Source organism: Apus apus, chromosome 13 (assembly GCF_020740795.1).
Source record: "Apus apus isolate bApuApu2 chromosome 13, bApuApu2.pri.cur, whole genome shotgun sequence".
Lineage (NCBI taxonomy): Eukaryota > Metazoa > Chordata > Aves > Apodiformes > Apodidae > Apus > Apus apus.
The window spans coordinates 18,816,015-19,101,186 of record NC_067294.1 but is presented as its reverse complement, the minus strand read 5'-3'; the positions used below and the strand labels follow the sequence as shown (position 1 = coordinate 19,101,186).

The following is a 285,172-nucleotide window of genomic DNA, read 5'->3' as shown; positions in this document are numbered from 1 at the left end:
TCCCCAAGCTGAGGTGTGGCAGGTGTGGCTGCAGGACATGACAGAGAGAGAAACAGAGTGAAGATGCTTGGTCTCTTTGGATTAATTGACACAAGGGAAGACTCAGTCCTGGCCAACATGGAATGACACGTCTGAAACCAGCTGCTTTTGGCTTCAGGAGGAGAAAATATGGAGGGTCTACAGCTGGCTAGACAAGTTTGGACTAAAAATACCATCTAGCTGCTGAGGACTGATGGAGGGTGATGGTGGAGTCTGATATGCCTCGTTATGAAGATCAGGACAGGGTGAGATAGGGTCTGTAGACTTCAGGATCCTGAGGGGAGGTAGGAGGGTGAAAAGCAAGCCTACAACCTTGGACTTCAGGAAAGCAGACCTTGGCCTCTTAGATCTGCTTGGAAGAGTCCCATGGGATAAGGGCCTACAATGGCCTATAAGGGCACAGGAAAGCTGATTGATATTCAAGGGTCGCCTCCAAGCTCAAGAGCAGTCCATGCAGACAAGCAGGAAATCTGGCAAGAATGTCAGGAGTCCTGTGTGGATAAACAAGGATAAACTGGCCAAAACCCAGACACCAAAAGGAAACATACAGAGAGGAAGCAAGGATGGGAAACCAGGGAGGAATACAGAGACACTGTCCAAGCATGCAGAGGTGAGGTCAGGCAAGCTAAAGGCCAGCTGGAATCAAATATAGTAAGGGATGTCAAAGGCAGCAAGAAGGGCTTCTGCAAGTCCATCAGTGACAAAAAGACTACAGACAATGTGGCCACTGCTCAATGAGACTAGGGACTTGGTTACACAGGACTTTACTAGCATGGTCTTTATTAGCATGACTGGCCTTCAGGAGTCCCAGGGACCAGGGGAAATGTCTGGAGCAAGGTAGAGGAACCCTTGGTGGAAGAGCATAAGGTCATAGAATACTTCAGCAAAATGGACTTACAAAAGTCCTTGGTGTAATGCACCCACGAGTGCTGAGGGAGCTGGCAAATGTTGCAAGGCCACTCTCAATAGTTGTTGATTTCTCATGGCAACTGGGAGAAGTACTAAAAATGTCATTCCTATATTTAATGAGGGCAAGAAGGAAGACCCATGGAACTACAGGCTGGTCAGCCTCACCTCCATCCCTGGAATGGGAGCAGCTAATCCTGAAAACCATTTCCAGGCACATGAAGAATATGAAATTAATCAGGAGTAGTCAGCATAGCTTCACCATGTTTAGGGGCACATCTGGAGTGCTGTGTCCAATGCTAGGCTTCCCAGCACAAGAGAGACATGGATATACTGGAGAGAGTTCAGTGGAGAGCCATGAAGATCAAGGCAATGGAGCATCTCTCATGAGGAATGGCTGAGAGAGCTGGGACTGTTCAGCCTGGAGAAGAGAAGGCTCAGAAGGACCTTGTCGATGTATATAAATACCTGAAGGGAGTGTACAAAGAGGGGGGAGTCAGGCTCTTTCCAGTGGTGCCCAGTAATAGGACAAGGGGCAGTGGACACAAACTGAAGCATAGGATGTTCCCTCTGAACACCAGGAAACATTTTTTCACTGTGAGGGTGATTGAGCACTGGCACTGGTTGCCCAGGGAGGTTGTGGAGTCTCCATCTTTGGTGGTATTCAAAAGACACCTGGGACAAAGTCATGGGCAATGGAATCTGTGTGGCCTTGGTTGAGCAGGGGGTTGGACCAGATGACCTACAGAGGTCCCTGCCAATCTCAACCAGTCTGTAGTTGTGTGATTCCATGACTTGGCACAGAACCGCCAGAACTTTGGGGCAGGTAAGACAGAGTAGTCTGGCAGAGCAGGCACTGCCCAGTGTCCATCCAGTGATCCTGGTCAGACAAACTGCAGACGGTCCCTGCTAACTTATTCTGACTGTACTGGAGGTGGGACAGCTGCAGAGATGCTCACTTTGCTGTTTTTGGTGGTGAACCAGGACATCCATGTGCATTTCTTATGTCAGACTATGAGCATTGCCCAAATGGGCACCAATGGTGTGAAGTGTCTCCACCGCCCAGCTGATTTTTGAATGATGAACATCCAGGCTGAGCTTATCCAGGGAAGACCAAGTGAAGTGCGTGACAGTTTGGAGGATAAGCTGATTTATTGTACAGGTCAGGAGAAATGATAAGTACTTAAATATCTGCTTTAGTCTATATTTAAACAGCTACCCAGCTCTGTTGAATTTTCAAAAGTGCTGTGTGCTGAGCTGCTCCTGTGAGGTACAGACTGTTTGTTGAGCTGGCTGGAATACAAACGGAAGAGGTCAGCTTTGGGCAACTTCATTTCACCGGCCTGGGGCTCGTATTTAACACACACACATTTAATGTGAGCATCTCATCTGGGCACCAGGAGCAGCGTACACAGACCTGAAGCATAGTCAGCCTTTCCCCTAATTTATGAGGCTTTCAGCCAGCCAGGTTCTTCCTGCAGAAAGCTCGTGGCAAAGTGGAATTATAAGCAGACATGAAGGGTCGCTCCTCCTTTTGCTGCCAAACCAACCCATGGTAATGTGCAATGGGCAGGTGACAGCCCTGCACCTTCCTGAGCAGTGGCTCAGGTGGCCCCTGCTGCCAAGGGGCTGTGCTAGGGGTGGTGAAACCATTTTTCTGCAGGGACTGATGTGAGAGAAGAGGGACAAGCACAGAGGGCTGGATCAGGTGGTTTGAACAGGCAAGTGCAGCCCAGGCATGGTGGCAAGCAGAGAGGCTGGTGGGTTGCAGTGGTGGCTGCAGGCCCCCATGCCCTCTGCCCAAGGGCAGGAGGCAACTCCTGGGATGCTGCATCCCGACACCTGCCCGGGGGCTGTGGCATCCCGAGTGGGGGGATATCGAGACTCACTTCCACCTTGAGTACTGTGTTCTGTTTTGAGCCCCTCACTACAGAAAGGACATTGAGCTACTGGAGCATGTCTGAAGAAGGGCAACAAAGCTGCTGAAGAGTTTGGAGCATGTCCTCTGAGGAATGACTGAGGGAGCTGGGGTTGTTTAGCCTGGACAAGAGGAGGCTGAGGGGAGACCTCATCGCTCTTTGCAACTGCCTGAGAGGAGGTTGTTACGAGGTGGGGATCAGTCTGCTCAATGAAGCTACAAGTGATAAGACAAGAGGTAATGGCCTTAAGTTGCCCAGAGGAGGTTTAGATTGGATGTTAGGAAGAATTTCTTCACCAAAAGGGTTGTCAGGCTCTGGCACAGGCTGCCCAGGGCAGTGGTGGACTCACCATCCCTGGAGAGATTTTAGAGTCATATAGACAAAGCAGTGTTATAAAACCTGGTTTCCTGTGGGGTCTCTGAGGGCTTGTACTGTGGCTGAGCTTTCACTGCAGTCTCTTCATACTTGGAGGAGCAAGTTTAGGTTTTGTTCTCCTGCCTGGCCACACTGCTCATACAGCATGGGGGACATGAATTACCCTGGTAACTCACACACACAAATTTTTACTAAAATTGGCTGAAATACAAGTGTTATCGGGGAGCAAAGGCTGCTGTGGGAGTACCATATGTGTGCATCCCCAGCTGAGGCAGCTCTGCAGCTGGACAGTGCGTGGAGGCAGGATGAGCTGACACGTGGGCAGCAAACTAGGCCAAGTGCTCAGCACTGGGTGTCCTGGACCGCAGGAGGAATGGGATCAGGCACACCCTGGTGATTTTGCTGCAGAACCTGGCAAAGAAGCAGGATGGGAAGTGCCTGTGGGTGCATGGTGGGTAGCAGAACAGGAACATCTGTCCCACCGAACATCCACGGAGGATGTGGAGTGGAGAGGAGGGGGGCAATCCCAGCAATGCCATAGGGAATTGCCACCAGAGGGCACTTCAACGTTGCTCTTGCCGAACAAACGGTGTTTCCGAGCAAGAGGCCAGCTCTGGATTGCCTGACAATGCACATCCAAGCCTGACTCATGGCTGGCACAGAGAGCAAAGGAAAGCACCCAAAAGGCATTTGAGAAATCACACATGAATGGGAATCTACTAGCTAAATGCAGAGGATTGAACTTTTCTTCCAGGCTTTTCTTTTTCCAGGCACTGGGTTTCCACCCTGCCCAGTTCAGCCAGGTGAGCAGTGCAGCATTAGACTGTGACCCATGTGGTATCCACAGGACTTAGCACAGAGGAAAGGAGGTTTTTTTTTTACACCTTCATCTTGCTTGCTATGAATGTGTCCTGTCTGCTATTCATCATGAGAGCTGAAGAGACAAGTCACAGCACTGGCAGAAATCTTGACTCAGCACCTGCTGTGAGGCTCACCTGGGTGCATCTGTGCCCTGCTTTATATTCTAAAGCTGAGCAGGGATAGAATATTATCTATCTTCTATAAGAAACTGCAGAGAATAGGTAAGGAAGGAACTGGGTAGGGTTTCAAACCCATTTCAGAAAGCTCGTGAACACCCATGGGGATCTGGGTGCCAAATACAGTCTGAAGTTGTGAGGGCAGCCACATAGTGCAGATGGAGAATCATGTTACAAGGATGAAAGAGAAAACTTTCATATTCATTTTAGGAGCAAACCTGAACATCTCATTCATGACACTCATTTGTTCCCAAACCTGTGGGGCTCAGCAGAGGGATGTGATATGATGATATGGCCAGGGTCACGCTGCAGCTGCAGGTCTTGCTGCCATACTCAGAGATCTGCTCTGAGCAAAAGGAGCAAAAGGAGCATCCTGGAGTCAAAGCAGCAAAAGCTGGAAGTGCTGGAGGTGTAGGTGCTGGAGAGCCAAGTGTGTTCTCTAGAGAGAGAAAGAAGACCGCAGACAACAGAAAGCAGATGTTGCATTGGAAATTATATTATTTGACTTCTTAAAATATCTGGAGGAAATTGATTTAACCCCACTGGGAGAAGAGGGGCCCCAAAGCCTTGCAGCAGCACCCATGTGCACAGAGAATCTCTCCTAAGTGGTGCTAGGAGGAGAGGAGCAAGGCTTGACTTGGGAAATGGCACCTCCTAGCATCTCACCTGGTGATTCTCCAGCCTTTGAAGTAGCCAGAAGCCTGATGAGGACCAGCAGCCCTCCCTAGGCTCTGCAGCAGGATTTCCCAAGATGCATAATGTGAACCCTTCTGGCTACTGCTTTCCAGGGACATGGGGCAGCAGCTTGTGAGCAGCCTCACACGTGCTGCAGCACAGAGGCACTTCTGTCTGGATGGGCTATGGGATGAGTGGGTGACAGTGTGGGGAGGCTCTCTGGGGTCCCCATTTGTGGGGTTCTCCCACCACAATCTGCCAAGCAAATGTCCTCCTCACTCCAGCTGGAGCTATCAGGTTTGGCAGGACTAGAGTCCTTCCTGGTTTGGCTGATTACTTGCAACTAGCACTAATTAGTGCCTCTTCTGACAGTGTCTTGTCTCTGCTTCCCTGTGTCTTGTCCTTGACACATCCTGCTGGGTGCTGCACCCCATTTTGTCCCGAGGCTCCTCCACCAATCTCAGCAGCAAAGCCAGAGGGTTATTTTGGGGCTGCAACCTGTTGTCCTGGAGGGCCTGTCCATAGTGGTTTGGATCTCAGGGGGGCTGTTCAGCTTTCCTGGAGGCTCCCTGATTCCTTTTGCTCTGTAAGGTCCCGGTGCTGGGTGTGTGGTCTCACTGCCTGGGCAGTACTGGCTTTTCTCAGAGCCAGGGTACCAAGAGCAATGCTACAGGATCTGCTTGACTGCTGCTGGCAGAATGGGACTCTGGGGACACTGCTGGGCCGCCCAGCCCTTTCCCAGCCCCTGGGACCCTCTCGTGGGGCTGGAGTCATAAGGGTTTGCTGGTGGGAGCAGGATGACTGCCACTGCCCACCCCTGCTGCTGGCACCACAAGAAAGCCCCGTGCAGGTCCTCAGGAAGATAAATCCTGCTGGGAATTGGTGCAAGGGAGTCTCAGCAGGAGGTCACATTTACTGGAGCAGTCTTACCCTCTGGAATAGTGTGAGAGTTACAGGATCGTCTTAGGGGCTACCCCCTGCTCCCTTGTGAGCAAGCTCAGAAGGAATGGAGAGGAATCTCTAACAGGGAAGGATGTGGAAAACCAACATGCAAATAATATATATTGGAGTATTGGCTCTGCAGAAGTTTTTGGAGAAGAGGAATATAACAAACCCTCAAATGATGCCCCAGATGACTGGAGCAACTCAACAGACAAAGCTGATTTACAAAGGTGGAAACCTTCCCCCCCCCCCATCACACTCATTCCTTGTCTTGATGTGTAATGTTCACAGCCTGCCCCAGCTCTGGTCACTGGCACTGAGCAGAGGTCAGGGCAGGTCGATCCAGCCCCACTGTGATATTGCACTGTCCGCAAGAATTAACCTTCAAGAGGGAAGGAAGATGGTGCCTCTCCTGTGGTGGGAAGTCACAGCTTTCGGACATGAACAGCTACCCACCCTGGTCCCTGCCTGCACATGAGGGAGTGTGCAAAGCTGGGCCAAACACAGGGTGGCTGTGGTGCCATGCGATGGCAGGGGCTGGAGGGGACAGCCACATCAGGGGTTAAACCTTACTGTGAAGTCTAACAAGGACTTGGTTCTGGAGTCTTCCAGACCAGATCCTGGTAAAATCACAGTTTTCCTGCATTTTCTCAAAAGTTCCTTTATCAGACTGCCAGGAAAAAGAGGGGATGAACCCAAGATTTTTGTGAGTATCAGTGCAACCACTAAAGAATTGTCTGCTAAACTCACAGTATTTGATAGCTGATTAATCCAAAAGACTGCACAGAAAAGTTTTATCACCAACCCCCACAGGCCTGGAACCTGATTGCATGAATCTTCTAAATGGATTTATACTTTTCTCTGAGAATTATTTAAACAGATGAGCATTTTTTTTTAATCTCGTGACTAGGTGGAAGATCGGGGCAGAAATAAAATGCATGAGATTTAGCATGGGGCCATTTCAGTGGGGGAGTGAGACTGAAGCTATTGCACCATTTGTGGTCTTCAAGCACTGGTGAAGAACCTGTGTGCCAGCCAAAAGGTGTTGGGAGGCAAAAGGGAGGCTCTGTTCCTGCTGGGAAGTGTTGGCGAGCCAGGCACAGGGACATTGTGGGAATGAAGTTTCATTCAGATGTTTGCTTTGGACACAACTTTGGTGGATCTTCTGCAGACGTGTTGGCTTTGTATGTCTAGTTGGAAGAACAGCTCCAGACTGCCCAGGAACTGCTGAAATCTCCAATCCTTTGCTCACCAGCTGGATTAGAACCCTGAAAAGCTTTGGAATATGTTTTTTCAATATGTAAAACAGTGTGTTTTGACTCCTAGTAAATAGCTGTTTACCAGCAGAACACACAGCACTCAACTTCACTCATCCTTTAGAGATGCTGAAATTGGAGAAAAATATTTAAAAGGCAGGAAAAAAAGAAAAGGATGTAAAAAAAGATGGAAGGAGGCAGAGGCAGAACAGACACAAGCACTTCAGGAAAGTCAAATCCAGGTGCTCAGGGTCAGGAGTGCAACTGGGAGTGGAGGTGAAGCCTGCAGCTTGACAGGGCTTGAAAAGGAGGACATGACAAGCCTCATGGGGGCCTCTCTTGGCCACCTCTGATGTTTCAGAGCACCAGTGCCCCAGGTCTCTTCCATTGCCTCCTACATCCCAACCCAAACTGAGCACCTTCCAGGTCTTGTCTCTTTTCCTCCCCAAAATCACTTTGGGCACCCAATGGCTGAGGTCAGAAATGCTGGTTTGCACATGGCTTGCTCATGATCAGCTACTGAAGTGAGTGGAAAAAACAGATTTTTACCTCATTTCAGCTACTGAAGTGAGTGGAAAAAACAGATTTTTACCTCATTTCAAAGCTATTTAAGCCAAAAATTCCTGTGTGGACATAAGGTGAAAATTACCACATTGTTTTGAGCAGAAAATCAGCTTTCCTAGAGTAGAAAGAGAAGAATTGTGTAGCCAAGCTTCTTGGTTAGATGCTGGGACATGGCAGGAGATCTGCACTCCAGCCTGGTGGAGGAACAGTCCCTCAGACCTGGGACAGCCTTGTAGACCTTGTAGGCCATGGGAAAGTACAGGTGCTGACCAAAGGCTTGGCAGAGCCAAATGCAGGTGTGTGGAGGTAGCAGGGCGGCACCAGGCCACCCTGTCCTGTCCCAGTGCTCTTTCAGAGCAACCCCAGTGTGGGATTTGGATGGAGGGGTGGCAGGAGACCTGCACTTCTCTCCTGAAAATAATTTCTATTAATATTCTACTTGACATTAAAGCCCAGGTGCTGGGCAGGCACAGGAAACAGGAAGTTATTCCCTTAAAAACAACAGTGTCATTAAAAAAAAACCCAAAACAGTAGCTAATTCCACTTTGCCCAAATAAGCAGGTCTTTTGAGAGCTCACACATGGGAATGATCCAAGAGGTCTCTGCTTTGCTGCTGCTCAACAGATGGTTTCCATTTTTCTGAATCACTGATTCCCATTCTGTGTGAAGCATCTGTCTGGGCAGAATTACCTTAGGGTGCACAACTGAAACACAGAATCAGCCAAAAAGCCAGTTCTGCTCTCACCAAACCAGGGCCCCTGACCCAGCCCTGCACCACTGAGGGGTCCAGCAGGAGCGTGGCTGTGACTGCACTGCCTTCCTCATTCTCCTCAGGCACCACTCTCCTGAGAGATAGAGAGCTGCCCTGATGCATCCATCCTGACTGATCACAGCTATTTAGGTGCCTTCATCGAGGTCCTGGCTCCTCAGGCAGTGTCCTGGCTCTCTGTCTGCCCATTGCCAGGTCTCGGGCTGCAACTTTTCCAAACACCTGCAAGGGAGGGGCTGGGTCAGAGCTACCGGGCCAGCCATTCTGCTCACCCTCAGCTGTGGCACAGACTGAAATTTGCAGTTTGATGCAGTCCTGTTCATTTGACAAGCAACCTGAATTGCACATGGTCCTGGCAGGACTGGCTGCTGCCAAACTCAGGAGTAGAGGTGAGCTGGGACACTGGCCATTGCACGAGGGAGTCCTCAGGATTTCTTGCTGGGCATGTTTGTGATGTGGAGTGAAAAAAAGAACTAGAAATTTATCCTTCAGCTGTCTTCCTGACCAATCTCTGGAAGCCAGAGTTCTGTATTTCAGTAGGGGCTTGCTGGACAACGGGGAGACACATAAGCCACTGGTTCTCCAGCCCAAGGTTCATCTCCTCCTCCCCAGAGGTACTTAGTTAGCACGTGGGATCTCCTGAGAAACTCAGAGGTGTTGGCTATTCAAGCCATTTAACCAGCATCCCACTACTCATTATGGGCAAAATTAGGGCAGAACATGTTGCTTATAGAATAAGTCTGCATTAAGGACAGAAAAGCTCAAGAGACCCTGCCCGCCTTGGTCCTAGTTCAGTGGCACTGGGAGATGAGTGGTCTGGCAGGAGGCCATGGGTTGGAGCTTAGAAGGTCTCTTTCCTATTTGTTCCTCTTGGCATTTCCTGCTATTGACAAAAGAGGTGTCAAGTTTGTGCCAACACATTGGTGATAAGATATGATGGCCTTAAGCCTGGCAAATGTCCTGGGATGGGCAGTGATGGCTGACAGAAGTTCCCACCAGCAGTCCTACATCTAACCACTGTGTGCCCACAGCTGTTTCAGGAGGTTGGACTGGGTAATCCCACCTACTCCCTAAAAAGCCATGGCTGGACTCCTCTGCCAACTAGGGGCTGCGAAGGCCATGCTAGGAATCCGTGTCTCCTACCACTGTCTGCATTTGGGTAGGGACATCATGGCCCAGGATGGCATGTGGGTGGTCCCCTGGCTGTGACACCAGCAGAACTCAAGGGTACATGTCCTGGCTCCAAACAGGGTCCTTCACTCAGTGAGAGACCTCCCAGTGCTGCTCCCGTCTGTAGCTCACCTTTCCCAGGTGCACTTTGCCCAGGTGATAGTGCTTCAGAAGCTTCTTGTTTAGCCCTTGGTAGAGCAGTGGATTTTTAAAACCAAAGGGTCTTTTCTAGGGGTGCTTCATCCCATCTCCAGCTTCAGAAAGAGTGAAGAAACACCTCCAAACACACCTCCCATGTGAAAATGCTGAGTTGCAGGGCTCTGCTCTCAGTCTCAAAATCTCAGGTTACTTGTAGGTCCAGTATCACCAGCTCAGCCTTATCTTGGGTGTGTCCTTGGTGCTTCCATCCTCAGGCCACTCTCTCTTTCTACACTATTTTCTGCAGGATTCATCTGCTACCAGAAACCTCTTCTATGAACACACCTGTAGAGATACTCAGGTCAGCTCTTCTCTGGTGTCACTAATGACATCACACTTAAGTCTCCCAGTATGTCACCTGTGCCATAACTTGAGTGGCATTTATGGGAGGGCTGCAAGCATTGATGAAATAACAGAAAACCCATTAATTTTTTTTTTCTGCCAGTGTGTGTGCAAAGGGGTAACAAAGTGTAATATTTTTCTACATAAAGCAAATTAAGCTGGTATTTAGTTTACTAATTATTGAATAACAATTTGCTATCACTGTATCCACTGTTACTAATTCCTACACAGAGAAGCAGAGGCTTGCTGAGAAATCATCAAGCTAAAAACAAAACAAAGGAAGTCTGCCACAGAAAATACAAGGACTAGGGGCACTCAGTGCCATGGGGCATCAGGGGGGTTGGGAGAAGAAGCAGGGCCAGAGGACACCAAAGCTGGGTGCAGGGATTTAATAGAATCATAGAATCATAGAACCATCCAGGAAAAGACCTTTGGGGTCACCGAGTCCAACCATCATCCCTGCTCTACAAAGTTCTCCCCTAAACCACATCCACCAACACCACATCCAAACGACCCTTAAACACATCCAGGGATGGTGACTCCACCACCGCCCTGGGCAGCCTGTTCCAGTGTCTGACCACTCTTTCTGTGAAAAATTTCTTGGCTATCTGGGCACACTGCTGCATTTCCTATGCCCCTGCTGCTCTCCATGATGGGACTCACAACTCATCCCACACATGATGTTGCTTTTAGCTTGGACATAGCATTTCACTAAAGGTGTGTCTGCAGCTCCTTGGAATCATGCTTCCACCAAAGGTTGTACCTACTGTGAGGATCCGTGGTGGGGAGCCTTGCACAGGAAGGCAGCTGGGTGCCAAGTCTTTCAATCCTCAGACAGGGATGTTCCTGGGTGCACTGTGCAGCCCTGGGCTCAGCCACCCCTGCTGGCCATAACCATGACTCAGCCCAAGCAGAGGTTCTCCCAAAAGAGCAGTGGGGACTCATTGGTCCTCAGCACCCCCCAGCTTCACCCTCCATTAAACCCTCAAACTCACTTCTTATGGCCCCTGGTCAAAGCAACATGACAATCAGAAAGCCCGTGGGAACATCAGCATCCTGTATGAGCCAGAGTGAGCCCTCACAGGGTGGGGGGACACCAACCAGAGGGACAGTTTTTGCTGTTGCTGCTAGAGGTGATTTCTGTTGACATAATCTTCCAGCTGAATGGCATTATCTTGGGATAGTTACTGACTGACAGAGTGTGAGGGTGCATGAGCACCACTAGCTGGTGGAGATAAACCCGATCTTCCCCATGCAGAAAAGCTTCAAAGATTCTCTAACACAAAGGATGTCTTGCTCTCGGGGAAAAGCATCTCCTCCTGTGCCTACGGGAAGCCCAGCAACCACATCAGGCCACTGACTGTCCTTGTCACTGTCAGGAGGCTGTTCTGCCCCCACCCTGTGCCAGCCATGGGAGGTGTCAGAAGGGACTTTTCCATGGCCACTGCTGGAAGAGACGCTTGAGGCAGGCTTATTTTCACAACTCAGGTGAACGGGAGATGCTTTGTGGGATGCAGACTGCAGTGAAGGTTGCAGCTGTGGTGACTGCTCATCTCATCCTGCAGGGCAGGGTGATGGCACTCCAGGGGAGCTCCTGTTTTCAGTTTTAGTGCAGTTCAGTTCTTTCAGCTGATCCTCAAAGTGTTTGCTCCTCCCTCATGGCAGCCTGCTGTGATGGTGGCTGAAGGAGACATTTCTGGGAGGGAGAGGGAAGGCAGGCAGAGGGAATCCCAGTGCCTGCTCTTTGGGTGGTAGGGCCAGGCTGGGCTGTGCTGGTCAAAACCAGCCTCTTCCTCTGTGCCCCTGTGGTTACTGATGTCTCAGGACATCTAAGGTTCAAGCTCTTTCTGGCATCCATGGGCATTGAACACTCTGTGTAAGCACTGACAGGCTTTGGCTGCTCTGCATCATGCAGACAGCTTCCCACCACAGCCTGCCCCACAGGTGCTCAGGAGCAGGCAGATGCCTCCAAATGCCACAGTCAGATTCCAGAGCAGCTGGAGACATTTGTGCACCAGCTTGTCCAGGAGGTGCCGAGCAATGACTTGCCAGGAGTGATGCTGTCTCCTCCTTGCCCTACAGGAGGTATCACCATCTGTCTTTGCCATGGCTTTGGATTCCAAGGCAAACTTAAACACTGGGTGACATAAAATATAATACAATACAGTTGGAGATAAGCCTCTTCCACCCTTCCTATGGGTGATTTCAGCATTCCCATCTAAACAACTATTTGATGTCATCAGTATTGCTGCTCCCTTTTGAGCTCTTCTATTTCCTTACATCTAGCACCTCCATCTTCTAAACTTGGAGAAACAAATCTAGGGTGAAGTACTTCAAATTACGTCCTTACAGTTACCATGTTCTGCTGGATTGAAAGGGAAGCTGTTTGGAGTTAAATCAAGTTCATACCTATGCCTCCTCATTGCAGTTATGTATGTCTTGAAATCAAATGCAGTCTCTACTCCAAACAGCTACATGACAGTACTGGGGAGATATCAGCTGGCTCTTGAGACACCTTTCCCTGCAAGCAGTGGTGGTAGCGACAACAAAAGTACTTGCTATGGTTTCCTGTGTCAGAAAATGCCACTCTGTGGCACTTCTTTTTTCTTGAGTAACTGACTTTAGCCAATTTCCAGAAAAGATGGCAGGTTGTCTGCTCTGCCAGACAAGTCTGAGTGGAAGGAACTGCTTTGGTTGGGAACCATCATGTGAGGCAAAGCCAGGCCAAGATGCTCCATATCTGAGTTACGGGAGTGTCACCCCATCGGTTGCCAACAAGTTTGTGATCATTGTTTTTATCTGATCATTAAATTTGGTTTTTGTTTTAAGCATTAAAATGAAAGGAGACACCACAGGAGTCGGCAGGATTGGAGCTGTGGGAATATCTCTGGCACAGGCTGGGCCATTCACCTTGTTGTCTTCCAGGCCCTGTATTAAAGCATTGTTAGAGCTGTGATGCTCAGCAGTGAGTTGAATCATTACCTGAGCTAGGTTTGTAATTCCTCATGCTAAAAAGAGGGTGTGGGGAATGGGGGGTGGGAAATAAAGCTAATGAAGAAATATTTTCTTCCAAAATAAGGGCTTTGCATGGCTTGGCAAGGTGAAGAGCAGCTTTTTCCAACTTCTTCTGAAGTACCAACCATTGGCCAGGGCCTGTAGGTATCATAGAAACATCTGTCCCAAGTAAGTTTCCTTATGTTACTCAGATAAATGTAGCCATTTTATCAATGTGCCAATTTTTCCCCAAACAAGTAAGCAAATTACTAGGAATATACCACTCATAACCACGTGCTAGTTCTCATATGAGAAGGCGATAACAGAATCACAGAATGATTAAGATTGGAAGGGACCTTAAACATCATCAGATTCCAACCTCCCTGCTATGAGCAGGGACACCTCCTACTAAACCAGACTGCACAAGCCTCATCCAGCCTGGCCTTGAACACCTCCGGGGATGGGGCTTCCATAATCTGTTCCAGCACCTCACTACGCTTCCTCATGGTGAAGAATTTCTTCCTGATGTCTAACTGAAATCTCCCCTCTTTCAGTTTAAAACCATTACCCCTTATCCTATCACTACACACCCTGCAAAAAGTCCCTCCCCAGCTTTCCTGGAGCCCCTTCAGTTACTGGAAGGTGCTCTAAGGTCTCCCCAGAGCCTTCTCCTCTCCAGGCTCAACACCCCCGACTCTCAGCCTGTCACCCTGGCAGAGCTGCTTTTTTTTTTTCTTTTTTTTGGGCCCTTTGATCATCTTTGTGGCCCTCCTCAAAGATGATGGGTATAAACACATAGAAGACGGGTAAAAATCTATAAAGAAATCAGAAGAATAAGCAGAGAGCAGGATTATTCCCAATGGAAGCAGCATGGGGTGCCCTGTGCTGTGACTGGCAAGCACTGCAGTGAAGGGCTTGGGGTGAGCATTGCCAGCCCAGGGGATGGACACCTTGGACCTTCCCAGACCAGCACAGGCCAGAGGAGAGGGAAGGGGCAGTGGGTGATCGGGGGCACCGGCAGGGTGCTGGAGTGGGGTGCAGGTTCAGCTCTTCCTGGCTGAGTCATGGCTCCCACAAGCACGCGGGGAGGGCAGGAATCCTGCCTGGAATGTGGAGTGTGAAATCCCTGTCCAAAATACATTTCAAATGGTGCATAATGTAAGTGTTTAGTTGGCTTTCTAACCAAAGATGCTTTAGTTGCTGAGAGCATTAAATTAAACATGAGGTGACTTAGCATGCTGTACGAGAAAGGCTGGGAAATGAGAAACATGGGATGAATTGCATTATTTATAGTTTCATTTTTTTCCCCAGTTTTCAACGCCTGAAGAACAAGCCTCTGCAGTGCTTGGAGGGGGACACAGTGTGGCCAGACGCTGCACTTGCAAGGACTGCCTGCTGCTCCTGCCTGGTTCTTCTGCATGGATTTCTCCATCCAGCCTCTCACTAGCTGCACTACTGCTGCTTCCCACCCTCTCCAGACTCTCCCCAGCAGTCCCGGAAAGCTCTGGCAGCCTGTGGGCCAGCTTCCCAAAGCAGGTGGCCGCCCCTGAATTCCCTTCCAGCCTTGGAGATAATTTGAAGCATTTGTCCATGCCAACTTCTTGTGCTGGACCATGGACCTGAGGGCCTTGAACAGTGTGATGGGGCCAGGAGCACAGGGCTTTTCCCAGGCTTGTACTAGCTGAAAGCAGGACTAAGGCATGCTGGAACTGAGCCTGACAACTTGAAGGACGATGGTTTACTCTTACCCAATGCTTTCTGCTAAAATAATTAAATTTTATATATATATACATGCACCGGGACTCAGATGGGTGAAAACTGCAGCTAAGCAGCACCATTTGCCCTAGGGCTTTCAGTGCAGAGCATCCTGCTCTGTCTTGGCAATGAAATCAGTTGTTTGGGATATGAAGGGGCAGTTCCATGATGTGGAGGGGGTTGGAAAACATTAGTAGCACTCCTGTCAGACCTCACAGGGAGAGGCATGCTTTGCATCTTCCTCAGAACCTAATTTAAAACACAAGGATGCACTGAAAAAAACTGCTTTGGAAGATTTTAAAGAACAGCACAAACTAAAAAAGCAGCTGCCAAAATTAATTTCCATCATTAAAAATCAGCACTGATGAGAGCCATCTTAGATCAAATAATTTATTTAGTAATTCCATGTAAACACTTCAGATTTACTAGCAAATACAATGCTTGCTGTTCTTTTAAATAGATCATTCAAAAAATAAGAATCTATTATTAATGGCAGGTTGACTAGAGATCTTCATACTATCGTACAAGAAGTAATTTGTTTTCTAATGGATTGAACATGATTTTTCTTGTTCTGCTCTTGCTTTACACAAAGCCCAAAGGACACACGTTTGAACTGCTCCCTGATGATGCCACTGCGGACCGGGGTGTTTTGGGGAGGGTACGCAGGCAAGTCCTCCCATCCTGGCATTGGTGTGAGCTGATGTGAGGGAGGGATGGCAGAGCTCGCCTGAACTCTGTTCACAAACACACGCCTTTTCGGTCAGAAAACAGAAAATGAAGGGTGGAGAACTTCTCTTTGGGATGTATAAAAGCAACGAACTCCATCGTTGACATTTACTTATCAACACAGCAGTACACATACACGTATCCACAGTCTTGGAAAAGCATCCTATGAGCTGGAGAAAGCAGTGGTTCTGAGGCTTGGTACACCAGTGCACTAAAATCAAAAGAATGATACCTTCTTACATAATCAAATGAAAAATAAATATCTTTATTTTCTGCCTACTTTATTTCAGTTTTCAAATAAATTTTAAATAAATCTGTACAAAGTATACTGTTACAGTATATATTCGTAAGGTAACTGAAATGCCTAAGTTTAACAACACTACAACAAAGCAGTATAGATTGGCACATCTCTAATAAAGATTAACTTTTACACTCAAAAATTACCAACTCCTGTGAAAACCCTTGATATAATTTTTTGGTATTTTTATGCAGGTTATGTTGCAAACATCTTACAGCCCAATTATCCCCTGCCTTAAAAAGAAAACAGCATATAGTGATTTTGCAGAGAATGTGAACATCATTATGCTGTTAAGGGGACATCATCAGGCTAGAAGAGAGAGAGAGAGATTTAAACAAAAGAAAAAAAACAACTTGGGTCAAAAAACGGGCAAGTTTTAGGCCTTGTGCCCTTCCACCCATCTCACCGAGCTCTGGCTGCAGCAGGTGCCAGGGCAGTGGCGGCACCGTTGGGATCTCTCGCCAGGCCTAGGAGCTCCTCGGAGCAGCCAGGATTCCCACCCTGCTCCGGCCGCAGGGATGCAAAGGGCAGCAGGAATGCTTCCAGCCAAACACACAGACCAACCAGGAAAGCATTTCCCCCCCCATTGCGTTTGAAAAGGAATTAACACACATGCACCAGGGTTGAGTTCCCCCCTGAACAAGACTCCAGTCGATCTGACATGTCCCTGTGCTCCAAAGACAGGCTTCGTACTGCATAGATTAGACAGCAAAGCAAACGTGTTACAGGGTGAAAGAGCCAAGTGCATCTCTAAATTCCAGTTTTCAAACCCAACCAGAGTTGTTAAATTCAGGAGATCTTGAAACCTCCTAATATTTAGTTAAATAACTTAAAACTGGGAATTGGGGGATAAGTAGTACAGACTAGGAGAGTTTTCTCTCTTCATCTTTCCAATCATATTTTAAAACAATGTTTACATGCTGCAAGTTAATCTTACATTAGAATGTAATGCAATATTGGCTGCAACATAAACCTCTAAATAAATCAACTACCATAGATTAAACTCTGTTAAATATTTCTAAGTTAATAAAATATTGACAGTATTATAAAATTACAGTATTTACAATAAGAAAAAAACTAGACTAATATATACCTTTAACACATCTCTTCTCCAATTTGGGATTGCAATGGAATTATGAATATATGAACAATTTATTAGAAAGTTGCATTGCAATTATCATTTTTCCATTAGAGCTAGAGAGGGTAATCTGTTACTGCCTTTGAAAAAAATAAGTGGCTTCTGATGATGGGGTGTAGCTTTTGAGAACCAAACTGGTAACAGGAGTCCTCCGCAAGACGTCTGAAGATAATGTAGGACCAGCCTCAATTGCTCAGATTAAAGTTGTACTACAGAACTGCCAGCAATCAGAACCACACAGGCTGCAAAAGGGGAGGAAAGGTAGTTTTCAGCTCAGAGTGCACAGCTGGAAGGGCTCCCCTCAGTCTGGACTCCAACTAAGGCTGCAGGAGCTTCGATCTCCACTCAAAAACTGCAAAAAATTTCGCTTTTGGGTTCATTAGAAGGAAATTAGCCACTGGTGCTCCTTAATTTTCTACTCCTCACCAGCTTCTCTGTTTCTTGTGCATTAGCATAACACTGTTGGTTTTGGGTCACAAACACTTGTGAAAAAAAAACAACTCCCAAGTCTGTTTGTCTTGGTATAAACCGAAACTCTGAAAAAATTACCTAAAATGGTTCCCATCATTAAAAAGCTCCAGCTGCTTTTGGGGTCCCAGACATCTAGCAATGTCCTTTTAATGATCAGACCTTTTACTTGCCCTTTCTCTCAGCATTGGAGGAAGAATTTACAATGAGTTCAGGAAGGGCAACAATCAAAGTCTCTCCCTCCTCCCCAGGTCATGCTTGCTTTTGAGCAGTAAATGAGAAAAAAATTAAGGGAAAAAAAAACCTTTTCAAATTCCTTTCCTGCCCTTCCCTCCCCCAGTCCTGCACACTGTAAAACAGAAATGGCATTATTTTTAGTGTATATTTTTGGCTAAATTATTTTCTCAGCCCCAGGCCTGAAGATGCTTACGGGAGACCTACCCGCAGGCTTTGGAGAGGTGAAGCAATTTATGTATTTGCAGGGGTTTCTACCAGGCCCCATGGTGGGCAGCTGGGAACACCTCTGTCCTTACAAGCAGGCTTTAAAATGGTAAAAGAGTAATTTGTAAACTTGGGTCTACATTACCAACAGAAGGCTCTAGGTCCTGTGGGCTCCAGTTCCCAGAGATGCAGAGCAGGAAAACTAGAAAGAAAACTCGGTACCTTTCAATCACCTACTGGGGTTGTACTGGGGGGGGAGCAGGGAATGAGAGAGACAAAATGAAAACTGACCTTATAAACAAAGGTATGTTTAGGGCTTCTGGTTTCAGGAATAAACCGATATTTACTGGTAAAAGTCTGCCAAAAAAAAAACAAACAAAAAAGAGATATAGGATTACTGGTAAATATTGGTTTATATGGATAAGTTAAAAAAGAAAAAAGAAAGTCAGCGTGCTCCCGATCTCCATGTGCTCCTGGGAAGAAGCTGAGAACTGCCCCACAGCCTCCCTACACTCAGCAGCATCTTGGGCACCCGGACACCTCAAAACAGAAGCCTTGTGTTGAGAGAACAGTTGTTTCCTTCCTTAACTACGTGTTTCTTTCTGGATTTCCCCCCCCTCCTCCACCAGGCTGGTCCTACAGGAGTTTGGCTCAGGAGATGAAAAGTTTTCTTCTGAAACCACATGGAAATGAATTTGTACATAACATGGTATCTCATTGCCAAGGCTGCTGGTGCCTGAGCCTTGTCCACTCCCTGAGATACCACAAAATATACAAGACTGAGTGTATATTTTAAATAAAGCATTTTCTTTTAAGTGGCATAAACCCATTCATTTTATTTACATGCTTATTTATTTCCAAAAATAGACTTGGTCCACATTGGACAAGAGAAATCAAAAAGCCATACAGTTGAAGAGTTAGAAGTCCAACATTTAACCAAAGTACAAAGAAATTCCAGAAGTCTGTGGCTGACTTGAACCACAGAAACATACACATGAGCCACACAGACATTTGTACATAGAGCATTATATTACCAATAATATTTGCAAACATGAGGTCAAGATGGCTAAAAACCCAGCAGAACCAAACCAGGAGTGACAGCAGAATGGAAGAGGGTGGTGGAGGGCCTTCACTACTGCAGGGAAACACCATTCTCCAGAGGTTTTGCTTCGCTTTGTTTTTCCTTTAACTGAGAAAGTCCTAATTTTTCTGCCCTGGAGATCAAAATTGAGGACACAGTGAAAGCCAACAACATGTAGCTCTCTAAACGCACAGGAGGGGCTGGGCGACGCGCCGGCAGCAGCACCCGTGGAGGTGCAAGGATCTGGTACCCGTGAGGATGCAAGGGACGTGGAACAGCGGGTGCCAAACAGCACTGGCGCCTCCCGGGCTGGCTGTGCTGGGGCTGAGCTGGCTCAGAGGATAAAAGCCCAGCCTAAAAACCACCGGGTGTGATGCCAAAGCAGGGCAAATCTGCAGGGCAGGACCCCTGTCCCATCCACACAGGCAGACTTACCCTGCCCACTGCTACCTGGCCCTAAAGATCACCTGGAAAAGAAAAAGTAGGTATTTATACCCTTGTGGTGTGCTGTGGGGCTCTGAAAAGGGTCCAGATGGCTTTCGTCTTGAAAACAAGAATTTCCCTCCCTTGCCATGGGCAGCTTTTGGGCATTATTAATTCTAGTCCCATCTACATTTTCTGGAAGACCCCAAATAATCCAGCCTGAACAGACCTATGGTATTAGAGGATACCCCACCAAACTAATGAGGGAAGGGATTTTTACTCAAACATTTTAACTTTTTTATATTTTGGGAAAAAAAAAAAAAAAAGCAAAAAGTGTGTGGAGGCCTGATTGACAGCAGAAGGAAAAATAAATGAAAAAGATGCTTGACCTCTGCATCATGCTCTGGTTTATCTAGGTATTTCCAGGGACCTCACTGCAATAGTATCTCAGTGTCTCCAGTGGATGGAAAAGAGACTTAAATCTCTATGTTCTCCTGCAGAGAATCACACAGCAAGTAAAAGAGGGAAGACAGATGTAGCATTCCTGGTACTTCTACAAATAACCCCCTATACAGGGCAGAACTGCATTGAAAGGGTATAAATTAATTTTCCTTTTTCAAGTCATCTTTGATGCTCACAATATTAAGTCTAGTTCAATGTGAATGTTAGTATAGAGCTAATTTACAGAATACCAACAACAATTATCTGTACCTAAGAGGATTTAAAGGCAAGTATACTCAGTACATCTAGAAAAAAATACTATTACCAAAATGCCAGACTTTTGACAGTAGTTAAAACAGAAGCAACCGTGCAGTTTTCTATGTGGATGAACAGCCTTTAGCACATCGCTACCATCATCTGAGCCTGTAACAGACAACTTCATCTTCTGATTTGTTTTATAGAATGTTTCTAATCTCAGATGTAAGATACATGTTTAAAAAGAGATGGGCCTGATCCCATGCAGTTGGGTATGTACAACACTCCCCAATGAAACTCAAAGCCCAAATTCCTAGAGAGCTCTGGAGATTTTTTTTCTTACATCAAATAAATATCATGCAAGCATACCACAATGTTTTTATATTAAGTACTTCAAAGTCAGCTGGTATAATTTAACTAGAACTGAGCAATCTGATGAAATTAGTACATCTAGGGGGAGGGGCAATGGTTGTGTCAGTGATGACCACCAAGATGCCAAGGGAAAAGAGCAGAGGGGGAGCTCAGGCACAGCTGCCTCTTGGACCGCAGCACCTGGGTCTGTAACACATGGGTATTTCCATGCAGCCTACACCCCTTCATTTGCTACCTTCATTTCCTCCAGAGTGAGCACATCACTCCAAGCCTATCAATACTTTCGGAGCATTAAAACAGCTTTTCCCCCCCCCGCCTATTATCTTGCATTTCCCACAGTCAGCCCCATCACTGCATGCTCACAGTACCAGACCTTAACATGCTTTTTCAAATTTTCCAGTTATTGCCAAACTGAAGTCACTTCTCTGGTATAAAACAACCACTCTGCTCTTTCAGTTGCCAATTCTTACATTGAAACACTAACAAAAAGCCTTGAGGTACGTGCATTAACCTGTCCCTACTGCAAAATCCAACCATTTATCAAAGCACTTACTCTTTGGCACCATGAGCTGCTGAAGACAGGAAAGGTGGGAGAAGCAAGGGTATTTGCCACAACTTCTAGACTTTTAAGAAGACTAAAACTAAGCTGGAGCAGCAAAGGGCTCACTGCAGTTAGCTACAGGTCCTCTGAGGTCTCTTGGGAAGAGTGGTAACACAGGTCTGTACATGCCCACACACACACGCACACACACACACAGACACAGACACACACACACACAGAGAAAACCCTCCCTCAAGAACAGAGCTAGATGAGACCTGGAAAATATTGACCGGACCTCTCTCGCCACTCCTTCCCTTTCTATCCATTGTCACAAGCAAAAGCTTTTAGGTTTTTCTTAGTAAAACCAAAATAAACCAGAACATATCCACCATACTGGTTGCAGATGCACGCTCTGGGATCCAGCAGACCTGCAAGTCAAGCTCAGGTGGAATTTGAACTGGGGGTGTCACATCACAGGAGAAATCTACATGTCATGTTACCCAGTATTCTGGGCTTGTTTCTCTTTAGTCAACGAGACTTTTCAGCCTCAACTTCAATGTGCTCACCAGAAAAGTTCAATGACCATCAACCCTTCTCCACCTGGTGACTTTGGTTTGAAGGAATCAGTATTTTCCAGAGGAAAATCATCTGCTCAAAGGCTGAAGATCTATTCAAGATGCAGACCTAGAAGCCTTCAATCACCAACTACAACTAGACTTTTGTCTACTTTGTGCTGCCCAGGTGATCAACATTGGCTGCAACCAAAGAAGGACTCCATTATATTTATCTCACTACAAGCACAGTTTTTTAATACCTTCTTGGAAGGACTCAATTAAAAATTTTAAAAACATCCAAATCAAGACCAATTGATTCTCCACCTCCTTCTGTTTGTCAGCATGGTCAAGGATTCTGGTAGATCACCCTGGAAATAAGACTGATCATAGAATCACAGAACAGTGTGGGTTGGAAAAGACCTTCAAAAACCACCTAGTCCAACCCTCTTTCTCTGAGGAAAGTATGGTGCTTTCAACCTATTATTGAAGAGTTACAGCATTTCAGTTTCTCCTTCTCAAACTGGAGATCAGGGTTGCTGATCTGCAACTCCCAGTAGCCTGTTTAATATTTAATTAAAAAACTAATAATCTGACATTAGGATGTTACCTGGTCATGGAGAATACTACGCTATTTTTTAACAGCCCTATTTTTCCTAGTAACTTCAGCATTTCATTCTCAAGCTCTTTTAAAACTCATAGGTACACTTGTTGCTCTTCCACCTGAATTTACTACTTTGCTCAAGCATCTTGGCTTGAGTTTCAGAGAGTGCCTCCTTTATCTTTATCATCCAAAAGGTGGTATTGTTATCCTTACCATCCAAAAGGTAGGCTCTCAAACATGTCCTGTGCTCCAGAATGACAGAGAAAGCGCTTAAGTAGTATGAAATAGTGCAGAAAACTGTGCCTTCAATCCTGCACTCTCAGGTTTTCTCCCCAGCTTTCCCTCTGATACACTTCAGATAGCATTTGCTCCTTAGGTCCCGGCTCTTCAAAGCTCCTTCTAAACTGCTTTATTTCCAGATCATGGGTTACCTGCCACACAGCGTGGCTCTTTCAGTCCTCTTTACAAGACTGGACTTCTGTCTTTCAATGGAGTCTAGATGGACTCCAGAAGACTCTTTCTTTATGACTATTTTACTTTGTAATTTATTTCTACTTCAGCTCTGAAGCTCCTTCATGACAGACCTCTGCCTAACTCGGACATCTGTAACCTTTCCAGGTATCTATGGGGCCGCCTTGACAAGTGTAAGGACTTTATTTTTCTTCTCCCCTGCAATATTTTATAACACCAGACTCATTTTTAGTCCAGTGCCTTCCACCCCTGAAGATGCTGAACCTGTTATTGTACTGTGGTCACTGATATTTAATGACTCAACAGTAATTATACCTTGAAACAATTATTATGTTTTAGTCCTAAATCAAGGGTATCTCTATACCATGCTGTTACAAGAAATGATCCTTTATGTAAATAAAAATGTTCACCAAAATGTTAGCCAGTTCCTTCCCAAACAATCCAGCCAGATAGCATGGACATACTTCAATTTATTTTTCCTACAGGTTTATGAAGATGTAAAAGCCTGGCTTTCTCCCAAGCCTTCTGAAATCCATAACCTTCTTCTCCTCTGAAACAGAAAATTTCCTAATACCTCTGTATCATTAAAATATGGGATTTATATCTAATAGAAATTTGGCTGTGTGGTCATCACTACTCCAATGCCCTCTCAGATTTTACAGTAACTTTTTATACCTTGTGTTTCTTCACACCTTTATGACCTAGCATGCCTGTCTGGTGTAGTCTGATGGCAGGTAATGCCGTATCTTACTGATTTTTGTCACCCTCCACAACATTTCAATCAGATTAGCTCTGCCAAGGTCTTTTTACACTGTTGAGCAGGCTACAACATTTCATGTTTCCACACTGGTATACAGATATTTCTCTTGCTTGGACCACATGTCCCTACCTCATCCCAACCCACTCCCCAACAGCTGGTTGCTCCTCCTGCGTACATGACTCTGCTCTCAAGACCCTCATACCCCCCACTGAAAAGTCACCCCTTGCCCTCCAGGAGACATAGGCACCTGTTTTTGTTCCTGGATGTCTTGTTCAGTGCCTTCACCCAAACCCTGACAGTCTCAGTCTTCCACTGCGCTGTGTTTGGTCCATCCTCCTGAAACCCTGCCCACTTTCTGTGCCACCAGTGTGCAGATACTTCACTGAAGTGGAAACCAGCCTGCACTGCGAAGTCATGACTCCTAACTTCACCTGTTCATCATACCCTTCCTACCACTTTCCCCAGCATGCATGAAGACTTCAGGACAAGATAATGCTGTGTCCTAAATTCTGTCTTCTCAGGCACCAAAATTTAGGTTCCAGAGTATCTCTACTTCAAGGACAACAGCCCCAGCCTTTCTCCAGGTACTCTGATATCTTCCAGGATCTATTTGCCCACTCAACAGCCAACTTGTCAGATGGATCTCCTAGTCATCAAGAGCAGAGACTGTATTTCCCACAATCACATCCTCTGCCATCCAAACCTCCCAGAGCTACTTACTGAGCTTCTGGAGGCATCTCCAGAAGACAGAACAGCTCCTTAACCAAAGCTTTAGTATTAAATTATAAATCACACCTTTAATCCTGTCCAGTTGCAAGTCAAGTTTGCAAAAATAAAAGACAAGGCAACCAGTGCTGAGTTGAGGATGGACCATCTATGGATGATTTAATGCCATCTCTACCAGCTCAGCAACTTTGGCTGCAAGAGGCTTTATGGAGCTTGGTTGCACTGTATAGTATTTTATCAGAAGATAACAAGTCCTAAAGTGTGTCCTCTGCACTCGTGTGTAGTTCCTAGTGCAGTTAAGCCAATGTTCTTCAATTCCCATAATTCAGCTAAGATTTTTACTTTATGACCATATAAAGTCCATCTTTAAACCAAAACCAGCCTGATTGTTAATGGATCATTTTTTAAAATTACTTTAAACCACCAATTAGAGACTTTCATTGGACAAGATAAGTTACACATGACCTTGCAAGAGCCTGCATGGAGTCATTTACCAGGATTTTTACTAACAGCTGCAGCTCTGAAGCCAAATTTTTTTTTGAGATTGAATGAGCCTCTGAACACAGCACTGTCAAAAGACCTATCCACAAACCACACTGCTGGCATGCATGAAAGCAGAGATGACAACTACATGAATTCATATAATCACAGAATCATAGAATCATAGGCGTTGGAAAGGACCTCTGAAGATCATCAGGTCCAACCGCCCTGCTGCAGCAGGAACACCTAGGGAAAATCACACAGGAACGTGTCCAGACCTGTCTTGAAAGTCTACAGAGAAGGAGACTCCACAACCTCTCTGGGCAGCCTGTCCCAGGGCTCCCTCACCCTCACAGGAAAGAAGTTTCTCCTCATGTTGAGGTGGAACTTCCTGTGTTGTCACTTGGTGCCATTTCCCCTTGTCCTATCACAGGCACTACTGAACATAGACTGGTCCATTCTTGACATCCACCTTTCAGATATTTATAGGCATTAATAAGGTCCTCTCTTAGTCTTCTCAAGACTAAACAATTCACAGTGCTTAGCTCAGTATTATTAATGCTAGAATATAAATCAAATTCTCTAGTCCCTGTTTTGCTCAGAGACCTGCCTAGTTGCCCTTCAGCACCCCCAGCAACGGTCATCTTATTGTCATTTCTTATTTAAATAAAACAATCTTTTAAATAAAAAGAAATTTTAACCCCATTTATAACTCTGTACTTGACAAGACACTGGCTTCTCTTCTTCACCTCTGGTGCTGCTCACAGAAAGTATTCTTAAGTTGACCTGCCCACACAGTTCCTGATAAGCCAATGCTACATTGCCAGCTCTCCTCAGCATCACTTGAGTGGGAGGTTTAAATACCAGCTTTCACAAAATCCTTTATCCATGCTTCCTGGCCCCAGCATTTCTTGAAGTGACAGATCAGCAAGCCTTCACAGTTTGCCTAGAAGTGAGACAGCTGGACTTGCTGCACTTGGAAGAGGCCGGCCTTTGAAAACCCAGAGCCCACCTCTTCACCCCAGGTGAGTCTTGAGGAGTCTGGATCAGCTGACACCACAGTGCTGATGCACACTTCCAGGAAGCTGCTGGTTTGAGCTCCTCTGCTCATACTAAATGCCTGAGCAAAAGGCAAGCCCAGGAATAGCAAGTTCCAAGCCTCAGGAGACTACATACAATAAAGCCAGCAGCTGACATCGCACTCACAAACTATCGCGCAACCAGGACAGAGCAGGGAGAAATGCAACATATTCCCTAGAGAAACTCTACAGCAAGGCCAACCTGGGGGGAGAGAAAGTCCCTCAAACCAAGGCAGCTAACCTTCAAATGGCAGTGCTACTCTGAGATGTCCTGTTCAGAGATGTCCTGCCCAAATGCTGCCCTGCACTCTGGGACACAACAGTGAACCTTTCTACTCCAAGTCAGAAGAACAAAACCCATCCCCATCTTTGCCTGGGTCTAACATACCAGATGGAGAGTGCTGCAGGTATTATGAGCACCCCGTGATTTGAGCTTGAGTTGCACAAAAAGACATTCATCAGAAATGAAAAAAATTGCTACAGCTCATTTTCTCCACCCTCAACTTCCAGCAATATAAATGATCCAGGCGAGTATCTTACACAGACTTAACCTCCTCCAGCCACCCCATGAAGTTGCAGCTTCCTCTCAGCACCAGCCACATCAGAATAGCTGATGATACGGAGGAGCTGAAAACACCACAGGAGGTGTCTGCCCCACAGCAGAGACCCACAGTTCATGTGTCCTCGCAGTCCCAAAGCCCACTCTCCAGCAACTGCGCATCAGTCCACTTCAGATAATATCTCCAAGAGCCCAGGCTTAGCTCCCAGACCTTCCCACAAGCACAACAGTGCCATCTCACACTGCCACACGATCTCTTGCAACAAGATGGTCACCCATGGGGACTGCCACACGGCCCCTGCACCACAACCAGTACAAAATTCAAACCCATTTGGGCCAATATGGTCATGGGGATCCAGGTGCTGTTTGGAAGCCACCTTTAAGAGCAGACCTCCATTGAAATCAACATGCTGACCGGGATGGTATTTCACTGTGTAGAGGTTTTTCCCTGAAAAGCTGTCTAAACATCTCCAAGGCCTTCAGTGCAATTCCCACAACAGCCACCTCCCTCCAAGGTCTCACTACCCAAGGGAGTACATCCTTCAATGCTGCAGGTGTAACTCCACACCTCTCACCTCTCCCGATTTGCAACAGAAAGAATGAAGCTTTTCTTTGCTTCCTGCATATTTCAAGAAAAAAACCAACCTTTCTGTGCCACCGCCAAGAAGGCTAAGCACAAACTCCCACTGCCAGCATTGCTGTCAGTCCTCTTAACTTCAGTCTCCCACGTGGCCTAAGCCTAGGGAAAGGCTAAGGTGCGTATTTTGTCAGGATGGACAGCAAACCAACTGATGACAGCAAATCCAACGAATTATCCAAATTAAGACCAAGTTACCTGCTGGGGAGATCTAGAAGTTCCCTATCCAAGGCAAGCAGTCTCAGAGCTGCCAGCTGATCCAGAAAGAAGAAGTATGATACATGTCACAAACCTAAGCCTCATGACAATAACATGCAAAAATGGCCAGCCATCTACACAGATGATCTTCTCTTTTATCTGGGGCTACATCTACATGACCAATCAGTACAGCCAGAGCCAAGTTCAACAGCAAAGGACAGCTCAGGACCCAACAGTCGCGTTATCAGTTTTGGAGATTTTACTTGCCCACAAGCTCTAGCTCTGTTTAACAGACCTAAGGCCCACCAGTTGGTAGAGCTTGTCTCTTGGCTTAGTTAAACAGAAAACACAGGTACATTCTGTAGGGACAGCAGAGGACTTCACTGCAGGATGTGCCTGACCCAAGCTGTGAAGCTACGTCAGACACTGCCATGACTCCTAGGACATCTGGTGCAGGGTCCTGGTCATCCAAAATGAGACAATATCCACAAACAGGCAAAGCCTACAGCCAGCCTGAGCAGGGCTCCATCTCAGCTGGACCTGGTGTCCTCCAGAGCAAAAGCCCCAGGTCCAGATCCCCTCTCCAGGCAAAGGAGCGCCAGTGGTATCGATCCGCAGGAGGACAGTAAAGCATTGTTCAGCAATATCCAGCCATTCACTCTGCCTTGTTTTAATCAGTCAACACTCGAAATACAGATAGTGAGGCCAGAAGTCTTCTATCTTTTTTCACTTAACCTTCAGCTGACATTTTTCTATGCAAACATGTCTCATTCCTCACTGTATGAATTCAACTCTCCCTCTCATGCAATATTTTGCCTCAAACAGGCTACACATCTGTTTATTACTTTTACAGAGGCAGGTGTGACATGCTCTGACTCTTCCCAAAATCACAACTGTTTGTCTATCTTCAGCCACATGCAGACACTAAATTGCAAATATGGGACCAGCAGAGCTGGCGCAACCAGGGAGCCCAGCCCCACACTCCCCATGCTCCCTTGGGACCAGCTGCCCAATACCTCTTGGCTCCCCCTGACAAAGGGTCTGCCAGAGCTGCTGTCCCCTGGCTCCTCCATGAGTAGCAGCACTTCCCTCCATCCCTCATACCTGAAGCACTCCAGTGGTGGCCTAGGCCTACCTTGGTCATCCACCACTACCAGCCTATCCCAGACCCCTCTTGCTCTGGAAGCCTGTTCCCACCCTCTGGATGGACAACACCTCCTCTGGGGTGACTGCTGGGAGCTTCTTCCCTTGGACAAACTCTCACCCAGCTCAGGATACATCTTTGTCAGTGACAACAGCACTATGCCTGACTGAGGGAGGGCACCCCAAATGCAACCTTCTCATTCCTTCCCTTCTGATGTACTTCAGCAGCAAATTTATACCATGCAAATTAAAATAAAATATTCAGTATGCCAGGGGAGAAGTAACTCTGTGAACCCCTAAAAACAGGTGATTTGGTGTTTAGTTCTCTCTGCTATCTACAGCTGTTTGGACCTGTATTAACAACAAGAAACACACGGCCCAGTAACACCTCAGAGTCCACCGGGGCTCTGCAAGAAGTGTGATGCACTGCGGACCTCTGCATGGACTGACTTCCCCCCAGACTGCAGCGCTGCTAAAACACAGTCCCATCTGGAACTAACATGCTTTGAAAAGACAAAAAGTAAAAAAAGGATAGACATACTAAAAGAAACTCCCAGAGAGGACCAAGACCACCTGGCATGAGTTGTACGGAAGCAAGGAGGCAGCATCGCTGATGGGAGCAGAGCAGAGCCCGTCTCCAGCAGAACTTCAGCTGCCACACAAGAGGAGCATCCTGCCTGTGCCATCAGGCCATCAGCCTCAGTCGTTTTAACACCAGAGATCCCATTTAAGAGAAAAAAAACAAATGTGGAGTTCAGGTCCAAAGATTAGGCTCTGGTCAAAACAGGCTTTTTAAAAAGGTTGTAATTTTGGAAGTCCGTTTATATTAACCCTAACTAGCTTTAAACTATATATACATATCTCCTTGCCATGACTGCAACCCACACACGACGTTTTGCGGTGCCAGCGAGCTAAATCATGTTGCAAGTGAGCAGAGTAAAAGGAACCACAGGCTTGAAAAAAAGCTTTGGGCTGAAATTATCTTTCATTGTTGCAAGAAGCTCAGGAGATGGCAACAGCAGAAGGAATCAAGAAGAAAAATGGAACTCACTTGTTTACCTTGTCGGTTTTGTCAAAACATTTTGACAACACTTTGCATGCAGCTCATTTATCTATTCTGCTACCAAATATTCAGATCCTTTCACCTATCTTCACGTATTATAGAAGAAAAGTAAAACTTCTAGGGAGAGAAGTGCAAGTGCAAAAACCAAAAAAGCCCAGCACGAGAACTACACTGGACTCCAGAGAGTCCAAACACCAACACGAACAGTGACCATTCAGTTACACAAGCTGAGCTAACAAGGAGCAAGCAGCCAGCAGAGGAGTGCAGTAAGAAAATAAAAGGAACATTTCTGGAAGCCTGACAAAAAGCAAAGCAAAGCAAAGCAAAGCAAAGTAAAGGAAAAAATAAAATAAAATAAAATAAATCCTGCAAACCAGTATTTGAAATTTGCGATTAAATAGAAAAAATTCTCAACAGTGTCGTCTTAACTGAGTAACTTAAGCGCTTTAGGCAGAGCCCTGCCTCTCACAAAGCAACCCAAGCCAGGACGAAGCAGCAGGTTTTTGAATGACCAAATTGCATAGTTGGGAAGAACTTGCTTTTGCTGCCTTCTTTCCAACTCATCTAAGGGAGACTTGTTTTCTAACCCATTGGACTAGCAAAACCCAGGAAATCGGTTGGTTCTAGTTACATTTTATGTGCTTGACAAGAGCCCCCCAAAGTGTAAACCTGTTTTAGCATTCTTGTACATTAATGTCAGAATTTCTCCACTTCTAGCTCCCACAACTTCTGCCACAGACAAGTCAATCAGATTTGGTATATGACTGGAATGGGAAATGGAAGGTCTGTGTTTAAAGTGAACAAGCAAACGAAAAAAAAATTATATCAGTGCTCTGCAGTGTTGGATCCAAACTCAGTGGATCTGCTGAAGCCTTCAATCCAAAACTTGGCAATTTTGCTATTAAAAAAAACCAACAAGCCAAAAGTTTAACCTGTTGAACTTGGAGAAAAGATGAAAGTGGCAGACCTTTGAGGAAGGGATACAAAGTGTGAGGGTGCAAAAATGTAACGTGCTTTAATTCAACCACCTTAGAAGAAATCAGTTTTTCTTTGTTTGGCTTTGTTTTTCTCACATACCAGGGAACTTCCCAAAGGGTGGTTTTAGAGTTTAGGGGCACCAAGGTGGAAGCATGAAGTGAAGACATGCCAAAAACATCAGGTTTTTAGAAACCCTTCTTGAAAAAGTGCACCATGTTTTTAGTAAAAATGCATATCTACCAAATCTCCACTGACCACGGGCCACTTGCATACAGGAAGTGTCATCATTTTGCAGCAGCAATGCTGACATTTTTGCATTCTCCTTCCACCCACCTCCCCAATTTTTTTCCTTGGGAGACATACAGCACCACTGCATTAGAACGTACAAGAAATGAAAACAGTGAGTACGACTGATATAGAACCATTGACTTTTTATTACAAATGTACTTGATCACTTGGCTTCAAAAAAGTTTAAATCAACCCCTATTTTCTGTACGCCAGTACAAAGTAAAATCTATTTTACAAATTAAATACCTAAAAATTTGACAAAAATATTAAAGTTTGATGGAAAAAACAGTTATAAAAATCTTTAATCCCCTTTTAAGAAGGTAAGAGATAACATTCCCTCCCAACCCCCACAGTCCTGTTATACAATATTAATAGTAATTTTTTTCAAATAGGTAGGTATTTTATATCTTGCTGTTAGCATACAAGTCACTCTAATAGCTTTATCTGTATATACTCCAGTTAGTGCACGAATGCCATCTGATCGAATATAATCAACTATTTTTAACTGATCCCTAATTTACATTTCATAGCTTGCATAGTTTGAAGGGACAAAGGTTACACTACAGCTAATCATAAAAAAAGGTGGTTACAGTGCTATTTTTAAAGGCAACAAAGTAATTGCTCCCAAAAAAAAGAAGTTATCTGCTCGGCTCTGAGCAGGGGTTAAAACCAGCAGCAGCTTTCTGTCTGGCCCGAAGGGAGGGTCTGTGCCGGCCCCGGCAGCCCCTCCACGGACTGTCCCTCAGCCAGCGCCCGACAGGCGCACTTCAACCCCTGCACGGGATACGCAAGAAAGTGACACTGTCAAGTTTCTTTTTTTTTTTTGCCTTTTTTTTTTTTTTTTTTTCTCTCTTTTCCCGTCGTTGTGTTTTGTTTTGTTTTGTTTTTAATTGAATTCTCAAAAAATAATAAGAAAGCTCTCCAAGCCCGCGGGTACGCCTGGCTGGAGGCTCAGCGTCCCGCCCGCAGCGCAGCGCCGAGTTGCCCATCGCCGGCCCCGCGGCTGCCGCCCGCCCGGACCACCGGACCGCCCGGACCACCGGCCCGCCCGGCACCGCGGCCGGAGCGCCCTCCGGAACGGGGCCTGCGGCTGCGGGATGGATGCCTCCCGGCGGGGATGGATGCCTCCCGCAGCAGCAGCCCAAGCGGGACCACAAAGAAGAGGCAGGAATCAACAGCAGCTCATTCTGCTTCCTTTTTTCTTTTTCTTTTCTTTTTTTTTTTTTTTTAATTGAATGTCTCAGAGACACAGCAATGTTACTTTTTTTTTTCAACAACAACAAAAAAATAAGGACTTTGAACTCGGAGGACATTTCTCTGTTAGCATAAAACCACTTATTTCAATGGAAAATTACTTGACAGTGTCCCTTTAAGTTAAAAATAAAATAATGTCAGTATTGCGATGAATTTCAAGTTTTCTTGCACGTAATCATTATAAAGTAGTTTTTACCATGCTCTTGGACCTGTTCTACAAGACATTTAAAAGCATATCATCAAGGAAATATAAGGCATACTTCTCAGGAATTAGGTATCTTGGCACATTTGAGCATACTGTCTTTTTTTTAAAACAACACATATGATCAAATATACCTTTCTTCTAACATCAAACAGGATTTTCTGTACTTTGTTTTAAATACTGAGATACTAGAGCCTTGGTAAAGTACCGAGCACCTCTGGGAAAAAAAAAAAAAAAATTAAAAAAGCAAAAAAATAAATCAAAACAAAACCAAAATCTGAACCTTTACAGACATTTTAGTCTTTCATTATGATCATTCATCAAGTCCTAGAACATACATAACATGTGTTATGAGAGGAAAAATAAAACAACCAAACCCAATGAAACACGCAGAAGAAACCCCCAAAACAAGACAAGAACTGACCACGAGCTCTCGGGCACCGTTCACCAAACTGCCCCCGCGCTGCTGGAGGCTGTGCTGGTTTGCCTGCAAGTGCGCGGCCCCTGCGCCCCCGGCTCAGCCGCACCCCGCGCAGGAGCGGGAGCAGCGCCCGCGCAGCGATGCTCCCGGGAGCCGCGCAGGGCCGCGGCCGCGCTGCCCTCGCCTCCCGCTCATTGCCGGGGAAGCAACGCGGGAGCGGGAGCGCCGGGCCGCGTCCGCCGGCCGCGCCGCAACTTTGGGGAGGGCAGTGAACAGCAGGACCGAGACAATCAATCAAGTAGCAAAACCAAAGCAATTAATTTCCTAACTACGTCTAGCAGCATGAAGAATGCAGTCCCACAGACATCACAGTTGAAGTACAATAATCGATGGAACTGCCCATCCAGAGCCTCCGATCCAAAAGCAGGTTACCAGACACATGTTTACATGCAATTGAGAACCATTTCAAATGTCACATTACGCACTCTGAAAGCTTATTTTACTACTGGGAAATAGGAAAGTGCACATTAAAGCAATTTTAAACATTTCCAGTGATTGTTTAAAAGAAACAGAAACACCTCACTACCAGCATTGCGTATTTAACTTTCTGTGAACACTAACAGCAAACTTCTTTAAAGGGAAATAATGCATGGTACAATGGAAACAGCTCGTTTGACACTTACAGTACATCTCAAAAAAAAAAAAAAAAAAAAGGAATTACAACTTCAAATGGGAATAAAAAGACAGCAGAAAATAAAATTCTTTAAAACAAACTTCCTTCCCCCCCCTTTCTAAAACTCCATCCTTGACCACCAGTAAAGAAGTGCAGGCAGCTCCTGCTCATACAGGTGAGCAGCCAGGTCTAACCCACGGCTAACTTTGCCAAGTGCTTCAAGAAAAATGATTGCACCCCAACAAAACTGAGTGGAACAAGATCCTAGTTTCTCTGAAATGCTGTCTACTGAATTCCAGCCAAGAAAAGAAAAGGGGAAAAAAAAAAAAAAAGTTTTGTTTTCACTGTTTAAGGCATCTTTTTTTTGTATAACATTTTCTCTTCACTCGTAATGATGATAGTCATGCAGCAGTTTAATGATAAAAATATATTAATATTTTACTATACAGCAGCAAGAAGTTAGTCAATTAAAAGCACATCAACTTTTTTTTTAAAGAAAAAAAACAAACAAAAACCAAAACAACAAAACAACCTGTAAAAGTCTATTATTATTCTTAGTATTATTACAGACAATTTCAATTTGGAGAACACACCTGGACAGACTAGTGTTCTGACAAATCTGCGTCTCCCTACCCTAGGCTTCGACCAGAGCCGCGAGCACGCACACCGGCAAGGGGGCGGGGACGGGAGGAAGGGCACGGCAGGCTCGCCAGGTATGTAGCCAGTAAGAACTAGCACCAGAGCTACACCGAAATCCGTTACCGACACACACCGGCTTGGCTTTCACCTCACACCGCACCTCCCAACCCCATGGCTCAGTAGGGTCACTCTACTACTGCGTCGCACTCATTTCTAACAGGCCTCCAGAATTACCGGCAGGGGTCACAGCACAGGTTCGGACCTCGCACGAGTTAGAAGATACAGTGCTAGTGGCAACATGGAAAGACTCGCTACCTGCTGTCCAAAAACAGGGTGACTGGAAACCGCTGCACGTCAGGTTAAGTACTTTCAGTACACAGAATAAAAAAAATATATTATGAACAATACAAGTACATCTCATATACACAATAATGACAATATGCCTACTCAATTGTAAACCAAACAGGTGCAGAAAAAAATATTATGGGAGGAAATTCTTTATTTTTTTTTCTCTCTCTCTCTTTTTTTTTCCTCTTTTCTTTTTTTCCTGTTTTTTTTGTTTTGTTTTGTTTTTGGTTTTTTTGGTTTTTTTGTTTGTTTTTACTATTTGAATAACTTTGGTTCAAACGTAAAAATCACAAGTTAGCAAATTTCATTTAAATGCCTTTTTTAATAATTTTTCTTCATGTTCACAGAAGTTTCACTGACCATTTTTATATGTTTAAGGTCCAGATGCAATGCATATTGTATAAAAGAGAGCACTTATTGTTTACCTTGCATGAATTAAACCTACGTACCTTTTAACTCTACAAACTTCTGCATAACATTTAGACAAAGCTCAGACACACAGCATGCCTAGCCCTCATATATATATACACATCTCTAATCACAGGTATATAGGGTGTCAAATATACTATAGTAACCTCCATGTAAGGTTCGAAATTTGGTAACAAAATGAGAAGAAAAAACTAAAAATATTATTTTACGTGTTCTAAAATATCTCTTTTTTTTTTTTGTGCTAAAGTCAAATGTTAGCTCAACATGAAAAGGACTTTTTATATAATTCAGCAATATTATAATCTTGACCATTTTTGCAAACACTTTTAATAATAATAGCTTAAACGTGTACAAAAGTTCTTGGTTAATTAGGGAAATAAACACTCAGTTCTTTATATTTTTAATCAAGTAGGAAACACAGTTCATATATAATGTTATTACTTTTTCTGACTTTTTTTTGTGTGTTTTGTTTTGTTTTGTTTTTTTTTTGTTTGTTTTGTTTTAGCAGCTGCTTACTGTTTGATACGGTGGGTAAAGTGGAGGAACATCCAGCGATGGGTGGCGGGTCGGAGGCGCTGCTGCCGGGCGGCGGGGGCGCCGGGCGGGCGGCGCGGCCGGGAGGGGCCGCGGGGGGGGGCTCCCGGCCGCCGCCCCCCCGCCCCGCCGCCCGCCCGCCCCCCTCCCGCCGGCGGCGGGGCCAGTCCGCGTCCCGGGGGGCGGGCGGTCAGTCCTCCTCGGGCTCCTCGGCCTGCAGCAGGGCGCCGGGCGGGCCGGCGGCGGCGGCGGCGGCCTCGGCCTCGGGGGGAGGCTCGGCCCCGGCGCCCACGGGGGGGGCGGCGGCGGCGCGCTTGTCCCGCTGCTTCTCCTGGATCTTCTTCATCTCGTCCGAGTACTTGCAGAAGGTGTGGCCGAACTTGGCCCAGACCTTGTAGGGGACGGTGATGGAGTTGCGGTAGGTGGGCTTCACCTCGCTCACCCGCATGAAGACGCCGTACTTGTTGGAGCCCACGTCGAAGAAGAAGCGCTTGTTGTCCACAGTCAAGGAGGTGCCCTCGGGCAGCTCGGCCGGCTCCTCCTCCACCCCGTAGTCGTCGATGAGCTTGGCCAGGGCGTCGCGGAACTCGATGAGACCCTGGGCCGGCAGGGCGATGGTCTGGCCCTGCGTGGAGCCCAGCCCCGGGCCGCGGTTGACGGTCTGGCGGACGCGGAGGAAGCGCCCGCGCTGATTCTCCTTCAGATCCATGTAGTACTTGCGATTCTCCCGCACCAGGAACTCGCTCTTGAGCGCTCGCCGGGGCTCGTCGGCCGCCTGCGCCAGCTCGGGGGGCTGGCTGGGTCCCAGCTGCGCGTAGTGCTCGATGAAGTCGCCCAGGTAGTCGCGGAACTCGACGGCCACCGACATGGAGAGCGTCAGGCGGCTCTTGTTGCCGCCCGCCCCCACCTCGGCGATCTTGAGGAAGCGGCCCTTGGCGTTCTGCTTCACGTCCAGGTAGAAGCGCTTGTTCTGGATGTCCACCCGCTTGGAGGCCAGCTCCTGCGTCTCGTGCTGCAGGCCGCCGCCCGGGCCGCCGCCGCCACCGCCGCCGCCGCCCGAGCCCGGCCCCCCGGCGCCCGCCGCGCCCCCGCCGCCGCCGCCGCCCTGCTCGCTGCCGCTGTCTCTGTCCGCCATGATGCCGCCGCCCGCCGCCGCCGCCGCCGCTCGGCCTCGGCCGCCGCCTCCGCTTCTCGCCCGGCGCCCCCCCCGCGCCGCCGCCCGCAGCCGCCGCCTCCTCCTCGGCCGCCGCCGCCTCCTCCTCGGCCGCCCCCGGCCGCCGCCCGCCGCCGCTCCGCCCGCCGCCGCCGCCGCCGCCGCCGCTGCTGCAACAGCCCCCGCGGCCACCAGCCGGCCGCTCTCGCGAGATCTGCGGGAGCGAGGAGAGGGCGCGGAAGGCGGCAGAGAGCGGCCCCGCCGGCCGCCCCGCCGAGCCGGGCAGCAGCGCCGCGCACCGCCGGCGGCGGAGACCCCGCACCCGGCCCCGGGGGGTCACCCGCTCCCCGGGGAGGGAGCAGACCTCACACCTCGGCAGGGGGGAAGAGACCCCGCACCTGGCAGCGGGGGGGCTGGCGGCCCCGCGTCGCGGCTCTCGGGGGAAAACCTCGCACCGCTGCCCTGCTGCCACCCCTGCCCCGGCATCGAAGGGGGACGATCCCGCACTCCGGGCGGAATCCCGCACCCTTGCCCTGTTGTCACCGCCCCCCGGCATCGGGGCGGGGGGGCGGCGGCCCCACACCTCTGCCTTGTGTCAACCCCCTCGGCATCGGGGGTTGCCGGCGACCACACGTCTCGCCGTCATCCCCCGCCGCGGCACCGGTGGATCCCGACCGCACTTCCCGGGACCTTCCCTCACGGGGGTCTTCCCCCCCAGCCCCTGGGGCTGCCGGCGGGCCGGGAAGCGCCGTCGGGCTTCTGGTGGCAAAGGGCTCGGGGCTCCGTGTGCTCTTGGTGGGAGCAGGGTCCGCCAGCCGCAACCCCCATCCCAGTGCCGGGATAACACGGGGTACTGGGTGCAGGGGCTTTTCGGGTGGAAGCACAGAGGGCGGATATGTATTTATTCGGGGATGTATTTATTCGGGGCTACTAATGAAATTAATACATACATTAATACCGGGAGTGGGGAAGAGCAGGTATCCCCATTGCAGGTGACCAGTTTGCTTTTTATTAAACTACTGCTTTTTTGTAGGTTTTTGAGGAGATCCCTTTAGCTCCCAGTTCTCATTACAAAACACGGAATCTCAAATCCTGAATCCCAAGCCAGCTCCAGCCCAAGCAAGGATGCTTTCTGCTGGTGCTGCAGGCCAGGAAGCAAACTGACAGGCTGCGTTTGGCTCAAAGCCCCTTCCCTGCCTGCTGCTCCTCGCGCAGCGAGTGCTGACATGTACGGAGGGCATCAGTGGTACCCCGAGCATCCCAAAAAACCTGCACGTGTGGACATGGAGCTGTCGTGCCACAAGGCAGATTTCATGGCGGGCCACAGGATGTGCTCTGCGCTGCAGCAAGTAATGTGTTCATGGAGGAGAAAGAGCTTACATTGCTAAGGTGTCTGTCTGAGGTGCTGCTGAGGTATTCTGGGAGGAACCCGCAGTCTGCCCCATTGCTGTGCTTAAAGCCTTTGATATTAGTAACAAGGAAAAAACCAGAGAGGAAAGCAGTTTCTATTCGATACAGAAACGATGTGTGGGGCTGCAGTGAGCTGCACCTTGTGAGCTGTCAGCAGCTGCATGGCAGCCTGCAGAGCTGCCCCGAGCGGTGGGACGCGCGGTGCTGCGTGGATGCTACGTTTTCAGCCTGCCCAACGCGAGATCTCCCCCCGGGAGTCCCTGGCATGGGAACTGTGTGGCCAGGCCAGCATTGCTGTGCTGCACCCCTGTGGCAGGCTGAGGGCTGATGCTCTCTCTCAGTTTGCTCTTTTACCCTGAAGACAAATGGCATTAAATAATTTTAACTGGAGCCTAATGATGATGCCTCCTACTAATGTCAGCAGGTATCTGTATGGAGTCTAAACCACTGCTTTATTCATGTGGGAGAGCTGGTAAAGAAATAACTGCTGAGGAAATGCATTTGGTGAAAGCCCAGGAAGCACATTGTCAGTCTGTTTCTGACCATGGTGGGGTGACAATTGTTGCTGGTGATGTAGCTGATGAAGTGCAGTCAGTAACAGGTTATTTTTCCTTGCCAGTGCAGGCCAGCATTATGGTTTTCAGTGATGATGATTCAGTTACTGGGGATACTAGGAACAGACCTGCCAATGTTGCTCCTCTGATGGGATGGCATTGGTGAGACCCTGCTTGCCCAGCTTCATTCTGTGCTGCTGATCAGAGCATTCCTCAGCACCCTGGTTTTGAGTCTGAATATGGCTTGAATGTAGCATTTGCTTATTTAAGTAAACATGAAAAAGTAAGAAGGTGTATTTTCTTCCCAATAGCTAATCTTTTTTCCATAGAAGCTCTACTGTAACAGTCCCTCCCAGGCTGCAGGGACCTGCATCTGTCTGCCCAGCGCTGAAATAAGATACTATGGATGAAAGTGATGGACAAATGCAGGAGCCAGGAGAATCTCTTCATACCTCCTCCAGGTACTGATGTCTTATTCTGGACAGGGATCTTGCAGGCATCCCCTGAGTCACACACTGCCCTCCTTTGCTGTTGTGGTTGTATCAGTATTTCCCATATGTTTATCAGGCTTCATGTTGGCCTCTCCTGTGGGTTCTGCCGACGTGTGTCCGAGACCTCTTTGCTCTGAAAATCAGAAATCTTTTCATCCCCAGCCTGAATATATAATTGGCATATTTACAGCTCCACAAGTTTTGGCTTGGAGCCTTCATACAGTTTTATCATGTTTTCTCACCTTCCACGTGTCTCTCTCAGTAGCAATTATATCCCCTTTAGTCCCTGTTCTGATAGTCTAAATAAGGGTTTGGTAGATTCATAGATAAATCCTTACTTTGACTGTTGTCGTCCTTTATTGCACCAGTTTCAGTTCCTCTGAAAGACAGGAGAGAAGATTTTCATAGTCAGAACTGGGATTTCAGACTTAACATTAATGGGACTTGTGTTTCAAAATCCAGTTCAGAGCTTTTAAGAGCACAGCTGAGCATTACAGTGAGCATATCAAAGTTTGGAGCCCAAACCTGTTATTCAGCTACAAAACAACAACTTTGCTGACTCCAAGAACTTGTGCGAACATTTATAATCACAGGAGGGAATCTAAGAGCCATTCAAACAACAGATAAGATTTGTAACAAAAGTGGCTGAGATGCAATTGTTATTGTGCAAGTCAAAGAAAAGGCTGTCACACATGGAGGATGTTGCCAAGAAAGATGCATTTGAGTTGTCAAGCCATTCTTCTTCCATCCACTGTCCGGATTCTCCTGCAGTCTTTCTGGATTCATTCAGGCTTAGTTGGGTGATCCACTGGATTAGAAGGTGATTGAGTTTAGACTTGCCCATTGGACACAGCTTTTTACTAGGCTGTGTCAGATCTTTGCCTTGGCCCAGTCCTGGTTCACCCCTCCCACCGTGGACAAGGGAGAGTATTCTGGTTCAGAGTATTTTCTGAGCTGTGCTGGGACTTGGAGCAATAAGGATTCGAATCGATGTTGCCATTGCCATTTCTTGGAGCTGGAGCAACCAGAAAGCAGTTATAGCTGCGTGAGGATGTCTGAAGTTGTGTGAAGGCTTACACCAGCCCCAAGATCGGAGCATGGATGGTGAAAGCTTCCTTTTCCATCTGGGTCTGCTTCAGAGTGTGCCTTTGGAGAGGGGAGTTCAGCATGGCTTGTGCACTGTCTGCGAGACATTGGTTGCCCATGAACAAGCCCCATCATGTGCAGCGAACAAGAAACTAGCACACCACATCTGTAAGTCATTTATGAAGATGGCAAAAATGAACTGTGCACACAATGGAGTTGCTATTAGGTCTGTCAATCCTAATTAAAAAAAAATATTCTCAATGAAAATTATTTATAAAAATAAATTGCAGTGGCCCTAAATCAAATTATTTGTGAATGGTTCTTAGTCCTCTAGATCAGTTAGAACTCCTGTGTTAGTCACTGGACATCATCCAAACTACATGCTGAATGAATAACATGTCTGCCAAATTTCATTTTTTTTTAATCCTCTCCCAGTTTGGCACAGGACAGTTAAAGTCATTTTTCTAAATATCTTTCAGAACATCAAGCAACTGTATAACAACAATGGAAAAGCTTGACTGTGGTTAACACAGCCCACCAGTTGTAACCGCTTCTCAAACAAAGTCACTCCGGTTCCTTTGATGATCTGTTTTGGGTGAGCACCAAGACAGGAGTTTCCCCATGGGAATACTGGGGGTCACTACCTGCAATGCCACCCCACCAGGGAACTGAGCTCCCAGGTGTTCAGGAGTGGGGCGCAGATGGATCCCCCCTGTCCTTGGGAACAGGGTTTCTGTCTTGCCCATCACCTGCTATAGACAGACATTCTGGAGACACAGCATCCATCCTTGTCCACATCTGCAGTTTCCATGGCCAGGTGTGGAGATGCCTGTCTTGCTGGCTCTTCAAAAATAAAAGGGAAAATGAACAGAATTGGTGACTGCACAATGGCAGGATGAGTTATTGGTTCTTTTCTTTGCAAAGATAAAGTGCTAATTCTTCTAAGCACTATGTGAAGTCCCATCCAAGTTATTTAAGTTTGGAATTGTTTTCATTATGGCTTATTCCAATTATGCACTGTGCATTCTCTTCTCCCTTGACTGGCCTGCAAGTCTCCCCACTACCCTTTCCTCAGCAAGTTGGCTTCCCCCTCACTGGTCTTTCTCTTTCTGACCTCAGAGGATCCTACAATGTCATCACCTACAAAGAGGAAGGATCCTTGCCAACTCATGGTTCCCAGTGAAGTTAGAGGGAAGCCTAGTTCTACAGCTCCCCACACAATCCAGTAAGAGCTGGCTGCTGTTCTCTTGAAAGCAATGACCAATGGCCACCAAATTCTAACCTTGTTGGTTTTCAGTGACTGCAATTTATAAAACCCTGACCTCCCCAAGTCCCTCAGTGCACCCAGGCCTATTCACAGGGAGCAAGGTCACGCATGGAATTGGAGCAAAAGGAGACTGGTGGAGTTGTTCTAACTGTCCTAACACTTCCATCTTAGGCCAAAGAAACGCCAAACATTTTCAAGAATAAGGAAGAAGATTTAGAACAAATTGCAATTTTGAAATGAGATTTAGAATAAATCACAGTTTTGCAGTTGTCAGCAAAGGATGCTTTGACTCCTGTTTGTTTTGTTTTGTTTTTGTGTGTGTATTTTTTGTTTGTTGGTTTGGTTTTGGTTGTTTGTTGTTTTTTTTTTCCCCAAAAGAGTTCTTCTCCCAGGTTCAGCCAGAAGTGATGTTTCGCAACTGTACAGGAGCATTAGGGTCCACAGCATCATACCACACCCTGCAAAGGCTGTGCAAAGGATGTTGTGAGACACTACACCAGCCCCAAAGGTTTTCTTTTTCCTTTTAAAACTCTGTCCTTTAATACATCTTTTTCTTCCTGGAGTAGCTAATGGCTTTGGGGTCTCCACTGGCGTTCACTTGGCTTTCAGAGTACAGGATCTGATGTCAAACTCAGACCTCAGAAATGGATCCCTTTCCTCCCTCCACACCCAAAAACTTTTTGGGGAGCTTCAGATACTGTAGTTCCTCCCAAGCAAGCACCAGCAAGCATCTGAAGTATCAAATGAGCCTGTAGTGCTCATCTTTGTGATGTGCTCAGTTGGGAGCTGTTAGGATGTGGAGCTGGGACCCCAATTCTTTATGCCAGAGAACACAGAGGGACAAGTTCCCCATCACCTTGGAGGAGGCATCACAGCTTTGAGGATGCAGGGTAGGACACTGTGAAACAAAAGACAACACAGCACAAGGACTTAAAGGCCTCACCACCCTCAAGTGAAAAAACAAACAAACAAACAAAAAAACCCCCAACAAACCAACAAAAAGCCCCAGAATAAAAAGCAAGGAAGCATCAGCATAAGCCCATAGAACATGTTTTCAGCCAGATACCATCAATCAACTAAGTGTGACTGCAATCAGTTAGTCTCTTATGGAGAGGATGAAATTCTTGCTTAGCATAAAACATGTGGACTGACAGGATATATTGACATGACAGCTAATGCCTAGTTCTTGAGATAGGATGCTAATCTGACTGTTCCCACTCTGAGGGGGCATGCAAACTCACATATGGGCTGGCTGCTGCCAGTGTGGCACAGGGCTGACTCCTCACCCCCTGTAGGGTTATGTTTACCTGGATCTGAAATGAAAACTTCTCCAATACTCACACAACAAAGAGAAAAACTTGAACTGTGGCAATCATAGAATCATAGAATTGTCAAGGTTGGAAAAGACCTTCAAGATCATCAAGTCCAACCATCCACCCTACAACCCCTAACCACTAACCCCTAACCATCTTATGAAACATGGTGTTTACCCCTTTTCTGAACATCTCCAGGGGTGGTTTCTCCACCCACCTCCCTGGGCAGCCTGTCCCAAGGCCTCACTTCTTCTTTCTGTGAATAAATTTTTTCTAATATCCAGCCTTAACCTCCCGTGTCGCAGCTTGACCCCATTTCCTCATGTTCTATTGCTGGTCACCAGGGAGAAGAGGCAAACACCCACCTCACTACAAGTACTTAATTTGTCACTGGATCGCAAGGAACTGATGCTGTTGAGTTTAAATTCCCTATGGTGGAACATTTTGCTGCAGTTAGAAAATTGTCTCCTGCACCCTGACTGAGTGATGTTACTGATGGTGGCTTGGAATCCTTGGTCCTTGTGGTGGGACCGTCCCGTGGGCACTGGCTGATGGATGTGCTCAAGGCTTATTCTAGCAGTGTAAGGTCATTGTAGAATCTTGGGGCTTGCCTTTTGGGTCCTGAGAGCACAGCTATGTGTGTGGGTGAATGCAGCCCTGTAGACATATAGCTGATGTCCAGAGCAGTGTTTTAAAAGGGTGCTACATAAATCCAGGCATAGAGTAACATCTTCCTGGAGGACAGCAGAGGCAGTGGAACTCTGCACACATCATTCAACACTTCCAGTGCCCCTCCCTCCCAGTTCCAAGATAAGTGGAAAAAAACCCCATGCTCTAGAGTCTCTCATTGATGCCAGCTGGAGGTGAACAGGAAGGACCCAAAGGCATTTCCACAGCTCCTCTCACAGTGCTGGGGTCTTTGGGGAGGTGTTTGTAAAAGGCTGTTCTGTTCACAGGGATCTTGGCCATACTCTGGCTTACAGGTGGTCCAGCCTCAGCCATGGCTGTTGTCCAAGGTAATTTTGAAATGCTTCATCCCCAGCTTCTTGCAGGGCTGCCCTGGTGCTGAGGCCTAGTGAGGAATTGCCCTGGAAACAGATCCATGCTCTCCAGGGAGGATAGAGGCTGCTGTGTGGATCCAGGAATCACAGAATCACAGAATCTTCCTGGTTGGAAAAGACCTTGAAGATCATCAAGTCCAACCATAACCTAAATTCACCAACCATAACCTCACCTACCCATTCAGTGCTTAAATCATGTCCCTAAGCACCACATCTATATTTCTTTTAAAAACTCCCAGGGATGGTGACTCCACCACCTCCCTGGGCAGCCTGTTCCACTCTCCAGCCACTCCTGGGGTAATTGCCTTTTTCAAAGCTTCTCTTGAAGGTTAGTTACTGTTTTTCTGGCACCAAAACTGCAAAGGAAATGAGTGTCTTGTCCTGGAAGGAGGTCAGTCATGAGGTTTCCCTGCTATTGGGAGCCCAGGGTATGCCAGGAAAGGGCTTTCCCAGGGGAGATGCTTGTGTATTTGGGAGGGGATGGCCAGGTTGAACTGGCAGCCCCTGAAAGACTGATGCTGTCCCTGCCCCTTCTGTCCTTCAGGCCTCAGTTGTGTCCATACAACATCTTGGAGAGAGGGTCAGGGCTAGACTAGGGCTGGTGGGAACCACCTGCCTTCATAGAATGATAGAATGATAGAAAGATAGAATGATTTGTGTTGGAAGGGACCTTAAAGACCATCTAGATCAAACACCCCTGCATGGGCAGGGACACCAACCACCAGCCCAGGTTGCTCCGAGCCCCATCCAACCTGCCCTTCAACACTGCCAGGGATGGGGCAGCCACAGATTCCCTGGGCAACCTGGGCCAGGGTCTCATCACCCTCACACTAAAGAGATTTTCCCCAATGTCTAACCTAAATCTCCCCTCTTCCAGTTTTAATGCATTATCCCATCACTCCCTGCCCTTGTCAAAAGTCCCTCCCCATTTTTCTGGAGCCCCTTCAGGCACTGGAAGGTGCTCTAAGGTCTTCATGGAGCCTTCTCTTCTCCAGGCTGAACAGCCCCAACTCTCTCAGCCTGTCTCCAGAGCAGAGCTGCTCCAGCCCTCGGATCATCTTCCTCTGGATATCCTCTGGCCTCTCTCCAGGAGCTCCATGTCCTTCTTATGTTGGGGACCCCAGAATTGGGCACACAACTCCAGGTGGGGTCTCATGAGAGCCAAGTAAAAGGGGAGAATCACCTCTTTTGACCTGCTGGCCATGATTCTTTTGATGCAACCCAGGACACAGTCATCAGCAAATTTGCTGCAAAGTTCCACAGTACATGTTACCAACAAAGATGTTGAACAGAACCAGTCCCAGCACCAACCCCTGAGGAGCAACACTCCTTACTGACCTCCCTCTGGACATCGAGCTGTTGATCTCAACTCTTTGAGTGCCACCACCCAGCACCACCACCCAACGAGTGGACCATCCATCAAATCCATTTGTTCCAGTTTGGATACCAGGATGCAATGCAGGACAGTGTCCAAGGCTTTGCACAGGCCCAGCTAGATGGTGTCAGAGGCTCTTCCTTTGTCCACCAATGCCATGACCCCACTGTAGAAGGCCACCAAATTAGCCAGGCAGGATTTGCCCTTGGTGAAGCCATGTTGGCTGTCATCAATCACCTCCACATTATCTCTGTTCCTCAGCAGAGCCTTCAGGAGGATCTGCTCCATGATCTTGTTGGGTGCAGAGGTGAGACTGTCTGGCCCTGGCTCTTCCTTTTCTCTCTTTTTGAAAGGGTTGTTTCCTCTTCTTCGGGTCCCACCAAAGGCAGGAAAGCCAAGGCTCAGGTGAGCTGCCAAGGGGGAAGAGCTGGCTGAGCCACAAATGGGCTGTGAGAAAAGGGTGAAACTGGAGTTCTTTGTTTACCCAGAGCTTCAGGAGACAGTGGCTGTTGGTCCTGGGCAGCCAGTGCAGCAACTGAGGCACTGGCAGGGGAGAGCAGGGGAGGAGAGCACGGGGCACTGCTGGGTGGATGAGTGCAGCCCTGGGGACCTGGGTGCACAATGGAGCCAAGAAGCTCAGGGGTGGTGCTGGCAGGAGGAGGATCTGTCTCCCTTGCCTTGGAGTAGGGTCTCCTCCCATCTCCCAGGCTTGTGGCCTCAAAATACCAGGAGAACTTGCCATCTCCCTTGCTTTCCTGGTGTTCCCATTCCAGAGAGAAGTTCCTGCTTTCTGCCTCCTCAGTGTGGGCAGACAGTCCTAGTCTGGGGTCCGGAGCCCCACAGGAAGGATCTCATTTCTGCCCCTGGGGCAATGCCAGGCTGGTGCCACAGACAGCTGGCTTCTTCTTAGTTGTGACAGCAGAGAAGAGAGAAATCACTGGGCAAGAGGCGAAGCAGTCACATGTCTCTTGGCAGCTCTCAGCTCCGTGCCCCGGTGCCCAATGGTTTCTGTGTTTCTTGCATTAAGCTGCTTTCCAAGAGGACTTGCAGAGCTTGTGGAGCTGGGTCTGAGTTTTCACAGTAGCCTGGTCTTTCTGAGTAGTTTGGTCTTTCTGAGATAGGTGATATGGCCCGTGAACTTGACCTTTCTCCAGAAGCCTGGACCCTTAGGTGGCCATGGATCTCGGGGCACTGCAGCCCTCTGAGTTGAGCACAGATTTGAGCAGGACACCTGCTGCTCCAGCGGGTGTTAGTGGAGCTGGTGCTGATGCTGCTTGGCAGGCACCAGGAGAGGAATTTGGTTATGTCCTCAGAGATGCAAACACTTGGTTGACTGTAAACAAGCCTGTTTCCACGGATGCCCCTCTGCCTGGCAGGCAGCTGGGAGAATGTGGGAGCTTTGGTCCAGAAGAGTTTATGGCTTGTAACTTTTAAACTACTCATTATGCAATCATCTACATGAGAACAACAAAGGCATCTCCTCACTGGCTGTTCTCAGCAACTGGCCATGGGGGCAAACAAAGCCCTTTGGGAGGACTTAAAGAAATGGCCCCTAAGTACGATTTGGTGGAGTGAGGTTTTGAAGCCATCCTTCAGGTATTGCAACGCGGGTCTGTTGCCTGTGTTTCAGTGGCCTGCCCCACAGATGGAAGGCTGGTGTCCATCCAACCTATGTCTGTCTTTGCCAGGGGAATAAAGCTGCTATTTGAATCTTGCTCCAGTGTCTTCCCTGGGCAGAAGCCACTGCTGTCCTTCAAGGAGAAGGAAAACCTGAAGTGTGCATTGACTGTGCTTATAGATGGAGGTATGGGCCAGCCCTGCACTCGTCCTGCTAGAGATGAGAGGGGGAGCCACTACTGAGGCAAAATAGATGTGATACCACCCTTTAAAGGTCCACTGGTTTCTGGATCTGGAGGAAGAGAAGAGCCAACTTGGCTTTTCACGTGAAGCTTTGCCAAGAAGAAAAGGGTCTGTGGCATAGGATTGTCTAAGGGCAGCAGAGTTGCTTGTCCTTCACAAAGTGATGGTCTTAATCACCTCAGCAGCCCTGAGGCGATGAAGAAGCCCAGCTCATGACTGCAGAAGTCCCGTGTGCCTGGCATAGCTGCTGTGACAAGAAAGAGTCAGACACAAGGTGATCTGCAGGTTACTTCCCATGGGCAGCATTAAGACATGTATTGTGGCATGGAAAATTCTCTGAAGTATCTGATGTTGTTCATTAAAATGTTTGCCTTCCTCTCTTTTGGAGCTGCTTTAGGGATGCTTTCTGAAGCATTGTTGTGGCCCAGGGATCTGGTAGGATTCCCTCCTGTCCAGCTGAGACCTGGCTGGGGCTTGAAAACCTGAGATCTCTGCTCTCCATGGTGTAGCTGAGACTAACAGCTCTGGGATGTTGTCCCATAACTTGTCTCATCATCTCAGCATTTTGCTGAAGAGGTGTTTAATTTAAAAGATCTCAGGTCAGAAGCCAGACCTTTACCACAGAGACAACATCTCTTTTCCTTTCCCTTCAAGGTGCCATGGGAAGAACTTTATAAGGTGCTGGGTCTGTTTATACTCTGGTTTCCCACAGTGCAAAAGAGGGTCCACTCTGGCAAGGTGTCAGCAAGGAACAAGCTTCCCTTTGATGAGGCAATTCCTTGACATGAGTAAGAGCGGGTGGCATTTGCTGGACTGACTCTTGGTGTAAGAGAAAGGGACATTTTGGTGTCCCAGTCCTAGAGGGGTGAGGGCAGCTGTCTGCCATGGCTGCTCTTCCAGCACCTCAGATGTGTTTGGGCCAGGCATGGGCTCCAAGGACATCTGCTGGTTGTATGCTTTTACATCAACAGCTCCCAGCCAGGGCTGTACATGCTCTGCAGTGGATGGGACAAGGAGAACAGTTGACTGGACCACGCCAGGAGGAGGAGAAAACTGCAGCAAATCCATGGCTCCCCAAATCCAGCTGCTGAGGAGCCAATGAGAGATGTACCTGGCACAGCAAGAAGTTGCGGTTTCGCACCATAAGGGTGGTTTCAATCTCTCACAGTGTGTTTAGGTAGAGAGGCAGGTTTATTTTTATGGTTTACAACTGAGTATATTGCTTATGGGAATATTTTGGGAACTCATAAAAAGGAGAATTATAGACCAGTCCTGGCATGATCAGGATAAAGTGGTGTGTTAGTGTGCAGGAAACACGAACATCCTCTCAATAATTACACTCAACTAATTGTTTTACAGCTGCCCTGCAAATCTTGTGTTGTAGAAGTGGGAAGATGCAGTGCTCTGATCACACAAAGTTTGGATGGAGCAGGTAAGAGTGTGGGATGTGGAGCACTCTGTGTTGGAGGGGAAAAGAGTTTACAAAACAGGAGTGTTTGCAAACTGGCTTTAGCAGAGAGCTGTGGGCTGGTCTGCAGGCAGCACAGCAGTCACAGCCCTTCTGCCCAAACCAGTGCTGGAGGCTGGAAAGGGAAGGGACTCCAGCATTTGTGAGGGAGGTGTTGTTCTGCACTAGGGGCAAGATGAAGGGGGAGAGAGGGCTATTTCTGCATCTCAGTAAGAAAGGTCCAACAATAAAAAGCTTAATAAAATAGCTGTTTTAATGAGATTGAAAAGAAGGATATACAATAGTTTGAAGGACCAAAAAGGAGGAAATCCTCTCCAGGGATAGGATATACTCAGCGCCATGGGAAAATCCACCCAGAGTCCATCTGATGCTGCACAAGCACAGGATGTCCCACATCTGAAGGGGCATCAAATTTACTCACTCTTGATATTTCTCTTTTTATTCTGCCTTATGAAAACAGCTGCTTTATCAAGACATTTGGCTGTTGGGCCTTTATCACTGAGACCTGAGAGAGTCTGGACCACCTTCCCCTGGCCCAGCCCAGACATGCTGTGGGAGGAATAAGGGAATGTCCCTGAGGAAGGGGGTGTGTGCTGGGTGGGGGGACTCACTGCACCCGCCACTCGCCCCTCCCAGCTCCCTGGGGGCTCCTGCCTGCTCTCTGGCCATGTGCGAGCCCTTCTCTGGAGGGGCTCTGGGAGCCTCAGTTCCTCACTGCATCACTGCATGGAGAAGCTCTGTTCCTGCAAAGGGATTAAGTGCTGCATGTTGTGTCACAGGCAGCCAGCATCTCACCCCTCAGTTTGGGGTTGAGACACAGCCTTGTCAAACTGGTTAGAGCTCATGTATCCCAGAGTGACAGTCCTAGATGAGGCAGTGCGATGGGAACCCTGGGATGCTCCGGGTCCATTCCTGCAAACAGCGTGACTGTCCCCAGCACTAGGTCAGGATGACCATGGCCTCACTGGGCCTCATTAACCCCAACAATGGAGGACCCCAGCCCCCATGCTGCGCTCTCTCCTAGGAACATACCACCTCCTGGAAAAGAGAAACCACCTGGATGATCAATGCATCCAAAACTGCACTATGGGGTAATTGCCTCTTGTGACATACCCCACCAAGAAGTGTTTGGCTCTTGCTTTTGCACCTGCCTGCCAGGTAGTTTTTGGCCACCATTAATTCAGCCCTTATGCTCCTCTGGCCCAGACTAAATGAGACTACCTCCCTTCACCCCTGCTCTTAGTCCCTGTGTCCCTGACCCAACTATCCCTCATTACCACAGTTTCACCAGAGGGCAGCGCAGGCAGTAGCAGCATCCCCTGGGTCAGGTAAGTGGTGGTGATATCCATACCCCATCAATCCTGTAGCGAGCAGAGACTCCCACAGAAGCCTCTATCCTGGCGGAGCTGGCCTGGCAGCTTGCCCAGGTCATGAATTTTGGATGAGGAAATACAACTGGTTGTCCCTGACTTGGCAGGGTTAATCCCGCTGCAGCTGCATGCGGGGCTGCAGTCTGTGTCCTCAGCTGGAGCCGGGACGTGCACGGCAAAGGGCTGAGGAGGGAGCTACAGACCGGGAAAGCCCGTGGCCATCACTCCACCAATACGGTGGGGATAGTCAAGATTTGCCTGTGGAGGGAGGATCCGGCGGATCCCACAGGCAGATGCAGCAGAGGAGCTGCCTCGCTCTGCAGCCTTCCATTGCTGCTGAACAGGCTTTGCGGGGAGAAGGAGCTGAAAACGGAGCTGAAGTGGAAACTGAGGCTTAGGTGCTTGGAGGGGCTTAGGAGCCTAATTCAACCCCTCACTCTCCAGGGAAGCAGGAGCTCATGGGCCCTGCATTCTGCTCTCAAGCTCAGCAGATAGTAAGACTTCCACCTTGGATAAAAATAATTTGCATTAGCTTGTGGAGAAAAGGAGGCATAAGGACAAAATTAAACTGCAAAGCATGGGATTACAGTGTGACATGAAGCAAGGAAAGAGAGAGGGAGAAGGATAAAGAACTTGGGTTTTATGTTTTATTTTGCATCTCTTTACCTGGCTGAAGGACAGGTGGGTGAGGACAGGGACAGTGTCAGGATGTGCCCCTGTGGGTAGGATCCAGCCTCCTGACCTGGTCATCACAGCAGGGGTTTGCATGCAGGACCTCACTACACAAAAGCCTGGTGCCCTCGGTGGGCTGAACCCAGATGGTTCCAGCCTGGCCCCCCAGCATATGCAGGACAAGAGGCTGGTGTGCAGGGCATCACTGAGAACTGTCCTGCAAAGAGATGTGTCTGGGGAGCTAACAGAGGGGCCGACCAACAATCCATGGGGCAGAGCCCAAGGACCTGTCTGTGCCAAAGGGTGTGGGATCACTTAGGTTAATCCACAGGCATGAGTAACAATGCCAGGGTGATGCTTGGTGAAAAAGCAGAGGCAGCCAGTCCCTAAGCCAGGGTGGACATGCTTGCAGCAGCTGTCTTGGGACAAACTGCACGCCAGGATGCAAGAGCAAAGCTTGACCACGGCACACTGGGGAGGACCTGAGGCAACCCTCCTCCTGCAGTGCCTCTGCACCTTCCTGCACAGCAGCCTGTGCCCAGGCCCAAGCTACAGGTGTTGTCCTGCCCTGTGTGTTGTCCTTAGGGGGTGTAGGGTCTTCCTGGGAAAGTGTGTGCTGATGGGGAGTCATGAACGGAACATCCAGGTCCCATCTCCAGGTTTTTCCTGCCCCTTACATGCAGCAGCCTGTGCACAGCTCACCCCTCTCCTGATCCCAGCCCTCCTTGCAAAGGGCAAGATGGCAAGGTGAGGGATGAGGCTCCAGCACCCCTTCAATCCTCCTGGCTTCCTGCCCAAACTGCTAATTAAACTGCCAGTTTTATCAAGTGATTTTTCTGATGTGAAAACTTTTCCGTAAGGAACTGGTTCCAAATCCACCAACTCATTTAACATTTATTTTAAATCTAAGCTTTATATCATATAATTTCCTCCAGGGCTTGATTATCTCCTAGTAAAAGCACTGTTGTTCTGGTTTGTGAGACCTATATTTAATCTTGCTGTAAGGTCTCTGCACCTCTCAGTACAGGGCTTAGATGCTGCCACCTCAGCTCCTGGGGTCTCCTATTTGTTTGAATCCCTTAAACAAGTCCCTGCTTCTGTAATACCAAGGGTGTTCTCCAGCCATGGGGAATCAATTCTATTGCTACAGAATTGATCTCCTGCATCTCAGCAGTCATTTGGAAAATGTCTCTTGTCTAAATGGTGGAAGATACTATTTAAAAAGGCAATCAAGGGCAAAGCTAGACAAGGAGCCTTGTCGGTCTCTGTTATTGTGGTGGCACCTCAGGTCCTCCTTCTCTGTGTTTACTTCACCTATTTTTACATCAAAATGGATGAAACAGGCAAAAGTGGGAGGGGAAAGTATTTTCCAGAGCCTGCAGACAGCCCTCAGTAGTCCTTAAGAGGATCTGGGCAGCCCAGTTCATCTTTGCAATGCAAAAAGTTGTTGCTTCGTGGATCAGCTCTTCAGTGCTTGCACCTACCACCCCTCCCCCAGTTTACAAGTTGCTGGCATCGCCCCATGGCCATCATCTTCATCTGTCACACCCCTTTACCAGCACCCCAGTGCACTGCTCCTCACAGAGCCCTGAGGTGTCCTGAAGCAGAGGGGAGAAGTGCTGAATATGGACATTTATAACAAAAGCTCTTTGCACTAACTGGATTAACCTTGAATTCCATAGAAGCCTCCTTCATGCTTGGCTGATTCTAAGATAGCACAGAGTTTTTCCTCTGTTGTGAGATGCAGTCACCACAAAGAATTTGGGGTGTCCTTATGTGCTTAAAGTGCACTATTAAAGGCAGTTGTGATCCATGCTGGGCCTGACTGCCCCGTGCCAGCATCTCAGGTGGACTTTTCTCAGGTGGCATGTGTTTGCATCTCTGGCAGAAGCTTGGTGTGAAAAATTTTTCACCAGTATTGTGAACGTTGGTCAAAAATGTGTTGTTTCAGGTTGAGCAAAACCCATGTGTCTTCCCCTCAAGTTGGTCTTGTTATTTTTGGGGTGTTATTATAATTGAGGTAGAGGTAGAAGTGCTTGGAGCAGAACTGGTAGGGCCCTCCATGAAGAGTTTCTCTTGTGGATACATGGTGCTGCTTCAGAGAGAGGGTTCTCTGCAGTTCCACAGCCCCCCAGGCTGCTTCTACTGCTTTCACAGCAAAAATTTGAACAAGTGCTGTTTGAAATGCCACCTCCAAAAGCAGGGACTGAACTAATTTTGAATCCACAAGAAGCAATCTTGCAGCGGATGACCTGGAGCCCTCTTGTCACCCAAAATGCTACAGCTCAGGACAGGCTTTCTCACTGTGATGGCATCCATATCTCCATACCCTCTAGAGATCAACCATTCACTCTCTAGACAAGCAGCATCATTAGAGAAGGCAAAACTGTGTCGATGCTTTTATCACCAGCACCGTTTTTGATCTTTGCAACGGTATGTCATGGCATGGGTCTGCCTGGCAATAGCTGAGTGCTTCAACTCTTTCATTTGTCATAGAATCACAGAATGGTTTGGGTTGGAAGGGACCTTAGGGAACATCTAGCCCCTGGCATGGGCACCTCCAACTGGACCAGGTTGCTCCAAGCCCTATTCAACCTGGCCTTGGACACTTCCAGGGATGGGGCAGCCACAGCTTCCCTGGGCATCCTGGGCCAGTGTCTCACCAGTCTCACAGGGAAGAATTTCTTCCTAATATCCAAGCTAAATATTCCCTCTCCCAGCTTAAAACCATTCTCCTTCCTCCCATCCTCTCTTCCTGCCCTTGTCCAAAGTCCCTTCCCAGATTTCCTTGAGCCCCTTCAGGCACTGGAAGCTGCTCTAAGGTCTCCCCAGAGTCTTCTCTTCTCCAGGCTGAACAGCCTCAACTGTCTCAGCCTGTCTCCAGAGCAGAGCTGCTCCAGCTTTCAGATCATCTCCATGGACTCTTCTGGACTGTCTCCAGGAGCTCCATGTCCTTCTTGTATTGGGGACCCCAGAACTGGACCCAGCCTTGCACGGGAGGTCTCACAAGAGCAGGGCAGAGGGGAAACATCCTTGATGCTTCTTTTTGATGCAACCTGGGATATGTTTGGCTTTCTGGACTGAATCACTATTTTTCATAGTGATTTGGTGATGTTGTTCTTCATTTTTCTTCTCAACTAAAGGCTCTCCTGGCTCAGAATTGCCATGTAGCAACATCCAATTGGTACGGACTTTAAGAAGGGAACTTGGAGGTGCAGGGAGATACGTGATTCACTGGCAGGACTGTAACAGTTATTTAATACCCAGAGGGTGTGAGGGGGTTAAGCAGAGAGAAGGGAGAAAAATCAGAGTGGCTGGCAGAGCGATTCCATGCCAGGGAAGGGTCTCTAGGATGGAGGGGTCTGTCACTGGGGAGTGGGGACTGCAGTGCCCAGGAGCTGTAGATACACCCTCCTGCTAGAAGCATTGCCCCTACCAGTGCCATTTTGCACCCATGTGCCACCTCTCTGGTGCCAGTGCCTGGCCAAGATCATCCTTCTGGGGTTCAAGAAGTGTTGCCTCACTGGTCACAGCTTTCAGCTGTTGTCCTCATCTGCTGGTCTCATGAGAGGAATGACCCTGGGCAGGGTGGGCAGGGATGACAGAACAATTGCTCCTCAGTGGCAGGCTGCCCTCTGCCTCCTCCCTCCTGGGTGCTGTGACACCAACCCCAGGCTGGAGCTGCAGATAAATGGAATGGGTGCAGATGTATGTATCTACGAAACAGAGTGTGGGAGAGGCAGGGTTGAGCCAAGCCTGTCAAGGCACAGCACCACAGTGATCAACCTGCAAAATGTGGGTGCTAAGGCATGGACTGGAACATCTGATTGGAAGGTTGGGAGGAAAAAGAGAAGGCTGAACTGTTTGTGTTTTGTTTCCATTCATCATTCTTGCTCATGTGGGTGGACAAGGAGTGAATGAATTCTTGAGGAGGGCAGCAAATAAGAGGCACACATTTCCTTGAGAGATGAGTGACTTTTTTTTCTTCCTTTCATCTAGGTTTATGTGCCCAAGAGGGGCTGGAGGGAACCGTAATAGCTTTTCTGCCATGTGAAAGAAACCACTTAGCTCTTGATTTTTCTTTTGATTGCCAAGAGAGAAAAGGTTTTTCAGGACAGGTTTCATCATCTAGTGAAGGACTGGTTTGTCTCCCAACAGCAGATGTGTCCAACTTCTTTCCTTTGTACTGTTGAGCATCTCACAGAAAGGCAGTAGGACAATGCTCTCCCAGCTCAGGGCAGGAGGGTTAGCTGGGTCAGGCCTCCATAACATGATGGTCTATTTGGCAGAGGCAGCACTGCCTCTGTTCTGCCTCAGTTCTGCTTTCACCTGCTGGCACTAGTCTGGAAGGTGACATTAATAAGCAGGAGATGCAGGAACACAGAGGAGCAGGGGTAAGCCAAGGAACAGCTGAGACCATGACAGCAGTGCTGGTGGGGGACTCCTGAGGTGAGTCTTGGTTTCCTTTGCTGCAGTCACGCTGCTTGCTGGAGCCTCTGACTGGCCAGTGGAATAGGAGACTTGGGCGGCCTCTCTCCATCCCAGTCCTTACCTACCCGAAGGACTGCCAGATAGGGTTTATTTTGACCATGGTCTTGCATAGAATATCTCCAGATTGGAGTCTCAGATTGGGTGCTGGGCTTTGGAATTTCCATATAATTTTTGAGCTCAAAATTTATCACCTGCCTTTCTCACTTCACCCCAGACTGTGGCAGTGTCTCCCTGATGCCAGGAGTCAGGTGTGTCCTGGCAAAGGGTTGGCTCCTGCCACATGGCAGGTACCAATGCTCTCCATGGACTATGTACCCTCTGCTGCCAAGGGTCAAGTCTTTTCACCTTGGGGCAGAAAGGCAGATGTTCTGTTCTTCACCATACCAAAAGAGCTCTTCCTTTGACAGGATTTTCCCAATTCAGATCTGCAGGAACATGTCTTCAGCTAAGGTGGAGGAAGCTGAGGATCTGCAGTCTGTGGAAGGTACTGAAGATGTGCAACTTGCCTGCCTGTGCTGTCGAGGGTCAATGTCTCTTCTCAACAGAAGAGCTGCAGGGTTTCCTTAGGAGGAAAGGGACACTGGGACACTGCCTTTTGTGTCATCTGACACCAGGCAGGGCTCTTTATGCCAGCAGCTCCCTTGACAGAAGGAAAGGAAGACCTGAGAAGCACTTTGTTTTGTAGTAATTCCTGGGAAACTGTAGGAGCTGAACAAAAGAACAGCCCCCATGGAATTGTCTGAGGTGTCAAGGCCCGTGACAGTGCTGCTGAGCTCCTGGAGACCTGAGGCAGGGTGGAGTCTCCCTGCCAGGATGGCAAATATGATGGGTTTTTGCAGCAGCAAGGTAGGCTTTGGAGAAATAAAGCAGCCAGGGGAGGAAACAGTTGTTTTTTTGAAATAATGGCCCTTCATGAGGAGTTCTGGCTGGTGCCTGAATGCAGAATGAACTGGCTTTGCTGCTTGGCAAAGGGAAAATATGGAAGATGAGGAAACAAAACCCCAGAAGGCAATAGGTATGGATGGGTCAGGGACATAAACATTCAAGGGTAGTTGCATTGAGGTGGTTTGGTGGAGAAAGGTTGATGACAAACACAAAGCCTCTCTGCTGAAAAGCTCAGTGGATTTTGCAGAAGAGAAAAGAAGCTGGCAAGTGTTGAAATTTGCCACAGTTTTGATCATTCTTAAACAAGGCGAAAACTGGAAAATATCTGCCAACCCTGAGACCAAGCGAGGGTGATGTCAGCTAACAACCACAAACAGAACTGGAGAAAACCTTTGTGAGACAAAATGAGAGGCAGAAGAGGCCCCAAAGATGTGGTAGCTGGTGATGGAGACACAGTGAACAGGGAGACACCCTGAGGAACAGACATGGGAACTGCAGAAAATGCATCTGGAAGCAAAGGGCGAGATTTAAAAAATACTATTTGGCAAACTGGCTTTGGAACCCAAATGTTTTTGTCCGTCTCTCCATGCAGATAAAGCCAATGCATGTCCCTGACCTACAATAAGGCCTTGAGCACACTAAGCTCTTTCTAGAAAGCTTTGAAAAGAGCAGTGTGGTCAGGAGGCCACATGGTGATGCATGGTACAGCTCAGAAGCAGAGAAAGACCCTGGGCAGATCACTGCCTAAGCCACCTGGCAATGAGAAACCTGGGGAGAGGTGTTAGGAAAGAATGTGACTGAGGCTCAGCAGTCCATGGGCATCTTAGGAGGAAGCCATCACTCTTAACTGTGTGCTTTCCTATAAGCCAAACCACACCACTTCCTGGATACTGGTCAGCCTTTTCCCTGGTGTGCTTTGGGCCATCTCCTTGCACATCCACAGCATTCCCTTGGGAGAAATGCCCTCCAGGCCTGGGGGATGAACTAGGACCTTCTCCTTCCACTTGTTCTTTTGGGACCTGTAGTGAACTCAAGCATGTCTTCCAGGTGAGGATCAGCCCTCTGACACCAGCACATTGCAGGAGTCTTTTGGCTCCTTGTTGGTCATCACCCTAATAACAGAACCTCTCCTAGAGCCCACAAAACCTCCCATAAGGCCAGGGTGCAGCAAGCAGGGGAAGGGAAGGCATCCCTCCCTTCTCTGTGACATTTGGAAATCTCAGGTGGAGGCTGGGTTGAGATTGGGACTTTCCAGCACTAGAAAGACATTGACAGCCTGGAATGAGAGCAGCAGAAGTTGCGGGCCGGACATCAGGAAGTTTGAGAAGAATCTCAGTGAGCTGGCTTTGTTCACAGCCTGGAGAAGTGAAGACCTTGCTGTTTCTGGCCACCACCTGCAAGTGGAAGTAGAGGGGCAGAGCCTCTCTGATGGCATGGGGTTGAGAGAGAGGCAACAGGCACAAGGTGGAACACACGGAATTTCTGTTAGACATAAGGAAAACTTGTTTTACCATGAAAGTGATCAAAACTGGAGCAGGTTCACCAGGGAGGTTAAAGCGCAAGGTAGGCATCACCTGGAGCAATCTACCCTAGCTGGCCCTGCAATGAGACCTCCTGAGGTCCCTGCCAGCTTCAGTTATCCTGTTATTTCATGATCAAGGGTCAAGTCTCTGTGGAGCAATTGAAAAGAGATATTTTTAAAATATGTTATTTTGGCTCCATTTACTCAAAGCCAGTGTTCAGATTGGGCTGGTGACTGCACCCAGAGCCTTGCCTTATTAATTTCATATGTCAAAATGCCCAACAACCTACAGAAAAGAATTATATTCTATTTATGTAGGGGAAGAAATTTAATCCTAAACCATTTCCCAAATGATAAGAGAAATGCAAGCATCTCTGGTGATAAAGACTAGTTGTCTTCACAACAGCTGGGCTGGACAGCAAGAAAATACTGCTAAAAGGACATGTGGCCAGTGCCCTTTTATGAGGCCAAGTGTCCTGGTTTCCAAAATGCCCCAGAGACAGGGAAAAAGCACCCTTTTCAAAATTGTCCCAGAGGCCTCACAGGTATCTTGTGTTGGTTTTCTCCCAGCTGTTGGACCCCTGTGTTCCTGCTGGGATTTCAACCTGCAAACAGGCAGAAAACAAGGATTAGCAATTCAAATTAGCAACTCAAGTCCATTGGAGGTAAAAGGAAGACCAGAGGAAGTGTGGGCCCACTGCTGAGTGAAGCAGGTGCCCTGGTGATGGAGGACATGGAGAAGGTGGAGTTACTTCATGCCTTCTTTGCTTCGGTCTTTACTGCTAAGGTTGACCCTCAGGATTCCCAAACCTTCCAGACCACAGAAGAAGTCATGAGTGAGGAAGACTTCACCCTGATTGAAGAAGATTGGGTTAGAGATCAATTAAGGAAACCAGACATCTACAAATCCATGGGCCCTGATGGGATGCACCCACGTGTGCTGAGGGAGCTGGTAGAAATCATCGCTAGACCACTCTCCATCATCTTTGAAAAGTCCTGGAAAATGGGAGAGGTGCCTGAGGACTGGAGGAAAGCCAATGTCACTCCAGTCTTCAAGAAGGGCAAGAAACAGGAGTCAAGTAACTACAGACCAGTCAGCATTACCTCCATCCCTGGGAAGATGATGGAGCAGCTCATTCTGGGGGTAATCTCTAAGCACATGGAAGAAAAGAAGGTTATCAGAAGTAGCCAGCACGGGTTCACCAAAGGGAAATCATGTCTGACTAATCTGATAGCTTTCTGTGATGGTGTGACAGAACGGATAGATGCAGGGAGAACAGTGGATGTATCTTCCTCAACTTCAGCAAGGCTTTTGACACTGTCTCGCAGAACATTCTTGTGTTTAAGCTCAGGAAGTGCGAGTTAGAAGAGCAGACAGTGAGATGGATCAATAGAACAATAGAGCCCAGAGGGTTGTGATCAACACTGCAGAGTCCAGCTGGAGACCTGTGACTAGTGATGTTCCCCAGGGGTCAGTACTGGACCCAGTCTTATTCAACATCTTCATCAATGACCTGGATGAGGGGATGGAGTGTATCCTCAGCAAGCTGGTTGATGATATGAAGCTGGGAGGATTGGCTGAAACACCTGAAGGCTGGGCAGCCATTCAGTGAGATCCTGACAGACTGGAGACCAGGGCAAAGAGGAACCTCATGAGGTTCAACAAGAGTGAGTATAGAGTTCTGCACTTGGGGAGAAAAAACACCATGAATCAGTACAGATTAGGGGTTGACCTGCTAGAAAGCAGCCCCATGGATAAAGACCTTGTGGTCCTGGTGGACAATGAGTTATCCATGGGACAGCAATGTGCCCTTGTGGCCAAGAGAGCCAATGGTGTCTAAGAACAGTGTGGCCAGCAGGTCAAGGGAGGTTCTCCTCCCCCTCTACTCTGCCCTCATAAGACCACATCTGGACTACTGTGTACAGTTCTGGGCTCTCCAGTTTAAGAGGGACAGGGATCTACTGGAGAGAGTCCAATTAAGGCTACGAGGATATTAAGAGAATGGAATGTGATTCTATGATTCTATGATTCTGTGAAATGCTTGGGCATTTAAACTGTCTTTTCTGGAGAACTTGATCTAGAGCAGGAGAGCTCCAGATCAAGTCCTGCTATGGGGTATCTCCCTCCTTCTCAGGCAGAGTTTGTGTTGCTGTCTGAACAAAGTATTAGGGAAAGGGGAATTTCCACACAGATTTTTGTTAAAAGCAGAGAAAAGTCAGGTTGTTTCCCTACTCCTTCAAGCAGATTCCCGAATCCAAAGTACTGTTCTTCCCTCTGCCGTGGGAAATGCTCCCGGTCCCTTCTGCCTCTGCCTGTGTTCCTCCACAGTTTTGCATGGTCACCGTACAGGGAAAGCTTTCAGAAACATCTGAAAACAGAAGAAGGACATGGAGCTGTTGGAGTGTGTCCAGAGGAGGGCCACAAAGGCGATCCGAGCGCTGGAGCACCTCCTATGGAGACAGGCTGAGAGAGCTGCGGTTTGTTCAGCCTGGAGAAGAGAAGGCTCCAGGGAGACCTTAGAGCACCTTCCAGTGCCTGAAGGGGCTCCAGGAAAGCTGGGGAGGAGCTTTTACAAGGGCATGGAGTGATAGGAGGGAGGGGAATGGCTTTAATGGCATCTACCCATGGGAGTGGGTAGATTTAGCTTGGATATTAGGAAGAAATTCTTCTCTGTGAGGGTGATGAGACACTGGGCCAGGTTGCCCAGAGAAACTGTGGCTGCCCCATCCCTGGAAGTGTCCAAGGCCAGCCCGGTTGGGGCTTGGAGCAACCTGCTCTGGTTGGAACTAGACGATTCCATTGCAGCTCGGAGGAGGATCCCCGCGGCTCCGCGACGCGTCGCTCGGCTCCGCGCCGCTCCGCCCCGCCGCAGCCCCGCACCGCGGCCGCCGCAGGGCCGGCGGGGAGGGCGGCCAGCGGGGCTCAGCCGGCGGCATGAGGCGCGACCCGGCCCCCGGCTTCTCCATGCTGCTCTTCGGCGTTTCCCTCGCCTGCTACTCGCCCAGCCTGAAGTCGGTGCAGGACCAGGCGTACACGGCGGCGGTGGTGCTGGAGGGCAAGGTGCAGTCCGTGGGCCCCCCCGCCGGCGGCGGCAATGACAGCCGAGGAGCCGCCGGGGGGGTCTTGGTCAAAGTGCTCGACCTGTGGCCCCTCAACAGCGGCGGGCTGCAGCGGGAGCAGCTCATCAGCGTGGGCTCCAAGGCGCCCTGCTTTAAAGTGAAGCGCAACCACCGCTACATCTTCTTCCTGGAGCCCACCGAGGAGCCGCTCGTCTTCCGCACCGCCTTCGCCCCGCTCGATACCAGCGGCAAGAACCTCAAGCGGGACGTGGCGCGGATCCTCTGCGCCGACTGCGGTACGGGCCGCGCCGCGGAGGCGGGGGGCGGTGGCCGGGGGGCGCGGGCAGCGGCTGCTGCGGGGGGCGGTGATGGGGCGGCGGGGAGCGCCGGGGGCCGCGGGGCCGTACCCACGGGGCTGTGAGGTGCTGGCGATCCCCCCCGAGCCGGCAGCGGGGGCAGTGCCTGGCAGCGGGGGCGATGCGCTCCGCCGGGCTCGGCCGCCGCGCCCGCGGTTCCAGCCCCGGCCGCGGGGTCCCCGCTCGCCCGGCTCAAGGTCCCGGCCGGCCCCGGCCCCCGGCGCCGTGTCACTGGCGCAGCCGCCAGCCCCGGTGCGGGGCGCGGGGGAAGGGCCCGGCTGCCGGTGAGCCCGCAGCCGCCGGCTTTTCCTTCGGTGTCGGGGGTTCCCCGGTGCCCCCCGCTTGGTGCCGCCCCGCTGGGTCCGCCCGGGTGGTGCAGCCCCGGCTGGCAGGGCCGCTCCGCTTTGCGGCGGTGTCTCTGGCAGCTCTGGCCGCGCTGGGGCCGCCTGGCGCGTGTTGACTGGTGCGGAGATGGGCTCCTGGCCGGGGGATGCGTGGCCTGGGAATTACACTGGCTCTCCAGGTGGGCCCTAAGTACCGGGAAGTTTTGTCTCCTTCAAAATGATGGCCTCGCGTTGTGAAGTTGGTTTTCTTTTGTTCGTTCAGTGCGTTTCGATGTCCCTCATCCGCACACCCACGCCGCTCTCGGGCGTGCTGGGTGCTGGTCCTGCACACCTTAATGAACGTGGTTATGAAATGACTTCAGTGGGGAAGCGCCTGCTGGAGCCACGGACCTTTAGTGCCTGGATTTTCCTTGCTGTCTTCTGGCTGGGCAAATACCTGCGATGGGCTGGGCGGTGGGGCACCGGGAGAAGACAATGACTGCATTTTCCAAGGGTTCAGAGCTGAGTTTGCAAAAATGCCAGGCCAGCCCTTCATCCAGCTTGAATGCTCAGATACTGTGTCACAAAATCTGGAGAAGGCCAGGGTTAACCCAGGGAGCTCCGAGTACCACGGCGTGCCACCAGAAATGGATGGGAATCTCTCATGTTTGGTGGGTTACAAGGATATACAGGGATATACAGGGCATATCTCCAGGGAATCCAGGTTCCCCGTGTGATGAGAGCATGCTGTACTTCCTCATCAGCTTAATTGGCCTTTTACCTCATTAAAAGTAAGGTGTCTTATCAGGTTATACTCAGCTCTGTAATGAACATACATGTGCTGCTTTGTTGTTGGTGTTGTGTTATTAACAAGGTGTTTCTGGGGCAAATTCTGTGCCATTCAGGACTGCTAATGCCAAAATTTGAAAGCCAGACCTGTCTCTTTTTTTAGTTATCCAAAAGATAAATGTAGGAGATTGTGTTTCCTGGGAGAAAGGTGGAGCCTTGCGTATCACAATGTGTTGTTAAGGAAAATGGGCTAGGACTGCATACGAGAAAACTAATTTGGGAGACACTAATTTCATGTATATCTGTATGTGGGGCATTGTAGAGGATTTAGTGAAATAGCTGTTGCAGAGTTAAGTGGAAGGTAAGTGAGGGAATTTCTTGGGACTGTGGTCTCATCATCAGGTTAAAGCACAATAAAAGCTTTTCTTTTAAAGCAAGAAGATTGCAAACTTGCACATTTCTGAGCAGCAGGGTAGGACTTTAAATGGAACGGAGGCTGCTCCATGGCTTCCTGGGTCAGGCCCAAAGTGATACCATGTAGGCTGGTGTAACAACAAGTTAAGGGATGTCATTCTGCCCGTGACACCTTCTTGGAGCTGGTGCTTTAGTATTTTTGGAGGTCTGAATAGGCTGCTGGCTAAGGGACTCTGCAGGTTGTTGGGAGTGTTGTCTCAGCAGAGCTCTACGCTAGATTGCAAAGGGAAGAGAAAAGCTGGTGGTTGGGTATTGTCATAGCTGCAGTTTGGTTCAGTGATGAAGATTAAACAGGAGCCTCAGCCTGCTGAACTTGTGGTTCCCCAATCACTTAATGCTCTTGGTTCAGCGGGGAGGTTACTTCTGAAGGTGACATTCCTGGCAGGATCTTCTGTTTTGTAGCACCCAAGGTGCTGGAAAGGTGTGTAGGCTGGGAGACAGGCCCTGGTCTAACTTCTTGCTCCTCGGTTTCTGCGGGGAGGGCAGATTCAGAGGGGTGCAGGGGTATTTTCTGTTCTTGCTGCAGATGGGGTTGTGATAACTCCTGAGTTGGCAGGATTGAAGTGTCCAGGGACTACATGCACTCTGAGGGACAGCCAGGCTGCAGCCTTGTAAGGGATATTACAGATTCAGGGGGACAGATACTGGGGTCTCTCTTGAGTGGGGGGAGGGGACCTCATGGCTCTGATCACTCTAATCCCTGCACTCCCAAACATGGAGTCCTTGCAGGACCATCTTCCCCCTGCTCTGGCTCCGTGCCTGGATCAGTTTTTTAGTGATTCATTCCCTTCTCCCAGGCTAAGATGCTGTGTCCTCTGCTCTTGCTGCTTGCCCAGGTCCAGGATGTGTTGCAGGATTGGGCCTGGGGTTGTAGCCTCAGTGTTTCTCTCCAAGGAGCAGAGGAACAGTCTCTGCTGTTTGCATAGTTTGCTCAGAGGAGAGAAAGTGGGTGTTGAGGCTCTGTACAGGACCCAGACGCTCCCTGGCAGAGCCAGAGGGCTGGAGAAGTGGGAAGGGTCGCATGGGGAGTGGGAGGCAGAGCAGGAAAACCAGCCTGTGCAGCTAGCATGTGTGCAGGGCCTGGTTGGGCTGCCCTGTGTCTGCATCCCTGTGCTGAGGTCCAGGGAGGGGGATTCTCACTTTGTCCATCCTGATGCTGGGCAGCCTCCAGAGACTGGAACTTCCCTACCTGCCAGCCTTCAAGGTTTGCAGCCTCTGCATCTCTGCCCAGCTGTGGATTTGCATCCTGGCACACAGGGGGCAGCTGGTCCCTGGGCCCTGCCTCCTGTGGGTCTCACCACCTGTTTGCCCATCTTAAAATGTCTTCTGCACTGGGAGTATTACTGTTTTGGTGTTGTTTTTTTTACTGTTGTATAATGATTCCTGTTACTGCTTCTGCTCCTGTCTCTTTTCTTTACATCTTTTAGCTCCTTAATTTTGGATGATCTCTTATCTCCTTTGTGCCTACATGTACAGAACAAGGAGGAAGAAATAGGTCCAGGACATGGTGCTGACTGTCACTGGTGAGGTGGCTGTGTGGCATGGTATCCCTGCTGAGACTGCTCCTGATTTGGGTCCAGAAAGGGATTGTGGTCCTGACCCTCCTGGTCTTTGAGGGTTGCTCATGTCATCATTTTGCTTTCCCCTCTACATGAGTCCTATGCAAAGATACATTTGCAGATACTTTTGGTACAGGAGGGGCTCTCACTGGTAGGGGTTTTAATCTCCTGGGCTCTGATTTCTGCTTTCATAGAGGAACAAATGTCTTTGTGCCTCCATATACAGGAAGTTGCAAAGTAACTTTAATAAGAGCTCGTACATCTCCTGGAGCACCTCACTGAAAATGCTGCAGAGTTCCAGGGTGAAGTACACGACTTACCTGTAGGATTAGCTAGCTTAGTCTGGGCAAGTAATCTGGTGGTGGCAGATCCCTGGGAGGATTTGCAGGCAGAGGACCTGTTGTCACAGCAGGTACTTCTTGTGAGATCAGCTTGGTTGTTGTTTCGTTTTTGTTTTTTTTTTCCAGCCAGGAGGTGCATTGATCTTGTTGGAAATCAGGAGCATGTTGAGCATGTTGGGGCTGTGGCACTAGACTTGGTGGCCACATGATGCTGGGACCTGCTTACCTATTGATTCTAGGAGCCAGGTTGGTTACAGCTGGCCTGCAAAGGAGGATTGAGGCCTGATTTCAAAGTGTCCGCTGGAAAAGACAGCCCTCTGGATTACAGAGTAGGTGTTGCTGCCTGAAATAGCACTGGCAGCTTTGGACCAGCAGCTCATGCAAAAATATATCCTCTATCTTGCAAATCACCAAGCTTGCTCCAAGCCAGGGAGCCCCAGGGGAAGCGTGCAGGTGGGCTCTGGTGCTTGCTGTTCATCCCAGGACAGCTGTGGAGCAGGGAGCAGCAAAGCTGGGTTTTCTCACACACCACCCTGCTAATTAGAGCTGTCTGAAACTATTTCTCACCACCTTCAGAAAATCACACTTCCTTGGGTTTGCAGAAGAGTGAAAACTTGCTTCCTTCTTGCCTTGTGTTTCTGTGGATGGGGAACAGTCACTTGGCTGCAGCAAGATTTTGTGCCCCGCAAGGACGGCATGTTTCTGGCTCCTCTCTGCTCCTGGCTGGCTGGATTTGGCCTGGGAGTGGACCTGGGGTAGCTGTGTCCCCATGGCCAGGACAGCTCCTCATCTCCCAGCTGAACCAGCTGTGATGGCAACTTGCAGCTGAAACTTTGCTCAGCTGGTGCTGCAGGTCCAAGTGACTTTAGCCATACCTGAAACAACAGAGGTTGTCCACTCCCAGGCATGTGCCATGTGTGGAGCAAAGCCTGGCTGATTTCTCAGTCCCTCTTTCAGAAATGTTTGACTAAATAAAGCATCTCCCCAAGACTCTCTCTGGGTAAGAGGAGACTTAAAAGCCTTCTGTGTGATCCCAGCAGTGCTGGTTTCTATATCTAGGACCTCTCCATGCACAGCCCCTGCACACCAGCTGCTGCTCAGTGACTGTCTTTATGGTCTGCTGGCTGATAGCCCTTAGACACAGGCCCTGAAGCATAACGCCCTTTCTAAATCACAGGCAACACCTTGACTTGGGTTTGGATCTGGATCAGGAACTGGTGCATGCTTGGGAGCACAGAGGCAATAAACTCCATCATCAGGCAAAAAGGGAGCCATGTTCTGCTCCAGTTGAGCTCCCCATTTGATTTGGGCAAAATGTGCCATGGTCACCAGAGCCTTGACCCTCAAAGCATTTGGCACACTCCAACATCTACTGCAAAGCCTGGCAGGGGATCAGGTTTGGTCCTGTCCTGCTGGGGTGAGGGTGCCTTTCCCAGCAGGATTAGATGGGCTTGGCAGTTCCTGTGAGCAGTGTTGCATGGCTCCCATGAGGAATGGCTGCTGCTTTGCCAGGTTTAGGGCAGTGGAGGCTGGTGCTGGAGTGGCCTCATCTCTGTTTCCCCTCTTGAGTGTCCCTGCTGAGTGCAGAGGAGAGCTGTGCTGCCCTGGAGCCCTGCGTGGGCTTCCCCAGCCGGATGTGCAGCCTGAGTAGCCGGGCTGTGCGTGCAGGAGAAGCTGGGGATGAACAGTGTGTGTGGCCTGGAAGAGTTACAGGGGATCCATCTGTGGTGGGCAGCAGGGTTGTGGGGCTGCAAGCCCATGACATGACTGCAACAGCCCATGACTGCAAGCCCAGCCAACCCATGACTGGTTGTCTGAGGAATTCCCACTGCAGAGGAGATAAAGTTCTGGGAAGTGATGAAGTGTCCCTGCTGAGCAGGGATGTGCTGGGGCCATCTGACAGCTGCTGTTGGTCCTTCAGTACTGGTCACAATGGTGAGAGCTGGGCTGGCTGTAGTAAAGGTATGGGTAGATCCGGCTTCTCTCTGCTCTCCATGCTGATCAGAGGAGGCTGCCGGGATGTGAGCACGCACCCTCCCAAACTTCTGGACCACTCTTCCATGTCCAAATGGTGCCATCTGAAGGATAAGGCTCTGTTCTGCTCCCTGAGGAGGTGGCCTCTGTCTGGTGCAGATGGTGGAGGATGCCTGTCCTCGGCAGGAGCTCGGCCAACATGCACAGTGAGGGGAGGCTCCAGGGGAAGCTCATCATCTCCCTGGCAACTTTGGCAGACAGGCATCTGCTCACCCGCCGAATTGGGTGTGCAGCAGTTGAACCCCTGAAGGGTGCCAGCACCTCTCAGCACTTGCCTTCTTGGGTCTGAGGTTTGCCAGCTGCCAGAAATTTTGGGGGGAGAGCGTTGAGTCTGCAAGGGTAGGCTAAAGATCAAAAGGAAGATGAATCACTGTGCTGCTCTTTCTCTGCTGAATGACTGTGCTCCCCGTGCTTGGCTGCTGCAGCTTGATGCTGGGCTGTGTGCTGCAATGCCCGGCTAGAAAGGTCAGTGAAAACTGCTTTCATCTAATCTCCATGGTCCAGCTTCATCCTGGAGAAGAGGGTGACAAGGCTGGAGGAGGAAAACATGAGGTTCACCAGAACATGGGGTACTGGAGTGGAGCAGATGGTTTGCAGCTTGAATGCAAGTAATTTGTGTAAGTCCAGGCATGGAAACCTTAGGGCATGGTTGGGCAGTGGAAGGACCATCTCTGTGCTCAGGAGGTTGGGGGAGGAGTTTTGCATGGAAGTTGCAACAGGCAGCACTGAGGCTGTTCAGGAGAGAGGATGAGTTTGGATTAGGGAAGAAAAAGGAAATGAGGCAATAAGAGATTCAGTGGGTTGGTGTGGGACAGGAGATGCTGCCTCAGAGGCCAAGGGCACTGGTGTTTGGCTGGATGGGATTTTCTTGTCTGGTGCATGTTGGGGTCAGCCAGCTCTTGCTGAGTTTGTAGCCGTAGCATTGCTGGGAATCCTCTCAGGTATTGTTTTTCTTGTCTTGACGTCTTGCCCCAAGCAGTCAGTCCCTTAAGGTATCTGCAGTCCAAACCATGACCAAAGGGTCATCTCCTAGAATTACTCCCCAGTATGAATCAAGGGTTGCAATTGGGCTGGGCCTCATGGTGGTGGCATGGGCTGGGTGTGGCCCCAGCTGGTGGTGCACCTTGATGATGGAGCTGTGTTGGGATGGGAAGAAATTGTGTGCAGGAAAGAGGCCAGAAGGTGGCAACAGACCTGACAAGGCTGTGGGAACTGCACACCAGAGGTGTCTGCCCCTCTGCAAGGAGTTGTAACCATCTCCCTGGAAGCCTGGTCTGGGCCTGGATGAGAGCTATCAGCAGAGGACTGTGACAGTAGGGTGGGCAGACACCCATCAGGAATGATGGTATGGGTGATGTCCCTGCAGGCAGGGAGGACAGCCTGCTAAGAGGATCTTAAGACTAGGGACTAGATAGAGGCTCAGGTTCATTCCCACTCTGGTGTCTGATGGTGTAGCCCAGGGACAAAGTGCTTCTGCTCACAGCATCTCTCCCTGGCCAGGGCAATCCTTTAAGGTCTCTTGGCTGGGGTTGGTGGCCACAATGGTTTTTGCGGTTCCCCCCACCTGCCCCGTGTCCCTTTGACTGCAGCAGGACAGTGCCATCAGTTCCTGTATTCCTGTCACTTATTGTTTGCTGGCCTGTGGAGGGCAGCTGAGTTTATCCTTGCAGGCTGGAGCACGTCCTGGTGTTGCAGGAATGCCTCTTAGTTTGTGGCCTCCTGGAGGAGAGCTGGCTGCTGTTGTGTCTGGACACAGCATCTCTCCAGGATGGGACACAATGACTCAATGAGTGGGGATGTGTGATGTCATGACAGAGAGCAAATTTCCACCCTGCTGACCCCAACTCTCTCCCTGTCCTGGTGTAAGGGGATGGTTCTTTGCCCTTTTGATGATGATGAGGAGTCTGGAAAAGCCTTCCCACTGGATTCAGGTACTGGAAATGAACCTGTGGCATCTGCAGGTGGGAGCAGGGCCCCAGGGTTGATGGAGAGCAGATCTTAGACGTGATGGTTTTCTAGGGCAGGGCTGGATAGGCAGTACTGGATGGGCAGGGCTAGATGGGCAGTGCTGTGCCTGATGGCTTGTGGAAACACTGAGGAAGATGAATAGGCTTTGCAGACCCTGTGGAAGGGCATGCTGTACTACTCAGTGGAAGAGCTAGTCAGGTCCTGCCAATTTGGGGTCAGAAGGCAGGTAGGTATTTTATATTCATTATAATCAATTGCTGCTCATCCACTTTCTCTAATGGCTCAGTAATGATGAAATGCTGCTCAGGATCCTTTTGGTGGTCTCAGGGCAGGCAGATGGCTTGGCAGGAGGTGGGGACTGAAATTAGCTCTGCTTGCTGGGCTGTCTCAAAGTTGGCAGCAATGCACCAGCCCTGAGTGCTGCACTGGCCGTAGCCAGTCCCCATCAGCCCCTGGCTCCCTGTGGCCACACCAGCCGCTTCAGCTGTTGGAGGTGGGTGTCCTTGGGTCAAGGCAGAGTGAGGTCAGGATCAGGCATGGCCTCTTCTGGCAGCCTCTGCCCATGTAATGTGACCTTTCTCAGCATACAGGGGTGTGTGTGGGTGCGGAGGACAATTAGCAAAACAGTAATTAGCTCCAGGAGTATGATGGGGACTATCAGTGGGCGGTCAGAATGTCTTGCTGGGGGCCTGGATCTTCCCCACGTGTCTCGATCGGTAGTAACAGCAATGGTGGGAGCGAGTGCCTCTGGCCCTTGTCTGGACCTGCTACTCTGGGTGTTTCCTCCTTCCCACCTCCACCATCTGGTCTTCCTCAGCTGCCCTTATGCATGGCTTGCTGTAGAGGAGAGGAGGGGTGTGGACTTGAGCAGCTGAGTCTCCCCTGGGCTGCTTTCAGTCTGGAGCCAGGCTGGCAGCTGCTGCTGGGGTTCCAGCATCTCTGGGATGACCCCTGCCATAGGGGGTCTCAGCCACCTTCTCCTTGAATCCCTGATGGGTGAAGGAGCTGTCTTCCCATCCTGGCTGCCAGGTTGTCTCTTGTGCTGCTGGGGACCTGCCTGGTGAGGCTGATGTGACACAGGGAACATCAGGGCCTCTTCTCATGGGGCAGTGGGACACTTGCTGCCTGCCTGGGCAGCTGCACATTTTTGTCCTGTGCTGGAATGAATTGGAGATTCCTGGCCTAGTGAGACCTGGCATGGTGGAGTGCTACCTGATGGATTTGAGGAGGCCTGGAGACCCTTTCTTTCAGTTCTGGAAAGCCTAAGTCCAACAGTCCCAGATCCGCAGAGCTGAGGCAGCAAAAAGGAGCTGGAGGAGTTTCCCTGCCAGATCCTTTCTGCAGCTCCTGGCTTGGCTCAGCAGGAGGAGGCAGTGCCCATTCCAGCATCACACACCCAGCCTGGCTTCTCCAGCCTCTGGCAGTGCTGCTGGGAACCAAGTAGATGTGGCAGGCATCAAATGAGTGTCCCACCACCTCAGTGCTGCCCTTGTCTTGCATACTCCCAGAAAGATGTCTTGAAATGTCAGGAGAGGGGGATGCAGCTGGAGTAGAGGTCTGTGGTGCGGAGGGATCATGCTTCTCTGGCACACTTTCTTCCAAGGCTGGTGATTTTAGCTGGTCCTCTTGGCGTGGGGAACACAAGAAGCTGGGTCTGTAGGATGGTGGTTGTTGTTTCTTGGGTGTTCAGGCAGAACAGTGACTGCAGGCCATGGCAAATGCGGTAGGAGCCCCATATGAGATCATGCTGTATGAACCCCAGATGTGACAATGCCCTAGATCCCAAATGGGCTCACAGGCAAGGAGGGGAAAACCCAGAAGGAGGTCACGCGTTTGAGGGGGCTTGAAAGGATCAGATGCAGGTGACATGCTGGGAAAGGCCCTGGGGTTTTTGGGCACTGGGTAGGCAGTAGATGTAGGATGGTTTGGATGGAAATGAGGAATTCTTCTTTACCTACTGAGAGTGGTGGGAAGCAGCAGGCACGCGTTCACTCAGAGAAAGGCCTTTTCCACACAGTGCCTTGCTGTAGGATGCTGCTGGGGCCATGGGGAAGACGGATCACAGGGGCTCCCGGGGCCATGCCCGTGTGTGCCGCACGGCTGGGCTGCAGCCGCTGAGTCTGCATTTCCCCAAGTGCCTGCTTGCCAGAGGGGTTGGCTGGAGTGAGGAGAGGCACGGGATGGGGCTGAGGCCGCGCTGTGGGTTTGCTCCCAGAAGGGATGGGCTCTTCAGGGACACCTTTTTCCATTTATTAGTTGGTAATTCCTCCGTAGAGCCTGATCATGGCTGGAGCAGGCTCCAGAGAAGGAGCTTTAGGGAGCACCAAGCCCGTTCTAGCACACGGTCACTCTGCAGGGGCAGCACAGGGGAAGGGGCTGCGCTCGGTCCTGCCGGTGCTGGGACGCGCTGCGGGGGCGCCTTGGTGCTCTGGAGGGGACGAGTGCGGGAGAGGGGGGCTGTGCTTGGAGATTTGGTTCAGTTCCCATCTGTGCCGCGGATCACAGGAAAGCTGCTTAGCGTCCCCATACCGTGACTCCCCGCCGAGCAAGCAGGGAGGGTGCTCGGGAGCAGGCGAAAACTGGTGGTGTGCTGGGTTCGTGTCCGTGTGTCCGCTGGGAACCAGCAGAAATGGCCATGAAACCCTGCCCTCCCTCCGGGGGTCTTCACTGATGGACCTCAGAGCAGCCCACCCCGTGAGTGCAGGGCTTTCTCTGCTCCATGGAGATGGCAGCCCCTGCTGGAAAGGAGGCAGATCCTGCCGTGGTACTCGGGCAGCTGGGAGGATCTGAGCGGGTGTTTGGGGGTGGAGGAGCCCTGGCTTGTTTCTGGAACGGGTCTGCAAGGGACCTCCCTGCAGTGTGTGGACTCCCCCTGCGTGTCCATCTAGCTCTGAACGTTTCCCAACCAAGCCCAGCTCCCAGCAAGGGTGTTAGATCCACAAAGGCAGTCCCCAGACCTGCCTCGGATCCGCAGCAGCACACTCCATCTGTGTGGGGGAGCTGTGACGTGGGAAAAGACCATTTCTGTCAGTCCATTGCCTGGTGACATGCAGGTTTCTGGCATCCAGGCTTATTTTCTGGTGCTCAGAACTAGCTGGAAGTGTCAGTGGCAAGCACGGATCCCCCAGGGCACTTGATGCTACATGATGGTCTGGAGAGAGGATTTTCCAAGCTGTTAGAGGGCTGAGCAGCTTTGTGGTGCATACTGCGATGGAGAGTGAGGCAGGCTGAGTGGCTGGTCTGCTGATTCTTGCAAACTTCTGCAAATCTGGAGCTGCTGGATGGAGCTGGGAGATTAGGTCTGTGTTTTGTGGCTTGAAATGACCCTGAAAGCTGCCATCAGGGCCCATTCCCCGGCTCTCTGAGATGCTACATGTCAGTAACTGTTACTGGGAGGTGATCCAAACCCAAACAGGCACGGCTTGTGTGAATGTTTACTTCTGCAGACTCTCCCTGGTGAGGGGAAAGACAACTGCACTCTCTGCCTGTGCTGAGGCAGCTAATCTCAGAGCCCTCCTGCCTCAGATTGCAGACGGTTTCAGGCTTCTCCTTCCTTCCCAAGCACCATGGGCTCAATTGCCTTCTGCTCTGTGTCATCAGAACAAAAGCACAGAGACCAGAGCTGTCACACCAGGACAGCGCTGGTGCAAGGAAGCAGAGGAAATCCTGCCCATGGGATTGATACACCTGTAGACAAAACAGCTGACTGTGCCAAGAAAAGTGCATGCTGTCACTGTGATCAGCCTGGTAACAGTGAATGAAACTATGGCCATTGCAGGAAGGAGGCTCTGGATGTTCCTTGAGCAAGGAGAGAAAAATAGCTTTCTGTGATGACCTTTGAATCTGGCTGAGACCAACAAACCTCATATTTAGATGTTAAAGCATCCAGGAGCTGGTAACTCCCAAATCTTAAATCTGTGCAGAAGGTTCTGGCTTCAGAAGGGCAGATGGGTGCACTGGAAGGTGCTGTTAAGAAACTGTGACCTTTCCTGAAGCCTTCCTGCCTGGAGAGAGGCTATGGTTTTCCTGCAGCAGCTGGTGCCAGGGCAGCCTGTGGGGCTGCAGGACCATGGTTGCCTATTGTCTGGCTGCAGGGGCTGCCATCATGCTGGTGCTCAGCTCTGGGCCACCTTTGCCAGCAAGAGGTGGCTCCTCAAGTCATGGTGCAGGGCAACTCTGCAGCTGGTGAGAGAGAGGGTTCTTGTTCTGTCCTATGCTCTTGATGCATGGGAAACATGTGGCTCTGCACACCCTGGTGTGGGCCAGGCCCTGAGAGAGGTGACTTACTCCCTGCCCCTGCACAGATCCCCCCAGGGCTTGGGTCTGGGGTGAGAGGTGCTGAGGCTTTGTGGATAGGGCTGATCTCCATCTGGGATGTTTCCCTGTGTCGCACAAGATTTACTGAAAACATTGTGTGAACCTGCTGGGATGGGAATGCAGTTTCCTTTCCCATCATCACTTTTGTAATTACGTGCCCTTTCCTATCACTCTGTCTCCAGGGAATTTGCCACCCCTAGCATTTGCCCAGTGAAGAGGCTGTCCTGTGTTCTGGTGTCCTAGAGCCAGGAGAGCAGCACCAGCCCTTTCCTCCTCTGGGCAGGCAGTAAGGTCCTTGGCTCTTCACCTTATGGGCCAGAGGGGTGCCAGGTTAGATCTGACCTGGAGCAGAGGATGGACAAGCCCTGCCAGGCCTCTGATTCTGGCCCAAAGAGGCTGCAGAGTCCAAGTTGTCTCACTCAAGTATTTATAAAGAGACTGGTCCAGTGCCCCTCCAGACATCTCAGCAGTTCAGTGACGGCTGGTAGCAGAGCTGCTGTCTCGTCTTCTTTGGCCTGAGGGTGTGAGGAGCAGGGTCAGCCATGTCCCATCAGGCAGCAACTCCTGCCAGCTCTGCTGCCTGCTGCTGCCAGGGATAAACTGTTGGGCCATGGCATGGCTTCCTGGGCACTGCACTCTGGGGCCAGGACTGAGAAAGGGAAAGTGGTCATGATGGTGGGCAGTGCTGGTGGGGGAGCACCATGCACCAGGCTCCTCCTGTTAAAACTAAGGTGAGCACCTGCCAGGCAAGTGGTATTCCCAGGAGAGTTGTCAGAGCAGTAGGAAGGATTGAGTGTGGAGCCTGTGGAAAACATGTCCATGTCCTTGGGACAGAAACTTTCCCAACAGTGGGGCTTGGAGATCCTCGCTGGGATAGACACCCAACTTCCAGCCAGTGAGGCTAAGAACAGGATTTTGCATGGAGCAGTTTCATGGTGGGTTATAGTCATCTTTTGATGGAGAGCACAGGAATGGCAGACATGGGGGTAATATCCTGGCTGCAGCATCTGAGGGAGACCCCTCTCCTTGAAGTCTTACTTTCATGGCCAGTGTTCTTCAAAATATTGAGTTTTTTCTCCTCTGGATACTGAATTACATGGGAAATCTTTCTGCAAAGAAACAAATTCTGCCTGTCACAGTGGCTTTCACTTGGCAGTGCTTTCCTTCCATGTTGTCTTTCTCTTTTCCCCCTTTCTCCTCTCCCCCCTCCCACACACACTCGTCTCTATCACATATCCTCAGCTTTCGGAGCAATAATTGCAGTAGAGCTAAGAAAACCCAGCATGTTTTTAAGACTGGCTTTTGTTCCTTTTTCTGCAGTGTTCTCTGGGGCTGTGTCCTGTTCAAAACCTTGGAGGTGTTTCAATGAACTTTTTTTTCCATTTACTTTTATTTTTAGAGGAAATTTCCTGGAAATTCAGAATTTGGATAAGAAGTGGAAGTGTGAAGTTGTCTGGTGTCACTAAATATACAGGACACACAGACTGGAACTGCCTGCTGGGGAAAACTCAGCATCCCTTCCAGGTCTTGCCCTTGCTGGGGTTTGCTGGTGAGACACAAGCATTTTTGAATTTTGGGTTATTTTTGAGGTATAAGGTCACAAAAACTGCCTGGAGGAAGACCATTGTGTCCAACCTGGTCACCTTCTTGTGATGAAATGGCTGACCTGGAAAACAGAGAGCAGTGGACATTGTCTACTTGATTGTCAGGAAGGCCTTTGACACTATCTCCCATAAGATCCTCATAGACAAGCTGTTGATGTGTGGGCTGGAGGACCAGAGTGGGAGGTGGACTGGCTGAATGGCTGGGTCCAGAGAGTGGAGATCAGTGAAACAAAGTCCAGCTGGAGGCTGGTAACTAGTGGTGTATCCCAGGGGTCAGTACTGGGTCCAGTCCTGTTGAACATCTTGATTAACTGTCTGGATGATGGAACAGAGTGTATCCTCAGCAAGTTTGTGGTTGACACCAACCTAGGAGGAGTAACTAATATTCCAGAGGGTTGTGCTGCCATCCAGAGGGATGGAGAAATGGGCTGGCAGGAGCCTCATGAAGTTCAACAAGGAGAAGTGCAAAGTCCTGTACTGGGGGAGGAACAACCCCCAGCACCAGTATTTTCCAGGAGCTATGCAGCAGGAAAGCAGCTTAGCAGAAAAGGTCTTGGGAGTCCTTATAGACACCAAGTTGACCATGTGCCCTTGAAGCAGAGAAGGCCAATGGTATCCAGGTCTGCATTACACAATTATTGCCAGCAGGCTGAGGGAGGAGATCCTTCCCCTCTGCTCAGTACTGGTGAGGCCACACCTGGAGATCTGTGTCCAGTGCTGAGCTCCCCAGCACAAGAGAGACCCCTGGAGAGAACCTCATGGATTCTCGTGGGCAAAGCAGCCTTTTTCCAGCCCTGTGTGGCCAGCATGGCCAAAGCTCCCTTTCCAGAGAGCTCCCAGAACAGCAAACCCATGGTGGCTGCTCTGTCCTACACTCAGCAGCTGAGCCTGGCCTGGCAAAGGGTCCCAGAGGGGAGTAGGACAGGGAAAAGTGGAAGGGAAGAGACCATGGTGAGTGGGCAGCTATGGTTGTCTTGGTATGTAAGGGCTGCCCTCCACCTGACACTGACCCTTCTGTGTCTTCATGGGCTTCCAGGGGCTGCTGGCAGTGCTGGGGCTGCTGCTGTGGCTTTGCATCCCTGGCCGTGGAGGTTGGTCTGAGTCCTTGGAGACGCCTTCAGAGTCACACCAGTGTTATCCTGGTAGCTGAGCCAGCTGGGTCCTGGGAGGAGGGGTGTACTCAATGGAAAAAATACCCTGAGGACAACCTGGGAAACAGGGAAGCCACTATCACCCACGATGTTGGGTGACCTTTCTTCTCCCTGGGTGGAGCGTGGAGGACCCTGGGTGCTGCAGGATGGCCCTGGGATGCTCTGACATGCATGCTGTGTCAGAAGCTGCGAGCATGGGTGCAGGGCAAAGGCAGCTCTGCCACAACCTATTCTGGAACCCTTTCTAATTCCACCTGGCTGTTCAGGCTGTCAGCAGAGAGGAGGGAACCATGCCTCCTGCCTGTGGATGGGACATTTCCCTCCCCTCCCCCTACATTCAGATGCTTGCAGAGCAAGGCTTGCAGCAAGCCAAGCATCACTTGCACTCCATCAGACGTGGGTGTCTATAAAAAACCTCTCTGGGGTTGCGATTGGGTGGGTTGGCTGTGCCACGTGGTCTCTCGTAAGGCCTGTGTTGCTGAGCAAGTGGCATTCCATTTATTTTTGGCACTAATAGTCTTTAGTTAATACATAAATTCAGCTTAAATTCTGGATGGAAAATAAATCCCAAGTGGAGGCTCTGGTAATAAGATGACAGACGCTTCAGGGAGCCTGGGACGCCTGTCAGCAGAGCGGTCATGGCTGCTGAGATCTGAGAGCAGCAACATGCACAGGCACAAGGTCCTTAAAAGTTACCATGAGTTGTCTGACTAAATTACAGAAGCATTAGACAGGGCCAAGGTGAGCTCTAGCTTGAACTGCCGGAGATGAACTCGTTACAGCAAATGCCCCAGTGAGACTGGGCCAGGTTGGATGGGGCTCTGAGCATCCTGGTCTAGTGGGAGGCGTCCCTGACCATGCCAGGAGTTTGGAACTAGATGATCTTTAAAGTGCCTTCCAACTCAAACCATTCTATGATTCTAAGATTCTCTGAGATCCCCAGTCCCATGCTGGGGTCTCCCATGGTGACAAAAGGGAATTGAAGCATCTGTTTAGGTCTGACTGCTGCAGAACCCCCTCCTTGCTGACAGTCTGCTGAAAGGCAAGGCTGGTCCAAGCTCCTCTGTTCTGCTTTTTTTGCTGACCAACTGCCGGTCACCCCAGGATGCTTCCCCACATCCTGGTCCATCTGAGGTAACCTTCACTGCAGAGCTGGGTGTGTTGAGGGCTGCATCAGAGTGGTCTTGTTCTTCCAGCAGCATATGTGCCTGTGGGAGCCTGGCTGGGGAAACCGTGGTGGCCAGCTGGTGGCGAGTGTGAGGCCTTGAAGCTCTGATCTTTGCTCCATGGGTGCTTGTCACCCCAAGGAGGGTCTATCTGGGAGAGCAGATCCCAGCAGGCTGTTAGAGGGTTTTGTGGCAGTGGGGCTCTGAGTGCAGCAGGATGGAAGGTCCCAAGCCTGTATTCACTCATGAATTCACCCTGCTTTGAGGGTCGAGGCTGGAGTGGCCTCATTTGCCTGCCCCAGCAGGCAGGCCACTCAGCAGCAGCATGGTTACCTGGTGGCTTGCTCAGTCATGCTTTCAGGTGATGCCCACCACACATGACAGGCCTGTGGCTCTGGAGCCCAGCAGTGGGACAAACCCTAATGCAAAGTCATGTGAAGAAGATACATGTTCTTCACATGACTATGCTGGAGCCATTTTGTGCCTGTGTGCCAGATTGACAGGCCAAGAGGGGTGTACTCACTCCCACGTGTAACTGCTTTCTGAGCTCCTCCCCACTTTTATCCAGCTGCTGTGAGATAAAATCCAAAAGATCTTAAATGCTTTTTGAGAAACGCCCTGAACTCATGAAGCAGCAGCTTTCTAGGGACCTTACTAGGGGGCTGCTGTGCTGGGAATGAAAGCCACTGGTAGTCTACCAGCATGTCCCACTCCTGCCCTTCTCTGCCCTGTCACTTCACTTGGAGCTGGGGGTGCAGGGTGCATGCCACTGAAAAGGGAAGGTGTTCTAGTGACCAGGCTACAAGCCCCGTGGCAAAGGTCAGGGCCTGCTTGCCATCTACTGATGGGGTCCGTATTTGGGTTTTAATGAGTTTCAACTCTTTCCAGAGCTGAAAAGGGATTGGAGGTTAGCTGGGGTTTAGAAGAACAACAGTCCATGCTGTCTCTCCTGCTGGCCTGCCTCACCTTGCACACAAGGTCAGCCCCTGTCTGCTCAACATATTAACCCCTTGTCAGGCAGCAGGCAGAATTTTAAAGTCATTTAGGCCTCAGATTGATCTTTCTGGGGAGGTTCAGGTCTCAGTGACAGTCAGGACCAATGGTACAGCACTGGCCCCATGAGGTCCCACCTCAGAGTATGAGGTAATTTCTTTCCCCAGGTTCCTTGCTGTGCATCTCCACTGGACTCTCCTTCTTTCCTCTGCAGTTTCCATCTGTAAGAGTGACAAGGAGAGGCTCATTTGGGAGCAGTGGTTTGCAGTCACATTGTTTTCCCATGTTTGTGGTGCAGGGGAGGGGGGTGCTCATTCTGGAGCCTACTGGGGCTGTAGTTGCTGCAGGAGGGGAAGCCCTGGCTGGTGTTACTGGTGGGTATCCCTCATTCCAGTGGGAGGTGACAAAGTCCCAGCTACAGACTGTGGGCAAGATGTAACAACCTTGAGGCTGTGTGGGGGAGCTGAAGGTGGATGCAGCTATTCCTCTCCTCTCTGATCCCCCACATCTGTTCTCTCATCTGGGACCTGCCTTGGGGACACATCATGCTGCAGTGGAAGCTGCAGCGTGAGAAGATGTGGGGGTGGCGCTGGATGCTCCTCTCCTGGAGCAGAGGCCTTGGGGAGGTAAGTATGTGTCGTGTATTTATGTCAGAGGCTTCCTTTGGAGACAGAACTGATCAGTGATGGAGCCTGGGGGGGAAGGAAGAAATCCCAGCATCTCCCTACCCAGTAGCCAGCAAATAACCTCTTGGGATTGGCTGTTGCTAAGCGCAGGGCTGGCCAATGAGTATGGAGTGGTCCAGGCATGGGTCAGGACACCCTGGCTGGGACGTGCAGTTGGGTTTGTGCCGTGTCTGGAGCTGACACACCATAGTCAGAGAGAGCAGTGCCCAGGAACGGGCACTGTGTGTGTCCTGGGGAGTTTTGACTGGCAGAGGTTTGGCTCAGGGACAGCAGCTCTTCACTTCGTGTTCCCCCAAGCACTCCCTGGCCTGCAGTCCTCCTGGTCCCTTTGTACTTCACGTGCCTCCATCTGCTGGCCCCGTGTGCCCTGTGCCCTGTTCCCGGGGCTGTGTGTCCCCTGCCCCTGCACCAGGTGGGGTTAGCGAGGCCGTCCTCAACAGGACAAGCCCAGCAATAACTGCCTCCATCAAACAGCAGTTCTAATGGGACAGGATACGGACTATAGATAGTCTGACATCCTTTCAGTTGCTGAGCACCCCATGTTTGTGCAGCATCTGTGCAGAACCTGGAGAGATTTTCCCCATGGCTCCTGGCAGATCCTGTGGAGAGAAGCTCTCCTTTTTCGTCATTCCAGCCATTATGTAAATTTCTTACAATAAAACAATTCTGTTCCTAAATGATGTTCTCTCCACGGCTCCTTGCTGCCCAGCCAGAGGAAGGCACAGCCTGGATGGGGTTTGTGGAATGGAGCAAGAGCTGTCTATGTGCACCTCCCCTGCCCTGAGCCGGCCAGGGCTGTCCCATGTCCAAGGCTGTGGTACAGCAGAGCCCAGCCTGAGGAGCACTAGGTGCCCAGCCCAGCTCCAGCATGGGTGTCCTCAGGTTATGAGGGCATCACTAACTCCTCCATGCACAGTCGTCTCCTGATCAGAATGAATACACTTCTGACCCCAGCTATCCCTTGTCACCCCTTGGTGCAGCTGGGTTCTCCACACTTCAGCTCAGTGTGATACTGCCCTTGCCCATCACTGAACCTGAGGATCCCCACATGTCTTGGGCTCATCCTGGCCTCAGCCTCAGCATCCCCTCTGCATCTGCCTGAGGCCCCAAACCTTCCCTGTGAATCCCCAGCTCCTGGAGCCACAGGACTGCAAGGGATGACTGCAAGTACCCCACAGGCTGTTCTTTGCTGCTGTTCCCCTGTCAGTGGAGAAGGTTTGATCCCATGGTCCTGCCAGAGATAGTGAGGGAGGAATCTGCAGAAGCAGTCTGGAGGAGGAAGCAATTTTGGAGACAGGCAAAGGGGTTGGGAATTACTGTGCAAGGAAATGGTAACTTATGAATGGTTGGAGCATCTCTCATTGCCTCCCATGTGAGCAATATCAGGTCTCTTTGGAGGAACAGCCTCTCCTGCTGCTTGCTCCTTTCCCCAGTGGAAGGGCCAAGACCCCAGGTCTGCCTGCAGATGCTGCGTTGCAGGCTGGAGCCATAGCATGAAAGCCCCAAGGCTTGGTGACAGGCAGGGGGGGACTGGGAGCAGGTAGGTGCTGGCACATGGGTCTGGAAGAGGTCAAGAGGAGTAGTTTTGGCTCCCAAAGCAGGGCAACACAGTTGCTGGGATGGAGTGGGAAGAGGAAAAGACCTCATAGTGTTGAGAGAGAGCTGAGGAGACCTCTGTGATGGCCCCAGTCCCAACTTGTGATGGTTTTGGATTACCCATGAAGTCAGGGCAGGGGCACAGGGCTGCAGGGGGAGGGCTGTCCACAAGCAGGGCCAGTCCTGCTCTGCCTTCAATCTGCCTGTGGTCACTGCTCTGTGGGGCTGCGCTGATCCTTGCTGGGCAAAGCAGGGAGGGAGGTATGATGGAGATGGGGAACGATTTAGAGGGAATTAGAAGGGATTTATGATGGTGGAGGAAATCACAGTAAATGTGGCTGGCCCTTCTTAGTTCAGAGGCACTGGGCTGTGCAGGGGGGCTTGCCACCTGGGCACACACCTGAGAAGTTGCTATGATGGTGCTGGGGCTGCTTACAAGGGTTTCTCCTAAAGTCCCAGTGTCCAGAGTGGTGGGACCGCATGTGAATGTTTCCTTTTAGAAGTTTTATGGTGACTGAGACAAGCTTGAGAATATGAGTGGACAAAGATCATCCACCAGGAGATGACTGAGAACATCCCAGCATTTATTTAGAATCTTTGCTGTGTGCTTAAAATCTATCCCCAGCTTGATGGTGTATGGCATTCAGTTCTTCACTATTTTGGGTTAGCAACAAGGAGAACCCAAACATTTTCCCTGTTTGTAGGTCTGACCCAATGTTAAATTTGCTTCCAGTTGTTAGACTGTAGGATGGTTAGTTTGGGGACCAGTGTCCACCATCAGAGTCTGTTGTCCCAAGGCTTCATGGTGCAGCATCATCCCTCCTGGCTGGGTGGCTGAGTGGGATGAGGCAGCATGAGAGATGAACAGGCTGCACTCCACCACGCTGGAAACCTCTCTGGTCTCACAGACATCATCTGTTCCTCTTTATTGCCTGGACAGGAGGCCAAAGTTGATGGACAGAGATGGTGCAGATCCCAACCACTCTGGATGCTAATGGCAGTGGAAAACATCCCCCTGGCCTGGGTCAGTCCTTGGTTGTTGTCACCAGCTGTGTCTCTGCACCAGCAGGTGGGGTGAATTGTTGAAGCAGTTTCACTTCACAGCTCTGAGGATGCCAGGATGTGGCAGTGTCTGGCAAAACACAGGCAGGCTTCTCCGAAGGAGCCAAGGACCTGGCTGACAGCTTCTCTAGCTGCCCTCAACCTGCCTTCACCTGCCAAAGGGAACCAACTCCCAGCCTGTGGAGATGTTTCTGAGCCCCCTGTGGAGTCTGGCAGGACTCATCCACTTAGAAATCACAGGGCTTTTTGGTCTTGGCAGGCAGGGATTTGGGATGCAGCTGGCCTGTACCAGGGGACTTTCACCCCAGTTGAGTACCAGAGCTGTGGGCTGGGTGTCCCATGTCCCAGCTGTGAGCAGTGGAGCACTGACATGACTTCCCCCATGCACAACCAGGGCAGGGTGGGGAGGGCGTAGAAACCTGCTGGCAAAGTGGGAAACCTCTCATTGCTGCTGTCCCCAGGGGGTCTGCAGGGAAAGCTCTGGCAAGGTGCTTGCTGGACCTCTGCCTGGAGGTAGTTCTGTGCCCTGCTCTTAGCACTGGGAATGGCTCTGCTCTGCTTCCTGCTGCTTTTCAGGAAGCATCTTTGGGAGGAGAGCATAAGACAGGAGGGAAGAGGACAGGGGCAGCAGCTGTGAGGAAGCAGCAGAAAGGGGAGTGTAGGAGAGCTGGTGGAGACATGGTGGGGAAAACCCCTTTCATTATTTCATTTATGATAAAGATTTCCCCTATCCCAGAGAAGGGTCAGTGAGGCAGTTGAAGTCTCAGAGCAGCTCACTTCAAGGTCATGAAGCAAAGGCTCCCTTGGAGGGAGGGCTGAAGCCAGGGCAGCCCTCATGTGCTGCTGTGCATCTTTTGCTGAGCCCAGTGCAAAAGGGCCTGTGCTTCACCATGTGGGCTCTGCCGAAGCCCCCTGTCCGGCACAGACAGCCTCTGACAAAGCTCCAAGGTGACAGAGGCATTTGTCAGTGGCCTTGTCAGATGCTGAGGCCTCGTTCCACTGAGTAAGGGTTGTAGGCTGTGACATGCATTCACATACCCACTTAACAACCAGCTCCTGCCAGCTGTTGTTCCCCTGCTATTGGCTGAGGGATGGGCTGACCTGCATTTCATTGCATCTGTTTAAAGCTTCATTTGCTGGAGAGAAAACAGATGGAGGCAGAAGTTGGGCTGCTCAGAAGGCAGTTCTTGTTTCTTTTGCACACCAGCTCTGATGTGGGTCTGTAGCACATCTGACTTGCTGTACTGTGCAAAAGTGGGGACAGCCCAGTGCTCCTGTCCCTCCAGGTGCTGGATGTCTCCTGCCATGGCTCATCTCAAAATCCCTGGGCTGCATTGATACAGGATTGTTCTCTGGCACAAGATGCCAAAGTGCACCCTGTGTCCATGCCATTGAAAAGAACCACTGAAACAGCATGGTGAAGGGTTCTCAGTCATGCCAGTTCAAACCAGGAGTTGTTTCATCCCAGCTAAACCAGTGTCAAGGAGTCTACAACAGCATGAGAGTGTAGATGCTCATGCTGTCCTCATGCAGGTTAGCATATTGGTGTTGTTGTATCTTGGTGTCTGGTTGCTAATAGTAGCAGCAATACTCCTGTGGTGCTCAGTGAAGTTAATACTGAGCCTTAGGACTTGGATGAACATTTCTTTAGTGGTCACTCTTTGCTGTCCTGTGGGGCTTGCAACCCAATAAAGCCCCCCAAACCCAAAGGTACTCTTTTGGGAAGGCAGGGGCAACTCATCATGGGATGGCTGTCTCAGAGGGAGCATTTATCAAATTGTGCCCTTCTAATCCCATCACAGGAGATGATGGGTGCTGGGAAAGAGCAATGGCCTCTCCCAGCACAAATCTTTTGGGCTTCCTGAAAGAGGTGTAGGAATGCCATGAAAACCTCAGAATAGGTCTGCTCATTGTGGCACAAGGCTGCAGGAGGTCAGGAAGCCATGGAAGGTTTGCAAGGAAGGGTTTTCATGAGATGGCTTCTCCATGGTGAGGACCTTCAGTGTCCTTCCCTTCTGGAGGATCTGAAGGAGGGAGAGCATCCCTGGGAGGACCAAGCTCTACCAGTAAGCTCTGCAGAAAGAAGTGGTTTGCTGTGGCCAAGATAGAGCAGGGGCCAAAAGCTGACTTTGGTTGTGCTACAACCTGCCCCTGGGCAGCAGCTGGTTCTCCATTGTGTTCAAAATGCGCTTTGGAGCTTACAACTGGAACATGGTGTCCTAGAAAACTTGCGTGTGTTAGTCCCAGAGTCTCTAAGGCTCTCGCTCCTGTGTAGTGACATCCAGTTGCAGCAAAGTGGGACAGGAGAGACCTGGTGACAGCTCTGACGTGGTGCCAGCTCGGCTGGGGAGGAAATGATGAGGTCTGCTAGCTCCTGTGCAGTTGCTGGTCTGAGCCTGACGTGGCTTTTCCTCATGGGTTTGGAAAAACACGGAGGGAAAACCAAGGTAGAGGGGATGAAGGCTGGTATCTCAAACTGGGCTAAATGGCTTTTTTTCTATGACTAAAATTTTTCAGATCCTAATTAAGTACTGATTAAGTGATTAGTGTCACCTGTGTCTTAATTAAGGTTAATAGGCAGCATCTGTTACTAATGGTGGGCCATGGTGGTCTTCTGAAATAATCCATATCAGCTCTAACCTGCTTAGGGTGAAGCTTGTTCTTACCACAGTGTTGTGGAGAAATCAGCCTGAGCTGGGCTACTCAGCTGTAGCACAGCTACCACTTGGTGTTGAAAGGGACTCCCAGATCAAAATCGTACTTGGAAATAAGAAAGTGTTCCCTTGCAATTGTTTCTAATAGCACAGCTGCTGAGGTGGAGTCAGGGGAATTTAGAAATCAAGTGCACTTGTCTTTGCTTTTATTCCACGTTGTGGAGGAGGTGAGAGAAGCTGTCAGCTTTGGTGCTGCCCTGTTGGTTTCCTGCTGGCTCCTGGGTTGCTGGCTCTGCCTGTCAAAGCTGTTTCACCCCTGCAGAGCCTGGCTGGGCATGCTGGTGCAGGGTCTTCCAGGGCCCCAGGTGCATATAGGAAACTGGTCTGGGGTGCAGGAGCAGTGTGGGAACAAGTCTGGGGCCTCCTACATGTCCTGTTCTTATTCTGCAAGATGAGACAACCAGGATACATTTAATTGATCATCTCTAGAGGTCCCTTTCAACTCTGACAATTCTGTGATTCAGTGTGGTAAAATTATACATCCCTACCTCCTTTGATTATTAAAAGGTTATGTTTTACAAATACATGGGAAATAGAAGCAGAGCTTCTGCAATCTGGATGGGGTATTTGTGCACAGTGCTGTTCATTCCATCACTTTTAGCCCAATTCTGCTTTGGCAGAGCCAACACCAAGACACCAAAGCTTTTGAGGCAGCTGGACTCGCAGCTCTCTGCATTGTAGTCATGCCTGTGTAGACACTCAGATCCAGACCCCACAAATATATTTTTTAATACTTATAAGCAATGACTTCAGGGAAAGCTGCCCTAGCCCTTCTAAAATTTCATTTTCCATTCCTTGTGTGATTCCAAAGAATTTTCCATGGTGTTGTTTTCCAGGGGTGGGGAAGCCAATGGTGAGCAGCACTGTCAGGAGCTTGCTGCAACTTCGCATTGAGTTCTAGAGCACCTGCCATACAAAGTGGTCTTTGCTTCTCGTGATCTGCAGGCTGCAGAGATATGCCAAGCAGGGATGCTAATGAGTGGCTTGATAAAAGGCACTGTTCAGTGAGTTGTAAAAGAAGTGGGTCTGGACACCAGCCCAGAGGCTTGCAAGAGCTCTGCCATAGCAAACCAGTTTGAGAGCCCTGCTGATCCCCACTTTCACCCAGTTGCAGAGCTTTAAGCTGCCACAAGCTGTAGCTGATAAAAGCTAGCTATATCCTCTGCCATGAGCACCAGTGCTGAGAATTGCAGGAGATCATGGAGGATTCAGAATGATCAACTGAGAGAGGTGATGAACTGTGCCCTGTGACAGGGACATACAGGGACAAAGGGCTGGAGAGACCTGAGAAGACAGCACCTCCTCCCACAGAGAGCCCTATACCTCCCTGAAAGCAGTCCTGAATACAATTTTGGGTGGCATTCAAGATTTCCCAGCAGGTGAGAGACTTCTCCTTAAATTCATGTTCAGGGGGGTAAATAATCTTCAAAATAGGTGTGGAAGGGGATCTGGAGGCCTCCAGTCCAACCTCCCACTCATAGTTGCCTGGTGCAAGGTGCAGCATCAAATGTGACTCAGGAGATCCTGGAGTAGGTTGTGGACTGGAAGGGCTGATAAAAACATTGACATTGGTGGCTGTAGAGGTAGTATTTGTGCAAAGTCACTTGTACAATCTGAGGATTTGGTCTGTTAAATCAGGGGAGACTTTGTGCATGGAGTAATCGCAGATTCTGGTCTGGGTGAAGTGTTTTCCAGACACAAGCTGAGCTCTGGGGTAGGGACCCGAAGGCAGAAGGCACCAGGCAGGATGGAAGTGTCTTGAGGTGTGGGGTAGTGATGGTGCTAATGAGGCTGTTGCCTGGGACACCCTACCTCTCCTGCTAGGATGGAAGAGGGTTTGGAGATATGTGTGGCTGGGGGTCCTGTATGCTTAATTTCTGCATGTCAATAGCAGCTCTAGCACCCAAGCTGGAATAAGGCTGCTGAACCCCTGCTAGGTCCATGTGAGAAGGAACACTGCTTAGCTCCAGCACTCTAACAGGTGGTAAATCCAGGGCCCCAGCAGACTTGCACACGTTGGAGGCACAATCCCTCACCAGTGCCTCTGGTGGGGCATCTGCTGAGTCTTTCACGGAGGCCTTGAAGGAAGGGGATCAAAAGGTCTCAGCTATCTGGAACTGTTTGGTCTGATCCTGGTGCCCTGTTCTAGACCTGTCCTGTCCTTGTCCTCCCCCCGCAGTGCCTCCTGGCCAGAGTTCCCCTGCTCTGGCTGCTCAGCGCTCAGGAGTGGCCTGGGTGCAGGCAGCTGGACGTGGCAGCCCTCCCTGCCCTTTGCCTGCCTGGAGTTGCCAGACACTGAGCAGATGGTTCCATCCACACCCAGACCAGGCTCTGTCTACAGGGTGACATGGGAGGCAGAAGAGTTGTCTGAACAGCTACACATTCCCTCTGTCATTGCCTGCTTTCCCACCACTCTGCTGTGGCTTGGTAAGATTTCCAAGGAATAAAGAGAGGGGTCAACATGTGGAATGGCTGAGCAAACAGAGGCCCTTGGGCTTAGTCCAGGGCTGTAGAGGCCAAGCATGGGCAGAGGAATCACAGAGTCTTAGGGGTTGGAAGGGACCTTGAAAGATCATCCAGTCCAACCCCCCTGCCAGAGCAGAATCACCCAGAGCACATCACACAGGAACACATCCAGGTGGGTTTGGAATGTCTCCAGTGAAGGAGACTCCACAGCCTCTCTGGGCAGCCTGTTCCAGGGCTCTGTCACCCTCACAGTGAAGAAGTTTCTCCTCACATTTTTGTGGAACCTCCTGTGCTCCAGTTTGCACCCATTGCCCCTTGTCCTGTCATTGGACATCACTGAACAAAACTTGGCTCCACCCTCCTGACACTCGCCCTTAACATATTTGTAAACATTGATGAGGTCGCCCCTCAGTCTCCTCTTCTCCAAGCTAAAGAGACCCAGCTCCATCAGCCTTTCCCCATAAGGGAGATGTTCTACTCCCTTCATCTTTGTGGCTCCGTGCTGGACTCTCTCCAGCAGTTCCCTGTCCTTCCTGAACTGAGGGGCCCAGAAGTGGACACAATATTCCAGATGCAGCCTCAGGGCAGAATAGAGGGGGAGGAGGAAAACCTCGACCTTCTAACCACACCCCTTCTAATACACCCATTGGCCTTCTTGGCCACAAGGGCACATTGCTGGCTCATGGTCCTCCTCCTGTCCACCAGGGCCCCCAGGTTCCTTCCCCCTATGCTGCTCTCCAGCAGACCAGGAAGAAGAGGTCTTGGCTGTTGTGTATAATGGGTACTCTTTTAGCAGGGGTTGCCAGTTACACACTGACTCTGGTGCTTGCCAGCTCCCGAGGGAGGAGGCAATCTGTGTCATCTCACAGCAGGCTCCTGAAATCTCGGCCTGATTAAGTGGTGGCAATATGGGCTGCCCAATGGGAAAGAGCCTTCCCCAAAAAGGGCTGATTGTTAGTGCAGAAACAGCCTGTTTAATTGTGTTGCCTGCAGTCAGAGACCAGCAGCTCAGAAAACCACCAGATTCTGACTACAGTCAAGTAGGAATCTGGAGATGAATAATGTCCATCACCTACTGGCATTGGTTTGGGTACAGGCTGAGTCTGCTGGCCAAACACCTGGGAAAGCTGTATTAGAACGATCTCAGGGTTTTTTTCAGCCTTAAGTTGTCTGAGGGATTTTTGGGAATATCCACTCAGATTTTGACCTCTTGTCTGTCCTTGAGAAAGCAAGTGCTCAAAGTGTTCATGCTCTCCATGGTGAGGCTGTGGGCTGAAGTCTCCGTGGAGCACAAAGAGAGATACTGGGGCTTGCAAGGTGGCATTGCTGCAGAAAGAGGTGGTGTGGTAGGTGCTTGGAACCTTTTCTCCTGGATTAATGTGCTAGATTTTGTGGCGAGTGGTTTTCCATCAGCACATTTGCCAAAAGCTGTATCAGAGTAGGTCTGAAAAGGGAGTTGATACTCAGACATCTGATGAAAAATTGCTGTGTGTAGTTACGTCAGTTATTTATTCATTGCAGAGATGAAAGCTTTTTTGAGAGGGCACGGTGATCTTAGCTTGTGGTTGTTGTTTTTCTTAGTTTTGTGTGTATTTTAGGGATCTAATTATTCTAGGGAATGTCTGATGCTGATAAAAAATATAGTTCAAGCTGAGCTGCAGTTTTCTTCATTTTTCTTTGCCTTCATACCCAGAAAGCAGTGAGCTGGGCCCTGCCTTGGTAGCTGGTCTTCAGTATTCAATGGGCAAGAATAAAATGTTGTCAGCCACAAGTTGCCTGAGGTAGTGTTTGTGCTGATATTCAGGCAAATAGTCCTGCTTCTCTGATTGGCAGAACAGAGAGGTATTGAGGTAAAGACCAGCATTTCTCCTTTTTGGTGGTCCATGCTGGTGGTCAGTATGTAGAAGACATAAACAGAGAGTTCTCTGCTAGGATCCCCTGGAGATCTGACAAGTTTGCAGCATGTTGGTTTGGAGGATGTTAGTCTCAGGTTTTGCTGTCCTGCTGCCCATCTGGAGGGGGTCTGCTCTGTGTCTGCAGGTTCCCAGTACTGCAGAGAGAAAGGTGGGACAACTCGGTACATGGCTTGTTTCAGCATGTCTGTCAGAAGTAACATTAAACTTAGAGATAATTGCATACAACTTCTCTTTGAAAAGCTTTTGAGGAGGTCTTGCCATCCTTTTCAGATATGTTTGCTCACTTACTGTTGAAAAGCAGGAGTCACAATGTGTCATGACCTCTTGAGCAGTGCCATTAGACATCACAGGGCACTACAATCTCTAGCTCAGGAGGTGGGCTGAGGAGCAGTTTGCAGGCAGCTGGGAAGGCACTGCCAGGGGTGGGATCACTCTATACTCACCTTATTTCTTGTGGCCTTTACCAAGTTGCCTGCCACTGCTGGAGAAGATTGCTAGTCTTGGCAGACTGTTGCTCTGACCTGGTACAACTGGCCAGGTTCAGAAGCCTGTGAAAGTCCAGAGGAGGCCACGAAGATGATCCAAGGGCTGGAGCAGCTCACCTTTGAAGACAGGCTGGGAGAGTTGGGGTGTTCAGCCTGGAGAAGAGAAGGTTCCAGGGAGACCTAAGAGCACTTTCCAGTGCCTGAAGGCTCCAGGAAAGGTGGAGAGGGACTTTTTGCAGGGTGTGTAGTGATAGGACAAGGGGTAATGGTTTTAAACTGGAAGAGGGGAGATTTAGGCTGGACATTAGGAAGAAATTCTTCCCTGTGAGAGTGGTGAGACGGTGACCCAGGCTGCTCAGAGAAGCTGTGGCTGCCCCATCCCTGGAAGTGTTGAAGGGCAGGTTGGATGGGGCTTGGAGCAACCTGGTCTAGTCGGAGGTGTCCCTGACCATGTGGGGGGTTGGAACTAGATGATCTTCTAGGTCCCTTCCAAACCAAACCATTCTATGACATGACTCTATGATACCAAGGGAATTTGATCTGTGAGCAGCATCTGACTCCCATGCCACGTGATGAAGAGTGGCCGAAGTCCCCAGTGCTTGGGAATGCCCACTTCCACACTATGTAATCTTTGACCCCTTGTGTAATTTCTTCTGGGCCCCTTCATAATGATCACTGGCTCTGAGATACGATCAATAATTGCTGAGGTTTCAGAAGTCCCAGATTCCTGTGATCTCAAGGAGTTATTACAACCTAAGCATGACCCATCACATGCAGTGATCCATCACCGGGGAGGATCTGATCCTTCTCCATGTGCAAAAAGCTGTATGTGCAGTGTAGATGGACAGTAAGAGACTGAGACCTGGGTGCAAGACAGGGAGCAAAGCTGTTGGCCAGTGCAGGAAACCCAAGGGAACTTAGCAATGCCTTGGTACCCTCCGAAGACATTTGTTTGAGCCCTCCTTCCTGTCCATCCTATCCTCCCCAGTGAACAATGCCCTGGATTGCTTGGGCAAGGATATCTGAGGAGACCTCAGCTTCCATGGAGGTGTCTAGTTTGACACCTGAAACTGACTTTAATGGAGAGTCTAGGATCTAGAGCCACTCTCTGATAGGATGAAAGCTCCTTCTTCTCTTCTTGAGTCATGTTGAGGTTATGAGTTTCATTTCCCAAAAACCTTAAAGCTTCTCTAGAGCTAGCTGGTGGACATTAATACCTTTCTTGGGATTTAGATGATGATGAGTCATGCTGAGGGACCCTTTCCTATGCAGATCCCAGCTGTCACATTCAAGCATGGTGGGACCCAGCCCTCTGAGTTTTTTGCTGAGGGAAGCAGGGCTTGCCTGAGTGTGCAGTACTGAAGGACAACTGGTCTACCTGTCCTGGAGGTTGTGGAAAGCTACTCTGGCCTCATGTTGTATCTCTCCCTTCATTCTCTCTGCCTTAGGGACAAGCCATGCACCAGCAAGAGCTTGACTGCCGTAATCACTTGGGGTGTTCAGAATCTGATGGGTCTGACTACCCCTGGGCTCTTCTAGGGTCCAATAATCCCACCCTCAAATACACCTTTCTCCAGTCTTTCCTCTGTCCTAGGAACAGTGTTAGCCCTGGCATGTTCATAGAATCACAGAATCATCCTGGTTGGAAAAGGCCTTGAAGATCATAAAGTCCAACCATAACCTAAATCCACCAACCATAACCTCACCTACCCGTTCAGTGCTTAAATCATGTCCCCAAGCACCACATCTACATTTCTTGTAAACACTTCCAGGGATGGTGACTCCATGACCTCCCTGGGCAGCCTGTTCCACTGTCCAACCACTCTTTTGGTAAAGAAATTCTTTCTGATATCCAGTCTAAACCTCCCCTGGCTCAACTTCAGGCCATTTCCTCTGGTCCTGTCTTTATTCACTTGAGAGAAGAGCCCAACTCCCACCTCCCTACAACCTCCTTTCAGGCACTTGTAGAGAGCAACGAGGTCTCCCCTCAGCATCCTCTTCTTCAAACTAAGCAATCACAGTTCCATCAGCCTCTCTTCATAGGACTTGTTCTCCAGACCTTTCATCAGCTTCGTAGCTCTTCTCTGCACACAACTCCAGCAATTTCATGTCTCTCCCTGTCTCCTTGCTTCCCCACAACGTGCTGGCCATCCTCACCTGCTCCAAGCCCAGCTCCCTTCACTGACTGCCCAAGTCTCTCTGCAGCTCATCACCACCAGTGTATCCTGGCAATCTGGCAAGATTTGCAAAATGAAAATGTCTTCTACCACATTTTTCAGTTCCTCCTCCCTCCCCCTAAATTTTGACAGAGCCAAAAGCCTGGAGCTGCTTCTGCTGCCCTGCGTGTGCTCAGTGACCTGGAGGGGACCTAGCCAAGTCTTTACTTAGCAGTTTCCAAGCTATTCTGTCTCTCATGTAAGTGCTCTTAAAATAATGATCTGGTCCCAAGCAGCTGGAGAAGTTGAGCTTTGGGACTGATATTTGCCCCATCTCTTTCCTTTCTTTCAGACCATGCTGCTCTGGGAGGACAGGGCAGCTCTTGGAGGACACTAGTTGTGAGGAAGCCTGTTGGACCATCACAGCTCACTTGACTACGGCAACCCCAAATTCTGCTGTTTTTAAAATAGGCAGTAGGCTGGCAGCTGGGCCGTGGGAGAGCAGAGGAGGTGAGTTCATGGGAAGTGCTGGGGGACCAGCTGGTGTTTCATTGGGATCCTGCAGGGTTTTGCTGTAGGTGAGAAGGGGCCATCCTAGGGAGCAGGGGCTCAGCAGAGTGTGACCCTGTGGGGATGTCATTTGCCTTTCTGGACACACCTGAGCTGCCTGTTTAGCTTTGCACTGAGTTCCTGTTTAGAGAAATGAGCCCAGCCTCTTAGCTTGCCTAGGGCCTGGACTGTGCTGATAACGTTCTTAATGACAGGACTTGGTGTGAGCTCCTTCCCTCCTGTTGCCTTGAGCTCTGTGGCCATCTCTTGTATGTATTCCCTCTTTCTTTTAACATATTCCCTCTTTCTTTTAACATATTCCCTCTTTCCCCATTTCTAGATTTGTGTCATGTGTTACTGTAGAAGTGTTTGGGATCCAGCTGAGCTGGGATCATCACCAGGCTGGGGCTGATTTTCTAGCCTCACCCTTTGCTTTGGTTTCAGGGTGAGCCATAAGGATAATAGAGCATCTTGCAGCTGTTTTAATTATTGCAGGGATTTGAGTTCCCTGGAAAAACTGTCTGCAGAGACGCTCAGCTTAATCATGATTAAGGTCAACAAAAATCTGGTAGCTGATCCTCTCAGCAAAGAGGGGCTGTGTTTGATCAGTAGGTGAACCTGGGGCATCTATTGGAAACAGATAGGTTTTTGGGGGCCGGCCTTAGTCTGTTTTCACTGTCTGGGCTGTACTGCACTGGGCAGAGCACTGGTATTCACGAGGGTGCCTTTAGCTGGAGAAGGTTCCATTTGTTCCACAAGGTGTCATGGTTTTCTCTTTAACATCCTAGGGATTGTTTTCAGGATGAGGATGTGTGAGAAGGGAAGAGACTGAGGATGCAGATGGAATGGAAGAAAATGCCAGGTGATTAAATGGCTGTAGATGAGTGGAGATACAGCTTAAGAGATTGCCAGTGGTCGCCTGCTGGGTGGAGAGATGGAAGGAAAGATTGTATTCATGTGCACCAGGATTGCAAACCCACTCCCCTCTTCCCCCCACTTTAAATTGCATTTGTTAGCAGTTCTTAGCCTTCCCACGTGTAAACTTCCACACAGCTCTGTACTGCACTTCTATGGCCCCATGTGCTGTTTCCATCTCCCAGAACCTCTGGTTGGTTTTTGGGGGAGAAAGCCTCTAAAATAAAACCTGTGCAGTCTCACAAGCTGTTTGCTGTGCTGGTGTTTTCTTTGACTGTTTATCTGCCATGCATTCTGTGTGTATGCATGGCTGTGTGTGTCAGAGTTAATGTGCACACACAAGGGATAATTTGCAGGTAGCTGTGCAGATAAAAAAATGCATTGAGCATCAGTGTGTGCCTCAGAAATTGTGCTACTTTTTGGGGGCTTTCTTGAGACATCCTCATATGAGAGTGGCTCTAATGCTTTCTGGACACCACAGCTCCTGGCCACATCTCTCTGTGCATACCCTGGGCAGCATGGAAACCCAGTGACTGGACAGGGTTGTCCAGGTTGACAGTACTTGATGTGGGTAACAAACTGCACCTGGAGGAAATTCTGCTGTCACTCCTGTGGTGGTGTTTGATGTAATTCCAGGGCCCAGGAAGAGCAGGTGTGGGAGGGAAGCTGGCAGGACACGTTGGCCTGCTGCAGGGCAGCAAGTGGGACTGGAGTGGCTGCTGGGATGGGGCAGAGAGGCTGGTCTGGCTGGGGATGGTCTGCTGAGCCCAGCAGCACCCAGGTCTGGGGTTTGGGTGACCCCTGAGTGCTTGCTGTCCCCCACTAGGTGGCACTGGGAGCCCTGCGATGGTGTCCCTGTCCCCCCAGCCACACAGCCTGCCCTGGCCCTGCACCCCTGCTCTGCCAGGACAGTCCCTGGGCAGGGAGCAGGGCACAGAGGGGCCAGCTCAGTGCACACCAGCACTTCTCCACTGGGAGCTGGGGTGTCTTTAGGGAGCTGGTGTCCCGCACACACTGCCTGTCCTCCTAGGAACTAGTGATTCACACTCATGCCAGCAGACCCACACGGACCTTCAGTCACTGCAACTGCATGTGTCTCACTGGGTACCTGTAGGGGTCCTGCTGGGACTCAGTGCATTGCATCCCACTGGGAACTGGTGTGTCAGGTGTATCTCGCTGGGAGTCACTGCACTGCACATCTCCTGCTGGGAGTCACTGCACCACAGGTGTCCTGCTGGGAGCTGGTGCACGATGTGTGTCCTGATGGGAGTGCAGAACACAGAACCCATGTGTCACACATTGGCTCTGCCTTGCTGGGCCTCGGGGTGTTTTGCACGTGTTCTGTTGGTAGCTGGTGCCTTGCACACTGGCTCTGCCTAGGAGTTGTTGTGCTGCCTGTGTCATACTGGGAGCTGGTGTGGCAGGTGTGTCCCATTGAGGGTCTTGGCACTGCACATATCCTACTGGGAATCAGTCAGTCCCTTGTGTCCTACTGGGAACTGGTGCATCATAAGTGTCCTGCTGGGGGTCAGTTCTTCCCATGCCTGCTACTAGCAGTCAGGTCATCTGCTGGAAGCTGGTGCATCACACATTAGGCCCAACTTGCTGGGAGTTACTATGTCCTACTGTGTCCTACTGGGAGCTAAGAGGTCCCACACGTTCCTCTAGAAGTGTGTGCTGCCCTCCAGGCCTGCACTGCTGGAGCCAGTGCAATCTCTGCTGACCTTTCCTCAGCAGGAGTCAGTGGGTCTCACATGTTCTGCTGGGATTGGGTGCATCATGAGTGTGCCAGGACTCTGTTTTGTGCTCTCCTGCCTTGTCTTGCTAGGAATCAGCATGACACACGGGGGCCCTGTCACTACAGCAGCCAGCACACTGCACACAGTGTCCCCTCCTCTGTGCCAGTCTGTCACCCAGCAGCCCATTCCCCTGGGTTGGTCTCTGCTCACCCAGCCCAGCAGATGTGATCTCCTGCTCCCATGAAGAGGACTGAGGACACCAGGACACAGCTTGCTCTGCTGGAGACTTCCTGTCTGCAGTGGACACAGGGATGCCATGGCACTGTGGTTATTTTAATTAATTTATTTTAAGGATGTGTAGTGCTGAAAATTAAATGGCATTAAAGCAGCGCACCCAGCGTCCCTGCCATCCTCTGCTGCTCTTCCCAGGAGGAGCAGCAGGTCATAGATGTCTCTCAGTGCCAGTGTTTTTGTCTGCCTCTCTGTCTCCCACCCGCTGTCCCCTGCCCCTGGAACCTGCCCTGACAGCCTTGCTGTCTTGGCACTACCTGCCACATCCTGCTGTGGCTGGAGCTTCTTCAGCCCCTGAGAGTCCCCCTGCCCCACTGCAGGCCCAGCTCCCTGCCCTGTGGGAGCTGTGATGGCCATGGGGGGACATCTGTGGGTGGCACAGCTGGGCTCAGAGCTGCTGGTGTCTACCTTGTTGCTCCAGAGGGGCTGTGCAGCAGGGCAGGGGTTCCGGCTGTGCGGTGAGGATGGGTGGCCTTGGGGGGACAGACCCTCTGCACTCAGGGCCACTTGCAGGACTAAGTGGGGTTTTGTGGTAGCTACTACACTCCTGTGTGAGCACCATTCTAACACAAGACATGCAGATATCTCATCCTTCTCCTGCAGCTCCCCAGGCTCCATGGCCTTCTCTGAGGGCTGCAGAGCCTTCCCTCAAGCTCTATAGCTTCCCTCGGGATCCATGCCCTTCCATCAAGTTCCATGACCTTCCCTAAGGCTCCATGCCTTTTCTCAGGCTCTGTGTCATTCCTTTGGCTCAACGCCTTTCCCTCAGGGCTGTGGGGCCTTCCCATTGCCACCTCCCCAGTGCTGTGGCCTGTGTCCCCAGGAAGCTCCACACCCCCACACCTGCTCACTCTGCACCTCTAAATCCTCCTTCTTCTCCCCGCCCCTGCTACTCTTGGTGTCATTCGGATTATTCTGCCTGTCCCTCAGCATCCTGGCTGGTGGCTGTTTTTATGGGGCATGTCGGGGTAAGGCAGTCGTCATGTGGGTGGCATTGCAGAGAGAGATGCCTGGGGGAAGCACGATGCCATGGGGACTGAGGGAGAGTTCAACCATTCTGTGGTTCTGGAATTCTTTGGTATAAGGCAGATAACATGAATTGAGGCAGCCAGACAAGTTAGTGAGAGCTGGTGGCAGTTCTGTGTTGCTTCCCTCCTGTCCCCTCGCCCTGACTAGCCATGCTGTGGGTAAGACAGGGGCTCAAGCCCTGTTAGTGTGGCTCTCGCCCTTCAGAACAGCTTTCTCAGGCTCCCTGCAAACTCAGGAAGAAGTGTCTGTGCTTTGGGGCCATTCCTAGTCTTTCTGGAACTGGAGGGAGAGTTAAAAAAAAAAAGAGAAAAATCTCATTTTTATCCTGCTTATCATTTGCCTGCAGCTGGGTGGGGCTGTATGATGGGGCTGGTGGGACAGAGGGGACAGTGGTCCCTCACAGGGGTCCTGGCAAGCCTCTCTGGTAAAGTCCAAGTGTGTGTCTTTGCCATATAGGCACAAGCAGGGACTGAGAAGCTGGTCCTGGAGCACAGAGTCATCCTGGGTTCGGCCCTTGTGTTCAGCTGATCCTGAGTCATGGAAAGCCAGCACACTGCTGCATTGTGCCCTGCCAGCGGGTCACTGCATGACTGTCCCCCCCTGCCTCCATCTCCCCCTCTATGAACTGGGGCTGGCCTGGGCTCTGGTGTGAGTGGAAACAGGGGGCAAGGGAGTTCCTGATTCCCGTGCAGGGGAAGGTTAGGTGCATGCTTCAGGGAGGTGTTTGCAAGAACATGACCTTGAGCTGGTGAAAGGGACTGGCAAGATGTGCAGGTAGGTACATGCGTAAGCACCAGTTAGCCCTGGAAGGGGCTGACAGACTTTGCTTCTCCACACATGGCTGAGTTCCTGGGCCCAGGGAGCTTGGGACTTTGGCAGGGTGTTTGTTTGCAGTGGGAGAGACAAGTAAACCAGGAAACTGGGGGTTGCGGTTTCACCCCAGTGGGCAGCACCACCAGCCATTCAGTCACTCCCCCACAGTAGGATGGGGGAGAGAACTGGAAGGGTAAAAGTGCAATAACTTGTGGGTTGAGAGAAAGGCAGTTTAATATGTAAAGTAAAAACTGCATGCACAAGGGAAGAAAAATAAAGGATTTGTTCACTCCTTCCCATGGGCAGGCATGTTCAGCCATTGCCAGGACAGCAGGGCTCCAGCTCGAGTAACAGTGTCTTGGGAAAACAACCAGCCTCCCCCTGTGCTTTTTTTCCCTCAGGTTTTTATTGCTGAGCATGACATCACAGAGTATCACTTTGGTCAATTGGGGTCAGCTACATCTCCTCTGAACTCCTTGTGCATTCCTGGCCTGGTCACTGAACAGTGTGAGACACAGAAAGTGCCCTGGTACTCTGTAAGCACTGCTCAGCAGTAGCTGCAACAGCCTGATGTTATCAAAACTGTTTTCATCACAAATTCAGAACATAGCACCATACAAGCTACTGTGAAGAAAATTCACTCTATCCCAGAAAAAAACAATACATTGGGGATTTTCAAGAAATAAATGACCCCTTCCTCTTCAGCTATTTCTTTATGTTTTTTCTTGATTAGAAAAGAAGTAGGAAGGACTTGTGCAGAGCTGTTCTGCCCTTTGTGCCAGGGTGTGCAGCAGTGAGGTGGCTGCAGTCTTTTGGTGTCCCTGCTGCTCCTGTTCCACTGGAGCCCTGGGTTTTCATCTGTGCTATTTGTTGGCAAGGTTATGTTCACTTATGTTAACTTCAGCCTCCCTTTACTTGTGTTATTTGCCCAGCAGAGTTTTCTTTTATCCACGAAGCTGTAACATCCATTTTTGTTTCTAGTTTATGGTGACTAGACCTGGATTAAACAACCTTCTGCTGTCTCTGGAAGGAATGTGGAGCTGGAATGCTGGCTGGAGCTGGGGCTGTTCCATGTTGCTGTAGCTGCTTTTAATTCCTGAACTTGCTTTTATTTGATCAATGAGTGCCAATGGCAGAGTGCACATGTGATGACCCTGCACAGGTGACCGTGGCTGCCCAGTGCTTTTGCATTGAGGTCACTCCCAGCTCAGACTAGATTTTAACTGAGGTCTGCTGAAGCTCTGCAGTTTGTTAGCAGCCTCCTGAGCTTGGTGGGACCTGTGCTTGCAGAGCAGCAGCATCAGAGAGCGAGCAACTGAGGTAGGTTTGGATATGCCAAAGGTATGAGAGAAAGACTGTAGGTACCTAAGAATGGGTCCTGAATAAAAATGTTGTCTGTTGTGCCTAAAAACAACTATAGCAGTGGTGCTGTGAGTTGCAGCCAGGCTGCTCAAATGTGCTCAGGTTGTCACTAGAGGGAGCAGCACGTCATTTTTCCTTAATCTTGAAAAAACATGACATGCTGTAGAGACTCATCTGGTGGAGCCGTTTGGCAGGAGGGATGTAGGAGAGCTGCTGCAGTCTCTCTGGCTTCCTAAACACAGGTGTTTCTCTAGCTGCAAGGGAATCTCTTATCTTCAGTCAGCAAGATTGGAAGGAGAGCGAGGAGTTAATCACCTTAAAAAGGACAGCTTGCTAAGTGGGAATCACTTTCTTTACTTTCCTTTTGGCTCTTGGAAGTGTAAGGTTTGGAAGGCGAGGCCCTGCCAAGTGTGTGCTGTGCAGGAAGGTGGCTGGAATGGGAGAGATGTTGGATTTACTTGGCGCTGCTGCTGCCGTTTGACTGAGCTTGCTCTATCTGGAAGGGACCTGGTTTGACACACGCAGAGATCCCCTAGAGATCTGCTTCAGGAGCTCTCTGTCACCCAGGTTCTGGTGCCATTGCTGCATGCATAGCTGTACTCAGAAGTGCTAAGTTGCATCTCTGTGCTGTGTCATGCTGTAGTGGACCCATTCTGAGGTACCCCTCCAGGCCTAGAATCCAAACTCAAGATGAGAAGCAAGGGAATAGAGACAATGCAAGGAAACAAAGAGACCATAATGGTATCCTGCCTTGCCTTGAATTGGATAATTCCCCTATGACTAGTTGGTGGGCAGTGGATTGCTCAGTGGGAGGAAAAGGGTCTGGAGTCAGTCCTGTGAACTTTGTTCCCTCATTTGTAAAATGATGTTGTGAACATCTGGCTCACACATGGAGCATGACACTTGGCTCACAGAGGCATATAAATGTTTTCAGATCCTTGAATGGCTGTTGCTGAAATGTGAAGGATCATCATTAATGAAGTCTGCAATAACACTGATGGAGCATTTGTGTTTGCTGCAATTTGTAACCATGTTCTAACACTTGTTAACGAATGCTATTGTGGGTTGCAGTGCAACTTGAGGATAAACATGACCAAGTGGTTGTTCCTGGTTTGCGCTACTATTTATCACTGCAGGTGTTGAAACATATCATGTTGTGCAGCAAGGCTTTAAATGGGTGACTAGGGTAAGAGGGGAGACTGAGCTACCGCTGCTTCCTTTGTGGTTTTTCCATCTGCTCCACTTAGAGAGCAAAGACAGTTGGCTGACATAAGAAGATCTCTTGTGGTGGGGAGCTGGATATCCATCCATACAGCATCAGAAAAATCTAGCTGGTAGGCTGGAAGTTGATCTTAGACAATGGGGCTTAGAGAAACAAAGATATACTCCATCAAAAGACCTAGGTGAGGACTTGAAGAAGCTGCAACTGTTTATACATAACCAAAATTGAAGGAAAAGAACTTAGATGAATCAAGCAAAAGCCTGCAGGGGGCTTATGACCAAACTCAGACTTATAAAGGAGGCACACAAGAGGTGGAAACAGGGCAGCTAACTTAGAAGGACTCTGGAGTTGCTGTCTGATATTGCAGGAATAGCGTTAGGAAAGCCATGGATGACCTGGAGTTGAATCTGGTGAGGAATGTGAAGGGTGATGAGAAAGGATTCTGCAAGTATGTGAACAGTAAACGGATGACAAGGGAAAATGTGGGTCTGTGGCTGAATGGTGCCTGGGACCTGTTAACGAGATGTGGAAAAGGCTGAGGTACCCAGTGCCTTCTTTGCTTTAGTCTTTACTGGTAAGATGAGCTATCAACAAACCCCTGAGACCAGGCAAAAATTCTGAAGCAAGGAAGAGGTACCCTCAGCTTAGGGAGCATTTGAGCAAAGCAGGCCCATGAGTATTTTAGGGACTGGAGCACGAGGAGAGGCTGAGAAGCCAGAACTGTTCAACCTGGAGAAGAGAAGGCTCAGGGGGACCTTATCCACGTGTCTAAGTACCTGATGGAAAGGAATGAAGAAGAGTGAGCTGGACTGTTCTCAGCAGTATCCAGCAACAGGACCACAGGCAACGGACACATAGGAGGTTTCATCTGAACAAAACCCCCCACCTTTTCTACTACAAAAGTCATAAAATATTAGCACAGGTTGTCCAGAGAGGATGTGGAGTCTTCATCTGTGGAGATATTAAGAACCCATGGGACTCACACACCCTGACCCACATGACCTTCTAGGTCTTTCTCTGCCCCTTTTCTGCCTGTGGGGCTGACTGTCCTGCTGGCGTCTGGCATGGTGTATTCTCACTGACTCAGTTATTTCTTCTTTTCTGAATTAATCTTCCAAGTTCCTGAGGTTGGTTTGAATCCAAAGCCTGCCCTGGGATATACTGGCAGCCTCTTCTGTGCTGGCATCATCTGTGTGATGAATAAACCTGCTTCCTTTTCTCTTAGCTGGCTGTAAGTAAAAAGGGTAATTATGATTGACCCAACCCCCATCTCTGTGGATCCTCACTTGATGCATCTTCCATCAGACCATAAACCTTTTATGACTACTCTTTGAACATGTTTTTTCTAGATCTTCTCCCATCATATTGCCATTTGAAGCTCCCTTAACATGCTTAGGAGACTATTGCCAAACAAACATAAAGTCTGTTAAGATCAAGAAGTAGTAACTTTTGTTTTTCCTTATCTACAAAGTTCTTTTGCCTTGTTGTCCAGGGAAGCTGGGTTGATCTGAAGAGATTGTTACTACCCTCTTCCTTGCTTGCCTCTAGTGCTTATGGTAGTGAAAACTAAGCTAGTGGATCTGTAATTGCCCATAACTTATTTTCTTCCCATTTGTAAAGCATCACTTCATTTGTCCTCCCTGCAGCCTGCTAAGGCTACTTGGTTGTCTCTGAAGCCCCAAATCCAGCAACCTGCACCAGTGCCTTGAGGTAAGACCCAGTAGGTACATGGCTTTGAAAACCCTCACACAGAAGAACACTCCTGTCGTGGGCTGGTATCGGGGCTCCCGGCTGTCAGGTGGTTCCGTGACTTCCCCCCCAGTGTGGAGAGGTTTGTGAATGAGTCCGAGGGTCACACATGGTGCTGCCTCTTGCAGAGGAGCAGCCACTGTGGGACCGTATCTTAGAGGGCAGATTAGAATACCCCCTCACCATGCTCACAAATTGTTAGTGAGACCAATGTTTAGTTTACGAATCAATCGGTGGCGTCTTCTGGCTGTGGAGTTACCTGGTAGAGCAAGGGGCCTGTTCCAGTCTGTCCTTGGCTAAATCAGCAAAAAGACACCACTCTTGCTTTGCTGGCTTGAAAGGCATTTTGTTTAGTTTTATGTGGGGGGACAGAAGATGGACCATTCCCCACATCTCCTCACTCTGCTCTTGCTTTATCTGAGGGTTAAATCTCGTCCTCTGGTAGATCGTAATAGCTATGCTGCATTGGCTCCTGCTTTTTTCTCACACTGATCTTTGTGACCTTCAGAAGTATCCAAGACAGCTGAAAGTATCCAAGAAAGCTGATAGCTTTCCAACTCTAAGCAATGGACATGCCATGTGTCTCTCTCACAGCTGCTGGGCTCAGAAGAGTTTCTCACCCTCACTGTATCTCCAGAGCTGAGTGTCTTGGCTTTTCAGCTTTGTCCTTTTTTGTTTGTGAGGTTGCTTTTAACCGTTGCCTGTTGTAATCTAACTTAGTGTCAATTCCTCCTCCTTCTGAACTCCACAAGGATCTGATTATTCAGCTCTGATGGTGGTTTGTCATTCTGAAATCAGCATTTCAACTTTCCTGGTACCCCTCTGAAGGCTCCCCAGCCCTTCGGGTCAGTCATCCTCACCCATGTTGCCTTCCGTGTGTGTGCTCTCCCCAGTCCTTCACACTCAGGCACTCCTGAGAGTAAGCCTAACAGTCACTTGCACTGTTCCTCTCCCAGCAGATTGTCCTCAGTATGTTCCAGTTTGCCCTTTTGTCCCCAGAGCTGCTTTTCTGCACTGCTGGGACTTTCTGTAGGTCTGTTTTCCGTTCTCCCTAGACCCTATATCCAGTGCCTATGTCCTTGAAGCACACAGTGTTGCTTGCTCTCTTCTGGAACAGACTGATACTTTCCCGGGTTCAATTTGAGTTCTCCCAGATGATCTGTTTCACCTAGTAAATCATAATTCTGGTAATTTATACAGCCTTCCTGTTTACCTTGAGTTAGCATCTCCAGGGCATTTGGCAAACTGACGCAAGGTTCCTTGTTCTCCTCCTATGGCAACTGTGACTCCTCTGTATCCTCTTCCTGGATAATGTTCTCTGGACCTGTTGTGCTCCTGCTATAGCCACCCTTGCAAATTACCAGGCTGTTTTTTAGGAAGAAGGTTCTTAAGCTTTTTTTTTTGTGTGTGTGTGTGTCTTATTATTACTTGAATGTGGGATGCATGAAAGTTTTCTCCTTCCTGGTTTGTGGCATGGTATGAAGTGGCTAGCTGATCCACATCATAGAGCAAAGATGACCTTGGATGTGTTCACTATTGGAGTGATGCTAGATCTTCCAGAATTGTGAGCAAACTCAGCCAAACTATGGTCCTTCCACTGTGTTGACCAGATGACCTTCAGGGTATTTGGGCCCTTCATATATATCTTCTTATTGCCCAAGAGGATGCTGACACCCAGCTTGTTGCAATGAAGGCTCCTCAAAGTTCCTCTTACTGAGCTGGGGGATGGCAGAACACTTGATGTGGAGATGTCTACTTCACGTAGCACAAGTAACTGTTACTGCTGGATGGCACAGGAGGGCTGTGGTGAAACCCTTTAACCAGGAAATCCTTCTAAAGCAAACTAGAAGCCATTTTTTCTTCATTGGTGGTCTTGGTTTTTATTCAGTTTAATGGTTATAAGGCTGGAATGAAATGGTGTGCAGCTCTGTGGGATTAGCACAGAGCTCTGCTGGGGTTAGTGGGTCAGAAGGGCTGATTGTATTCATTGTATGTGGAATTGATTGTATGTTAATTGATTCATTGCATGTGGAATGAGTAGAAATAATCTCTTATTGAAGGACTGGATAAAACCCTTTTCTTTTTCCTGTCTGTATAGTTTTCTTGGGGAACCTGCTGATGTTCAGCTGGGCCAGGCCAGGACACACTGTGAGAGGATATCCAGACCAGTATCCCAGATGCAGTGGTGATTATAGAGCACATAGCAATTTACATCTTGGATACAGTGGAGACTGAAAGAGTGATGGGGACCACTGTGCTACCAGGGTGCTACTATGTGCAGTTCTTGTGTGACAGCAACTTGTTTTGGAAGTCCTATCTCCATTACCATAGCAAGAGACACAGCAGGAGCTGGAACTGACTGCCCCACGGATGTCCATCTTCCTGCTACCACCTTGCTTTTCCCAGAGGCTTTAAGGTCCTTTAAGGTCTTTTGCAGACTTTGTCTGCTTGCTGCATGTTCACTCGACAGCCTTCTCCTTTCTAGTGTGCCAAGCGAGTTTTAAAGTGTGCCCATTTTGCTGGCCATGATGACTCAATCCAATAGAATTTTCTCATATTCCATTAGAGGAATTTCCCCTTTTCCCTTTTCCTTCATTGAAAGCTTCTGAATTCTTCATGTAGTTTTCAGTTCTCCGCTTGCTTCATGTCTGTGTGGCATCCTGTCCTCTGGGAAGGTGCCAAACACTAGGAAATGTGGTCCTCTAGATCCAGAGACCATGGGCTGGTGAATCTGACCTTACTCAACCTCTAGCATAAACAGAATTTCTACCTATTATTGCTTGCTCTTCCTCTAAGGGAGCCAGTTACTCTCAGTGTCACTTTGGCTGCAAACAGTCACAGACTTCCTGGATATGAGAACATTTGACCATGAATGTGAAAAACAGGGCTGGTATTTTAGTGTTGGTGGAAGAAATGAACATTTGTTTGGCTCTAAAGACTGTTAGGTTGGAGATGTAAAACAGTGCCCTACCACAAGCCATAGAAATCTAGATAAATAACTGCCCAGAGCCAAAGAGAAGGGTGTAGCTGCAGAGAAGATTGCTTCTGATAAAGAGACCATTGGCCTGTAAGGCCCAGGCTAGGAGAGCAGCAGAGCAGGCACCGCCCAGTGCTTCACAGCTCTCCTCGCTGGTGCAGCGTGTCCTGAGCTTGAGGGGTTAATAGGATGGTGTGAGCTACCCTAAAGCAGTGTGCATAACATAGTTTGTTCTTCTCCTGACATCCGTAATCACAGACCTGAGATCAGGGCACCTTCCCTGCAGTCAGACACAGCGATGGCTGGTACCAGTCACAGGTTATAAACTAATTTTGGCAGTTGGCCATAAAACTGCTCCTTTCAGTGAGACACGGAGGCGTCTGGTGTCAGCCTGACACAAACCATTTGAGCAGGGAAAGGCCTCTCTCCTGGTGGGACTGCAGAAGGGCCGATGCTGTTAGTGAAAGTAGTAGTGAGAGGGGCTCATAACCCTGCACTAATAAATATTAAATGCCTGTTATCAGGCCTGGTGTTTGCTTTGTGGTCCCAGCTTTTAGCCTGCTTTGGTGGATATCCGCTGAAGGCAACAAGTTTATCAGCAAGTTCAAGCATGTTTGGACTGCGAGGTCTCTCCTGGTGTCTGGCATGTGAAATTATCCTAATCTGCCTTTAATATCCCACCCTGTACTCTGGGTGCCATGACACACAATCTCTGCCCTGCACCTCTGGTTTGGATTCCTCACTGCTCACAAAAGGCTTTAATCCTCTCTCCATCTCTGTGAACACTGCAGCATATTTATTTTTTCTTCATCAATGCAGAAGAGGCTGCAGCTGCTGTTCTGGTGAGCAGGGTGGGCAATCCAGAAGTGAGCAGGGTGGGTGTTTGTCCCTCTGCTGCCCAGATGGATATTCAGTGCTGGTGGCAGAGACAGGTGAAGCTGTGCAGGGTCACTGGGAAGGTGAGGGATCTTCATCACTGGAGATTCCTGGGTAATGGGTGCAGGAGGTGCAACAAAACCACTGCAGTGGTGAGGAATCTGAAATTATATGAGTGGTTGTTGGAAAAAGCTTCTCTCAAATGGACTCTTTTGGTCCCAGAATCACCATGTGTTTGTTCATAAAGATGGCAGTTTGGCCAGCAGAGAAAGTGGAGAATCAACCCCCTCTGATCTCTTGGCTTTCGAAAGATGAGTGTGCACTCTGCTCAGGCAGCTCACTTACCTGTGTGCTCCTGGGGAGTTCAGTTTCACTTCCCATATCCAAACCAGGGATTAAGAACAGGGTGGTAATTGATGTTGCTCCACCTCATTTCAGCAGCTTTAAAAAAGGAAACAGATGGAAAAGATATATTTTTTAAAGGTTTAGTTGTTTTTGTTTGTTTGTTTGTTTTTGGTTTTAGTTGGTTTTTGGTTTGGGAATTTTTTTCCTGGCTCATTGGCACAGGAAGCCAAAATAAACCAGTCTGGAAAGAGGCAATGTGTCTTAAAAAAAAAACCAGAACAAATCACAGAACCCCACCAAAGCTAACAGGTTGCTAAGGAAGCTCCCTGTCTGAACACGACTGTGCTTGTCTGTAGTAGGGCACCTGGAAAGTATTTTCATTTTTTTTCCCCTCCTTCCCTCTCTTAGAGTAGATGGTAATTTTGTTTCTTTCCATCTCAGGGTGAGAAGCTGCAGGAATGCTTGGGAGAGCTTTGCCTCTGCTGCTACTGCAACAGTGGTCTCTCCATCTCAGCCCAGAGCTGCTGGACTTGCCCTGTTGAGAGGATCATGGGCTCCTAGGACACTTCACCAGAAGAAAATACTTCCAGACAGGGTCAGTAGCCCACTGGGAACAGGCCGAGCCACTTAATGTAGGATGCTGTGTTCTGCCAGAAGAGTTCAGTTTGGATAATTACAGCAGGTCATTAGGGAACAATAGGAGTGGAATGTACAGATTAAGCCACTGCTATTTCTACTCTACATACATTGTGCAAGGAAGCAAATATAACAGTGTGATAGGGACTCAGGTAGAAGCAACATTTCAGACTGGCTGTGGGCAGCAGAAGATTTGGGCAGAACTGCTCAGAGATTCAGAATGGTCTGAGCCCAGCAAAAGGGTATTTTAGAGTTGGTGAGGTGGGAAGGGACTTCATTTTCTCCCAAGACTGACAAACTTTACTATTACTGTGTATTCCAGGAGGGACACTTGATTGTATGAAGCATTACACATGCGGTTTCTTGGTTGTTTAGCTCAATGTCCATTCCCAGTCTGGAAGAACAGTGTGAGATGTTTACAAGCTGGTTGTGACTCCTCTGAGTAATTGATTTAGTCCCCTTCTCTGAGCTTCTCTACCTCAACATGTTCTGGGATCTTCACTCTGTGTGTGTGAGGATGTGAAGAGGGATTTTGGGTCTTGGGACTCTCTCAGGTGAAGAACCGTAGTTGTGTGGACTGACAAAGGACGTGGTTGCCTTGAATGGAAAATGACAGGACAATCATGAAGCACTTTATAGCCCTCCAGCCCTCCAGCAAGCCCTTTTGCAAGTAAGATTAGATGTACCCCAAGCTAAAGCTTAGCTCAGCCATTACATTATATACCAGAAACACAGTCAAGGGCCTGAGGAACAAGTTCGTATACGCTTTGATTTCAGGGACATGGTATTGGCGCTTAGGTAGAAAGCTTAGGTATGTAGGCTGCTGTCTGTGTTTCAATCCTGCCAGCTCATCCTTACACAAGACACATGCACCTGCAATGGTGTAAAACACTTGGATTGTCCTTTGCCCCTGATTTCAGGGCTTTTTTCTCTGGCTTCTTCCTGTATCCTGAATCCAGCAGCTTGGAGGAGAGCACATATCTGTTTGCCTGGTGCACTGCTTCCTGCCTATTTGTTAGGCCTCCTGCCTGTGATGTTGACATGCAGTCATCATCTTCTTGTAATGCCTGTTTAGCCTTGTGTGCTGCCTAGGACTTCCTGAGCTCATGGTGGCATCTCCCAGGCCCAGATTTGGCAGACCAGAATGTTCAAGTCGCCTCTTTTCATCAGACTTTCCAGACAATCTGCACAGCTCTTGGGGTATTGGCAGAAATGTAGGTAGAAAGAAAACCATGTGCATGTTCTGCCAAGCTGGGAGATGTCTCAGGGACTGTCTGTTGTCTCAGACGTGGCTGCTCAGTGAGATGTGTCAAGTAGCACGTGAGTACGCAGTTTGAAGCAGGACAGTGAGAAGCAATACTGCAGGATCCAGCCCAAGGGCACAATTAGTTCCAGAAACTCCCAAGGCGTTACTGTGAGGGAAACCTGTTCTCCTGAGAGCTGGATAAATTATTTTTACATTCTCTCCATTTGGGTGCCTTTTGCTCAGACCAAAGGAAGGTATTGCTTCCCATACAATCAAAGACCTTGGTCCATCTCTTATTCCAAACCAAAGGTCAGCTGTCAAGAGGCAACATCCATTGATTTGGAGTCTGGTACAGCAGGGTGAACCAAGGCTTGGTTTGCCTGGAAGAGGAAGCCCAGGGGAAACCAGCACCAGCTTTCTAGGGCCAAACTCGATGCCAGTGAGTGTGACAGGTGAAGGGTCACAGACTCATCCGTGTTGAATTCTCGGTCCACTTGCTCCTGAGATTTTTAGCTGCTTTCAGTTGGCCTATGAGCACAGAGGTGATATCATGGTAAAGGAATTGCTAAGCCAGAACTGCTGCCTCGTGAACTTACTTAAGCCCATCTCATTATATGTTTTTATGCATCAGTAATTATCATCCATACCCAGACTGCCCTACTTATGCTTTCCTCTTCTGTTATTACTTGTTCATGGAGTGTTTTTTTCTAGGATGTGTCATCAAATACATTATAAAAGTAGAAGACTCTGAAGTGTGTCATATATAACCTTTGGCTTGTATGCAGTTCACATCAGAAGTTTCCTAGCAGAAGAAATCAATGGATTTGAACAGGCTCTGAAAAGGAGATTGTAAGAAAAGCACTAAACTGAATTCAGCTCCAGCGTGGGTTGGACAGGTTGTAGCACATTGGTCAGGAGGTGGCAAGAGGCTGCTTTCTCAGCAGTGCTGTCTTTCTGCTGTCTCAGAAATTGTTAGGTCCAAATGGTCCCTTCTGCACAAAGCTGGCTGTCCAGCAAGCGCGTGCCTACAGCTGCCTGGCTCTGAAAAGTGTTACCCCAGCTGGGTCGGAAGTGCAGGTGTCAGAAGAGATGGTCTCATTGAGCTCAGACCCAGAAAGAAGCAAGAGATACCATGGAGGAGGAGAATCTCTGCTCTGGGGCCTGCAGGTATTCCTAGGTCTTTTCAGATGGAAGAGCTGCTGTTACCTGTCCTGCAGGCTCCATGAAGGCTCTTGGGAAACAGCCATGGTTTGTGGACAGATGCTGTAATTCTGCAGGTTTCTGCTCTGTCAGGATGCAGATTTGGCCATCAGTTCCCCAGGCCATCAGCTTGTCTGGGAAAGGTAATGGAGCACACGTGGCCTTTGCAAAGGCCAGATAGACACTGGGTCAGTCCTGAGGCAAGCAACGCAGCTGTGAGCTGCCCCAGGGAGTGGCAGAGTGGACCATCTCATTTGCTTCAGTTCTGGGCTGACAGGTTTGCACTGACCACACTGATATCTCTGTCATCCCTGCTGTGAGCCCAAGCCAACATCTAAATGGAATTGTCCCTTCCTTGTCCCATCATCCCTTTCGCTGTGCCTGCAGGTCTGTCTCATTGGGATGTCCTCCAGCTGGCTGCATGGGGTGGCAGTAGTTATATTAGCAGCTGAGATACTGAAAAATTGCTCCACTGGGTTGGGCACAAGTGCCTCCTGCTGTAGCTGTATTGACTTTGGTGTGTTGTGTGGGTGGTGGGTGTGGGAAGAAAGTTACCTAGAAATTTGTCCTAGAAGATACTGTTCATGAGTGTTGGGCCCAATGTGGCTTTCTTCAGGAAGGTCTGATTTGTGACAAGTGTTGCAATTGGTCTTCAAAAAAGTTTCCCCATCAGGTAGAGTTGTTTAGGGCACAGCAGTGTCACAGTTAACCGCTGCAGCAGCAGCTTTCACCTGTCTGTTCTCTCTTGTTCCTCTCCAGGATGCTCCCAGGCTTCTCTGCAGTCTCCCTCCATCTGCTCTTTCCTGACCTTAGCTTGTTCTCTGTCTAACATACCTTTTCTCTGGCATTAGATGGCCAGGAAGAGAATCATCACCTGCAAACCTGGGGGCATTTCTGCACAAGCTTTGCATCCATTGGAGCTTTGTGGAGGCATAATTTCTTTCTCTTATGGAACATCCTGGTGGCATCCTCCAGGAAACCACTCTTACTCCAGTGAGTGGTAGGGTTAGAGGCACCCTGGGCACATGAGAACCTTTGGACCTGGCTCTCTACCTACCTCCCTCCACAGCTGCTCACAGTAGAGACCTTTTGGACTGCCACAATCTCTGCATTCCTGTCTGTGTGCTTAAGTGGAGTTGGAACCAGACAAGAGAGTCAGAAGTTTCTGGAAGGAGAAATACAGACTTATGCACAGATCAAACAGTTTAATTAGACCAGTTTCTTAGGTAAAAATTGCTTTTTTTTCTGGTTTCTAGAAATGAAAAGTTCTTCCTTATTTGAATGTATGTCCAACCACCAATGTAGAGTAGTTCTGCCAGAGAGGGAGAGGCTTGAACAGAACTAAAGGAGGGATTTGAAAGGACCTACAAGAGTCCTCTGATGAAGGCACTAGTCTGCTGTTGGTCTGCATGGTCTAACAGAGGCAACCTTGCTGCTGCAGGGAGTGCTTCATGGATCCTGGCCTACGGGGGATTACTCATGTTGGTTTTATTTCCACACTTGTAGCCTCCAAGACCTGGCGTCTAGATTAATCAAATGTTGAATTTGGGGGCTTCCTGCTTCACACCCAATTGTCTGTGGCAACAAACCTGAGTAAGGATTTAAGTTCCTGGCCCGTTCCCTTTGATGATGTGCTTTAGGTAGTATTCGGCCCCAGTAATTGTTGGTGGGTCCTTGCTCACCTCTTGGTCTCCAGAGTCACATCAATCCTTGCTTTCCTGCTGCAGGGATCTGTTGTAGAGCCACATGAGTTAATCTGAATCAACTTCGCAGCTTCTCCAGACACAGACCACAGGCTCTGCCACCACACAGTTTTCCCTGCCCATGGAGGAGAACCACTTTTCTGGCTCCAGATCACTGGGGCTGGCCTCAATATCCCTGCTTACGTCCTGTGAGTAGCAGAGCATGATATTCCCATGATCATTTGGGAGGAGCAGGTCTGGGCTTCCAGAGCAGTTTCATGACACCTACTTGGCGCTGGGTTTGGCTGCTATGTTTCCTAGCTGAGATGGCACTCTGGCCTGGGCCCTGACACCAGCTCACTGAGAAAACAAGATGGGGTGGGTATGGTGAGGGATCTGCCAGGTCCCTGCCAGAGCGTGTGCTTCAAGTGTTACCACTCCCTGCCACTCTGCTGAACCTTTTGCACAAACTCGGTGTTGGTCAGTTAGTGTTTGCTGGGGCCAGGCTGTCCCTCCTGTAAGGAATCTGGCCTCGCTGAAATTTGGAGGTGTTGTGTGATCTGGAAGGGTCAGGTGGTCCTGATGCAGGCTGGAGGAAGGCAGGGGGGAAACATGTATGCACATGTGTGTAGGGAAGTTTGGCCCTTTGTTTCCTTTTGGATTTCTCTGGTAAAATGAGACATCTTGCCCTGTGGATTCTGCACATGAGGGACCATCTCTAGAAACTACTTCTGCAGTTGTGAATACCATGGATTGGGTGCAGGGTGATCGCTGGGTTTGGGGTCAGGAGCCTGGAGATGAGAATGGAGGAGAGGCACATCCTCTCCAGGGAAAGCTCATAATCAGACCCTACTGATTTGGCACAACACAATATTTGCCTTCAGACAGACCCTCCGGTAAATTCCACACCATTGTATGACAGAAAACCTACTCTGATTATTTTTTCTTAGTCCTCTTAAAGTATCAATTAACACAATAATGAACTTATGCAAACTCCCAGAAATGGGAGTTGCCAGTATGATCACCACTGGCTCTCCTGTAATGGCATTCTACTCACAAAGGGTATTGGATCCATGTTAGGAGTTGTCACCTGTAGGACGTAAAGAGAAAAGAAACCACCGCTCCTTGCCTTCATACACTAGCTTGGAAGGTAAACGATGGCAGGGAGGCATGGGTTGCTGACTGCCTCCTAGAAGGTGAGCCTGTGTGGCTTGCTTTTGTGAAGTGTCCTGAGTGGCCAGGTGGGAGCACTTCAATGCTCCTAGCCCAAGTGGGCTAGTGACACTCCAGCTCACCTCTGAAGTTTCCCACCTCACAGCGCACAGACTCTGTGGAGAGCACGTGGTGGATTTGGAATGGGTTGTGGGACCACAGAGTAGTTCTCTGAATTTGACTGGTGAAGCCACATCAGAAACCCCTGTGGGTGACCTCTGAGGCCCTGAGGAGATGAAGGCAGGAGTGGGAAAAAATAGGGGAGATGCCAGAAGAGATTCTGAAGTAAATTGGCCTGAGGGGAAAAAGACCTGAACTGAGTGGTGGGAAGCTCATGCTGTGTAGAAAGTGATGTGACTGCACGTTCCTCTGGTTTCTGGACAGTAAATTGAGTCAACTGAAGGGGGAGAGCTTAGAGCTTGACTTCATGGTATGAAATGAAAGCAAAGTCCTAGGTGAAGAAGGGACCTGGAAAAGAGCTTTCTAGGTGGAAGGGAAGAAACTTGCCATGGTGAGTGGAAGAGAGCCAAGGTTTTGAGGATATCTCACCTCCCATTTGATAATCCAAAATTTTATATTTTTTCCACATTTAAATGTTTAATTGTCCATATTTAAGTATCCAGGCCTTGGATAATCTCTTTCCTTAATTTTGGTAGTCACTAATGTCTATGCTGCTTTCATCAAATCTTCCTTTTATACCACTGTCTAGAAACTTCACTTCCCAAATTTCTTCCTGGAGCTTCCCAATAGAGTCTAGAACATCTGCGTGCTCTGTTCCTTGTGACCTGAAATCTGACCAGGGCACTGCATAGAAGACCATTGTTCATACCTGGAGGGTGCTAGTGACTGGCTGATAAAAGGCAAGTTGGATTTTACTGCCAGGTTGTGCAGGTTTGGTCGTGGAAGGGGCCCCATGGGCGGCTCTGGCAAGAAGCTGAGAAGCTCCCCCTGCTCCAAAACCAGCCAAGGAGCCATTAGAGGGACAATAGATGCACCTCTGCCATTAACATAGGAAAGATAAGAGAGATAAGAGCTGAGTAGGGCAAGCAGTTGAAGAAGCGCTGAGCTGGAGAGGTGAAAGGCAGTGCTGGGGTGAAGATCCTGGTGGTTTAAAAGTAAGAAGGTGCCCAAGCAGAAGTTTCCCTGCAACCCATGGTGAGATGGCAGCTGTGCCCCTGCACTCATGGAGGAACGTGGTGGAACATTCCCTGGGGGCACGAGGAGGGGTGAACTTGGCCAGTGGACTCGGATTTGCTGCCAGTGGGCTGGGATGGTGCAGCTGTGGAAGCCCCCGGGCAGGGGAGGTGCCTGTTCCCGAAGCCCCCGTGACTCTGCGGGCAGCGCTGGAGCAGCTCCGGGGCTGGTGGGAAGGGCTGATGGAGCAGAGGTTGGTGGAGGACTCTGCCATGGAGGGACCCGTGGGGAAGCAGGGCAGGACTGTGAGGAATCCTTCTCCCTGAGGAGGAAGGAGCAGCAGGAACCACCAGCCTGTGAACTGACTCTAAACCCCATCCCCCTGTGCCTGGGGGGAAGGAGGGAGAGAAATGGGGAACGAAGGGATTTGGGCCCAGGAAGAAGTCTGTGTCCTGTGGGCACTTGATTACAGTTAAATTATTATTTTTCCCCATGTTGAGTCTGTTTTGCCTGTGACCTTAACCCTCCTTGCCCTTTGTCTGGACCCATGAGCTTCTAGTTGGCCTTAGTTCTCCCCATCTCAGTGTGTCTATGGGGGGGAGTTGAGTGAGCAGCCACGGGGCTGGTTCTTTGTTGTCATGTTAGGCCCAAACCATGACACATTTAATAATTTCAATGGTTGTCATGAAGAGAGGTGCCATGAATTATGATCCCACAAGGATCTGTGTTGCTGCATTAGCTGTGTGGGCACCCTGCCTGGGCTGCAGGGGTCCTGGCTGTCACAGTCCTGACACTGCCACCCCAGTGACACGAAGTTCAGTGGTGCTTTGCTCCATCCGAGCAAGTGGTTGAAGCACTCTGAGAAGTCACTGTGTAGGCATGGTTCTCCCCAGACCGGACCCACAGCTTGAAGTTCTGGGACCTGAACAGAGATACTAAGGGCAGATTTTGGAGCCTACACCACAGGATGCTGGTGTACCAAGCAGAATTGAGATGTAATGCAGAACTGACTCAGCATGTGTCTAGGGCACCACATGAACCTTAATGTTACAGTGCCACAAGATCTAAGGGGCTGGTCCTGCCATTCTCACTGTGGGAGCAGGATCTTGTCACTGCAGCTGTTAACCTGAAGGGAAAAAGTTTTGCTGGTACCTCCACCTGCCCTCAAGTTAACTTCTCATTGACAAGCTTCTCAAGGCACCTGTTAAAGAGGGTCTCAAATTCCGTAGGGATTCATTTTGTTCATCATCCTCTCCCAAAAGACCCCATTATAACAGGAAAAAGCTACAAGCAGGTAATTAATGCTGATGAGCAGAGTTGTAAAAAAAGGATACGTCAACGCTACAGGGCATGTTCTCCCCTTGATATGGCACAATTTTTTGCCATCAACCTCTAAAAGTCTAGTGCCAGATTGTTGAACCTCTGCAAGAGTAGCTTAATGGGTAAGTGAAGCTGCTCATTCTCTGCACACAAATGCATGGATCTAAAGCAAGCAAGAGACTTTTTATTGGATGCTTGGGAAATTTGATCCCTAAGCCCTCTAAGGACTATAAAGTGATCTTGTTTCTGTGCTCTGTGTGCAGGTAACGGAGATAAAAGGAGTGGAGCAAAATCCAGCAAGATCTTGGCAAAGGAAAGAGATGTCTCAGTGTGTGAATGACCAGTAAATGCCTCATAGTGCTAAGGATGAATAGTTGTGTCTCATGTCTCTGCACACCTGGATCATGTTCAGCTACATAGTTGAGAGCAGTAACTGTATCTTGGCAACTTGCTTTATTTAGCTGCAGCATGCAAATGTGAGGCTGCTCCTGCCTTTCACTCCTCATGTGTCAGTGTGACTTTGAAGTGATAGATTTCCCCCAGATAGGAAAACATCAGCATGTCATGAGCAACATCTTGGAGCTTAGATGAAGCGGGAGGTGGTGATTTTTCTTTGCACATATTTATGTGACTGCAGAGAAGCATTTTTTACCCTAACACATGCTTTTGAAACAGAGGATAGGCATGATGCTTTGGAAAATCCCCTCCTTATATAGACCTCTCCGATGCAGGTAATAGTCTCTGCTTGTTTATTTTTAAATGTCCTGTGCCAAATGTGGGTTTTTTTGTCTTCCAGTGTCTCCTAACGGTGCTTGCAGTTACAAGCTTTGCTATTATAAGGGTACAAATGCAGTGATAGGGGGTCCTGACAAATGGAGACAAAGAGATTTTTAGCTTTGTTGCTCTGGCTAGAGGGGGAAGGAGCTAGACCTCCCCCAGGTTTAGTCTCTGGGTGGCTTTGCTCCCCAGACGGGAGCTGCAGTTCACCAGCAGCACTGCCTGCTGGGGTTGCTGAGGTGGGTGTGTGGGAGCACCAAGGCACCAGCGCTGTGCTGCGTTAGAGGCAGGCTGGACAGGACACGTGCTTCTAGGCAACAAGCTCCTGCTTGCTTCAAGGCATGGGAATGTTTCTCTGTGTGGATATGGCCCTTCTTTGGTTTCCCAGCCCTCCCCTGCTGCCTGTCACGAGGGCTGCCAGTTTCTCCCGCCTGCATGGCTCGGAGGAGCTGCTGGAGGAGCCAGCCCGGGTGTCTTGGCAGCGAGGCAGCCGGGTTTGCATTCGTCCTGCCGAGCACTTTGCTTTGGTCTCCATGGCTTGGGGAGGTGCTGTGATTTGTGCTCTCGGTCACTGGCAGGTCTCAGCTGACAGCTCCCTCCTCCTTTTGTAAAAATGACTTGCAGAGCAGCTAGTTGAGACATGACAAAGTTTTGAAAGAGGGAATTTAATTTCCCATACGGTTTCATGAGAAAGGTCACTGTTCCACCCCTGGTGCCACACTGGGTGAACTGAAAACCCAGAGCTGGACTTGCCAGGCAGGGCCAGCTGGGCTGGTGCCGGGACCCGCATGCCAGCGACAGGGTGGAGCTGGCATGGGGGCTGGGGAGAGCAGCTGGGGTGGGTGCTGCTGCTCTGCCGGGGGGGCCTGGCACATCAGCTCTGGGCAGGGCTGTGGCAGCACATCAGCTCTGTATGGCATCACCTCTGCAAGGCTGCAGACTACATTGCACCAGGTCCGTATGGTGCCCTGGGCGCAGGCAGTGAAGACTTCACCTGTCCAGTATCACCTGTCACCAAACAAAGTATCCTGGTGCTTCCCTTACCTGGCTAGTTTGGAACCAGCATCACCCCTTGTTTTCATAGAATCACACAGAGTCATCAAGGTTGGAAAAGACCTTTATGATCAAGTCCAGACAAAAGCATACCTATTTTGAATGGTTGCAGCAACAGAGAAGAAATGGGCTCTTGTGGAATTTTACCCCAATACCTGCCTTGTTTTCTTATTCTTTACTGAGCAGATGTCTGTCAGTGTAAATCAGGAAGTGCCTTCAGATGACTTTCAAACAGTCCCACATGTGGGGCTACCTGTAGGTCGGATGGAACTGCTCAGCCTCGCTGTGACTCACCGTGAGCAGATCCTTGCCTCGTGCATAGCTGAACTGGTTCCCAGAGATCGATTAGACATCAATAGTTGTTACTCAGGATGACTCAGTCCGGCATGGAGTGAGTGACGGCTGCAGCACTGGGCTCAGCAGCCATGTGGGAGGGTTTCCATTTGCTAGCAGAAGTGGTTCCAGCAGCATATGTGCATGACATCTCCCTGAATGCAACAAGGGCATCCATCCAAGGCAGCAGGGAGGCTTGGAGTCGAGGTGCTCTCTGGCCAGGAGGCCGTTGCTACAAAGATCTCAGGGTTATGGCAGTGAAGTCTGACAGCCTTCAGCCTGGAAAAGACCTGTTTCCTTTTCCATCCTGCTTGGGGGAGAAGACGATTTTTCGTAGCAAGCTGCTACCTCCTTTGCAAACCTTCAACGGCTGCAAGTGTTCTGTGCTGGTTTTGGACTCATGCATGCTGCTTTTGCCGGTGGTGGCACCAAGAACAACCACATTAACTCCAAAATAACTGCAATGTGCCTGCCTGCCAAGCCCCATCCTCTAATAGTTTGCTACAAGCCTGTGTTCTCTGTGATGGTGTGGTTTTGGGCCCGTGGTGCTTTTGTGTTAATTGTACTCAGAAGCATTTAGATTCTATTTGGCTGGAGCATGAGGAATAACATCACAGTCTCTTCTTGTGAATTTTATTTAAATGGTGGTTTTCAGATGCTTGTCTGCTCACTGCTGCTGACTTCTTGCTTCCAGTTGCCTAGCTGCCTCAACAGGCAGCAGAAAATCCTCTGTGTTTTCCCAATGGCACATTTACCAGGTAAGGGGGGCCCAGGGGGCTATTAATTCTGAAAGCAAAAGGGCCTGCTCCAGTAAGAAGCAGATGTTCTCTGGGAAGTCCCATGGATTCAAGTCCCATTGATCTGAGAGCCAGTCACTGGTGTGCATGTTTAAGTGTGTGTGTGTGCCCTTTGCGTGGTTTGCACTGTTGCTGAGGAGCAGGAGCTGAGACTGGCACTGAGGCTTTGACACCTGAGCATGGGGCGTGTTCCACATGGATGCTTTGGTGCTGTGATTAGAAGTCTGTTTGTCTTGTGTGCTTTGATGATCTGCAGTCAACTGGATGCATTGTGTCTTGGTGGCTGATCCCAATCCAGATTACTCAAGGTGATTTCTGCCTTTTGGTGTATTCCCTTCTGGGGAAATTCTTGTGAGGAAAGGAAGGGGGTGAAATGTGAACAAAGCCTGTCTCCTTTAGCTAGACTAGAGCTAAGGCATCACAGTGCTTAGAGCTTCAGTGACTGCAGAGGGATGTGTGTGAATCAGAGAGCTCTGCCCAGGATGTCAGGATTAGAAGTGATTTTTGTGCAAAGAAGATGACTCAGGTGAATTTGAATGATCAGTTAAAAATTGTTCTTTCTTCCTTATTGAGTACTGGTGTTAATGTTGTCACCCATTTGTGAGATGTACAAGCATGCAACATATATGACAGTTTTGTCCTTCTCACTGTAAAAGCATCTCAGTTTACATGTTCTTAGGACCCCAGGGTTGTTAGGACTCGAATGCAGGTCTGAGACCAACACTGACATCCTTCAGGAAGAAGACTTTGTTGAGACTTCTGAGCTGGAGAGGTGCAACTGTTGTGTCTCTGGGTTGGATGGGCAGACACCTCCCAGTGTGAAGAGGCTGCTGAGCCGCCCTGCAGCCTCTGCTGGGAGTTCTGGTCTTGGGAAGCTGCTCCCGTGGTTCATAGGCCTTGGCAAATGAGATAAAAACCTGGGTACTTGACTCTTCGTGTTCCCTGTCTCACTGGAACTTAAGTCTGTTGAGTAAAGCCCCAGGAGGGGTGTCTGCTTTGTGTGGTGGGAGAGAGATCTCATTCTAGACCAGGCTGTGCCAAGGTGCCAGCTGAGCTCTGCCACATGGGGCTGTGCCAGGGGGGCTGAAGGAGCAATGCCCAACAGCAAGGAACAAGGCTTGGCCCTGTGAGCTGTGTGCCCTTGTCAGACACAGTGGGTGGGCTCACATGCCCACACACACCCATGAGCAGAGGCAAAGGCCTGCTGAGCACTGCCAGCTGAGCAGAAGCAGGATGGGAGGTGGCTGGGCAGAGCTGGGAACTGTCACTCAGGTGGAACGTTCCAAGGATTGTGTGGGCATCCTCAGCTCCCACTGGGCATGTCTGGGCAGATGGAAAATTCAACCAAAGACAAATGAAATTCCACAAGAGTATATAAAATTGCAGCGCATTCCTCATAAAAGGAGCTCAGCAGCAGAACTGCCCCAGACCTGCTGCTGCATGGCTGCTTGTGGCCAGGGTTTGCACTGGGAGCCTTGAGGAAGGTCCTGGCTTGGAGCAGTCCGTGATCTTGAACGTGCCATGTATGCTCCATTGCGCCTCATACGTAGGGCTTGGGAGGCCTGTATGTTATTAACATAATCTGTAACTTATCATTCCTGTGGAAAGGATAACGGTATGTGGATCAAGGGGTGAATGCAGTGATCCTCAGCAGAGCCACTGTGCATGAAGAAGCCAGTGATCCATGTCAGAATGACCCTGAGGACGCTCAGGCCCGTCCTGTGCTGGGTGTCCAGCATGGCCCTCAGGCTGGGCTGTGCCTACAGACCCTGTGGCTGCAGGACAGACTCACCCAGCTCCTGGTGATGGAGAAGCCTGTGGGCAGCTCCTGCTGGGTACTGGCAGCTGCACTGCCTACGTGGCCTTGCCCTTGCGAGGAGTTCTCACATGAACATCCTTTCTGCTGGACAGTAAGCATGGTGAAGAGAGTTGTGTTCTTGTAAGAAAATAATAGCTCAGATGACCAAAAAGAGATTCTCTTCAGGGCCAGGATCCTTGCAGCCTGGTAGGAAAAGTCATCTGGGGTCTGCCCAGTGCTGCACAAAGGCAGGGCTCCCAGCATCTGAAAGTATGTGATTTACTCACTATCAATATTTCTCTTTAATTCTGTTTAATTAAGGGATTTGCTGTTGGGCTTCCTTACTGAGATGACAAAAGAGCCCTGGACCAGCTCTCTCTCTCTGCCTGGTGCAGAACAGGTTTTATAAAATCCCAACCAAGAAACCTGTCTTTATATTTTTCTGTGTGATCTGAAAGCTGTTTGCTAACAAGCCTAGAGGGTTAGCTTGCACAGAGGGGCTGGGGGTGGCTCCACTCTGGCTCTGCAAAGTATAGGTACGGAGTCCTGGCTTTTCAGAGGATTTGATCATGCAAATGGTGGAAAGGGAAACGAGGAGAGTTTGGGTGAATTTGGGCCTGGCATTCCCTGTGCATGGGGAGAGTGTCATCTAGCCAGAGGAGACATCAGAGATCAGGGAGTGTTCAGCAGCCCAGGCCTCAGCTCAAAGCAGTACCCAGAGGAGGAGAGGAAAGCCAAGTTGTGATCCCCTCCAGAAGGGAGAGGGGATGCTCTCCTGGTTGCCTGCTAAACTGATTGGGAGCTTCCAAACTTGATGGGAGGGCAGATCGGACCTTTGCTTGCTCTAGGAAGTTCTCATTGGAACAAGGAAAAGCCTCAATTTAATTTCATTAAAGGGGATGGCCTCAGGGTCTGCTCATCGGTTGCAACCCATGTTTCTTCCTGGGCCACCCAGCCTGCCCAGCCCCCTGTCTGTACAAATCACTTGGGACTCTTGCCCTGGTATCCAGCAGTTCCACTGTCACTTGCAGAGAGGAGCTGTGCTTTGCTTTGGCTGCCCAGCAGGGGGTTTGGTCTCAGTCTCTTCAACTGCAGAGAGGTCATAAGCTGCAGAGAGCTGGGGTGAGGATTCTGGGAGACGTCTGTTCACCAAACTGGCTCCAGCTGCTCCTTGCTCTGTGTTACCAACTTCTCTCTGTGTGTCTGGGGAAATAAAGCCACAAATTACACAGGTCCAGAGAAGCAGTTTATAGCAACCCCCCAGACACATACGATGGCCATACCTCCAGCTCATTGCATGGATAAGAGTGTTTCAAACAGGCACCTAAGTCTTCTCAAGGTCTAGATAAATCATCCTTCAGGACCACTTGAGTGAGCATTTCCTGCTCTGCCCTGTACTTAAGTGGAGAGAGCATGAACTTACCCATCTAGAGAAAGGCTTTGGTCATGCCACAGCTGCCTTGGTAGTATGCTTTTGTCAGTGTAGTGCTGGGGCTGAAAAACTCCTGGGGCTGCTGGTGTGAGTGTCTGGTGCTGCTGTTGGTAGTTGATTAGGGGCTGGCCTGCTGGCTGCTCTCAGAGTGGCTCTCCTGTTCATTAGTGATTCCGTCTCTGTGGTAGTCAGACTTATTTTTTGTATTTGTCGGCTGCCCTACAGGGAGAAGGTGCTGGCAGCACTTTTAAGTCAAGCTTGATTTGATTTACAGAAAGTTCAGAATGGCTCTGTAGCTTATGGGGACTGAAAATGAATTGCACTTCCCTCGTGTACTAGAGGGTCTCTCTCAGACAAACTTTCTAACTCCTCCTTTGTCTGCCCTTGCACACCCTCTGCCTTCATCACTCAGTGCACTCACCTGCTCTCAGAGTGGGATGTGGGTGCTTGAGTCCCAGCAGGTCTATGAACTACTTGCATTGTCATGCCAGAAGACTTGGTGGGACTCAAGCATCCACATCCTACACTGAAGTATCATGGATGACCTGGGACCGGGCATACCCTGCTTTCACTTCTCCCATCCAAAGCACAGGCTGAGTCCTTTTTTCTGCCTTATTCTGTTTGTGCAGTAAGCATGTTGGATCTACACAGCCCTGCCTGAAATCAGGACTCCTTTGGAGCTGTTAGATGTTCCTGCCATAAACCAGTACTCCCATAACAATACAGCTGTCTCCAGAACTTATTGCTATGTCCCCAAGCTCTTTCCAGTTCCAATCCCAGTAACTGAATTTAAATCTTTTTCTTAAGTCTAGGATCCTGAGTCATCTTGTGCTGTGGTAAAATGGAAGTCCAGGAAAGGTACTTTCTCTTCTGATGGTCAGGCATGTATGCTGCTCTGGGATCTAAGCAGGAACTTAACCACTATGTGAATATAGAGCAAAGGAAAATAAAAGGGTGTTTTCAACTGTCTTACTCTCAGTGGATGCAGCCCTCAAAAATCTGACCCCATGTGGCAATATTTCAATTTACACCGATTGCTGATACTGCTTTTTGTCCCAGAGAAATGTGGTAGAAAAGACATCAGGCTTCTTTCTGTAACTTCTTCGTAGTTTCCTCTCTATAATGCTGTTGCCTCTTCCAGAATATATTGATAAAATTACCGCTGACAATTGGTTTACCCAGTGTCGAAACAGAGGGCTTGATGAAGGGCAGCTTTGTAATTGCTTGTTGCAACTGGAATTCATTAGAATGTCTTATCTTTTTGGATAATGAAACTACTTTGGTAACAAGGTGCTTCAGAAGAGACAAGCTCCTTAAAGCTTATCAGGAACAATAGCGTCCTTGATTCCCAGTGTTTTCAGTGAGCTGCAAACCCTGCAAGACTTGAGAAGGGACTGGCAGATTCCCAGTGCCAGTCGAAAATCATCCATTCCAATATTCTGCCAGTGCTAAGTGCACTGCGGGCTCTGCAGCCCTTGACTTGGTGTGGGGTGGTCAGAGGGTGTCAGAAAGGCTCTCCCTTTTTAGTAGAGACTTACGGAATATATTCTACTTCTTCTCATGTGTTTCCCACCCTTTGCCTGAGTAACTTCATGCTCAGAGAACAAGTGCAGAAGTGCATAACCTCCAGGAAGATGATTTGGAAGAGATCGCTGTCTTTTCTGGTTGATCTGCACTGGGGATCAATTAGATGTGCTCTTCATTGGTCTTTATTTCATAACCTTCCCTGGGATGACTGGTTCTTCAGTCTTGCTCTTTTTGCATTCTGCAGCTGGTGTTGCAGCATTGTGGTGTGACTTGCAAGTATTGTTTTTTTCATGGTTTTTCCCAGGGGTTGGTGAGTTTGTGGAAAGATGGATCTTAGATCCTCATCCCCAGTGAATCTCAGCAGTTCCCAAAGTGCTGGTTAAAAGTTAAAATGAACTTGCATGAAATTTCCTAGCAGAAACCTAGGTAGGATTTTTTCTTAACCTTGACCAGAGCTGATCTTTGGCTTTGCAGGCTTGAAGGAGGAACTCAGCTTTCCAAAAGTGTTTATAAAGTCCTAGATTAGCCCCACTGGGGTTTGCCTTGCACTAGCCTTCCAGAATTACCCATACTTCCTCATGGGGATTAATGGAGATGATTCAATGATGCTGTCAGTAATGGTTCCAGCAGGACAGTCTGGCTTAGCACCATCTGTGAAGAGACAAAGATGTAAGTTTCTGAATTCTTTTGCTAAAAGAGAAATAAATCAGTCTCTGGAATCCAGTATATGCACTTGCTGCTCCTTATTTTGTAATGCGCTGTGCTTCTTTCTGCCCTCTGCTCACTGCCACCAAGAGCCTAACTCAGCCTTTCAATTAGGAATATTGTCTGGTTCTCTTTCTAGGTTGTTGTCAGCATTTTAAAATATTTAAGTACCTAAATTGTAATTGCCTGGCTGTCAAATGCTGAAAATGCTGGTTACAGCTACTCCAGTTCAGCACCTCTACGAGCTGGATTGTATTGAAATATGTTATGGTGAAATTGGCTTTAGGTGCTTGGTCTGATGGAGTCCAAACCCCAAGATGCTTGCAAAGTTGTTTGGGAAGGTGTGGCAGAACTGGGAAGTGAATAGAGGCACTGTGGTCCTTCTTCTCTGTGACACTGCTCTGCAGGGATAGGAGGCAATGTTTACTTCTGTTTATATCTGCACAACCTGAACAGTTTTATGTAAGAATAAAATAAATATCATTTGTTTGAACAAGGCAGAATGTCTGTTATTCTAAGAATTCTAGGCAGGGGAGAGTGAAAAGTGCTGTGGTCAGTTTAAGTGGCGGGAGCTGTGTCAGGTCTATTTGTCAGTGGACTGCATCACCGTGCACATATCTGGACATGTTTAGGTTTATTTGTTTACTTGAGTTAATTCCTGTAATTTGATTGTACTTTCTGATAGGGGCAGATTTGTAGCTCTTCATCCTGTTGAATCTCTTCAAGTGTGTTAGTGCTGAACTGCTCAGCCTTATCTCAGACCCTGCCCAAATGAAAGCCTCGAGAAAGCAGCTGATCAAGAACTCCTTGGAGACCCATTTGTCATTGCTTCACTGTGTGCGGGAGTTTTGTGCAAGGGGGAATTTCCAATACATTTTCCCAATAAAAGCAGATGAGGGAGATATTAAGCTGCAATAATCAAAACCTTCCCTATAAAGTGGAGTAACAAGGAAAGCCAAATTGGCTGGGAGAAAATATGTAGTAGCTGGACTGTGCAAGACTCACGTGACAATGAACAATTTTAACCCTACTGCTTCATCCATCATTTTCCCTAGATTTCCTGGGTGGGACTCTGTTGAGATCCACACAGTTTATTGAGAACTGATCTGGATTGGTTTGCATTGCTTATTTTGCAAGGGTTGCTAAGGTGATGCACAATAACAAAGGAATTAAAAAACAACTAGTGATTTTTGGGTCATTTTTGCCCAGCTTTAAGGGGAATCTGATTTCCATAAGTTGGTGAGGCTGGAGCAGATCTCATTCCAAAGCAGCATGGTAGGATGGTGCATCTCTTTAGAAACCCTAGCTCTAAACCACAATGTAGCCAAGGATGTCATCTGGATGAACACCTCCACTTCACTTCATGGAACTGGCAGAAGGGCTTGGGGACGATGATAAAACATCTCTCACCCGTCTGGTAAATGATCTCTGCCAATGAATCATCTGCAGTTGATCTCAGACCATAGCAAGAACAGCTGCTTAGCAAGAGGTCAAAGGATGAGCTGTTCTGGAAAGGACAGATGAGATGACACCTTCTTACAGTCAGTGCAGCAGTGGTCTGGGCACAACTGGATACAGAGGCAGTGGGTGAAGTGTGAGCAGAAAGGCAGGGAAAGATGATTCCTCAGGTCTTGTTGTGACCTCACTGCAGGGGAAGGAAACCAGCAGTGCTTTGATAGGCAAGTGTGTCTGTTCTGCCTGGAACTACCTGGGGGGGCCAACAGTGCTGGGAGGCCAGAGACAAGTGGTTTACATGGCACACAGATCTGTTGAGACCCTATTGTGTGGGTAGCTCAGAAGAGCAATGAGAAGACAGTATTTGGTCATTAACATTGGTGTTTGGTCTCTGTGGATTCCTCTGCTGATCACAGTTTACTGCCCCACGGGGAGGATGTGACATCTGTGGGCAAGTGTGTAATTTCATCCTGTTAAAAGCTTTTATGCATCCCCAAATCGCTCCCCAGTCCAAACTCTTCTTGCTATTCTGCTTGCTGCAGCTCCATGGAAATGAGGCTATTTTCAGGCTTACAGAGATGAAGCCAGTGCCCAGTGCTGCACGTGGAGTACCTGTGGATTCTAGCATTCCTCAGGTCCCAAGGCTGTGCTATCGGAGCTTATTTCCTGACACAGCTGCAAATGAGGGCAGAGAAGGGCCAGCTGCATCATTGGGGGAGTTAAGCAAGAATTAGGACTGCTTTGGGGGAGAGACAAGATTAGGAGGTGGGAACTTTTATTAGCAGCCCTACCAAAAGAGATATGGATCCAGGCTTTCAAGTTGGGCATGACTGGATTGGGAAGTCTGGTATATATAAGAGCAAAAGAGCTGCAAACCCAAGAGATTAGAGACATTGCAGAGATGCCAACAAAGATCCAGGCCTTGTCTTGGTGTAAACTTGAGTGAATGCTAGTTGGGCTAGGGAGTAAAGTTGATTTTGAGGGTGGGAGAGTGGTATGGAAATGGGCCCACTTGTTTCAGGAAAGACAACTTTTATGAAGACACCAGCTTCTTATTTAATTGCTGTCCCACATGTTTAAGGACTTGGGTGTCCTGCAGAGCTTGGTGCAGCAACAGGGTGGGAGGAGGCTAGCCAGAAGAGCACTTGGGCATAGGAAGTGCCCATTTTGCCTTAGGGACAGGGCTGTTTACAAGCTGCTGGTGTTGGTGGATTGTTTCTTTAGGTCATGGCGTGCCAAGTATTGTTTAGTTTAATAACCCTGTTAATAGGATTATATTTGCCTGGACTATTACGTGAAGGAAAATGATTCCTGCTTTGAAAGGAAAAGACACTTCAGTAGCGATGTTGCAAGACACACATCTGTCGTCAAATGCTGCTACTAAGCTCAGATGTCTCTGGGCCAGTGCCAAGGTTTCTTCTCATGCTTCACCACTTGGACCAGGGAGGAACACACACAGACGTGCCCAGAAAGCCCCTCGGTACCTTTGCCTGCAGAGCTGGTGCTGGAAGGGTGGAAGGTCAGTGCTTGCCATGGAGATGTTCTTGAACAGGGGGTATCAAGGTGGCACAACAAGGCAATGGTCAGCAGGTACCACAACTGGGGTCCATCCAAATGGCACTGGTTGCCTGGGTAAAGCTAAGCTACCCCATACTGGTGAGCTTTATGGATCAAGGGTTAGATGATGGTCTCTGTCAGAGCTCCTCCAGGGTGTGAATTTACTAGTCCTTCTGGGAAGGTCCAGGGAACATGGCTGGGACCTGGTGCAGCGCACAGCTCTCTAGCTTGAAGGCTGCCAGGCTGGCATTCTTTCCCCATCTCTGCCAAGAACATATCTGGTCCTTTAAACACTTGGCTCCATTTTTTCTGCTTTATTTCTGCCACCACCCAAGCAGGGTCAGGCAGCTGCTGGCAAGTGTGAATTGTGACAACTTGACATATGGGGTAGAAAATGCTGTTAGCAGAGTAAGAGCCTGAGAGAAGTGATTTTCAATTGTGGAGCTCTAAACATTTTTTCCCAGTAGGACTGTAGACTGCAGAGCAGCTTGGCTGCTCAGGCATGAAGTCTGGCCTTCTGAGTTTTCTGCAACAGTTCAGAAATCAAACATGGGTAATTCCCCAAAAAGCAGCTAGAGGTGTAATGCATCCTGGGACTTAGTCACTGATTTATGCCTAACCTTTGGAGCCAGGGCATGTGCGGAAGTTATTACCAGGTCTTCAGCAGAGGTGAGCCATTGAGAAACCTGGCTTCTCAGCATGAGGTTGACCTGTTACTGTATCTGTTCAGGAAGCCAGGAAAGCCAGCTAGGAAGTGAAGAAAAAAAAAGAAAAATCCAAAAAACAGTCCCCCTGTAGGTTGCACTATCCAGCCTTACTCTGTAGAAAGGGGCTAATATGCAGCATCCCAAGGGCTGGCAAGCAGCTGGTGCTTCTAGATGGATGAGAGCCTGTCAGTTCCCAGAGGAGCACAGGGCATACAAATAAAGAATGGAAAAAAAAAAAAAAAAAAAAAGCATTCCCCTTTTTTCTAAGGGCTTTTCCTTCTGGGAGCTGGGGAAGAGTAGCTGTCAGAGAGTCTTTTAAACTGAAGTCCCATCATCCTTCATAATTACCCTGAACAGCCTTAGATGGGATCATCATTGGGGTGAGTGTTCAAACACAGCAGTAGTGGAAGGAGACCAGGTGCCTACGTGTGGACACCCAGAACTGGCTTGCACTTTTAGAAATACTGTAACTGCACTGTAGGCATAATCAGCAGTATCAAGTGCCATGCATAAGTCCTCCACCTAGGCTAAAATCTGTATGGTTTTGATCTCTTCCTCACTGTCTTCCACTCAACACCCGGGGTTTCCCCAGCCCAGAAATCCCTGCTGCTCCTTCTTCCACTTTCAGTCACTCTGCTTGAGCCAGTGAACATGAGTGCTGGGTGACTCGTGTTCCTCATGCCTGCCAAGGAGGGCTCCTGGCCCCACTGGCCCTTCACCTGCTGAACTTTGTGTGGGAGAATGTCACATTTGTGGTTTTGTCCTAGTGTCAACTCCATTCCCTGGACTGTGAACTGGAGTGCTGTCATACAGGTGTGGGCAAGAGTTGCCTACAGAATGTCAGGAGCAGAGAACCCTGTCTCTAACTCTGTCTCTAACCCTGTCTCTAACCCTGCTTCTGTCACAGGGACCATAGTTAGGCACTATATTTCACCACATCATCTAGGAAGGTTGTGTCCTTTGCTCTTCCTACAGACAAGAGAGACAATCACACCCAGAGGGTGACATATCTCTGAAGTGGGTTTGACTTGCCCTTTGGAGTGGCCAGTGTGGACTCTGCACCACGCTGGCCACCTGGGGTGACTCTTAGCTCATGTGTCCTCAGGACACTAATAAGCCTTTGACTTCCCTACAGGTTTCCAGCTGCAATGGCTTTATGTGACAAAGGCTGTTGTGATTCAAGGTGTCGGGGTGACAGTGCAGAGCACTCCTGCTCAAGACCTGCTCTGACAATAATTCAATTGGGAAGCATAAGTCCTGGATTTAGCAGATGTTGTGAGGGGGCTCTGAGGTCTGGGCTCAGTGACCCAGCGTCCCTGTCCCAGGAGTAGCAGATGCAGATGCCGGGACACAGAACATGACAGAAAGGAAGGGCTGGTGATGTCACCAAGACCAGGGCCAGTGTGGGATGGTTTGCTTGTCAAACATTTCTGAATGCACAAATGCTGGGGGGAAAAGCCAAAGGGCTGAGTGGCACAGGGGCTTGTCCATCTGGCTCCATCTTTCTACCCTGCTGCAAGTGACTGAAAGAGCCAAGTGAGACAGAGACTGCTCTGAGCTGTCTCCTGTCACCCTGTGCCTCTGAGCTGTGGGAACCTCTCTCATGGTTTGGGACATTGAGGGAGCATATGGGACTTCGCTGTTCTCTGTGTAACCTGTGATGTCTCAGAGCAGGGTGAGGCCTTGGGTTATTTATGGGCATTACTAATTTAGCCATCTGCACTGAATTTGCCTTTAAAATTATCATCTTACCTTTGGGGAACCCAAAGAACAGGACTGAGTGGTGGAGTCTCTCTTAAGTTTTATGCCTTAGCTGGGAAGACAAGCAGAACATGTTGGCCCTGCTCTAAACAGAGGCAGATGGGACAAGCATTTCCATCGCTTATGGATCAAATTATTCAGGGTCGAATGATTGCCAGAGAAGGTCATTATCATTTCATTATGGCACAGAAGGCAGAAAAAACACTTCATTATGTTAGACCAAAGAATTGCACACATAGTCCTAAAGGAAAGACTCTGGGAATGGTGGAAAGGGAAAAAATTTCTCCCCACAAATGGAGGGGAATGTATGGGTTCAAAACCTGTCATTTTGCCAGAAATTCTGCCATGTCTGCTTGTGTGCTTTATAGAGGAAGATATTAATTTCTATGTATACTTACCTGATTTAACATAAGTCTCTGGAACAGAAAAGACTCTTTCATAGAAAAGGATGCACCACAGAAAGTTACAACCATTGCCTTGTGCCCTCCTAATCTCCAGTGTGCCAATCTAGGGTCCTCACTAGTCCTTATTCTTCACTCTTCCACTGCTTAGGCCCTTAAATCATGCCCATGGTGCACAGGAGTCTTTCACTTGAGACTCTGGCCCTCTCCCTAGGGTTCCTTCCTGCTTGCTTCAATTGTAGCTGTGCTCAGGGAGGTATATTGCAAAGGGACTCCACCATGGAGCTTCCTTTGGGGCTGAGTGAGGCCACTGAAGATTGGGCAGACTTGTCAACCAGCTTATTTCTCTGCAGTGCTACCAAAGGCTTGGTCTAAGGTTGTTGGCAAAGGCTGAACAAGGTTGGCTGAATTCTTGGGTGTCTCCTCCAACTTCTTGAGCACTGCATTTGCCAGAGTTGTAGGTCATCTTGTGTTAGGGTAACTGCTGAGACTCATGGCTTTGCTTTGCCTACCACACGGGCACCTTACACAGGACAGATGCCAAAGTGCTATGATTTAGAGTATAAGTTTGTATATATAAAAATGATAGATGCAGGAGTGTTGGTGTGAGTCTCCTGTTCAGAGCACAACGGCAGATACATTTTTGTCTACTTGGGTGTCTGGCTTGCCCTGAGCTTCCTCTTCACTGATGCCCTTACCTGTGTGAGTCAGATAATGGCCCACAAGCTTATGTGCGTGATTGCAACAACTGCATCTTCGATTGCTGTGTGGACATGATGCAAATCCTAACACATGACCTGCGTCAGAGCCTGACATTTCTTCCTGTAAACTATTCAGCAGATGTTTATAAATATCTTTGTAATCTTTAGCTGGTAGGATCAGCAAAGAAACATTTTACAAACAGGAAGGGATATCTAGTTGTTTGCTGAATTTATTTGCAATGTAGAATTCATCCAGGTGTATCTGTGAATGGTCTCCCAGCCAAAGATGCAGCAGCCTTCAGAATAGTTCTAAGAAGTTAATCCTCTTAATTGACACAACATTCCAGAAAAAAAACTCTCTTCTTTCTGTGGTTTGCTATGAGAAGGATTTTTCTCAGCTTTAATATCTGCAGGGGGTTGTTACAAAAGCAGTTGGTCTGTCATTAAAGGAGGATGGAGGACTCCTGTCTGACTGAGCAGCATGTTCATTCTCCTCCATTAACTCTCTGCTGAGATCAACAACTGAGCTGATCAAATGGTGTCAAAGTGTTTGTTGTTTTTTTTTGTGTATTCTCCTCTTCTCTTTTTGTGAAGTCTTACCAGCTCTTGGCTTACAATGAGGAAGCCAGAACAGTAGAGATTGCTTTATGAAATGTCTAGACTTAATGAAAGCAGAGAGCACCAGGCCTCTCATGGGAGACCCCCTTTCAGAAGTATCTAGGAGAAAGATGGTAAGAATTAAATTTTATAGGGACATTTAAATTCTCATGTGGATACTATGCCAGAGATAACCCTGTGTGAGGCTAAGTAACGCACTTGGTCTATTAGAATGATCAACAGTTGTAACAGTTCTTATTGCGCTGTGTCTGTGGCACAAGTCACATAAGCCAAAAGCTCTACTGGAAATTAAGCCTGACATAAGTTTCCTCTGGATATCACCAACAGTCAGACTGCCCAGGGCACCCAGCTCTGCAGTAAACTCCAATTTATTCATGTAGAAAGGTCCTTTAGGTCTCTTCTGAGCCCCTTCCCTGGATTGCTGCTGGTAAGGACAGATGATCCATGCTACCTGCATGGTCTGCCACATAGCTCTGGAGGGAGGGAGAAGTCCAGGTTACACAGGAACAGTGGCTGGCAGAGACAGAGCTCAAGGATGCATCCTGTGCCAGCTGACCACCTGGGCTCACTAGATCCTGCCCCCTTGCATCCGTGGTTTGCTGTGCTCTGCTCACTCACTGGGGAGGTGTGGTGCACAAGGTACAAAGTGTGCCTCTCAGGCTGCTCCCAAGGTCCTCCAAGAAGGGAGGTTATGTGTGGTGCAGAAGGAATAGAGGCAGCTGGGGCATGATGGGTGGGGGACATGAAATGAAGGAGTGGAGCAGCTGCAGGGCTAATGCTGCAGGTTCACCCTTTGCATGTAAGAAAGGTTTCATCTTTATGTATTAAGGTGTCACTTGGCTTCTTCTGGATGTGGCTTGCCAAGGAACTATGGTGGGACCTCCAGTGTCTAGCAATGACTTAGGCATTGCTGAAGCAACTTCTGCACTGTGAGACCTTCTGGGAGACAGGCTGCACAGGGTGGATGTGCTCCTGGCAGGCAGGTGTTGTCCCTACCTTGCCCAGCCCACCTCAGCTCTGCCAAAAGGGTGCATCAGTTCCTAGCTGTGTGCATGAGTCAGTTCATGTAAGATGTTCTGTGCCTTCAGCCTCGGTACATACTCAGTAGATGGTTTTCACACGACCAAGCTGGCTGCTTGGAGATGGGAAGGAAAACATGAGAGAGAAGCACCAGCAAGTTGAAGATAAATTGAGGATCTGATGCTGGTAGAGGGCACAGAGGATAGTCAGGGGCTGGGATAGACAGGGAGGGAAACTGGACAAATGGACCAAAACTGATCAACCTAAGCACCTATTACCACCAAGCCTAAGCATCTCCTGCCCATCCTGAATGCTGTCTCAATTCCCAGTGGACCCTGAGGACTGGCATTTGCTACAGTGAGAGAGAGATAAGTCCTTCTGGCAACATTCACTGTTGGGAAGGTACTTATTTGGTGTACCTGCCCAGAAGAATGCTGAGTGCTGCTGTGTCAGTGTGGTTTCCCACTGTCCTTCCCTCTTGGGTGATCTCATATGACTTCACTTGAGGTTTCATTTGAGGGATGAGGGCCTAGTGGTCTCTTGTCATGTTGAGTATTTGGGCAACCTTTGTGCCGCAGCTCCCTCCAGCCCCATTGCTGACTCACTCCAGCCTGGGCTGGCCTCCTGCAGCCATCCCCTACCTTCAGAGTAGCCCTGGAGGAGCCACAGCCTCAGGGAACTTGGTGTTTGGTCCAGACACTCCCTGGCCTGCCTCTAATGCCCTGTCCCCAGAAAGCAGTAGCTCACATCTACTGTGCCACCTTGAAGCCTATCAAGATCTCCAGCCAGGTTTCTGGCCATCAGCCTTCCTCTAGCTCAGAAGGTCCAGAATGTGGAGGTCTAGTGCTGACCTTGTCCAGGCATCCTACTAGCCAAATCAGACAGATGAAAGAAGGGCATGGTTGTTGCCTCCTAATATGCATAGGTTCCTTCTCTGGAGGGAGGAGGTTCTGAGCTCAGACCTACTGCATGCTTGCGTAGGAAGCTGAGTCTGCAGAGCAGGCCTTTGATGATGTTTAGCTGCACAGAGAGATGAGTCTGGCAGCAGGCAGAAATCCTGACTCCTTGTGGGATGGACTGAGTAGCAAAGAGCCAGGGTAGAGAGGGAGCTGTGAATCCCTGCAGGCAGTCAGAAAGGACAGCACACCTCACTTGGCCCTGCACTGTGAGGTCCTGCACAGCCTGGCCTCAGGAGTTGGGCAGATGAGTAAATTGCATGGAAAAGGCTCCAGAACAAAGGCACCTTTGCTGAACCAAGATAGCAGGAGAGTCTGAGCCAGCCTGGAGACAGCACTAGGTCTGCTCCTGACCAGAAAGGAGGGAGCAGTTGAGAAAATGAATACAATGTTTGCAAGGACTTCAGGAATTGTTCCCTTGTTAATAGAACTGCAATTTGTGGAAATATGATGGAGGGTGAAGGCCTGCAAATACTTAGAGGAATAATGAGCATTGTAAGCAACAAGCACCACAGGGGAGTATGAGAAATAGATTGTACCAGACAGGCCATTTCTGCATAATTACACAATTAGTGGACTGGGGAAGACAGCGGATAACCCTTCGCAGTGTGCTGTGGTGCAGCATAGACCTTCATGGAGCCTGGAGTGCCAATTAGCTGGAGTAGTTTGCAGTATGTGGGAAGGACTGATGGAGGGAGGAGCAGCCATGCCAGGCACCCATCTGGCAAGGCTGAAAGGGGAGATGCTGCCCAGGCAGATAGCCAGTCCCCCACACGGTAATGTGCTGGTGGTAGCACAGGGGTGGAAAATCCCCATGGTGGGCTCTCGAAAGGTGTAATGCAAATGAGAGAGCAGAGGAAAAAAAGTGAGATGGAGGGTTTTGACAGTGAGCAGAAAAGGATAATTTTTGTTACAATCTGTGAGAAACTCAGCTATTACATTTGGGCAAGAACAATTACAGGCAAAATTATGTAATGAGGAGGAGCTGTTTGGGAAGCAGCAATTCTGAGAGAGCCCTGGCTGAGTGAGCAGATAAGGAGTTTGTCAGCAGGCTGTAAAACCCAGCAGTGCTGGACAGTGCGGAGCATTCTGCTCCCAGGGGGAGAGGCAGCAGAGGAAGTACCTCCTAGGGCCAGCCGGGGCCTCGCTGTGCATTAGTCAAGGCAGAGGTGAATCAGCAGTGATGGGCTGGCTGGTAAAGGGCAGGAGACTTTCCTTTGGCCTGGAGGAACCAATTATAAAGAGGGGCTGTGAGAAGAGGAAGTGAATCAAAGCCTGGAGACTGCTCCTCTTGTGCTTTTGCACCTGCACAAGAGGCAGCCTGTTGAGGAGGACAAAAATAACAACATGGATTTACCTCTGCTGATTCCCTGCTGTGAAGTCACAAGCCACTCCCCCAGGCTCTGGATTAGAGGAGTTATGCAAAGAAAATGCTCTCTGCAGAGCCCTGGTCCTGAGGCAGCCAGGAGCAAGGCACAGATTTAGCTCCTCCATGTCCTTCTGGAACAGAGGGCTGCCGAAAATCCATGCAGGCTGATCTTACCTGGCTGAGAAGCCAGTGCTGTCAATTCAGGCCTTTTCATGCTGAGTTATTTCTGGGAATCACCGAGGACCCCTCTCTCCACCCTCTTTCCCACCCATCCTGGAGGAATCCTCTCTGCAGCATGCTCTCTGCATGGAGAGGATGTCACTGTCCTCGTGGTTGCCTGAGCTCTCTGGGCAGAGACAGCAGCAGATGCCTCCAGTGCCCGTCTCCCTGCCGCAGGAGGAGCAGGGCTGGCAGCTGTGTCCCTGCTCTGTCACAGTCCCTGGCCACGCGAAGCATGCCATGGTGCAGATGGCCTTGGTGTCAGTGCCAGCAGACCCTGGGGAATGGCTACAGAGTTGCGCAGGTGTGGGGAAGTGATGTGAACTTCAGAAGCCTCTCTGAATTTATTATTTGATGCTCTCCTGTGCTGGGCCTGGCTAAGATAGAGTTAATTTTCTTCAGAGCAGCTCCTGTGCTGCTGTGTTGTAGAATTTCGACCAATGCAATGCAGATAACAGACCAATGTTCGAACTTTTGCTAAATGGTGTTTGCACAGCATTGAAGCTGCCTCTGTTTCTCACTCTGCTCCTCCAGTGAAGAGGTTGGGGGTGCGTCCAGTGGTTGTGAGGGGAGCAGATAATCTGAGAAGGAGATATTTCACACCATGTAATGTCATACTCAGCAAGAAACAGGGTAGCCATCCTTTGCTTGGGAACTGGCTGGGCATCCACCCACCCATGGAAAATGGTGAGTGATTGCCTTAGCATCACTTTTTGGTTTTGTTTTCTTCTCTTTACTCATTCTTCACTTGTAAAACAATTATTTTATTTTTTTAAGTTTTTGTCTTGACCCTCATGTTTTCTTGCATTTATTCTTCTTTTTCTCTTCCCCCATTCCACTGAGGGTGGCAGGAGTGAGCAAGAGGCTCTACAGTGCTTTGCTGCCCACCAGAGCATCCCACAGGGCTGCCCACAGCATCTCCTTCACTGAATCCAACGCAGCAGATCCAATTACTCTGTTGCTTCACGTACATTTTAAGCAGACAAATACAACACAGAACAGCAGCTGCCCAGTGTAATGTCCTTGTCTATCTGATCACTCTCCTCACCTACAACATTGCAGGCAGTGATGCTGCATCCGCTTTTTTTGGTGTTGTATTTGGGTTTTTTTAAGGTTCCAGAAGAGTTTTCTGGGGAAGAATGCTTTCATTTAGGTAGAGATGTAATCTCCAACTGTTTTTTTAAACAGTTCTGTAAGACAGAGCTTAGGTGTTTCAGTGTTTCCTTGCAGAGCCTTTCCAAGAAATGAGATTTGGTGGGTAGGCCACTGGTAGGACCTTTCACCTGCACTCTCTGGTGCTTGCTCAGAACCAGAGGAGAGCTGAACCCATGGTGAGATGAGCCTGGGAAACTTCATGGACCCTTGTGAGCTCTTGCACATCTGAGATGTCCTACATTCTGCCTCTAAAGACCAGATATCTAGAAATAATGAGAGCAGCTTCTGATTATTCTTGCTCCAAATGGTCTGTTTCTCTTGTCCAACTTGTCTTCTGTCCAAGTTCTCTTTTGAATGGAGGAACTAACACATCAAATGTACCTTTTCTGTCCTTGGCCACTTGACTGTGGCTTTGGATGCATTTTATCTTTGCAGAACATCCCCTGGGGCTGAGCAACAGCTTTTAGGCAATAGGTCTGAGGAACTAATGGATGTATGGGTGTTGCAAGAGGAGGGGATTATGATTGATCAGGGGATGTGCGAGTTCAAGAGGTTGCACGTGAGCAGTATTGCCTGTGGCCTTCCCCAGGCTGTGCAAGGGCCTGGCACAGACCTCAGCAAAGGGTCACCATTAGATCCACTCACATGACAACTGAGGTGTTAGAGTGCCTCTTGTTACAGGTTCCACTCATGCATGGGCTCTGCCTCAGCTTCCAGACTTCAAGCAGAGTCTCCAGAGCAGGACTGACCCTGGTGCTGGGCTGAGCAGGAGCAGCTTCATACTATCACTTCAACATAAATATTCCTTAAAATAACTTTGTAGTAGGCTGTAACCTGCTGGGGCCTTCAGCAGTTCAGCAGAGTTGCATCTCGAGAAAAAGAGACCATAAGAATTCACTGAATTTTCTGCAAAACTTCCTGGTGTTTTCTGGCCAGGTGTTCTCAAAAGGCTTAAGACTGAGACATGGATGGAGCACACCCTGTCCGTTGGTTTCACCTGAAAGCTGCTGTTGATTGCAGGGGCAGGAAAAGGAAAGGGAAATAAAGAGGAAGTTTTGAAGGAAATGGCAGATGTCTCTAGCTGGGATGAAAAGTGTCCTGGAGGATTTCAGAGACTCTGAGGGCTGGGGTGGCTAGCTCAGCAAGAAGCTGACTTCTGCTTTTAAAGTACTGGGGCTTGCTCCTGGGCACAGACATGAGAACTTAACCAGAGCTGTCCCAGACCTGTTAGTGAGTTTGGGCTGGTTCACAGCAGGGCTGCTCTAGGCAGCCTCTGAGGCTGTTTGCAAAAGCCCATCACTGAAGCCCATGGGCTGAGGCTGGTCAAACACATGCTCTCAGTGCTGCTGCTTCCAAAGCAGAGAAGCCTGTGTCCAAGCCCAGCACTGACTGACTGTCGTGGCTGTGGTGGGCCAGGAGCACCCACAGTCATGAGGGGTGAGTGCACAGTAGAGCACAGGGACTGACCTGTCTCTGTGTGCGGGCACCCAAACATCAAAGGGCACCCCACAGAGACACCCCACAGTACCCCTCTTCTCCAGCAGGGGAGCCTTGTCTAGCCTTGCTTTGGACCCTTGTGGAGCAGATGCAAGCAAGGGCTGGAACTTAGCAAAGCTGTCAGTGTCCAAGACATAGGCTTGCTGAATATGTCCAGAGACGGGAGAGGCCATCTTCAGGATGGCTTCCCTGTCCTCTGCTTTCAGAAGGAAATTCATCTGGATTTCAGTAAGAGTCGATAACTTATGCTCGTTTCTGTGACCAAAAAAGTATATGGTTATAAGATGTCACTGCTACATGATGAATCATGTCAAGATGAGGATTTCATTCCTTAAGGATGAAAAGGGAAAGAAGATGCAATGGGAACTGTCCCACCCAGGCTGGCTGGGTCAGGGCTCCAGCAGTCATTTCCAAGACCTGTCCTGAAGCATTGAAATGTGCAGCAGGGGGCAAAGCTGGACTTGGGAGCATGCAGATGTGAAACATGAGCATGGAAAAATGCCATTTGTGCAGCAGAGGGATATCAGGTGATGGTCAGATGGAAATTATCTGGGCCCTTATTGGGCAAATAAATAGCTGTATTTGTGTGGTTTTTCTTTTTTCCTTAATGGCAACAAAAGTTGTGGTAGCAGGTGCTGCAAAAAGAAGAACGGTATTTTCAGTTTGAAAATACCTTAAAAATACCTTTCCCAGCTTGTTGGTTCCAGCCTTTGTTGAGCTGATGATCCAGCAAGTACCAGCATCTTTTCTTCTGGCACAAGCAACTGGTGAGGAGACAACCTCTAGGGTCAGTTTTTTACCCTGATCCTGGAGGTGCTGTCTGGACAGCAATGACAGGAGGACTGCGCTGTTTTTCTTTAGGTTTGCTTCAGAGAACCTGCTGGTAGGATCCTGCATATCTCCAGTGCAGAACCCTGAGCTTTGCTGCTTTCACAGTGCTTGTGGTCTTTCTGTCAAGCATGTAGTGTTTTGTAGGTGTAGGGTTATGCAGAAATGGTGTCCAGTGGACTGCCTTTATAAGCCAAAGGAATGCTGACAGGTACAGTCCTAGTATGTCTTCTTTTATTCTACTTCTCTAGAAATAATGTATTTCTGTCTACCACCAATTTGGAGTCGACTCTACTGTTAAACAGGGCCTGACAGTTCTAGGACTGACTATGTAATGAGGCACAGAGGTTCCCCAGAGGTTGATGAGAGGCCATCTCTTGATGATGCCAGGGAGAGCAGAGTTAAGCCAATACCGAGAGGTTTTGAAAACGCCACAGTTTAAAACGGGTCATTGTGCTCCCAAGGTTGCTGCCATAAATACAGCCTCAGAAGTTTGTGAAGTGTGCGTCTGAGATTGGAGGCTTGAGGACCTGGAGTGGGCTTGGCATCTGGGTTTCAGCACATACCAAGTAGCACTGATGGGTCAGCGCTTCATTTTTAATCTCCATCAGGCTGGGGGGGTGTTGTATTAATAATTTCTTTCCAGATGCAGACCTTTCTGTTCCAAGCTATGCTCTTTTCCCCTGGAGAGCACAGAGCTGTTCTGCATGGGAGTGGTGCCTTATATCCTCCCAGAAAAGAAGCCTGAATGCTGCCGACTTCCTTCTCCATCAAGCTAAGCTGGGATTTTGGTTTGAAGAAGTAATTTTACAGCTGCTGACTGGAATGGGGGAAGAGGTAGGGTTGTTCTTTTTCACCTGATCTTGGTTCTGACCTCCTGGGTGCTATTAAGGAGCCCAGCTTGTTAGGTGGGTATATAGGCAAATTCTAATAAGGGTAAGGACACTCTGCCTGGTAAACTCACCCTGCTGCTCACAGTGTGGCAGTGTGTTTTAAAATCAGTCTGCTGGATATCATGCAAGAATTCACTGTGCTTAAGATATGGCTCAGTGTCTTATATAATTACATGCCTCCTCTTTTTTAAGCTTAAAACTGTACAGACATTGTAAGGACTGGGAAGAACACAGGTTGATGGGGTTTTAGGTTCTAACTCTCCATGAGTTAAAGCAATAAGCATGAAAAGCTATTTTAGAATGAAGTATTAAGTGACTTGTGACAGCTCAGCCATTAAAATACATGCCGACCACCAGATGAGGCAACTGGGATGCCAAACTGAAATACCCTTCCCATTAGTAGGTTTTATTATATCAGTGTAGCCACACGAGGACTGAGATTACCTGCTGGAATTACCTCTTGTGTTTGCACAAAGGGATTGTTTAGAACAAGGTGTATTCCCTCGGTCTGTGATGCTGAAGTTGGATCTAGTGGGGTGGATCCCTGCCCTGGGACAGGGTCCAGCCAGTTGGGTAGCATATCAAGATGCACAAGATGTACACCTGCCAAGACAAAAATTAATCTGCATATAATATTCCTTTTCTGTCACAGGTGAGACTGTGATTGCTGCCAAGTTACAAAAATACCTATATCAGGTGTTGCTGGTGCTGTTTCTACCCATCACATGTCCCAGCTGTTTAGGACAGTGGGGCCAAGCCCGTTGCCACTTTTGCTTCTTAGACTTGGTAATCTTAATTTTCTGATGCTGAAGCTGCACTACACGTTGTTGTGCACAGCAGCAGGGAATCTTTGATTATTCATTAATTTTTAAAAAGGGAAAAATGTTAGGGCATCATCTTAGCTGCATGTGTGAACTTTAACAAACCTCCACTAAACACAAGCAATTTTGTAAAAAAAATCCCAAGAAAACACAGACTTTGTGTCCTTAACAGGAACGAAGGCACAGATTTGCTGTAGTGGAGGAAGAGCTGTAGTTTATCTTCAGAAATTACAGGAGGGAGCAAAAAACTATTGCTGTCATGGGAAGGAACCTGTGGTAAAAGATACTTCAAAATGAAAATAAAATGGGGGGTGGGGGGAAGAGGGAGGGAAATGTGTTTTTCATGAGATACATCCATTCGGAAGACACATGCTGACAAGGGAGCTATCACAGACAGTAAAACATCAAAAGCTAGGTAGATCTAACACTAAGTTATCACACTGAAGCAAGGGAACTCTGTTCTGGCCTCATTATTTCTGGTAAATGCTGTTTTATTAAATTGTATGGCTGAATTGATCACTAGTGGTTGACGTGGGGCCAGTGACCATGATGGATTTTCATTTGGGCTAGCAGATGAGAATCCTAATCATAAATATATATAAGTCACTCCTGAGAATTCAAAGAAACTGATTTCCCAAGGCTGAGGAAAACTGAGTGAAGTTGATTGAGTGTTAAAACATTCACAGGAAAATGTGAGTAAGAACCAGAAGCTTTTTGAGCAGAGGCCAAGAAAGTTGAGATTTCAGAGTCAAGAAAGAGAAGAAGGTTTAGCTAATAGCCACCCGAGCTTGGTTGCAATGAAAGCAACGGGAAGCAATAGTAAGAGTAACAAATTTAGAATTGAGAAAAATAGGTAGCTGTCCATGTGCATCTGGAGTTATGGTGTGTAGACAGCAAGCTAAAGACATCTGGAGGGAAATTGCCTGATCAAGTACAACTCAAGTACAGAATTAAGGGACTCTAGAAACATATTAGCAAAGAGGAATATGGTTATGAGTCAGTGAAATAAGCATATGGAAGTAGGGATCCATAATGACTTAGGAGGCACTAACTGGTCAGTAACCACTATTAGCCTGCATTTAGAAAAGCAACAGTATGATGGGCTGCTACTGTCCTTCGAGCAAGGAAGAATGGAATATGCTAAAAAAAAAGAAAAAAGAAAAAAAAAAGTATATTAGTCTCAAACTCCAAATCTACAGGCTTGGTAGCTTTTATCTGGAAGTTCAAAGTGAGTTTGCTTAAGTCCTCTCCAGTGAGGAGCTCTCAGCTTTTTATAAGGCTGTATAGAAGGTAGTGATGTCCTCTGCTCAAACAGGAAAATGAGGGTTGTAAGCTCTCTGGTGCACCTCACATACAGGTGAAGAAGTGATTGAGTAGCGTGTTCTGAAAAGCCATTGCTGGCAGCTAGTCTTTGTTCCATGAAATGTTTCAAGGGAAGGCATTGTCACCAGCAGTCTGGAGGTGAACATGCTCGTAAAATTAGCAAGGTGACACAGAGACAGATGGAGTTTCAAGCATGCACTGAAGAAAGAAGCTCAAGAGGGTGTTCCAAAGCGAAGCTTCACCACAGAGAGTGGTGCTGTGGAGGAGCAAGAACTTCCTCCTAGTTAGAGAACAGGAGGCCGTGTCTGACAGGGAAGAATGGAATATGTTAAAATTAGTTAGAAAACAGGGGACTAGTTAGAGAACAGGAGACTTTGTCTGACAGGGCAGGGACTCAGTAGGAGCTGCTGGAGAATCGCGATGGAGCAGATTTTCCTTGTGAAGCCAGTGTCCAAATGGGACTCTTGGGGGTTAAAAGGCTGGGAAAGGATGGCAGTAGGGATTTGCCTCTTTATTTGCCTCTGTACACGAGACAATGGAATAGTGCCTGGTTTTTGTGTTCTTAGCTTAAGTAGGATATTGCAAAATGGGATAGCCACAGATATGATCCCTGAGCTGGAGAAAATGCCATAGAGGAAGCAATGGAAAAAAGCTTGATCTATTTAGCTTATCAAAAAAAAAAATTGAGGGATAACTTGATTACAGTGTGTAAGTACTTCCATGGAAGAAAATAGTAGTTGCTGAAGGGCTTTTTAATCTAGGGGAGAAAACAAGAGTAAGAAACAATGGCTGGACAGTGAAGCCAGATATTCCCCTTCAGAGCAGGCAGACATTTTTAACAATGAGGGTGAGTAACCACTGGGACAAGATCCCAAGGGGGCCAATAGCTCGTTCATTTCTTGATGTCCATACACCAGGAGGAAGTGCTTCTCTGGAGGACATGCTTTACTCACAGCCATGGAATGGGATTGATTCATGGATAACTGGATTGAATGTGCTACCCAGTGCCTTATGGCTTCTTCGGGCCTTTGAAGCCTATCATCTGGGAATGATCTGGGAGGATTCTGGGGCTTTCCAGCTGGGCATCCTGATGGACTTTTGAGGTGGTCAGCATGGCCAGCTCTACAGAAGAGGTTTGCGCTGAGTCACTTGTGACATGCTGGACCTGTGGAAAAGGGCCTTGTTAACCCCCAAGCAGAGGAGACATGGTCTTAATCAACACCTAGAGCTCCCAGAGATGGAGGACAGGTATGAGAAGAGCAGGTAAGGGCACTCCAGCTGTTCCTAGCTTTTGGAAAGACCTCCTGGAACAGCAAAGACCTGGATGCAAGGGCAGGTGAAATCACTCTGATTTATGGTGGGAACAGCAATCCAAGGAGATTGGCCAACTTAATCCCTCTGCAGGGTCAAAACAGAACAAGAGTGGTTTGCAAGGCTCTACCCTTTTCTTTAGACTCCCCTGCCTCACACATATCACTGAGGTCTGAACTTCAGTTCCCGAAACACTTATTTCTGTGATGCTCCAGAAGCTGTTCACAGCTTATTTGCTGCTAGAGACAGAATCAACAGATGGAAAACCAACTCTAGACTTTATGTGTCAAAGACACTCTTGGGACAGGTACTCCCATCCTGTAGCCCTGCTCCCCTTGTCCTCCCACTGTAACCCAGGGCATCTTTCCAGACTACCGGGAGCAGTGAGCAAACGGTTAAAGTTTTGCTTCTCCACCCAGTGGTGGGTGTTGTCTGTGTCAGAAACAATATAAGAACAGTCGGAAGTTGCAGCTGGCAAGTAATATTTGGAGTAGCAGTCGTGGGGCATATAGATCTGGTGTGGACTGTCTTTTCCTGAGACTGTAAACACTTGTGCAGAATGTCCGAGAGCAAGAAAAAGGGGAAAGGAAAGAGCAAAAAGAACAAAGAAGGGAAAAAAGGGGAAAGAGAACCTGACCCAGGAAAAGGTACTTCCCATTTTTAACAAATTTTACTTAAAGAAAGAAGAGAGAAGCCAGAAAGCTAGCAGGAAAGTACTTGTGGGTTGCATGAGGGTGCAAATGGTAGGGAGTGTTTGCCAGGCAAGTGTGCAAATCTGTGCATCTCATTCATATTTCATGCTGTTATAGGTCTGCTTTCTTCTTGAGCTCTTTTTCTTTTTTATTTTTATTTTTCTATTTTCTTTTTCTTTCTTTTTATTCTTTTTCTTGTTCTATTTCTTTTTCTTCTTTTCATTTTTTAAATACCCAAAGCCCCAGGAATTCAGGGCAATGTACTATCTCAAAAACCAGCAGCACTCGGTTCCTGTCACAGTAATGTGGTAATTGAGGGGTCTTGTGCTAATTCTCTGGGAGTTCTGGTGTGTGGTGTTTTGCTGTTTGGTTGGTCATTTTCTTGCTTCTTCCTGAAGTAAATATCAAAACCCACTATTTTGGAGGATCACAGGGACTGTTCCTTGGGACAGACCAACTCTCAGAGATCAGATTTAAGTGATTCCTCACTTTTTGAGGTAACTGCATTGAGTTGTAGCTAAAGACATGTGGACTGTAAACCTTCCCTCTTTGCTGATATGCTTATTAGCAAAACTGGGCTGTTCCTTAGAGGAATCGTGACTGCTCATTACTGAATGAGCAGGGCAGTATTTCAGATGTTGCCAGGATACAGTGCTTAGATTGCCTTTAACTGGTAAAGTTGGATGCCTGAGGAATTGTGGAGTACGAGCCGGGGCAATGTAAGAACTGTCTGGGACAGATACAGGTTTGGTGGTAGTGCAGCACAGTGGTGTTTCTTTTGGTGTCACGGTATCAGGGAGGGATTATCCCTGGCTGTTTCTTATCTGTGGTTTATCTGGCAATGCATTTGGACAGAGCGGCACTCTGTCAGACTTGGTGTTTTATCAGTGTTAAGAGAGGCTAGAAGCTGGACAGGGTCCCAGAGGAGTCTGTCAGTTTAGCTCTTCACTTGCCTAGATGCAGTTCTGCTCTGGGTCCTGCTGGCATGATGCTAGTGAGCGCTCTTGACCTGAGCAGATTTGTCTTGGCTTGGTGCTGGCATTGCTGGTGGCAGGATTTGCCCTTACCCTTTTTCATCCCTTTACTCTGAGCAGAGACCAACCACCCTGCTGCGGCCAGGGCACGGGCTCCTCCACCAGCTCTGCCTCAGAGCTGCCGGGGTGGCAGCAGGTGCTGATGATGTGGAGATTGACCTCACTCCTGGTCTCCTGCTTATGACATCAGAACTTTAGTTTTTGCTGTGGGATCTGGGAGGAGACTTTTGGGATAGCTTTAAGATGGAGAGCTTGAAACCACCCAAAAGAGGCAGCAGCTGCTTGGAGATGACCAGATCTGCCCAAGGGTCTGTGAAGTATGCAGGGACTGGAGGTTGTCTCACAGCCATCAGCACAGATGGGACAGTGCAGTGCCTGCATCGTGGACATTTTCTCTGCTGGAAGCAGGATGGAGGGGTTGATGTGTCTGAGGGACACTGGCTTGGGCACAGTGGGGGGATGAGGCACACTGGGACTGCCAAGGGACCACCCACCCACCTTGAGACACATGGGCCATGGCAAGGCCATGGGGGCTGTGTGTGGAGACGTAAGTGGAGGGGTCAGACCACACTCTGCTTTCTAGTGCCACATCACAGCCTTGCAGTATCTCATTGCTCTAGGGGGAACATGTAAAGACTTGTAGTTACTCACACTGACAACTTAGTCCTCTGCTGAGATGCAACCTAGACATGCTTTATGCCATATAAATCCCACAACTGGACTTTGGCTAGGCTGCAAACCACCTTTCTCTCATGGACCCAGGCCAATCCTTTGCTGCTTATTGCTGCAGAGGTTGCCCGTTGATTGCCTTGTAGATCCATCAGAGGAAGACACTTGGCTTTCTGTGATGTCTGTGAACCAAATCCTACTTTGGGTTGAGGTGGTTGGAATTGGTGGAACCTGTGACCCTTTTGCCATGTTGTCTAAGAGGCATGAGAGCAGTGCTTCCCAAAAAGGACTTTTAGAAGAGTTCCTCCCCCAATCACTTCTGAGCAGATGCCCCAGTCCTGGTACATAGACCCTCATTCCAGGCTGCAGATTATCCTGTGGACTCTGTTTCTGCAGCTTGTGGCTGGACCTCAGGCTGCCTCTCTGGCACGCTCAGGTTGATGTAAAAACACAGCCCTGGCACAAATCAGGCAGCTGGCATGGGACTGCAAGGGCAATTCATATTCTCTGTTTCTTCCCAGGTTGTAATATTTCCATGCATATAAGGTGTGCTGATCCCTCTGGAACCAGGAGGCAGAAGAGAAAGCTACAAAAATCTTTAAAAGACTCTAAGAACATCCAGACAGGAACATCTGTTTGACTGTCAGCTCAGGGGAGACTCAGGGAATGATACAGGGTAGAAAGCCTTCCCTCTTCACACTGGAGCCCTGACCAGTTTCTGGCTGCTGAGGGCCAAAGTTTGAGACCTGTGACTCTCTGATAGTACTGATCCCTTGTGCTCATGGGTACCTGCATGGGTAATCACCCCTAGACTTCTTCATGGGGTACTCTGTAGAGAGCCCCAGGACAGCCCTGGCATGGAGAAGTGCTCACTCCTACTTCCAGTGGTGATCTCCCAGCCCTGCCAGCTGGTCTGGGGGAATTGTACCCTGCAGTAAAGCTGTTCACTGCCACTTAATTTAGAGCAGCAGAAAAATCTCTTAGAGGAAGAGACAGCTGAAACAGTAGTTTCAGGAAAGGGCCATGGGAGATGCTAGATTTCCCCTGAGGTCTCTCAGACACAGGGGAGAAGAGAATTCTTCCACTGCAGCTTTTAAACACAATTGTTTTGGCTTCTGTGAATGTGTAAAAGAGGCTTGTTGATCTCATGTGAAGTGCTAGCTTTGTTCTGAGGACAAGGGCTATCTTTAACTTAAACTCATATTATTATGCCTCTAGTGATGCAGCTGTCCTAAAATGAGTGCCTCAGCTACAGATCTACCCAGTGGAACAGCATGTGAAGGCCTCCAGAGGGAGATGGTGTCCACCTATGAAGAAGCACCATCAGGATTCTTCTTTTAGAAGTTTCTAACATGCATTGAAAGATAGACTGTGTCCCACCCAACATGCATGGAAGGCACAGCCTTCTGCTGAGCTGCAGGATGTAGCAACAGACCAGCAGATAAATTAATAGTGCTCCTGCAGTGCTGGCCAAGTTCAGGTCGGGAGGAGAGCTTCCTCACTGCAGGAGAAGATGGTATGTTGTCAGACACTGCATGGCTCAGGGCAATCAAAGACTTGAGGCAAGACCTTGGGTGTAAAAGAAGCTGCATTTTGCACTCTGAAAGGTTTGGGGTAGACTTTGGAGAAATGGAACAAACAGACTGGTGCCGGAACAAATTTCAGAGCGGAACAAGGTGAGCAAATGCCAGAGCTGTGGCAGTGGATTAGGAGGCCAGTGCACCAGCTGCCCAGGGAGACAGGCAGGAGGAGAAGCAAAAGGGCTGGAGGAAGCTTTGATGGTGGGGTAGGTGAGAAAGGGAAGGGCTATGAGACTGGAAACCGTCTGTGTTTCATCTGTACATCAGTGAGGTTGCTTGGGGAGAAATGACCAGAGAAATGTAAAGCATTTGGTTGGTTAAGTTTCTCAGCCATTCCAGGCATTCTCTCTTATTTTTACTTGGTGCGGAGCAAAACATTGCGTGTGCTTAAGGTTGTTGTTTGTCAGTGCTAATAATGCAGGCAACACAGGAATTGTACCTTTCTCTTGAACTGCCTGTGGCAAATGCAAATGCTGGAAAACTATTTGGAGAGCAGGTGAAGTCTCTGCAGAGTGTTTCAAGTTTCAGTAGGAACCAGCTTAACCTCAGTTCCCAGATGAGTCAGGATTTGGTAGAAAGATTGTGCAGAAGGTTATTGCTCTTGAACCTCCCTGGGTTTTAAGGAGGAAGGTGCCCCTGGGCACAAGCCAGCGGTGGAATTGCAGCAGAAGCAGGTGTATGTGAGCCAGGTCTACCAGCCTGGGGTGCTTTGGAGTGCTACCACATGAACACAGAGCTTGGTGAGGGATGAAGGAGTGTCTTGCAGCTGCTAGGTGCAGGCTTTGTGGTGGAAGCTCATGCTACTGGAAATACTCAACAGTAGTGCAACCAAAACATCTACTTCACCGCTGGCGCAGCTCCATCTGAGTTATCTCTGTCCACACTGCAGGGTGAACATGCTCTTGATTTGTTCTTGATTTGCTCTTAGTCTTCTGTTTATAGGAAAAACTCCAGTTCTAAGGAGCTCATAGCAACATTAGCCAAAAGGCTTGTTTACAAGGATAACCCACAGTGGAAATCCTACAGTAGCAGTTTCTATTTCTATGAACACCCAGACACACACAAGGTACCAGATGTCAACTGTGCTCCAGGATCTGTCCACATGCCTGTTTTCACTAGAGCCTTTCCAGTGGCTCCTGGGCTGCTGCTGCCATTGCCGTGGCAAAGAGCCCATGTGTGGCCACTTACCATGGCTCAGCAAACCTGCAGTGACTTGCTCAGATTTGGGAACAGAGGGGGTCTGACTCACAAGCTCCAGTGATTCATGCTGGGGTAAAGGAAGAGTTTGTATGTCCCAGCTACTTTCTGGTCTGTTTGCTGGAGCTCTCTAGCTTTACAGAAGGAGAGATTGGTAAATGAGCATGCAGCTCTGTTCCTCCACTGTCCACAGCTCATAGTCTCAGTTGTTAATACAAACAGAAGGGTTATGGGAGAGACACCCATCAGGGTTGAGGAATAACCTGTCCCTCCATTCAGGCTGACTAGGGGGCTAGGAACTCCTGGCAGGGAGGCAGGATGGAGCAGAATGGCACATTAGTAAGTAATACCACTGTGGATCCAAAAGCTCAGGGCACTCCATTTTCAATCCTTTTTGGGAGGTGGGTGTAAGTAACCTGGAAAAGGCAGTCTCTGGTGAGAGGAGGAACATCTGGAGAGGGGCTGAGCACAGCCTGGCTGCTGACCTTTGAGGTCATGCCCTCCTCCTCCTGCGTTTGTCTATGTGACAGGCTCCAGCTGCAGAGCAGCTAAAGGAAAGCTGTGTTTCCATGAACAGCCTGGCCCTGTCATCCTCCTTCCTGCCTCTGGGCTTCCAGCCTCCTGCTCTGAGGGCTGCCCAGATCTCCAGCCTTGGCTCAGGACTGAGCTGTAGTAGCACTGCAGCAGGGCTTGAACTCAAAACTGACTGGAGAAGGTGGGATGAGACTAGGGCAAGGCAAGGGTGTGAACCTACATCCCGCTTCAGTTGTTTAACTCCAGAGGCAGAGAGAGGAGCAAAGGAGCCTCTTGTTCTACTGACTCCTCCTCATTTTCCCTTTGACTCCAGTGAACACTTTCAGGGTAGTTCAGCATGGGGGTCATGCAGCCCTGTGCCTTTTCCAGTGCCTGGGAGCTTTGCATTTTTGGGGCCATGCTCTTGCAGTAAGCAGTAAGTGGAGCTGTGGGTCACACATGGCTCTTGCTTGGATGTGCTTGTTTTCTTCTGGTAGCAAAGCTCTGTAGAAACCAAACTGTCTCTTGAGAACTTGAAGAACTGAAGTTCAAGAGCAGCTGAGCTTGCAGTTCATTACTGGGACTGTAAATCCAAGTCATTTCCTTTGGCTGAGAAGTCACAGGACTCTGAAGTCCCAGCAAAGGCTGGCTGTCCACTCTGTGCTGGAGACCATGCTCAGGGCAGAGGCCATCAGGCAATGAGATAACTTGGAGCTGTGCTTTAGGAAGGTGCATCTCGTATCAGAGAGGATGAGGCTGGAGGGAGTGGAAAGCAGGGTAGGAGTGACTCACCACTCCTGGTTCACCCAGAAGTTTGCACGGTGCTGTGTCAAGCTGCTCACCCTACTTCCTAGTGTCAGTGTGTACTGTCCTGGTGGCTGGTGACCCTCCACTGACCTGCCAGCACCAGTGAGGTGGAGGGGCGAGCTGGCAGCTGAGGAGGTTTGGGAGGGCGAAGGCCTCTCCAGTCAGGCTGCAGCTTGGACATGCATCACCCGTTTTGCTGACCTCCTCTCTGGGGCAGGATAACAAGACTCACATGGTTGGGAAACGTGACTCTGACCAAGAGGGAATCTCTCACTGGGCCCACAAAGGCCTGGTCAGAGCAAAACTGCAGATTCCCTCAACATCCCGTGAGAGTGTCCAGAGATGTGCAGGACGTGCGTGGCCTCCTGGCCAGAACATGGTCCCAGCTCCTGTGCTGTGCTCCAGATACAAAGCTGTGTTTTGAACTGATGTGACCTGGGATTGTCTCCTCTTTGACAAGGGCAGGATAACATGCTGCATTTTTGAGATGTTCTGAATTGTAACAACAAATGCAAGTAACAATAGTAAAAATTAAACATTTAGGTAATTAATAACTCTGGTAATGAGGCTTGGCAGACTCAGTTATCAGTCCATATAAAGGATTTTAGATCAGGCATGTCTGGAAGGTAAGAGCTCCTCAATATGAAGAAGAGCTTCTTTGCAGAGAAGAGCAATATGCCTCACAAGGCTGTATCCACCCAGCAATGGTGATGTTCAGAGTTGTCCTGAGCTCTCTACAGCCTGAGTCATCCTTACTATTCCCTTCAATTTTTGACTACACATGGAAGTCAGAATCCAGTTTTTCTGGAATTTTCACGCATGTGGAGGGTGGGGAGGAGAAGGGAACCTCATTTGCTCTCCAAGTCTCTGTCTTTTTGAGCTGACATCTACAGATGCATGAGACGGGCAGAAAGAATGTTGTGTAGGGAAGCAATGGCATTTCAATTTACCTTAAATCTATACTAAAGTCATGTGTTTTAGTGTTTTGTTTTAAAAATAACACCCCAAAAATCTGAAGCAGATTTCCTACATGATTGACTAATGTCACTAATTCACTAATTAACTAATGGAAGCCATTCATAGAAACCTCCTTTTGGTGTCAGAATTTGCACATTTGCTTAATTTGAGGGTAAAAACAGGTTAAAATCTGTCAGCCAGGTTCTCAGTGGGTTTTTCTCTGACCTGTCTCCTGTCTGTTGGGGTGTGTATGATATGTACCCAGCTGAGAATCTGACCCTCTGGTTAGAATTTTTTATTTGAAGGCTGGGACTTTAGCCCAGCTCTGAATCTCTGTATGTGTGCCCATGTACATATGCTTGTGCTCACATGGCTTTTTTATTCCACTTTGAAGTAACTTTGAAGCGGTCCCCTGGTTCCTGATGCTCTCCAGCCCTCTGGGGGGTGTAGGGATGCAATTTTGGCTGCCACACTACTCTGACAAAGCCTGTGTTGATCCTCTTGCTCCTTGTATGCCTCCTGTACATCTCTTCCTCCAGACAAACCATTGACAAAACTCCCATGCTTAGCAGCTCTGCCTCTGCTTCAAAGCACAGCAAAAGAGCTCTGTGTGTTCCAGCTGTTTCCCATCTCTGCCAGAGAGAAGCCTCTTTGCTCTGGGGGCAAACTGGTCTTGCTCCAGGATTGGTGTGTATGCAGGCATGGCTTTGGGGAGTCTATTCCAGAGCACATGGTATTGGCCAGATTATTGATAGTGCTCCCATATTTGTGATGGGAGAAGTTGGATCAGCAAATCATAGAATCATTTGGGTTGGAAGGGACCTCTGAAGATCATCAAGTCCAACACCCCTGCTGCAGCAGGAACACCCAGAGCAGATCACACAGGAACATGTCCAGACCTGTCTTGAAAGTCTCCAGAGAAGGAGACTCCACAACCTTCTGAGCAGCCTGTCCCAGGGCTCCCTCACCCTCATAGGAAAGAAGTTTCTCCTCATGTTGAGGTGGAACTTCCTGTGTTGTCACTTGGTGCCATTTCCCCTTGTCCTATCACAGGCACCACTGAACAGAGACTGGCCCATTCTTGACACCCACCCTTCAGATACAAATATCCTCTTAGTCTTCTCTCGCGTCTCAGCCGGGAACTGTCTATTGATCCTCTTGGGAGAAAACTGGCCAGGGAGCTGAGGGCAAGGTGCTGCCTGCCCCCTTGCACCTTGCCATGTCCCCTTGCCTGTACTGTGGGGGTGTTCAGTTGCCTTGCTCCTGTGCCCGTTTCCAAGCTCTTGTGAGTGGGGCAGGGCTGGCAGAGGGGAATGTTGAGTTTGGGCCAGGCAGAGGGAGGATCTTCCAGCTGCTAGCACAGTTGTGCACAGCAAGGTACCCAGCATCATCTGTGCCCATGCTAGTTGCTGCTCCCTGCAGGAGAGAATCCTCAGCTGCACTGCAAAGCAGAAAAACTAATCTCCTGCCTGAGTTCCACTGCAGGGTTTGCAAACAAGGGGAATACTGATGGGAAAGAGGCTTGGAAGGCACTCCAGTGGCTGCTGGTACATTGCTCCCTTTTGGGTAGACAACTGGCAATGCAAGGCAGAGCTTCCTCAGCCGGCAGGTTTTCAGAGCCAGCCTGTGCTGCTGATGTGCCTGCCCCATGGTGAGATCCCTGATGGACACCACAGCTCATGCAGCAGCATCAGTTCCCCAGCAGACAATATCCCACTGCAAAACTGTGTGGCTTCTGCGATGAGCAGGGCAAATTGCAGACCTTGTGCTGTAAATCTTGGCTGCCTGAAAATGACTGAGGTGTTAAAGTGATCCAGAAAGTCTTGCTAACAGGTCCTGAATCCATAGGTCGAGTTACTGGAGCTGGGAAGGCCATCTTTCAAAGGCCAGGAGTCTGCCTGGTTGCTGCTACCCAAGAAACTGTTTCCCTTGCAGAGATCGTGTGTGTTTCATCTGCTCATTCAGGCTTTTGCCTGAAGGGCAAGGACAAGGAATGTGATGAACTCTTTGGCATAGAAGTGTATTTTGCTTCACATTTGTCAATAAAGGAGATTAGGTTTCTGTATTTGTGCTGAGAGTCTGCGTGAGAGGCACGTTTAATGAATGCTAAAATAAACTCTCTGGGTAGCTGTTGGGTAACAAACACAGCTAAAATTTGCATTGCAGAAGAGGTCCTAACATTGCAGAGATGCCAGTTATATGATCAAGGAAAAGGGATTCAGCCCAAAACAGAAATTATCCTGGATTTTACATGAAATGATGACTCAGTACCAAAAGCAATGTGTGTATAATAATGTCAATGCTTCCTCTCTTCTTGAAAGAATATTTTGCACCCAGTCCTGGGTATGAACAGTCTTTGTCCAGAATCTGAACCTTTTCGCCTAAAAGAGTCATTTCAGTAAGATGGGAGGCAGCACCTATTTTTGCGTGTCCTTCCTCCTGCCCACCCTGATGAGCCCCGGGCACCCCCTTTCTGTCCAGCAGGGCTAGAGAGGAATAAGGAAACCTTTCTGCTGTCTGAAGTCTACACATTTAGATCAAGGGAGAGACCTGGTAAACTCCAGGGTATCTTGGCTTTGGACTCCCCTAAAAGGGTGAGTGGGTGGATTTCTGAAGGGATATCTTGGCAAATAATGCTGGTAGTGGGGGAAGAAGATGGTAAAAATCTGGAGGAATGGTGGTGGATGATGGTTAAATGAACACTTGAGATTCCTGCAGGAGGCAGAGGCTGAAGGACAGAACCATCCTGTGCTGTGGTGGTGGCTTGTAGGCACTCATGCTGCACTGCAGCAGCCCATTCCTTAAGGACAAGGATGAGGATCTGACTGATCTGGCTTTCCTGATTCACAGTTGTGCACTTTCAGGCATGAGGATGCAGAGATTTGTTTTTATTCAAAGAGCTGCCAAGTGAAAAATGTTGCAGTGGGCAAATGGTCCTCGTGCAGCCAGGCAGTCAGGAAAGAGCCTTGCTACAGAAGATGTCCTGAGCAAGCTTTTCTGCTGCTTGCTTGGATGCCAGTGCTGGTGAATCAGCAGTCAGGGCACACTACAACTTTGGGCTGGGTATCCCCAGCATCTAGTCCTTATCTCCTGGTTACAATGCAGCTTCTGCCTCTTCTCCTCTCCCTCAGCTCATTTGTCAAGGCAGGCTGATGGATGCTGATGTGTCCTGCTGCCCATGGGGTAGGCACTGCAGACCCTTCTCAGGGCAAGTGATCTCAGCTTCCACAGACCTCCCAAGCTTTAATTTATTAATTTTTTTTTCAATACTAGTTCTGACTCTCCTACTGGCAAACCTTGCACTATAAGACTGCCCTCCTGAATCTGCAGACAAGCAGCTGCAATGCTGGTGCTCTTGCTGAGGACTTTCCTAAACCACATTTCAGGGAATTGCTCCTTTCTGTGGTCAAGTGTCTCCATTCTACCTGTTGCTGATGGGCAGAAGAGAAAGCAGAAGTGGCAAAGAAATATTGTACAATTGAAAGATGTAGATAACAGCTTTCGGAAACACCTCTGTCTACATAGCACGTGTTTGGTTGGTTAGTTGAGTTATTAGTGCTCCTGGAGAGGTTCCTTTGTCTATCCTGTATTTGGCAAATGTGGGCAGGCCATGCCATTTTAAGAACAAACCTTGTGTTAGCAGGGCCATTGTGTATTTCATGTGTTGTAACATTTTCTGCTGGCAATGCTTTGAGTCAGTGTTTGAGAGTGATGGCATGAGTCACAGCTCTGGTGTTCTTACAGGGTTAGGTAGGTAGGAGTCCTGTTCATTTTGGGGGGTTAGAATGGAAAACAAAAAAAGGAGTAGTATTCTGAAGCACTGCCAACAGTTTTGGTTTCATTGCCAGAATTGTGATAATCTGGTATTTCCCGTAAAGCCCCAGGTGTTGTACTTGTTTTATTTTTCTGAGAATCTCTAATTTCACTTATCCTTTGTCATTGCAGGGCAAAGCCAGTCAGTGTGTCCTCTCTGGGGCCTAACAATTCAAAGGTAGTTACAAGCCTCAAAAAGATCTCCAGGAGGGTAGCTCGTTATATCTAATCCAATATCACCATTTTGAGAAGGAGAAGGGGCTCAATGCATGATTTCCTAGTAAGTTCAGCTGAGTGGTTGGCATCTGCTTGTCTTCTCCTTCTTTCTCCTTCCTCTCTTCATCATCTTTTTTGCAGGTCAGAAGGGACACTGAGTGTCTCTTGCACATATTTGCTGTCTTCTGAAGCTAATGGTGAACCACATGGCTCTGACCCTGCCACGTGCAGGTGTAGCAGCCACCCCCTTGTGATACTGGGGCCCTGACCTGGGAAGAGCTCAGGTGATTCCTCTGTCAGGGGCCTTTTTCTGCACTGAAGCCTTAGGGCTTGTCTGCACAGGGAGGCTCTTGCAAAACATGCTTGGCCTAGGGTGTGAATCTAAAGGGGAAAAGGTGTTCTACTCCAGATTCCTGCCTTAAACTCTGCAGAAAAAAACAGATATTTTTACCGTGCTGCCAGCTGGACTGGGTTGAACATCTGCACTTGACTTGAGCAGCCAGAGTATCTGTGGCAGCTCTTTTCGGAGCTGGCCATGGTTTCCTGATGCACTGTGGAGGAGGCCAGGGGGTGGTAGGGAGGAGGTGCTCCTCTCTGAGGAGAAGGACATCTGCAGAGCAGGGCTTACCTTAGGGGTTCTTGGTACCCTCTGGAGTAGCTACCCTGAAAGGAGAGGCTGCACAAGTCAATCCAAGTTGACAGTCCCCCTTCCTCAGGTTTGAGCTTGGATTAGCTGCTCGAGTCCAAGCCTGTCAGAGCAGCCTGATACTCATCTTGACAAATTCCCCTGAGTCAGCAGCCATTGTGCTGCGCTTGCAGTCCACGTGAGCTGCCTGAGTTGCTGGGGCAGTGTGCTGCAGGGTTGTGTGTAGCTATGGCATTTTGCCCTGCAGACCACAAATATGGTCCTCACTGAGAGCTACCGGACTGGCCACCCTAGCTGTCATCTGTGACCCTCACATGCCAGAGCATGAAGCTTGCTGAAGCCTTGTCCTCAAAACCCTCCCCTTCATCACTGTCTCAGCTCCAACAGGAGATGCTGGGGAAATGGTCCTATGGGGATCTGGCTGTGGTCTGTGGGTGGCCTGTGTCTGCTGAGCTGGTGGTCCCCAGCTCAACTCCTGGTGGTGGATGGAGGTCCCATGCCCCCAGTCACACTGTTGCAAAGCTGCTAGTGCTTTCCATGTGAAGCATTACTCTGGCTCTTGCAGGGATGGTGTGTGAGCAGGGAAGAACCTTTGCATTTGGGTGTGGGGGGAGACCCTGGAAACAGCTTCCATGCCACCAGATTGAAACTTGAGGTCTCTAAAAGGAAGAGGGACACGGTGGCAGTACAGAAAGTCATGTAAATGAACCATTCTTTTTTTATCTCCTCTGAGGCCAAAGGTGGAAGCCCAGGCATCCCCAGCTGCTTTTGGTCAGTTCCCACTTGTTACATTGGTATCCCCCTGAAGCTGTTGCTGCAGGCACTGAAGGCTCTTGTTTTAGCATAGCAGGAGTGACAGAGAGGAGAGACCTTTCAGTGAAGCATGGACATGCTGTCATCTGGATTAAGCAGGGTGAAAATGCATGCTGGGGTTATGAGCCTCTGGGCATTAGGGCAGAAAAACAGCTCTGCCCTTGAGAGAATGCAGGAGACTTCCCTACTGCGAAGTTATTCAAAAGGAGTAAGTAATACTCACTGCCATGATGTGGAGGTCCCTGTCTGGCAAGGAACATGGTCTAGCCCAATGTGGCAGCCTCTCTGCAGCATGGTGGTCTTTCCTGGCTGCTTTCTGTGCCTGTCACGGGTCCCCATGCGTCACCAAAGCCTTCCCCTGTTCTTCACTGCTGGAGTTGCCCTGCTAACAGAGTTGGCTGCCAAGGACTCATCAGGGCTGAAATGATTTATTCCTCAGTCATTTATTGCAAATGAACCATTGGAAGTCTTTTAAAAGCCATCTTTTCTTGACCTAAGTTCAGCTAAATGTTTTAGCAGTGTCAGCTTTAAATAACAAGTTAAAGGTAGAGGGGAATTCTGGGAGAATAAGGTTTATGTTGATAAACAATCCTGGCTGATCAGCATCTCCATCTCAAAGTGACCTGGTTATTCAGAGGATCACTGAGGGAGTCTGGAATTACAAGACGACTGCATCCCAAAAATACGATGGCTTGGTTGTTTACTCTGGGTGTCTGATAAAAGACCAAAAGCAGGTAATATTTTGCCAGCATTTGGATTTTAGTAAAGTGTCTTGATAGAGCCCTAGCACCCCAAATTAATTCCAGTTGGTAAGGACAGGAGAGCATCACATGGACTGAAAACTGGGTGGGGAGGACCATGAACAATGGATTAGGATAAACAGCAGTGTGTCAAATTGTCAGGGGAGTGAAGGAGAGTGCAGTGTGGGGAGCTGAGGGCTTGCCAGCTGCTGCCCTTCATGGTGCACCATGCATGGTTAACCTCTGCTGCCTTTCCTTAATTCCACAGCAATTAAGGGCAGTCTGGGAGAGTGCCTGAGAAGCTGGATCTGTTCATCTTTAGTTACCTGGGAAGGTTTTTCAGAATATGGTTCACATGGCAGGGCTGATGATCTTGTCTGAGGTGTCCCTTTAGCCTTTGTTCATGTTCACAAAGACGCTCCAACTTAATTATCTGAGATTTTGACTAGACATTTATTTACCACCAAACTATAAAGAGAGGGGTGCAAGTTGAAAAATGGGATGAAAAGCATAATAGGATAGGCTGTGCTTGACTGTGATGTTCAGTCTCCATGATCCACCAGGTAACTGCTGGTGTGGGTCCTTGGTCAGAAGCACCATGACAAAAGCAGCTCTGGGATGGATCCTTCCTCTGTATGTGTCCAGGGGTCCTGTAACTTGGAACAACAACATCTTGGTGAGCAGGAAGGCTTTCTTCTCTTGGTGTTTCAGGCTTGAACACAGAGGAACTGTCACTACAGGGACATACAGGCCATGAGGGTGAAGAGCAGTCACCTTCCCCAGAGTGTGAGGGTCAGCTCAGGTTCTACGTCCTGCAGCCAGGGAGAGAGTGTGTGACCAGAGAGTCCAATGCTACTCGCAGTTGTTTCTGAGCTGTGTGTGAGTGGAGTTCCTGATGCACCATCCCAAACTGGTAGTGAAACAGAAAAGCAGCACCAATATTCAGGTGCCTGTCTGAAAGGATGATTCAGGCCCTCCCAGTTTCCTGAAGACAAGGCTGCCTGGAGCTCTTCAGTGAAATGTGGGAGGTAGTCAGCATTTCCAGAAATGAAAGGAACATGAAGCTGGGGCTTAAGAGTGATGTTCAAGGTTTTTAAGATCATTGATCTTGAAAGACAAAAACCCGTTGTCCTCACAGCTAAGGTGAGTTGAGAAAGGAAGAACAAAGATGAGTGATTTTGGTTACTGGTGATTGGTGGTGGCTGGCATGGGCAAGGAGAAGACCAAAAGAGCCTCACAGGTCTCAATAGTTGATATTGTGGCTGGGTTTCCTGTCACCTGCTAACTAGTGTGCCCTTGTACTGACAGTCTTTCTTGCAGGTACCCTGGACTTGTTCCCAGAGGGGATCTAGTGCTGCCTGTTGAGAGGTTATGAGGTTGGGATCAGGTATATCCTTGAAGCCAGCCATCTCCTGGGGCAGTCTCTCGGATGCAGCGTAGGTAATATGTTGTTAGGTGTCTCTGTCCTGGGAGTACAGATGGATGTTGCAGGGCAGGTACGGGCTCTGCTCAACTTCTGAAGCTTATTCTTGTAATCTTATGATTTGTTGTCTCCCTGAACCCTGTCTTTGGGCCTTTCCATGTTGATTCTGTGGACCTTGAAGATGATAAAGGTCTAACTAGGTCTTTCCAGGGCAGATCCTTAGCACCACTGCATCTTCTACATGTTTATCAGAAAGAAAGTCCACATGCACAGGGTATTAAGATTTTTTTCCTACAAAAATGTTCCCCATCAGAGGAAACTCCACTCTTTCCATCAGGTTTTTCATGCCATGTCTCAGACTCCTGAACATCCCTTTTTTGGGTGGTTGCATTCCTCTGCATGGAGTTACTCAGGGATGGCTTGGGGAGACAATGACGGAGAGGGACAGTGAGAATGAAGAAGTGAAGGAGCAGCTCTGGAGGAATTTTGCTTAAGCTGGAGCTTCTGGACAAAGAGCCTTCTTCTTTCTTGTCTAGCTCAACTGCTTCCTTGCTTTTCCCTGTCACGCTTCTACGGAGATGGGAGCCATCCATGCTTATAATACAAGATGAATCCCACATTTTGCCCTGTCTTTCCTCATGTCTTCCTTGGATCCCAAACTCCTTCCGCGTGTTGTCACTGCTGCTTAAACTTGGCATTTGTGGTGGCATCCAGAGGTCCTGACTGCAGCATTGTTCCCCTTGTGCTATTCAGAGCTCAGAGTCATAACAAGAGACAGTCCCTGCCCCAAAAATATTAAGTGGGATATTTCAGAGAGGAAATGGAAGCACAGAGAAGGGATGTGAATTGTCCCACTTTACGCAACATTTCTGGGACAAAACCCAGCACTATTAATAGCATTTTGCTCAACAACCATCTTTTGTTCAGAACTCTGCTCTTCACCTTAAGTTGTTTGTGTTGCACAGGATCTGTTGGCCAGTCTGGGGGAAGTTCCCGCCTTGGGTTCTACAGAGAGACATCAAGCAGATAAATCAACCCCCATCCATTTTGGGCCACCACCATGTTGCCTGCTGTCTTTTCTTCACTCACATGTCACTGCTGCATCACTGCTCTTTGGCTTTTGTAGCTTGCATTCTGCAGTAGCTCCTAGAAACTTGCTTGTGTCACACCTTCCTTTGCTGCTCTTCTCTAAATCCTTCAGTGGAGCAGCTGGACAGCCAGCAAGGGTTTGCTAACATAAAAAACTCAAATTTGCAGTACCTTCCTTCTTACTTGTTGCCCACAAATATTCTATAAAGTGAACTTTCTGCCAGAAATATTTGTGGAAGCAGAAACTGTTGATTAAATTTAAACTAAGAGTCACAGGAAGCAAATTTTAAAATTGCAACTGTATGTTTGTGATAATAAGAGCTCTGTCACTGCTGTCAGGGACTAGAATTGATGAAGGCCACAAAATCTCTTTATCCAACCAAAATGAGCCAGGGTTGCTTGATTTTTTTTAATTTTTTTTTTTTTTTTTTAAACACAAGCCACAAACTGCTCATGAGCAATTTACAACCCAAAAATTAGCCAGTATGTCTTTCCAGAGAATAGTTCTGAAGAATATTGCAATAAGCAATATTCAAATATAAAACAAGGGAAAATAAGGATAAAAAAATTAATCAGGAAGAGCTGACATCCTTGAGACTCCTGGCAGCCATAAATCAGCCTGGTTGGGGGACATTTCAGTGCGAGCCACCCATCACTGTGCTTCAGTGGGGGTCCAGAGCTATTCAGAACAATGCTGGGAAGCCACACTCTGGACAAGGCAGGAGACACGCTGTGTTAGTGTCTCCACTGGGCAGTGCCCAGAGTCCCAAATGGAATTTACAGCTAGCTGCTTCCCTGCAGCCCATGGAGGAGGTGGCCCCTCTCCACTGGGCTTGGGTGCTCCCTTGGTTGGCCAGCTCGGAGAGCAGCCAACCCTTCCATGTGGATTGTGCCCTCCTGGGCAGGAGGAGGTCACAGCGTGGGAGGAGAGCAGAACTCAGCTTGATGCCAGCAGCATCCTGGGCACTGGGAGAGTATTATAGTATAGGGTGGTAATTCCATCCACACTCGGTGGGATTTGGGAATGGATGTATCTAGCTGCCCTGAAAAAGCTGTCTTAGGGATGATCTGTATTTTCTTTCCTTTTCCTGTGTTTGGATGAAAAGCAGACCTGCGGTCACTGTCTGAGGTTCTTCTGGTACTAGTGTTTTAAAGCATTTCTTGAACTAACAGAAAAACTTTAAATCTTTCTAATATAATATTACAGAGAACAAATACGGCTTTAATGCAAGCCCCAGGGTCTCTTCTGGGGAGATCCTGATAAAAACATGACTTTCTGTTTTGGAAATACCCTCTGGTGGATTTGTCAAAACCCTACCAGAGACAATGGTGAACTTTCAAAGTAAGCAGAGATGTGGAAAAAAAACAAATGTAATTAAGACTGCAAGTAGTTGGCTTTTGTCATAGAATGCTAGCAAATATTGTTTTATAAGTTAACAGTTAAAAATCCCCCCACCTCAATGTTAGAGATTGCTAATCAAATTTATTTGTCCAGTTATTAAAATGCTTTTCTTCTTTAAACGCTTGTTTAGAGCTGTGTTTCCACCTGGATGGGTGTGACACACGGGACATCCTCTGTCCCAGGGCTTCCTGGGAGGTCAAGATAGCAAAAAAAATACTGCAAGCTGGGCTGCTACCTGTGACCTTCACTTGACCTCTGCCTACCCTGAGTTAACTTTGTAACTGATCCCAAGTTTTGCTGATTTTCCCCTACTTGCGATGTTAAGCATGTTTAAAAACACTTCTTGGAGCTGTCTCTCACCGCTGTGTCTGCTGGGGAGGGAAGGAGGAGGATCCTGCTCTGGGATTTGGCTGGGCTGGGCTCCCTTTGAGCCGTTCCTCCCCAGTGAGGTGCTGCAGATTGTGCTCTGTGCTCTTGGCTTCCCTGACCTCATGTCACACCCCTGTCCTCATTCTATTTCAATACAATGCATTAAGAGAAGAAGGAAGAGATGTCCAGAAGCGCTGTGCTGTCTAAAGCTAAGGGTGCATCCCTGGTCCTTTGCTTTTACACGGGGCAGAAGACGGGGCTGGGAGAGGGAGAAAGGTTTGCTTGGTAAACCCTGCCCCTCACTCAGAGGCTCGATGGATGTGTTTGCTTGTGGCCCTTCTTGCTGATTCATCTGAAGAACTTGGTGGCTGATGTTCAGGGCTGTTCTGTACCTGTGGCATTGCTGCAACTCTTGTTTTACCTGCAGTGCTCCCACCAGTCGCCAATGGGGTCTTCTGTCCCCTTGTCGCTGGGAGAGTCCAGGCAGTGCAACCAGTCTCTGCTAAAAGAATTTCAGTTCCCCTTTAATAGATCTTTTTTCCCCTATATTTTGAAGAAACATATATGTGGTCAATAGAACTGTAAAACACCAAATAGGGTGGGTTTTTTTATCTCACTTGGAGTATTGTGTCCCAGTTCAAGAGAGACAGGGATCTACTGGAGATAGTCCAAGGGAGGCTATGAGGAAGATGAAGGGTCTGTAACACCTGCCTGATGAGGAAAAGCTGAGAGACCTGGGCCTCTTCAGTCTAGAGAGGAGAAGACTGAGGGGGGATCTAATTTATGTCTGTAAATACATGAGGGCATCAAGAAGGCAGGACAAGCTCTTGTCACTTGTGCCCTGGGACAGGACGAGGGGCAATGGGTTCAAACTGGAGCCCAGGAAGTTCCACCTCAACATGAGGAAGAACTTCTTTGCTGTGAGGGTGACAGAGCCCTGGGACAGGCTGCCCAGAGACGTTGTGGAGTCTCTTTCTCTGGAGGCTTTCAAGACCTGTCTGGATGCCTTTCTGAGTGATCTGTAATTTTGGTCCTGCTCTGGTGGGGGGGGGGGGGTTGGACTCAATGATCTTCAGAGGTCCCTTCCAGCCCCTGACATTTTGTGCTCCTGTGATTCTTTCTAGAACTGTTGATTTTCCACTAATGGCCATTTTACATGAGCAAATCCTTCCCTGTAACCTATAATATGGCCTTCAGCTTCGCCATGACCATAACGGGTCTATATATGTTGTTCTGTACAGATTTAATAACAAACATTTAATGAAGCAAGTTTTTTGCTAGCTTAGATTGTTTTGTCTCCTGCAGTGTGGGTTACACTTTCCTTTGGTGACTGAAAGATGATGGATGCCACCCTGGTCTTTACCAGAGTACTAGTGCAAGTAATTTGTGCTTAGTGTTCAGAGGCTGAAACAAAGAATTAATGTATTTTAAAGTTTGGGATGCTCTGGGTAATTCGTTGCTGGCTGGGTCTTGACTGGCAGTCCACAGAGTTTGGGTGGGCCAGTTTCCTAGCTGATTGTGAAAATAGAGATAAAGCTATATTTTATGAATTGTTGTTTCCAAGGTCATCTGGAAATTGAGCAGTTCATAAAATATATCTTTGTTCAAAGATATATTTGATTATATAAAATATGATCCCAGAATCAATTTGGTACAAACAAGATGTTGCCTTTAGGGTTGAAAACACATTGTTAGAGGCATGAAGGGCAGAAATTGTCGCTGCTGTCTTTGTGTGGCTATTGTTTTTGGTTTTAATAGGAACAGAATGAATGACATTTTTCCACCAGACCACTTATGCTCAACTATACCTCCAGGACAACTTCCTGGCCAAATATATTCAAAACAAACAAACACAATAGCAATTCTACTCCAATTACATTGTTTGCAAACCAGCTAGTGTTCATAGAGTACTAGGTTTGGCAAATTCAAGTATTTCAGCCCTGCATTTTAATATTGAGTATTTGGATGTGAATTCCTTGTAGCTGTTGCATTGCTGTGTAGGTGAGGATTGCAGTGGCCATGTCATGGGCACCTGCAGCATTTCTGCCCAATTTGTGATAAAAGCATACCTAGCTGGCTTAACAATTTCGGTGAAAAGCCTGGCTCTTGGGAGCACATCCTTACCCAGTGGCCAGATGTTCATTTATTTCATAATCCACATACCTGCTTGTGAGTTCCCAGCCAATTTTCTTTGACTGATGGGAATTGTCATGAAAATACTGATTGTTGTATCTCACAGTTTTAAATAAATATGGTGCTGTGGACTGTGACTGTAGTAATTTCTCCTTTCTGAGGTAGAAGGCTACAGGAACCTAGTTAAGGGGAAAGAACTTGTATGGTAGGGATGCTATGGGCACATAGGGAGGAATGATGCAGTCATTCTGGCTCCAGCAAGGTTTCCAAACTTCATTACAATGCCAGGACTGCTGATCTCAGTCTTTTCAGCATCTTCACACTTCCAGTCATCTGGGTCCTTTCCACATCACTTTCTGTTCTCTGTGAGTCAGCTGGGTGGATGTCCTCAGCAGACCCTCTAGGACCTGCAGGAATAGATCCTGCATTGTCATACTTGGTGTCTCCAGCTGTCAAAGTGGGTTCTCTCCCAGAAGCATAAAGATTCCTCTGACTCCTGCTGGTGTAGCTCTGCAGGAAAGGCACAGCAGCGTGGGGCATGCTAGGCACAGAGTACATCCCCCGTGTCCTTGGACAGCTTTGTGTTACTAACCCTTGCTGAAGCCTTTGTCTTTGCAGTTACTGCATAGAGAGACCCTTGGAAGTGAAGTGTAAATGCCCAAAGGGACTCATGTCATCTAGTACTGGATCCCACAGTGGAGTCTCTGCCATCACAGATCCAGTAAGAGAGACATGGCTGTGTGTTAGTTAAAAGGCCTAAATAGCAGCCACAGCAGAATGGTGCCTCTTGAATATTTAGATTTGACATGGTGGTTTACCTGCCATGAACCCCTGCCCAGGACACAGAGGTCTGAGTGAGTGTGCAAAGACTGTCCCGTCAACAGCTGTGAGAGAGTCTGGTCATCCTTTCTGAATATATTGGAAATAAAAGTTGCCTAAAACATAAAGCGTATTGCAGACACTATTGTATATTTGATATTCTCAATTTGGAGCCTGTAGTTACCCACTGGTGGGTTGTGACAGAGGCTGAGATACAGTAGTGTGTCAGTTTGACATTAAGGTTCTCTCTGCAGGCTCTGGACTGTGTGGGTGGTGGAGGTTCTGTCCATCCATTGAATATCCATCTCTCCCTCCTGAGTTTCAGATACAGCTTTAGTTAAATACAGCCCTGTTATCTTCAGGGGCATTGGAGGGTCACAAAGAGTTGAGCTCTGTTCAGAGTCCCCACTGCAGACACTGCAACCTGCCAACGTCCGCAGCCGGGAATGCGGTGTCACCCTCTGTGTATAAAAACCTAGAGAAAAGGAGGCCAAACAAACAGAACATGTAAAGTGTTAAGAAAATCTTATTTTCCAGTGAACTCCATGTTTCTATTCCTTATGGCTAGAGGGAGTTTCCTTCAGTGCAGCTCCCTCCGTGACAAGTTGGCATTTGCAGTCAGTATTGAAATGGTCAGAGTCAAGGTAGGCAAGAGCTGGTGCTGCTGCCATTCAGTTTTGTCTCCATGTCAAATAAAGGCCAAAGCAGATACAGGCCAAAGGAGCATCACCTCTGATAACAGCAGTAAAGGCAGCAAACATAACAAAAGCAGCAGAAATGCATTAGCCAAGAAGTAAGATGTGTTAACCCATTGCAGAGCTTGGGCAGTCTGAGAAACACAGCTCATTTCCAAGAGATCACCTGTGCAGGTTCCCTCCACTTCTGGCAGAGGAGGAATGTCCTGACCTGAGGGTTGCAGTTGGGAGTGAGGAGTGTACTGAAAGCCCTCGCTCTGATGTAGGCATGTCAAGGCATCACCTGTGACCTGAGTAGGTCATAACTCTCCTAGCATCTGCTGCCATTCGTGTGAGAAAGCATTTTTCAGTCTCCCTTTTATGTGGCCATGAGAATTCAAGCTAAGTTGCCTTCTTCCTCAGCTGCTCAGAGAGACACAGAAGGGCCCTGTCCTCCAAGTTTGCCATATCCATCTACCTAAACATTTCCCTCCCCCCCCATGTGCCAGGCAGTGTGTGTGGGAACCCCCAGTGGTTGGCACTGTGTCCTCTGAGGAAGGCCAGGAAGATAAGTCATGTCTACTCATGACATCTGTTGCCCAGAGTTCCCAGACGTGTCTGTAGATTGTCCTCTCTCAGAGCAAGCAAGACCAGTTCTTGGAGCAGTATTTGTGGCTGGTCTCGTGGGTTGTTCACTGAGCACCTTTCCCAGGATGGCTTGTTTCCGCTCTCTGCTGCTGAGGGCTTGTTTGTGTGGGATGCTTTGTGGGTGGGATGTGGTTTTGTTACTGCTCTATTGTTGGACTCTGCTTGGGCACTCTGCCTGTTCATGATTCATGATGTTTTGAGTGGAGGCTCTGAGGTGCTTTCAGGCATACTCCAGGTACTAGAAGTAAAAGAGGTGGTGTTATCATCAAGCTACTTCAGTGTCGTATCAAATGTAATTGGAAGTTAATTAATTAAAGCAGTGTATACATATAAGTCCTTTTATGGTGGATGTTCAAACAACTCAAATGGTGCAATTTAGACCTCAGTTTTTTAGACTTTTGTAACCCTCTGCTGCCCATGAGAAAGTGATAAATTGGCAGTAGATGCCAGGACTGTTGTCAGAAGTCAAAACTCCTGCAAAAGCCTCTTAGTGGAACATTACTCTTGAAATGGGTTAGGAAATGGTGGACGTTTGTTGATTCCAGCCCTGGCCTGTTTTAGGCTTAGTTCTTCCAACCAGTGTAGGCTGGGATCTAATGGTTGATTTGGTTTTGTCTGACTTTGGAGTGAGCAAAAACCCGTAGAAAATCTGTACTGATTGTTAGTCTCAGCTCTAGCAGAATTAAACCTTCCTTACTGCAGCACCACATACCCTTGACCTGGTTGTCTGTTAGAAAAATCACCTGGAGTGCAGCTGCCTTTTCTGTCCAACACCTCAGGCTGGTAGTTCTTCATTCCCTCAGGGAGGAGACTCAAATTCACATAGAGGAGGGGTAGACAGGATTGCAAGGTGACAAGAGATATGGCTCCTAAATGATTGCTTGAGGCTGCCTGTAGCCTCAGTCGGACAAGCACAGCCAAAAACCTCCTCCCCATGTTTGGGAACCCAGTGGCAGTGGTGGCTGAGGGATGTGTGTTGCTAAACTGGCTGTGGAGGAGACCAGGAGCTGGCAGACCAGGGCTAGGAGAATCAGATCATGAGAAGCTGAAACTGCAGCTTCAGCTCAGTCTGCGCCAGACTGGTGGGGTGACTTGGGTAGCCCTTGTTCGGTGTTTTGGCTCTGACAAAAGCTGCTCTGGCAACATCTGAGCAGCAGAAACCTGTGTGGAGGAGGCTGGGAAGCCAGGAGCTGGTGGAACTGTGAGGAGATAGGACCTGGACCCTGCTTGGTAGACATCTGGGACCATTTGCCAGACACAGTGGGTTACCTTGATATGTTCGAAGCTGTGACTTTGTCTTCCAAACCTGTTTGAAAAAGTACCAAACAGGGACAGATTAAAATGACCCCAAACATTCAGAGCATCCTCATGTCTATTTGAACCAAGCTTGCAACTTTCTGAGCTGCAGCTCTCTGATTTGGACACGGCAGAGATGGGAAATGGGTCAATATTCAAGCTGAAAATGAACCAAAATGTAAAACTTCATTTTTTACATACTCCAGTACTAGCACTATGTGTGCTGCTTTGGTCTCTCAAGCTACTTTAGTTTACTAATGGAGAAGGTTGAAAGGTGATTCATTCATAGTTAACAAGTACTTAAAAAGGGAAGAGGTTTCTGGTTGGTAGATGGGATTCAAATTTACCAGAGAAAGGCAGAGATCTCTTGGCTGGAAGCCAAAATTAGAGAAATTCAGACTAGGAATAAGGGCTGCAGTTTAAACAATCTGAATGAAAAACAGTGGAAGGTCTTTGGCTGGTATTAAGCAGGCTCATCAGCAGTTAATGGCTCTAAATGAGGATTTGTTTTTCTAAAAGATGCAGAAATTATGAAGAGAGGCTCTCCAGCCCTTCCAGCAGACCAAGGCTGGGCTTCCCTTTGGACTGGGCTGAGCTCAGCTCTGGCTACTGCGTGGGGCTCTGCCCACACTGCTGCCCAAGCACGAGTGTCACAGGGAGGTGCTGTGTGTCTGGGAGCACAGCTCTGCTCCTTTGTGCACAGCACTTTTCCCAGGCACAGTCCACAATGCTTCTCTATTGGATTCCCCTTTTCACTGGCCTGTCTGATTCAACTGGGAAATGACAGTCTAAGAAGCATGGCTTGTGAGCTGGATGCACCATCCCTCCCTCCTGTAGTAAGAACACTTGAAGACACACAAGCTGGGGATAAAACATTTTCTCCTCCCTTTTCCTGGGCAGGACCCTCTGCTGGAGGAATGGGAAGCAGGCAGAGCCCCTGCTCTGTGTAAGCATCAGCTCCATCTCTGCCACACTTGGCATGTGTCTCTTTGGACCTGCCTAGTTAGGAATGTCATGTCATGTCATTTTTAACTGGTGGCCAAGAGCACCAGGTGTGAGAGATTTGGGTGAGATGTGACTCATGTTGGTGAAGAGGAACCTGGGAATAGAGATCCTGGAAGGTTTCTTGCTTCTCCTTGGCCCTCTCCTGCAATGATTTCCATGTTTCTAGGCTTTGCTCTGTTTTTGCCAGCCTTTTCTGGGGAGAGGGGCAGGGATGACACATCTTTCTCCCAGGCCATGCTGTCTGCTTCATCATTCTGCACACTGCAAGGCTGGAAAGAATATGGAGCAGATGCAGCAATGCCAAGGTCAGGACCTTTCCAGTATTTAAGGCACCTGCATACTGTTGGCATAGTACAGAGTGACCTCAGTGTACAATAGAAGCCAACCAACACTCACATTCAGACAGAACAAATATTTGACAGAGTCTATTTCTCTATTTCCAAAAATGACCTCTATAAAAGCAAGGTCCTGTTTGCCTTTCTGGTTCTCTGTGTACAGTATTCTGAGAAAAGACAAGCTCCCTTCTCCATTCATGCTTTCCTGCTCTTCTGGGTGACCCATTTCCAGGCAAGGATCAGGGATACTGTTTCCACAAAACCCAGAATGCCTCGGATTTCCACAGAACTCTTGACATTTGGGAAAAGCTGAGATAGTTTTTCTTCAGAAGTGTCTATCTGTGCCAAAGCATGGTGACCTGGGAAGTGGTGCAAGGTGTCAGTGTGGAGCCTGAAGGAGTTGCCTGCAGACACCCAACCTGCTTTTGTGATGTCCCTACCCCATTAGCACCCATGCAGCCCTCCTCGCCCATCCCTCCCCCTTCCCTGTTCTTATGCCCCTCCCCATTCCCAACCCCATCCCCATCCAGCAGCAGGTTTGGGTGTGCAAAAGTAACAGTGGAGGAGAATATTTGGTGGGGTTAGTCCTTTTTTCCTTGGTGTGCTAAACATGCTTCCTTTGCTCTCCTGGGTATTATGTTTGGTTTTGTGCCTTAGTTCCAGTGTAGCTGTGCAGCTTGGAGTCAGCAATTGGTCTGGCATGCTGGGGAGCAGAGAGACTGTGTCATCCACCCCTCCTGTCACAGTTGCAGACACCTCTGGATTTGCTTTTCACTGTGAGCTTTGCCCAGCCAATTCATGGAATCATGCAATGGTTTGGGTCGGAAGGGACCTTAAACATCATCTAGTTCCAACCCCCCTGCATGGGCAGGGACACCTCCCACCAGCCCAGGCTGCTCCAAGCCCCATCCAACCTGCCCTTCAACACTGCCAGGGATGGGGCAGCCACAGCTTCTCTGGGCAACCTGGGCCAGGGTCTCACCCCCCTCACACCAAAGAGTTTCCTCCTAATATCTAACCTAAATCTCCCCTTTTCCAGTTTTGATCCATTACCTCTTGTCCTCTCACTACAACCCCCTCCCCAGCTTTCCTGTATCCTCTTCAGGCACTGGAAGCCTGGAGCCTTCTCTTCTCCAGGCTGAACAGCCCCTGCTCTCTCAGCCTGTATTCATAGGAGAGGTGCTCCAGCCCTCGGATCCTTTGGACTCTCTCCAGGAGCTCCATGTCAATTTGTGTTACTCTGAACTGTTCCATTTCTGTCCATGTTTGTATCTTTTCTGTTAAGGGCATTTTAGCTTCCCGTGCCCTCACAGATAAAGGAGTAAGAGAGTCTTCAGAGGATACTACCATGGGAGCATATGCCCGGTGGTTGCTGTGCTTTCTATTTTGCATAAGATTACCTCCAGTGAAAGCAGTCTTTACATAAAACCAACCTACAATAACTTAGCTTGGCATGAAGAGTGAGTGGAGACATCCGAAGGTCTATGAAATAGCAGTTGCTCTAATGAAACCAGTCCTGTTCTCCTGCCTTTGATTGCTCTTCCATATTGCAAGATCAGAATGCACTAGGCAATTAAAAGGTGGCTTGTGCATACTAGACAGAAAAAATACTTTATCTGTAACACATCTCAGGCAAGTGGAAACCATTGTTACCAATATTCTTAAGGCAAAACTAGCAACTTGCTTTTTTCGTATTTAAGGATAACGCTTAGAATGAAAAGGGGAGCAAAAAGAGTGCAGAGCTGCCAGTTGAAAGGAAAATTCTAAGCCTGTGTGTCCTTCCTTGTCAGGTTTAATATGAAGCCTAGCAGAGATTGATAAGAGGTGTCTCCCTCTCTGCCTGACGTTCCAGGCGCATGATAAAATCACCTCTGAAACAGCCAGGAAAGCTCAGGTGCAAACCCAGGCTTCCAACTGAAAATGCTGCTGGCCAGCCTGGCAGCACAGGCCCTGGCACCATTTAAATAGCTTTATTCTTTCACTTTCCTGACTGCAACCCGAAGAATAGCTGCTCCTCCCCTTCTTATCCTTTATTTGTGTGGGTTTTACTGGAACCTCCTCTGTTGCTGTTGCTGTGCTGCTGACACTGTCATGCTGAGGGACCATCCATGGCACACACTTCTGGGGGACAGGGAACCCCTCCCCAGGTCCTGCCTCTGCTCCTTCTGCAGCAGAATCCTGGGGCTGTGGGGTTGGCAGTGTGGCTGTTGTGGTGGCAGAGGACATGTACATGTTGGCAATCGTTGGTGGCAATGGCAGGATGTAGGGAAAAACAGTATCTGAAAAGCTCAAGCTCCTGCATCCCTGGCTTCCTGCGGGGAGAGCCTGGAGAGCAGAGCCACCCCCTGCACCAGCAGGAGATACCTGGCTCCTGCCTGCAGGAGTGAAGACACAGTCAATGTCACAGAGTGGTGGGTGTTGGAAGGGGCCTCTCAAGATCATCTAGTCCAACCCTCTGCTAAAGGAGCATCACCTACAACAGATCCCATAGGAAGACATCCAGACAGGTTTGGAATGTCTCCAGAGAAGGAGACTCCACAACCTTTCTGGGCAGCCTGTCCCAGGGCTCTGTTACACTCACAGTAAAGAAGATTTTCCTTATATTTAACTTGAACCTCCTGTGCCCATTGCCCATTGTCCTGTCATTGGATGCTGCTGAAAAGAGTCCCATCTGCCTGACACCCCCTGTAGATATTTATAGGTGTTGATGAGATCTCCCCTCTGTCTCCTTCAAGCTGAACAGCCCCAGCTCTCTCAGCCTTTCTTCACAGGGCTGATGCTCCAGCCCCTTCATCTTCTTTGTGGCCTGTGCTGGGCTCTCTCCAGTAGTTTCTTATCCTTCATGAACTGGGGAGCCCAGAATTGGATGCAGTATTCCAGATGTGGCCTCACTAGGGCAGAATAAAGAGGGGAAAACAGAGAGTCAGGTCTGGCCTTGGCGAGCAGATAAAAGAGCCGAGTCAGACCCGCGGGTCCCTCTGTTCCCCACTCAGATGTTTCTGACTGTGCTCCTTCCCTGCCCTGTGCTGCAGAGCCTGGGGAGTGGTGCATGCCCTCTCCAGCTCTCCTGTCCCCAGGCGGCTTAGGACAGGACTGGGTGGGCTCATGTCGCTTGTGCGAAGCCTCTGGAGGAGGCAGGTTTCACATTGTTTGATTTCTCTTTTTATAGCTGTCCCTCCCAAGCTGAAGAAACTGAAAAGCCCAAATGTTCATGTTGGTGAGAAGATTTCACTGAAGTGTGAGGCGACTGCTGGAAACCCTCAGCCATCCTACAAATGGTTTAAAGATGGTAAAGAGCTGAAGAAGAGCAAAGACATCCGGATCAAATATGGGAATGGGAAGTAAGTATGCTACATGGCTGCTCTGCCTCTGCTCACTAGTGTTGAGTCTGGGTCCAGGGGACCATCTGGCTAGAAGTGGTGCTGTGCTCTTCAGTTCACTGCTGAGCCACACTAAGATGCTTCCTCAGAGGCACAGGACCATGCCCAGCCCATTGACCATGCTCAGCAGAGTGAGCAGGATTCCCAGTTTCCTCAAGGAGTAGCAGAGAGAGAGGAGCAAGGCTTGCACAGGTTAGGTTCTTGATTTATAGGTGGGCATCTCCTTGGGTAACTGTGCCATTGGATACCTGAGATGGGTCTCCAGGGACCTGAGGAGATATCTCTTTCCCTGCTGGCTGCAGGATGGTTGTAGGCAGCTCAGGTTACCTGGGGTGGATCCTGCTTTGTGGTTAGGGGTCTCAGAGCAGAAGCTCTTCTGACTCAGCAGTCACCTCACCAGCCACCAGCAGCAGGGAGTGGCCCCTCTGCTCTCTGCTGAATTCAGGTGAACTGAAACATCTCCAGCAACTGCAAGGATGCAAGAGCACGTCACAATACTGTCTGATTAGTGTCTGTAGTCACCCACCAAGGCCTTGCCTCATGCAAGACATTGTGCCACTGTGCCCAGGGTGCTCCATGGTGGCTGTGTCCCACTTCCCGCTCAGAGAAGCTCTTGGGCAGCTGCTCCAATGTTGTCCCAAGTGGGACAAATAGGTCCCGATGACAAAGCTAAGGGGCTGTCACTGGGAATTAATTTAAATGGATCCATGTTGATATTTTTCAAGGGAAATATTTATATATGAAGTATCTTAAAATTATTCCATAATCATGACTATGCTTGCATTCATATATTGTGACCTTGCCAACAACAAAGTCAGTTTGTAACTGCCAAACCCCTTGGATAACTTGAAGCTAATTCTTTGCTAACATATATTCTGTCTGAGTGTGTGAAAAATAGCTGATCTCTTCTCATTGTGAACTTGCTAGAGTATTAGTTTTTAAAATTAGAAGCCACTAAAAAATCAGTTAGAAAAATCAGTTAGTGCTTGAATGAGTCATTGTCAATTACTCTAATTTAATTTCAATCCTGTTGGTTTTGATTTCAAAGTCACACCCAAATGGTTGACCTCCTTTGTGATAACTGTAGGATTCATGGCTTTTTTGGGATGAGGTGGTGGTCAGTGGAAGACAGGCTAGAAACACCAGTGGGTCCAGGATAACTGACTCATATCCAGTGGATGCTGTGGGCTCAGGAAGGGCTGTCTGGGCTTGCAGGCAGCAGAGGTAGGGCAGAACTGTCCCTGCCTCTGCTGCCTGCAGGATTTCTGTCAGCCTGGTGGTTTCAGTTGTTTACTGATGGGTACTGAAGCTGGGATGCCCTGGAGGAATGTCTGCACCACCCGCTGCAGCGGGGCGTGGGAAGGCTGCGGATACACCCTGGGTGGACACTCTGTCCCCCTGGGCAGGAGGTTGGTGGGACCCCCAGCTTCTGGTGCTGGGGTCTTGCAGGGATGTTGGGGAGCTGTTTCTGTCAGACCTAGGGAGCAATCAGCCCCAGACCAAACACCCTGCAAAACTCTCTGGGGAGGGATCCTGACAATGTCAAGATGAACTTCTTGCAGCGTTTCCCTGCTGTGCTCCCAGAGATCATCATCCCTCCTTGCCTCTTGGCTTGCTGTGTCCAGCATGAAGCTGTGACTGGATGGCATCCCACCCACTGCAGGGCAGTGGTGGGCACACACTCCCTGGGTCAGGGACATGAACATATGGAAGAAGGTTGATCCTCTTTCCTCAGGACACTACTGTCAAGTCGTAATTATTTTGCATTTACCAGTTTCCATGGCAGCACGCTGGCACACAGCCTGCAGTTACAGACCAGAGACATGTGCCTGCTTACAAGTGCTTCCTGCTGGTAAAATAAGCCCAAGAATAAACATTTTAAAGAAAGCTGAGCACCTGCCTCCTCCAGTGTCTGAGGTTCCCTCAGAAGCAGAGGTGTGAGCTCAAAGCATCCCCAGATGATTTGTCCCCAGATTTGCTTCCTATCCCTGCTTCTGCTCCCTGCTGCCAAGAAAACATTCCAGTAAGTGGAGAGGTGCCTGTATGGCACCTGGAGCCTGGATATGGATACCAGACTCAAGCAGCTGTTGAGCTGCAACAGCTCTGAGACCGTAACCTCTTGCTGACCTTGTTGAGCAGTCAGCAGTGCGGGAACACTTTTGCAGGTGTTCCACCAGCTTTGCTACATCTCAGTACTTAAAAAGATCTCAAGAGCAGAGTGCTCACTGCCATTGGACCTGCCTCCTTCTGGTCTTGATGGCATGCAATAAACATCAAATATTGCACTGTGCATGCAGCCTTAGGCTTGAGGGACCCCTCCTGACTTCGCATATCTCCATTAAGTAGTTAGTGGGGCTGAGTTTAGTAGAGGAACCCAAAACAGGACATGGGACATGGGACATGGATGTGCATTATTGCTTCCAGCATGTTAGGAGCAGGCTTCAGGGAAGGATAAACATCCTCAACTGTAAAGCTCAGAAAGGAAGCCTGACTCTATTATGATTAATTCAAGAATAACAGGGTTTATACATCTGGCTCTAGTTAGAGATAACACTGGTCTCCTGAAAGTCCTCTGCTCTTCCTTTCAGTTCAGAGGACAGTGGAGTTTCCAGAGGGCTAGAAAGTAGAGAAAGTACACAAAGCAAAAAGCTTCACAGACTGTGCAGCACCTGGCCACGTTCATGGCATCTTTCTTTAAATGACCTAGTAGAGTTTTCTGCTGGTGCCAGGCAAAATGAGCCCTGCCAGGATATGGCATCATAGAATCATAGAATTATTTTGGTTGGAAAAGGCCTTTAAGACCACCAAGTCCCACCATTAACCCAGCACTGCCAAGCCCACCACAAAACCACGTCCCTCAGCACCACATCTACACAGCTTTTTAATCCCCCCAGGGATGGTGACTCCATTACTGCCCTGGGCAGCCTGAGGCAGGGCCTGAAAATTTCCCTTTGGCGACAACTTCCTCTGGGCAACTTGAGACCATTTCCTCTGGTTGTCTCATTTGTTGCCAACCCCCTGTGGCTCCAACCTCCTGAGGCATCTGCAGAGCCAGAAGGTCTCCCCTCAGCCTCCTTTGCTCCAGGCTGGACACCCACAGATCCCCAGCTGCTCCTCATCAGACTTGTTCTCCAGACCCTTTCCCAGCTCTGTTGCCCTTCTCTGGACACACTCCAGCCCCTCAATGTCCTTCTAGTCATGAGGGACCCAAAACTGACCCCAGGATTGAAGGTGCAAGCTCCCCAGTGCCCAGCACGGGGAAAATCTTTGCCCTGGTCCTACTGGCCACACTGGTGCTGATACAAGCCAGGATGCTGGTGGTCTTCTTGGCCACCTGGGCACATGCTGCCTCTTATTCAGCTGCTGTTGACCAACAATTCCAGGTCCTTTTCTGCTAGGTGCTTTCCAACCACTGTGCCCTAAGCCTGGACCATTGCATGAGGTTGTTATGACCCAAGTGCAGGACCCAGCCCTTGACCTTGACAATGGGCCTCAGCCCATTCATCCAGCCTGACCAGGCTCCTCTGCAGAACCTTCCTATCCTCAGGAAGATCAACACTCCTGCCCACCAGTTTTTTTTACCCAGCAAAGCATACACCCATGAAGGCCATGAGCAGACAGTTTCTCCAGGAGAATGCCATGGGAAACAGTACCAAAGGCTTTACTGAATTCTAAGCTAGACAACATCCACAGCCTCTCCCTCATCCACCAAGAGGGTCACTGTGTCATAGAAGGAGATCAGGTTGGTCAAGCAGGACCTGGCATTCACAAACCCATGTTGACTGGGCCTGATCGACTTGTCCTGCATGCACTATGTGATAGCACTTGAGTATCTGTTCCATAACCTTCCTCAGCACTGAGGTCAGGCTGACAGGCCTGGAGCTCCCCAGCTCTTCATTTTCTCCCATCTTGTAGATGGGCTCACATGTGCCAGCCTCCAGTGAACTGAGACCTCCTCAGTTAGCCCATACTGCTGATAGACAATGCAAAGTGGCTTGGTGAGCACTTCTGCAGCTCCCTCAGTACCCATGGGTAGATTCCATCCAGCCCAATGGACTTGCATGCGTCTAAGGGGTATAGCAGGTCACTAAGCAATTTCTCCTTGGATTATATGGGCACCATTCTGCTCCCCATCCCTATCTTCCAGCTTGGGGGGCTGGTTCTAGTTGGGCTTTGGCCTTCCTAATTTTCTCCCTGCGTAGCTTCATGACATCTTTGTAGTTCCCTTGAGTGGCGTGCTCTTTGTCCCAAAGGTCATACACTCTCCTTTTTTACCTGAGTTCCAACCAAAGCTCAAAGCCCTGAAGATTTCCTTCTCAAAGAGCATCCAGCTTTCCTGGACTCCTTTGCCCTTCAGGACTGCCTCCCAAGGAGCTCTGTTAACGAATCTCTGAAAGAAGCCCAAGTCTTGCCACCAGACATCCTAGGTGGCAGTTCCACAGACACCCTCCTTACTTCACTGAGATTAGAGAACTCTATCTTTTCATGGTCACCATGCCCAAGACAGCCACCAACCATCACAGCACCTTCAAGTCCTTCCCTGTTGACAAACAGCAGGTCCAGCAGGGCACCTTCCCTAGTTGGCTCTCTCACCAGCTGTGTCAAGGAGTTATCTTCCACACATTCCAGGAACCTCCCAGACTTTTTCTTCTCTTCTGTATTGCATTTCTAGCAGGCATCTGGAAAGTTGAAATCCCCCATGAAAACAAGGGTTAGCAATTGTGAGACTTCTCTCAGCAGCCTACAGAATGTGTCATCTGCCTCTTCATCCTGGCTGGGTGGTCTGTAACAGACTCACCATGGTATCTGCCTTGTTGGCCTTCCCACTGCTTCTCATGCACCAACACTCAACCTGATTGTCACCACTGTTAAGTGCTAGGCAATCAACACTCCCTAACATCCAGGGCCACCCCGCCACCTCTCCCGCTTGCCTGTCCCTTCTGAAGAGTTTGTAGCCATCAAGTACAGCATACAGCTGTGTCAGTCATCCCACCATGTTTCCATGATGGCAACTCAGTCTTAGTTTTCCAGCTGCACAGTGACTTCCAGCTCCTCCTGCTTGCTGCCCATGCTGCCTGCTTTGGTGTAGCTGCCCTACAGTTGGGCTATTGATCTCACCACCTTTCTGAGGGGAGGAGCCCTAATTGCTACCTGGTCATTCTGAGGTGCTGCTGTGGTTTCTAACCCATCAATAACCCTTGTGTCTTTGCTGTTGCATGGCTCTCCATCTACTACCTCCACTGAGACAGAAGACCAAAGGACCTTGCTAGCACACTGTCCCACAAACACTGGCATGCCCCCCCCCCCAATCCCCTTCCCCCTTCAAATCTAGTTTATGAGCTGTTGTCCACAGTGTTTCCCTTGGTGCTGCGGTTCCCTGGCAGAGCTGGGCACAGCTCTGCAACAGACTCTTTGTCTGCAACTCTGTGGTCCTTAGGCAACATGCAGAGGATTAGGATGGGAAACAGGAAGAGCATGGTTGCCCTCAGTGACTTGTTCCTCTGCTGCTCTGTGCCTGCCTTTCCTCCCTGTGTGTTTAAAGACCCCTGAGATCTCTAACTAGAAGGTGTGACCTTTTCTTTGGTGATCAAGTTTTCATCTGATTCCACTGGCCTTCCTGCAGTAGGAGATCTCTTTGAAAATAAGGAAGTGGATGTTGTAAAAGGACAGGAGCAGTTAATAGCAAGTTAGGTCTTCAGATTTTCTATCCATCATTTTCCCTCTTGTTTTATATACTTACTGGCAAAAATTCTGGTGCCATCAGGCAAAGCAGTCAGGTTTGGTGTTTTTTTTTTTCACTGGGTATTTGTTGGAGGGAGGGGAACAATTCTGATTCCTCCTCTCTGAACTGCATGTTCCATATGTAATTAGTAACAGGCTGGGGCAAGCCTGGCTTGCATGAAGAGGAACTTCTCTTTCAGGTGAAAGAAAGTATTGGCTGGAATTTTATCTTCAGCTCTATTTAAATAAAATACATTTGATGGAGAACCCATAGAAATTACCCAGGGAGAACTGCAGGCAGTAGTTGCAGCACAGTTGGGTGATGGCTCTCCCTCTGAGCTGCCAAAGGAATCTTGTTTTCTGCTGAGTGTGTCTGAGATCTGGCTGAGGCTGCTGGTTCCCAGGAATTGAAGGTTCGGTTTTGACTCCCTGATTGTCCTGGCAAATGGTCAAATGCCAGTTGTGGAGAAAGCCAAAGGTGTTTCTGTTTGCAGAGGTGTAGAGAACCTACCCTAGTTCAGGCTGTGCTCAGGGCTTGGCCCTGAGACGCATAGATGTTCAGCTGGAGTCAGGGGGGGTTCCAGGAGCCTGGTAGTCTCCTAGCTGTGGCTGTCCTTACAGCCTCTTCTCTTTGTGTACTCTTTTACCAAGGGAGATTGCTGGAGTGATGAAGTAGGCATATCATTAGATTGGAGAGGGTTGGCAGTTCAGTTTGGGACAGGCTGACCATATGACATCTCTTGGGAGTAGTGTCCTACTTTCAGTATCACCAGGAATCCCTATTGTTAGCCTGAAAATGGAGCCAAGGGATACCCTCCTCTCCTGTTGCTGTACAGTAGTCCCTCAGGCAATGCCAGTTGGGGCACATTCATTGCTGGGGTCTTCCTTGTAGAGCTCCCTGCTGTAGATTATTCTCCACCCACAATGAATGGGGCTGTGGTCTTCCCTGTACAGCTCACTGCTCTGGAATGAAGGCAAAAAATAATAATAATGCCAAAGCAGCAGGGGAAAGAGAGTGCCAATAAAGATAAATGATTTCCTAATTAAGCCTGGAGACAAGGAGGGGCAAAGAGAACTGTTGAAGCCTTGTGGGAGCCAGAGTGAACCCAAGCAGGCTATACCACCACTCTGGCAGGGGTCTTCAGGCTGACATTTTTAAACAAAGGAAAAAGCTCATTTGACAATGGATCTTGCAAGAGCAATTCCAGATGCCTTGAAGCTAAGAGTCTTCTCAAGCACCGGTGTTGTTATAATCACCAGGGGAGCTTCTGCCTTGCTAACTCTCACGATGTCATTATAAGTCCCTGATACTTGGGATTTGGTTTTAGCTGCTGAAGGCACTTTATTGGAGGGGGGTGTGAAGGACAGCATCTCCTTTGTTTGTCTGTTTGTTGTTTTAAAGGAGATGATGGACATCATCTTGGCCAATGCACCTGGGACTAAACCAGGGAATTTGAGAATTGAAAGGAGAAGCAGTTGGGTCTTGAGCTAAAACAATCCACAAGTTGGGGCTCCTAAGAGATTCAGGGAATAAGCATTTAATTTAACTTGACGGAGTTACAGTGCCTAACAAGTTACTCAGATGCTGGGTGCTTCAGCTGATGGTGTGTGCCAACTTAGAGGTGGAAGGAGCTCTATGTGCCTGAAATTTTCTGTGATTTCTCCAGTGATCTTGGGTGTTTAAAAAGAAAATATATTAAAAAATTCTCTGCCCACAGACCTTGGCTCACTGCAGTTGCCCTCACTGATTAAGTTGAAGCACTCATTGAGGCACAAGCTGAAATCCCATTCACCAGTTTAAGTTAAAATGCTTTGCCCTGGGGGAGGAGGGATGGGGTTAGGGCTGAGGCTGCCAGCATTTCATCTGGGACAGCACGCTATATACCAACAGGCATGAATTTGCCAGGTCCCCCTTATCCTTCCCGGCCAGGCATTAGTGAGGATCTGTGACATGTATGAGTTGCATAAAAATGACCTAGGAAGAAAAAAAATGAGATGGCTTCAAACTCAGAAAGGACTCCCAAAACTGAATCTCTTGCACAACCTGGTGAACCACCATTGTGATATGTTGTGCAGAGGTTTTGGAGGGGTATTTCTGTGTCCATTTGAGGGTGCCATCCCTTTCCCATGAGCTCTATTCCAACAAGTTATTTTTCATTATCTCAGTATTTGCAGCCTGGCTCTGCTCATCTCCACTCCTGTGCTCTGCAAAAAGCTCCCCTCAGACAGCTGCTGTTAACGTGGCACCTCCCTCTCCCCCTCCCCTGATTCTTTAACACTAATTGGCTTTGCTTAAAAAGGCCCTCTTAAGCCTTCTTGCTTCCATTCTGGCAACCTCTGAAGTTCTGGTCCTGCCTCTGATTTGCCCAGTGTATCAGCCTCCAGCTCATCTCCTACGCTTCCAAACTAACATTTCTGCCTTCTCCTCAGCAGCACTGACCCTCTCTTTCCCTCGCTGCTGCAGAACCACCCTGTGGTTTGGTTGCTGAGATAGTTACACCTCTGCACAGTGTCCTCGCTGTGCACCTATGGGGTGTCTCATCTCCATTTGGAGGTGACCCACAATTAGGGGCAGGGAGTTATCTGTTGCACATTTGCTTCTGGGAGGTCCCTGGCTCATGGGAGGCTGCTAACATGCTCCCGTGACCATATCAGTGATCAGAAAAGAAGCAGCTCTGAGCTGGCCTCAGAGTACTGCTCCAGCATCTACATTCTCTCAAAGAAATCAAAATCCTGGCATCAGGGTTGCAGGAAACATTTGTGAGATGGATCAATTACCTTGAAATCCAGGACAAGTAGTACAAGGGACCCTGCACTGACATCAGGTCTGCACAGCAGCCTGAACCCAAACCTCATCTTTTTCTCATTTATTGATTTTCCACCCTGGCAGCTGCCACAGACCTGCCTGGCACAAGGAGCAGCAGCACCTGGGGGTTGCCTCTCAACAGAGCACCCACACAGTCTGCTTCAGGGGCTGATGTGTGGTGGCATCACTGCCTCTGTTGGGGGACATCCCTGGCGATTCAGCGATGTGGCCCCAGGCTGAACCTGGGGATGGAGGGGGATTGCACAAGTGACCCTGCTCTTTGGAGTGTACTGATCGATCTTTTCCCCGTTTGTTGATGCTGCGCAATGCAGGGGGGACTCCAGCTCTCCCTCCAAGACCAGTGTCAGTGTCAGCGCTGCAGAGTGAGGACAGGTCGAGTCTTCCTTTTAAAATCAACCTGCCCCAAGCCTGGGCACAGAGAGACAACAGCACTGATCTGCTTCTCAGGTTAGAACAGCACTTTGATGTTGGGGGACACAGGTAGGAGAGAGCAGGCAGAGGGGGTCAGGGGATGGGCACCCACAAGGACATTAGCTGTCTCTCATGCCTGCTTCTCCCACAGTCCCAGCAGGTCAAACAATGTGCAGGGCAGATGATGGTGTGAGGGGAGGAGGCAGAAGGACTTTTGCCCACAGCAAAAGAGATGGTGGCCAAGCTGAGAAGTCCAAACCTTCCTGTCCTCACCCCTCTCATTTTATTGCTTTGCTTCAGGGCATTTCCCCCCCTTCCCTTCTCATTTGCTGTTTCTGTAGCTAATCCTGAGCCAGCCAGACCATGCCGTAGGGTGCAGAGCAGCCAGTACAGGGCTGCTTCTTTTTCCCAAGCACTGCAAGGCCCAGCTCTGTTGTGCTGCTTTATAATGGGAGGGCAGGGAAGAGTGTTGGGTGGTTTTTCCCTGGCTGTGCAGGGCAGAGGATGCTCCTGGCTGCCACTTCTGCCCTGTCAGACAGAGGTGCTTTGCCACAGCCATCCCCACTCTGCTTTGCATTCCAGTCATCTCCTCTACCTGATTTTGTTCCACTGTGTGCTGGGGAAGATGAATATTACTCTCTGAGGCCAGGTTGCTGAGAGCTGCTACTCTGGCCAGCAGGGCTGCCCGAGGTTTGGTGGCAGCTGGACAACACATCTCAACTGTAATACTGGATATTCTGAATCTTCTTGCCAATCATTAACCTGCTCCCCCGCAGCAAATGTACCACAGTGCAGAGTGCCAGGGCAGCACAGAGGCACCAGTTAAATCTCTGGCAGGAGTGTGAGCAGGACACGCTACAGTGACTGCTGGCCTTGCTGGTCCCTGCAGTGTTGATGAGCTTCCCACCAGCGTCCCTCCGTGCAGATGGGGAGAGGTGGAGTTAATAGGTAACCACAGCAATGTATTCAGCGTGTCCTTTGCCAGGGTCATGTTTGGGAATTTCCTATTCCTAGGATCTCAGGTATGTTTACTATGTGCACTGTTCTTCATTGACAATTTAGGGGCTGCATATGGTATAGTCTTCAGATTCTCTTCATCAGCTAATTCCTTGACTTCTTTATTTCTTATGCACTAGCTACCCTATTTTTAGAAAACTAATAAAATATTACAACAGTAGTAATCCCAGAGCTATTTTTGTCCTGAACGCTGCAGAAGTGGCTGAGCTCACACAGGGCACACTGAGCCCTCAGTGAGACGTAGGTGTCTTGAAGTCAGCTTGTGGGAGCTGCTCTCCTGCTCACATGCTCTGAAGTGAATGGCTTTGTGAGGAGATGACCTGAGAAGACGGTACCATTTCCACTTGGCAGTAGGGAAGAGGAACAAAATTATTCAAGCTTGACCAAAGTGCTGGTGGGAACATGACTCCTGTCATGAAAAGTTCCTCCTTGGCTGAGATGAAGTGCCTGTTTCTTTTCCTGTGACTGTATTGGAGGCCTCAGGGCCCAAGCTCACATTTCGATGTCTAACTTTGAGATGTCTAAATTACAGCAGATTAGGCCACCCTTTCCAGCCAGAATTTGCCAGGATCTTTGTGTAGGTTCCGGCCAAGGGCTGGTCTCTCTGTTTCCCATTGTAGTCTGGAGATTGGCACTGCAGAGGGGGATTTACTCATCACTCCAAACTACCCTCTGGGGGACTCTTTTCTCTTGGCCAGGAAGGTATTTTGGGGGATATTCTTCTGGCCAAGCTGAAGGTCTCCTGGTGAATCCTATCCCCCAGAGCTTGCAGACAACATATTCCCCATGGCTTATTCCTCCACTGGCACTGCAGGAGATAATTAGTGCGTGGCTAAGTCATATGTGCTGAGGGTCAGGAAAGACAATGAGGCAGATTTTCCCTGGGAGTAAAGAAATGTCAACAGAGTTGCACTGCAGCGAGATGATGGGCTCTGTCAGTGACCCTGGCCCTTTCACTGAGCAAACAGCCTGGGGGAGCACCTTATTCCAGAAGAATGGCATCATCTGGCAGCCAGGCACCCTGGTGCACACCCAGCAGAGCTTTCCCAGGGGCTGTGTCCCCAGGAGACACACACTGCCCAGAAGGGCAGCAGGGCGCCTGGTACAGAACTCCTGTGCGTGGCAGAGTTCCTGGGGATTTCTGTAAAAACACCCCTCGGTCCTCAACTGCATAAAGTACCTGCCCTTGGGGGCCACAGAAGGAAGAAGATGAACTTGAAAAACATTTCCTAGGTAGTTTTGAGATATTTCAGTAGCACTTGGAGATAATAAAATAGAACAGAGACAGACTGGTCATCTTTGTCTTTGCCACACTTGATCAGGTAAGGTCTGGGCTCTTTTACGGGCTCTTTTACATCCTTCAGTTCAGTTCTTCCGCTGCAGAGGGATTGCCCATGTGAATTAAAAGCTGCTTGACTAATGCTGTGAAACAAAGCATCTCTCTGGCTGCTTTGGTGATTCCTGGAACAGGGAAATTCTCTTTATTGTTGCTGTGCTTCACATTAAAACAGATCCTTGTCTGTATCCTTCATCTCTGTCCTTCAAGTCCATTACCTGACATTATACAGCACAGTGTGGAGACACAGACTAGCTACACCACTAGTCTGGGGTATGAAAAGAAAGAAAAAGTTCTTGATTTTTCAAAAGGATCTGTAAATCCAGGAGAGTTTCAACAAAATGTGATGGAAGATAAAAATAAGCTCTTTTTACAGTACAACAGTATTTAAACAAAATGCTCCCCTTTGGTTTCACCTTGATGCTGATATGCCATAAATGCCAACATTGTTTTTTATCCTGCTCACATTCCTCTCCAGTTCCAGGTAGAAGACCAAATGTCTCTCCTCCTAAAACTGGAGATGAATCTGTCAAATATGTCCTCTTTCATTAGCCTTTTGTGTCACTAATAACTTCCTAGATGTGGCACTTCAGGACGTGGCTTTGTTGGTATTGTTGGTTGGACTTGATGATCTTAGAGGTCTTTTCCAACCTTAATGGTTCTATGATTCTATTTGTATATGATTCTAATTTGTATATTTGGGACTTAAGCCTCTTTATCTGTAAAAGATCACATACATAGGTGATATTCTAATGCTGTAGTGGATTTTTCCAGTTACTGCACATGGTAGAACCTGCAGTGCATATGAGATTGTGGTGCAGCCAATTATAATAGAATCATAGAATCATTAAGGTTGGAAGGGACCTTAAAGATCACCAAGCTCCAACCCCCCTGCCATGAGCAGGGAACCAGTAGACCAGGTTGCACAAAACCTCATCTAACCTGGTCTTAAAAACCTCTGGGGATGGGGCATCAACAACCTCCCTGGGCAACCCATTCCAGTTCCTCACCACCCTTAGAGTGAAGAATTTCTTCCTAATATCTAACCTAAATCTCCCCTCTCTCAGTTTAAAACCATTACCCCTTGTCCTGTCACTATCTTCTCTGATGAAAAGCCCCTCCCCAGCTTTCCTGTAGGCCCCCTTCAAGTGCTGGAAAGTGCTATAAGGTCTCCTTGGAGCCTTCTCTTCTTTAGGCTGAACAGCCCAAATTGTCTTAGCCTTTCTTTATAGCAGAAGTGCTCCAGGCCTTTGATCATCTTGGTGGCCCTTCTCTGGACCCTCTCCAACAGGTCTATATCTTTCTTGTGCAGAGGGCACCAGAGCTGTACACAGTATTCCAAGGGGGGGTCTCACCAGAGCAGAGTAGAGGGGCAGAATCACCTCCCTGGCCCTGCTGGACACACTTCTTTTGATGCAGCCCAGGATGCAGTTGCGCTCCAGCGCTCACCGGTGGCTCATGTGGAGCTTCTCATCTCCTCCCACCCCCAAATCCTTCTCCTCAGGGCTGCTCTCCAGCCATTCTCCCCCCAGCCTGTATTTGTGCCTGGGGTTGTGCTGACCCAGGTGCAGGACCCTGCACTTGGCCTTGTTGAACTTCATGAGGTTGGCACTGGCCCACCTCTCCAGCCTGTCAAGGTCCCTGTGGATGGCATCTCGTCCCTCTAGGGTGTCAACCACAGCACACAACAGACATTATCAGAATGTCTGTTCTCTGCCAGCTGAAGGCAGCGTGTTGGCTGATGCTTTCAGCTCTGGGTTAGCAGAGAGCCTCAGCATGCTGATGTGTGAGGGGCTGTTTCCTACAGGACCTGGAGTGAGACCCTGCTTTCAACACATAAAATCATAGAATCATAGAATATGCTGAGTTGGAAGGGACCCATCAGGATCTTCGAGTCCAACTCCTGTCCCTGTATAGGGCACCCCAAGAATCACACCATGGGCCTGAGAGCATCATCCAAAGGCTTCTTGAACTCAGGCAGGCTTGGTGCTGCCACCACTGCCCTGGGGAGCTTGTTCCAGTGCTCAACCACCCTCTGGGTGAAAAACCTTATCCTGATAACCCACCTAAGCCTCCCCTGATTCAGCTTGCTGCCATTCCCTCAGTCCTGTCCCTCAGTGAAAAGGTCAGGACCTGCCCCATCTCTTCCCCTCGTGAGGAACCATAGACTGCACTGAGGTGATCCCTCAGCCTCCTCTTCTTCAAGCTGAATAATCCAAGTGACCTCAGCTGCTCTTCATAAATCATCCCATCCAGACCCTTCACCATCCTTGTGGCTCTCCTTTGGACACTATCCTTGATGTCCTTTTTATATCATGATGCCCAAACCTGCAGGCAGTGCTCAAGATGAGGCCACACCAGAGCAGAGCAAAGCGGGACAATCACCTCCCTTGACCGGCTGGCAACGCTCTGCTTGATGCACCCCAGGACAGGGCTGGTCCTCCTGGCTGCCAGGGCACACTGCTGGCTCATCTGCAGTTGCCATCAACCAGGACCCCCAGGTCCCTCTCCACCCGATGCTCTCCAGCCACTTGTTCCCCACTCTGTACTGACCACCAGGGCTGCCCCATCCCAGGTGCAGAATCCGGCACTTGCCCTTGTTAAACTTCATGTGGTTGGTGACTGCCCATCTCTCCAACCTGTTGAGGTCTCTCTGCAGGGCCTGCCTGCCCTCAAGGGAGTCAACAGCTCCTCCCAGTTTAGTATCATCAGCAAACTTGCTTAGAATTACTGCCTCCAAGTCATTGATGAAGATATTGAAGAGGACTGGGCCTGGGATGGAGCCCTGTGGGACCCCACTAGAGACCAGTCACCAGCCTGATGTTCCCCCAGTCACTGTCACTACCAGTTGCTCACCCATTGTATAGCACAGTTGTCCAGCTGGATGATGGGCATTTTGTCCAGGAGGATACTGGGAGACAAGGCTGTCACAGGGGTGGTTTTTAAAGCAAATGGTGTGTTCTGTCAGCAGGGGTGGAGGTGGCTGAGGGAAAGTAATGGCTATGCTGTGCTGGGGGAGTTGCCTGTGGTAGTACCAGAAGCCTTCCTCACCTCTTTGCCAACTGGCTCTACAGCAGCTTCTGTGGAGGGGTGCAGAATGTGGTCCTGGGCTGGGCACGGCAGCCCAGTAAAGCCAACCCCCTCACCAGGTGCCCACTGCTCCTCCCAGGCAAGATGCAGAACCCAATAGTCACCAGGCAGCAACAGGCTCTGGAGGCCCTCGCATGCTTTGCTGTCTCTGAGTCTTGCTTGACACTCAAGGCATCACTGTGCCCAGGACTGTTGCTCTAAGTGAGCTGAGGGAATTCAGGGAGGTGTGCAGCACTGGGATTCAGGGCAGCTCCGCACTCCTCTGAACCAGCCTGCTTGTTTAGGCACCCATGTTGGAACATGTTTGACCCAAACCCCTGGCTTTGCATAGTGGATTGGAGGAGACCTGGGGCTAGAAGGATCCAAGAGATCTTTGCACACTGTCAACATTCATTTTAAAACTGCTCTGCATGGGGCCTAAACTCATGCAATTGAACACTTACAGTATCCTGCAAAACAGGGCAGTGCCTGTATCCTGGGAGCTGTACCAAGTTGTCTCCAAGTGCTTTTAATTTACTAATATAACTAGTGAGATGTTCATGCTGTGTCCTTGTGCTGTGCCTCCCAGTAGAAGAGCATTTCAGGGTGTTAAAAAGATGCCAGTGTGCTCCTGGGAAGGACTTCCTATGGACAATGATTTGCACAGCCCAAAGGAAAGTCCTTCTCATATGACACATGTAACACTGCAAATATGTCCAAGGCTAGTGAATAGTTTCCACATAAAAGGAATTTTGTTTGCCTTCAGCTACACAGGCCACTGAGACCTCTTTCTAAAGCTGGCACTGTTTCCTAGTCTCTAAATACAGTGACTATATAACACAGACCTGAGAGAAGAGTTTGGGGTAGAAAGCAGAAACATTCCCACGAGAAGAGTTCACAGGGTGTTTTTTGATAAGGCAGCTAAAATGGAAGGAAATGTAAGACTCCCCAGTATAGGAGTTCCACTGTGGTCTCATGACTGGTGTTCAGTCTGTGTTGAAGGCTTCTATAAAACTCTGGTAAACTGGGCCACAAAAGGCTTTGCCTGAGTCAGAGAGACATCCCAGAGACTGAGATCATTCATAGCCACTGGGTAAGGTGATGCTTGTCCTCAGTGAAGTGCCTCAAACCTGCTCCCTCTGCCATGGAGCACAGGTTGTTAGGTGACATGGCCAATTATCATGTCAATCACCTCCTGCTCTTTCTAGGCACTGCTGGCTGATAACAGGATTGTGTGCTGTTCAGCCCTACAGGGCAGGGTGAGGGAGGGGATTCTCTAGTCCCCTCTCATGACACCCCCATGTAGGGCTGGGTCCAGCTCCGGAGCCCCCAGCACAAGAAGGACATGGAGCTGTTGGAGTGAGTCCAGAGGAGGCCACAGAGATCATCCAAGGGCTGGAACAGCTCTGCTCTGCTCTGGAGACAGGCTGGGAGAGTTGGGGTGTTCAGCCTGGAGAAGAGAAGGCTCCAGGGAGACCTTAGAGCACCTTCCAGTGCCTGAAGGGGCTCCAGGAAAGCTGGGGAGGGACATTTTACAGGGGCATGGAGTGACAGGATGAGGGGGAATGGTTTCAAGCTGGAAAAGGGTAGATTTAGAGAGATATTAAGAAGAAATTCTTCCCTGTGAGGGTGGTGAGACAGTGACCCAGGCTTTCCAGAAAACCTGTGGCTGTCTCATTCCTGGAAGTGTCCAAGGCCAGACTGGATGGGGCTTGGAGCAACCTGGTCTGGTTGGAGATGTCCGTGCCCGTGGCAGGGGGTGGAACAAGATAATCTTTAAGGGCCCTTTCAATCCAGACTGGCCCGTGATTCTGTGCTTCTATGTTTGTAGTGTATATTTTTGGGGGAGACAAAAAGCTTGCCCTGTGTGTTGGCCTGGATGAAGCTACAAGCTAGCTGTCTGGGTCAAACCACAGGGTTTCTGATCTGCAGGCTGGAAAGGAATGAGTCCCCTGACCTCATGGGTGTCTGTGTTTGAGTGTGTGGCACTGCTGAACACAGCTGGGGAAGCACTAAACTGCTCAGCCTCCTTGCTGAGGACTGCAGATTATGCATCTCATCTCCACATCTCTGTCTCACAGGCAGATTCCCCAGCCCATCCATAAAGTGGCTATTCTCCAGTGCAAAAAGTCTGTGTTCTGGAATGCTGGGACTTATGGGTTCAACCCCTCACAAAACCTCCTGTGTGAATGAGACCAAACCATGGTGACAGGCAGTGGGTTCAGAGGGAGAAGTTCATTTAGGACATCATGATGGCTGCAATTCCCAGGAAGGGTCTTCACTGAATCCTGACCAAGCCTGAGTAGTGCATATTCAACTTGTGAGGTCAGTCTGCCCATCCTCTCCAGAAAGGGTGATGTACTGGGCAGTGTACGGGGCCAGGCATGGTTATCAACTCATGAGGATGGTTAGCAACCGAGTAAGAAATGTCTGCTGTACTTTTCAACAGAAAGATTTCCAGACTGCAGTTCAACAAGGTGAAGCTGGAAGATGCTGGCGAGTACAGCTGCGAAGCCGAGAACGTGTTAGGGAAAGACACCGCAAAAGGCAGCCTGAATGTGAAAAGTGGTAAGTGAAGAAGCTAGCAACTGTCTTGAGCTGTCTGCCATTCAAGCAGAAAGTGGGAGGTTCTGCACATCATCTATCTTATATTTTGTTTCATGCTTTTAGGATATCAAGTAAAAAAATCTTGGGAGATAAAAAAAATGGGGCTTAGGTAAATGTTTATCTTTGTTATCTGTCACAGACGATGTGGTTAATTTCCATTTAAAATAAACTTACAGTCTATATATTTTTTAAAAAGGGCTAAGAAGGAAAGAAAGCTGGTGGGCTTGATGTTTTCTTTTTTTAAAGAATTTCTGAGAAGCAAAACTCACCAGAAGACAAGTAATTAAATCATAGCTTTGTGATGAGTGAAGTGGCTTCTGGTTTTCATCCTAGAATGTGTGCTCCATCTCTTATAGCTCAGCAGATGGAGTCTGAGGTTAGGTGGTTTTATTATTATCTTGGTCATAATTATTATATTGCTTAACATGATGGTTTGGATTCACCCTCCAGCTCAGAAAGTCCCTTCAGTGGTTGCCAGAAGCCAGGAGGGTGTGAGCAGGGGAGGGATGACTCTCTACCAGCTCTGTTTCCTATGCTCTTCCTCTGCCACTCACAATGGGCCACCACGGGAGCCTGGGCTTTGCTCTGCAGCCCTCTGCTGTGATCCAGTCTCTCTGTTGTGCTCTTATTAGCAATAGTCTAATGTGAAGGAAGGTAGCTTTCTTCTCCTGCTTACTGGCATTATTTTTCTCTATTAACCTCCTCCTCAGCAGTGTTTGCAGTCCTGAATCTTTTATTCTGTGGAGCTGTAATGTCACATAATGTCCCCCTCAGTTAAAACCTGAGTCTGGAGAAAGGCTATCCATGCTGGGCCAGCCATGGGTGCCTAACTGAGGCATTGCAACTGCTTTTGTTTAGACTCCTGCTCTGGCTGTCCCATTGCAAAGTAAACTGCATCTGTTTTGATTGGAATCTGTGTGTGTAGCCCCCTTCATGCCCAGCATGCCCAGGCAGCTTAGACCTGCCCTCAGCACCCTGGCTGCCTCCTCCCTGCACCCTGCCCAGGCCCCTGCAAAACCCTTTCACAAGAGTGTGACTGAGCAGCTCCCCTGCAAGGCTCTGAACCCTTGTGCAAGGCTCTGACCCCTCGTGCTCCTCATGGCACCAGGAAAACGCACATCAGGCCCCTGCAATTTGGAAGTGCCACAAAAGGCTTTGCCTGAGTCAGAGAGACATCCCAGAGACTGAGATCATTCATAGCCACTGGGTAATGTGATGCACAGGCACAGGTCATGGGAGCACCTCTTGGGGTTTACTCTTCCTGGCAGGAGGGCCTGCTGTCTGGTTGCTCTCACTCAGGCCACAAAGGGCGTGAGGACACCAGATTTGCCCAGAAATGTATTGAGACCTGAAAAGCAACCACACATAGAACCAAATCTCTGTCCTGTGCCTTTTCCTAATGGGAGCTGCAGGCTGCAAGGTGCTGTGGATGGCCTGTCCTACCCTGCTATGGCCCATGGCTGCTGTGGCCAATGTCCTGCCCTGCTGTGGCAGTGCCTCCCTTAATCCAGTTTCTGATGTTGGAAATCGACCTCTGGCTCACTGCTGGTGAGCCCTGCACACCCTGCTTGTGGTATGTGCAGGTCACCAGGTGGGACAGCAGTTGGGTGCTAGTTGTTGTCCCTTGCAAAGGTAAACAAGATGATCCCAGTAGGCTTTTACAGCTCTGTCACCCCCTTTGCACTCCTTCTTCATTTCCTCCCAGAGCTACCCAGAGCTGAGCATCCTTCATCTGTGCCCAGACACATGCTGTGCTGGAATCTCCCTTTCCTTACTGCTGGACCTTCTTGGGACCTCGACAGCTTTCCTCACTTCTGCAAGCTCCTTCTTTTGTAACATCTTTCAGTAGAAAACTCCCCAGGGCTTCTGCTTGTGTCCAGATCCACATGTGTGCCATTTTCTGTCCCTGCCTGCCTTCTTCTGCATACTCCTTAGTACTGACCCTACTGTGGCCAAGCCTCAACACAGAGCTCTGGGAAATTCTAGCAGTTTATAAGAATGAAATAGAGCAGACTTGTGAGCTGGCCTCCTCTTGGAGCCTTCCCCTCTGTTCCAGAAGCTCACTCCAGCTATTGCTGTTCCTGTATCTTCTGGTGCTTTACATTCTGCTTCTCTACTGCTGCCCTGTCCCTGGGAGCCTTCTGCAATTGTCTGTCCCGGGCAGGCTGGCTGGGACTGATGCTCTGGGACTGTCTGACCTGACACTTTGCAGTATTGTTGGAGGGCCTGTAATGTTGCTGTGACACAGGCAGGGGAATCCAGGACTGGGAAAAGGTCCTGAGCTACCACCGCATCTTGTGACACAGAAATGTGGTCTGGGGACATCTCTGGGTGCCCCCATAGAATGTGGCATTGAGATGAGCATCATGGAGCAGTTAGGTGTCCTCAGCCCAAAACACTGTTCCCATGCAGGGCTAGAGAGGCCAGAGATGGAGGCTTCTGAGCCCACTGGACCCCTGGCTGGCAGAGAAAGAGCTCACACATGAGACCCTCAGGGCCATGGATGTCTGGGATTCAGTCTCTGCTGGTAAAAATTGTCATCCTGATGAGGCAGCGTTGCCATTGCAAAGTATCCTTTGCTCCATTCCACTACCACTTCTTGGTTTATAGCAGTTTCAGGGTAGCATGAGAGCATCTTTTCAGCCATGCAGATCTATTGCAAATCACTGAAAACATCACATTGAAGAGAGGTTTTTCTTTAGGAAGAGAGTGGCTGCTGTGCAGTGACCCCATGTCACTTAGAAAATGCCCATCAGCCAATCTCTGGTGATTTCCACATAATGCCCAGCTCAGAAATAAATGCTTTGGCCTTGAAAAGCTTTGGGAGGGTGTTACTTTCTGAGGAAATGCTTCTGAGCTTAGCCAAAACATATTGTGCTTTGATGCTGGTTTCATTACTTTGAGGTAAATTAGTTGCCTTCTTAGAAAAACGGCACATTTCCCAGTTCTCTTTACTGAGCAGTCCAATATTGGTATCACATGGGCACAAGGGCACAGCTGAGACATGACTGAGACTCTTTTTTCCTCGGAAAATATCAAGACACCTCCTTAACTGACACCTCCCTGCCCCTTTGCTAGACACTGCAGGTAAAAAATCAAACTTTTGTACAAAATTCATTTTACTTTTATCTTTTTGTGGTGCTCTCACCCCCTGTCTCTGACAGGTACTGCAGGCACAGTGAAGGCTCCTGGTGCTTTATCCTTTGGGCATCTAAAGGGTGGTGAGGGACTTCGATCCAGAGGGGTTATTGCTGCCACTGGGCTTGAGTAGAGCTGGAGACTGTGGACATTGGACTTCCCCCAGTATCCTGATTTATACAGAGGAAAGTGCTACAGATGCTCAGCTCCTGTAGTGCCTTGGGCCATGGCCTGCATTTGTTTCCTGTTCCTCCATCTCTTGCAGGAGCATCACTTTGTGCTTGCACTTGTGGGACAGAGGCTTTTCAGATGATCTCTTTTCTTAAACTCCATGTTTTCCTCACTGTCATGTTCTGTGATCCCATCTTTGCACTCTTGTGACTGTCAGGGCTAAGAAAATCTCCCATAGTTCTGCTCATCACCTGCTGGGTGAATCCTGGGCCATTTGTGCCTTTTTAGCAGGACAGAGTTCCTAGAGTCAGGAGCGAGGGGATGGGCGTGCCCAGTGCTGTCCCCTGTGGGGACACTGGTTTACTTTCCTCTGTTACCTAGGTACCCCCTAAACCTACTCTAACCAGTACTAACACGTTGACAGCCCCAGCCTGTGCGAGCCAGCAGCACCTGCTCTTGGCCTCCTCCCTGCAGTAGCTAAGTCCACCCTTCTCTGCTCAAAATAGATATTTTTGTTCACTACTTTCTTACCTTAATTTCCCCAGGAACAACGAAAGCACCACAAGTCTTACCAGCCTCAGAAACTAAAATAGTTGTTATGGAAGAAGAGTGTAAGTACCTCTACCCCCCACTCCCTCCATACAGCTTCTTTTCCCTCATTTGTTTTGTTTTTTATGAGACAGTCTGCATAAATGCATCCTAGAATCTTCTCTGATCACTACTTCTCTTTGATTTCTCCCCAAACCACTGATCTTTCCCTAGATCTTTCAAACAAATATTATTTATATTGCTGGTGTCTGTACTGGACAGGGAGGGTTTGATAATGATTGCTCTGGTAACTTAAAGAGCATGCTCCTTAAAATTCCAGATGGGTTTTACACATTCCCAGCTCTTTCAATACATGGGTTTACTGCTAATTGTAAGATCAGCTTGTTGCAATCTTTGATTTTTTGGTGTTGCTTTTCTTTATTGGGTTTTTTGGGGGGTGTGGGGTGTTGGTTTTTTTTAGGACGGATGAGAAAATCAAAAGAGGCTGTAGGAAATACAAGAAAAAAGACATGAGTCTTCTAAGTGGAAGTCATAAGAAAATTGCGGAAAATACATCTGTGTGCTGCCATCACATTTTTCACCAGAACACAAGAACAGATTTCCCAAAATGTGTAACTTGATGTAATGTGGTGGAAGTGCCTTTCCCCATTCCTTCCTATTCAGTTGTCACAAATGCAGTAGAATATAGGCCTCCAAAAAGAAAATTCAAAGCATGGGTACAAATGTAGATCTAGAAGCCAGGTGTTGGCTGTTGGTTCAGCTCTTTCTGGTGGAGGACAGTATTTCTGTGCTGGAGGGTCTCTCCCCTGAGGGGCACCTCACCATGAGGGCAGACTCAGCACTTCAGACAGCCCACCAGGACCCCTTCCCACCAGAGCCAAGGACCAGGGGGTTATTTTGAGATCTGTTCGTATTTCCATTCCAGCTGCTGACACCCCAAACTGGCAGTGCAGTGGCTCTACCTCCCTTCTGACAGTTCCACTTCGCAGGTTTTATGGGGGTGTTTCCTCTTTGGAAAGCTCAACCTTTTATGATTTTCAAGGAAGTCTGATTGCAGCCACAGCAGGGACTGGCCAGGTATCCTTTAAAAGCTTCTAAGACTAGAAAACTGCAATTAAATGTGCTCGTGTTGTGCTTGGCCTTCCACTGCAGTGGGCGTATCATGCTGAGATGCAGCACCACAAATGCAATGACTGTACCATCCTTCCCCAGATTTTTCCTTTGTGTTCACCAGCATAGATCCATGCTACATATTTGCATCACATTGCATAGATGCTCTTTTCACTAAAAGCCAAATTTCAACAATAGAAACAAAACTGGAAAAATGCTGTGTGACTTGCAGAGAAGTTTCTCTTTTTGAAGAAAGTTGTTGCATTTCCTTTAAATATCTGTAATCAAAAGCCTTTCTGGCACCTGTAGGTTTTCTCACCTCTCATTGTTCACTGAAAGGTAGTAACTGGATTTTCAGCTCTGTGTTGGGAAAGCACCATGCAAGTGCTGCAGTTCCCTGGCAAAGAAGAGACTACCTGGCACAGGCAGCTTGATCATGGCACTTGGTCACTTCTGGTTGGCCCCTGGTGTGAGGCAGGCATCTGACCAAGTAGGATGAGCAAGGATGTTAGACCCCATGGCCCAGACAGTCTCTGTGGGCCCCCGTTACTCTGTGTAGCCTCATGTAGTGCTGTTATTCCTGGTGTATATGCTTTTAGTTAGTGTTTTTCCTGAAGGTCCCAGTTCCTTCCTGGAATGTCTGGCCTTCCTTTCTACCTCTACCTTGGTAAAAGGAGTGGCGTGTCATGTATTTCCCCCTTGGAGCACTGTTAAAACCTTTCTTACAACCTTTAAGTGTAGCAAATACTGCCCCACCCAGAGTCACCCCTGCCTTCCTCCTCTGCTTCTCCAGTGGCCACAGCCCTCTTGACACTGCTGCAGCCTTGACAAGAGGCAGGTTTACACACCAGGGAGCACTCAAAATGCAACTCAGGTCTCCAGAGTGTTCTATCTCTCTTCTTAAATAACTTTTCTCATGTTCCCATAACACAAGTTCCCATGCCTAACTGGCACCTGTCACGAGCCTACAGAGCACAAGGAGGCAGGTTTGTACCTTAGGTTCTTGGAAACATCTGCACTGTTATGAAGATGTGCTTGGGATCTCTTTCCCAGCTGCTGTTCCCTTTGCCTACATGCTGGCTGGAGGAGGACCTCTGGTCACTATTTGGTGTGGGTCTCACAGATCTCATGACAGTATGGAGAACTCCAAGGATCTCGTGGTGTTTGTGGTGATACCAGTCTGGATCTGGCACCAAAGAGAGCACACTTGGGAGATCAGGGATCTTACAGTGCTGCATTCTGAGAGTTGTCTGGATTCAAATTGGCCTTATATACTTGTCTAGCCCATGTGCATAGAATTCTGTACTTGGGGTCAGAACATAAAGTTGGGTTTTCTGATGCCCCCATTACATGGTACGTGCATGTGGTACCACTCAGCTTCATCCAGTGGTGTGGACACCTTTGGATGAGTTAGAGCCATTTAGCAGATGTAACAAGCTGGATATGTGATAGTCAATAAGGGTGTAGTGTTGGTTGTAACACCAGCTTTGGTCCACATGGTCAAGCTAGACTCTGGGGGCCAGATTCAGAAGGGAAAGTCTTCCCTTGATGCTGCCTGTTTTGACATGGTACCACCGTCTTTGAGCACTGTCAGACTAGAGCAGCCCTAGAGATTCTCTCTTCAGAAAGCACTGGGGCTCAAAGGAGTAGACATACCTATTGCTCTTAACAAGACGTCTTCCTATTGAGGCCAGTACCATGAGATAATTGCAGTAGCCTCATCCATAATGAAAAAGTATTAAATAAGACATGTTGTGTTGTCTTATGTTTGTCACAGGCTAAGGCTGAGCAGTTGAATGGTCATAGTGGCTCAGCTCACAGGTAGTAACTTGCAGAGTTGGGGTAACTTGATCATGTGCCCTGATACAGAGAGAAAGGTCCTTTATGCTTATTTCAACTTCCAGACAACTCAGGGGTAATGTGATCCCCTCACTGTGCAGCTTGAAGCAGTTACGCAGGGTTTGGGAGTCTGTGGCTACCGACCTGCTTAGTAAATGGAACAGGAATCAGTGTCAAAGTTTAGAAACATTTTGATGGAGTCTAGAGGGAAAAGGAGAATACAGGCTGGGGAATGAAGTGTGATTTGGAGACCATCAGGATACGGAAGGATCCGGCATTGATGGGCAGATACTCTAAACCAACATGTAGATCAATGCAGCTGACTTGGACCTGCCGGTTAATGGGTTGGTCCACCTGAGGGCACTCTGATCTGAAGGCCTTACAAACATCTACACACTACAAACATCAGTGTGCTGCTGTTGGCTTGGAGCTAAAGGGTGTCTAGCCAGCCCAGGGCACTGACAGGAGTAACAGAATCATGGAATATGCTGAGTTGGAAGGGACCCATCAGGATCTTCGAGTCCAACTCCTATCCTTGTCTAGGGAACCCCAAGAATCACCCCATGTGCCTGAGAGCATCATTCAAATGCTTCTTGAACTCAGGCAGGCCTGGTGCTGTGACTACTGCCCTGGGGAGCTTACCGAGGGCCATGCAGGCAGACCAGTTTTCAGTGTTAGGGTAAAAATAAGTCCTGGTGTGGCCTTTGTTCAAACAACTTCAAACCCACAACTGGGGGTGTGGCTGGTAGTTGCATGGAGCCTGCACGCACTGCCGGGAGGTCCCTTGAGGTGTACGTGTGGGATATCTCACCAGCAGGGCGCAGGGAGAGCTGCTCTGTGCCTGCCTGCTCTCTGGTCCCAGACATTGCTTAATTTGTATTTTTTAAGTGGCCATCATATCTACTACTTTGGATGTGATGTAAGACAGGCCACTGTGACTCTAAAGGCAAAGAGGGGCAGTACAAAGTGAAGCCTTGAGTGGAACTGGTGTCTCCTGAAAGAACTGGGGCTGTGAGCACCATGTGCAGAGCAGGAGGCTATGTACCAGGAACTCTGCTCTGGCTGACTTTGATTCTTGGGCTTCAGCCTGCAAAGCATTCATGGCAGCACTGGCCCTTCAAAGGGGCTTGTTAGGTTGCTGAACAAATCCCTTCACTGAGGTATGTTGCTGCTGTTATGATTGACGATGGGGATCATAAAATGCTGCAGTGCTAACACCTCCATTCTGGGACCCTTGTTGGTCCCAGAAAAGTGTAGGAAGTGCTCCTTCATAAAGCTGGTGAGATCAGCCTGGCGGAGGAACAAGAAGCTTTAGAATAACACAGGTCTTTACCGCTGCAATAGCTACCTGTCCTGTAGAAACAGGCAGTCCCTTGGTGCACAGAAACCTTTAAAACCTGCTCTTCAGTGAAACACCTGAACAGTGCAGGTGGGAGGTGTGGGAGGAGCTGCCTGTGTTGTTTTAATCAGCAATATCTGATCCTCTGAGATGAACATCATGAAGTCTAGTATTTGTGTTTTGGGATGATCTTCTAGTCTGCAGCTATTGATCTCCATGATCCCCTCAAGAACTGGGAATATAATTCCAGCAGAATCTAGTTCAGTAAAATGCAGGGGTAAAGACCGGGTCATTTCCAAGTGCATAAACACACAGGAGCGGCATTTTTATGAGCTCCAGAGCCCCCAGTCTGTTGCCAGGTGAGCCCCAGCCTAAACAGGCCCTTCTGATTTTACATATAGGTAGCAGCAGTGAGCATCCAGCCTCTGCTCAGGTTTATTGAGAGAAGAGAGTGTCATACCAGAGGAACAGAGATCTGCACCAGACAGAATGGTTAGAATCAACAGCCTCCCAACCTATTAATCAGTGTAAATCATGGATTTAGTGTGGCTTACACCAGAATTACAGTGCGACAACTAAGGAATAGCTTGGCCAGACAGCTTTTCATCCATGTCCTTCTGACAAGCAGTTGGATGAACTCGGTTGAGAGGCACCTCAGCAATTCTGTGTTTTATCAGTAAGTACATGAGGCATATACAGAGCTGGCAATTTGTATACACTCTCTAACCAGCAGAGTTCATCTGTCTGACTGAATGTCTAAATATTGAGAGAGTAAAGTGTCTGTACTCTATGAACCCACCAGTCAAAGTTATTTATAAAAACAAAAAGAAGGAGCAGTGAAGCTTTTGCTGTCTCCCTGCTCTCCTCGACAGTAGCTTTAGTTTGTGAGAAATTAACTTATAATTTATAGCCCAAGCTGCATTAATTAACTCTTTGCAGGGGGAATATTTCACCAGATTTCTGAGAACAGGCAGGTGAGCTCACTGCAAACGGTAAGTGACGTGTGTGGTAGGAATTGTGTAAGAAGCCCTGCACAATCATTAATGGCCTTTCTGCGTAGATGGATTGCATGAAGGGAGGTGTCCACATGGCAGTGTCAGTGCCTCTGGCTCTCTCCTCTTTGCCCTGCCATTGATGCCAGTCCCAAATAACCTAGATGTGTGGTGGGAAACAAATGCTCTGAATGGCTTTAAATCTCATGTGTCTTTGTGCTGCACTGTGCTCACTGACTGGTACAACCACAACAGGATGTGGCTTTAGATTGTCAATACACATCCACCAAGAGGCCACCCTCTTTCCCCTGTCCTCACCTCCTTATTCCCTCCTGCTTTGTTCTCAGCCCTGGGCCTAAGACCTGCTGGAGACATGACTTGCTGATGGGTGAGCTTTTCCACGCCTTCTTCCACCTTGCAGCAGCCTTGTGGCCAGTTTGCCTCTGTGTTTGCAGAGACCTCTGTCTTAGGGGCACCTTGCTTATTCCCAGTGGTCTACTTTCCCAATTTCTTCTCTGCAGCCTACCCCCTGCACACTCCCTGTTTCCTGTTCTTAATTCGTTGAAGTACTTAGGGAGGCAGTTGGTCCATGTCTGGTGTTACTGCACAAATCCCTTTATCATCTCCTGCTGCCTTCAGGTGAGTCCCTTTCCACCCAGATTGCAGCTACCACCCAAATTTGATCCCTTGCTTATTTAGATCTCTAAATAGCTCAGTAATTTTACAACTTTCCAAGTAATTTATGATAGATGGAGTTGTGTTGGAGGCTGAACGAAGGACTTCCTCTACCACACCAGCCAACAGAGTAGAAGCTCTGAGAAGGAATTTCTGGGTCACCAGGCACAGCTGAGTGCTGTTTGAAGTGGAGGTGAATGAACATGACTGCAAATAACCTGTACAGTCACTTTACCAACATCGGTCGTCGAACTGCAGATGGCTCAGGACCAGGTAGATTAGATTTGTTCAAACAGCAACTAGACACATTTGTGGAAAATAAACCCATAAAAAGTTATTAATGTAAAGACACTAGGGGTGAGTTAGGTTGTCTCTGAGCTGCTCATCCTAGATGGCAGAAGAAAATTGTCTTTTCATGCTTATGCTGGTCTTCTTTATCCATTGCATAGTGGCCAGTGTCAGAGACATGACAGGGCTTTGGTTTGACCAACATTACTCAGCTTTTAGCGTGTGTTTCATGACACTCTGTTCTTGACAGGGAACTGGGCTGGCTGCCCCTTCTTGTAGCCTTTGCTACGTCTATGCTGCCAACAAATGGACCATGGAAATATGATTCTGTGATTCAGTTTTTAAATGCTTTGTGCTTCTTTGGGAGAAAAGGCACTGAGCTTGCAGAAAACAGGATTTAGAAGGTAAAAAACATGAACAAGATGCTTCTAGGAGAATTGATCCACCACATATTTTTCTGACAAGCAAATCTCTGTTGACAGCTCTTTTTCTTTAAGTGCTCAACATGCATGTCCTAAGCCTCATTCATGTCACCCTCTTTTTTTATCTGTTTAAAAGGAACTAAATTGTTCATGTGGGATGAAAATACCATTCAATCTCTCGCTGGTCAGCACTGTAATCACATCACACAGCCCTGCATCATCCCACCCACCTGTTCTGGTGGAAAGAGTACCCTTTTATCTGAGGTGTTTTCTATGGGTAGGTTGCTGGGCTCTGATTTTATTTCTCCCTCTCTGCTCCTCCCTTACTGTGTGAACCATGACAAGGCTCCCTCCAGAATCCTTCCCTGTAGGGTTTATAATGTGAGACTTTTCCAGGTGGATCGTTTCGTTTGCAAGCAACTGGTACCTTTGATGGATGTTGGGGTGATGGATAATGGCTTCCTGCAGGCTGTGCTTGTTCTTCATCCATGTGCCTTTCAATTTGTACCAGTGCTTTGGTTCATGAAGTTTCACTGCTCCCTGATCTAACAGCACACTTGCAGCTTTAGCATCCTGCCAGCACTCCAAACCAAAGGCCTCCCTGCCAGTAGCTTTCAGCAGCTCCCACACTGTGTGCTGGGAAGGCAGCAGTAGGGAACTATTATAAGGGACAGTGACTGTCTTCTGTGTACCTGCTGCCCTGCAACTTTCAGACCCCAGAGAGCTGCAGAGCAAAGCATGTGGTTCCTACATGCCCACAGTCTGCACAACCTGCAACTTCCCCTGCACAACCTGCAGCATCCCCTGCACATGCAGAGCAAAGCTCCTGCACAGCCTGGCTCCAGCTGCACTTTTGGACACAGCTGCGTGCTGCGAGGCTGGGTTTTATCTTCATAGAATCTTAGAATTGTTAAGGTTGGAAGGGACGTTAAAGATTGTCTAGTTCCAACCCCCTCTGCCATGAGCAGGGAACCGCTAGACCAGGTTGCACAAAACCTCATCCAACCTGACCTTAAAAACCTCCAGGGATGGGGTATCAACAACCTCCCTGGGCAACCCCTTCCAGTTCCTCATTAATGCTAATTTTTAAAATGGCATTTGGTGTTAAGGCTCATTTTTAGTAGCTAGATCAAGCAATAGCTAAAGGAAAGGCCTTGCAAAGAAAGTCCAGGTGCCATCACACACAGTTAGATGTCTGTACGGGTCTCACAGCTCTCCACTGGCCTTAGAAGACATGTGCTACTACTCAAAAAGGTGTAAATTCTACAGGCTTGTTACAAAGCCATTATAGTGGTTTTGGCTTCAAGTTCTCAATAATCTTAACTAGAAGGGAATGCTGAATTTCAATACACAAATTTGGGAGTTTTCATACATTAGGGTTTTTTGCAAGGACTTCTTTGGTGGCTTGGTCAAATAATTGTCTGTTTTAAACCCCAGCTTACACTCTCGTTTGTGTACACTGCTCTGCACGTTTAGCTCCCAGCTGGCTGGTGTTACATGCCCTGGTAGGGGAGCAGCTGTTTGTTGTCCCAGGGCCATGTTCGTTTTCAGTCTATGCTGAAGTATTTGCCATGAGTGGTTTGCAGAGCACTTTGAGACAACTTGCTCTGCCCTTGATAGCTGTGAAAACCCCAGAGGCAGCAGTTGTTAAAGGCAAAGAACAGGAACAGCTCTGCTTGGTCCACAACCCCAGCCCTGTCAGACAGTGGAAAGCTTTGATTTCCCTATGAGGAACAGAAGACAATGGGGGTGGACAGTGCATTGGTTCATGTAAAATGAACAGTCAGCTTGGCTGTGTGCAGGTACCAGTGGCTACTCCTGCTGTGCTCAGCCTGATGGGCCAGCTCCTGCATGGGCACCATGCAGTCAGAGTCACTCCTGAAAGCAAGAGCCAGGACAAGCTTGAAGAACATCATCCAGGTGTCAGAGGCTTCACAGGATGCCAGGAGCCCTCCCATGGGAGCCTGGGCAGGCCCAGCAGGCACTGGGCTGGGGCAGGAGCAGGAGAGCAGGGACCTTGGCTCTGGCAGGGGGGGCTGCAGCAGGGCAGGCATCCACGGCAGTCCCTGGGTCTGCTGCGGAGGTGGGATGGGCTCAGGGGCTGCCCAAGCTGTGAGGATCAGCCCCTGTTCCCACTTGTCCAGGGCAGGCTGTGCCTCGCTGCTTCTCCCATGGTCCTGACTAGCTCCTGCCTGGTGCTCTAGCCCCAGCCTTTTTCCTGTAATCCTGTATCAATGAGATGTTCAGTCTTCAGCAGCTGGTCCAAAGTCACTGACCTCTCCATGAGGCTCTTTCAGGCTTTGGAAAACAGGATGGAGGAGGGTATCTCCTCAGAAACCTTGAGGACAGTATAGAAGGTGCTGGAAAGTAGGTAGTAACTACACTGCTGAAGATGTAGCTGTCAGGGTATGAGCAAGTTGGGTAGTCCAGGAAGGGGAACTACCTTTAATGAGATTAAGTATTCAGTTGGAAAAAGTAGATGCTTTTGAGTGTTCAGCCCTTCTTTCAATTATGTGAAGATGGGTCTGCATTTCCCCAAAGCTGGTCTGCTTGTGTAACGTGCAACTGTTGCTCTAACAAATGTTTTTTCACTTGTCTTGCCCATGGAGATGCTCTGTTTTGTCTGAGTCATTCAGAGACAGGAGTTGCAGTGGAATATTGCAGAGTACCCTCAATTTTGTTTGTACCTTACATGACTGGAAGGCTTTTCTCCGGAAAGAAATGCTCCAAGAACCTGGAAAAGCATCTGTATCCCAGGAAGCCTGAGACATGCTGACAGCCTCCCTCTTAGCACACATCAGGCTGACTGACTTCTAGTGCTGAACTTCTTGCTGTCTTGAAGCAGCCCCACTGGGGCGTGACAGAGGAGTGCCCAGAAGCAGAGAAGGGAAAGATGGAGCTGTTCTTGCTTCCTCTGGACCTGTTTTGGAGACAGTGAGGGCTTATGGCTAAAACCTTTCTTCCTCATGGAGATGTGGAGTAATGGAATGTCCCCTGTATATCTCTGTGTCTTGGTCCAGTCTTGTGAGGCAAATCAGACCTCAGCGTTCTCATGACTCTGTGACCCTGCAGCACCTGCTCTTTCACACCTCCTGCCTGCCCATGCAGCGTTGCATGCATGTGTAAGGGGAGGATGAGGAGACATGGGGAAGGGCCCCTTTCCCTGTAGCTCACCAAGAAAGATTATCTTGTCCTGACATGCTGGCTGCTGCGAGGAAGGTGTGTCCTTCCCTCCTCGCTCACTTGGCCTCTCTTCCTAGGAAAGGAAAGGTCAAGTCGCAGCCCCAGGACCTGGAGAGGTGAAGGTGGGTCTAAAGGCACAGGCTGAGGTTGGCAGGGTTTTACTTTGGCAAATGCACTAGTTGAAAATCATCTAAGGAAGCAGAATTGCCCAACAAAGGAAATAACAAAATGTCTTTTTTGTGTGTTTTTTCCCCCTGCAGTAACCACAACTCTCTCCTCCTGGTCCGGGCATGCTAGAAAATGTAACGAAACAGCCAAGTCCTATTGTGTCAATGGTGGGGTATGCTACTACATCGAGGGGATTAACCAGCTGTCTTGCAAGTAAGTCACTGTAGTTCTTGTGTCAATATGGAAATTACTTGGCTGCGGGAGGGCACACCTCTGTGCAACTGCCTGGGGGGGGGGGGGGGCAGGGCGGGGGTAGCTCTGAAATTCTCCTGGCAATTGCAGTTTGAGCTGTGCAGATTCAGAGAGGGAGACTAGAGGGGTGGGAGTGGGGGAGGTACAGGTTTTCTTTTCTGTGTGAGTGCCACTGTTCACTTTTCCTGACTCTTCCTCCAAGATGTTTGTCCTGGCTGTTTCCTTTCCCTTTCTTCCCTTTCTCCTCTGCAGCTTCAGGGAAGGTCAAGTCCCTTTTGTTCTCCTTGAGCTAGGTCAAAGCTCTGTGTCCCCTGCTGACATGTCCTCCCATCTGAGGCAGGGGTCTTTCCCCAGTGCACACCCACCCCCATAACTGGAGGAAGCCCCTTGCTGAGACCTGCCCCTTTACCTCTCCTGTCTGCTCCTCATGGGACCAGAAGCAGGTTTAGCACACTGCTGTTCACCACTCTGTGCCCCTTTGTGGCAGGCTGGGGGGTGTCTGTTTCTCCCTTTCAAATTTTAAAACCTGCAAAAAAAATCCAGGAAGACATATTACGTTGTCATTGAATCATATAATGGTTTGGGTTGGAAGGGTCCTTAAAGATCATCTAGTTCCAACCCTTTGCCATGGCCTGGGGACACCTCTCACTTGACCAGGTTGCTTCAAGCCCCATCCACTCTGGCCTTGAAGACTTCTAGGGATAAGGCAGCCACAACCTCCCTGAGCAAGCTGTGTCCTTATCCTTAAAATGCAATTTCTTGGAGAGGATAAAGTTTGGCTGCATAGTCCAAGGGATGTGGAATGGGATATGAGACCTTTTCACCTCTGGTTCAACCTATCAACAGCCAGCAAGCCCAGCAGCATCTCACAGCTCACTCTCCAACCCTACTGAGGCCTGGGAATCAGTGCAGTGTGATTGGCAGTGCTGGAGACAGAGGTACACAAAACCCACCTGTACCTGCCCCCAGGCTCCTGCAGGTGACTATGAAGCAGTCAGCTTCTGAGCTCAGCTGAAGATACAGTGGTCACTGTGCCCAGCCTGGAGAAGACCAAAGCTGACTGTCTTCTCCCTGCATGGCCCAGAGACCCCACAGTGGAGATGCACAGCCAAAGGTATTTATGTCTGTGGATGTCAACCTGGTGCCACTGCCACTGTGTGGGGTGAAGCTCACTAGACACCACAGCTCCTCAGGCCTTGAAGGACACATCTGAACAGAACCATCATCCCTCCTGGAAGAGCTGTGAGCTGGATTACACTCAGCACAACTCCTCCCTTCTCCCAGTGCTCCTTTGTTTTGTCAGGGAGCAGTAGGAAAAACCATGTGGAAGTGCATTCTGCTGAGCTCCTGTGCTCTCACTTCCCAATGCAGGATCAGCTGGAAAGGATATAGGATGAACAGCATCTTCCAGATCTCCCAGATTTGCCCTTCAGACATGAAGGACAGAAAGCAGATGCTGTGGTCCTCCACGTTTCCCACGTGTGTGAAGTGAGAGCAGCCCTTCTACACCACACACCCTTGTGCTGTAGGGTGGTTGTTTCTGCCACTGGCTTCTTGGCTGCACTGTTAAGTTCATCTTGCCAGTGTTGCCCATAGGAAATGTGGGGGAAGCCCCATATGATGAATCAGTCACAGCTCCTGTAGTGGTGTAGCTGTAGCCTTGGGAAGCCCCAGCCATTCCAGTCTTTCCATGCTGGGGAGGGCCCAACCCCTGAAGCCTGGAAAAGTGTATGAATCACTGTTTCTCTCTAAGCAACGATGTCGTGCCAAAAGCATGGATCTCGAGGCTATTTCTTTTGGGAAGAACTTGAATCCAAATCAAGACTTTTCAAATCAGATAAATTTCTAAGTACAGTACGAGTTACCTGAGCTCCTGAAATACTCAGCTGGAATGGTTGGCTCTTTTTTTCCTAAAGAAGGATGCATGTGGTAGTTATCATGTGTCTTCAGGAGACAGACTGTTCTAACCAAAGTAATTCCAGCCTTGTGAAGAAACAGTCTACCTTCAAACCAGGCTGCTGTGATAGCTGATGAACAGAGGGGAAGCTCAGTGTTGGATTCCATTAAGGTTTTATGTGCCATGCAAACCAGATCTATTTATTTCATATAATCTGAAAGCTTCAATTCCTTCCTTGCAGATGATAAAATTATTTCCTTTTCTGAGGAGTCACAAGATACCAATTGCTAAAACCAGATGGGAATTGAATGGGTGTGTATGGCAGTGCAGCAAAGTGTTAACCTAAAAGAAGTGATTTGACTGTTCCTCTGCCAGAAAAACCAGTTCTGTATTACCAGGAACCCAAGGGACCCGAGTGCCTTCCACACAGTGCAGTAATTTCTGCTTGAGGAGATATATGGATGTTCACTCTTCTTGGGTGTTTTTATCATTAAATCATAGCCTGAAGAGAAGAAATCCTGATGCTTGAAGTGCTGGTTTAGAGTTTCTGGACTCCAGAAGGCAATAGTTAGTTATTGAGGAATGCAGAAGCATTTGAAATGAACTTAGTATTTCCCATCAAATGGCTTTTCCAATAATATGGACAATTCTTGGGGAAGCCTGATGATGGTTAAACAGACCTTACATTTGCCTGCCTGCAAACTAGCAAAATGCTGAAATGTTTCACATCTTCATTGTTGCAATGAGACAGGAGATCTGCTGCTGTGGATTGTGAAAGATGCAATTATACAGATGCAGAGGACAAACGAGAGGAGGTTTGACCTGCATGTCTGAACTCTGTAATGTGGGAGCCAGCCTTGCACCCCCAGCCATGCCATGAGTCTGAGACATGAATATGGAGGAGATCAATAGGTCCTGCTGCACATAACCTCTTCAGGTGCCTTGGAGATCAAACAAGAGCCACCTGAGCATCGTGAGCCAAGAACAATAAGTATCCATGTGCTGTTCCCACTTTTCTGCTCTGATAAGAGTCAGCAGGACCTCGGGGGTCTTCTGCCACTGGGGCCAGCTTACAGTCCTTGTGTGGTATTACCAGCCTTTCCAATATCAGCTTCAGAAAACAGTACTTTGGAGTGTTCTTGTTCTCTACCTGTCACCATCCTGCAATCAGCTTCCTGGAGGGGATTTCATTGTTTGCAGCTGCCCACAAGCAGAAGAAGGAGATCTTTCCTGTAGATGTTGCCACTGGCACTCTGAAGCAAAAAGAGTAGTGGGATTCTCAAATGATTAATTCTCCTAAAGTGGCTCATACTGGATTTGTTACAGATAATGCCTGTATTGGCACCTGGCCTTTTATTATTATTTTTAACAGGCTTCTCAGAAGAGCGTTCCTCCTGGTCTTTTAAATGCTGGGGAGCAAATTGTTTGCCTGTAAGCCCACCTCCTCCAAGCCTTTTTAATACACTTCAGCTAGCTCTTGGACAATGCATTTTCTTCACCAGGGAAGAGCCCAGAACAGAAATTGTTGCTGCTCCAGAAATTATGTCTTTTTTTATAATTGTGTGCTTGCATAATTTTGTCCTTAATTTGAAGTAAATTCTACACATGGTAGTGTCAAAGGAAACCTGAAGATGATACAATCTGTGCTCTTACCCTGACTCTGCAAATAGCCCATCTGAAAGTTAAATTGGAGATGTCTGATCTGACTCAGATATTCTACAAATTTTCAGCATAAACCCAAGAAATGGCCTGAGCCACAGGCATACAGAATTGCCTCAACAGCCCCAGTAAATTAAAAAGCCCAAGGATTTTGTTGACAGGATGAATTTATTGACCCTTCTCCAGATCATTTTTCTCAGTGAGGCCTTATAAGTTGTGCTGGTTCCTCAGCATAACTGTTGGGAAGTGGTGAGTCTGAGCAGAGCGAACTGAGAGCCTGCAGAGGGGATGCTCACAAGCAAGTCTCAAAACCTTGAGCTGGGCTGGGACACAGAAGAGCAGTGACCAGATGGTTGTGTCCAGCTACATGCAGCATCTGGGATGGCTGACAGCCTCTGGTCTTGGGCCTACCTTCATCCTGGAGCCCACTGGGTTCTTGGCACAACTTGGAGCAGTCTGAAGCTGCTCCAATCTGGTAGTGCTGGGAGCCATGCCCCACAAGATTGTGTTAACCTAGGCACTAGCCTGTGTGGCAGCAAAATCACTCTTTTCCCCAGGTAGGTCTTGGCACATGTTATCTGCAGTTGGGATCTTCCCAGGCAAACAAAGAGCCAAAGCCAAGTCTCCTCACTGCACAGTCCTTCCCTGCCCACTGACAGGGGCTTTGTGACTCCTTCATGTGGTTGATGTAATCAGAGTGGCTAGTACCCTGGGCCAGGGTCTTCTTAAATTACATGGCATCAGAAGACTTAAAGAGCTTTATAGAGCAACACGCCCACATCATGTTGGACCAGTTGTGCTTGCAAGAGTCAGACTGAAGGATTTACAGATGCTGACAGATAAACAGACACGCTGGGTTTGGGGTGGCAGCACTGCATTATGTGAGAGAGTGAGGTCAGAGGCCTGGAGGAACTCAAACAAAAGTGAAAGTCAAGGAGAGAATAGAAACCAAAGCAAAGGAAAAGAGATAAATTCATTTTTAAACACAGGTGTAGGCAGATCTCCAGCTTACAATATTATGTTTACTTCCTAGAAGTCCGTTTGCTTACCTCCTCTGTGTACATTGTCTCCTATACATTTTCCCACAAAAAGGGAAAGATCATTCTGAAGGGTCAGTCACATTGCCAGCTCCCCCGTGCTTTTCCAGGGCACCATCCAGGGGGGTGAACATCAGCCATAGTCCTCCATGCAGCACAACCTGCTCAGCTCCCCTGTGGTCTCAGGAGCTGCACCATCCCTCTCGCTGACTCTGCTGGTTTGCTCAGCACAAGCTGCACACTGCAGATCCACAGGCATGTCACTTTGCCATGGGTATTTGAGCAGTTCTGTGTGGAAGTGTTGCAACGTCCTTGGAAGAGAAGAGCTGAGCTAGGTGTGAAAACCTCCACATCCTATTCCAAATCTCCTGAACCAGACTGGACCCATTTGTTGAGTTTTGCATGCTGTTTATCTTGGGGTGATGAGATCAGGTACCTTTTTGGGCTCAAGGGGCCTGTCTACGCAACCTCTTCAACGTGTCCTTTTTAACAGACCCTTGAGACCCATCAGAGCGTGGAAGCTGATTCTGCAACAGCAAGGCTCAGTGAAGTCAATGGTGCAGATGCTGCTGAGCTCCCTTGGCTCAGTCAGAGCTGCACTGTTGTCTTCACTGAACCCAGAAGTGAGTGATCCTGTGGTTTGAACTCCACTATACAGCAAACATGCCATTATTAGCTGCTCTGGATAAGGCCTCTGCATTTATTCTGGTTGCTTTTCTTTCCATCAGCAATTTTTTGGAGCCCAGCCTTTTGTGGGTCTCCAGAGCTGAACATCTAGGACTGATCAGGAGACAATGACAGAACTGTCGTGTTCTTCAGCCCTTCACACAAATAAGGAACATGCTTGAAACATTTCTTCAATTGCTTATATCAGTGCATTGTGTCCTTCTGCTACAGCTTCTCCTTAGCCCATTATTTTGAAGCACCTGCATGTTCACATCCTTCTGTACCATGGATTGCATTATGAGAGCTACCAAATTTGACATACTTTAATGAAGATCTGAGGAAGCAAAGGAAATGAGCCAATCCTTGCAAGACTTAAATCAACAGCTGGGCAGAAAAAGTTTTGGTTCCAGCAGGAGCATTATGATAATTATGTTATTAATTAATAGTAGCTAGTAATAATTAACAAAAATTATTGCTGTGCCCTGATACAGCACCAAAGGTCAAAGTTTCTCAGTGTTCATAAGTGCTCTGCAAACAACATAGAAATGGGTCATTCAAACCATTCTGGTTTGTACTTTTTGAGATGCATCATGTGGCTGATCATCTTACTGCATTTTTTATACCATATAAATATTTAACTGCGATTCATCCTGAACCCAAGAGCAAAACTTTGTGGTTGTTTTCAAAATGGAGTAAAAAAAAAATCTTAAGGAATTGCTCAAAACATAAGGAATTGGTTATCTTCCAGCAACAGCAGAATCTGGACAGAAAAATTCCTGACCAGTTTTATCAAGGGTATTTGCAAGTAGCAAATTTTCAGATGTGGCAGGTTTTTTCAATTTTCATGCACCTGGTTACACAGAGAGGGTTGAAGTCAAGCAAGAACAATATTGGGGGTTCTCCTCACAGGCTAGAGAAGGGACAAGGTGCTGTCTGCAAGAGGTTGGTGCTTCCTCAAGACTGTTCCTACAGACACAGCTTTGTTCACTTCCCTTGGCCTTTGAGAAGAGACATGTTGGCCCTTTGTGACACCAGTGAGTGGACCAGAAAGTCCAAAGGTAGCATTTGCAGGAATAGTTCACCATCTGTGTAGCTCCTGCAAGAGCTTTCAAAAGTAGGAGGGACTCCATTTTGTTGGGATACTTAGCCAAAACCTCTTCACAAAGACCACCTCATGGCTCTCAACCTTTTCTCTCAGACATGTCCCTCAGGCTATATGCTTGGCCACTGAGGAGGAGCTGCCCAGAAGCCCTTACTGCAGGCAGCAGATCCTGCAATGGTCCTTTCCACTTCTTTTCCTGTCCAGACTGGGAGATTCATGGGCCATGTATGCCAGAAATTTCTTCCTAAAGTCACATGGAGCCATAGTAATAAATATCAAATCATCTTCACCAGCCTGGATGTATGAGACAGCTAAAAAAGAAGGAACCATAGGCCCTCTGTGTTTTCCAAGGCCACTGTTGCTGCCAGCAGCCTCGCTTATGAGGAATCTGGACCCAGGGACACCAGAGTGGCACATGTATCTTGACCACTTGTTTGCTAGCTTGTGAGGTGACAGAAGGGGCTCGTGTTCATGAAGGCTTCTTTTCTGTCCCTTTTCCAACTGCTGATTCACTTGTAACTAAAGATAAAAAACCTTAGCTGTCCTAGACACAGAGAAGATAGTTATCTACTGGCTTCTGTTTAGAAGGCTATGCTCCCCACCCGCGCTAGGCTGACTGCAGAGATCTGAAGATGGGCTGTATGGTAGCTCTCATGGCATCAAAGCTTCTTTGACACTTTTCTGTTTTGCTTTTTCACCTTTCTCTGGGTTTTTAATTCCTTACAGCAGTTTCCATGCAATTTTCAGTCTTTCCTTAATAGCATGCAGCTTCAGTCACACTGAAGTTCCAGCCTTTGCTGATCTCTTGCAAATGTGCACCTGGGATATTTTAGCTCTTTTTTGAGGTGGGTAGGACATTCGCTTCATTCAGCAGCACTTTGAGGACCTTTTGTGTGCTCACAACGTACATGAAATCTCCAATCCCAAGCAAATGGGCAGCATGTTGCAAGCTAAACTGGATATGCATGAAGACTCGATGAGTAAGTTCTTGATGCTATCAGTGGTGATGAATAAACTTCACAAAGGATGGAGAAGACACCTTCTATTGTGGATACCTTGTTCAAACCCCAGTGCAATCTCTTAAAGGTTTCTTGAAAGTCATGGTTCCCTGGGGCTGTCCTTGTGAGTCAGCATCACCCAGCTGCCTCAGATTTGTGCTCTTTGCCCACAGGGCATCTTCACTCCACTTCCCAGCACCAGCTTCCTCTGCTTCATGACAGGGAAGGTCACCAGGCCTCATGTCTGATGGTAAACCCTTTGTCTGGGCTTCCTTGGGAGCTGGCTGGGCTCCCTGCTATTGGAACGTTACTGGTGTGTCTCCCTTTCCTGTGCTCCAAGATGAATGTCCAAGAATTGAGAATAGGGGCTGAATTTTTCCAAGATATTTGTCTGACCAGGGAGTCAAATTTCCAATTTCCACAGTGACTTGGATACTGAGAAACTGAAGTGTATGACTGGAGAGGTCAAGGAGGCCTCACACAGAGCCGTGCCCTTAAGTTGCCCCTGAGCAGGTCAGGGTGCACAAACAGCCCAGCACACTCCCACATGGAGGTGTTAGCCCAGGCCCCAAAACCACATACTGTGTAGCGCAGAAAACAGGTTTGAGGGTGCACCAGCTTTTTTGCTCAGTGTAGACCTACCAAAACTGCAGTGAAAACCAGCAGAAAGTAAAGCGCCAAAGTCATGTAAGTCATGTAAGGCCTTCCAGATCTTTCTTCTGTGAAGGAGACAGCAGGTGGAATGTTCCCTGGACATGGGGCACCCTGCCTTGGAGAACTGGGAATTTTAGGGAAAAGATGGACAGGTTTGGAGCTGGGTAGGTGTTGAGGTGGAGGACAGCAGATGGGATGGAGAGATTAGGCAGCCTTTTATTGGCTACGTCTTCTCCTTGGATCATTCTGGATTCAGAGGAATATCTGTAGGCATCCAGCACTGTGGCTCAGCCTACCTCTGGAGTACCAGAGGGTTGTCCCACAGGTGGATGGCCTCCTTTAGGAGCCTGTGGCTGTGGTGTATCAGCAAATAACTCAGCCTTCCCCTCTTTTCTGGTTTGAGGGAGAATTAATGCAGTCTTCCAGGCACTGGGGGAATGGCACCAGCCATGTCCATCACCACAGCTGGGAGATTTCACACCTTGTCCTGCCTTGTGCCCAGCTCCCTGGTGTCTCCTCACATCCTTCCACAGAGCTCAGCTGAATCTCACCTCTCCCATTGAGAGAGGAGCCCCCCAGCTGGGAGAAGGCTGTATCCTGGCAGGCCTGACCGTGGGCTGGTGTACCCCTGGTCTGGTGTACCCCTGGTCTGGTGTACCCCCCTGAAGGGGCTGTGAGAGCCACTGATACTCCCTCATGTCGTGATTCCCGCCTGCTGACTCAGCTCAGTGTACATCCAGGATGAGGGAGAACTATTAAAAATCAAGATTTTCTGGTCATGATGAATAGGGAAGACTTCTGTAATTTCTACTTTTGCCCCCAAGGGTTGATGAAAAAAACTGTTTATCTTCCTTAAGCAAGTAGAGAAGCAGGAATGAATCTACCTGCTTGAATTTATTTTTTCTACTTGAGTTGCATATCTGCAACATGCCACCTGGGCACAAGTCTGTCAAGAACAACCAGTGCTGCCGTAGCCCTTGAGCACCAGCATAGAACTCATCTGCCAGCAAGCTTTGGAACAGCAAAGCTTTGGTCATCTTAAACATCAAAGCCATCCCTTCCACAGCCCCTTGGCTGTGTCACAGACTGGGAGCAGGTGTGAACCAACCTTTGGGAGGCACAAGAGGGTCAGATCTACAGCACCCACATGGGGCTGGCACTGAGCACCTGGGACCTGAACCTGCCTTGCTCCACCCCACCATATGTGCAGGCTAGGACCAGTCTGACACTGTGCCAAGGCCACTCTGGCTGTTTGCTATCCTCTGCAGTGAACAGCAGGAAACCAAGCCACTGACCTCAGGCTCAGGCCTCTGGTCCATGTCCTTTTTGTTGAGGTGTATTTCAGTCCCTTTTTTGTTGAGCACCTGGGGCTTGCCAAACACTGATGGATTATGAGATGTTGTGGGTGGCACCGGGGCATGAGGAAGGTCTGATGTGTACCAGGCACAGAACCTACACTTACCCTGGGAAGCTGGAGAACAGATGTTAAGATGCTCCAGGGATAAAACCCTCCTGAGCTCAGAGGAGGGAGAGGTCTGTTGGGAAGCAAGTTGTGGGACAGGCAGGTAGGAGCTGGGACTTCAGGAATAACTTCAGGGATAACTTTAAAGGACTATCCAAGGAGGCCAGAAGAAAAGATGAAGTGAAGGAGAGAGATAAGTGCCTGGGGGAGGAGGGTTTGACCACCTTCAACTGAGCTCTGGTTGCTTCCTAGGTTCACGTGCAGCTGTGGTAGGTCACAACGCCTGGTGTGCAGGTGCTGCTGTCCCACCTGTGGTTCAGCAGCCCCCAGTACACCCCTGCCCACATCCCTGTGATCCCCAAACCTAGCTAAGCCTGATCCAGAGAGTTTCCTCACCATGCCTGGTAGCCCTGGTCTGCAGGGTGCCAACCCTGCCCCTGCAGCATCACACAAACATGTAATTGGTGCCCTGTGAGCTGGCACATCCCAGCTCATCACCTTGGTTGGAGTAGCCTGAGAGAGCCTCATTGTTGGGCAGCATGTGAGACCTGTTGGGTTCAGCTTTCTTCTCTGTCCCTTCCTCTCTGTTAACACAGAGACTCTGCACATGCTTTCTCTCTAATCTCAATGTAACCCTCTTCCCTGGACCATCCTGTGGAGACTCCTGTGATGATAACAGGAAGGTGCTTGCCCTGCACAGCGCTCACTGTCGCCTGAGCAGTTCCTTACTGCTCTGTGGTGCCTCTTGCCAGTCTTGTCTAGATAGCAGCTCCAAGGAGAGTCTCTGAAAGTAGCATCCAGCCCATCTCGATCGTGCTGCCAGCTGGTACTTCTAGCAGGTGAGAAGGAAGGAGGCAGGCAGATGAGGAAAGGAGGGGTTTGGCTGGCTGCTTCAAGATCCAGGCCAAAACCAGAGCTAGAATGCTGATGTTGCAGGTGCCTGGTTAAAGCAAAGTGAAGAGTAAATACACACGTGAAGCCTTTATTTTTTCCATTCATCACAATGCACTTTTTATTTCTGACCTTAGCCTCAAGAATGGTGCCAGACGTGTTCTGTGATTTCTCCCCTTTTCCCCTCCAGATGTCCAAATGGATTCTTCGGACAGAGATGTTTGGAGAAACTGCCTTTGCGATTGTACATGCCAGATCCTAAGCAAAGTATGTTTGAAGACAAAAAATGCGCCACACTGCTTAAAACCTCCTGGGCACAGCGGTGGATGTAGAGTGGTCTAGTCAGGGATGGTTCTTGGTGTCAGCTTTGGGCTAGGGCTTAGGGATGCAGGTAAGGGAGAAGGCTGAAAGCAGATGGCTAGGAGTCACAGAAGGGATCAGAAGGGGCCTCAGATGTGTCTGTTTGGGTGTCATGTTGCTATCTTGTTTCTCTCTTTCTGGTTTTCTTTTTTCTGGTAGGTGTCCGATCGAATTCACAGGAGACCGATGTCAGCATTTCGCAATGGTCAGCTTCTCCAGTATGTCTCTTTCTACTTCTCTCTCTCCCTGGTTATTGTTGCTCTGTGTTGTGTCCTTAAAGCAGGTTCTTCTGTTCTCCAAGAGCCCTCTTCCTGTCTTGTGCACTCCCAGCTCTGCTTGGCTGTAAGAGGAGCTGTGATCATGTCCAAGAGGAGAACTGGGGCTCTTGTTGTCTCCCCATTTGTTAGAATGGGTTCTGCTTTCATTTCTGATTGAACTGAATGTTGCTTGCTCTTTTCATGCAAAATGCAAATAAGGCACAAGGGTATGTGGTGTGCTGTGTGAGAACAGTCTGTGTGACAAGCTGTCTCTGCTGCTGTTGCTGTCTCAAGATGGACTGTGTCATGCAGTGCAAGAGCTGTACATTTCCCATGACCCTTGCGGGGGTGTGTGAGTCTCTCTGTACCAACTGAGGAAAACACAGCACAGGCTCTAATGAAATGTCCCCTCAGGTGAGGTTGTGTTTCTGTTTCCAGAAGCTAAGCCAAACATCAGTTGCTGTTCAGGTGAGATGGTTGGAGGCTGGCTTGGGGTCAGATCCTGGAGCGTGCCCAGGGGGCTGGACAGGCCTGGAGTCCCAGAAGTCATGCTGGTGGCTGCTATCTCAGGGTTTCCCACACCTCATGCCACTCAGGATGCGAACTAAACCTGCTGACTGGGCATCTCAGACTATATCCCTCCTGGGCACAGAGGTGTTTGTCACTTCTGGGGACTTGGACAGCCTTGCATATGGGGTTGTGTCTAGCTACAGTGACCTATCCTTTACCCTCATAGTGGGTGTAAATACCCCAGAGCCCTTGCACTTAGTGCTTCCCAGTTCCTGGTTCAAATTTCTGCAGGCTCTAAGTCTCCAGAAATACCTCACTTACAGACATCATTAGCTCATTGTGTTCAAGGCAGATAGTTTTTCTGTGTCCATATTCAGACAGTGTCCCTGCAGTGTGATCAGTGTGATCAGTGGGATCCTTGTTCAGGGTAAGGACTGACCTTGAAGAAGCTGCAGTTACAGCACAAGAAATCAGCCACAGTGACCCTCTGTGTGACCCATCCTCCCTCCATGCTGGCCCTTTGGACCACCACAAATAGTGGGTTTAAAAAAAGGCTTTTTAAAAAGAGCCACAGAAGAGGCTTTAATTAGTGGGAACCAGAAATGTCTCTCCATGAGGACTCCTTGATTGCCAGTGCCCCCTCTCCCAGGGAGCTGTAAGAAGTCCTGCAGTCTTCATCCTGAGCTGGCAATTGCAGGAGTCTCATTAGCACATGCTAATACCTGGCAAGTGCTCACATTAGGCTCCCCTTCTACAGAGAATGCAGACAAGATGCAGATGAGCTTTGTGAAGCTCTTGGGACAGTTTGATGTTTTTACATTGCCTTTTGTTCCAAATTGGCTTCCAGAGTTGAAACCTCCATTGCTTTATTCTTTCAGAATAAAACATCCAAGTAAGCTCTTTTTAAAATAACAAAACTAAATGTTCTGTTTTGATCTTTACCTTGATGCGAAAGGGTTTCCTTTCTGCTTTAGCCCACGGCTGCAGGCAGCAGTGGGATGCTCACCTGATTAAGCTGCTTTGTAGCATGGTTCATGAAGTGGTTTCCAACAGGCTTAAACATTATTGCTACCAAGCTGCAAAACCAAAACAGGGGTGAAAATGAGTTTTCTGTAAGGAAAATGCCTTTTGAGAACATTAATGGCAAGAATAAACAATGTGTGTTTTTTTCCCCAGCCTGTAGAATTCAGCTCTTTATGAGAATGAATTTTGTTTTCTTTTTACTCATGCGTTAGAAGAACAACACCGATCTTAAACCCACACATGGACATTTCCTTACCTCAATTCTGCTTTTAACCACAGAATAGTAAGGTAAAAACAGCTTAACGATCCAGGTTACCTGTCTGAACTTGGATAAAAATCATCTAAGAAGATGATTCATGTGTGTTTATAGGTGTTTTCACTTTCAGGTCACAGCTGGGTAACATACATAGCAACACTGCAGAAAAGCACGTATTGAACTTTCTGTTCTACTGAATAGGAAAGGCATTTCACTTGAGCCTGCACTGTGAAAACTGCTTACTTACTGCTTCAATCAATAATTAGAGCACAGTAGGAGTTTCTGTAGCTCTGTAATTCACTCAGTACTTCATCCCATATGGGTTCTGACAGGTCAAAAGCTGAAACAGATTAAACGAGGTTCAGGCATTTCCACTGGAAATAAAATAGCTCTGTCCTGATTCATGTTTTGAGAGCATTGCCAGTGCTTGACAGATACTTAAACAGGAAATAATGACACCTACACTGGTGTTGTTTTAAATGCATTTGGGGTATTTTAGGTCTTCAGGCCCAGATCAGGCCTTCTGATTCTTTAACATAAATATTAAACATAATAATATTACTTTTAGTAGGTATATCCCAGGGCTGTATGAGAGTCTCTGCAGGGAGAAATACATTTAAGATGCTGTTCTGAAAAGTTATGGCAGATACTTTGTAAATTTGAGCCAGAGAGGAAGGTGCTGCAGCATCCCAGGGTCATGCCAGATGTTGTATATCGTCTTTCTAGGAGCAGCTTCCTATCTCACCCATTTAAACCCTTATTCAGATTTTGCTCAGGTAAAATCCCCCATATTCTCTAGGAGTTCAGGCTATCTTTATCTATTTGACAGGTAGCTCTGGAGACTGGCCAAAATACCTGCTAGCCCACCACGATTATGAAGGGGAAAAATCAGGTGTCTTTAGATTGGTTTTCTCACATGTGATGCTTCTCTGTGTTGCTGTTACAACCATATGACCAAGTTCCTACTGCCAGATGTTGTGGGTATATACCCTCCTGCTTGAAAATTAAGAGGAACTGTTGAAGATGGAGGTGTTTTCCATATCATGCTGATGTTGCTGCTATTTTCTAACAGATTGGTACAGAGGAACTCACTAGGAATTCTATTATTGGGCAAGCTCAGAGATCTCCAGGCTCAGCCGTTTTTTTGAGTGAGTAGCATTTGCTTTAGGTAGGAATTTGCAACTGCAGAAATCAAGCAAGTATCTCTGGGGTTAATTCCTATCTGCTTAGAAGTTTACATTTGATTTCGCTTGCGTTGTGATGCAAATGTGATGGGAAATGTGTTGAGCTACTGGAGGCAAAAGTCGAAGGTGCTGAGCCTGCTGCTCCCCTGGGGCAGTGGCTGCAGGGTGCAACCAGACCCTGTTACCTTGGCCAAGCAAGGAGCCACCATGTGAACAGAGCTGTGGGACCTGCCTGGGGCAGATCTCTCAGCCTACCTTTGTGCTAAGCACAGAATCACAGAATCACAGAACCACCAAGGCTGGAAAAGACCTTTAAGATCATCAAGTCCAGCCTATGACCTAACACCACCACGTCAGCCAGATCATGGCACTAAGTGCCACATCCAGCCTTTCCTGGAACACATCCAGGGGTGGTGCCTCCACCTCTTCCCTGGGCAGTCCATTCTAATGTCTGATCACCCTCTCCATGAGGAAGTGCTTCTTAATGTCCAACCTAAACCTCCCCTGGAGCAGCTTCAGGCCAGGCCCTCTTGTACTGTCACTGGTTACCTGGGAGAAGAGCCCAGACCCCACCTGACTGAACCTCCCTTCAGGTGGTTGTAGAGAGTGAGAAGGTCTCCCCCCTGAGTCTCCTCCAGACCAAACAACCCCAGCTCCCTCAGCCTCTCCCTATAAGACTTCCCCTCTAGTCCCTTTACCAGCCTTGCTGCTCTCCTCTGGACCTGCTCCAGCACCTCAAGATCGTTTTTGCAGTGAGGGGCCCAGAGCTGCACACAGGACTTGAGGTGGGGGCTCACCAGTGCCAAGTACAGGGAGAGAATCATATCCCTGCTCCTGCTGGGCACACTACTCCTGATACAAGCCAGGATGCCAGTGGGAAAACCTGCCTTAGTCCAAGCCGCCCTGATGGTCCATTTTCCAGCAGCCTCACACCATGAGGAGGTCTAAGGTAGCAGGTTTCTCCTGCCCAGCAGAGGCTGTGTATGCATAGACAGTTGGCTGCCATCAGCCAGCAGATGGACACTGGCCTGTTAAGTGGCAGCAACACGGATAAGGGAGGGCCTTGAAGCCACTGGCACAGTAATCCCACATACACCAAGTGTTGGCAGAGTCTCCCAGGGAAACTTCAAAGCTCTGTCCTGTTCATCATAGGTCAGTTTTAGGACAGGATGGCAGATGGCTTTCCCACTGTCATCAAACCTGAAAACCTCCCAGAAGAGAGGAGGAAAGAGAGATGTCAGAGCAAACAACTGCAGGTTCACTGAGATTGAAATAGTTGAAAGGTACATATCTGTGAAGAAAAAGATGTCCTGACTTTAGATGTGCTGACTGAAGCCTGGTTAGATCCCTTTGGTCTATGTGCAGTTTCACTGAGCTCAGTTCCATGCTGTGCACGCTCCTCCATCCACATGTAAGTAATTGGTTGATAGGTCAAAGTTAGTTCATGTTGTCTAGGCTTCAACTAACCTGTAATAAGAAAGCCTTACAGAGGCTGTACCATGTCGCTGAGGGCATTAAAGAAACATTTAAGGCAGTTTTAATTTAAGACTGAAGGAGAATAATGGCAGTGAACAGAGGGGACAGTGATTGTCTGCAAATTATAAAACAGAGGAATTCCCTGGTAGATGAGAATGCAGAGAATCATTTCCATGAGAGATGAGTCACTAAATCATCTTACTAAAAAGTTTTTCATATCAAAGTCTTCATATTTGTAAGTCTTTTTAGGATTATAATTGCAGATATAATTAATGCATTATACTGCATTGTACATATGGTAAAGTCAAATCATCTGCTAGGTTCAGGAGTTAGAACTTGCAGTTATGATGTAACTCTGATGAAACCAGAGGACTGTGAGATCCTAACTTCAAAATGTGACCTAGGGAAGGAATCCTCCCTGACCCTGGTCACAGGGAATGCAATATGCTAGGAAGTAGTAACCAGCTGTACTGGCAGTCTGGGTTCATGTCATGAACTCATCTTCTGACTCCTGTGCTCCCTGTCCCCGTCTTTGCAGCAATAGGGCAGCCAGACCCTCAGTATTTTTTTCAGAAGGCTTTTAGACATCTGTGTTAGAGGTTTAAGTCCAAATTCATACCCCAGACTCTCTTCATAGCCACTGCAGAGGGTTCAACACTCAAGGGTGAGGATTTGGCTACTTGAGGTCCCATGCTGCCATCAGGATGAGATGTCTCATCCTCCAGAGGTGCTGAGGGTGATGAATACAAACTCCTTGGTTTAGCTGTCGGATGTCTCTCCTGGAAAGACCCTGGTGCAGGTACATGCAGAGTCACGGGTGTCTCTGGCTGTGGCATAGTGAGAACACAAGTTTAACACATCAACCTGTTGATCCACCGCCTGAATAAATCCATAGCATGAGTGCCTGGGGACCATTTTGCCTTTGCAGCCAAATCTTCATCTCTGCTGGCACACATGGGTGGGAAGTTCAGCAAGATCACAGAAGAGTCAGAAAGTTTTTCTACTCTGAGAGCTTCAAGTGGGTACTGGAGAATCACCCAATTGACAGCTGTCCCCTGGGTCCAACTCCATAGGCACAATTGTATCTTGCAGCTCTTTCCAGAAGGCAGAAACATGTTCAAAATCATTCTTCCTTTTAAGAAACTTTTTTTTTTTCTTTTTTTTTTTTTAAATAAAACACTGGCACCTGTATTTAATAGCTGCCTGTTCTACATCAGATCGAGATCTAGCTCTATCTTCTCTCTTCTACAAGAAACTTTTCAGGTCTTTGTAAAACCCTGCTGGAAGTTTACTAAGAGATTGCCAGGCATTGGGCTGGCTGGACATAAAGGTTTTGTAAAGCATGTTGGCAACTATTTCACTCCTGGTGGGGCTGAGATACTGAAAGTTAAACATTGTGAGTGGGACCATTTATAACTTGCCTATGTCTGCACATTTGTATTCTTTCCACTTGTGATTTATGGAACAATTTAGAAATCTGGAATGAAGTTTTCTGTTTATGCTTGTCTTTTGTCTGTGGAATCTGAAATTTCATCTTTGAAATTTCATCAACTTTGCTATTTATTCATCTCCCAAAATAATTGTCACTGATCTGGAGAACAAATGTCATGCCATTCATTTTCTTGTGTAGTGAAACATCTTCATTTTCTACTTTGTGACCTAATTAAAGTTGAAGTCCATAGCCTGCCTGTAAACATCCTAGAACATAACTGACACTGATACACAATGTCATCTAGTATATTCTCAATTTTAACCCCATATTTCATTCGTGGTTTCTTTACAAATTGAATTTTAATTCATACTTGGAGTCTTCCTACTGATCAGCTTTGAAAGCAGAGATCAGCATTTTCTGCTACCCACTGGAGGAGCAAGCTTTCTCTTCAATTTGGGGCTTCCCCAAAAGTCTGTGTTTCAGGCATCAAATCTCAAAGGGGCAAAAGACAGCTGCTCTTGTTGCGTGCTACTCAGGATAGTCATCTGGAAACATGGAAGAGAAGAGCTGAGAAATCAGTCTTCAGCCACAGACTACCTAGAGAATTCTGCTTGCATTGGACACTGATATGAAAGCATCTTCTGAGTTCCCAGCTTGCTCTGTCTCCCAGAACTCCTCCCTAGCTGGAGCCCTGAAAAGTTTAGGGTGATGGGTGTGGCTCCTGATGGATTTGCTGTGTGGCAGGACATTTTCCTTGCATGAGCATTGCAGATTCCTTCCAACTACAGTTGATGACCATGGGTATTTCCGAGATGGGAATCCCTCTTTCTTCTTGAGCATCCACCACACCATCACTGGGTGTGATCTGTGTTGATGATCTCAGCAGCACAATTCCTTCCCTGTCGTAACACATGTCCTGTAGATTTGATGTCTGGGTCTTCCCATCAGTCATTCTTTCCAAGGAAATTACTTTCATAGACCTTTTCCATCCAGAAAAGCATAAACTGTTTCTACTTGCAGTGTCTGCATCAGGGTCTCTGGGCTGGAAACAGAATCACGTTCCCCTAGTGACATACAAACTGGCTCCAATGCTGCCAATTAAGCCCTCATGGGTACAGAGCAGTTTAGGTTTATTGGGTGAGAGTATTATTTTTCTGAGGGATGGTCCCACTCATTCTGAAGCCACCAGGCTGCAGCCAGAGGACTGGTATGTCCAGAGGACCCTGACATGTACGGTGACCCTCATGACAGGTGAGTTTTGGAACCTTGCTTGTCACACTGAGGTGAAGCATCCCTTTAAGGAGGTGGATAAATGTACCACTTCAAGCTCTTCTGGGGAGGTCTAGAGCTGAATTTCAGCTTCTCTATTCACTTCAATTCACTTGCTCAGCACTAGTTTCCTACCTGTTGATTGGGATTTGGAAATGATAAGCAGAAGAATACTTTTTTTGTTGTTGTTACTTACTTTTATGTTTCCTCCTCTGCCTCTTAATCATTTGAACCCTAAACCAGTATTTAGCAGCATTTTAAATTCTACAAGCATTCTGCAGCTTTCTTTCAATGACATGATAACTGTTGACCACTTAATGACAGGGTGGTGGCTGTGGTGTGGCTGGGTAATTACAGGGCATTTGTGGTTTATCATAACAGGGTTATGCCTCTCCCCTGGACAGCAGCACAGGTTATGCTTTAGGATCTTCTAAAGTTAATTGCATGCTAAGCCACTTGCTTATTAGCAGCTCATTAATACTCTGTTACGTATCTGGACTCCTGAGGCCTAACAAAGTATTTTTTTTACAGTCCTGGACAAGCCACCTGGCTGTGCAGTTTATGGGAAGTTTGCAGAATTTCTGTACTTGGAGGTCCCACATACTGCTCAGCCCTTAACACAAGCACAGTGTCTTCTGTCCCCAGCAGCCCAGGAATGTCTTGTCTTGCTCCCTGCACACCCTGGGGGAAGCCTGGACCAAGGTGCTGCAAGTATTACTCTTGTCAGTATTATTTTTTATCAACAGTCTGTCTTGCTGGTCCTCAGATGTTCATCGTCCCCCTTGTTTCATGCCTTGGAGCCTGCTCTGTGACCCAGAGAGCCCTCTGGGCAGCTCAGGCATGTTTGTGGGGATAATGCATGCAGTAACAAAACATCTTAATGATGTTCTTGGGCAGCCTGAAGTCCATGTGAGCACAGGCCCAGTTTTCACAGCTGTTTGCTAAAGCTTTTATCCTCCTTAATCATCCTATACATCTACAATTCAGTGAGAGCCATCTTGTCTTGGGGTGTTATTCCTATATGGCTGTTCTAGATTAAATGGTTTTGTCTGTTCATCTTTTAAAACAGGTAAAATACATTATAGAGAAAAACAGTCAGATCAAGTGTGGATCAAGTACATGTAGGACTTTGCCTTCCATCCAACGATGAGAAAAAATATACCCCAAAACTTGTGACAGTGGGTCCACAGAGTACTCACACTGCTGGTAGCACCTAAATCCCACTGGATTCTTTCTTTCAGTCCACTTCAGCTGAATGTCATCCTCTGGGGGACTTGAGCCCAAGGTCAGTGCATCACATGGCTCTTCAGCAAGCTGAGTGGTATCACAGTATCACTCTGCTTGGAAAAGACCTTCAAGATCATCGAGTCCAACCACTACCCTAACTCTGCCACATCCACCACTAAACCCTGTCCCCTGGCACCACATCTGTCTTTTTAGATGTCTCCAGGGATGGTGGCTCAACCACCTCCTCAGACAGCCTGGATTACCCTGTCCAACTCCTGCCCCAGAACAGGACAACTCCAAAGTTCACACCATGTCCCTGAGGACATTGTCCAAGTGCTTCTTGAATATTGTCAGGCTTGGAGCCATTCCTGCTTCCCTGGGGAGCCCATTCCAGTGCTCCACCAGCCTCTGGGTGAAGAATCTCTTCCTAATGTCCAACCTAAACCTCCCCCTGCACATCTTCCTACCATTCTGGGCGATGGGTTCCAACCTGAATCCCATGCAGATGTGCTGCAGCTGAGATGAAGAGTGGGAAAATGAAACCTCTTTGTTATCTCTTCCATATATTTTCCCTTTTTCCCTTCCTCAGCTCTCCCGTGCTCTCTGCCTCTCTCTGTTGGCCAGCCTTCTGCCATACATACAGTGCTAGGTATTTGAACATTTCCAGCCTACTCATCCAGTTTCCTTTGGAACCAACACAGAGGAGCCCAGCTTAGCATTTAAGTACAAGAAATCATATAGATGTTGCAAAGTGTTTAATTAAAGAGGTGAGTAGATACTGTTTCCTTCAAACTGAAAGCTGCGTTAGGAGAAGTAGGTTCTGTCTGAAGTTCAACATTTTCAGAAAGGTTCAGCAGGTACCTTTGGAATGAGATTTTCCAAAAAATGTCCTCACTTCAGATAGCTTGAGGAGTCCCAGAGCAGTTCAGGGTGCTCAGCCCTAGCTCCTTGCCATGACCAGGGGGCATGTGTGGAGTTCAGAAAGAAGATTAATGATGTGAGAAAAATAATAAATACACCCATTTCCTCACTCAGCCTACAGCTGCCATCTCAGTGCTGTCTCATGGCAATTTATTTGCATGTTAACCTCTGGATATTTCTCTTCCAATGGAGCTTGTCCCATGGGATTTGTAGAGTACTGCAGCACTTTCTCAGCACTCCTGGCATGTATCAGTTTGTCTCTACAGAGCCCAAAGGCTCCCTCTGCCACAGGCCTGAGATCCATCTCCCCACTGCAACCACCTCTATCAGCATGGAGTGAATCACCATCTGGAGGAGCTGGAGGACTTACCAAGGCCTCATTCTTCCCTCTGTACAGTTAATGGCCACAAAGCAGACTGTTGCTCAAAGGTTTCTAGGCATCCCCAGCATCCCAAGCTGCCAGACTGCCAGTCAAACAGGGAGGGTGAGTAAAATGCAGGTTGACTGAGCTGTTGCAGGACACAGTGCAGGTGCTACATATCATGCTGAGCATCTTCTCCACCCAGCAGAAAATATAACACAAAGCTTTTAAAGATGTACTTTTCCTGATCAACCTCTTCAGAAAAGCAAAGGAGACATCTTTCAAACATGGTGTGCAGTCAGGAATATCTTTTTTCTAAGACCAAAATGAATTGTTGTCTCTAGGATAGATTTTGATTTCTGAAATGTGTTTGCTCCCAAGTGATGTGTTGCTGGTATAAAATAGGCAGCATGTGGTAAGCCATGTTTGTGAAGATGATGTCCCTCAGCTGAATGCAGAATTATTACATTTTGAAGTAATGTTTTTTTCCCAGAGATGGGGTCATCTCATTAGCCTCTGGATGTGCTGAATAATTTTGAAGTGTCTTCTTTAGAGAAGGGACAAACCTCCCATATCCCAGCAGAGTCGTGAAGTGTCTCCTCCTTCACCGTCCTGGCACAGAAGACAGTATTTGCCCAGACTGGGAGTAACTCCTGAGCAGGGGAAGGGGAGAGTGTCTTCCTATTCAATGTGTTCAGTTATGTCTGTAGCCTGGAACAATGATAGAGAGTTATTGAGTAGCCATGGACATCAGAGGCAGGAGCACAGACTGCAGTGAGGCTTCCTCTCTCTGCAGAGCTCCTGGTGTGTTTTCAGGCATAGGCAGGCACATACATTCCAGCTGCTGCATGGTTGCATGGTTTCTCTCCAGCTCAGGAACCTAAAGCTAAGATCTGATGAGCTAGCTGGCTGCATCTGCTCCATGGGCTTTGGAAGCCAAAAGAAACTCCTCTTTTGATGTGAGAGGGACAGTGGGAAGGCTGAAGTTCCTCAAGTACTGCACACCACTTCTTTTTTCAAAAAAGATGAACATGTTTTGAATTGCAGCCATTTGTAGCTGTAGATTCTGCAGCATAATCCTGAAACAGGGAGGAAAATGTGGCAGTATAGGCAGTGAGCAGCTATCAAATGGACCAGTAGCCTAGATAGATGGGTGAAATGTAACATATCCCTACAAGCATTTGTTACAGTGTCAGGTGAAGTAGTGTGTGTGATGGTAGGATGCCTTAGGAACAGTTCAAGGCTAGGTGTGATAACCAGCAGGTTTAGGATGAATGTGTTCTGTCCAGTTCTCTGCTGCCCACCACATTGTGTCCCTGTCACTGCAGCTTGCACAAAATTAATGTGAAATGTGAAGCAGAGAGCAGCCAGGTTTTGTGTCCTTTAAATTATATAAAACAATTTCAAAAACCCAATCCCACCCAGCTCCCAGCCCCCAACCCTCCCCCCAGCCAGCATTGATTTGAAGAGAAGAACCTGCTTTAGAAAACGTTTCCATGTTCCATAGCAATTAGTGCTGATTCCCCCCCTGCCTAAATTTTGAGCAGCATTACAAAGGAAACTAAGTATTTCTGTGCAGCAAAAATCAGTTCCTATGGAAATATAGTAAATAAATCTGGATGTCTCTGAGCTGCAAATTATCTTGTGTGTGTGGGGATCGGGAGTTCACTTTTGTGTACAATGATAAGGATGGAGAACTTTAACGTTTATGTAAGAAAAGCTGCCTTTTGGTGAGGCCTGTACCAGGAAGATGACTAAAATCCAGTATATCTGTTTTGGATAACTGTGTTGTTGATTCATTAGGTAAACTACTTTGCTCAGCAATATCTCTGCAAGATGAACTACAATCTTACTTGGTATGAATATGAATCTAAAAGCGGATGCTTCAATTTATGCTTTTTTTTCAGCATGCTTGATGCTTCCAAAACAATGCAGAACCACAGCAGAAGTGAAATTTGAAAGATCACAGAGTTGAGGGAAGCTGTCAGTGCAATTTGTACTTTTAAATCTGCAAGAGATTCATTGCCCTGCCCAGGCAACTGATCACTTGCAGTATCAGTGGTTCAGCTGCAGATGTGCACTGCCGAGAGCAGCTTGCCCAGCTGACCCAGCACCCAGCAGTCCCAGCAGGGCTGTGATGCCCTGCAGCCCTGGGCAGCCTGTGGGAGCAGGGTGGTGCACGGGCCCCAGGCAGAGAGGGGCATGTGAAACCATGCAGGGCATCTTGTGCCTGTAGAAAGGGAATTCATGGTTTTCACCAGGTTCATGCAGTCACTATGTGTTTTGACCTGCCAGGAGTTGTTTCAGAACAAGTGTACTTTTTTTTTTTTTTTTTTTTCCTTCTGCCTAAACCATGAATTCCATATCAGGTACTAACAAACATGACTCATCTCAAAAGAATTCATAATTAACAAAAAGAATTCATAATTAATTTCCACTGCAATTTGTTTGGGTCTTTCTTTACATAAGATATAAGCTCTGGTGGGAATTTGAAATGCTCTGAAGCGTACACTGTCTTCTGTGCAAGTGCTGCTGAGCCTACAGAAAAGCTAACCTGCTGTAACTGCACAGTGTGTGTGTTTGTATTTTAGAGATCTCTGACAGACCTGTTTTTCTTTTTCTCTTTCTCTTGTCTTTTTTCTGCATTGGCAGAGCATCTTGGATTTGAATTAAAGGGTATGGAACAACCATTCATTTACTAATCAGAAGCCATTAAGAGCTGCCCACATTATATTTATGGCTTTAATGGGATGATTAAAAAATCAGCTGTTCTGTTCTCTTCCCTGGCACCAAGATAGATGTTTGGATTGAAAAAAAAACAACAAACCAACCAACAAAACTAAATCAAAACAAAATCTAAATGTAAACCTGTGAACGTGTATTTTTAGCAGCACTTTTTTCTTTGTTTCAAGCAGCAGCCTGGTGTGTGTGGTGTGACTGGGATGTTACAATTGCCATATGTCTCCTCATTCAACATGCTTTTAGTCTGTTTAATTGAAAAGCTGGAGTTTGTGTCCATCCAAAGGGCTACCAACAGGCACCACCTGGGAATGGGCAGGCATTCCAGGAATGGGAGACAAGTTTTAGGAAGATCAGGGCTCATAGAAATTGCCACCGTAGATGCACTAACCTCCACTGAATCCTACGAAGGGTCAGGATGATATTTGCCATTCCTCCTCCCAAAGGTTAGCAGCTGATTTCGGTTCTGACTGGGAGGAAATTGTTCCAAGAAAACTGGCATGAGACAAGTTAGTCTAGAAAACAGTGAGCCTGGGGAAGTCAGTAGTCTCCCAGGAGAGTGGAGGGTGTATTGCTCGGTATCATGAGGGCACACTTGAAGTTTGGAAAAACACTGCAGTAACTTAAATGCTTTTTAAAATATCCCCTTTGGGCAATTACCTGCTCATACCTGCCCAGTTGCTCATAATCATATTATTTTTCTTCCATTCTTCTCAGTCTGTATTTAGAAATGTATCAAGCATCTCCTGAGGAAGCACCTGGGAAATCAAATCGTTGAGGCTTGGTTCCCCTTGAGTGTACAGGCCAACTGTGGAGAGTGCTTGGTCAGATGAGAGCAGAGAGATTTATCTTTATCACTTAAAAATGTTCACCTGGCAATGTCAGCCAGAGCAGATCTTGACATGAAGATGCTTCAATTTCATTTGCTAGAGGTATGGAGACACCAGTCTTTCACTTTTGGATCCTAAATTGTCTTCTCAAATCCCTGAGGTGGAGGGACATGCACTAGCTGAAGCTAGAGCAACTTGCCTCCTCTGGTTTTTGCCTGCCTGATCTATCAGGATTGGTGTGTATCCCCCAGCAGTTCTTCCCTGCTGCAGAAAATGTGTGCATTTTGTGGTCAGGTGTTTCAGAGAAAGTGGTGCTGCTAATGCTAATACACTTAAATCAACTTTAAAATTGAGGATTTTTGACATCCCTTTTTTTGTTGACCTTTTGTCCTTTTCCTCATCCATTCTCAATGTCACCACAGAAGCGCACACATCCTGTTCCCTGTCTGCGGTCGTCTCTTCCTTGTCATTCGTCTCTCACTGTCATGCCTTGCTGTGACACCCCAGGCTGGACTGTGATTCTCTCGGCATTATGTGGCACCACATGGTTTGTTCATAGTGTTTGCTGATGTAGAGTGATGCTGCTGCTGCTGAAGACGTGGTTGTAGAGCATAGAGACACAAATGGACAAGTCCTGCTGCGGAACCTTACCTCTCTACTACAAAATTGTAGTGTGCATTCTCTTCTTTTCTTTCTGTCACTGTGGAGATGGTTTTGTGCAACACAAAGATACTGGGTTTTTGAGCATCACCTTTAATGGCATTTAGCCATGCTAAATAACTGTCAGTGGGTCATTTAATTTTTAGTTTTGCAGCAGTGATGCACAGCCTCACACTTCACTGCTTCGCACAGCAGAGCTCTCAGCCCAAGGCAGAGAGGATAAATCTGCATTTCGGGTGAACTGGAACATTCCCCGTGCAGTTCAGGTGGAGGTTCAGGACAGTTAGACATGCCAGAGTCAGGGTCCCATACTGACTTGATCACCAGAACAGAGGCTGTGGTTTGAGCCTTGGTTGAAACATCGTGTCATGTAAGTAATAGGTAAAAAAAAAAAAGCCATTGTTTTGATGGCTTTGCTCTTTCTCCCCCCTCCATTACTCAAAGGAAATGATTTATGCTTGGGGGAAAAAAAAAAAAACACAACACCCAACAAAAACCCGCCCCCCAAAAGTCTTTGTAGCAAAAAATATAGCTGGTTAAGAATCTTTGAAAGAATTGGCTTGATGGCTGGGTCCATGGTGAAAACTGACCTTCCCCCAAACCTTGTTTTTTTGGTAAAATAAGTTTTTTGCTGGGTAGTATCAAAATTCTTGCCCAGTACCATCCATAACCAGGACATGATCCTAGCTGGTTTGCCTGATTCTACTAAAATCTCTGGAAGTCCAGTCTGAAGAAAAGAGTTGTACAGCTGGAATCCAGGTCCCAGAGCTGTGCAAGGCAAAGAAAACTTGTCTGCCATGATTTCTGATGCCTGGAAAAGGACAGTTGTTCAAGGAGAACATGTTACTGAAGGAGGTGTTTTGCTCCAGAGTGAGTTCTTTCCCCGTGCCAGCTCCATCTGGTTCCTAGTAGTAAAACCCAAGGAGGTTTTGTAAGGTTGGCCACTTCCAGCGTCCCGGTGGGCAGGTCCCAGCCCTGCAAGCTCTGGCTCCCTGGAGGTGCAGCTACCTGGCACAAGGACTTTCAGCATAAGGGAGACCCATGACCTGTCACTCCTTGTCCACACCACCCTGGGGTGGAGTCTGGAAGAGTCTCAGCTGCGCACCTGTCTAGTGAGTGGGGGACATCACCTTCCCAGCAGCTTCACACTGAGTGCCTCCCGCAGCCAAAGGCCCGTGCACAAACAAAACCAATGGAAGTGCATTTCTTGAACCTGTAGCTTTGCAGCACAGGTGTAAAGCAAGTTCTGCTGGTTATGTTTTGCATCTTCTTGCCAGGGCTCCAATTCTCAACCCTTGTTTAGCAAGTCTCTCTTAATTCCCATTTTGAGAGCGAGAAAGACATAAATATTTTTCCTGGAACTTTTTTTTTTTTTCAAAAAATGTTTTTTCCTCCCTAAAAGGACAAACTGAAATTGGTCTAAACATTCAATTATCTGGAGTGTTTCATTGCTACTCCCTTGCTTTGTTTTGTGGGACCAGACCATTTTCTTTTCTGGTTTTATATTTCATTTCTTGGGAGCACTGGGGAGATCACACAGCCCATTCAAGCTATTCAGTGTGGCACAGTGAACCATGCTGAGCACAGCAACCATGGCATGAGTTTTATTGCCTAATCTATATGAAAAAATGTTTCAATTCATATTAAAGGAGGCGCAAACCGAAATAACTTCAACATTAACACATAGGATGAGGGCACGAGGGCATAACTCATAGGTGCTGAAGTCAAATGCTCGTGGCAGCTGCACACTGAACCTGTCTCTCAGTCATCCAGCTGGAGAGCCAGACTGCCCCTGCCGATCTCAGTGGAGATTGCTGGATGTCAGAGAGCATCTGCTCTGATGTAGCCACAGAGGAAGAGGTGTCCTTGCCATGCAATTGCTGCCTAGATGTAGTTCAGTCACACTGCAGGTCACAGCCTGGCACTTCCTTGGAGCTTTGGTTAATGTCAATGAATTACCTGACTTCCAGCGGGGTTTGGGTTTTGATGCCAGTGACTAACTTTTCTGGTTTTAAAGGTGGTCCCTGACAAATGGTCATCTTTGGGAGAAGCAGCAGCATGCTGCTTGAATTTTGTGTCTGCATCTGAGTTACCTGGGGCAATGGAATTAGTTAAAAGGTTTCATTAAAAATCCATAACTGTAATTGGTCACTGTATTTTAATTCCTCCACTCCCTTTCCTTTGTCTAATGCGCTTTCACTTCTCCATCCTCATTCTGCCTTTTGACTGGTTTAGGATGTCCCTTTCAGCACCTACATGCTTTGGGGCCTGCTGGTGGGTGGTCTCTAGCCCCCCGCTGAGCTCCAGGGCATGCAGCCACTGCAGGGAAGGGCATCCTGAGCCCGTCAGAGCAGAGGGTCTGTGATGAGAGCATCACAGGGCATGTGTGCTCGTGGTGAGTGGGGTGTGCTGGGGACTTCCTTGGCAGGTTGCTATGTTACCAAGAAAGGGGATATCTGCTGGATGGGAGAGGGGAGTCATGGGGCTTTTTGAGACCAGTCACCAAGTTACACTGCGGGAACAAAAGAAGAAGCAAAAAGCATGTTTGAGCACAGAGGAGTGAGAGTGAGAGAGGGAAAAGGTACAGAGAGACAAAATGACTGAAGGGGTGAGTAAGGCTGGGTCTCAGGTTTGGGGCAGCTAGTAGAGATGGGCAGTGGATGAGCAGGAGATTAGACTGAGCCCTCTTCTCCATTTTACCCACATGCAGTGCTGGTTCCTGTGCAGCCAGACACAGCCTGGGTGCTGGAGCCCATTTGTAACTGGTCTCTTTCTCTCCATTTGCAGAAGCAGAAGAGCTCTACCAGAAGAGAGTTTTAACCATCACAGGAATCTGTGTTGCCTTGCTTGTGGTGGGCATCGTCTGTGTGGTAGCTTATTGTAAAACCAAGTGAGTATGGGTGGTTAACAGACAGTAACTGGCCAGAGGTCACCAAGTGGCAGTGTTCATGCTTCATGCTTTCATGCTGTTCAACAAATGCTATTTTAAGGGGATGCAGTGCTGTGGTATTCCCAGGAAGGTCTCATGAAGGAGGCCAGTGAAGCCATCTACCAGACTGTGCCTGAGCAGGATGTTTTCTTGGAACTGTTTGCTTCATGCATCAGCATCATTGTTCCCAGCCAGATGATCCTGTGTTACTGGGAGAAGCTGCCCCTAAACCTGCAGCTCATGTCCTGATTGCAGAAGCCCCGTGGGCTGTTGTGCAGAAGCTGTGGGCTTAGCTATGTATGTTTCATGGACTTTCAGAGCAATCTTAATGGAACAAGAAGCTTGGAGACAAAAAATGACCAGCCTTCCCTCCTGGGCAGCACCTTTTTCCCTACTTAGCCTGCACCTCACCTCAGGAGCCCCTGGGACACAGCAGGTCCTGTAGAGTGGATGGCCTGTCAGGGCATGGGTAGGCTTTGCCACTCTGTGCTTGGTGCAGGACAGGTCAAGTGCCTTGTCCCCAGTGCCAAGCCACAACCTCCTTCCTCTTTTCCTTCTCCCTACTCTTCTCCACTCCCAGCATCATGGTGCCCCTGGCTCCCCTGAATTGTGCTGGTCCTTGTCTTGCAAAAGGGGATCCTGGAGCCAGCCTCCCAAATAGCCCATGATGAGAAATGTTCACCTTCTTTTGAAAAAGCAGAAGGTGGCAAATGTTGAATGCCTTGTTTCTTCCCATTTGCAGGTTTCCACATGAAACATCAAATATGCCCAAGACTTACCTTCTCTATCATCTGTGTCCCGGAGTGTCTCTGAGGAGAGACATCCCCATGAGATGTCTTCCTAATAGATTTTTTTTCCTTTCTGTTTTAAAGGAAGCAAAGAAAACAGATGCATAATCATTTACGGCAGAACATGTGCCCGGCCCATCAGAACAGGAGCCTTGCGAACGGGCCAAGCCATCCACGTTTGGATCCCGAGGAAATCCAAATGGCTGATGTAAGACCTTTTGTCTCCATCTCCCTGCACATTTCTGAATGCCTGTTTTCCATGGGGGATTTGAAGGGGTTATGTGTGCTTACACACCTGTGTGCATGTGCATGAGGACCAAAACACTAACAAACTTGAACAGAAAGATGAGGTTCTCCATAGAAACATTCCCAAGCATTTGAAGGGAAATGTGAGTTTAATTTGAAGCACAGGATGAGCTTAGGGCACTTGAGACAGGTTTGTTTTGATGAATCAAGTGTGATCCTATTTTCCCCTAAGAGACATGTTCCCAGTGTTTCCTGTTTATCAAGCTGTCCTGTCGAGCCCCACGCTGCAGTGTGACAAATGATATCAGGTCAGTGGTGGTCACAGCTGCTGTGGTGACCCATCGTGGTGAAGCATGTCCTGGTGATCTGGGCAGCGCCGATTTAGCCCTCCTGCCTGTACCAAGAGCTGTGTCCTTGGCAAGGTGGGATGTCCTGGTGGGGTGCCAGGGTCAGGTCAATGAGAGCGATCGAAGACTTCAGGAACAGATCCAGAAGGGCAGCTCAGCCTTCTGTCACATGAGATTCTCATCAGACTATGAACTCAACAGGACCATCAACGTACTTAAAGTGCCTTGCTGGGCCAAGGCATTGAAAAGGGTCCAAAACAGGAAAGGGGGGAGGCAGAGCCAAACAAAGAGAACTACTGATGGGAAGGAGCACAATGAATCCGTTACAAGCTCTTCTGGGTCCCTCTTTGGATGTTAAATTTTAGCAAGATTGAATCCCAGCTATGAAGGAAGAGGAAAGGGAATTTCTAAGAACCATAGCCTTCTGGCCCCAAAGTCATGACTCCCTCAGAGAGTTCAGTGTCCCTGTGAAAAGCAATGCTTCTTGTTGGATGAAGGAATACCTCAGCATAAATATTTTGATTACACCTGGTGTTCCTGTAGGACTCATATCTCTGGCAGATCTCATGGGGCTGTCTTTTTTATAGTACTCTGTCAGATGTATAGCCTCCTCTGAGCAGAGATTTGTCTAAAGCTCAGTAGCTACACATGGTACCACCGTCCTCTGGGGAACCCCTTGGCTCTTCATACCCTTCTGTAGTCCTTGTGCCCTTTCCCAGTTCAAAGTGCTGGGGCAGAGAAGAGCCTCCAGCTTCCTTGTCACTTTCCATGGGGTGTGGAGCTGCCAGCTTCACTCAGTCCTCATCTGATATCAGCAGAAATAATCAAGCCAGCCAGATTTGGCTGTGGCAGCTTTGGCAAGCTGTTGGCTGATCTGTGTTATTCTTCATATTTTACAGTACATTTCGAAGAATGTTTCTGCCACTGAGCATGTGATCCGAAGGGAAACAGAGACAACCTTTTCAGGAAGTCACTCCTGCTCCCCATCCCATCACTGCTCCACAGCCACTCCAACATCCAGCCAGAGGTGATGTATACTGTGTTTTCCTGAAACTTTCTCCTGCTCTTTGCCTTAGGATGCTGTGAGAATCAAAGCCACTAAAAGGTTTTCCTTTCACCTCCCTTTCTGTCTTTACCTGATGTTTGGCACTGTGCTGGAGACAGGCCATGTTGACACTGCAGATCTTTGCTGGCACAACTAGTTAGTGAGAGGTGTGGAAAGCTGGGATTCTTGACCTGCAGTGAGGTGCCAGCAGGAACCCACAGCATTGACATAGCTGGAAACTAGGAGGAAATGAAGTTGGGCTTTCATCCTCTGCACAGACAGTTTCACGCTTGATGTTATTTAGAACGTATTTGCTTTGTGGGAAGCAAAGTACACAAAATACCACAAAATGTTTTGGCTAGTTCCTCAAAGTTAGGGTCTGACTTGGCAGTCACAGTTTTTCACCAGAAAAAAACACCCCTCTGCAATCTGTCACTGTCCAGAAAGTTGCATTAGAATCTCAGTCTCTGAGGTAGTGGTATCTCTTTCACTGGAATTATTTCTGAAGCTCTCAGGAAAACTGAGGCTAGTGGAAAGCTACCAACAATTCTTGCTACATAGGATAAGGCAATAATGGTTTTTTACATTTCAAAATACCTACTGGGGGGAAGAGCAGCATGGCTCAGAAGCGGAAGTTTTAATGGTTTTTGAGGTAATTTAAATTGCAGATGGAACTTCCCTATTTTTATGAGATCCAAAAAAGTCCTTCAAAGGAGGAAGTCCTGCACTGCTTTGAGTTTGGATGTTCAGGTTCTTCTTCTTACATAGCTCTCATGCTTCCTCCAATAAGTGACGGTGTTTCCCTGGGAGAGCACGTGCCTTTGAAAAGTGACTGTGAGGTGCCGGTGGGGGCCATATCTACCTGTCAGTGACACATGGATGACATTGCTTCGACTTTATAAAGCAAAAGATGTCCTGGTTTATTTACTTGATTAGCCCAATTTGTTTGTCTCCATTCATCCAGCAAGCAATGAATCCTTTCAGCTGAAGCTCAAAGATGGCTCCTGGCAAGTCTCTTCAGGGCTCAGGGATGAGCAAATACTCTTGGTGTACAATGAGTCAGGTCTACTTCTGATATTGAACTTAGGTTTCAGGTGAATTTCTCCCCAGATTCCTTGGCTAGTCCACCAACAAGTAATGAAGGAGCCAAGAATGACTTGCTGGGCTGGAAATGACTGCCTTTGTCCAGGGGAATCCTGCCCCTGGTAAGCTAGACAATGTGTTTTCCAGGTTTTTCTGAATTCATACGCTGCAGCCCAACCCTGGTGAGGTGTGTGTGAGCTTGACCCAGGCACCCAGAGGCTCCTGTGCCTGCAGAGCCGCACCTTGGTGGCCTTCTATGCTCACTGCAAAGTCCTGGAACCCGGGGCCATCTGTGGTCACCTCCTGAAGATGCAAAGGTGTGTCTGGAGGGCAGCACTGACACACGGCAGCTATGGGGAGGCTCCTACCTTGCACAGCCTCTGGTACTGGCTACCTGCCACCTAATCTTCCTGAGTCAAGTGCAGCAAGCAGGTGTTTCTTGAAGTCATGCCAGAGGCATCATCCGTCTCCATTTTACTCGATCAGCGCCTCTAATGAGGACACTGTTTGAAGTTATAAATGAGTGTGGTGGTTGCAGCCGAGCATGTGCCTGGAGCCTTTAATAATTAACAAGTTCTTGGGAAATTTTAATGAGGTCTGCTCTCCTCTGGAAACATCCACCCAAAATCCTCTGCTGGCACAAGTCCATCTGGTGCAGTTTAGAGCAGTTACACTAATGGATCACATGTTTCTGCTATGGAGAGGGGTCAGCCTGGTGGCTGTGGCACAGGTGGCCTGCCTGGTGTGCACCTGGCCCCATGCATCCCTGGTGAGTCTTCGCAGGCTGTCATCTTCGCACCAAGACTAGGGCAGGTGGAGCTCCAAGTGCTCAGCAAGGTCTACCCAACTTAACATAGTCTTTGTTCAGCACCCTGAAAGTGTTTTGCTGCCAAAATCTCTTATAAACCAGTGGTAACTGAACATCTAGACCTTCATCTGATCTGATTTTCTTCTTCTGCTGCTGAAGTCATTTTGAGTGGGTGCTTTTTTTCCTGGCTCCTTTCTGATAGCCTTTCTGGAGGGACTGTCACTTGGCAATGCAGATGGCACATTTGAAGATCCTTTGTGGACTTGCCTTAGCAAGGCTGGTGTGTTGCTCCACACCCAGAACTCTTTACAAGCACAAAGCAGAACTGCTCTGGCCTCCCTCCAGGGAATGTCCCATCCCTGGCCACTGGGAGAAGGTGTGATAAACACCTGGTATGCACTGGTTTACCTTTCTTTACCCTCTAATCATAGTCCAAGAAGCAGCAAAGACAGGCAAGCCAAAAGCAGGTGTGGGCAATGAGGCATCCCTGGATAGATGAGTCCTACAGGGAGAGAGAAAGGGGATGCCAGTGCAGAGCAGAGTGTGAGCTGTGCCTGCATGCAGCTCTTTGGAGCTTGGTGAGGTTTCCCTGCTCACTATGCACCTGGGGTTTGGTCCACAGACATGAAAGCCACACCTGGAGCTTGGAGCGGACAGAGAGCCTGACTTCAGATTCCCAGTCTGGGATCATGCTGTCTTCGGTGGGAACCAGTAAATGCAACAGCCCTGCGTGCGTGGAGGCCCGGGCTCGTCGCGGGGCCGCCTTCTGCATCGAGGACTCGCGGAGGCCCATGACACAGTATCGTGACTCAGTGGATTCTCTGCGGGACTCACCGCACAGCGAGAGGTCAGACCCCCCTGCTTGGTGCCCTCTGCGCTGGACACAAAATGTTTGCCTCTGCCCAGCTGCAGTCCCATGGCAGCTCCAGCTCTGGGTCTACCAGAGGAACCCATACCCCAGGAGACCACTCTGGTAGGGGCAGCAGCAAACACTGCACCCTGCTTACCTGATGACAACGTAGGTTTGGAACACAGGGATGACAGGAATGGAAAATACCTGGCTGCACTCAGCAACTGGGAAAGAAAAACTGTCTGAGAGCACACCCCAGGCAGCTTGCTGGGCTGGCATCTCAAGCAGGGTCTGGCCCCCAGGTATATGGGAAAAATTTATGGATGGCCTGGTGAGCAGGGATGGTGTATGTGGGCAGAGCTTTGGACAGGACTCTGTATGGCCCAGTCTTCTGGGGAATACAACTGCAGAGCTGAGACAGCATCAGCTAGGGAGACACAGTAGCAGTCCTCCTCTTCCTGGCTCTGGTTCCCTGTGGGGCATAGGGACATCTCCACCCTTGGTTCCAGCTCTCGGTGGTTAGCCATGGGTGACCTGGGTGGCCACTTTTGGGCAGTTACCCTTCAAGGCAGTGGGACTTGTCCATGGAGAAAGTGGAGAAAAGCAACATCTCCTGCTCTCGATTTCTGTCCCTGGTCCATTTAGGCAGGCTGACCGAGCTGATACAGAAGTCTCCTTAGAAAGAGGTGATGCTGAAGGAGGGGCTGATTAAAGAGGGGCTAGGCCAGACACTGGTGTTGTCACTAGAGCAGACCAAAGTGGTAGATGCCTTTTTGAGACAAAAGATTTTTGCTAAGTTAGAGGAAGCAAGATCCAGGCTTTCCCTATCTGTGGGCTGAGCAGGGGAGGGCATTCTGGGGACCTTCCTCAGATATAAGTCTGGCAGCTCTGGAGGGAACAGAAAGAAGTTGGCAGGCAGACAAGAGGGAGGGAATTCTTGACTCAGCCAGCTTGGAGATGCAGTGAAGTTTGAAGCGATGCAGGGTGGGAATTGTACACAGTCCCTTGGGAGAGGCAGTCCTAGGATGCATGATGCATGGTGCCCAAGTGCCCACCAAAGCCAGTAGCACACAGTGGTGCACGGTACCTCCACCTGGTTCCTCAGGAGATGCTGAACTCCAGGACCAGAAGCACTGGAGGCCTCTTGGGTCCCCACACCAGGTGTTGGGCAGAGCACAGGCACAGTGGGAGGTTTTGGGGAGGTTGTTCAGTGTCCAAACAAAGGTGTTGCTTCTTTCAGGTATGTGTCAGCCCTGACCACACCAGCACGCCTGTCACCTGTTGACTTCCACTACTCGATGGCCACGCAGGTACCCACCTTCGAGATCACCTCCCCCAACTCAGCACACGCCGTGTCCCTGCCGCCGGCGGCCCCCATCAGCTTCCGTGTGGAGGAGCAGCAGCCCCTCCTGCGGCGGTACCAGCTCCCCTTCCAGGACACGCAGAGATATGACAGCTACTACCAAAGGAAGACCTACCTTAATGACAGCATGGGGAGCCTGCCCTCCAGCCCCTTCCGCATCACAGAGGACGACGACTACGAGACGACGCAGGAGTACGTCACAGCGCTAGAGCATCCAAAGAAAACAGCCAGCAGCAACAGGCGGTGGAAAAAATCCAAACTGAACGGGCATGTCCCTCACAGAGCCAGAGCCGTCCGGGACTCCTTCTCCTTCAGCAGCGCCTCTTACAGTGAGTCTGACGAGGAGCTGGTGGCCGAGAGCACCCCGTTCCTCAGCTCACAGAACAGTGACGTGGCGCACACGGGGTCGCCGCAGCTCCAGCGGCCGGGAGACAGCCGGACTCAGCACCCCAGCAGCAGGCACGGCACCCGTGGGGAGGGTGCCCGGGCCAGCCTGCCACATGGCACCCCCAAACCGGACCTGGAGCACCTCTAGGCAACCCCCCCCCCCCCCAGCCTGCCCACCCGCAGACAGAACCCGCATGGAGGAGAGAGACGAGACAAAACGGAACAAAAAATATTTTTATTTTCTATAAAAGAGGGGGAAAAAAAAAATATAACAAATAAAATGTTTTATTTTCATTTTAGCAAAGTTGTCTTATAATAGCTAACGGCAATGACTTTTTTATAGGGAATCTCTATTTATATGTAATGTCTTGATTTACAGCTTCTGAGAAAAAAAAAGTAAAAAAGAAAAAAAAAAGAAACAGAAGAAGAAAAGGAAACAAACAATAAAGTAAAAAAAAAAGTGGGCCAATTTTTGACTACTTAAAAATAGAAAACAAAACTATCGTGGTGCCTTTTGCTGTATGCTAGTGCTGGGATTCATGCCGAGGATTCTGTTTCAGTAGCAATTTTAAGATCATAGATTTTTGTTTGGGAGACAATGTGTCACAAGGGCGCTCTTCCGTTGGAAGAAAACAGCCTTGCCACTTTGCCCCACACCCTGCTATTAATGATCTTATTCTTTAAGGTATCATTTAAACACACATCAAGGACATGAGTGGGAGCATTTCCATTGTCATGTCCAGCAGGGCTCTGCCATGCCCTGTAAAATAATTGTATTGTTGCTTAAATCAGGAGAAAAACCCAACAGCACTGTACTGAAATGCAGAAATAATGTTTCTTTTGCCACACACGTAGGAAGAGAACATGAAACGGTGCAGCAGCAGCAGCTCTTGCAGTACAGCTGCCAGGCTTTGGCCACGTCACCTATGGGTCTGACGCTCGGTTGGTGCCGGTTGGTGGTTGGGCAAGGCAGACACCGGTATGGAGGTGGTGAAATCATGTCCCATTCCATGTGGTTGGATCCTGGCAGGATGGCCCCAGGTGGGCGCTGTCCAGCCGCAGTGCCCGGTGGCTGTGCCAGGGCTGTGCTAGCTGCAGTGTCCCCTTGGCTGAGCCTGCAGCTGTGGGGAAGCATTGCCCGCCGTGCTGGGGGGCTGCCGGGCTGAGCATCCTGCTTGCTGTGCTCAGCTCAGCCCGGGGGAGCTGGCAGGACCCCAGGAGTGTGGACCCACAGCATCACATGGCCACTGGGTGCTGTGCCGGGCAGCGGTGGGTTGGGCTGCCCCAGGGTTGGCAGGAGACCCAGCACTTTTGGCCCCGCTTGTTGCCCTTGCCCTGGCCAGGAAGGGCCCTGTGCAGGGCAGCCCAGAGAGCAGATTGTCCCGTACCTCTGTGCCACGTGTTGTAAAGGCAGTTGTTACCGACTTGTCCTGCCACCAATGATGGACGTCACATTTCTGAACCTGGAGCAGCTCTGGCCATTGGCTCTGTGTGCAAAGAGACAGTCCTGCATGTCTGGGCAGCAGAGCATCCCATGGAAGTGCCCCTCTCTCCTCAGTTCTCTGCAGCAAACCTGTTTACATTGTAGCCTGACTTTTTCTTTTTATATTTTTACTTCTGCATGTCCTTTGCATTTCAGATACTGTAGATCGGATGCATGGTGAAGCTGTGACTGAGAAGATAATACAACAATTGACAGTGTATTTCATTTAACTTTTAGCAATAAAGTAACTAAATCCTCTATTCCTCACCCATTATGGGGTCAGATAGAAAACTCCGCTAATTTGTCATAAGATGATTGTCAAAGTTTGCTCTGGATTGTCTGAATGTCAGAACTCTCGACTGTTTAACACTTGAACATTTTTTTATATTATAAATAAAATAAGAAATATCAAGCTGTGGGCTGCATTACTCTCAGGCAATTTAGGGGGCCAGTGGGGAGCTGTGACAGCAGGTACCATGCACGGAATCACAAACGGGTTGAGGTTGGAAAAGCCTGAGGAAGGCTCCAACCCCTCTGCTCAACCAGGTCACACAGAGCCAGTTGCCCAAGACTTTTTAATATCTCCAGAGATGATGACACCACAACCACCAAAGAAGGGCATCCTCTGTCAGTGATTGGTCATCCTCAAAGCAAGAGTGCCTTCTTGTTTTCAGACTAAATTTCCGATCTTTTAGTTTGTGCCCATTCCCTCTGATCTTGTTAGTGGGCACCACTGAGAAGAGTCCATCTCCGTCTTCTTCATTGCCTCCCATCGGGTATTTATACACAAGGATAAGGTGCCCTGAGCCTTCTCCTCTCCAGGCTGAACAGTCCCACCTCACTCAGCCTCTCCTTAGATGGACGATGTTTCAGTTTCTTAAATATCTTTATGCCCGTAGAGACCCAGAGATTGGTGTTTTTCTGCCTGGCATGGACATTTTACCTCCACAGCAGATCTCAGGAGTAGAGGCTCACTGAGGTGAGCTAGCTATATATCTCCTGGGGGAATGCTCTTCCTCCTCCACCTGCAGACTGGGAGATCCCCCTCACCCCACCTGTGGAAGCTTTCTGTTGTGCCAAGAAAGGTCAAGGTGCATGGCACATGCTCCACATGCTGGCACCAATTTCAGTAATTTTTCAGCAGAGGGAGAAGTATTTGGTCCAGTTCTGCAGGTGCTGTGACACTTCGCAGCATCTGCCGACGCACAAAGCAGGCCCCTTCTTCAGCTCTTCTGTGGCAAGTCTGTCTCTGGCTAGCCCCCACACAGGGAGATCACTGAGAACATGCTGTAGTTACAGGAAGCACAGTTCCTGAGGTTGCACCCAGGGCTCAGTGCCTTGTTCCTGCTCAGTGAGGTGAACAGGTGCCCAAAAGTCCCAGCAGAACTTACCCTGAAGGAGAGGGATCTGCTACACACTGGTCTGAGTCAACCCTATAGGAAGAAGTCCCTGGTCCTCACAAATGTGCCCATGCTGAGAACACCCAAAGCCTGGGCTTCTTCTGCTCCAGCACCTCCAGGGTGCCCAGTGCCCTGGAGCTGACCTGCCATGGCATGTGCTGTGGGGACTCCAGCCAGACCAGAGGGCTCAGCATTTCACCCTGAATAAAGGCGGCTCAAAAATAATTTCCCAAAAGATTAAAGACTGAAGGATCCTGCCCTCCTGCCACAGGCCCATGTGACCCAAGAGCAATGTGCAAAAGAGGTTTCAGATGTCTAGGACTGAGGATAAGGGTGGTAGAGCCAAGTCCCTATTTGTGTGACACTTGCTAGGTAACCTTTGGACACATCGTGCACTTGTGTGCAGCCCCAGGCCTTGCTGGGTGGAAGCAGCAGTACCATGCAGCTCTCCACCCTCTCGTTGCTCTTCAGGTAGGCTGAGACTCCCCAGCGCCTTTGGTTCCCCAACTCACCTCCTTCTGGAGTGGGGTGAAATGGACAGGAATGGGCAGAGAGCACCTGATTCCCTCAAAGGGACATGTGTAGGAGGGCACTGAGGGTGAGGTCATAATGGGTGACATAATAAAGGGACGCATCGTAAGTGGAGACTTCATATTGGAAGATGTCATAATAGATGACATCATAAGGGGGGACATCATAATGAGCAACATCATAATGGGTGACGTTATAAAGGGAGATGTCATAATGGGTGACATCATAATGGGTGATGTCATAATGGAAGATGTCATAATGGGTGATACCATAAAAGGAGACACCATAATTGGTGATGTTACAATGGAAGAGATAATAAAGAGAGATGTCATTATGGGAGATGTTATAATGGGTGACATCATAAATGGAGACTTCATAATGGGAGACGTCATCATGGGTGACGTCATAAGGGGAGATTTCATAATGGGAGACATCTGATCCCTGGGGAAACCAGCCATATAAGAGAGAGATGGAGGGTCATAGCGTTCCCAAAGCAGTCCCATCTCTCTGCTTGAGTCTCTTCAGTGTCTGTGACCTGATGAACTCAGTTCATGGAGAAGTCCAACTGGGGCTGGCACAGCAGCATCTGCTTTATGAGAAGGCTACAGATGTTGGGTCTCCTGCTGCTAGCCCCTGAGCTGGGCTGCAGAGTGATGGTGTGGCTGAACCTTGGGGTGCTGGGGTGGAGCTGCCGCATCCCTGGTGGTGTCTGGCCTCTAGGTCCCTCAGGAGGAGCTGCAGGTCTGCCCAGCACAGGGGGAGGTTTTACTGCTCCATAATTTGCAGAGCTCTCTGATGTTCTGCATCTGCTGAGACACGCCTGGCTCTGAGCCATGGCTTCCTGCAGTCATTTCTTGCTCAACTTGCCCCCATTCCCATAATTGTGTTCTATATTTGGAGGCAGCTTCACGACTTCAATTTTCTCTCCAATTTTCTCTGAAGGAAGCTTGAATCTCTCTCCTTTTTCCCTGGCTGGTTTATTTTTAGACCCCTCACTTCCAGCCACGTGTGTTCCTGGTCGTAAATATTTCACAGCAGTTTTCATGGGGAGGGGAAGATGGGGGACATCACCAAAGCCTCCTGCCAGCTCTGCCCAGCATGTGGTGCCTTTGCCACCCTTCCCAGAGAGGAGAGAATCACTCCACAGGCACCGATGGGGTGTCACATCCTGGCTTTGGGATTGCAAAGCCCCTCTCCCTCAAAAACAGTCCCTCTGGAATGAATTTGGTGTCAGGTTGTGGCCAGGAGGAGGGGTCTGGCAGGAAGGTCAGGCTGAAGCAGCATGGTCAGAGGATCCAAGCCCCTGAGCTGCCGTGCTGCCCTCTGGAGAGCCTGGCACAGGCTGCGGCCATGCCAGGAAGTGCATTTGGGTGCCTCCAGGAGGATAGAAGGATGTGGCTGTTGAATTCCTCTGAGATGCTGCTCTTCTCTCTTAGTGGTGGGTGTCCCAGCCCTCCACCTCCAGGGAGAGAAAGGGGGAGGAAATAAAAGCATTTTCTTCCTGGTCACAAGCTGAGGCTGCAGGTGGATGGATCAAGGCATTTTTGGGTGTTCTCAGTGCCCTCTTGTAGGTGAGATGCTCGACATATCTGCACATGCATATTAACCTGTGTCAGCACTTGCACATCAAGGCAAACTGCTGGTTGCCAGTAAGTGCAAATTTCACCCTCTCAGCTGCTTTGCCAAGGGCTGTTTCATAACAGCTATCACCCCTTCCCATCCATTGCGTGGTGAATTTCATGGCTCTGAGCCCTTTCCTGGTGCCCACAGTAGACTTTGCAAGATCCTGCTTTTCCCAGCAGATAACTCCCAACTGAGGATGGCAGACTGGCACCTTCAACAGGAGGCGATGAGCTGCTCTTGGTAGCTTCCTCAAACACACTGGAGATGTCACTGCCTTTTGGAGGGGATGGACAAAAAGGACTGCCTGAGGTTCAAAATATTACCTGGTATTTTGGAGAGCAAAAGTCAGGCCTGGCTTTCCCCCAGGCTTCAACTGTGAGAGTCTGGGCACCAGACACTTACTGTGAGTAGCAGCTTCTTGGAGGTCTTCAGTGCAAGGAATGTCTACAGTACCTGACACAGCAAAGTGTGTGATGCCTTGGAGAAACAGCCGTGACACTCGGGCTCCTCTGGGAACATCTCCAACTACCAATGCAGATGTTGGTATCTTTCTCCTCCCATAAACATCTAGGTTGCACATGGACAGTCAGACTGGGGCTGCATCAGAGAGAAGGAAGAGTTACCTGGGTATGTTCCCGAAGCAGCCCATCTATCCACACCTGCTCCATGGAGGAGTCATCCACCCAAAGCAGGCTCAGGCCAGTGCTTTCAGCACCCTGGAGGATGGGAGGGCTGGTACCCACCAGAGAAAGGCATTGTGATTTTCTGGTGCTGTCTGCCTATAGGAACCTGGCTTTCATTATTAGCAGGTGCTGGTGGAGATCTGTCAGCCTGGCCATCTAGTGCCATGAGGCCTGGGACCAATTCAGCACACAGTGGAACTGTATTTCAGACCAATTCTCTTTACCAACAGATTCCGCTTTATTGTTACTCTTTCCTTTACATGGTTCTTAGTGCATAATTTCAAATAAACTATCAAACTGTACAAAGAAAAAGAGATAAAAGAAGAAGTGACAAATTTGGGAAGAGGTTTTTAGTGTCATGAACCATCATGGAAAACTGTAGTCCGTAAGCTCTCGAACATTGAAGGTCCAAGTAAATCTTATTTTGTTTGTTTAAAAAATGCTGCAAAATAGAAACAATAAATGACTGTAATTAGCAGCTACAAGATCCTTCAAAACTGGAACTTGATTACTATGAATGCACCTGGGGGAAAGAAAAGCAATTTGAGATAAAGGACAAAACCAAAGAGTGAAATAAATAAAGTGTAGGAGGACAGTCACAGCATTGAGATGCAGAGGAATCACTTGGAGCACAACAGTAAATCATTGGACGAGGGACAGCAGAAAGGAACAGAAACACAATTCCCCGCTTAAAAGAGTACAGCATGTGCATCACAAAAGGGAGAAGTACAACATGGAGGAGCAGGTGTAATCACTCCTGCACAAAAAAGTTCAGCTGGATCTGAAGCACATCTCCAATTGTGCCTCAAACCCAAAGTGGCAGACGCCATGGATGCTAAATAAGCAGCCACTTGGCCACTTTGTCTGACCAAGCAGGAGCAGGAGAGCAATGTTTCACAGTCAAGCCAGGTGGGATTTCCATTCGAGTAAAAAAAGAAGAGGGAAAAAAAATATATATACATAGGCTACTGCATTTTTCATTTTTTCAAAACATCCTGGTGGGCTGGTCAGACCCTCCATGGTCTCTAGTGTCTTCCCCAGGCAGCTTGCCTTCACTTGCACATTGAGGTTAAAAACCCACATCAAGGTTTCCTTATATATATATTTATTTATATATATTCATATGTGTTTGTATATATATATATAAAGGATGAGGTGACAGAGGGCACTTCAAGCCTCTCCTGCCATGGGCAGCTGATGTTCCACTTGCCGTGCTGAAGATGCCTCTTGCTTAAACAGTAGCAAGCTCATGACACCCGCCTTAATGGCGTTCTGGGTTGTGCTCCTCTCAGGGGAGGGACATGCTCCCCACCTCTCTGTGCCCTTCTCTGGGAGTGCTGGTGGTGCCACAGACCATCATCTTAGCTGAGTTTCCTGCACTGCTGGGAACTGTGACCATGAACTGGTGGGGATTCCAGGGAGAGAAGGAGGAGGAGAGAGAGGCCTGGTGGACAAAAGAGCAACTTGGCCTTTGGAGAACCAGCATATCCCTTTGTTGTGCCGGCTGCAGTAGGAGGCAAAGAAAGCCATTGGTTCTGTTGGGAATGAAGAAGAGATAGTGTGTCTATGATGTTGAAATGCCAGTGTTGCCAGAGTGTCAACTGAAGCTTCTTTGATTTCTTTCACTAGAGCAATCACTGTGTCATACATGGCTACGATTTGCTCACATAATTTCCTAGATAAAATTGTGCTCATTGATCTAGTCCAGGAGTGCCAAGCATCGCCAGTTGATTCCCCTCGTGCATGTGTTCTTTGTTAAGTGTTCTGATCTAAAATGTCCTTTTCCACCTTACAGCTGATGGTCATGTGCCCTTGGCTCAAGGAAGGGCTTGAGTGTGTCTTCCGCAAAGCAATGTCATCAGCTTCCACCTTGAAGAAACTGGTTTCAATTCTTTCCAGGTCATCTGTCCCAACTTTTATCTTCATGCACAGCAGGTTGATGTATGTCTCATAGCGACTCTTCTGCAGGGAAAGAGGGAACAGAGAGTCTGGGAACAGGGACAAGCCATTGAATGTGTGGAAAGCAGAGGCAATGCCATCTACTGCAGGAAAACCTGTCTGATATCATCAGTATCCTACTAATCACACCCAACAAGGACTGTTCAACCACAGCACAATGCCTAGGCTATGATGAGCCTGCAAAGACTGATCAACCCATCATTGAAAGGGTTGAGGAGAAAGGGGAGTGTTGTGCAAGACTCTCCAGTTGTTCTTACAGGTCTTGGCTGCTGCTCTGGTTGTCTAAGGTGGATACTGGAGGCAAAACCAGACCAACAGATCTGCTCCTTCCTGATTTAGGAGTTTCCCCTCAATTGATTAAACTACTTCAGCTTTCCATGGTTTCCATCCAGTGACTCATTTGTTACTTCTCCTCCCAGAGCACAGCATAAAGGGAAGCATCTCCTCTCTGCCTGACACCAAGTCTAGATAGGACCTCTTTTTATAGACTTGTTTAATACTCAACCTTTCTCCTAACACAGACGCAGCCTATACTGGCTTCTTTACCAGCACAGAGAAACAAGCATTTCTAGAGCACATCTCATAAGAGAGATGAGATTAGTTGTGCTCTGAAAGTGCCAACTTGTCTTTGCAAGGCTGAAAAAGCAGCCTAGAGAAAATGCTCAGATGGAAACTTCTCAGCAGGCACCCAAAACAAGATGTCCGGAAAACAGGAGGCAGCAGCAAGTAACTACTTGAAGAGCTGGTACAAAGACAAGGGAACCAGCAACCAGAATCTGTGGCTTTGGAGAGTCAGGCTGTGCATTACACAAAAGGGTGGTGCAGCCCTGGTATTTGGGAGGTGGGACATATCCATCCTTGGAGATTTCTGAGACACTCAACCTGGACTAATATAGGATTAATCCAAGCTACTGCCTCCAGCAGTCTCTCACTTCTGACACCTCTGTGACAAGAATCACACTCTCAGCTCAACTCCCACTGGAACAAAATATCCCATTTCTCCCAGAATTAAATGCTTCTTAGACTTTGCAGAGAGTTTAAACTTAGCTGTGTGCATCCTCAGAGTCTGTAATCAGCTGTAACACTGGTTTGGCTTTATTTACAGCAGCAGTTGCAGCAAAATGAAATTAATTCTCCCAGAGATTCCCTTAGCTTTTCATTAATGTTGTTGAAAAAGACTAATGCATGCCAAGAACTGAACAGCTTTCTTACTTGGGACGTGAGGAAATGTCAGGTTTCGGCACAATAAAGGAAGATTTTATTTCTCTTATCAGTTTTCTTCTCCTCTGGTTAGAAATCACAGAGGGGAGGAAATGTCTGTTCTGTTTTTAGCTTCAGTGCTAAAGTGAGACTTGCTGCTGCTGCTGCTGCCCCAAGACACCCATCAGCTTGGGAGCCCTCATCCTTTTCTCTCATTTCACACTCTCCCAGTTTACAGCATCCAGTCTGGAGTTCTTAGTTCTCCTCAACCAGACAAGGCATAATTTATCACAGAAAATATAAAAGTTCCTTTACCTCAAATATTAGGTAATGTTCTTTGAGTCTGTATTCCTCAGCCTCTTTTGACTTGAGGCTCTTCTCTACAGGATGTAATTTATGCTCTGCTAATTCGTCTGCAATCTGCTTCATTTTATTTTCATGAGACCTCAGCTGTTCCTCCTGCCGAGAGAAGCGGGTCAGGTATTAAAACACAGGAGTGCAGCACCCAAGTGCACTGCCTGCCTGTCAAAGTGGGATCTATCTCAGCCAGGACAGAAGCTTAGCTGCTGCCAAGGCAAACTCAGCCAAAGGTGTGCAGATCATTTGCAAATTCATCTGATAAGGAGTGGCTGAAATGCAGGTAGGTGAGTAACACCAAACCTCACACATCACAGGTGCCAAGGGTGGATTTCTCTGGCACCTGAACACAAAATGCTCGGCACTCTTTAACAGCCAGGCAGAACCAGAAGTGTCTCAAGACCTGCTAATCCTGCTCTTTTTTGAGATAGAAGTACCCTCCTCATCTGGGCTCTGTGAAAGGTGACATCTGGCCACATCTGGCTCAGCAGATAGGAGCTGCATCTCTGCCCTAACATTTCAGGATGTTCTCTCCTTTGCTGGGAACCAGTATCAGTGTGTCCTTGCTTTCTGGAGGTGCTAAGGCAAGTTGGGCTTTCCCTGGACTGTGCAAACAGAAGCTACTCTTTGGACAGCAGCTGCCCATTTCTCTTGGTTACCTGAACCTTAGGCAGCCATGGTCTGGTGCACTGTGCCCCTTCACTTCTACAAAACCTTCCCCACAGAGTAGGGACTCAGGTTCCCCCTTTTTCTTTGGCTTTTTGGCTTGAGAAACAAGAGGCTGCCACCTCTCAGTGCCATGTTATCAGGGCTGTAGCCAGCTGCTGGGCTCAGTGGCATTGGCTGTTTCCACTCCAGCTCCAGAAAGGTGCTGGGATGTGATGGGAAAAGAGCACAAACAAGCCAGAATCAACACCCTACAGGCAGTGTGTGTGCACAGGGTGACTTTATAGCCATTGGAAAGGAATCACTGGCCAGACACTGCCATTTGTCCAAGTCGCCTGCTCCACTCCTGCCCTGAGCACCTGACTGTCTGCCAGGCAGGAGCTGGGGAGCTGCAGATGGGCACAGCCTGGGCTGTGTGCTGCAGGGCTGGCTGAGCACCAGGCTCTGGCCCTCATGTCTTACCTGGCATAGCTTGGTCATGGAGGAAGGCAGGAGTGGGCGGCAGAACTTCTTCATGGAGCAGATGGCAGCTGGGAAGGCTGGGGCAGAGAAGATGGCAGCAACAAGGTTGATTCGCAGTATCCAGGAAAGCATTTCTTCCTTACTTCTGTTATGGAGGAGGGTAGAAGAGAGAGTGTGTCTGTAAATGCTCCTGACATGAGGCCAGCCAGCTCAGAACAGCCCTGGAGCTCCTGCTCTCAGGCCTGTTGGTGGCCTGGCTTTGAAGCCATTTCTCTGCCATGCTGGGTTGTGAGCAGAGGAAAATACTGGCTAATTGTCTCCCCTCCAGTGCCTTAAGGATTTCAAGGCTGTTGTCTGCCTCTTGCAGCCTTAGCAGTTCTGTCTTCCTCATCAGCTCTGATTGCAACTGCTGAGGAGCTGGGGAGAGGTAGAGTGGTGCAATGGCCAAGGACATCCTGCTCTTTGGCCAGTGGGACCCACACAACAGAGGTCCCATGAGGCAGAGTGAACACCTCATTTGTGTCATTCATGGGACACTGCCCAGGGTCCCTCATCAGATCTGATCAGTCACTGCTCCCCCTGCCTTAAAGTGGGTTTTCACAGCACAAACTCAGATGTCAAGCTTTAGCTTGACATTGGAACCCCAGCCCAACTTACAGACAATGTCACGTAGCTCAGCAGGAGACAAGAAAAACATCAAACAGAAGGTGACTCAGTCACACTTGACACTTATTAGCACAGCAACTTTCATCTGCAATGGACTAAGGAAGAAAGAAATTGTCGTCCATCTGGGGACACTTCTTTAATGAGCTGTAGACAGTTTCCCCATCAAAAGCTGACGAGTGGAACCATCGGCTCCTTAGTCCAATGCACTATATAGATTTTCTCCCTTCCACAGACTGGCAATAAGTAAGGGGAGTCCTTTACTCAGTCCTTTACATCCCAGCCCATTTTTCTCAGGGCACCTTAGTGACAGATGAGAAAGGACCTCCAGGACTGACACACAGCTACCAAGAGTGACAGGTAGAAACTGTGACCCTATGACCAAGTCCTTGGCACAGCCCGACAGGCCTCACTCTCAGCCCTCCTGCTCAACACCTTCCTCCCCCCAGGTTTGTCTCCTCATGTGTGTTGATCTGGCCAGGTTGGAAGAAGTCTGGTGGTGGCTGGAGGTCACCTGCTGCCTGTCCAGGCTCTGCAGGAAGACCTGGCACTTACGGGGCCTGGAAAAGGAAGACTCTCCAGTCAGCTGTCTTCAGCTTGAGCACATTGGACTTCTTGCTGTAGTCAGAGGCTTTTGTGGCTAAGGCGTGGTGCACACGGATGGCATTTTTTAAATCCACTTCAGAGAGGTCTTTGTCAGGTTTATATTCATCCTGTGAAGAGGAACGTTAATTGGATAATGACAGTACTAACATTTGTGGGCTACTTTAATTAACTTGCCTTTCTCTCTGTGCTATAATCATAGAGTGCGGAGACCAAAAGAAGCACTGCTTTGTACAGTAAATGCTAGGAGCTGATAATGATAATAATTAACATCTGGCAACTTCTTCCATCATTAAGTTCACTGGGAATGTACGAAGAAGGAGATGAAAGTTTTAAACATAATTATCAATAGTTATCTCTAACATGGCAGATGCCTGAGGCTTTGGGGGAAGGCACAAGACAGGGCCAGGTTTCTGCAGTGCTTCACCCACAGCACAGAGCTCATACCAGGATGCAACTCTTGGTCATCAGCAGGTATTGCAAGTGCCTGTCCTGGTGCTGCAGCTTTGTGTGACAGAGGATCCAGGCTTGGGGTTTGCATCAGCTCGGGCAGCCCCGGAACAGCAGCATTCCCAAAGTGCACCCCAGTGCAGGAGCAGAGCTTGCTGGGAGGTTGCCAGACTGAGTGCAGCCCACCTGAACTATGCTTGGTCTCTCTCCAGTACATGTGCCCCTTTGGCATGGTCTGTCATGCAGTTCCTTAGTCTGACACTTGCAAATTGCAGCAGCATTCCCTGTATTCCTGCTTTCCTTTCTCCACTGAAGGATAATTTCACACACGTAGGGAAGGTAGCAATAACTATATACATTTATATTTATAAACAGATAGAAAATACCAAACATGGGATTTTGAAAGGATGATCTTGGCACAGCACTTTTTAGGGAAAAAAAAAAAAAGGAGCTGAATCAATCCTGTATTTACACTTTGCTTTCCCAATGACTGAGCTCCTGCCACTGCCAGCAATACCCTCCCTCCCACTCAGCACCCTCGCCAGCTCAATAGCTGGTCCAGCTGGGTGGTACAATGGAAGGATGGGCAGATGGGTTCATGCATGTATAGGTGGGTGCAAGAAAACCAGGCCCTGGCTAAAAAACAAGCTGCCACTCTACCATGCCAAGCATGTTAGAGTCCATGTCAGGACGGGTATCCCAGAAGGGCTTGTCTTGCCCTGCTGAGTACAGTGCAAACCTACAGGACTAATTCATTCATGCTCTGCATTCCTTGACTGCCCTTGGCTACCAGCACAAGGGTGTCTGGGTCCCATGGTGCTGGCCCATGTGTCCCAGCCCCTCCTTAGATTTCAAGCTACAGGTTGGTCTTCTCTGCATATTTGCAAAAAGATGTTTTTCTCCTGTGTCCTGGTGGTACAAATCCAGCTGTTGGAGGAAAAGCCATATCTTCTGATGGCTGACCCTGATCAGTAAGGCTATTCTCTGACATAGGGTCAGAAAAGCCTCCCTGCTGTTGCTCTTCAGAGTACCAGGAACCAGCACTCCCCAGCCCATGGGTTTGGATCACACAGCCCCTTGCTCCTGATGGGAAATAAGCTTCTGAAGCCTTTCCTTCCCTCCTTTCTTGAGGCAATCATCCCATCCTGGAGAGTGGTTGCCATACTCTCTTTCCCGGCAGGTGATACTTGGTCTTGTCCAAAAAAATACCAGAAGGCCCAGAGCCCAGCAATGTCTGGCATGGGCTCCTGGATCATGCAACTGCCTCTTAAGGGTGATTTCCAAAGAAAAGCCCTGGCTTTGCTGCAGAGGAAGGGGTGGGTGCATTCAGGGTGACACTCAGCTGGGCTGTGCTGCAGGGCAGCAGAGACAGACCTTTCCACAGCGGGGAGGGATTTCAGTAGCAAGAGGAATGGGCTATTAACCTTTTAACAAACAAAAACAAATGCTTTGCCTTATGATGATATAATATGTCTTCCCATTTGAAGATAAATAGTTGCTTAGGAAGACATTGCTGCTCAGGCCTTATTTACTGTTGAGACTTCCAGTTCTGAATATTTTTCCAAGACTGACACTCTTTGGATAGGAATAAATCTGTAATGCCCATGAACCCTTATTTAAAGATAAGCTTTCTGAAAATACAGTGCAAATAGCCAGGCTTAATGGCATGTCAAAATGAGAGACTGCCAGGGCTGAAAACTGGTTTGACTAATGCAGGTCTTCACCTTGAATGGTATCATCAGGTATTGCCTCTACTGATTTCAGGCTCACGGGGATCAATTGAAGCTCAAGAAAAAGCCCAGAAATCATTGTAAAGCTGACTCAGGCAGGTTCTCTCTGCCTCCCTGCTGGTGGGAATGGGTTTTTGTTGGAGGAGCGCAGGGTGTTGGAGATTTGGTTCTGCATGGGCCATCTCTGCCAGGCAGCTCATCACAGTGCTTGGGCTGTGACAGCCACAGTGATGGGCAAGGCTGCCCATGTGGGGAACCACACATCTGGAGCCAGCTTGGTCCCAGCACGTACACCCTGGTGTAGGCTACATCAAATAGCTTTCCCTGGAGAATAATCCCATTGCCCTTCAGCAAAGCATGTCAGCTCTGCTCCAAAATCTCCATCAGATTCTCTACATTTTGCCTCCCTCCCTTTGTGGGCTTTGATGTAAGTTCAGTGTGTGCATAAACTGCTGCTGAGGAAGAGACATGACTAAAGCCATAATAGTAACACAGACGTGTCCAGTGAAGAGATGCTGGTGTAACTTGCAAAGAAACTGATCTTTACTAAAACAGAACCGATATCATATTTGGAGGAACTTCAGGCAATGTTTTGTCCACACTATAGTACTGCTAACCTCACTCTCACCTTTTTCATGGTGTTATCCTGCCATGCATTTCCTGGAAAAAAGGGTTACTGTGGTATCACAGGGCCCTCTAATTTTTGTCTCATGTGTCCTGCGCTGTTCACATGGGTACCTGTCACTCAGACACGGGCAAAGAATGCTGTGCCACACCACTCCAGCTACCCTCAGCCTCCAGCCTTGAATTGTGACATGTTTATTTTTCCCTTGCTTCTCCAGATGTTTAATGGTGGGGGCTCAGCAATTCTTGGGGTCTGTTTTGGGGATATTCTCTGCAGCAATTGAGCCCAGGTGTGGATGCTTTGTTTCAGAATCCCCCTAAATTAATTTCATTCACTTTTATCTTTTAATGTTGCTGATACAGACACACTCCCTGTTCATGTGCCTCTCCTGCCTGCACAAAGGCTCTGCTTAAGCATGTGTGACTACCCCTGGGCTTTATTTCTGCCATGGCAGTGCTCCATGGTGTCTTTGGTTCACTTTTCTGATGCCCTCCCCATGAGTAGCTGCTGGGAAATCCACAACTAATGTGAACTCCTTAGATCAAAGCTTGTCTTGTCAGAAAAAAGCACCTATCTCTCGTACCTGCATTTGGAGGGCACCTGGATGAGGTGAGGGAGCCCAGTGTATTGGTCCTGCTGCCATCTCCTCTGAACTCAGCACCAGCCTTGAGCAGTGATGTGAATATGGACATGGAGCTACAGACATTTTCACAATCTGAACTGAGAGTCAGTTTTCCTCTTTTTCCTTTTATTCAGCTCACATCTACCAGCCTAAACAAACCATTTACTGATGGAAATTAACCACTGCACCCTTTTCAGTCTGGCCATGAGCTTGGCCCTCCATGAAGCACTATCTGCCTGCATGGGACAGCATGGGGCTGTGCTGGAAACTCCTTCTTGGTTGAGGGCTGCAAGGGCAGACCCTGTGGGAAGATCTGCACCCTTTCCAGTACTTCCATATAAAAACATCTCATGCTTTACAGCTCTCCATAATTCCTCTCAACACCCCTCTGTGTGTGGTGATTAAGGGTTATTATCCCCATTTCACAGAGGTGAAGTACAGTTGCCAAAGGCCATGGAGTGAGTCGGTGCCTAGTGCAGATCAGAGCACAGAAGAGGTGGGCCCTGCTCCCAAACCTGCATTTCTTCCTCAACACCTCCTGCATCCCTTTGGGGGGATCAAGCAATTGCTTCATCAGACTATGCTAGAACATGCTAATCCAGTAATTAACGCTGGAGACTCAATGACATGTGACATCTCTACATCAGCAGGTTTATGGCTGCTGCCTGAATTGCTTTTTTCTGCCTGCCTTATGTCTACCTCTCTCTGTATCTGTCCATTCCTCCTTTCTACACATCTATTGCCCAAGCCCTTCTTCCCCCTCTCCTTCCCTCTCTCTCTCACTCTTATTTCTACTCAGCTTGCTCCCCAAAACCAAACCGAGTAGAGTTTCCTATTAAACTTACAGGAATTTCCTGTTAAAGCCCAGATCCTTGGTTTGGTCTGAGCAAAAAAACTGGAACAGGCTGAACCTCTGCTTCATGGCTCAAGTAGGTCTGGAAGCAGGTACTTTCTTCTCTGTCTTCACATGAGGAAATCTTTCCCCAGTCATTTGTGCTCAAGCCAGGTTCTATTTCATGTTTATCTGCAGGCATCTTCTGCTGAGAGCTTGGGAGGCTGGCACACCATTTCCTTCCTGTATTGTGAAACTCCCTTGCTCCACAAACCACCCCCAGGCCAGGAATTTCACTAAGAATCGACAGGGCAGGTGGATGTTTATCCACTCTCTGCTGTGGTGCTGGGAATGTTTGAAAGTGGCAGGGTAAGGACTTTGTCACTGTGGTCTCATCCTTCTGTCCTGTCTCTGCAAGACTGGCACTGTCTACAGCCAAGCCCAGCCCCAGAAAACCTCTGAAGAGGTTCATATACAGGCTGGCAGCAGCTCATGACTAAGAAACCCCTCTTGGTCCAATTCCTTTGCTTAAATATTCCTCAGGTTAATTTTTGTTGTTGCAAAAGGTTCTTCCTTGGGGAGCCCTTTGCAGTTCTGATCCCTCCTGCTAATTAAACATCAGCCATAGCTGTTCTTTATCAGACCTCCGTAACTCAGCCAAATCTTAGGTGTTTTACTTCTTCAGTCCTTGTCTGTAAATCAGCCTCTTAACCATTTGCTCCTGAAGGTCACCTAGATAAGGACATCATCTTCTAACTGCCACACCATCTCATCCTCACTCTCTTTTTACATTCTGAACATCTAGTACTAACATAACAAACTATGTTAATCTAACAATCTGGATGGTTACTGCTGCCAGCCTTGTACAGCAAAGAAAACCCATCAGTAGCAATGACACTCAGGGTTGGCTTCACAGCTCCTTCTAGTGCTGCCCAAGCAGTGAAGAAAATCTCAGTAAACTGGATTTTGGTCCAGCATGGGAAGAAAATTCTGTCCTAAAATTGTATTTCATTTCAAAAATATATGCTCGCAACAGACTCATCCCAAGAGACATGCCCTAGAAGTCCTTGGTAAAAAAAAAATAATAAAAAATAGATACAAATGGTTCCCATGATTTTGATTAAATGTTTTTGTTTGGTTTTGATTTGTTTTGTGTTTTTTTTTTTTCCTCCATAGAAATGGTGATGGTAGCTCTGTAGAAGTTAAATCCTCATGCATCATCTATGGTCAGCATGAGGAGTGGTCTTCATGCAGAGACTTGGAACAAGACAAGAGGCTGAGCTGTGGGAAGAGTGCCACTGACTTGAAGAACCCCACAGCTGGAGGGCTGGAGATTTGGGCTCTCCTGCATGCTGCAGCTGCCCCCAGTGGCAAGGCTGTAAAAATACCACTTGGCTGAGAGCGGCCCATGCTGTAAATCACCACTGGTGTCAGATTGCTGTTGGCTTTGTGACGTGTGCCATAGGATCTGGCAAAACATGAGACTCCTTGGGGTGTGCTATGAGCTCTGAGTCACAACTCCAGGCTGCCCTGAGGATCCTTCTGCCTTTCTTATATAATCCAGTGTTTGTTTACCCTCATTGCTTTGGAGATAACACTGCAATGCGTAGGAACATCTACCCACAGGCTGTGCTGCTCCAGCCAGGTGAGTTCACTGGTTTCCTGCACAGCCTGTGCTGCTCAGGTGGTTCAGGCCTAGTTCAGTGGGTTATGACGTTGCATGATGAACAGACATTTGGCATCCCTGGCTGGCTCACACTGACATTCAGGTGAGTCCCTATCCAGGGTCCTTGGATTTTCCCACAGGAAAGACTATTCATGGAAATCCTCCTAGCATCAGTGTCTTGAAAGGCAGAGAGCTGAATCGCAGAGTCCCTGGCTGGAAGAGACCTCCAAGGTCATCCACTCCAGCCTTAGACCTAACACCACAAGGTCACCACTAAACCATGTCCCTAAGCACCAGGTCCACATGCCTTTTAAATGCCTTCAGAGATGGTGACTCCACCATCGCCCTGGGCAAACTATTCCAATGCCTGACAACCCTTTCAGTGAAGAAGAAGAAGAAATGTTATAGCATGCAGAGAAACTCTACCATGGTGACTTTGCCTCCCATGAGGACCTGGGATTTATACTTGTGTTGACTAGAGGTGGCTACTGAATGAAGAGCGTTGAAGAAAAGTGTCACTTGGCAACTCATGGAAGGATCCAGCCCAGCAAGGTCCTGAGGGAGAAGAGAAGCTTTAAGCATAGTCCATACCAGACTCAGCAAAGCTGCTCATAATCAGATCCATGCCAGCAAATAAAGCAATGGGCAGGATAAGACTGTTCCAATGCTCTGCCTCTTCAGCCTCCTATTGCACATCTCACCAACATCCTACTTCACCTATTCCATATCATCTGTTCAGTCACCCTCTCCAACAGCTCCTACTTGCTGAGACACTTCAGCAGAAATTTTGCTTCAATGTTCCCTTTTCACACTTCTTTCTGTATAATGCACTTTTGGGGCTGTGAATAGTGCTCTCATCAGCAGCACCACCACCACCAAAGATGATGGCATCCTCCAGTTCTGTATACCAGTCTCTGGAGGAGCTCTGTAGATGTCCAGGCATGTGTTAGGACATGGATTCACCCCTTCTTGCACCTATAGGTCTCCTGCTTAGGACAGCATGGCTGTTTTGGAGACAGCATGGAACAGCAAATAGAAAAGTCCCTGGCAATTACCTTTTGTAAATAAAGGATGGTCCCTTTAAGCACAGCATAAAATTTCTTCCAGCCTCTTCTTCCTCTGGGAGCTAGAAAAGGAAGAATATTTAATTATACGTCTACTTCTGCTAGTGCTGCTTGATCTTCACATATCTGGCAAAACCAACCCTTCTCCTGACCCACAAGAGACATGTGCTGATGCCCAGACCTCATGCACCCCCCAGCTATTGGTTATGAGCAGATTGTCTGCAGGGGCACCTGTCTGAGAGACGTGGTCTGGGAGATTCGGGCTCCCAGCAGGAACACAAGCAGGTCAAAATCAGAGATGAGCTGGTACCTGTGTACATGTGCAGGAAGTCTCTGCTCCTCCAAACTCAGGTTCATGTTCTTTGGACTAAATGCTTGAGGAGCAGAGACATTCCCTGAGATCCTCTACTTCAGATGAGTGTGACAGACATACCCTGGACAAAGCAACTTCTGTTCCACTGAAGGGGGAGCATTACCACCAGCCATCTTGATGGAACTGGGGACAAAGAACTTGCTGGGCACTGGAGAGGTGAAGGGAGCCATCTACATGACCAGAAGACAGCTACTCTTCCAGGCAGGGGTTCTTAAGAAAGTGCTGGAACCAGGGAAGGCCTTTGGTCTTCTTGAGTGAGAAGTCAAAGTCTTGAGTCTACTCAAGACTTTTAATCAGCTGAAGTCACTGGGCCAACCATATCAATTAGCAAAAGAGGTTATCCAAGGCTTCATTAATCGCTGCTCATTAACAGATTCCAAATATCTTTTCCTTCACCTTTCCTGTAATCCCATGTGCTAACAGCAGAGCTATGGGGGACCCTGTTGCCCAGACAGCACACGGCAGCTGCTTCCAGCAGCTGTGGCAGAATATGGGCAGGAACTAAGCTTTGAAGACCAGACTATCCCCAAGGTCAGGGCTGGGGTGGACAACTACTATGGAACCAGCATGTGCTGCTCTGGTAGTTCACAGTGTGGGATTCAGGGTTATGCCCATGAACAGGATGGAAGACCAACCAGGTCTATCTGTGTGGGACAGGCACTGTTAGGTTTCCTGGCAATGAGAAGGGGAGGCTGAAGCCTCCTGAAAACACATCTACAAATGCCTCAAAACACCCTCTTCTCCCTGTGCCCCGGCACTCGTGGATCTCTCTTGTGTTCCCTAGGATGCACTGAGGAAGCAGGAGAGCCAGGGAGAAGAATCACAGAATCACCAAGGCTGGAAAAGACCTTTAAGATCAAGTCCAGCCTATGACCTAACATCACCACATCAGCCAGACCATGGCACTAAGTGCCACAGAGAAGCCCATGGCCAAGCTCTGGTGCTGCTGGGGCACACCTCCTCCTGTCCTGTTAACACGTACTTCTCTTCCCATCCATGTCTGCGTGGGTTTTACGTGTGAGGACACCGTGCTTGTAGGTGATGGCATTCAGAGCCTGGGGGATGTCCAGGAAGGGGTTGCTGCTGTCAACAATCCTTGTCACCTTCTTCGCACTGGCTCCGATTTTGTCATCTACCAGCTCCGAGAGAGATTTCCTCAACTCGTCCTCATCACTTGGAAACAAAGTCAGAGAAGAGATTGAGTGGAGGACATGTGTGTTGGGTCACAGTTGGCCTGATCTGCTTAGGTTTTAGAGGTATTTATTATAAAATATTATATTATATATCATTAAAATTAGTGAGTGAAATAAAATGAAGGGAGATGCAGGGACTGTAACACACAACATGTGCCAAAGGTGGTGATCTGGACATAGCTGGGAGGAGCAGGGTGGCAGGTAACTGTCCCAGTGATCCTACTCTGAGGATACAGGGAAGGGTTCTTGTCTGAACACCCAGAAACTGCGGACACAGCATTGCTGAGAACTACAAGTATTTCACAGGGAAGGTCTCAAATTCTGTGCCCTAAATCAGAGCCTAAGGTGGTCTTCTGTGGAAGACCACACATCACTGGGGTTTCTCAGCCTTTGAAATAGGTACTGAAGAAGCTTGAGTGCATCGCTGAGGAACAAAAGCTCTGCAGATATTGAGGAGATAGGCCACCTGATTGAACAAATACAAACCCGGAAGATATTGTGCCTCAGCTCCCCATTTGTGTTCTTAGGGTGGGCCAGCAAAGAGCCAGAAATGCTGATCATTTCCATAAAATCTGATTCCCCTCCCAGTCCTGGACTCTGGACAGTAAAGGGCTGAGCAGCTTAGTCCACTGACTCCACCAAGCCTGACTCTACCTGTTTGGAGTAAAACCTCTAGCACATAGAAACTAGAACTTGTAGAGGAAGTTTTATTTCCCAGTGTCCCTGGGACACTAAAAGGGGAGAACAACTGTAATTTCTGCCCTGTGTGATACAAGTCTGTGTTTAAACGGTGTCAGTGGTCACTTTTGGTTGCAGATTAGATTGAGACCAAACCTCAGCTAAGGAATGACCCAGGGATGAATCCACTGGCTGGTATGTGAGAGGTAAAATATCACACTTGCCCACTTGCAGCAAGCAGCTGGCCAAAGCATGTGGCACCTCTTGGAAGAGAAGGATGATTTCTCAGCCCTTGTACCCACAGAAGTCCTAGGGCTTAGGCAGATCCCAGACACTACACCTGGGTGGGGAGTTAGTGCAGTTCTCTGAGCTGCACCAGAGAGACTCCTCTGAGCACCTGCTTGCTGCTGGGATGATGGTTGTGTACCTGCTTGTCTGGTGGGCTTTGTGAGCAAGGGATGTCCTGGGATGGACAAGGACAGAAGGCAGAGGCAAGCAGGGAGAAGAAGGTCATATCTCAGGTCACGTCAGGGAGAAACAGTCCCATAGCAGAGGAGCTGAGAGGTTTCTTGTGTTGCAGCTTCTCCACTGGCAACCAAGCAGCAAGGCAGGTCCCACGGAGGTGTGGGGTGAGTGGGGTGTGAGGAGGATGGAGGGCAGGAGGGGGCTCAGTGGTGCTGCTGGTACCCTGGGGGTACCTGAGCTCAGCAGCCTGTGCATGCAGGCTGCCCCATCCAGCCGGCAGATGCTCTTCTGCTGAACTCCCCTGGCATCCCACTAGCACCTTCTGCAGAACTACAGAGCTCCCTCTCATGACTGCGTCCACCCGCTGCCCCCCCTGCTGTACAGCTGGGGTTGCTGCTTTCTTCTCACACAGGCCATGCAAGATTATTTATAAAGTGAAATCGATGCCACATGATCCACTAAGAAACCACAACCACGGCTGTGTCCTCCCCAAGGAGCTGCTGGTCCACAGGGCATGCCTGGCAATGGAGGCTTCTGCTCTGCAAAGCTCCACCCAGGTAGCTGGGGAGGGAGGGTCAAATCATCCCCAGATGTTTTTCTGTCCAGGACAACATAAGGAGAAGAGCATGTGATGGAGCTAATGGCCCAGAAGATCCTGCTAAAGAGGAGAGGAGAGGAGAGGAGAGGAGAGGAGAGGAGAGGAGAGGAGAGGAGAGGAGAGGAGAGGAGAGGAGAGGAGAGGAGAGGAGAGGAGAGGAGAGGAGAGAGGAGAGAGAGAGGAGAGAGGAGAGAGGAGAGAGGAGAGAGGATGCCCACTGTGTTGGCTTAAGAGCCCAGCTATATTGTGAGCTTCCCCAAGGCAGCAGTGATGTGTTGAGGCTGGGGTTCACCATGCACCCCTTGCTGAGGGTCCTGGCCTGTGCCCTGGACAGGGTGTGGGTAGCAAAGCAAGGGAAGAAGGGTTGAGGAAAGTACTGCATGAACCTGTCATAGAGGTCAACATGCTACCTGTTCCTAGACTTGTTTCAGGGTAACAAATTAAGATCTGGAGAAGGAGACACGGGGCATCTCATGGAGTTTGTGGATGACACAAAAATGAGAGGCTCAGAGGGACAGGAGTCTCACTAAATGTAGCTGCACTGGGGTGGAGTGGTCCTACAGAAGTGTTGGCTGGAGCTGACCAGCTAGGGGACAGCTCTGCAGAAAAGACCCTGGGGCTCCTGGTGAACAGAAGGATGAGCAGGAGCCAGGCAGTGTGTGACAGAAATGAAGGCCAGGAGCATTCTGGGCTATGTAACAGCGGCACAGTGAGGAGGCCAGGAGAAATTATCATCTTCTGCTCTGCCCTCACTACGTCACACAGCAAAAGGGAATTGGGCCCCCAACAGAGGAAAGGGCATCAACGGGGTGGAAAGAGTTCAGCATAGGCCACTGAGATGCCTGGGTGCTCGAGCACTTGCAACACAAAAAGTCACTAAGGGAACTGGACTTGTTCAACCTAGAAAAGAGATGGGCTTTGGGGAACTTCATGGCAGCCTTCCAGTATGTGTGAAGAGGTCATCAAGGGGACAGATCCAGGCTCTTCACTATGTTGCATGGCAGGAAGGCAAGAGAGAGTGGGCATAAGTCAAAACAACAGTGGTTTCAAATGGATAAGAAAAAAATGTCACTTGGAATAACTAAGTATTGGTTCCTGGAGCCAGAGGGGCTGTGGGTTCTCTGTCCTTTGAGGTTTCCAGGATCAAACTGAACAAAGCCCTGAGCATCCTGGTCTGAACTCAATGTTGACCATACTTTGAGAAGGAAGCTGGACTGGAGATCTCACAAGGTCCCTTCCCGCCCAAGTGATTATCTATTTCCAGAAGAAACTATGTGGAAAAGTCTCCGTGACCAAAATAATCCCAGACCTTGAGCTCCTTGTGCAAAGACATCTGAAGCACCTGAAGAGGAGCAAGCTTTTTACAGATGTAGTAGTAAACAAAAAGGGCATCCCCTTCGTTTAGACCATGCCTGTGGACCCTGTGTCCACAGACTGCCACCAGCCTCCCTTTCTGCTTTTGTGTCTAAGCCATAAATAAACCCAGCTTGCCTACAGGAGGGACTGGGAACTTCTGGGGCTAAAAACATGACTCAAGACCTGTCAGCTACTTTGAAAGACACACTATCTCTCAAATGCTTAACATATACTTACATGGCCCACTCCAGCTTCTCATTCTTGATGGAGTTATATAGTGTCTGAAACAAGAACATGGTATTAGCTGTGTCTCTCATGGAAGGCATATCTGGGTTGTGGAGACCATCTCATCCACACCCTGTTTGTGCTCTTGGAGATATCTTCCTTGCTGAACTGTCCCGGAGAAATATTCACCAGTGAGCAGGACAATTGATGCTAGACCTTGTCTTTGTGTCATGCCAGGTTTTGGACTGGACACAGCAGCAGCAGAGGGGTCTGGCAGCCAGCCTGGCTAAGGAGCCTGCATAAGACTTTTTTTTTTACTGATTTTGGGGGCTGTACCTGGTTCTGAGTGAATCCTGGCCTACACAAAGGTGGTAGAAGACTATGGGGTATGCCAAGACATCTCCAGTGTCTTGACTAGGGGAAAGAGACAGTGGAGGCTTGAACATTTGCCTGAGAAATAGGGGAGGGATTTGCAGTTCCTCCTGTGCAAAATTCCAGTGGCACTGGGAAAGAAGCAGGAATGGGCTAGAAATGCAGAATATGGAGCTGGCCCTGGCCATCCTGAGAGGTGGGGTAGGGTGAGGTCTTCTGAGAGGTGGGGGTGTCATCTAAAGCACTATGTGACATCCCTGATGTGGCTCTGGTCGTTTCAACCTCCTTTCCTAAAACAAAATCCAGGTCCGGCTGCTGGATCTGCAGCAGATGCAGACAACAGTGGTGGTGGTAAACCATGTGGAAGGAGCAGACACTCCCTGTGGGGTGTTTAACCAATATCCCATGGTACTGAACTAGTTGTGGTGGAGCATTACATCTAATTACATGGAAGTGAAGGCAGAGACAAGTATCAGTGCCAGATGGTCATACTGGGGGGCTGGGGGTCCCTTGTTCTGTGCATTCTCTAGTGCATCATAGAGCTACCATGGGGGACCCCTGGTATGCTCCAAGGGCAGATATGCTACAACTCTGGAAACAGCATCACCAGGGAACAAACCTCTGGTGGCTCATTGAAAGTTAACAGAAACTATCCATGTGGGTCACCATTCTTGTAATGAAACAACTGTGCACTGGAAAATGCTGATTCAAGGGCTCAGAGTGTCCCAGAAGAACTAGGCAGCACCATCACAATAAAGACAGTGTCCCACTGTCTATTTATGTCATGTTACCTTCAGCAAATCCTTTGCAAAGTCCTTCCCATCATTCAGCCCATCCAGGTTTGCTATGAACTGTTGACACGACATCTTTTTTCCAATGTTCTGTAAGGCAAAGGAGCAGCTTGTTAAACTTCTGGGGAGTTTTGCCTTTAATCAGAGCAATAAAGAAAAATTTTAGACATGGTGGTGAAGCTTGAGTTTATCTCAAGAGTTTGAAGCTGAAAGGTCTTCTGTGTTGATTTTCTACAGGGCTCTTTGCTTTCTTTACTTGCTCATGACAGCACTCCAATGTTTCAAAGGACCTCTTTTTAAATGGTGGAGATAACACCTGAAAATAACCTCTCCAGCTCCTGCTCCAAACTTTTGAAGTGATCTAACATCTGTTCTCCGGGCTGACCCTGGTACAGGGACACACTCAGAGTGCCTTGAAATTGCAGCACTTGGATGGGTGTCCAAACCTGCACGTGTGAAACTGTGTCACCATGCAGTGTCAGCATCTGGAGACAGCCAGCACTGGGCAATGACTCGTCCTTCACACAAACTGCTGGGTTTGATTGCCATTATGGAAAATGATGACCCAGCTCCTGAAACAGTGGGAACTTGCTGCTGTGGCACATGAGGGCCCTACACATGCTCTGGGAGGATCTCACAACCTGGAGCATGTTCATCACTGACCAGTGCCAAGACTATTTGGGGCTGATGCTGCCAGGTCATCTGGCATCCCTGAGGCCAGTCTGTGACATCTGCCTCCCCAAACCCTTTACCCCTCACCACAGCCAGGTGAGCCATTTTCCCAGCCTGCAAGGGCTGAGGGGCTAAAGGCAGGTGGGTTTTTTCCAAGCCAACCCCAGCAATCCCACCTCACCAAAAGACTGGAGCAGAGGAGTGGAGGAGTCAGTGGGAATTGTAGGGTTCTGAAAAAGGAGTTTGATACTGCAAAGGAAAGAGAAGTGTCTCCAGTGCCATGCCATATTGCAACCTTCACATCCTGGAGTGAAGTCCCCAGGGGCAGAGCACATGGTGACATCACATGGAGAGGACAATGGAGTTAGTGAGAGGAGAGCATGAGCTGCCAGCAGCATTCCTAAGGATCCTGACACTGGGTTTGCATCAAGATGTCAACAGGGTGGCCGTCCAGGATGACCTGGGAAGATGGCCACGAACAGCAGAGCCAGGACCTTGCTTAGGGACTCAGAGAGGAAGAGGAAGGATCTCACTGGGCTACTGGGACGGGATGAAGCTTCAGAAGGTGATATAGGAAGTGCCCAGAAGGGCAAGATGTGTCCTCTCTACAAGAAAATAACCTCTTGAAAGAGACTGACACCAGAAACTCCTGCCCACAAGCACGCACAGATGACCTAGAGGCTTCTTCCCAAGTGACAGCATCAGAAAGAGTGAGGCCTTGGGGTCAACCCACAACAGCCCACCCCACTGCCCCACCATGGGTGGCTGCAGACATGCTCTCTGGCTACCCAGGGAGCCAGTGCTGCCTCTGAGCAGCTCTGTCTGATACTCTTCATAATGCCTCCTGTCAGTGCTGCCTCCAGATGAGCTGGTACCTTGAGAGATGAAGAAAAAGAAGAAGAAAGCACTGTTACAAATCTGCAGTGCCTGGGGACACGGGGCAGCACAACATGAGGCTCAGCCATCTTTGTTTCCTCTCAGAGCACTCCCACGGCTGATGCCCAGAACTGGACCCCACAGCTAAAGGCTACCATCAGGTAGTGCAGTTGGTGCACCAGCTGCAGAACACCTGTGGGGAAACCTGCAGGGTTTTTCAGCAGAGGGAAGAGAGATTTGTCTGCTTGCTGGGTGGTGAATTACAGGGGGAAAAACAAAAGTCAGCAGCACAATGGTTGTGGATGGAAAAAGGAAGGAGGTGAGAGGCCATAAAAAAACCACCATAACAAACCCCCACAAGAGGGAGTCTGGAGGTGAGGTAGGTGTGTTGCCTGAGACCGGGAGGCACCAAATTAGTTTGCACAGAGGAAAGGTGACAACTTGTGCCTGCGTCTTGAGGCAGGAAAGCCAAATGTACAGCACATGTTCCTGCCTGCAGAGGCTTTTTACAGTGATCAAGCAGCAGATGCAGAGAGGAACACATTTTAGGAAGTGAGTGGGTGCAGTGAGATAATGCAGCAGAAGTCACCAGCCTCAAAGGCCCTTCTTTGAGTTTCTTGTCTATTGTGTCCAGGACACATCCTAACTCCAGGACTCTTCTATTTGAATCTGTGATCTGTCTCTTTCTCTTGCACATGATCTCTGAGTTCAAACTGAGTCAGCAGCCACCCTGTGGAAAAGCAGCTAATTGCTGAGCAATTGAGAAGGATGAAAACAAACCCATTCTCTGGCAGCCAGAAGTGAGAAGAAAGCTCCAGCAAGGACATTAATACTGTGAAACAGCTAGTTGGACAAGGCTGTAGAAACACTGCAGTCAGGGGCAGAATTCAGGCACGCTGTCAGGAGGACTGAGCCCAGGATGGGGTGGCTCAGATGCAATACAACCTCAAATCAACAAGATCTTGCTGCTTCAAATTGCTGCTTTGAGAAATGGGCTGGAGCCAGCCACCCAACTACAAAGCCCTGCAAGTGCCTCCAAAAGAAACCAACTGATAAAACAAACCCCAAAAAACCCTACTCCAAGACATAGACTTTGCAGCTTCACTTGATCAACGTTTGCCTCATTATCAGGAGCACCAACTCCAGGGACTGCCTGAGCTGACAAACACTGACACAGTCTTCAGCGAGAAGGGGTAGGAACAACCCTGGAAAGGGCTGCTCTGAAGGCACAGTGAGCAAGGTCACACGTGGACATAATCCTCAGGGGAATGTACCTGCACATGGCAAAGCTCAGTGCTCAGATGTTCTATGCCCCTTGCTGAACCAGGGCAACACAGCTTCATTTCTGGTCAGCCACACAGATGGGGGCATTTTGCTCTTTTTGGTAGTGCATCAGTCACTTATCAGCAATAGAACAAGCCAGCAAGGTTGTTCACAGCCACACGTAGCTACTAGTCTTGATATGTCCCCCTGGCATAAAATAACTTCATCTCACCTTTGCTTGCACCAAGCCATGCAGCAAAGCATGAGAAATCACTGCCAGACCATCAGCTGGCACGATGGTGTGCCTGAATGGAGAGTGAATGGAGCAAACAGTGGCTTACCTAGCTGAGAAGGGATGAATGGATGGAGACAGTATGGGGGTGGATGGACAGAAGTGGAAAAGTGCAGACAGTGCATGAGAATGGAGAGTTGCAGAGACAAGGTGCACAATGGTGGTTAGAGGGACTAACATTAAATTAAGAAGGACGAGATAAATCTGGTGGTGGGTAGGCAGGGCTGATCCTGCCATCCCATTGTTACACCCAGTGTAACTCCCTTGTTGGGCTCTTGCCTCCTCTGGGCCTCAGCTGTCTGCTGCTGAGCTGACTCTCCCAAGATGGTTGCAAACCATCTCCTGAAGTGTCCAGGATGTCTCTATCCACCTCCACAAGACTTTGGGGTGTTGCCAAGTCCCAGCATGAGGAGGCTGGGCAGGTGAGAATGGAGCTAGGTGCTCAGTGGGAAAAGCAGGAGCCACGTGAAAGTCCCAGGAGGAGAAGTAGGCTCCTGGGTGACAGAAGCTGTGAAGGTGTGGCTCTCTGGGGTGCTCTCCCCAGCACTCCCTCTATGAGGTGTTAAACCACTTGAGTTTCTGGGCTGAAGACTGCAGGCATTGAACACCTCAGCTGCAAAGTGGTGAGTGGAGAACATCTCCTGTGAGCATCACACCCCTAGCAGGCCCTGCCTTAGTCAGGCTCTTTTGACTTCTCCCAAATACTCATCTTCAGGGGAAAAAGACCTGAACAACTACATCTATGCTTCAGCATGAAGTGTGGGTCATGGGTCAGACTGAACCAAGGGATCAAGTGTTCCAGGCTGCAGAAACAAAATCACCCCCCTGCAGGCGGCAAACTGCAAACTTTGGGTGCTAAGAAGCCCTGGACCACACAGAGCTGCAGTGTCATTCTGCATGTGACACCAGTGGCTGCTCGTATCTCAGAGCTCTTCAGCTCTCCCAGTGCTACTAACACAGCAGTATTGCAATACCAACCCATAAGCTTGGCCTAAGGAGATCATCAGAAGATGTTTAGATGGTTAAGATGGTGAATAGCGATGGACATGTGGAGTTAGGAGGTGCCAGGGATCCTATTTCAAGCTTTGTTCAGTGGCCAGGAGAGGTGCTTTTTGAAGAAGCACTAAAGCCTGTCACATTCCAGTGTGACAGGCTGGAAGTTAGGCTCTGCTGAAGCACCAAAATGCAGCCATGGGTGCTGGTGACGCAGAGGTGTTGAGTTGTTTCCATCTTTCCATGGCCAACAGTTTTGAACGACACTGACAGCTGAAAAGGAGACATCCCAAAGCTTTGTCTCCAAGGGCAGAGATGGACCAGAGTGATACTTCCTTTGGCATAAGATCTCCTGGAGCTCAAATAGCACCAGCAGGGCAAGGCAGAGAGTTGCAATAACCTGGATTACGATACAAGACTTCTAATGTTTGTTGGTGACAAGTGGCTTTTAAACAACAACTACAGGTGAGTTAAGAAAAATGGAGTGTCTTGTTTGAAATACAGTAAGTTTTCTGGACAGTTTGGAAACAGGATCTGAGTACAACTGTGGTAGAAAATCAACAGTATTAAGCAACATTCCATTGTGGCCAGGTGCAAAACTCATGTTTTAAAACCAGTCTCATTCCTCTTTAGCCTGGACTCAGTATCTGTGATGGTCGCTGCTGGAATGGGGAACTAGCCCCTCCTAGAGACACTGCTGTAGGGAACTGTCCCTTCACACAGACACATCAACCACCCTTTCCTAACCAAGGGAATGTCCCACTCCATCTCACTGCACAGCAAAACACTGAAACACACACAATAGGGAATAACATGAAAAGTGATATGCAACATCATGACAGCACCTTCAACGAAAAGGGATGAAAGATCAAGACACACAATCCCAGGAACACTGCAGTGCATGGAGGTTTCTGTACACAGGAACATCTCATATGATGCACATCATCTGCTAATGGGTTGCTAAGTAGTGAAGGACACTGCACAACCACTTAGGAATCCAGGCAAACAAAAATCGTTTTGTTTTGTTTTGTTTTTTAAATACAGAAAAAAACCCACCCAAACAAAAAAAAACCCAAAAAAAAACCCAAGTCAAATGCCAGTGTTTTAAAGCAAAACACTAGAATGACTGCACTTACCACCTGGTTAAGGGTTAAAGAGCAGAAAGAGAAGTTCCAGGAGCAGAGAAGGAAGGGGAAAAAAAAAAAAAAAAAAAAAAAAAGGAGGAGAAGGAGAAGAAGAAATTAATGTTACACATGTGGAAAAATAAAGAGAAGATTTTTCAAAGAAAGGCTCAGGTATTTCTACACCTGGTCAAAAGAAAGCTGTGTTTTCTATGCTTAGACAACATGAGATAATTTCTTCTTACCAGGCCTCTTAGCCAGCTTGTCAATGAAAAATAGAAATGGTAGGAGTTTGGAAGTTTAGGGGGTTTTGGCCTTTTCAGTAATTTCTGTCTTCTCAGAGACATACTTTGAATTTTTATTAATTTTAAAAATGAGACAAAATAATATTATTTTGGAGTGAAATGGCACAGTTTGCTTTCTGTCACAAGGCTGCTTTTGCTGTTGCAGGAAATGCTTCGATGAAAATACCTCCTTGTCTCCAACCCTTTTGGCTGAAGGATGAACAACACCCTGTGAGACCCTCCCAGCGGTTGTCCCCACTGCTGTCCCACTGTGTGCAAACACACTTGGCCTGGATGTGTTACTGGAGCCATGTGGGTGGAAATGGACCTGATGGCCAGTCATAGGCTGCCTGTTCCCTGAGGGATAAGGCTGCAGCAGCTGGAAGCAGCTTGGTGGAGGCCACAGTGCACATCTGGAAAGGATGCTCTTGCCAAGACCAGCAACTCCCTTCACTGACTCGTGTCCCAACCTTCCCACTCTCATGAAGGCAGCATCAGTGCTGCAATGATGGGGAGGGTCTCCCAGTGGACTGTCAGGATGGCACTAGTGAAGCTGGTGGCCTTTGCATCTTTGCCATCACAGGTGAAGAGCAATCATGTAGTGTCCTCTTTCCACCCACAGAAGAAAAGGCTCCTCCCAAATGTGATTAGAAAACAGGATGCAAAAAACCTGAGCTAGGCTATGGCCTACTGTCTGCTCTTTGACAGGCTAACAAAGAGATAATAAGGGCAAGTCTCTGCAGATGCATCATAAATTGTTACCAGCTGGAGGCAGATGAGGCCTCTGATGATACAGTTTGGAAATCATAGTATTAGGGGGCAGAAAAAAAGGGTGTTTTCACACTCACAGGCTGCTATACCAAGCCAGCCCCCCATGCACCCTCCACCTTTACACAAGTTCTGAGGAGTTTGTGGCTCCAGGTCTGAGCTCTCAGAGGGCTATAGGAGAAGGAACTTCAGTGACCCAAGGCTTGAGGAGCCCCTCTACCCCTGTAAAGGGGGCACAGGCCTCTGGGGCTCACTGCCAGGCTCTGTACCTGCACCATAAGGCTGAAGAGCAGGCAGGAGACCTGGGGCAAAGGTGCCTACAGCCTTCCACAGCACTGAGCAGGGTGCAGAGCGCATGCACACCCCCAGGTGTACACTATGGCAGGGGTCTCCAAGGGTACTCACCGTCCCAGTGCTGTCCCCTACACCCAGCCCCATCTCCCCTCTGCAGTAATTTTTCCTCTCACTCTGCTCCCCTTCTCTATACTCTGGTTGACCTTTTAGGAACAACCTATGCCACCAGAAAGAGCCTCTAAAAGGTGGTGAGAGATCACTGCTCTTTTCCAACCACACCTTTGCTCTGCTCACCCTGCTTTTTGAGGAGAGGCCTTTCTGATATGAAACTCTCTAGAGACTGCCAGTTACATCTCGGGGAAAAAACAGCTGAGACTTCCTTTGTGTTTTGGGAAGGACAGATCAAATGTGGACCTGTATGGAACCACCAACTTCCTTGCAGCAGTTCCTGGGGCAAGGGGAGCCTCAGGTGTCTGTACCACGAGAAAGAGCAGCACAATGGGGGCTGCTGTTTGCCAGCTCCACAGGGACTGGTGGTGAAGACCTCTGCATGAGAGCTTCTTGGACAGAGCTGATGCATGCAGCAGGTCCTGGGAAGAAAGCTGCATTGCCTGGGCCTGCACAAGGTAACATCAGCAGGAGATACTCCTTTGGCTTGAGTCTGGAGCGACACTAAGGTGACTATTCCCAGGTCTGGGCCTGGCACCCAAAACTCCCCACTGGTCAGAGTACTCTCTGCCAACCTGTCTCTATTTTTCCGCAACATATCCTGCATGAGGGCACAGATCTCTATACTGGAAAGCAAAACAGGAAGGAGGCATCTCTGAGCACTACTTACATGGCCGTGGAGGTCTGTGTTTAGCAGCATCAGGGCACAGGTGAGCGTGTGAATCCCATCTGCAACACACAACAGTCAGCTGGCTGTCAGCACCCCTGCCCATGCCCCTGGGGTGCTGGCTGCCTCAGCAGCCCAGCCATTGCAAGGTGAGTTGCTACATCTGGGGACCCTAAAGAATACCTGTTTCTTTCAAACTGCACAAGACAGATAGCTTGATAGATAGATAAATAAATAAATAAATGCTTTTTTCCTTCAAGTTTCACCTTTTCCTGAAATGATCATCAGGGAAGTGACTTTAAAGCAGTTTTGTCAAGGGCTTTCTAAAGACCAGACTTCCCACTGAGTCTTCCTCCACGTCCAATTTGTGCCAATGCCATTGCAGAATGGGGCAGAGACCCTGGCAAACTGAGCTAGTTTCTCCCCAGTTGATCACAGTCACCTCAGGGGTCTGTCCTGGGTTGTTTAGCCATCATGCTCAGGCAGCTTGAAGGCTCTTGAGTTGTTCAACAAATGTTATTACCACAAATGAGTGCAGCAGTTTGGGCTCTCTGACTTAATAGAACTCACAGGAAGTTTTCCTTTCATTAGAGGCAGCACAGCACCCTCCTCTGGACCAAGCACGCTGGTGACTTGCTGTTATTTCAAAATGTGTGTCCTGAAGCTGCTCAAGGTCAAAAGACTAGTCTCCAGACACCACCCGCACCAGTGAGATGTGAAGGCACTCTGGCACATGAACTGGTCCTTGCAAGGACCTCACAGGGCTGGAGAGCACCAGGGAGAGGGCAGGGGCAGGAATAACCAGTCTTTGGCCTTGCTCTTGGTATGACTTGGTGCCTTCACACAGATGGGCTGCTCCACAGACCAAGCCAGACAGGACTTGATGCTCCTGGCTCATTTCCTTGTGCCCAGTCCTGTGCCAGTTGGTGCCCTCATGTCAGGCTGTGACCTGCCCCAGGCCAGCGTTCGGAAGTGACACTGGTCTCTTCTTCTGGGGGTGGATGTGCAGCCACAGAGAGCCAGCTGGGGCCTGTCCCCATCCTGACCAGCTACTAGACAAAGGCACCATTCTTGTGAAACAGTGTCAAGCCCCAAGTAGCTCATGCTGAAGGCCAAGCTCTAAACACTGCCAGCTAAAGGCAGGAGCCCAGGATGAAGGGATGTGAGCTCCTCCCTTTCCTGAAAAAAACATGGCCTCTGAGGAAGGAAGAGTTTCTCATAGGAACATCACATGTTTCTTTATGAGGGCTGAAGGTCCTGGGGATACGGTGAAGAAAGAAGCAATTCCTAAGAAAGGTGTTTCATTCACTATCACAAGAAGTAGCTTTGGCCTTAGGGCAACATGCCTCCCCAGTGCATATTTTGGAGTCTCTGCGGGAGGTTCTGGGCTGACATCTTCACCTGGCTTTACTTTATGACTTTGGTGAAGTAAATCCTGTCCCATATGGCCCCAAGGTGGAGCTGGTGTCCCAAATCTCTCACTTGCTTAGCTCAGTTGCATTCACTTTCTCTCTCACAGTGTCATAACATAACCACGTAGGTCCTTTTCTGGGCTTCATCAGTACAGGAAAGCACTGATGAAATGTCAAAGAGGACAGAAATTCTGCCATCCTCATCTGCAGCATCCCACTATACAGGCTGAAGTGACCCTTGGTGTTGCAACATGTAGCAATGCCCTGAAACGGCTTCTAAGCCACTAGGGCTTTAAGACCTTAGCCAGCTGACCATCTCTAGACAAAAGTGCCTGGACTCCATCATGCTTCTCAGCCAACGGACCATCACAGTCTGAGGTGTTTCTTTAGAAATCTAGATAATACACAGTGGCTCGGATTTCATCTTGGTGGAACATCCTTGTGGAAGTTTAGTCTGGATGCAACAAGAGGGAACTGCTTCCTGAGGAAAAAGCTTTCAATAGCTTTCTCAAACCATGTGTCTAGTCCATGCTTTTGCAATATCTGCAAAAGATGTGACCTGAAGGAGTCACTTTGCTTCCCTCCATCACATCAGCTTCAAGTAGTACTTAGATTACAATTGTATTTTTCAAGTCCCATTCAATTCCAGCACTGAGTGCATCTCTGTCCTCCCCAGGACTCACTCAGTTTACATTTGGCCTGGAGAAAATGGTCCTGCCCCACCCTGTGAAATGTGCTGCCACCCTCACAGGCAATGCTGTGGCTCTAAAGGTCAACAAATCGGTCATGACAGCAGCAGCAATACTGTGTTTCAGATCCAGATTTCCTTATTCTTTATAGTTTTGTGCTGTTCAGGAGCGTAACATTTTTGAAACAGGTCCTACCGGCAGCAGTGACATCTCCACTGAGGGCCATGCAGTTATGGAAGAGTTTCACTTCCTGGGTTTATTCATGTTTGCAGTAGCAGGCACCTTCTCACAGAACTGGGATGTAATTTCTCCTCTGAGCAGCTGTCATGGTGTGGCTCCATCAGCAGCTTTGGAACCCACGTTGCCACAGCAAAGCTTGTGTTTCGTTTGATTACTCCCTGCCCTCCAAACAACCTCATGCTGAAGGGTGTGGGATGGGGTTGGAGATCTGGCCCTCTGTGCTCCAGCTCAGCCTCTGCTCAGGTTGGTGTGGGCATGGCCACTTGGTGGGTGTTGGACACTTGAGGACCAGCAGGGGAGAATGGGTCCCAAGACCCTTGTCTGTAGCAGTGTGGATGGATGCAATATGGTTGGGGATCATGTTCAGGGTCAGGACCTGTCATTTGGGACATTTCAGCTGGGGACTGCTGCTGAAAATTTAGCCTGAAGCTTCATGTCTACAAGTGGAGGACCTGTTGGATGGGAAGGTCCTCTCTGGATCAGTGGGGGAGAACATCACACAAACAGTGGGAAATGAAACCTGAACCTGTACTTCATTGGGATATCACTGATAAAAGGGAAAATGTCATTCTAGTTTGAGAAGAGCTTGTGTCCAGCCAGCAACCCCTTTGCAATCCAAAACTGCAGTAATTTGCAACCCCTGGAACCACTTACCACCTCCCCGGGTGTTGGGCCACTGATCCAGGCTACAGCTGAGGAGCTTGTCTTCAGCACATCTTACGTGCACTTGAGGGGACAAGGCTCCCTGGGAGCCCACACTCAGATCCTCAGGGGACTCATCTGGCTCTCCTGGGGGGTCTGTACAGCACCTGGTGCCCCCGTCCCTCCCAGGGAGCAGCAGGGCAGGATCCCAGAACAGGCAGGAGCTGCAGGACGCCCAGTGGGTGCTGGTCAGGCCTGGCTGCAGTTGGCTGGTTTCCCACTCAAGCTCTGTCACACAGGTGCTCTGTGGGTATGCAATGGACAGCAGAGGCAGGGAAGGGAGGCGGTACCTTGGGATGTGCTCTCCTCTGGGTTGCACTGGCAGAATCGCCGGGAGAAATGGATCAGCACCCGCTCCCGTTCCTGCGTCTCTCCCATCAGCGGGAACGCTTTCAAGAACGTCCTGCAAAGACAAAGCAGTGCTTAAGAGCTGTGGGGGATCCATCTGCTGGGCAGCAACCACACTCAGGAGGGAGATGTAAAGGGGGCCTCAGAGCAGCCAGGAAGGCCTTGTCCTCCCCCCAGCCTGCACACCCCTGGGGCCCTGCAGGTGCAATGCAAAAGGCATCTGTGGAGCCAGCTCTGAGCTGTGCAGGGAAACATGCTGAGATCTGACACACCTCTGGCTTGCTGGATGGGCTCTCTGTCCCAGGAGAAGAAGCTGCTCCCGTTTGCTCTGATTTTGCACAGGATGGGACTCCTGGGAAAGCTGCTCTCCACCATGGGGAAGCAGGCTGTGGGCCCTCCTGTCAAAACCCAGTACCTGGTGCCAAACGTGACACCAGAGCAAAGATTAAACAACAACCTGTAGCTCCCCCCACTCCCTGATCCTACCACAGGGACAGCCTCCATGGCGTCGGGAAGCCCAAAGGAGAAACCCACCAGGCTGCTCTGCTCTGCCCAGCCCAGGCCCTGTGTGGGGTGCCAGAGATCAGCTCACCTGAGTGCTTTGTCAAGGGTCAGGCCAGTGAAGTCAAAGAAGCTGAGATACTCCTCTGCTACCAACTTGCTAAATTCGTTACTGTAATTAAAGAGGGTGTAGTCAGCCCTTTCATCAGGGAAACAGACACTGTCCACAAGAGGAACAGCAAATGGCTGTTCCTTTTGGCCAGCCCACACTCCCAGTGAGAAACAGCAGACATGATCCCAACCCAGGGGGACTTTCTTCTAGCTTAAAATGCTGGTGGAAGATCTCCAAAGGTCCCTGGTGTGCTCACAGCCTAGCTCTACAGCTGCCAGCCCAAGACACCTGAGGATGAAAGCTGTGGGCCCCCTTTGCTGTGCTGATGACCAGGCAGAACATCCTCCCAAACCAGGTAGGACGTGAACGCCACAGGGGTGTCCTGTGCTCATCGGGCACCTTCTTTCTTACCTAGTCCTCCCCCATTCCTGGACATGTCCCCTCTCCTACTGCAGTATTTCTGCTCTCCACGTGTGCTCCCATCCCACCTTCTCACCACAGCACCCTGCTAGTGTCTCACATGGATGTCCCTGGGCACTGGAGCAGGAGAGCTCAGCTGAGCTGGCCCTGCTGATCCCCAAACGCTTCTCGAGAAACCCTTTCCCTGCCACATTTTTTGCAGGATGCTTGGGGACATATTGCCTTTAAAGCCAAAATGGGTACTGTTAAGTTCCTCTATCTACACAACTGAGGAAGCAGAAGTGCAAGAATAATCAAGGAATGCTGGCAAGAAATGGAAGATAGGCTCAATAAGCTCAGCATTTGCCATGCACAATTCCTTTTCTGTCCCCCCCCAGGATGAGAAGCATACTCTTGAGCACTGCACACCCAGGTTCACCCTGGGACATGTTACAGGCAGAACTGATTGTTTTTCCTACAGCATTGTTCCATCTTCTGCTGTGAGGTGGACACTGTAAAGCCCTTGGCATGGATGCTGTTTGGAAGGACAACACACAGCTGGATCAGGCAGAGCAGTGTGACAGTTCCAGGAGAGAAGTCCAGGCTGAGTTTTGAGAAGCAGGACACAAGTACTGGTGCTGGAGTTTGTGCAGGAGACTGTTTCAAAGCTGTGTGAAGCCACTTGGTCTCACACTCCTAAAACAATACTATAATTTGGGATTGCTGGGTCTGGGACAGTACATGACCTCATGGTCCCATGGCCTCCCAGGTTAGTCTGCTTGAGGCAGTGCCATAATGATTGGCATCTGGATTCCTGCCAGCTTCCCAAGGAGACTTCTCTACTTGTCCTGGAATTTCACAGCAAGGTGATGTGAGATGCAGAAGATGACCACACTTTTGTGAAAGGAGATGTCACCACATCTCCACCCCTGTGTCAAAGAATGATCAGAACCCAGCCCCAGGCCTCCTCTTGGACCCTCTTGACTCTATGTCTGCGCAGGACTAACCAGTGCTCTCTTCCCACCTCACATGTGCAGTTTCACAGACAAAAAAGGTCTGATTCCTTCCTGCTCTGGCAGGGGGGTTGGACGTGATGATCTCCAGAGGTCCCTTCCAACCCACAACATTCTGTGATTCTGTGATTCTTGATTCTGTGACTCTGTAAGCACAGGACTCTCTTGGGAAACTTTGCAAGGAAGTGCCTGGCACAACCATCTTCATAGTCTGGCAGCTGAGATAGCTCAGCTGCCCCCCAATAAGAGATGTGAGACCATGGGTGGTGACAGAGCGGAGACCATGCACAAACAAATCCAGGAACAAGGCTCTTCCGTGGAAAGTTTAGTTGCTGAAACACATGCTCTTGAGAGAAACAAAGGTAATTTCTGGATTTGAGGTTAACTTCACCTGGAAACTATTTGGAGATAGACAACCTCCATTCCCTTGTTCATCAAGCCTTTCCTACTTGTTTGACAGTGAAGACTGATTTTCATTTGGGTTTGGGTTTTTTTAGAAAATTGCCAATGTTCACAAAGGAAAAAAAAAGGGATTAATTGAGTTAAAAAAGCTTTAAAATGGGATTTTACTTTTTGAACAACCCTCCTAGCCAGTCCACCTGCTACATGAAGCTGACCTGAAAGCATCACTTAAACTTACCCTGCTCCACAACTGTAGGCTGGCCTTGCATTGTCTTAAGGGAGCAAAACCAACTTAAAACACACTTATCCTCATCCTTCTTCCTTTCCTGCTCTGCAAATCCACCTGCTTGGTCCAAGAGCCTGCAGCTCTATCCAGTTCTTGTGCTGGAAAATTATGGAAGTAAAAAACCCAGCTGATCAAAACAAGTTTTGTTTCACAGGCTGTGTCCATTCCCAAATGGGGGGCCCCAAACAGCTTTCCAGTGTGAGGATTGCAGGGGTGAGGAGGACAGCAGGAACTAGCAAAGGGACACGCTCAGACTAGAAGGACTAGATGAGCTCTAGAGGTCCCTTCCAACTCTGATCGTTCTGTGAGATGCTCCCCCAGGGATCAACTGGTTGACAGCTGCCCCACCCAGTGAGCTGGCGGGGCACATTTGCAAGAAAGGAGTAGGATGCTAGAGCTGAGGCAGCAGCAACCAGCAACACACCTGCTGCAAGAACCACAGCAGAACAAAGATGCTGCCAGGTGATATAAAGAGCCTCTCCAGGAGGTAATTCATGGGCTCCTTCTGTCCCAGGACTATGCTGGGGGTCACAGACAATCCTTGGTACTGAAAGCCTGGGTATTTGCTGAGAGGAAGTTGTGTCCTGCTGATCTGGACAGGAGCAAGACATCACGAGGACATAAAAAACCAAAAACCCAGCAACACAGTTTATATCTCATCCAGGAGAAGGATGATGGGGATTGGTGTCCTCACTGCCACTGGCATCCTAGAATGATCTGTTCCTGCTACACTCATTATTGTTACTCTGTCTCTTAGGTACTTCAGTAACTCTCCCACTTTTGAATAAACACTTTTTAGTTCCCTTCTGCCTAACCCAGGCAAATCTCCCAGCTTGAGATACTTGGACCTGTGCTGTGTACCTGGCTCTCCACCAAACCCTTCACACCATCTATACAGACCGGGTCAGGAGGCACTGCAGCAAGATTTTGGGGTGCAGACATTAAAAACCTGGGGGCTGGCAGGAAGCCCAGTGCAGATGAAGGCCTGGATCCCAAAGCCTTTAGCCTGGGAGTTGCTTTAGGGGAGGTCTTGCTGGGCCCCTACCAAACACAGCAAGCTCTTGGTTCTGGCGGGCAGCAGTTTCTGGCAGTTAATGCCCAATACATGCAGGCAACTTGTAGGATTCAGATTGCAAGGGCATTGGACTCGGACCAGTTTCAACTGGAAGGATCTCCTGAGCCCTGACTCCACCCACCAAACCCTTGTAACAGCAGGCTTGTCCCTTCCTGCCTTTGCCCTGTTGTCCCATCACAACCAGTGCTCCCCAGGCCCTCCCCAGCACCACGGTGCTTCTGCTGACCATGCTTGGTGCTGCCACTTCCATCATCCCCTGGCAGGGCTGGCTGCAACCCAAACCCCACTTACTTTTTCCCAAGCTGACGTGCCACATCGCAGCGCTTGAACCCCTCCAGGTGGTAGAGGCGCTTGGCCAGCCTCTTGGCAGCCTCGCTGTCCACCCTGCAGCCATTGGCCAAGGTGTCTGTGCTGCCCTGGTCAAGCTGCTCCGTGCTGCCCATGTCGGAGTCGGAGTCTGACAGTGTGTCTTTCAAGCTGGCGTCGCTGCACAGAAAGAAGAAACATTTCAAGGAGCAGTAAAGTGACAGTGAAACCCACAGAAAATGCCACAGTTTGGTTGCACAGAATGAGAGAATCACAGAACCACCAAGGCTGGAAAAGACCTTTAAGATCACCAAGTCCAGCCTATGACCTAACACCACCATGTCAGCCAGACCATGGCACTAAGTGCCACATCCAGCCTTTCCCTGGACACCTCCAGGGATGGTGCCTCCACCACTTCCCTGGGCAGTCCATCCCAATGTCTGATCACCCTCTACATGAGGAAGTGCTTCCTAAGGAAAGCTTCTTCCTGTCCTAACCAAAAATATGAAAAAGAACAACCACGCATTTGTGAACTGGACATTGGACAAACTCCTTCATTTCAGGTCAAATGAAATAGTAATTTAAAATGTGCAGAATAGAACTGAAGAGGGAGTTATTTCTCCCTAAGAACTGAGGAGAAATCTGTTCAAAGAAAGCAGCCTCAACAGCTTTTTAAGATTCCTCTCTCTCCCCTGGTATGGAAAGGGATTCCAAGCTCTTTCAGAGCTCTTTCAGAAAACCTTAGGGATAGGTGGCATGCTTTCCAGTTCTGATTATTTGCCAAGGATTAGGAAATGCCCTTGTTCAAATCATGCCAAGGAGACTGTGAGCAGACCTGCCGTGGCTGCTGGGCTGCTTCTCTCCCAGCTTTAGGCTGGTGTCACGGCCAGTTGTTCCAACAGACAACGAGCTGAGCAGCCCCACTGTCACCATGTAGATGGGGAAGCATCTCTGTTTCCTTGCTCAAAGCCAGTTATGGCTTTGTTGGCACCTATTTGCACATTTTTGGCCAGTGTGACCTATTGAAGGCTTGATAGCCAGCTAGATATACAGCCCTGCTCCAGTTCCCCATGACCTGACTGCTCACCACCTGGCTTCCTCATGCAAGGAACTGCACTGCAGATGAGCTGCTGCCTCCTGGGGATGACAGTTTGGGTCTCAGCTCCTCCAGAGGATAAAGTCTCTGCTTATCTCCTCACTGTCTGCAGCAGAATCTCTGGGGAGGCTTCTACAGGGACACCCAGTTCTAACTGAAACTTTGAGGTTCCCGTGCACCTCAGAGCACACTTGGGAGTGTGCCTGCCTGCCTCCAACCTGCCAAGGCTTTTGCAGATGTCAGGCAGACAAGGCAGTGGTCTGTCCAGAGGAGCCCCATTTTTGCCTGCTCAAGGAACAGATGGGATTAACAAGCGGCCAGATGAGTGGTGGTGCCTTCAAGAGCAAACACGATCACAAAGTGCTGAGCCCTGGTTTTTCTTGGGCTCATAGGTCTCCTACAGGACCCTGCAGCTCACCTGCAGTTTGAGAGCAGGGAGGAGCCAGAGATGCACTGGGGACTGGCTGGTTTAATGCCTTGAGGTTGTGGTCCCCAGCAGCAGTCCTAATCATGGGTAGGAAAGCTTGCCCTGTTGGTGTTTGGCCTCTCTGCCATGAAGGCACATGAGAGGAAGCACAAGGGGAAAAAAAGCAGCTCCATCTCTATCAAGTCCTCTGAGTCTTGCCCTTGGATTGGGACCCCATAAGACAAGGAGCCCTTTGCCTGAGGAATTCCCAGCCTTCCTTACCTGATGGAGTTAATGATCTTGGTGGCATCTTCCTCCGACCCTTCCATGTGGAATCCATTTGGGATGCTCTTCAAGGACAACCGGCTCAGCACATTTTCTGACCTGCTGCTGGTAATAGAGTGCCTGAGAGGGCTTCCAGAATCCCCCTCCACTGTTTTTACTGCTGCCTGCTCTTGCTTATCAGCAGCCATGTGATGAAGGGCTTCTCTCTGGTGGGCTACGAGCTTCTGCTCCAAGAGCTCAGGGCTTTCCTTGACCCTTTGCTGGATCAACGGGGTGAGTGGGGCCTCAAAACTGACACAGCTGTCTGTCTCGTCCGTGAGGGAGAGGACATCCAAAGAGTCCAAGCTGCTGTAGTATGTACCCTTCATAAGGTCAGACTCTACAATCTTCTCAAAGGTCGAGCTGAACCCATCCCTGATGTCTTTGAATTGAAAATGTTCCTTGTCATCCTCACTGCAGATGAGCTTGGAATCTCCAGAAGCAAACCTGGACCAAAAGGGGGAGATGTAGACAATACTCAAGGTAATTGCTCTCAGTGTTACACTTGGAGAGAGGAGGTAAGAGTCATAAATGGATGCTGTGATTATAGCTCCTTGGGACCCTTCTGTGCTATAACCTACCTGGTTCCTAATTTTATTACAAGCTTCTAGAGCTGAAGAAGTTTTATGATGAGCATCTCAGGGGCCGAGCCAACTCTTAATTTGGTCATGCCCCAGTAAAAAAGCCAGACCTCTGAACTGGAGATGTTTGCATCTGGCACCTACTACTGGATCCACTGCCAGAAAGGATTTAATCTGCAGATTACCTCTCCCTTCAAGGGCTCCAATTATGGCTACTTGAAAAGCAAGAAAATCCTTTAAGATCAAGGCCATTTCAATCTAACTTTGGATGTGAGCAACAAATGCCCTTGATCCTTTTTACAGTGGAGAAAAAGCAGATGCTTTTAGGGAGCAATTAATATGCTATAACTTAAGCATTTTTCTTAGAAGAGGCACCATAGAAGTGTAAGGAACCCTACAAATAGTTTTCTGTCCACTGAGAAGGAGGTAAAAGGTGACAGACACACATCTAGACAGGGCAGGCTCATGTCTCTTTACAGCTCACCTGTGGGATTCAGGCACAGCATCACAGACATGACAGGAGGCTGTGAGATGCATGAACCTCCAAGCCTAGCTTCCAGGGAAGCACGGATGACTCTCAACAATCCCAGCTCTTTTTGGCTCTGACTGCTGGGACATTCACTCCAGTGTACATCTCACCAGGAACACAAGAGTGCATCTGAGCCAAATCCAGTAATGCTCGCTGTGCTGAGAGCCCTGGAGAGCTGAGAGGCCTCAGTCACTCCTGGAATACACCATGCTGCAAGGACATGCCTAAGCCACCCCATATTACCTAGAGGAAGCCCATCTCCCCACTTCCAGCAGACACTGCTGTCACTTGCACTGTCAGAGCCAGGCATGTTGTGCTGTCACTGGGGGAACAGTGCATGGCTCTTCCTCCAGATGTGATGGAGTGAACTGTCCTCAAAGCAGCACATGTGGTGTTGTGACTGGGGTTTGTCCTGAACCACTGGTGATAAACACACCCATGTTTGCTCTCCTGCTGGACCTGCCTGCACAGTGTCAAAGCTTTCACTATTTTTCTCTGCCCAGCAAATGGGCTGGGGGGAGGCAAGAGGCTGCAAGGGGACACAGCTGGGACAGCTGACCTGAGCTGACCTAAGGGGTATTCCCTGCCATACAGTGTCATTCTCAGGAAAAAAAAAAAAAAAAAAAAAAAAAAAGTATAAAGATACGTATATTAAATATATAATATACATATAATATACCATATATATGGTATATCCATATGATATTTATATGTTTTTATATATAAGTGGATTTAGTCTGTCAAAGCAGTCATTGCTCCAGACTGGCTGGGTGTTAATCTGCTGCTGGGAGGTGGTAAGTGACTGATTTTTGCATCACTTGGTGAATTTTGCAAGTTAGAGGACAGGTGCTTAGGTGCTGCACCCTCTCACTGTGGTTGTCTCAGTTTGGAATCCCTGTGGCAGCATCAAGGCTGTGCCTGGTGCCTCTCATGAGCACGGCCTCACTTTGCTACAGACTGTGCTTCCCTGACATGAATTCTGGGGGTGGATCAGGGATGAGCAAGTTCCTGGTGGCAGCTAAGGAGAAGCAGTACCTGTGCATGCCCAAATCCAGCTACTGCTGGTAATGTTTCCTGCCAGTGACAGCCCACTGCCAGTTCTGAAGAACATCACCTGGCACAGAAGAGGTTGGAAATGGACCTTAGGAGGTTAAAGACACTGCTCTAGCACAGAGGCAGCAAAGCACTTCTGAGCCAGACACGGCAGAGCCATGGAAGTGTCTCCTAGGAGTATGGTCACTTCCCAGTGCACTTTAAAAAAACACTTCAGTCTTTTTAGGTGGGGAAACTGAGGCACACACAGCATTCCATGGAATTGCTCAGAAGTAAAGAGAAGTAGAGAGATACAGCCTTTTATCCTGGATCCACCAGCAGACAGGAAAGAATAGGGAAAACAAAGTGATCACCCCCTGATGGCCCACACAGCCAGCCACATATTTCCAGCTCCCAGCTCTCTGCAGCTTGCTGATGCCCTGATCCAGAGACATTCATCCCCTTTTGTCCAACAGACACAGGCTTCCTGGTTTCACAGTGGAGGTAGACCCCTCAACAACACTGCTGTGCCTGGAGGGGGGCTCAGTGGAGCCCTGGAGTCAGTTCATACCATTACAGGGGCTGGGCTGCATCCTTCCTTCTCCTGAGACAGGAGGGATTTGCCTGGTTTTCCACTGCTCAGAGAAGCAAGTATCAAGAAGCCAAGGCTGCAGCAGGGAGCTGGTTAATAAGGCCCTGAATTTTCTGGCCCAAGTATACATATGTATATAGTGTCATCCATTCCTGGAAACACTAGCCCTTCAAAATGCCACAGGCAGGGCAGAAGATGGCTGGTCATTTCAGGACACAGTGACCCGAATATCTAACCCTTGCCATTGATGGTACCACATTCACCTGGGAACCATCATCCTCATTTTTGTGGAGCTGTCAGTTCTCATGGGCAGTACAGAATGCACCATGCCTGAGCAGTGATGCTCCCATGAACCAGGTGTCCTCCAGCACCCTCATCAGCACAAGCACCAAGAACTCAGCATTTACATGAGCACCAATTCCAGGTGGTAAGGTGAGACCTGGGGTCCCTTCGCATGCCAAAGGTTATCACCCTTGTTTGCTACAGCCAGTGTGTCTAACAACCAAGCCTGCAGGACAGGAAGTTCTCTGCCAACAGGGATCTCTTCACCCCATAAATACACAGCAACCAAAGACAGTCAGTGGTGTGAGAGAGCACACAGTGGATAACTAACAAAAAAACAGTGTAAGGAAGGAAGGTCCTCCTCACACCAAGGAAGAATTCTGGGCTTCTGTGGTTTCCTCAGGTCCTCCAAGAGAGCCACCACAGTGCTCCTTGTCCTGCATCATCTCACTCCCATCACCAACATGTCTCTGTGCAGGAGCACCCATACAGGAGAGGATGCTCTGGCCCATGCCCAGAGGTTTGGTGCCCAGCATGTGTTACCAGGGGTGTTGTGCACCGCAGCTGTGCCTGCAGGTGTTCTCCCAACTGCTCCTGGCTATCAAGCCCATGAAGAACCATCAAGCCCTGCAGCTCCTGGATATTACTTAGCGTGTCCCACATTGCCATAATCCCATGGCAGGCAGCCTCTTCTCTCTCACCACGCTGAACAGAGTAATTTCCATCCACTGGTCACACCACAGAGCTTGTGTTTTCCAGTCCTTTAGTTATCTCTTGGGCCCAAACTCGTACAGAAGGCAACAAAGTGAAAAAGTCTGTGTCCCTAGAGATGCCCCAGCAAAGGCTGTGTGGGACAGATAACAGAGACCATGGCAGAAGCCGTGGTCCTGGATGGGTCAGTGGGCACCAAGTCAGACTCATCACACCTCTCCTTGCACGGTCCCAGAGAAGACAGAGGACAGTGAGACTTTCTACAGCTTGCACCAGCCCTGGAGCACTGTCAGCATCCAATGCAAGCAAAGCCAGGCTAAGGTGGGACACACTGAAAGACCTGGCTGGTGTGAATGAACCTGACAAGGCCTTCCCCTGGAGAAATGTCGCGTCCTTATCACATAGTGGGGAAGACAACTGGTTTCCTGAAATAAGGAGTGGGATATTTATTTGCATTGTAATCACAAGGCTTTGTAAGAGCGTTGCAGTAACACTGTCTCTAATTGCTTGTGCTGCTTTCCCCAGTCACCTACACAATGCAGCTTTATTGCTTCCAACAAGGCAGGCTGAGAACGCCCTGGGCTGTTAGTGCAGCTGAACCTCACCGGGTTTTTATGCACTGGGTTGTTTACTTTTCACTTCTCGCTGGTTAATTGCTTGTAATAAAGTAGAACGTAGCTCGTTGTGTTGGTGGAGCAAGGAGGCCCATCAGAGAAGGACACGATGGTAATCAGAACTTCTCTTTTTCCCGTGTGCTGCAGGACCTCTGCAAAGTTTTTCTGCTACTTGATTTAATGGAATTTTAATTGCTCATGGCTACATGTTGCCATGAGAGGAATGTGTGGAGAGCAGACCCACATCTGCAGGTCCTACGTGCAGTTACAAGCCAAAGATGGGTATTCCACTGTTAGCAATTTTGACCTTTTTGAATTATTTCAATGGACTGAAAGCAGAGAACGTAATTCACTGTTGAAGCTCTCAGTCTGCAGAGCTGTCACCTCCCTGAGATCAGCAGGGCCAATGCTTGGGGCTTCTCCAGGCAACATAGCCACAATGATTGGAAAATGGGGCTTTGACAGGGTGTCCTGGCATACCAATGGATGTCACGGGGTGAACTAGAAAGGGGGAGAAAGGGATTCAGTTAATGCAAACTGCAGCACAAGCACTACAGCTTTGGCTTTATTTCCTTGACTTTTTAAACAACATTTTCCTGTACAGATGCACTGATCTACCTTCAGCAGGGCAATCATGGTTTCTTTTTCCAGATCTACCATGGAGCCAATGACTTTTTTTCCACTTTAATTCTCTGTGGGTTCAGTGGGAAGGGCAAGACTCAACACCTTCTTGTAAAGTACTTTTAGATCCAGGGACAAGATGCACCATAGGAACACCAAAATGCAGATGATGTGTTTTGTTCCCCAGGAATGAATCTTTAACTGCTCATCAGCAAAAGATTAAGCCAGAAACAGAGAAAACCCAGGTTCTGCTATGTCCAGAATGGGTCATAAAATAAACAGCAACATACTGAAGGGAAGTAAAGAAAGAGCTGGGGAAACTCAGAGATGATGCAGGTTGACAGTGACTTCTTGGCGCCTCGGTTCATCTGTCAGCTTTTTCACTCCTGACCTACATTGATCTAGGAGAGCTAGACAGTCAGCTACAGTCAGGAAAGATCAGCTTCAAGTCATGTTTGGCCTAGCCACACATTTCTGCCATGTGCCCTAAAGATAGATGGTTAAAGTGCTAAGTATCTCAAACCCAGTGAGCTAACCCATTCCCCCGGCAAGAAGTGATTTTCCAGATTTCAGCTGTGTCCCTGAATTTTTCCAGCTGCCTTTGAATACAGTGTGTGACTTGTCCGTTGTGCGTTCAGCTTCCCAAGTAAATAGGTTTAGAGCATAAGATCATAGGCTGTGCAGGCAGAGCCCAGTCAGGTTGCATCATCTCCAAACCCTCAGTCTGCCACTTCTCTCAATTCATGCCCTACTACCCTGAAATAATTGCACTTCCAGTGGTTGCAGCACCCTTAGCTTCATCTCGAACTCACAGTCTCTTCCAGGGAGCCACATACCAAGCAAAAAAGGAATTCCTTGCCACCCAAGAGACTTGCAGGTATCTAAGACCTGACCACACATCTTACAGAGCTCGTGGGACCTGCCTGGGGGTGATCTCCTGCAGCTCTCCAGACATCAGCAGCCTGCACTGGACACCACTCTTCTCCAACACCTTCAATTGTGCTTGTTGAAACAGTGCTGGTCCTTCTTGCTGGGGACCTTGGATAAATCAAACCACCAGGTTTTTACAGGGGAGCCTGTTCAACACCAGAGAGGCAATGAATTGCACCTTGGCCAGCCCCCACACCATGTCCTGCCTTGCTGGGCTGGCATTCCTGCCCACCTCCAGACCATGCTCTAAGCAAATGGCTCAGCCTGGAGCCTGCGCTGGACTAAAACCAGGAGGTGATGTGCTGGACCCTCTTGGCCACCATGTGCCTTCCACACCTCTCAAGAAGGCCATGCTTCTCTGCAACAACTTCTGCTGCTCTTCTCCATCTCCCTCCTGCTTGCAGGATCTCTCCTGTGCTGGGGTAGGTTCACAGGCAGGGCCATAAGATTCCCAGTGGCCATCAGCCCCAGCTGGCTACAATACAGACCCCCAGATGATTTCTGGTGGCAAAGGGAAGGATCCATACTTGGATACTTCGTCCCAGGCACTTGAGAACAAGGTGACACTTGTGTCTCTTATCCCTCACTGCTGTGTCTGTGCCACCCAGGTGCTGGTAGCACCTGCAGCAGGTGCACCAAGGAGCACAGCTCAGTGCTTTGCCCTCTCTTATGAACACTGCTGTCCTTTGGATGCAAAGCTGTAACCTGCCAGCCCAGGGACTGCCAGGGCAAGCCATGCTGCCAGGGATTTTCCCCAGGCTGCCCCTGGGATGGTCCCCCCTGGACCAGCTCTGTTCCCCACTGTCCCCTGGCTGTCATGCCTGTCCTAGATTATCTCTGGTAAATCTGCCCTAAGTGCTGCAGCTGGATCTCCAACTTGCAAGTGGAACATTCCCAAAGTGAGCACAACCTGCATGAGCTCTCCTGAGATCCCTAAAGCTTCTTCACTTTAATAATTCCATGGGCAGACACTGGCTCTAATCACAGCTTTTTGCATTTGTAACAGGGAAAAGCAATATGGGAAGTGCAGAGAGAAAAAAAAGAGTTAAAAGCCCCAGTCAGCCATGAGAGCAGCTGCAGCTTTTTAAACTGATGAGCTAACACGGAGCAGAGTAACTCGAACCGAGGAGGCTGGAGAAACACCCCCAAACCCGCCCTGCGCAGCGGCCGTCGCGGCTCCGCACTCACCCGAGCGGCTCCTCTGGCTCCTCGGCACTTAGAGCTTCTGCGGAGCCCAGGACTGCGCGGCACAGCTCCTTGCCAAGGGCCCTGCGCGGTATCTCCGGGCTGGGGGATCCCCTGCCCCCCGTGCTGGTCCCGCAGCTCTCGGCCCCGTCCCGCAGCTCCGCAGCCGGCCCGTCCTCGCCGCCGCTCTCGGTGTCTGTCCCCGCTCCCTGCTCGCCCGGACTCTCGCCCAGCTCTGCCGCTGCTTCCAGATGTTGGTGGCCCCCGCACTCCCCCTCTGCTCCTCCCGAGGGCTGAGCATGGTCCCGGGGGCTGGCTGTCCCGCGGGCGGGCTGGGCGGCCGGGAGCTGCGGGGCCCCGCGGCTGCGGGCCGGCTGCGGGCCCGAGGAACGCGGGGCTTGGCCGCCCGCCGCGGAGCACGGGCAGGGGTTGTTCTCGCTCATGTTCCGCTCCTTCTCCCGGCGCTGAGGGGCTCCCTCCCCGCGCTCAGCTCAGGCTCGGAACTACCTACAATGGAAAAGAAACCACGTCACCAGCGCCCGCCGGGGCTGCCAGGAAGGCAGCGGCTCGTTGGGGGCAGCTCAGAAGGGCAGCACAGGGAAATGCCCCCCAACCCTCTTGAGCCCTCCGCACCAAAGCAAGGAAGGATCATACTGGGTTTTGCTGCTTTTACAAAGACCAGTGCTCATGACCCAGCAGTCAGATCTGGAGAGGAAAATCTGCTGCTGTGGTTCTGAGCATCCACCTTCTGCTCCTCTCCGAGGGCCCCAGCCTGCAGCACAGGGATCCCGCACACGCGGGCTGCTGCGGCCCCAGCTCCACGGGCAGCTGCCTCTGGGAGCAGGATTGAGGCACGAGCTGGCTACTGGGGCTCTGTTCCCAAGTACCCCCGACCCCCCGCTACCAGAAACAGGAGAAATAGGGAAAACAGATATGATTTTTTTAAAAAAAAATCACTTATAAGCGGTTGTGATGTGCCAACCTGTGTGCTTCTGCCTGCTGACTTCACATTTCTGCAGAGCTGCTTTCTAAAGAAGCTTATATAAAGAGTAAGCTTTATATATATAATATATATATTTTTATATATATCTTTATATATATTTTTATATTTTCTCTTACATAAAGAGAAGCTTTATATAAATAGTAACATTTAATTTTCCTAACACACAAATTCTGCTGAAGAGTGTCATAAGTTGCCTGCCAAGACTCTGGCAAAAGACTTCTTATCAAATACACCCGAGATGCTCTTCTCTTAGGGCAAGGGGAGGATGCTGTTTTGCACCAAATGAAACAAGTGGCTTTTTGGTAAAAGGTACCTTATTGGTGAACACACCCACCAATGCCAAGTTTGCCAGATTTGCAAACAGCCTCCTGAGCCATGGGCTGTGGCCCCACAGTTCTCTGCAAGCTTTTCTCAGCTGTAACCCCTGCAGCTGCAGTCAAGTGGCCATGGTGCCACCAGAACTTACCTCTTGTGGGAGCAGAAGTTTATGTATGGGGCTCATGCTGAGGTCTGATAACAGCTGATTTTGTTTTAAAACAAGATTTGTCTTCACCTGCACACGAGGCACAGCCTCATCTTCCCTCCCTCTAAACCAGGGACTGCACGTCATCTCTGAGAAGCTGTGAGGGTGGCCAGATGTCAGCAATGGGCTCTGGGGGCTCTGACTCACTGAGCTGCAGTTCCATTTAGCAGTAAAATAATTGTTTGCCTAGTGCAGGACGCAAGGTCCTTTCCAACCCAAACCATTCTATGATTCTTGGTAACAGAAGGTGCTGGGCAGCAGCTGGCTCTGGTCTTACAACCCCTCACCTCATGGGGGTCCTGGAGATGCCAGCAGCCTCCCCCCCTGCTGCTGATTCCTCTGCACCTGAGCAAGGAACGAAGAGAGAGGTGGGATTGGACCCCAAACACTCCTCTGTGGTCTGGGTACAGGCAGAGCCACATGGGAACATGCTGAGATGCTGGCTGAGCAGGACAGATCCTGAGGGGAACCCCAATCCTGGGCTGACTCTGCTCCAGTCCCACAGCCCAGGCAATCTTAGACCTAGGATCTAGCCAGCTCTCTGTGTCCTGCTCCCCACAGCTGGGAGACACAGTAGGCTCAGAGTCCCATATGGAACAGCTCTGGGGAGAAATGCTCCTCAAGGGTGCACATGGCAGGGTGGTGAGATGGGGCAGGTCCCTCCTCGAGGCAGTGCTGGTGGTTTTACCTCTTGTTGATGTGCATCCATGGGCCTCCCCTACAGTCACAGGACGTGCAGCTTCCCCATGCCCATCACTCTAGGCACAACCAGGTGCTTCCGACTGACATGCAATCCCTGCCTGCAACAAGGAACCAGGAAAAGTGAGATCCTGGCCAGAGAGGAGAACCCCACCGATCTCCTGCCACCCTGCTGCTGCTCCACGGGCTGCCCCACCCCATGGCCTGACCTTTGCAGGCTTCAGGAGAAACTTGATGAGCCCACTGACTGTCCAGTTTCATCCACCATACCTATAGAGGGAGACATCTATACTGCAGATGGACCCAAACAGTCCTTCCCAGCCTCACCAACAAACCAAGAGCCAGGTGAGAGGTCTTTGAGCTAATGGCAAAAAATCTGAGCTCTCAAAGTCCTTGATGTAGTGACATTTCCCTTGCAGAGTGTATTGTACAATGCAGACTGGCAAGGGAACAGTGATGCCTCTCTATGAGGTGACTCCAGGCTGGAGGAGTATGCCTGGTCACCTTAGATGGTGTGTCATCTACAGAAAAGTGCCTGAGCTAGCAGGCCAGGCCAGCCATAGAGGTGATGGAAACAGACAGACAGGACACCATTGCCCATGCATTGTGTACTGTTGAGGTCTACCTCAGGCTGGGTGGATCAGGTCCCAGATGTGCCACCTGCTTTTCAAAGGCTGGAAAGAGCCCATGGAGGGGATTGGCAGCAGATACCTGTGTCAAAACTTGAGTATGGGAAGTTCCAC

General features: G+C 48.7%; 3 protein-coding genes across 16 annotated transcripts; 1 reads left to right on the top strand and 2 right to left on the bottom strand.

Annotated features, from left to right (window-relative positions):
- Window positions 1-15,317: 15,317 nt before the first annotated feature.
- PURA (purine rich element binding protein A) lies at window positions 15,318-36,501 on the bottom strand. Of its 10 annotated transcripts, XM_051630917.1 has the most exons (4): window positions 35,145-36,501; window positions 18,304-18,369; window positions 18,158-18,214; window positions 15,318-17,345 (listed from the first exon to the last, which is right to left on the bottom strand). In XM_051630917.1, the coding sequence occupies exon 1, from the start codon at window positions 36,295-36,297 to the stop codon at window positions 35,353-35,355; it is 945 nt and encodes a 314-aa protein (XP_051486877.1). In that variant the 5' UTR covers window positions 36,298-36,501; the 3' UTR covers window positions 15,318-17,345; window positions 18,158-18,214; window positions 18,304-18,369; window positions 35,145-35,352. The 10 variants fall into 10 exon arrangements, with proteins under 10 accessions (XP_051486877.1, XP_051486874.1, XP_051486878.1 ...); XM_051630914.1 differs by having other exon boundaries at window positions 18,304-36,501; XM_051630918.1 differs by having other exon boundaries at window positions 15,318-15,878; window positions 18,304-36,501.
- Window positions 36,502-60,060: 23,559 nt separating this feature from the next.
- NRG2 (neuregulin 2) lies at window positions 60,061-235,643 on the top strand. Of its 2 annotated transcripts, XM_051630889.1 has the most exons (12): window positions 60,061-60,496; window positions 167,707-167,878; window positions 184,748-184,866; window positions 188,760-188,825; window positions 198,872-198,992; window positions 209,917-209,975; window positions 222,326-222,349; window positions 226,690-226,792; window positions 227,704-227,827; window positions 229,112-229,239; window positions 231,771-231,995; window positions 233,239-235,643. In XM_051630889.1, exons 1-12 carry the CDS (start codon window positions 60,076-60,078, stop codon window positions 233,894-233,896), a joined length of 2,220 nt encoding a protein of 739 aa, XP_051486849.1. In that variant the 5' UTR covers window positions 60,061-60,075; the 3' UTR covers window positions 233,897-235,643. The 2 variants fall into 2 exon arrangements, with proteins under 2 accessions (XP_051486849.1, XP_051486850.1); XM_051630890.1 differs by lacking the exon at window positions 188,760-188,825.
- Window positions 235,644-238,910: 3,267 nt separating this feature from the next.
- PSD2 (pleckstrin and Sec7 domain containing 2) lies at window positions 238,911-275,491 on the bottom strand. 4 transcript variants are annotated; one of them, XR_007890734.1, is made up of 14 exons: window positions 275,086-275,491; window positions 273,287-273,481; window positions 269,800-269,880; window positions 269,150-269,262; window positions 265,818-265,878; window positions 258,419-258,509; window positions 257,268-257,311; window positions 253,723-253,913; window positions 252,359-252,429; window positions 245,331-245,488; window positions 244,113-244,257; window positions 242,943-243,086; window positions 239,188-239,382; window positions 238,911-239,059 (listed from the first exon to the last, which is right to left on the bottom strand). XR_007890734.1 is itself a non-coding variant. In XM_051630888.1 (13 exons), the coding sequence occupies exons 1-13, from the start codon at window positions 275,454-275,456 to the stop codon at window positions 239,353-239,355; spliced, it is 1,695 nt and encodes a 564-aa protein (XP_051486848.1). In that variant the 5' UTR covers window positions 275,457-275,491; the 3' UTR covers window positions 238,911-239,352. The 4 variants fall into 4 exon arrangements, 3 of the variants coding, with proteins under 3 accessions (XP_051486848.1, XP_051486847.1, XP_051486846.1); XM_051630888.1 differs by having other exon boundaries at window positions 238,911-239,382; XM_051630887.1 differs by lacking the exons at window positions 238,911-239,059; window positions 239,188-239,382; window positions 242,943-243,086 and adding an exon at window positions 239,683-241,430.
- Window positions 275,492-285,172: the final 9,681 nt, after the last annotated feature.

What these genes read in the sequence shown, in the direction of transcription:
- PURA (XM_051630908.1), bottom strand. Translation starts at nt 36,297, where the DNA reads ATGGCGGACAGAGACAGCGGCAGCGAGCAGGGCGGCGGCGGCGGCGGG.
- NRG2 (XM_051630889.1), top strand. Translation starts at nt 60,076, where the DNA reads ATGAGGCGCGACCCGGCCCCCGGCTTCTCCATGCTGCTCTTCGGCGTT. An exon ending in AGGAAATCCAAATGGCTGAT is followed by an intron (nt 227,828 to 229,111) that starts GTAAGACCTTTT and finishes CATATTTTACAG; the next exon opens with TACATTTCGAAGAATGTTTC. An exon ending in GACTCACCGCACAGCGAGAG is followed by an intron (nt 231,996 to 233,238) that starts GTCAGACCCCCC and finishes TGCTTCTTTCAG; the next exon opens with GTATGTGTCAGCCCTGACCA.
- PSD2 (XM_051630886.1), bottom strand. Translation starts at nt 275,456, where the DNA reads ATGAAGGGTACATACTACAGCAGCTTGGACTCTTTGGATGTCCTCTCC. An exon ending in ACAGACCTCCACGGCCATGT is followed by an intron (nt 258,510 to 265,817) that starts AAGTAGTGCTCA and finishes CTTTGCCTTACA; the next exon opens with GAACATTGGAAAAAAGATGT. An exon ending in AGACATGGATGGGAAGAGAA is followed by an intron (nt 252,430 to 253,722) that starts GTACGTGTTAAC and finishes TTCCTTTTCTAG; the next exon opens with CTCCCAGAGGAAGAAGAGGC.